Source organism: Salvelinus alpinus, chromosome 4 (assembly GCF_045679555.1).
Source record: "Salvelinus alpinus chromosome 4, SLU_Salpinus.1, whole genome shotgun sequence".
NCBI lineage: Eukaryota > Metazoa > Chordata > Actinopteri > Salmoniformes > Salmonidae > Salvelinus > Salvelinus alpinus.
This window is the reverse complement of record NC_092089.1, coordinates 42067974-42303959: the sequence shown is the minus strand read 5'-3', so window position 1 is coordinate 42303959 and position 235986 is coordinate 42067974. Positions and strand designations below refer to the sequence as shown.

The 235986-nt window shown below is 41.9% G+C and overlaps 7 protein-coding genes and 1 long non-coding RNA gene across 22 annotated transcripts; 4 read left to right on the top strand and 4 right to left on the bottom strand.

Annotated features, from left to right (window-relative positions):
• Positions 1–9529: 9529 nt before the first annotated feature.
• Positions 9530–24975, bottom strand: LOC139573572 (ectonucleoside triphosphate diphosphohydrolase 3-like). 2 transcript variants are annotated; one of them, XM_071397189.1, is made up of 10 exons: positions 24892–24975; positions 22797–22916; positions 20852–20969; positions 19094–19253; positions 18626–18785; positions 16772–17002; positions 15821–16084; positions 15594–15704; positions 14651–14788; positions 9530–10906 (listed from the first exon to the last, which is right to left on the bottom strand). In XM_071397189.1, the coding sequence occupies exons 2-10, from the start codon at positions 22911–22913 to the stop codon at positions 10715–10717; spliced, it is 1491 nt and encodes a 496-aa protein (XP_071253290.1). In that variant the 5' UTR covers positions 22914–22916; positions 24892–24975; the 3' UTR covers positions 9530–10714. The 2 variants fall into 2 exon arrangements, with proteins under 2 accessions (XP_071253290.1, XP_071253291.1); XM_071397190.1 differs by having other exon boundaries at positions 24828–24898.
• Positions 24976–25289: 314 nt separating this feature from the next.
• On the top strand, positions 25290–28144 carry LOC139572480 (uncharacterized). The gene is made up of 3 exons (XR_011674425.1): positions 25290–25399; positions 26621–26682; positions 27979–28144. It is a non-coding gene; the product is annotated as an uncharacterized lncRNA (long non-coding RNA).
• A 6763-nt stretch (positions 28145–34907) lies between these two features.
• LOC139573570 (aromatic-L-amino-acid decarboxylase-like) lies at positions 34908–69542 on the bottom strand. 2 transcript variants are annotated; one of them, XR_011674623.1, is made up of 15 exons: positions 69431–69542; positions 65926–66133; positions 64495–64608; positions 63088–63207; positions 52038–52172; positions 48816–48965; positions 45101–45167; positions 44835–44929; positions 43675–43742; positions 42361–42437; positions 40631–40650; positions 40370–40468; positions 38387–38488; positions 36078–38031; positions 34908–35923 (listed from the first exon to the last, which is right to left on the bottom strand). XR_011674623.1 is itself a non-coding variant. In XM_071397188.1 (14 exons), exons 2-14 carry the CDS (start codon positions 66124–66126, stop codon positions 37831–37833), a joined length of 1449 nt encoding a protein of 482 aa, XP_071253289.1. In that variant the 5' UTR covers positions 66127–66133; positions 69431–69542; the 3' UTR covers positions 34908–37830. The 2 variants fall into 2 exon arrangements, 1 of the variants encoding a protein (XP_071253289.1); XM_071397188.1 differs by having other exon boundaries at positions 34908–38031.
• Positions 69543–71570: 2028 nt separating this feature from the next.
• On the bottom strand, positions 71571–150352 carry LOC139573569 (growth factor receptor-bound protein 10-like). 8 transcript variants are annotated; one of them, XM_071397183.1, is made up of 18 exons: positions 130299–130419; positions 129987–130046; positions 128142–128215; positions 116476–116572; positions 104654–104912; positions 103203–103335; positions 85585–85741; positions 82478–82593; positions 81839–81913; positions 80400–80537; positions 79963–80073; positions 77940–78035; positions 77625–77699; positions 77201–77317; positions 76785–76851; positions 76584–76671; positions 76291–76384; positions 71571–76107 (listed from the first exon to the last, which is right to left on the bottom strand). In XM_071397183.1, exons 3-18 carry the CDS (start codon positions 128142–128144, stop codon positions 75961–75963), a joined length of 1773 nt encoding a protein of 590 aa, XP_071253284.1. In that variant the 5' UTR covers positions 128145–128215; positions 129987–130046; positions 130299–130419; the 3' UTR covers positions 71571–75960. The 8 variants fall into 8 exon arrangements, with proteins under 8 accessions (XP_071253284.1, XP_071253286.1, XP_071253281.1 ...); XM_071397185.1 differs by having other exon boundaries at positions 116476–116569; XM_071397180.1 differs by lacking the exons at positions 128142–128215; positions 129987–130046 and adding an exon at positions 150183–150352.
• A 6205-nt stretch (positions 150353–156557) lies between these two features.
• Positions 156558–213253, bottom strand: LOC139573567 (protein cordon-bleu-like). 6 transcript variants are annotated; one of them, XM_071397172.1, is made up of 17 exons: positions 213063–213253; positions 212502–212669; positions 199404–199610; positions 196212–196422; positions 192434–192662; positions 191421–191465; positions 190774–190862; positions 190279–190356; positions 182853–183032; positions 172490–173096; positions 167538–167693; positions 163008–163308; positions 162091–162212; positions 159980–161907; positions 159713–159832; positions 158811–159094; positions 156558–158297 (listed from the first exon to the last, which is right to left on the bottom strand). In XM_071397172.1, the coding sequence occupies exons 2-17, from the start codon at positions 212552–212554 to the stop codon at positions 158267–158269; spliced, it is 4641 nt and encodes a 1546-aa protein (XP_071253273.1). In that variant the 5' UTR covers positions 212555–212669; positions 213063–213253; the 3' UTR covers positions 156558–158266. The 6 variants fall into 6 exon arrangements, with proteins under 6 accessions (XP_071253273.1, XP_071253278.1, XP_071253276.1 ...); XM_071397177.1 differs by lacking the exon at positions 167538–167693; XM_071397175.1 differs by lacking the exon at positions 190279–190356.
• Positions 213254–215124: 1871 nt separating this feature from the next.
• On the top strand, positions 215125–225028 carry LOC139573568 (C-C chemokine receptor type 5-like). The gene is made up of 2 exons (XM_071397178.1): positions 215125–215205; positions 221901–225028. Exons 1-2 carry the CDS (start codon positions 215196–215198, stop codon positions 222962–222964), a joined length of 1074 nt encoding a protein of 357 aa, XP_071253279.1. The 5' UTR covers positions 215125–215195; the 3' UTR covers positions 222965–225028.
• Positions 225029–230361: 5333 nt separating this feature from the next.
• On the top strand, positions 230362–231629 carry LOC139573566 (C-C chemokine receptor type 4-like). Its single transcript, XM_071397171.1, has one exon. It carries the CDS (start codon positions 230476–230478, stop codon positions 231511–231513), a length of 1038 nt encoding a protein of 345 aa, XP_071253272.1. The 5' UTR covers positions 230362–230475; the 3' UTR covers positions 231514–231629.
• A 1304-nt stretch (positions 231630–232933) lies between these two features.
• On the top strand, positions 232934–235350 carry LOC139573565 (C-C chemokine receptor type 5-like). Its single transcript, XM_071397168.1, has 4 exons — positions 232934–233003; positions 233255–233294; positions 233497–233568; positions 233845–235350. Exons 2-4 carry the CDS (start codon positions 233257–233259, stop codon positions 234887–234889), a joined length of 1155 nt encoding a protein of 384 aa, XP_071253269.1. The 5' UTR covers positions 232934–233003; positions 233255–233256; the 3' UTR covers positions 234890–235350.
• Positions 235351–235986: the final 636 nt, after the last annotated feature.

Below are 235986 nucleotides of genomic sequence, written 5' to 3'. Positions count from 1 at the left end.
AGAATCAGAACACATACATAAAGTCTACAGGGGGACGTAGGCTAGGTAAGGTAAAGAAGAGGGAGGAAACAGATATAACTAGCTGGAGTCTGGAGATGATAACATCATGGGTAATGTTCAGTTTATTGTTAATATGGAACATTCAACCAACAAAAAATGACTGTATGACAAGGATTTGCTGATATAGTACATCAGACGAGAAACATGCAAGATCTCTGAGGTAGATGATCACATAACCGATAATGCCATGCCATCCAGCAAAATATGTAATAAAGAGATTGTAGTCATTTCAGGTGTTTACCATGCGGCCTTCAACCTTCATTCAACCTCCTGATCTACAGTACTGTATAGCTGATGACTTAGTACAAACGGGATCATTTTTGCTCAGTAGTTCATTATGCAATTAATACTTCTCTTTTATTTTACTTTAAAGACCAATTGAGCGTTTGAAGTCACTGAATCTCTTAGAATTGTCTCATTCGTCTGTTTGGGATGAGCCTAAAGCAGCGAACAAGATCTTATAATGCATTACTGACCCTCAAGTGTATCTTCTCACTGAGAACACTTAAACAAACACATGGAATGGAGATCCTTTAAACAGCTTAAGATACATTATTATGTTTTGTATAATTTCAGCCAGTGGTTTTGAAAGTACCCCTGCAATGAATATGATATATTACAAATTTCAATTTGTACAATATGTTATGCATTTGTAAGTGCTTAAAGGGGCAGTGCAGTCAAAACGTGATTTCCCGTTTTTCAGTATGAGGTCACAACAACACTGTTCAGGTGGGAGGGAGTGTTTGGCCCACAGCATGACATCACAATCTGATCTGATTATTTTGATCAATGACCAGTCAACTTTTATTAGCATATGTATCATCCTACTTTGAAGGTGTAAACGGGGTAGGCTCTAGTCTAGAGTCTAGATGATCCTATTTGCCAATCAGGGCTGTGTATGTAAATATATTTACATTTATATCAACACACCCACACGATCAGACTGAGCATTTCAATTGTAAAGGAAGCTCGAAATAAATAATAACAAATATATTTGGAGTTATTTTCATGAAATAAACACACAGTGATTTATTAGACATATAGTGATGATTTAAAAATAAAATTAATAAGACTCCATGTGGGCTTTAAGATCCGTTTAAATCTTTTTAACTGATGATGATAATATCTGGTGATAATACCTTGCACCTGTCAGTGTTCTATTGTTGCCTGCTGTAATTGTGTCTGGGTGCTAGTGTGACAGGTTAAAGGAAATACTAATTACCTGTTATACATTAAAAAGTATTAGTAAGTTCATAGTATGTGAGGATCTTAAAACATCTAAGGTTAAGAAGATTCAGTATTAGTTGATAGATTGATAACATTTATATAATTGTGTTAAAATCCGTCAAGCATACAAAGGGTACGAATTGTGAGAGGAATGTGTAAACGTTATGTTGATTACTTTATGTTGTCGTGGGTAAAAGTGTTAATCTGTGATCTACTAAATGCTCTTAATCTATGAGCCTGAGATCGATTGCTCTGGTCTCCACTCAAGTTCACGGAGAATTCGCGGTCTTTTTCTCATTGCACTAAAAGTTCAATGAGTAAACATTCCCTATCACTATCGTGATTCTTTCTCCCCTTTTTCAGGTACATTATTGATGATTAAAAAGAGTAATTTAAATGTAATAACTCGCTAACATGTCAAGAGTGTTTAAGGTTTGTCTTAGTAACATATTGAGGAAGTTAGTTAAGTTTGCAGAGAGAAACATGAGCCCTGCTCGGTTGCAGCTAGCTTCGTACTGCTAAGTAGCTGCCATTTTATGTCGATTGTGAATGAACATGTGCGTTGTTAATAAGATATTTTGCGGTGTTATTTGTGTAATGGTTTTTCAAACACTTTATTGCCTGTTGATAAATTGAGTTATGGTTTACTGAGTTAAAGCTTATATTATATATTGAAAATAGTATTTGTTTCAGTGATGTACAGTGTATACTGTTGTGACTTGAATAAGCCTTGTACCCTACAAAACTATCTATTTCCTGTAGATCTGTTATTCTGTAAAATGTGTTACTTATGTAAAATGATTGCACTAAAAGTTCTCAATGAGTAAACATTAACCTATCAATCTCGTGATTCTTTCTCCCCTTTTTCAGGGGTGTAACATTTTTGGAGGCTCCGCTGAGATAGCTGCTCAGATGTCCAGTTTCCACATCCTGGTCGCTGAATTCCGAGCCAGCTAAATCCCCACATAATAACTCAGGCAGGCTGCAGTGAGGAAAGTGTTGCTGTTCGAGGGGAGCTGGAAGTTGGTGGTTAAGTACGTGTCACCGGAGGCCATTGATCGACCATCAGAGACAGTAAGGACCATCTAATTCAGAGTCAACTCCTGCACAGTAAAAGTTCCTCCTGTTCTGTCAACATGACAACCGCCTTGGAAGAACTACAGGACGAGGTAGTAGGAGAATTGTACACCCTGACTAAAGACAAGTTACTAGAGATATGTGATTTCCTTGACATATCAGGCGAACAGAGAAGAGATGTTCAAGACAAATCCCGCATATCATTGATGACTCACATTATGATGTTCCTTGAAAGAGAGGAAATTGCAGAGTTAGAAGATGGCGGCATGTCGGAATTGTTGCTACTTAAAGACAAAATGACAGAGATGATCAGTGGCATAGATAACAAAACATGGCAAACTGACCATGATATTGAAACAGCCGGAATACATCACAGAATAGAGGAACTGAGAACTGTAACCCCACAACAAAGGGTGGGAACTGAGCAGATTACTGCAGCCAAAGCCAGTGATTCTCTGCGTCAGCCCCAACCCCATGCCAATCTTCAGGGGAGTGTGCCGCTCTCACCCAATTGCCACGATCGTCGTAGTGAGGAGACCAAGGCGCAGCGTGTGAGAAATACATCTTCCTTTTATTTTGAAGAAGACGTAACACGAAACGAAACACTCTTACAACAAAACTAACAAAACAAACGACCGTGAAGCTATAAACGAAAGTGCACACACACACACACACACACACACACACACACACACACACACACACACACACACACACACACACACACACACACACACACACACACACACACACACACACACACACACACACACACACACACACACACACACACACACACACACACACACACACACACACACACACACACACAAGCTACTAACGTTCAACATAGACAATTACCCACATTAACCTAGTGCCTATGGCTGCCTTAAATATGGCTCCCAATCAGAGACAATTAATGACATCTGTCTCTGATTGAGAACCATTCAGGCAACCATAGACACAGCTAGACACCTATACTAAACACAAACCCATCTACTCTATTTAACCCCCTAAACCATACAACCACCTTAGACACTACAAAAACACATACATTCCCCATGTCACACCCTGACCTAACTAAAATAATAAAGAAAACAAAGAATACTAAGGCCAGGGTGTGACACCAATGCACAGCCCAGCTCATACTGGCGCAAAGAGTTTAAAATTTCTGGTCAGATAGGTGAACCGGGCCAGAAAGATAAACTGATTTTTTCCAGCCTTGCCCACCAGATCGAGAGTGGACTTAACAGAGGCTATCCTGAGGTAGAAATAGTAGACGCAGTAGTCAGGGCTATTTCTCCAGGCTCACAGCTACGCAGTTACTTGGAAGGTAAACCCCAGCTAACTCTTCCCACACTTAGATGTATCCTGCGTTCCCACTTCCAAGAGAAGAGTGCAACAGAGCTTTACAAACAGCTAGCTTCAGAAGCACAGCATAGCAAAGAGACCCCTCAAAGCTTCCTGATGCGCGTCTTAGATTTGAGGCAAAAAGTACTGTTTGCATCCCAGGAGTCAGAATCAGGGCTTAAATATGACCCTGCTCTAGTCCAGCGCATGTGTTTACACACAGTCCTTACAGGTCTCCAGAGTGACAGTATCAGGATAGACATGCAGCCTCTCCTGCTAGATAGCGAAACATCAGATGAGGTTTTGCTAGAGAAGCTTAACATTGCTTGTGCTAATGAGATAGAAAGACGAAACAAAAAGCGGTTTCATGCCCCACAGCCTGCTACAACTGTAAGTGTAGTCCAGTTAGAAGATACGCCATCCACAAAGTGTCCTGTGAAGGAAGCCGAAGTTAAGATACCCGCAGAACTGTTAACAGAGTTAGCTGAACTTAAGACAGGTGTAGCTTCTCTAAAAGGTCTCAGTGCAGAGATTGCTCAGATTAAGGAGACATTACAGCAGCCTATGTTTCGGTCACCGCCTTGTGCCTATGCCCCACCTCCAGTTAGGAGGCCAGATAGGGACCCCCAGCCACCTGTGTCCCAGCAGCAGTATTACAGCAACTACAGTCAGTCCCAAGCACCTGACCCTGTGCAGCATCTATATGCACCTAACCGGTATGCCAACCGCTCTGCTCAAGCTCCAAGGAGGTGTTTTGTCTGCCAGCAGGCCAGAACAGATGCACGCTGCACACACTGCTTCCGATGTGGGAGTGGAGAACATTTTCAAGCTGGATGTAAAATCCGGGGAGTCAGACCTTCAAGGGAGGCCCCTTTAAACGGGCAAGGGTTACCGCTGAGGGACGAGTGTTAACCGTAGCTACCAAAAAGTCCCAGAAACGTGCAAATTGTGCCAAAGAAGATTCATTTGAGAACCTGAAACAATGTTCATCATGTAAAGAGACACTGTACTGTTCCAAAGTATGTCAAAACCAACATTGGATTAAACATAAGGAAAAATGCACTCACCTGAAAATTAACTCTACCAGTGAAAGGTTTTCCTGCACAGAGGAAAATGCCCACTCCTTACCATCCCTAGCTCAAGGTCGCCACCCCCGTAAGGTCACCTCGCTAGTCGGCAGACAGTGCCTTATTGAGTGTCACCTGAATCGCCACCACCTCCAAGCTCTATGGGACACAGGCTCTCAGGTATCGGTCATTGATGAACAATGGAAAGAGGAATCTCTCCCAAACGCAAGGCTGAGAGATGTTTCAGAAATCCTGGACTCACCTGCTGATCTAAGGTTGACTGCAGCAAATGGGACTGAAATGCCGTACCTGGGATGGATTGAAACAACTTTTCGGCTAGCCTCTGAAACTTACGAAACAAAGGAACTGATCATCCCAGTGCTGGTAATGAAAGGCTGTCACCTATCTCATCCCATCATAGGTTTCAATGTTATCGAGCACATCCTGACAATGACCGAAAAGACTAAACGTTACAGTACAGTAAAAACAGCTTTCCCAAGCCTCAAAAGAAACAAGGTGAGAGCTTTTATACAGGCTGTTAGCGCAGAACAGACAGATGAATACGCAGTAAAAACCGAGAAAGAGAAGGTTGCTATCCCAAAACACAGTAGCATTCAGATTGAGTGCCGTGTAGCTTCCCAGCCTTTCAAAGAGGACATGACAATGCTTTTCCAGCCAGACCTGAACCCGCAGTGGCCAGACGACCTTGAGTTCTTTGACACACTAGTCAGAGTCAGGAAAGGTGTTTTTCCAGTTATCAGGCTTGATGTCTCTAACCCTACTGACCACGACATTGCCCTGCTAGGACGCACAATAATCGGTACAGTACAAACCATTATGACTGTGTTACCTGCCCAAGTCTTTGAAAAAACTGTCGCCACAGTGAATCACACCAGCGTTCGAACCCCATGTACTGCTACTGAACAGTGGGATCCACCAGTAGGTTTAACTCACCTAACCGAAGAGCAGAGAGAGGTTGTTAGGCAAATGCTTAGAGAAGAGTGTCACTCCTTCTCCAGATCAGACAATGACATTGGCTGCATTGAACGATTGAAAATGACTATTTCTCTAAAGGACTCTGAACCAGTCAAGCGCACATACATGTCAGTGCCCAGGCCACTGTATCAGGAGATGAAGGGTTACCTTTATGACCTCATAGCACAGGGCTGGGTTAGGAAGTCAAACTCTTCATATTCTTCACCTGTCGTGTGCGTTCGTAAGAAGGATGGGACCCTCCGGTTGTGTATAGATTACAGAGACCTGAACAGAAAGACACATCCCGACTGCCAGCCCATCCCTCGGGTCCAAGACATCATGGACAGTTTAGGTGGTAATTCCTGGTTCTCCCTCTTAGATCAGGGAAAAGCGTATCACCAGGGGTTTATCTCTGAAGAAAGCAGACCACTGACAGCATTTGTGACCCCGTGGGGACTCTATGAGTGGATACGGATGCCATTCGGCCTCATGAACGCTCCTGCAGCTTTTCAGCGGTGTATGGAGGAGTGTTTGGAAGGGCTCCGGGATGACATCTGCATTCCTTATCTGGACGACATGCTTGTTTTCAGTACAACTTTCGACAGCCATGTGAATGATGTGCGAAAAGTTTTGCAGCGTCTCAGAGAGTATGGCATTAAACTCAAACCAAGTAAGTGTGATCTCTTTAAACCCCAGGTCCGTTATTTGGGCAGAGTAGTGTCTGCAGAGGGCAGCCGAGTTGACCCAGCCGATTTTGAAGCAGTAAGAGCATTGAAAGAAATCAGACCAGAGACTGTGGGCCAGCTCAGACAAATGCTTGGTTTACTCACTTACTACAGACAGTACATCAAAGACTTTTCTAGGAGGGCCAGCTGCCTGTATGACCTCCTGAAAGCAGATTCAGAAAAATTACCTGACCACCCACGGAAAACAAAAACAAAGAAACTAAGTCATGTGGTGCCCTCAAACAAGCCAATCCTGTGGACTGACCAGCATCAACATGCACTTGAACAGCTGATTGAGTGTTTGCTTCACCCACCAGTCTTAGGTTTCCCTGATTTCACTCAGCCATTTGTTGTACACACTGATGCGTCACACCAAGGCTTGGGAGCAGTTCTCTATCAAAAGCAAGATGGGAAGCTTAGGGTCATTGCTTATGGCTCTCGAACCTTAACAGCAGCTGAGAAGAACTATCACTACCACTCGGGCAAGCTAGAATTTCTAGCTCTAAAATGGGCAATCACTGATAAGTTCCATGATTATTTGTACTATGCTCCGTCCTTCACTGTATACAGCGATAACAACCCGCTCAGCTACATTCTGTCTACTGCGAAACTGAACGCAACCACTTCCAGGTGGGTTTCAGAATTGGCTGATTTCCACTTTACAATAAAGTACAGGCCAGGCAGAGAGAACGGTGATGCAGATGCGTTGTCAAGGATGCCACTGGATGTAGAGTCACTGATGAGAGAATGTTCTGAGGAGCTTCCACCAGACACCATTGCCGCCACGATACAAGCAGTTGAGGTACAGAAAGAGGCTGTTGTACCTTGGTCACTTTCAGCTGCAGCTATGTCAGTGTCAGCTGAAGGTGAGACAACCACTGCAACAACCAGCTCGATCCCAAAAGATCCCAAAAGATGGGATAAGAGAAGCACAAGAATCTGATCCGGTCATCCGTCCTGTGCTCGATTTCAAACTGTCTGGTTCTAAACCGCCAGTTAATAAAGAGCAAAAGGAATTCAGTCTAAAGACAAAATGCCTATTCAGAGAATGGGACAAATTGACAATAGACAGTGATGGCATTCTGTACAGAATCACTACAGCCCGCAAGCAGTTAGTTCTACCAGAGCAGTACAAAGGTAAAGTGATGGAAGAGTTGCACAATAACATGGGACACCAAGGTACTGACCGCACTGTATCACTGGTACGTGACCGCTTCTTCTGGCCATATATGCAATCTGACATCGAGCACTATGTGACTAAAACTTGTAGCTGTGTCAAGCAGAAAAAGCCAGCCCATGAAACAAGAGCTCCTCTGACAAACATTGTGACAACACAGCCATTTGAACTGGTATGTATAGACTTCCTTCATCTCGACAGATGCAAAGGGGGATATGAGTACATCCTCGTGATTGTTGATCATTATTACACACGTTTCACTCAAGCCTACGCCACCACATCAAAGTCAGGTAAAACTGCTGCAAATCTCATCTTCAATGACTTTGCCCTGAAGTTTGGGTTCCCGTCCCGCATCCACCATGACCAAGGGGGAGAATTTGAAAATCAGTTGTTCCATCAGTTAAAGAAACTCAGTGGCATGGCGGGGTCCAGAACAACACCCTACCACCCGATGGGGAACGGTCAAGTGGAACGCATGAACAGAACATTGTTGCAAATGTTAAAGACACTAACTGAGACACAAAAGTCAAATTGGAAGGAGTCTCTGAACAAACTGGTTTATGCCTATAACTGCACCCGTTGCGAAGTGACTGGCTATTCACCATTTTATCTTCTGTTTGGGAGATCACCCAGGCTTCCAGTTGATATGCTCTTTGGATTGTGCACAGAGGCAGGTTCCAGTAACCATCGAGACTACGTGGAGAACTGGAAACGAGGGATGGAAGAAGCATACGCCATTGCAAATGAAAATGCTCAGAAAGCTGCTGAAAGAAGTAAGAAGTACTATGACACTAAAGTTAGGAGTTCAGTGCTACAGCCTGGCGAGCGAGTTCTGATTAAAAACCTGACACCAAGAGGAGGACCAGGCAAGCTCCGTAACTATTGGGAAGATACAATTCACACAGTAGTGAGACAAATGGGTTCAGACCTGCCGATTTATGAATTGAGACCAGAAAAGGGTAGGGGACGCTCCAGGGTCCTGCACAGAAACCTGCTCATGTCCTGTGACCACTTACCTTTTGAGACACAACCAGAAATGACCAAAGATGACAAAAGTCAGAAAAAAAGGAGACCTCAGCCTGCATCACATCCTCTAGATTCTGATGACAGCGGGGATGAATATGACCTTCATCATGAGCCGCTACAGGTTCCCACATCTCCTACAGTACCTGAGGAGAGGAATGCTGAACCAGCGAGAGAGTGGGAACACAGGCCCCCACCAGTGAAACAGACAGTTGCGGTGCCAGTCCCTGATACGCTACCAGCACAGCCTCTTGTTGAAAAGCGGCTGGAGGAGACAACAACAGTTCAAGACCTGCCTGCTGAGGAGATTAACTTGCCTGCTGAAAGTTTGCCTGATGATCGTCCACCAAGTGCCTTTCCTTCATTAACTGATGCTGCTGAACCTGAGGAACCAGCCTACCAGCTGCCACAAAGAGAGAGACACCCTCCAAGACGTATCACCTATGATCAGCTTGGTATCCCTTCCTGCTACAGTATCCAGCCACAGCCACAGTTGTTCCATGGCTGCCATCACTACAGCAATGTTACTTTCAGCCACCTTACATGTATGGGCTTCAGCAAACATGAGGCTACAGAGTTGACATGTTTGACCATGGACTACTGACTGATTTCACAGACTGTCACAAGAGACAATTTGCAGACTATGCATTTAGATCATTAAAATTGATGGACTGTTGATCAATAGTATGAGAAAGGACTGTTTATGTTATACAGCTGGTCAACAGATATGGACTGTGAATAACTTGTTAGTTATATTTGAACTGTGACCCTTGACCTCTGCTCAAGTACTACCTTACAGAAGAGGATTTTCTAGGTCCAGTGCATACAGACTGTTGAAGAAGACAATGTTGGTAATGTTGGGACAACATTTATTTTGTCGGGGAGAGTGTGACAGGTTAAAGGAAATACTAATTACCTGTTATACATTAAAAAGTATTAGTAAGTTCATAGTATGTGAGGATCTTAAAACATCTAAGGTTAAGAAGATCATGCATTCAGTATTAGTTGATAGATTGATAACATTTATCTAATTGTGTTAAAATCCGTCAAGCATACAAAGGTACGAATTGTGAGAGGAATGTGTAAACGTTATGTTGATTACTTTATGTTGTCGTGGGTAAAAGTGTTAATCTGTGATCTACTAAATGCTCTTAATCTATGAGCCTGAGATCGATTGCTCTGGTCTCCACTCAAGTTCACGGAGAATTCGCGGTCTTTTTCTCATTGCACTAAAAGTTCAATGAGTAAACATTCCCTATCACTATCGTGATTCTTTCTCCCCTTTTTCAGGTACGTTATTGATGATTAAAAAGAGTAATTTAAATATAATAACTCGCTAACATGTCAAGAGGGTTTAAGGTTTGTCTTAGTAACATATTGAGGAAGTTAGTTAAGTTTGCAGAGAGAAACATGAGCCCTGCTCAGTTGCAGCTAGCTTCGTACTGCTAAGTACTGCTACGTAGCTGCCATTTTATGTCGATTGTGAATGAACATGTGCGTTGTTAATAAGATATTTTGCGGTGTTATTTGTGTAATGGTTTTTCAAACACTTTATTGCCTGTTGATAAATTGAGTTATGGTTTACTGAGTTAAAGCTTATATTATTCTATTATATATTGAAAATAGTATTTGTTTCAGTGATGTACAGTGTATACTGTTGTGACTTGAATAAGCCTTGTACCCTACAAAACTATCTATTTCCTGTAGATCTGTTATTCTGTAAAATGTGTTACTAAAAGTTCTCAATGAGTAAACATTAACCTATCAATCTCGTGATTCTTTCTCCCCTTTTTCAGGGGTGTAACACTACCAGAAGCACTTTCCTCCATCGGGTGTAACTAGGGTTGTACATATTCTGTAACTTTCCCAAAATTCCAAGGTTTTCTAGAAGCCTGGTTGGAGGATTCCATTCCCTCCTGATTCCAGGAATCTTCCAACCCGGATTTCTGGAAAAAACACATTTTGGGAAAGTTACTGTAATTTTGCAACTCTAGGTTTAACTGTAATTTGAACACTCTGCCCTCTAGTGGGGGTCAGTAGCAGGCGCGCACAGCCTTGATGATCAGGAACATGACACTGACGATGGTGAGGGCGGTGAAGAGGAAGAGGAGGCCACCGAACACAGAGTTGGCCATGGGCAGACGTACCAGCTTGGCCTCAGCAGGGATCATGTTGGATGTATGTAGCATGTAGCCCAGACTCCAGCCTATATTTGTGTTATGTACCTGGAGGGGACAGAGAGACAGCATGAGGAGAGACAGACAGACACTCACTTAAAACAGACTACTGACCACGAGCCCGTACACCTGTCGACTAGGGGTTCCCAGACTTTTTCACTCAGGTCATTTTACCCTTGTGCCCCCCTGCCGACCCCTAGAGGGCACACCACACAGTAGAGAATTGACAAGACAGTTTGAAGACAGACAGACTCATTTGTAATAAACTGTCATAGCAACAATTTAAAAAGTTAATATTGGCCGTTGATTACATCACTTTTTTAGCATGGTGGAGTGGCAAACAAAAATGGGATCACAGGCCAAAAATGTTTGGGAACCCCTGCTCTACACCATAGCCCCTACACCAGAAGTGATCAAACTTTTGGGCTTGGTGGGCCAAAATATAATCTGAGTGGTGGGCCGCAGGCCGAACAAATAAACATTATCTATTTTGAAAAATAAAAGGTAAACAATAGTTTTTTAGGGTATTTAAACAATAGCTTTTTAGTAAGCGATCATAAAATCACACTTCAAACATTAATCAAATTGTAGCCATATAACTTGACACCTATCAACACATTCTTATTACCAGTATTAAATATGAATGAAAAAATGTAACTGTTGTGGCACAGAAACTGCTGCCAAGTTTACATGAAGCACCATTTTGGGGGCCCTAATCAAGATTTGGATGGGAGGCCCACCCACCTCATGGGCAAAACATTTTAGTGCCCCCCTCTCTTGGTAGTATTTTTGTTTTGTTTCTTGCAGTGTTAAAGTAAATTCTCTGCAATTCTACTCATGTTTCCATAGGACGGTGAGAAAATGTTGCAGTTTCAAAGGTAATATCCTGAAATTCTACACATCTTGCCATGAGTTTTTTTGTTTGTTGTTGTTGCAGTTTTAAAGCGAATTTCCTGCCATTCTACACATTTTGCCATGACTTATGCCATGTTCATATGTTTTCTGAGTGACTAACAAAATCAATGGAGGCCCCCTAGCGGTCAGGGCTTGTGGGCACATGCCCGGACTGTAATTTGGTGATGATTACTAGTAGAGCTGTAGACTGCTAATGCACTACCAAATTTCGAAATTGCACCTTGTTTATTCTACTTTTCTAACTCTGACTAAGCCCCCCCCCCCAAAAAAAATATATATATTCTGGCGGGTCAAACCAAACGTTGGCCCACGGGCCACAGTTTAGTCTTCCCTGCCCTACACCCTAGGTAATCTCGGTTAGCCCAAAACTAAATTCTTTGGTCAGCTTCTCGATTAAGTTCTGGGTCCCATACGAAGAGATGAAAAGATGATAAAACAAGGACGAACGAGGAGTTCCACCCTCTCTTTTTGCAAGTTATGGGCAAGTCTGTTGGCTGAATGTCCCCTCTGAATGTCCCCTCACCTTCTGAAATTCCAAAGATGCTAACACCTGTGAAATCGTGATTTGTCCAAATAACCAGTGACGAAAAACCTAAGCACCGGAACTATTGCTGTTCGTTAGCCATCGGTTTAAAAAAATTTGTCGGGGAGACAAAAATAGCATAGCATTTATGTTTATGTTGTCTGCCTACAAGAGATTACACCATAGGAGATGGACAAGACTGCATGAAGAAAGACAGACTCACTTAAAACAGACAGAATACTGACCCCTAACCCCTACACCAATGGTATTCAAACTTTTTCAGTTGGGACTTTTTTCACCTGATATTTTGGGTGGCCCATTTTTTTCGTTAGAAATTATGGCGATCCCACCCTACCCCAAATCTATCGATACAACCTTAAAATCGGTACGTTTTGATTTTCACATCACCAAATAACCTTCAATTCATAAAATGTTCAGCTCTCTTATAAAATACATTTATTCAATAAAATTATAGGTTTCAAGTGATCTTTCTTAAAAACGTTTGTATATTGTCCCATAAAATAGAATGTACTCTTAATTTTAAATTTGTCAACACCACCTTTGAATACCACTGTCCTCTATAACCTAGGGGACAGACAAAACAGAGTGAAGAGGGGATACCTACCAAGTCCAACTGAATGTATTCAACTGAAATGTGTCTTTCGCATTTAACCCAACCCCTCTGAATCAGAGAGGTGTGGGGTGCTGCCTTAATCAACATCCAGGTCTTTGGCGACGGGGAACAATGGGTTAACTGCTTTGCTCAGGGGTACAACAACATATTTTTACCTTGTCAGCTCAGGGATTCAATCCAGCAACCTTCCGGTTACTGGCCCAACACTCTAACCACTAGGCTACCTGCCGCCCCTAAAAAGACAGAGGTCCTCACAAATGAACCCCAGATGGTTCAGCACAACTGACCTGTTCTCCTTAGTTAAATACCTACAGTAGTCCCAGTAGTCATGGAATGCATTGCCTCTGTTTATTTAGTTGAGGAAGCTTAAACCCATCTTTGCAAAATCTCAAATGCTTCACTGCCACACCTATAAAACGCTATCTCATACACCCCAGCCTATGGGATGAACAAGATGTATGGGACAGACAGACTTAAAACAGATTATTGCTCAATTCCAAATTGTCACCTAGCCTCTACATCCTAGGCACTACATTCAATCTGATAGGATTGGATGGATACAGTATAAAAAATTATGTCAATATCTTCATATTACCTTCTGATTAGCTATGTGGAAATATCTCCTTACTGCTTCCACCTATCCAATCCTCTCTGATCTACATGAGTGGCAGGAGAGTAGGCGCTAGTGGTCGATTTGGAGTTCAGAAATCCTGACCCTTTTCACAATTATGGCATCCTCTATCATATCTTTTTTGCTACAAGCTCTCACAGTCTCACATCAGAATTAGACGTTCCTCCATGTTTCTCAAACGTCAAATTTCGAAGTTATAGATGCTTATGCCCATCCGCCATCCCCGTCCACAACACCCTAGCAAAACCGAAACCTACTTGACGATAACAGCGCTCACTGTTGCCCCTAGTGGCCGGTTTCCACGTCATCTCTCGACGTCCTCAGACATGGATGGAAGTTGAATACTGACTTGTATCACGGGTGACCTGCCTGCTTTTTTAACATCAATAGTCTATTGGAAAAGGCTGAAAGACAACAATGCATAACGAACATTACAAGTTAGAAGAATGTTTGCCGTTTATAAATAATTGAGGCAAACTATGCCCCCCAGGGAGAAAATTACTCTAAAATCTGTCTTCCCTTCCACTGAAGAAGTCATGTCTTTCAACCCCCTCTGATGATGGGACGAAGGGCATCAATTTCTCCTGACACTCAAAACACAAAGGACAGAGAGACAGTAGCTTGCTTGTTTGTAAGAATGAAAAACAGAGAATCATCATCTTGGGATCTTGGGGGACAAATCCCCCATTTTTCATAATGTCAAACAAGCTACTGTAACCAGTCTGTATTGTGCTTTGATTTTGAAAGAAATACTTCATGTTACACTTCATTAAGTCTAACAGACTGAATGACTTCAGCCGAAAGTTCCAGTCTGGACTTCCATCACAAGTTCCATTTCCTGGGGGCATAGGAAACGATTCTAACCGCTTCCTTGTCAAGATCTTGGCCTCTGTTAATTATAGTATACCCAACATTTATATTGGTTTCCAATGGAATGAGTCACTCTCTAGTTGTTTGTTTCTCTTTTTGCAGTACAGTATATGACCATGAAAACATTCGTAACTACAAACTATGACAATATTTGCACTTTCATTTGGAAGCACGTGTTTGGAACCTCCAAGGTACCTGGCTGTATTCTGCCACACTTACCTGTTTTTGGAAGTCAATGTGTTTCCAAGTGTCTTTATTGAACTTGTAGCCATTTACAAGTAATGTCTGGACGTAATGTGCTGAATAGCAATAGGACTTTCTGTATTTTTCAGCTATCCAGGCCTTTTTTAGCTTGAGCTAAAAAAGAAGAAAAACAAACAAACATTCCATTTGTCTATCCATTACATTTCCCATGTGCTGAGGCAATATTCTAATCATTTCTTCTAACGATACATTTCTAATAATACATTGCAATAGCCTAGATAATTGTTGGGCAGCACTCCTGTCTTACAAACAATGTATCTGTTGTCTGTGTGTACAGTAGTTCCATTGCAAACACCACCCAGGAAAGGTCCTCATAAATTAACCTCAGATGGTACAGTACAGTTGACCTGTTGTCCACTTTTTTATATACCAACAGATCCCAATAGTCACGGAATGCTTGGTCACTTTTTCTCAGGTGGAGTAAGCTTACACCACATCATTAAATAGAACATCTATTTACTCATATTTTACTTTTATGCTTACCCCTATTTTAGCTAATGTCATGCTCTTCCCTTTCTCTGTCACAGCTATAAATGTGAAAATTGCTATACAGATGTAGGATCTTCATTTGATCACTCTTTCGTTGCTGAGAAACTTGTAGTGTATTTTAGTTTTTAAAAGGCTTCTAAAGTTTGTCATTTCCACTTAGAAATTTCAGACTTGATTTGCCCTAACGAAAAATGTATAAACCCCTACAAAAAATACCATTAATTATAATCCACATAATAATTCACATTTCCTGATGCTGCAGGATTATTTTCCTGCTGTAGCACACTGGCTCAAATGAAGATTCTACATCAGTAGCTGTCAGTGTAAAAGGGCTCCCAGTCGGCAAGTCCATGGAGCAGAGTGACCACTACCATCACCACCAACAACTACAACAACAACATGGACTCACGGTGGGCCAGTCCCAGGAGCAGAATTCCCAGGTAGAGGAGTTCCACTGGTTCAGTTGTGAAATGCCTTTCAGCTCGACAGCCTGAGCAGTGTAGAAGAACCCAGCATAGGCCTGAGGGAACATGGATTAGGAGCTCAGACAGACACAATATTTATTAGATAACTGCAAAATATGCCCTATATATACAGCATGTCTGTCTGTCCATCTGTGTGTGTGTATGCCTGTACCAGAAAGTCCCCGGGTCCCACGGATGGTTGGTAGACTCCGTCAAAGGAACAGTTCTTCGTGCAGGAGGTCAGGTCAAATATGGATTGCACCACGTCCCTACAGGCTCCGTTGTCTGATGACCCCTTCAGGGTGATCATCTGCTTGGGGTCGTAGTCGGCAGGCGTTTCTATGCACTCAGTCCCAAAGATGGACTCAGCCGACACAGTCATGTTGTAACCAAGATTGAAGCAGGGGTTGGTCACATGTGTAGCGTTCTCAGAGTTCTGATCAGCGAGACAAACAGAGCACAGTAAAAGTATTTACAGTATGTCACTTGAACATTCATGAAGAAGGAATCCAAAGGATCAATAGCTGAGCTTGAACCTCTTTTCTACTGTAGTAATTACAGCGTTACTAGGCTACACAGGTACAAGAACAACTATAAGTAAAGTGGGACCACTATTTACATTGTTGTCTCCTCAAAATGGTTGTCTTCAGTTGTGCATGCATTATCTACCATCCTAGCAAAACAGACACTTTTCGACCAAGCTTGCAAAGCAAACCATATAGAAATGGACAGATCAATACGGTTAATACCATAATGCATTTTGCCTCATCTCCGAGAGACAGTAAAGTATCAAGGTAATCAGGTGTCCTCAGATTTCTTAGGATGTGGTAATTAGATATTAATGGGTTTTATGGACTTAGAAGGATTGCATTAATTACATAAAAAGGCACTTGGCTAAGTATAAAAGCATCATCATCATCATGTTGACAATGCTGCCAGGAACGAATGTGAGGGATGACATCATAACAGATTCTGAGTTCAAATAGGATTTATTTTTCTTTAGTGCTGGAATTGTCCCAAAACTCCAAACCCAGCCCATTTAGCACTCCGGGCATGACCAATCAGGTATTTGGAAGAAAACAAATACTATTTGAAGTAAACCCAGATTTCCTTTACACTGTACCTTCACTAAAGCAGCGAGGACTCTCTTCTCTGCCTCGTTCTTCCCATAACACAGGAAGCTGTGAGTGTAGATGTTGTATTCGTAGCCATAGAGGGAGACCCGTACGATGTCTGTACCCTTGGCGTTGGGATCTGGGAGGGTGAACGCTATCTGGGTGGACGCCCCTCCTAGATCCATGGAGCCCACCATCTTCCCTCCGGCAGGCCGCACCCACATGTTCCATATGTTTCTCTACAAACCAGAGGATAGATTGATGTTTTCAAATCAATTAGGATCTTTATGAAAAACAATGATAAGAACTGTACTGTATTATGATAAATGCTTTCTGATTAAAACCCTACACTGTTAGAATAAATGTTGCTATATTTAAGTGTTCAGTGGCTCGCTTCATACATGGCCCTCAAAAAGGTTCCATATAGAGCCGCAAAACCATCTTATTTTAAGCATTGTAGAAGCTAAGGAACTTGTCTGTCGGCCCTGCATTGAAGACCAAAATTGGTCAAATTATTTTTTATCAATAAAAAAAGTATATACCAGTTCCATTTAAGGACAAAAAAATGACAGCTGCGCCAAACAGGTTGCAAAATAGTTGGGAAGAGATTTTCGATGTGCTGATTCCATAGCACATGGTTTATTAATTGACATAGAAAACAATGCCAGATTCAAAACTGTATTCAAAGAGTTTTTCAATTTAAATTATTATACAAAATTCTTGCAGCCAATAGAATGTATTGGTGATAAATACCATCCCAACTCTGCATATTTTGCTGTGAAGAGACAGAATCATTAGGTCACTTGTTTTGATACTGCACATATGTAGCTTTGTGAAACATCACAGCACAGTTAAAGAATATATGGCAAATAGAAATCAAAACTGGATGATTTTCAGAAATAAATGGGAGTGGTTGAGGGTAGCTGAAAGGTAAAACATTTATAAAATAAAAGATCACTGATGTAAATTGTACCGTGTCTGAAAAATGTATATAATATGTATAATCTGGAAGTATAAGCCTAAGTATTGTCTTCCATTAGTTAACTCCAATTGGGGGAGGGGTGGTAGGGTTATGGTCAAATAAGAAAGAAAGAAAATATATTTAAAAAATAAGAAAAACAATATGTGGGGGATTGGAAATAATTGTCTGCATCATTTCCAATCCCCCATATATTTTTTTAAATATATTTTACTTCAAAACCATCCAGTTTAGATTTTTTACTTGCCATATAATTATTACACTGATATAACCAACAATCTATCTGCAATATTAAAGATGATCTACCTCCTACATTTATATATATAAACATTGATTTTGTGCTAAAATGTCCATTATTTCTTTATGTCTTTATGGTTGATCCCCATTAGCTGATGCTGAAGCAGCAGTTACTCTTCCTGGGATCCACATAAAACATAAACATGACATAATACAGAACATCAATAGACAAGAACAGCTCAAGGATAGAACTACACACAATTAACAGAAGAACAATAGAACTAAAAATTGTTCCTACACACATTTACACACAATACTGACAGTTACCCACACATCAGTACATATACATACAGTATGCCTAAGAGTTATTTAGGTCATTCTAAAGTTATTGTAAACATTTTGAAGTTATTGTAAAGTTGTAATGTACCTCCAGGAAGTTTCCCATCCGGTAGTTAAAGTTATTGTAAAGTTTTTGTAGTTAATGTAAAGTTGTAATGTACCTCCAGGAAGTCTCCCATCCGGTAGTTAAAGTTATTGTAAAGTTTTTGTAGTTAATGTAAAGTTGTAATGTACCTCCAGGAAGTCTCCCATCAGGTAGTTTAAGTTATTGTAAAGGTTTTGAAGTTAATGTAAAGTTGTAATGTACCTCCAGGAAGTTTCCCAACAGGTAGTTGACGGTGATCCATCCGTACAGCCCTTCCTCTTTCCCTGACATGATGGAGGCGTTTTGGAAGTTAAACGGCAGAGATTGGAGGTAGTTCTGCAGGTTCCTTAAGATCTCATTGGATTTAGTTTCATTCTGTGAACTTGTAATCAAGAGAGAGATACATTTTAAGGTTGTATATTAGGTTGTATATATCCAGTCCAGTAGAGAATTTAGAGATCAATAATAGGCCTACAGTAGGTTGATTAAATATGGTGTAAAACCTATTAGTATTCTGTGTGTGGGATCAGTATATGTGTGCATGCACACGTCTACTTCTGTATCTACCATAGATCCATTCCCAAAAGTGCAACAACAGAGATAGGTCAGCTAGATAGACTATAAAGGACTCCATACCTAGAAGATTGGTGAGGTATGCTCACAATGGAGGAAGACAAACCCACAACTCACTGTAGCAGTCTCATCCCAGCAGTTGCCCCAAGGTAGAGGACGGTTGAATTGTGTTGGTCTGCGGGGACGATTTTTGTGATGTTGCTCATACATTCTCTGATCGACGCCCAGGACTGTTGGTCCTGTGCATTGTCAACTAACATATCCGAGATACCAGGGCCTAGGGAATCAAATCAGACTGAGCTCAGAGTCATACAATACGTATTATCTAAGTCACAAGCAAATTGTGCACTAGATAGCTAGCAAGACTGCATCACTAGACAAACCTGGATTACATGTATAGTGCTTTAAACCAGGTGCTTCAAGGGCAACTCCACCACTTTTCAACCTCATTTTCATTATCTCCAGCACAATACCAGTTTCAACATTTGTGAAAACGGTACAAGTTTTGTAGAAAAAAATTTAAAGTTAAAAAGTTCTACCCGATGGCTTCATCAAAAGTGAAAAACTGTGAACTTCAAACACTATGAGATTTACGGTGACAGGGGGAGCAAGAAAATACCCTCCATTGGTCTAGAAACTTAGGTTGCTGCTTCTGAGAATCACAGTTTTTTAACTTTTAATACTACCCTGTGATTTCACAGAGAAGCATTATTTTAGGACCTTTCTTCTTATCTTTTTAACCACATATCATAGAAACACGCTTTTTCACATATGTAGACACTGGTTGGTGCTGGAGATGATGAATATGAGGTTTAAAAGTGGCGGAATTGCCCTTTAACATATTATATAACAAGGAGTATGACACACGGAAACTGAAAGGCTGTATGAGGATAAGCACATTTCACATGCAAGTCCTTTTACAAAAAGTAATGTATTATGGCATCTTCATAAAAAAGATGAGGACAAGGGCATCCCGAGTGGCGCAGCGGTCTAAGGCCTTTGCCTCCCGAGCCCACTGGGGAGTTTCAGCGATGAGACAAGATTGAAATTGGGGAGAAAAAGGGCATAAAACACAATTTAAAAAAGGACAAGATTGTGACCTGTGTGAGAATGTGTCGGGTTCATTACATTACGATGCAGACCCACCAGTGACACTGCATCTCATTATGAACATACAGACTCCGTTTTTAAATGTCGATTATCATACAACATTCTTGTCATCAACAGAATGTTATACAGCATACAGTATATGAGGCATACAACCATCTCAGCTCTGCAGGTTTTAGCTGGGAAGAGACAGAATCATTAGATCATTTATTCTGGTTTTGCCCCCACATAGCTTGTTGTGGTCACAGGTTCAGGAGTGGTTGAAAAATCACAACATTCATCTAAAATGAACCCTACAAAATGCACCATTGGACGATTTGGAAAGCAATAGTCAATATATCAGCAATATAATAATACTCTCAGCAAAAATATTAATCTTTAACTTACAATTTGTGGATACTAGGCGATTGGAAAGGTTCAGAATTGATGTAAGTCATCACAGCGCAGTTGACAAATATATGTCACATGGAAATCAAGAGGGTGGTGTACAGAGATAGGTGGGATGGGCTGAGAGTAGCTGAGGGGTGGGATTAAAAGCTCATGCTCTATAATAGTTAGGACCGAAAACCCTATCATGTACACCGGATATGTCTCAGTACTATGTATCCACATTTAATGTGTTTATCCCAAAAATACATTTATGTTTTTGTAATACTGTGCATGTATGTAAAATGTCTATTTCACAAAATAGCTGTGAATATAAAGTTACTTTAGTCCTCTGAAGAGGGTTGGGCCAATAAAAAAAATAAAAAAAACATGCAGACTCACCAGCGACCATGCATCTGAGTGTCTGGCTCACCACTCCAGTGTTATTTTGCTTCTCGGCTGGCCATTGATACAGATGCACAGTAGAGCGGGAGGAGCCTGAGTCGATTACTATGCCATACTGCACACAGAGGAGAGCAGGGAAATCACACTACATATCCAAGATGCTAGTTCATATACAGATGTTTTGTCTTAATTTGATCACTTTGTTGTCGACAGATAAGCCTTACGATTAATTCACCGAAAACCCGCAGTTTTCTTTCTCTCTCGCTCACTCAAACGCTAAAGCACCAGACAGAATAAATGTCCTACTACTGTAGGTCCTACTGCTGCAACATTCAAATGTACAGCAATGTATCTGAAATGCAGCCATACACAACTTTTGTTTCATATAGCTTAATAACACAAGATAGATATTGATCTCTACTATGATATACAAGTGTATCCGAAATGCAACCATAGGCTACACCTAAATTATAGCCTATCAAAACGAATTTCCCGTTAGAAATGATCCGTTTTTCTTTTTTTGAATGATCAAATCCTCCTGCTGCAGGATGATTTTCCTCCTGCTGCAGGATGATTTCCCTCCTGCAACGAAGCAGGTCAAAGTCAATTGAAACAGCTGTAGTGGCTCTGAACATAAGGAGTGAAAACATAGTCTTTACTGCTGTCCAAGAGTAGGAGGATTCTATTAGATGAAGAAATGATGCAGTGGCACGCACATAATCGTTGTATAATGAAAGGCAATAATGTATGTTATGGTAAACAACCCCTATCCCCTAAAGTACAGTCCATCAAATACCTCACAATTATTGCACTCCGTTCCTGATTGGCTAGAAGCACAATGATTGCACTCCATTATGGTATGATTATTACTTCCATAAAGCTGAGAACAGGGACAGAACGTGAATACATAAAAAATGCAGCTACTCTGTAAACACAGGAAACACTCACTCAGGCATGAAGACAAATCCATAGAAATGTTTTGATCTGCCCTCTGGAACAAGATTCTGGTTCAAGTTTGTCCTCACATCAGTCCGAAAGGACTGATTGTGTATTTTTTGTGTGTATGTACTGACATATACTGATAGATGCAAACACATACGCACACTACATGTTATTGTTTTTAAATGTATGTAAATTGTAAATGTCATGTGTCAGGCCCCAGTAAGACTAGCTGTTGCCATTGGTGTTGGCTAATGGGGATCCTAATCAAATAAAAAAGGCAGCAATAATACATATTCCAGACTCAGACCTGGATTCAAACAGGCCAAGTATTTGTTATCTTTGAGTGTTTGGTTGAAAACAGGCCAAGTATTTGCTATCTTTGAATGTTTGGTTGAAAACAGGCCAAGTATTTGCTATCTTTGAGTGTTTGGTTGAAAACAGGCCAAGTATTTGCTATCTTTGAGTGTTTGGTTGAGCCTGCCCTGGAGTGGTAGATGGGCAAGGTTTGCACTTTTGTGGACTACTTCCATTAGTACCATTCCATTGTGTCAAGCAATGTCAGCACCTGGTGTGCTGACTAAAGGTGATTGGTTTTCATTTCACAGAGTTATTAAACGTTAGTCATCTTTTGATTAATAAGAAATCATGTATTAACCCTGTTACCCAAAGCTGTATCAAGTCAACTATTCAAGTGTCCCTTCGTCCTTCCTTTTGAGTGTGTCCCACTCGCAGCAAATGCTTCCCCAACACGAATACAAACCACCCTGGTCTTTATAATGCCATCTATGCTAACTGCCCCCATTCACTGTAGTTTGGCCTGACTCCTAAACAGGCTGTAGAGACCCAGTCTGATCTGTCACCTTCTGTTTGTGATGATTGTCTTGATGTCTGGGTTAATACGAGGTAATACATTTACATTTGAGTCATTTGGCAGATGCTTCACACTGTCAATACAGCTATTTGAGCAGAGAAGGATCAGGAATGTGCTTGTTGTTTTTACCTTCAGACGTGACTCAAAGACACGCTTATGACCCTGGATCATGGATATTGTAATGATGACAGCCAGACTTGCCAGGAGAAAGAAGAAAGCTAGAGATGTCCCAAACTTGCATGCCATTTCCTGTAGGGCAGAGGACAGCATGTTTTAGCTGTTGACATTTGACATTTATCATGTTGTCTAGGTCTTACACAGACTGAACAAGCCCCAATGCAATAAGCAGGGATGCTGAACCCTGTTCCTGGAGCGCTACCATCCTATAGGTTTCTGCACCAACCCTATAATCTAGCACACCTGATTCTAATAATAAGCTGGTTGATAAGCTGAATACACTGTCTGTTTTTTGTTTTGTTTAGTTTTTTTGAGAACGTGTGGTTATAAACGGTTATGACACAGTAATTACATGCTTGCAACTGCCGATAAATACAGCAATTATATCACCAGTATCTCTTTCTTCTGTGTGTCAGTGTCATCACCTGTTGTGTACGTCCCAAATGGCACCCTATTCCCTACATAGTGCATTACTTTTGACAAGAGCCCTATAGGCCCTGATCAAAATGAGTGCACTATACAGGGAGTAGGATGCCATTTGGGACTTAGGCATTGTGTCATCAGCTACAGGACTGTCAGTGGTCTAGTATAGCCATAAAGTGACTGTTTCTGTTTATCTCTCTGAACAAGCACACTAGTCACAGTTGTCATTTGTGAGATGAAAGACTCTGTGGGAGCTATTTCCAGAGCTGAAGCCTTTCACAAACTCAGAGGTAATCCAATGTGTTTCACACCTTGTCAGGGATGTTTGCTAATGTTAAATTAACAACAAGTCTGTTGTTCTTTCTTAAAAGAATACCGTAGGCCCCTCAAACTCAACTCTGGACCTCAAAACAAGTTCCACTGTAGTTTGTCATTGTTCCCATCTAATCAGGGAGTGATTTAGACCTGGGATACCAGGTGCTTGCAATTCATTATCAGGTAGAACAGAAAACCAGCAGGCTCCGGAACTCGTAGGGTAAGAGTTGAGTACCCCTGCTGTAGACCTTTTCTAATTGCATAGGGATCTGATATGTAATGTAGTGCAGTGGTAATATTGGCCACCCCCCCAAAAAACACTCAACTCTAAGTTTTTGCCTGCTGAAAGACATGAAGTTTCATACAAGGCTACATTCCTAACCTCTGACCTTTTAATTCAGACCATCTTGGTAACCACTGGTGTAACTGCATCCTTATGTCAAGGATGACTACAAAGTAGCCAACAACAAATATATGGAGTATACAAAAAATCGAGGTCACAAAGCATTAGACCTACCTGTTTTGAAAGAGCTTACATAATCACTGATTTGAATGAATTCAGATACAGAACACGTTGTCATCTTCTTACATGGAGATAATACAAACCACAGTGTATTAACTGTCCTGAGAAATGTGTATACTGAAGCAGAATGCATATCGATTCAGTAGGTTAACTAACCAATAATCTTTCATTGGGAACAATGAGAATGTATTATACCGCTGCTTTCTATGTATCATGTTGCCTTCAGTGTCTGAGGGTGAGATGTTGACCTACCCCAACCTGTTGGCACTGTGCCCCAAGCACCTTACTATTCTCCGTCTCTACTGAGCAGTTTCCGCCCCAAGGCAAGGCACAATCCCAGCTATGTTTTTATTCACATGACTTGCTACGGTTAAAGAGTTCCATGAGAACATGCACACCAAGACAGTGTTTCTTGCTGTGGTGCTGGGAATAAGACAAAACCTGTCCTTCTGCACCTCTTTACCTAGTTAAACATGCATGTTCATTTTGTTCATCTCTTAAAGTTCAATATTTGCTTAGCTTAACATAGTATGGTTTGAAGCTGTATTCCTTCAAAGGAAAATAGAAAATTGGAATAAAGCGTATTGTTATTATTAATTGATCTTTATTACATTACCTTCACTGAATTACTCAAATGAATTGCAATACACACAAAAACAGATAGAAAAGTTATAGGCTTAAATATGAAAGGTCAGAATGAGTAATCTCACACAGTATCTTACCCTGCTGATAACAATACATCCCCCCTGGTCTTTTCTGGATGAATGAGTAGATCTGTTAGCTTACCTCAGAGTGAGTGTGGATCTTCCTTCGTCAGTTGGAAGCAGCAGAGCATAAGTAAGTGTTCTGAAGAATACAGCTCCTCATTCCTCATTGATCAGCCTAACAAGAGGGAGGGGCCTCAAGCACAGGCCAGCAACACCCAACAGAGGCCCCTCCCATCTGAGAAGAACAATATCAAGAAAGCGGTGGGATGTTTGTTGAACTTATATTAGGAGAAAATGACAATAGAGATAATCTATCACACAACAGCCTTTATTTAACTAGGTAAGTCACTGAGAACACATTCTCTTTTGCAATAACGACCTGAGTTAAATATTTACAGTTGATCACTCTCATACACAGATTGCAGTTGGGTGGGAGGTTATTGATTGATTGTTTTAACACAAGGCAGAGGACTTAATGCAAAGGTCTACGGAAAGCCCAGTGAAGAAAACAATGCATGGAGCAGAAGTTAGGATTTGACCAAATATCGGGTACACTGTAGAAAGTTTAGTTTTACCGCCCGACACAGGTGAGGTGAATCAACCCAACCTATTTAACATACAGTACAGTACACTCTTAGAATTTGTGGTGACTCGAGGAACCCTGGAGATCCTCAAGGAACCCCTGGAACCATTGCGAGTCACTTGTTCATATTTGCACCTTTGGTTGGTTGATGAGTTCCTGTAGCAAATGGTTCCTGGAGGAACCCTGGACTGGAGGTGTGGCTTAGTAGGGGCGTGGCTTACATATATACCTTTTTTGGCCACCCGTTAGAGTAAATTACATTCCTGTTCATCTGTTCATCTGTTCTGTTGTATTGTCATTGCATGTTCAGGTTGAACACTGACAGTTTTGTAGCTTCATTGAGGCCTACAAAGGTGTATGAATTCCTCAAGAGCTTATGCAAATCCTTAAATTAGAATAATTACTTTTTTATGACAATATGTAATCAGCAACCTTATTAATATTATATTGGAATATGTATTATGCATAAATATTCAAGGAAATAGACATTTGCCGTGTACAAACTTAACATGATGAACAGGAATGACATTTACTCTAACGGGTGGCCAAAAGTAACTACCTGAAAGCCATGCCTCCAATCTTCTGATAGGCTACCGCCTCTACAATATATTATTAAAACGGTTCAAAATTGGACCTCTCCCATCACAAAAAGGTTGCGGTTTGTACTTTTACACAGAGGTTCATTGAAGACCCTTCTCAGAGGGGTTCCTCATGGAACCTTTTTGACCTGGAAAGGTTCCACTGGTGTGGCAATCTTTTAACAACAAAAGTTTCTTCCAGGCACTTTTACTGTTAAGAGTGTAGAGTAGAACCAATGCTGTAATATCCTGATAGAGAAAGTAAAGCAAACAGACAGTGTATGAGCTGCTAGCTAGCTAACTTTACTGTGGAGCTAAGTGAATGAAATATCATCAGCTAGCTAACTTCCTATTAGCTAGCTAACTTGACGTTCTTAGAATTGTAAGGTAAACCACAAGCCACAAATGCATGTAGATGCCATGGAATAGGGTGAAAGGACTGCAGCTCCAGCTGTCAGAAAAGGGAGAGAGTAGGCTATTGGATACGGCAGGTCATTTTCTGGGAGGACACTGTGAAAAGATTCTCCAGTTCCAGTCCTTAGTAAGGGAAACTATTAGGACAGAGAGATAATAGCAATATAATATTCAGTGCCTGTCTAATTTTTGTATAATGAAGCCTGTTTCTTTGTGATGTTTTCTGTCCTCAGAACCGGAGAGCTACAGTATGAAAGCCTGTCTTCAGATGAAGAGGTCCCAATGAATGTCCCAAGTGACTAAGGCTATTTTCTTGTTTACCGGGTTATATGTATACCTACACTCTTAGAAAAAAGGGGTTCCTAAAGGGTTCTTCGGCTGTCCCCGTAGTAGAACCCTTTTGGGTTCCATGTATAACCCTCTGTGGAAATGGTTCTACATTGAACCCAAAAGGGTTCTACCTGGAACCAAAAAGGGTTCTTCAAAGGGTTCTCCTATGGGGACAGAGGAGGAACCCTTTTAGGTTCTAGATAGCAACTTTTATTCTAAGATTGTATGTTACCAAATGCTATATACAGTTAAAAGTGACACAATGTATAACCCTATTACAACTGGAGCAGGCCAAACCTACTCCAGGATGTCTGCTGAGTGTGCAAGCTTCTGTTCCAGCCCAGCACTAACACACCTGATTCAACTTATGGAACCTAATGGGTTGATAATCAAGTGTGCTATTGCTGGGTTGGAATAGAAGTCTGCTCACCCAGTATATCAGGGATCAGTGGAGCAAGGTTGGCCAATGCTGGTATATACTTTGTTTTGTTCACCTGAAATTTTGATACAGCCTCCCGCTAACACACCACATTCAAAAAAAAAGATCTGCTCAAAAGGGCCTTGATTAACAGACTCGGGTGTGTTTCAGGGTTGGATCAAAGCCTGTACACTCAGTAGCTAGGGTTGATCACATGTGTTTTATACAGTAGCCTAACTAACAGTGCAGTTAAATTACTTTGTGGCGGGTTAAGTGCCTTGCTCAAGGGAACAATGGCAGGATATGATGCATGAATTCAGAGAGCAGCCTCGCATTGTTAAAGGGAAACGTAATAATTGTTCAACTTCATATTCACCATATCCACCACCACCAGAACATAAACATATGTCAAAATGGTGCATTTCTATGTTTTGTAGTTAAAATGATAGAGGAAGATGTCTTCCAAAAACATCATCAGTGTGCATTGTGTGATTTTGACCAATTGTGAGTAGGCATTGCCTACTAATTGTCTACTAATTAGTTGAGGATGTTATTGGAAACACTTATCTTTCTCTAGCTTTTTTTGCTACAAAACATTGAAACTCGCCATTTTCACAAATGTTAAGGTTGAGGTGGTGCTGGATAGGATGAATAAGAAGTTGAACACTTTTGAAATGTCCCTTTAATACCACATTTACGCTTACTTTTTCATATATACATAGAGATCCACCAATTATTGGTCATGGAAATGTGGTTAAAAAGTAATGGAGAAGACATGACATTCCATCTGTCAAAATGTGTATGAACCCTGATCTATATACTGTCTTTCCTTATATTTTTCAGAGAAAGTAATGCGTCTGCATCCAGGGGTGGAGGTGAAGACTAAGCCAAATGCAAGAAACAAACTGTCAACTGAAATAAAACTGCTTGGCAGGGAAAAACACATTTGAATATAATAATGTAAAGAGTTAAATCCTTTGTTGTTGCTGTAATGAATACTTTACAGCCATGTTTTTTCCCCATCTGATTTTAATGACATTATGTCAATAGGTTTCATTGGTTTAAACTCATTTTTATTGTTTCAGTTAGCACTGGACAAGTAGTTAGCCAAAATGTACATTAGGACCATATCGTCCTAGTCAAACAATACCAGTGGCATACAGCTACCACACAGTTTACCATTACCACAAACATTACCACAAAATGTGGCACCAACAAATTACCACACAAAAACCACAGGATTTGTAATGAGAGCAGCTGGGCTGCCTCCCAGTCATGCTAATGCTAACATGCCTGTGCAAGGGTTGAGTTTCTTCCTTGGTTGTTTGATGGACAAGGTATTTCAAGTTTCTTAATTTTTTCTACTTTATTCTCAATTGAAAAGAGTTGCAACGGTCTACAGTCCTTTTGTCCAGTATTTTGGCACCTTAACACCACTCCAGCCGGACGGTCTCTTTACAGTAACCATTCTAACCAAGGTGAAAGATAATTTTATGGGCAACATGAACATGCCTCAGCATGGGGCTGTCAGAAGCGACAGTTAACTAATCTGACACTCAAATATCTTTGGCATGCTTCTCTTTCTTTCTCTCTCTCACACACACACACACACACACACACACACACACACACACACACACACACACACACACACACACACACACACACACACACACACACACACACACACACACACACACACACACACACACACACACACACACACACACACACACACACACACACACACACACAGAGAGAGAGAGAGAGAAACAGTTGAACACATGCACACATGCACACATACATGCACACACACACGCACGGAAACAGTTGAACATGCACCTAACAGTGTATTTTTAAGCACTGTGGAAAACCGATTAGTGAGGCTGCATATGCTGCTGTTGTCTGCTGTCCAGATAAATGGACAAATAAACCTCAAACAGCACTCAGAAGGGCAGTCTGGACAGGCTTCCTTTGATAGCCTACAGTAACAGTATGCAGTGTCGAAAGTACCACACAAAGACAGCTAACTAGACTACTGCTGCCTGCATTGAAATCTACTAGACTCGTGTGTGGTCCAAGGCTGAGTACAATACAAAGCAAGGGGCGATGATCAAACTGAATTTGATTTGTGATTCATCATGCAGAGAGACTTACTGGGGTATTTTTAGCTACTGGGAGTGTGATCTGACACCCGTCTGTCTGAGGAAAGTGGAAAGGCAGCTCCTTACGATTAGATTTAGGAGGAAGATGCAGGAAAGCTAGCAAGGCTCCACTATCTCCTATACTGACTGAAGCTTTCTGTCTTCATAGCTCTGCACACAAACAATAGCTCCTGCGAACATCAGTTTTTTAGATTGTGAACTTTAATTCAGTTAGCAACGCAAATTGATGGAGTGTGTGTGTGTGTGTGCTCATCTTTCACTGTGACAGTTAAAGACATTTTTTGCAGTTGTTTTATCATAATTATTCAAAATGTTAACCCAAACTGAAGCGTTGTCTTACCTCAAGAGGAGTTACGCGGTTGTCTTACAATTTTAATATAAGCTCTACCTACAGAAAATGCCTGCAGTAAACAATGCATGCAATGCAAGCGTAAAAACGCTGCGCACTGAAATGCAACGTACATTGCAATAATATCTATTGAGAACATCTGTGATTTACCTTTTGGAACATAACTGTTTTGATGGCATTGCAACTACAAAATGCTCCATGCATTGTTTTCATAACAGGGCTTTCCGTTGACCTTTTTATTCAAATTCTTCTATCTCAGTTCATCAGCATCACCCTCACTACATTAACACTGCATTACAACATCTGAAATCCACAGAGGAATAGACCCCAAAATTAATGACATTGAACCCAATGTTCTCAGAGTGCACTAAACTCCCCATTCGGAGAAGACACTAGTGTGAATAGTATGTGGTCTTGCTTGTGGCCTGATCAATTAGAACAGAAAGCTCTTTGGATCCTCGGTTGGGTGACTGTCAGGAGCCACAAAAGAAAACAGAAGGATAAGCTAATCAAAGAGGATCATTAGAGAAGAGACAGATCATATATGGTCTCTCTGGGGCCAGCAGCGCTAGGAATCAACTATCAATTAATTATGAGACTACTGCCATTAAAATGGCCTCTAACAAGTTAATTCAGTCTAGAACAACATTTAAGGTATCAAATTAGTCTTTCTGAAAATGCTATTTTCTCATAATGACGTTATGAGATATTGAAACAGTGGACCACGATACAATACCAGGCTATGGTACAGAATTCCTGAATTCAAATCTATCTAAGTTAGGTTACCTTACCAACATTATCTTAACATTGTAGCCTACTAACTCCTGAAAAGTATGTAATGATGTAAGGCAAATGCGACTGTTAGATACATCTCTGCTGTGTGTACATTATATGTGTCTCCCAATACAAAGACAGTATTATTAGAGGAGCATTGGATAGCCAGCAGTTCAATGTATCAGAAGAAAAGGGCACTGTATATTCCATGAAGTACCCAACTACTCAGAAATGTGGAATGACTCAGAAAATACAGTTTGTTTCGAGTAGGCCCACATTTCATCCATGATATCCACCAGATATGGGTTCAAATAATATTTGTTATATTTCATATACTTTGATAGTTTGCTTGAGGCTGCCTGGAGTGCCAGATAGGAGATGTTTGCGAATTCAGGACTATTCCATTGATTTTAATGATTCCATTGCGCCAGGCAAGATCAGTCGAACACAGTATAAGTATTTTAAAGATTTCAAATACTATTTGAACCTAGGTCTGATATCAACTAGACATCTACCCCCATTTGAACCGTTTTCTCCTGTTATATACAATCAGTCATCTGAGAGTATGTTGCTAATGTCCCCCATGTGTAGACGATGCATTTAAAAACCTGGGGTAGAAGCCTGTTTGATGCTAACAGGTTTAATATTTTATTACATGTTATTATAATTATTTATACAAGTTCATTATTCTTGTTATAACAGCATCATAATGCATTATATATTTCAGCCTTACTTCTAATATATTACTGAAGCAGCTTCTCCTTAAAGGATGTTACATAGTACAATAGGTAATAGGCTTTGCATGTAAAGTTGTGAAATACTAACCTTCATTAGCATTAAATGACTGGGGCACTTTGTGCTAATCTCATTTCAATGTGGTACTACAGCAATCAAAGCACAGTTCAACACAAGCATTACACGCAAGCTCAAACAGGATACGCTAGTTCTCCGATATAGCTATGACTGTAAATTACATTTGCTTCTTATGACTTGCAATGATTTCCCATTCGGGTCTGTGACAGTGTCGAAACACATTATCTATCTAGTCTACTACCAATTAACAATGTCGAATAGGGAAATGGCCACGCTGGATTACAGGGACATTTGGGATTGGGAACAGTTTTTAATACAACTTTGTGGATGCTGGAAGGCTGTGTGTAACTTACATCTGCATCTATCACTTGCAGTTTAACTTCCTGCGCACAACATGGGCTTTCTGTTTCACTAAGGGCGGAGGTCATAAACCTGGCAGTGTGGTGCCAGGACAGTAAACTCTCTCTCAATGTCATTAAGACCAAGGAGCTGATCATGGCCTACATTAAAGAGCATCCTGATTGGTTGTATCACCGTCTGGTATGGCAACTGCACCGCCCTTGACCGAAAGGCAGAGGAGGGAGCGGACGGCCCAGAGCATCAGTGTGGGCGAGCTCCGAGCCATCCAGGACGTACAGTACATGCCAGGCGGTGTCTGAGAAAGGCCCGAAAAATTGCAAAAGACTCCAGACAACCGAGACATGGACTGTTCTCCATGCTCCCATCTGGCAGACGGTAACGATGCATCAAGGCTCAGACCAACAGGCTCCTAAACAGCTTCTATCCCCAGGCCATAAGACTGTTAAATGGCTAACAATTACTGCTCTCCCTCTCACAAAGACTATCCACACTGACTCTATGCCCATCCACAGGTCTCTACCCACTCAAACACAAACCTTCACTGTCACTCCTATTTACATGCACACACACACACACATATACCCTCACAGATAACTGACACACACTTACACCTCCTTACACCTACGCTGTTTCTGAAATGATTATTGATTTGATTTTTTACCAGCGTTACACTGCCGTTCTTTGATTATTGCTTGCCATTACCATGTATCTATTTATCCTGCTACTAGTCAGCATTACTCCTGTTTACATGTACAGTGCCTTCAGAAAGTATTCAGACCCCTTGACTTTTTCCACATTTTGTTAGGTTACAGCCTTATTCTAAAATCGATTAAATAATTTCCCCCCTCAATCTACACACAATACCCCACAATGACAAAGCAAAAACAGCTTTTGACATTTTTTTCAAATTTATTCAAAAATAAAAAACTGAAATATCACATTTACATGCGTATTCAGACCCTTTACTCAGTACTTTGTTGAAGCACCTTTGGCAGCATTTACAGCATTGAGTCTTCTTGGGTATGATGCTACAAGCTTGGCAAACCTGAATTTGAGGAGTTTATCCCCTTCTTCTCTGCAGATCCTCTCAAGCTCTGTCAGGTTGGATGGGGAGCATTGCTGCACAGCTATTTTCAGGTCTCTCCAGAGATGTTCGATCGGGTTCAAGTCCGGGCTCTGGCTAGGACACTCAAGGACATTCAGAGACTTGTCCCGAAGCCACTCCTGTGTTGTCTTGGCTGTGTCCTTAGGGTCGTTGTCCTGTTGAAGGTGAACCTTTGCCTCAGTCTGAGGTCCTGAGTGCTCTGGAACTGGTTTTCATCAAGGATCTCTCTGTACTTTGCTCCGTTCATCTTTGCCTCGATCCTGACTAGTCTCCCAGTCACTGCCACTGAAAAACACCTCCACAGCATGATGCTGCCACCACCATTCTTCTCCATAGGTATGGTGCCAGGTTTCCTCCAGACGTGATGCTTGGCATTCAAGCCAAAGAGTTCAATCTTGGTTTCGTCAGACCAGAGAATCTTGTTTCTTATGGTCTGAGAGTCTTTAGGTGCCTTTTGGCAAACTCCAAGCACACTGTCATGTGCCTTTTACTGAGGAGTGGCTTCCGTCTGGCCACTCTACCATAAAGGTCTGATTGGTGGAGTGCTGCAGAGATGGTTGTCCTTCTGGAAGGTTCTCCCATCTCCACAGAGGATCTCTAGAGCTCTGTCAGAGCAACCATTGGGTTCATGGTCACCTCCCTGACCAAGGTCCTTCTCCCCTGAATGCTCAGTTTGGCCAGGCAGCCAGCTCTAGGAAGAGCCTTGGTGGTTCCAAACTTCTTCCATTTAATAATGATGGAGGCCACAGTGTTCTTGGGGACATTCAATGCTGCAGAAATGTTTTGGTACCCTTCCCCAGATCTGTGCCTCAACACAATCCTGTCTCGGAGTTATACGGACAATTCCTTTGACCTCATGGCTTGGTATTTGCTCTGACATGCAGTGTCAACTGTGTGACCTTATGTAGAAAGGTGTGTGTCTTTCCAAGTCATGTCCAATCAATTAAATGTATCACAAGTGGACTCCAATCAAGTTGTAGAAACATCTCAAGGATGATCAATGGAAACAGGATGCAACTGAGCTCAAGTTCGAGTCTCATAGCAAAGGGTCTGAATACTTATGTAAATAAGCTATTTCTAAAAACCTGTTTTCGCTTTGTCATTATGGGGTATTGTGTGTCGATTGCTGAGGAAAATTGTTTATTTCATCAATTTTAGAATAAGGCTGTAACTTCAAGGGGTCTGAATACTCTCTGAAGGCACTGTATATATTATCATTAGTATACTACCATAAGTATTTCTATACTCCTACTACCAGTCACTTTTTATGTATAAACCCACCTCAACAACTCCAGTACCCCTGCACATTGAGTAAGGTACTGGCACTTGTTTGTGACAGATCCCAGAGCTGCTTTTCAATACAGACCAGATCTGGTTGTTGGGCTCACCTGGTGGGCCTGTTTGGAACCTGGGTGTACATCCCAAATTACACCCATTCCCTATTTAGTGCAATACTATATAGGGAATATGGTGCCAATATGGATGCAGAATTGGTATGTTAGGCTTTTTAGCTGAAGGTTTTACCAAAGATTTGTTATAACTAAACCAAGATAGACCACCTCCTGTCGTTTTCAATGGGAACAAATTAGTCATAGTGGGCCGAACAAGTAAGGAGGTAGGCAGAGCCGAGCACGAGCTAGTGAGATCCTATTGGCGCGTTCTCGCATGTATCTGCATATTTCCGTTAGGGATCGCCTCCTCTGTGAATTGCGCTTGTGCAATAACTCAATTCAACCTTTGCATTCCTTCTAAACAACTTAGTCCACTCTGTTCATAACATATTCTAGTTTTGGGATCATAAAACTGTATTGAAATCAAATTATTATTAATTGAGAAAATGTGCAGAATGTCGCCCAAAATCCATCTCGTTCCATCTTCTCCCACCGCCGGCCAGTGGGCTTCCTCTCACTATTATATTCCGTAGTGAGTGGAAACGCCAAGCAGATGCTTCACATTTATACATACGGTGAAATACCGGTCTCATTGTTCTATTTATGGTTTTACTGCTCCAACCCTCGTTGGACTAGGACAATGCTGCCATCTAGTGGTTTGCAAGGGCGTCGCACCAAAACTCCTAAATATTGTATTTGAAATAGTGTGATTTTTATAGTGCTGATTTAGTTTTAAATAGGCTAATCATACATAATCAGTTGCGGGTACCAATGGACCTTTCCAATCCAATGTGAAAGTATGACATACTCAAATACACATCGCAAACACATTTATTTTGTTGTGTAAAGAGGACCGTACAATGATGCCACGAGGCAGATAAGTAGCAGGAAGCCACAAAGCCACTCAAAGCATATAAAAGAATACAGCTATGCTAAAGGTTTTCCTCCTTCAAAAAACATAGGATTGCACTACCACCTTATCGCCAGGTAAAAGATGATCAAGTTACCAATACAATTTCCCCCCAGTGTGAGACTGAAGCAGTCAGCCCACTGCTGGTTATATCAAGTAAACACAGACACAAAAGAGACAAATAGAGACCACTACACATATTCTACACACACACACCCCTCCATCCCTCATTCAAAAGGCACACTTGACTTGTGAATCAAACCAGGGACAGGGATATTTTATCTCTTAAGATTACATAGTTAATTCATTTCGAGTGACTCCATGACATGCTGGGATTCACAGCTTAAAGGTCTAATCTAATTCAACTTGTTTGTTTATGCAACAGCCCAACAGAAACATCATATGATGTGCATACAGTAAAGTACACATTCATATTACCTTCTTAAGGAGAGACCCTCTCAAGTCAATTCCTCCTTGGCTCACTGCTACTGCTGAGGGCATTAAGTGAAGCTAGGTATATATTGTTTTTGTGTCTCTTCAAATCAACTGAGACATTAACTGTTGTCTGTATATTTTATTCATGCAGGGCAAAAGCCTACTGTAAGTGTTTTAACTGATGCTCCCATACGAGCTGTTATTTGTCTCATCATGTGTCTCATGGGTTATTATTATGATGTTCAGGACAAAGCTGCTTATGAAAGTTGGGGTGAGTTGGGGTCAATTCCTTTTCAATTCAGTCGATTATGGAATTAAATTTTTTTGCTCAATGCTTCTCTATGAGAACATTTTGGAATTCGAATTTTAGTTTACATTCACAATTGACATGGGAAAGGCCACAACTCTGATATAAGCTACCCGTTTCTCTTGTATAAGATACCTGTGTCTCTGGTATAAGATACCTGTGTCTCTGGTATAAGATACCTGTTTTTCTGGTATAAGATAACCGTTTTTCTGGTATAAGATAACTGTTTTTCTGGTATAAGATAACCGTTTTTCTGGTATAAGATAACTGTTTTTCTGGTATAAGATAACTGTTTTTCTGGTATAAGATACCTGTGTCTCTGGCATAATATACCTGTGTCTCTGGCATAAGATACCTGTGTCTCTGGCATAAGATACCTGTGTCTCTGGCATAAGATAACTGTTTTTCTGGTATAAGATACCTGTGTCTCTGGCATAAGATAACTGTTTTTCTGGTATAAGATACCTGTGTCTCTGGTATAAGATAACTGTTTTTCTGGTATAAGATACCTGTGTCTCTGGCATAAGATAACTGTTTTTCTGGTATAAGATACCTGTGTCTCTGGTATAAGATAACTGTTTTTCTGGTATAAGATACCTGTGTCTCTGGTATAAGATAACTGTTTGTCTGGTATAAGATAACTGTTTTTCTGGTATAAGATACCTGTGTCTCTGGCATAAGATAACTGTTTTTCTGGTATAAGATAACTGTTTTTCTGGTATAAGATACCTGTGTCTCTGGCATAAGATACCTGTTTCTCTCTTTGGCATAATCTCAACAGGCTGTTAATGTTTTTACTTATTTTTTGGGCTTCATGAAAACAGTGAACAGCTCAAACCTTGTGGGATACTAACTGTTTATATCTCTACTTACTGCATAATGGTGCCAAACCATACAATGTTTTCTGACTCTTAAATGTTTTGAATTGTGAACATGTATAATGTGCAATCTTGTTTTAGGGACCTACACTATCCCAATGTTTTAATCAATATGTCCCTAAGGGGATAAATAATGTTGTACTGAATTGAATACCTCTACTAATCACTCCACTAGAGCAGGTAAACACAGCTGAGTGATCAGAGCCTGGATAAACCTCAGGCAGGATAAAGCTCCACATACTAAGTCCTTGCCTGTATTTTTAGCATGCTGGCCTTTCTCTAAAGTGATTTGGATGAACAGTTGGTTGAGAAGGGACAGGGCAGGGTGGGTGAGGGTGGAGAGGGGTTGTAGGAGCAGGTGGGGCATACACAGAGCCCTGAGGGGGGTGGTGCCCGTGTCTAGCCTGGCCTCTCTCATTTAGCACACTGGTGTGGAGTCAGAGCAGAACTCAGTCAGTCTGGTTTTACATAGAACACATGCTTGAGTATTGTCAGTAAACCCTACACTACAGTAACCTATCAGGCAAAACCTTAACATCTGGATATGATTTGCTTCACCCACATACGCACCTTTAATTTATTCACACTCACCCACACAAATTCACTGATTCACATACAACCACACATATAAATACACACATGGGATGAGACAGCAAAGAGAAAGGGCTGCAGTTACAGTATGCTGATGATGTAAACACAGTGAGATCACAGGAGGTTGGTGACACCTCAATTAGGGAGGATGGGCTCGTGGTAATGACTGGAGCAGAATCGGTGGACTGGTATCAAACACATGGTTTAATGGCATTCCAGTCGCTCCGTTTCAGCCATTATTATGAGCCGTCCTCCCCTCAGCAGCCTCCATTGAGTGAGATCCAGGCCTGTATTCATATAGCATCTCAGAGTAGGAGTGCTGAACTAGGATCAGTTTAGCCTTTTACTTCACAAGGAATAAGATAACATGGACACTCCTACTCTGAGACACGTTTTGAATACCGGCCATGGTCAGGTGGGGTTAGGGCCCTTATTCATCAAGCATCTCAGAGTAGGAGTGCTGATCTAAGATCCGTTTCTAGGATCTTTTTTGCCTTTTATATTTTAATGAATGGACAGGGGAGGACCTGATCCTAGACCTGCACTCTTACTCTGAAATACTGCTTGATACATTACAGCCCCTGGTCCAACCCAGCCTGTCTAGTCAATGTGGATGGTCAGTGGGGCAGCTCCTGCATGACCTCTTCGGCCAGCTGTGTGATGAGTCGCCAGGCCTCGCGGATGTGACGTGACTCGGTGGTGCGGGCGCAGACGGCGAAGCGCAGCACAAACTGACCAGACAGCTGGCACGGCACCAGGTGGATCTTCCTACCATTGTTGATCCTCTTCAGCAAGGTCTCGTTCACCTCGTTGGAGCCCTTTTAGGAGGAAAGGTAAGATAGTTTGCGTCCCAAATAGCACCCTATTCCCTATATAGTGCACCCTATTACCTATATATCCCATTGGGCTCTGGTAAAAAGTAGTGCAGTATATAGGGAATAGTGTGCCATTTAGAATGTAACAATAGTCAAATACTTTTTAAAAACTTAAAGAAATGTATGCCGGCAATGTGAACAATGCATAGGTGTAAAAACGTTAACTAAAACTATATACCATAGACCTAATGATAAATAATTTTAGTCTACTCCAGTCCAAAGATAGTTTACGATGGTCTGTTGAACGTTTGATGATCATGTGCTGAACTAACATTCACAGTTGGCTGAATTGTCTTACCTTTAGTCTAAAGCAGACCAGCCCCAAGACCACGTCTGCGCTGATCTCAAAGCGCTGGTCAGCGCGAACCAGGCTCTCAAACTCTTTGGCCAACTCCACATGCTGTGAAGGCAGAGAGACAGTCATTCATTCATACTCAGACAGCCTTCCACTGAAGTCTGAGGTGCTGCTGATGGAAATGCGTTAAGGTAAACTTCTTGATATGAACACTAGGTGGCACCCTAGTAACTTAATTTTAATGAATAATTTTTCCTAGAGGGTGGTGTCCTTACAGCAGCTAGCTAGCTGGCTGTTGTAATATACCTTCAGCAAATGCTGAAACCATACATTGTAGCTACATTGTCTTTAATGTTCATTTACCCTTGAGAAGGGCTCCATTCTCAACCAAAGGGTTAATGTGATGACAACTGTTAGACATGTGAAAATACAAGAAGAACATTAAAGCACATAGCCATACCCATACAACTTCCTGAATTGAACAGAAAATGCATTGTTGTTTAGTATGCCCATGGAACCAGATATATCTCAGTTTTAGTACGCAAATTAAAAGCACAAGCTCTTTGACAATGAATCTAGTCATAAAAAGGTCAGTATTAGCCTAAAGGCTGGCAGATGGCGATATTGAGTAATTTCAGCTTACTATCCAAAGAGGATCTACAGTATGCAGCCGGCTATACATTCATATCCCCCGTGGACCGGTTAGTACATAAAACAATCTCCATTCAGGCTACAAAGGCATCGATTTCCTTTTTAACTTGATTTAGTGGCGACAAAATGGTGGCTAATGCTACTTCCTGACATTGTGTACAGCGTTCAGACCAATGGTAAACAACAGTATGCTGCAACCTGATTGGCTGAATGCGATACACAACATCCGGGAATTGCAATTAGCCACTCTAGCATGGTGGTGGAAAATGGTGTTTCATAAAGTAGGTATGCATATTTCCCCCGTTTTTTATGCCTTCTCACCATTAAATCAAGTTAAGAAGCAAATCGATGCCTTTGCGGCCTGAATGGAGAATGTTTTATGTACGAACCAGTCCACAGGGGATACGAATGTATAGCCGGTTGCATAGATTCCCTTTGGATGATAAAATGAAACAACTCAATATCGCCATCTGCCGGCCTTTGGGCTAGGTCAGTATGTACTTTTATGTTTGTACAAAGATGTCCGGAAATCTGAAGAAAATAACCATGGAATAGTTGTCAAACTGTCCAACCTTCCTTGGAGGGAAACCTCCAAGCTAAAAACCATGTCCTATTCCTGCTCACCCTGGTCAAACTCTTATTCACCACAGGATCAAACATGTCATTCATTCACTAATCTGTGTGTGGCATTGAATGCTTAATGAGAACCGAAACGTGTATCATTGCATGTAATCACAATTACACAGTAGTACATCATGATGTACAGTATTTGTAATCAAAGGCTGAGTGAGAACAGCCAGGACAGGACTATTAGTAATAACTCCACTGCCAACTCAGTCATTAATGAGGCCAAAACTCTGGTCCTAACTGTGATTATTAGCTGACCACTCCACTTCCTCATTCCCAGCCAGTAGGTCACCACCACTGAAGTTTAATGGTCCGTGTGTGTCCACTATAATTAACTTACTGTTTGTATGTCTATTCAGAAACTGCATGCTGCTGTACCAAGATGATAGAAAAAGCCCCATACAGAGACATTTCTATGTAATCTGACCTACAGTAGTCAATGGTCAACTTGTTGAATAACACTGTTTTGTAAAAAGACAACTGTAGCCTACATATGATTGATTACAAACATGCTTTACTGGAGTTGTTCTATCTAATATAGACAGTAGATGAATGCAGTATGCCTCAGTGTTTGTCTGGAGGCCTTATGTGTTGCTGCTGCTGTTGCTTCATTTACTGACAGAACTAGATAGACACAGACCAGGCTGATTTGATTGACAGACAGAGGAAGGGAAGGGAACCGAAGCTGTTTCTGTGCTTTGCTGTTACCTTACGGATGTAGTCCTGAAGGCCTTTGAGCCCATACATCCGGAAGACAAACCACATCTTGAGAGAGCGGAACCTTCGGCCCAGTGGAATCTGCCAGTGCTGTGAGGTAGTGTGAGGTAGAGGGGGAGATAGGGTGAGGCAGAGGGGGATAAGTGGGTTAGGGTTAGTGGAGCAAACAGAATGAACTCATCTGATATGACATCCAGCGTCACTCTTACACATAGACAGAATATAATGATAATAGATAACCATTCAGCTTACCCTGTAATCTGTGACCAGCCCTGTAAATAAACAGATGAGTAATTATACTATTAGCAATTCACAGCCAACATTTTAATTCACTGTAGTCCATCACTTGTAGTATGTGTCTATACAATAATTATTACCATATTATGGAATGTTGTTACCATCGCTGAGCTTTATACCAAATCATTACAGCACCATTACTTCTAAAGCTCTCTCTCTCTCTCTCTCTCAATTTGAGGGGTTTATTGGCATGGGAAACATATGTTAACATTGCAAAAGCAAATGAGGTAGATAATAAACAAAAGTCAAATAAACAATAAAAATGAACAGTAAACATTACACTCACATCAGTTCCAAAAGAATAAAGACATTTCAAATGTCATATTGTAACGATGTGTTAAACGATGTGCAAATAGTACAAAAGGGGAAAAAATGAACATAAATATGAGTTTCTGTCAGTCTCTCTCTCTCTCTCTCTCTCTCTCTCTCTCTCTCTCTCTCTCTCTCTCTCTCTCTCTCTCTCTCTCTCTCTCTCTCTCTCTCTCTCTCTCTCTCTCTCTCTCTCTCTCTCTCTCTCTCTCTCTCTCTCTCTCTCCTCTCTCTCTCTCTCTCTCTCTCTCTCTCTCTCTCTCTCTCTCTCTCTCTCTCTCTCTCTCTCAATTAAATTAAATTCAAGGGCTTTATTGGCATGGAAAACAGATGTTAACATTGCCAGAGCAAGTCTCTCTCTCTCACTCTCTCTCTCTCTCTCTCTCATTGCCTCCACATACAGTAGAAAAGCCCTATTGCAGTGGTAATAACCTGTAATTTCATTGAGCTGGAGCTGGGGGAGCAGTGGCCTTACTGTGAGCAGCCTCCCTCTGTGAGGAGAGGTTGGCCAGTCTTTTGTCTTTCTGTCAGTCCAATTAAGGAGGAGGAGGCTTCAGGCACAGCTGCAGCCTGCCAGAGGCAGACTCTTGTGCTGTGTAACTGCATCCCAAATGCCATCCTATTCCCTAACTAGTGCACTACTTTTGACCCAAGTCCTATGGGCCCTGGTCAAAGTAGTGCACTATCTAAGGAATAGGGTTCTAATTGGGACACAGCCTACATCTGCATCTAAGATGGGTGACACTCTGTCACTGGCTAACACTGGCAGGCAGCGATGCAACAGGACCATTAGTGGACTATTACAGTGCAAATGTTTTGTTGGGAGGACGTGAGGGACATCGGTAATTGAATTGGACTGTTTTAGAGTGACATATTGTGTAAGGCGTGTGATTAGGAGAGCGTTTGGACGCCTTATTGTATTAGCTCTCTAACACAAGTACACACAAACATACGGTGCAACTACAGTACATGAACGCATGCACACCCACACACACTCGAGCATACGCACACACGTTTCCACGCGTACACACACACACACTTCCTAGCCATATAAAACATGGGGCTATGGTGGTGAGTATTAGTTTATCCACCTTGGGTTTATTAGCAAGCCTAAAGCCAGCAGGATTGTGAGGTGAGTAAGCCGACAGACCCTCAGATCCATGATGTGACGTACTAGGCTCTCACACTAACACCATTCACATCCCATTACATTACAGGGACTCCAGACATCATCTGCACTTGATCAAATTAAACCACTATACTGTAAATATGCTGATGAGACTATTGCTAGATTTACCACATTTAAACCCAATAGATTAGGAATAACACAAAAAAGTGATGTCAATACAGACTACTGTCAGTGTAAAAATATCTACCTGACTCTTGATGATCATGTTTCAGGTATAGAGGATCCATCTTGAAGGCCCCAATGAGATCAGATCTTTTCCTCACCCTATGGACAGACACTGAAACACTTAAACACTGTTACCCTCTTAGAGCTCCAACAGAAAACAGAAGGGTAGGCTAAAGGGCAAGGCTTTTTAAAGAAAAGCACAGAAAACAGTTCCCCCACATACAGAAGCTGTTCAGTGGTACATTAAGTCTTACAAAAGACACAGAGTATAAGTAAATTATAATCTCTATTTTATTGACGTATATTCTCTTTTTGTTAACTTATATTGAACATTAAAGTTGTATTGTATTGTAAAGTGACAATGGTCTAAGGGGACACCCTACAGTGGATGACACTGCAGCAGGCAGCAGAAATAATGTTTTTGTAAACAATGACTTGGCACAACTTGTGCTCTAGATTTTGTCTCTGAGAATGAGTTGAAATAATTATGTTTTCACAATCAGTTGAGCATGAAATAAGGAAGTAAGATTATAAGTGAGACCAGGGTCTCTCAGTAACACATTCACCTGACATATTGTTACAAACTGTTATAAACCAATAATACCATACTACTATTCATAAACTGAGATGCTACAAGTAATTTTAACTTTGTTTCAGTTATTAAAACACACTATAAAAAAAGAAGCAGACAGCTATTTCTGAGCAGACTACATAAGTCTCTCCTTACATAAGTCATTTCCTTTGTTAACTGACTTTGTCATGGCAACTCACCGGGGATGGAGGAGGGCATTGAGCGTTCTATCAACAAGAAATGTTGGGGTTGTTTGTGGGGTGATGAGAGAGAGGGCAGATGGGATGCCTATTCCCACCCACTCTGTTTAAAGAATGCTTTAGGTGTCTAGATATTACTTCTGGAGGTGACTTTGTTATGACGGCCCATTGTAGAGTGGTGTAGTCAATAGCGACAATAGCAACAGTGTAACTAAGGATGGGGAGAAGAGTACAGCCTTAGATTTTAGGTTATAGACACGTATATAGTTGCACAGTGTCGTGCTGAGCTCACAAGGCAGTTTAGATTTTAATCAATATTAAAAACCATGTTGAAGCTGCTCCCCTCTCCCCATAGAACAGAAAATATGTTTAAAAAAAAAATATATATATATATATATATATATATATTATACAAATAAAGATTTTACTTAAGGAAGTTGTATGTTTTTATTTAAATGACCAGAACGGAATTTTACAGACTGTCCCCCTGGTCAGATAAAACAACCTGTTCAATAATAAAACAATGTTTCTACAAAGGCTGACTGTCAATCACTTGATAACTTACCACATTGTAGAGCAGTCAAAGTTGACTAACAGCCATTTGTGTGGGTTGAAATTGAATGAGTCTGCAAACTGAAAAAGATAAAAGAGTCGGCCATTCAAATCAGCTGATTTCGACCCAAATGTACAGGTCACCCTCATAATACACAAGACATTTTTTTCCATTTAATTGTAGGAAAACAGTAGTCTTACAATATCTTACAAAAGCCCCTTGATGCCATCACTAGGTTTGCACTGACTGCAGCTGGCCTACCACCCCAACAGATAACAATATTTCACTAGGATGGCTCCAAATATATGGCGTACGCAGCATATCTAACACCTAGGCAACCTTTATTTGAAATGCTAAATAGAGCATCTTGCACAATAACTCCATTGTCACCACCTTGGTTCCTCAAAGAGAGAAATCTCCAGTCTCATCTATTTGCTCTCTATCGCTGCATTTCTAATATCCTTCCCATCTGCCTTCACAGATGCAATAAAAGCAAGCAGCAATAGGAGACAATATCAATCAGAGGGGCTCGTGCCCAGTTGTTACCATGCTGACAGATGCAGGAGCCTGCCTATCACTCATATCCTAGCAACCAGCCTCAGCTGCTGAGGGAGCCGGTGTGCCTGACTGCCTGTCATTCAGGTGTGTGTGTGTGTGTGTGTGTGTGTGTGTGTGTGTGTGTGTGTGTGTGTGTGTGTGTGTGTGTGTGTGTGTGTGTGTGTGTGTGTGTGTGTGTGTGTGTGTGTGTGCACGTGTGTGCCCGCCTCCTCTACTACATCCCTGCCCCCCCACCCCCACTCTCCAACATTGTTTGAACTTGTGTCGCTAATAAACAGTGATATTTCTTGGACGAGGAGAGCAGCGGGGTTTCATCTAAAGGTCTGATGATGCCTGAGGAAATTACTTTAGCCTTATCTGTGCTCTCAGTGTGGCTCTCCACTCGGCTTCGCTCGGCTGGAGAGACGCATGCTGTTCAAAAGGTCAACGGATGCTTTTCTAATTTCCTACCAATTTTTGGGCATATTACTCATTCTAGCACACTTCCCTCTTGACAGTCAAATTAAGTTATTATCAAACACAAATTATAATGGGTGTAAATACAAGTATGTTCACTGACAATTTAACTGGAACTGTGTGTGTGTGTGTGTGTGTATTTGTGGCTGGTTTCTAACCTCAATGCCGTTCAACAGGGGTCTGAATTCAGGACAGATAAAGGAACTCCCAGCATATGCAGCATCAATGTGCATCCAGATTTTCTCTGCATTACCTGAGACAAAAATACAAATGTGTAGAACCAGTAGTACAGAAACATACAGAGCTGGTCCTGAGACATGGCTGTACAGTAGATTCCTATGTCTTTATAAGTCTACAACCATGTGTCGGTGCTAATAGACAGCCATTATGAATGTGTTAATAATGCTTTGAGAATCATACTTACATATGGGCCCAAGTTCAGTAATGTGATCAAATGCACATGAGGGAGTGGTCCCAAGAGTAGCACAGAACTAAATGAAAGAACAAAAATCAACAACTCATAAAGTAACATCTTCATGACAACAATGAGTGAGGTGTACTGTATTATGATGGTCGAACAAAGGGCTCTAGCATAACTGAAAATATAATGCCATAATACTTGAACGATATGATAATCATACCTGTAATTTCCTCCTCTATAGACAGCCATAGAAAGAGATTTGTCCATTCAGATAAACACTGTGATTAGGACATCTTTGTCTGTCGGGAGACAGACTAGGCCAGTATAGTAATCATTTACAGATACTGATCTCCTGGCGTTTATCATGGGTTAACAAGATCCAGTTTAATTTGGTTTGGCAGAGGAGGCGATTACAATTAACAGTTCATGCTATTTAGGCCTCAGGGCATGGTACACACAAACAGCAGTGGACGGGGAGAGGAAGATGGGAGAAAGATGTAATTCACCGTTCAACTGTTGCCACAGTGAGTCTATGTGTGGGTTCTAGGGCTAGACTGTTGTTTCAATACGCATGTTCTTTCTGGAAATATACAGTACATTATATTCATAAGAGTGTGTTTGTGGACTGTATTGGACTATTGGTTATTTGTGATTGACTATTGACTATTGTCTGGACAGTTGATTGTGGCATATTCTTTATAATAAGGGGAAAATGAATGTGTCCATTCTAAGTGACAATCTGCCGCCTCAAAGCTTGTCCATGTAAATGGACGTGTGTTCTGTTCTTACATAGAAGGGGATGAGTGTTTTCTGTTCTTACAATTTGTGATTGTATCGCATACAGTGCCTTGCAAAAGTATTCACCCCCTTGGCGTTTTTCCTATTTTGTTGCATTACAACCTGTAATTAAAATTTATTTTTATTTGGATTTCATGTAATGGACATACACAAAATAGTCCAAATTGGTGAAGTGAAAAGAAAAAATAACTTGTTTCCAAAAATTCAAAAGAATTCAAAACGGAAAAGTGGTGTGTGAATATGTATTCACCCCTTTGCTATGAAGCCCCTAAATAAGATCTGGTGCAACCAACTACCTCCAGAAGTCACATCATTAATTAAATAAAGTCCACCTGTGTGCAATCTAAGTGTCACATGATCTGTCACATGATCTCAGTATATATACATCTGTTCTGAAAGGCACCAGAGTCTAAGCAAGGGGCACCACCAAGCAAGCGGCACCATGAAGACCAAGAAGCTCTCCAAACAGGTCAGGGACAAGGATGCGGAGAAGTACAGATCAGGGTTGAGTTACAAAAAAAATATCAGAAACTTTGAACATCCCACGGAGCGCCATTAAATCCATTATTAAAAAATTGATAGAATATGGTACCACAACAAACCTGCCAAGAGAGGGCCGTCCACCAAAACTCACGGACCAGGCAAGGAGGGCATTAATCAGAGAGGAAACAAAGAGACCAAAGATAACCCTGAAGGATCTGCAAAGCTCCACAGCGGAGATCGGAGTATCTGTCCATAGGACCACTTTAAGCCGTACACTCCACAGAGTTGGGCTTTACGGAAGAGTGGCCAGAAAAAAGCCATTGCTTAAAGAAAAAAATAAGCAAACATGTTTGGTGTTCACCAGAAGGCCTTTGGGAGACTCCCCAAACATATGGAAGAAGGTACTCTGGTCAGATGAGACTAAAATGTAGCTTTTTGGCCATCATGGAAAACGCTATGTCTGGCGCAAACCCAACACCTCTCATCACCCCGAGAACACCATTCCCACAGTGAAGCATGGTGGTGGCAGCATCATGCTGTGGGGATGTTTTTCCATCGGCAGGGACTGGGAAACTGTTCAGAATTGAAGGAATGATGGATGGTGCTAAATACAGGGAAATTCTTGAGGGAAACCGGTTTCAGTCTTCCAGAGATTTGAGACTGGGACGGAGGTTCACCTTCCAGCAGGATAATGACCCTAAGCATACTGCTAAAGCAACACCCAAGTGGTTTAATGGGAAACATTTAAATGTCTTGGAATGGCCCAGACCTCAATCCAATTGAGAATCTGTGGTATGACTTAAAGATTGCTGTACACCAGCGGAACCCATCCAACTTGAAGGATCTGGAGCAGTTTTGCCTTGGCAAAAATCCCAGTGGCTAGATGTGCCAAGCTTATAGAGACATATCCCAAGAGACTTGCAGCTGTAATTGCTGCAAAAGGTGGCTCTACAAAGTATTGACTTTGGGGGGGGTGAATAGTTATGCATGCTCAAGTTCTGTTTTTTTGTCTTATTTCTTGTTTGTTTCACAATAAAAAATATTTTGCATCTTCAAAGTGGTAGGCATGTTGTGTAAATCAAAATGATACAAACCCCCTAAAAATTATTATTATTGGTACCATTTGAAAGGAAACACTTTTAAGTTTGTGGAAATGTGAATTGAATGTAGGAGAATATAACACAATAGATCTGGTAGAAGAAAATACAAAGAAAAAAACAACCTTTCTTTTTCTACCACCATCTTTGAAATGCAAGAGAAAGGTCATAGTTCACTCTGGTTGTAATTCTGATGGTGTCCACAAACAGTGTATGTGCAAAGGTTCAGACGGATAACTTGAAGAATGAGTGAACTACATGACATTTAGTGTGAAGTCCCCAGGTACATTTGGGCAAATCGTGAAGGAGACATTCGCATTCATATTCCATTTTTCAGCAAGAATATCGCCAAATCTGTATATTTGGACTTTGATTTAGCTTTTCAAGTATTAATATCCATATTATAAGTTCAACATTTGCAAAACAACCAGTTTTCATAACTTCATAACTCTGAATATCCTTATAATTTTTGTCCAAAATGATAAGGCATGCTATCATACAAGGTTAGTAGCTACATTTTACAACATATACATGGATACTCCCGTAAAGCCCAGCTCATTGGCTATCTAGCTAGCTTTGTTTGACCCTGATTGGTCCTTATTTGACAAAGATACAGTCGTTCAAGTGATGGCCGCCCGAATCATTGACGTTTCATGAAGGCATCGCTCTCTGACCAAATATGGTGTCCTATAGGATATACTACACCCCTAATGAAATAGTGAAGTCTTGTTACCTTCTAGGATCTCTGAGGAATAGATACGAACGTGATTTGACTCGTTGAAACAACGTTTAGGGTGAGATTTTCACAGATTCCTTTCTCTGCAAATTGAACGAGTGGAAATACAAAATCGATCGTGCATGCTATATGGACCTTTTTAGGATATGAAAAAGGATTTTATCTAACAAAACAACATTTCATGTTATCTCTGGGACCCTTTGGATGATAAATCAGAGCAAGATTTCAGAATGTAAGTGCACATTTCACCTTTCATTTCATTTATCAAACCTATCGTGGTGAAAAATGTGTTTTGTTGTTAGGAGCTCTCCTCAAACAATAGCATGGCATTTTTTCACAGTAATAGCTACTGTAAATTGGACAGTGCAGTTATATTAACAAGAATTTAAGCTTTCAGCCGATATAAGACACTTATATGTACCGACATTTGTTGTTTCTCTACAATCTGCGATCTTGACATAACGCGCTGCATGATTTACAACTGTCCCATTGATGGAACGCTGATCCTTAATTATAAGGCAGCAAAATAGGAAAACTGCCAAGGGGGTGAATACTTTCGCAAGCCACTGTACTGTAGAAGGGGATGAGTGTGTTCTGTTCTTACGTAGAAGGGGATGAGTCCTGCAGCCTTGTCTTCCTGTATCATTCTCCGGAGGGTCTCTCCCTGGACAGCATACTTGTCTGACTGCTCAGTCGGAATCTTCTTCATCCTCACTCCGGCAATCATACCTGCTCGTTCCACCGAGCAATGAGCCTGTTCAAAGAGAGTATAGTAGAGTTAACACAGGTGACTTCAAGATAGCCAACTATGTCACAAACCAAAAAGAGTAGATGATATACATGTAGATCACTTCAAGAAATTGAACAACGTCAGACCAAAGAGAGTAGAGCGCCCAAGATAGCCAACAATATAACAGCCCAAAGAGAGATAATGATTTTGGTGACTTAAAGACAGCCAACATCGTCACGGCAACCAGACTTAAGCAAGATCATGATAATAGGTTATTTTACAGCATTCTAAATTATCAGTCTATCTCGGCATATAGTACTGTACATTTGGCCAAAGATTAAATAATGTTTGTAGTCCGTCCATCAAGTAAGACGTTAAAGTACCAGTTGTACTGTGTAACGTCACGGCTATTTTCCTCTTCCCCATAAAGGCCAGTGTTGTCCTAGGGGCAGAGCAATAATCTAATCCCATCCTGCTCAGGTCAACAGAGCAGACCTAGCATGACTGTGCTGCCTGACAAACAGACCCATATTACAAGAAAGGCTTACCAAGAAAAACATACAAAATGACTAATTCAAGGCAGAGAGGAGTTGGAGAAAGCTACAAAAAAAGCAGAGATGTATTTATTTTAGCTCACTTTAATCCATTGTACAGGATGCAAAAAGGTGATGTCTCCCTCAGAGTGACCAGACCATTGCACTTACCTCCTATCTAGTGGCCCATTGAAACAAAACAATATAGGGGTCTCCCGAGTGGGGCAGCAGTCTAAGGCACTTGGAGGTTTTGGCCGCTGGGGCTTTACTTGGCTCATCGCGCTTTAGTGACTCCTTGTGGCAGGCCAGGTGCCTGCGGGCTGACCCCGGTCACCAGTTGAACGGTGTTTCTTCTGACACATTGGTGTGGCTGGCTTCCAGGTTAAGCTGGCGGGTGTTAAGGAGCGAGGTTAGGCGGGTAATGTTTCGGAGGGTGCATGACTCCACCTTCGCCTCTCGCGAGCCCATTGGGGAGTTGCAGCGATGAGACAAGATTGAAAATGGGGGAGAAAAAGGGGGTAAAAAATATATATACAAAAAATGAATAATAATAATAATAAACACAACAATATAAAACAATTATGATGATAATATATTTCAAGGTAATTGGCAAATTATAGCACCAAATAATACTAATAATAATGTGCATTTGAGCATGTACAGTATATGACATTTGTAGTGCTACAATTAATGAAGCTTTGATTAACAAGACATTATTTATCTTATCATTAGTATTATTTTGTACTAGAATTTGCCATTTACCTTGAATCATATTATCATTATTATTATTTGACATTGTTGAGTCTCAATGGGCCACAAGGCTATACATAAGTGCAATGGTCAGGTCACTGAAGAAGACGTCATCGTCCGGGCTCTGGCTGGGCCACTCAAGGACATTCAGAAACTTGTCACGAAGCCACTCCTCCGTTGTCTTGGCTGTATGCTTAGGGTTGTTGTCCTGCTGGAAGGTGAACCTTCGCCCCAGTCTGAGGTCCTGAGCGCTTTGGAGCAGATTTTCATCAAGGATCTCTCTGTACTTTGCTCTGTTCATCTTTCCCTCAATCCAGACTAGTCTCCCAACCCCTGCCATTGAAAAACATTCCCACAGCATGATGCTGCCACCACCATGCTTCACTGTAGGGATGGTATTGGCCAGGTGATGAGCAGTGCCTGGTTTCCTCCAAACATGACTCTTGGCATTCAGGCCAAAGAGTTCAATCTTGGTTTCATCAGACCAGAGAATCTTGTTTCTCATGGTCTGAGAGTCTTTAGGTGCCTTTTGGCAAACTCCAAGTGGGCTGTCTTGTGCCTTTTCCTGAGGAGTGGCTTCCGTCTGGTAACTCTACCATAAAGGCCTGCTTGGTGGAGTGCTGCAGAGATGGTTGTCCTTCTGGAAGGTTCTCCCATCTCCACAGAGGAACTCTGGAGCTCTGTCAGAGAGACCATTGGGTTCTTGGTCACCTCCCTGACCAAGGTCCTTCTCCCTTGATTGCTCAGTTTGGCCGGGTGGCCAGCTCTAGGAAGAGTCTTGGTGGTTCCAAACTTCTACATTTAAGAATGATCGAGGCCACAGTGTTCTTGGGGATTTTCAATGCTGCAGACATTTTTTGGTACCCTTCCCCAGATCTGTTCCTCGACACAATCCTGTCCCGGAGCTCTACAGACAATTAATTCGACACCATGGCTAAGTTTTTGCTCTGACATGCACTGTCAACTGTTGGACTTTATATAGACAGGTGTGTGCCGTTCCAAATCATGTCCAATCAATTGAATTTACCACAGGTGAATTCCAATCAAGCTGTAGAAACCTCTCAACCTCTCAATTTAAAGTCTCATAGCAAAGGATCTGAATACTTATGTAAATACGTTTTTTTTAATATATATATATATATATATATATATATATATATATAGACATTTGCAAACATTTCTAAAAACCTGTTTTCGCTTTGTCATTATGGGTTATTATGTGTAGATTGATGAGGGAAAATTTTATTTAATCAATTTTAGAACAAGGCTTTACGTAACAAAATGTGGAAAAAGTGAGGGGGTCTGAATACTTTCCTAATGCACTGTATATCATATTTTAAACAATAGATAAAGAGGAACTAATACCCAAACTTATAACGATAAAAAACAAACATTTGTTTATTATTTTGTGAATTATTCCCTCTTTATCTATTGGTTAATAACTAAAACGCACCTGCATTACGGTGGGACTGATTGGGTTAAAGTGCTCTATAGTGCTCATCTAGTTTTGTGGCCTGACCTGTTCAGGGTAGGAGTAGGATTAATAAGAGTAAGAGTAGAAACCTGACCTGTTCAGGGTAGGAGTAGGATTAATAAGAGTAAGAGTAGAAACCTGACCTGTTCAGGGTAGGAGTAGGATTAATAAGAGTAAGAGTAGAAACCTGACCTGTTCAGGGTAGGAGTAGGATTAATAAGAGTAAGAGTAGAAACCTGACCTGTTCAGGGTAGGAGTAGGATTAATAAGAGTAAGAGTAGAAACCTGACCTGTTCAGGGTAGGAGTAAGATTAATAAGAGTAAGAGTAGAAACCTGACCTGGTCGGAGGAGTAGGCCACCAGTTTGGAGGTAATGCCAGTCTCTGGACGCTGTGGGTCACTGGCCAGGATCATTCTGACCGCCCTGGAGCGGGCAGCTAGGAGAGCCACTAGAGTCGCTTCACTGGCCGTACCCTTCAGAAAGACAGAGGAAAGTAAGTGGGGTGACTTTCAATGACTTCAGTCAAACCTGTAGGCCTTGCAACATGTACCTCATCTGGTGTCATAGGGAGGGTCCAGAAAAACTGTCTCGGGAAGTCTGGTTAGATGAGATACCCAGTGCAAAATGTTCTATAAAACACGTACATTACATGTCAAATCTGCTCCATACAAACCTGATGGTTTTCAAAGAACTTTTGTTCTTTGCTGAGGCTATTCATATGCACAGCCATTCTAAGCATCATCAATGTCTATTGAGTCAGCTTGTTGTGCTGTTAGAATATCCTTTGATCCTATCTGCTAGCCTGCCTGTTAACAATAATGTCCACACCTTAATGACTGAAAATAACTGATATGTCTCAGACAGCCACAAGTCATTGTACAACTATTATCTAGGAAATTGTATGCGGCACAACGAATGTTCAGATTGATAATAATGCTCGATATTATCAATCTGAACATTCGTTGTGCCGCATACAATTTCCTAGATAATAGTTGTACAATGACTTGTGGCTGTCTGAGACATATCAGTTATTTTCAGTCATTAAGGTGTGGACATTATTGTTAACAGGCAGGCTAGCAGACTCCTGAACTATTGGAAATATCAAGTTAGATCACGTAAATCAATCCATCCTGATTTTTACAATGGTGTGAAGTGGCGCTCTGGCTGTGGAGGTTTCAGGAAGGAGGCAGCCGACAAGTTGGCATGGTGTAAAACTCAGGATGAGGGTGTTTAGTCTATTAACAGGGAGTAAATAATAAAGCCGTCAAAAATATACACTAACACTGCGCTGTCAAATAACCTAAACAAGACCTCAATCATGCCTGCATGGGGCTCCCGACTGGCGCAGCGGTCTAAGGCACTGCATCTCAGTGCAAGAGGCATCACTACATTCCCTGGTTTGAATCCAGGCTGTATCACATCCGGCTGTGATTGGGAGTCCCATAGGGCGGCGCACAATTAGCCCAGCGTCGTCCAGGTTCGGCCGGGGTAGGTCGTCATTGTAAATAAGAATTTGTTCTTAACTGACTTGCCTAGTTAATTAAATAAAGGATGCATACTGACCTTAACCCTGTCTGCCTGTCTAGTAGATGAATGACAGATATTAAATAGGATACCAATCATTAATCAACATGTTTAATAAAAAGGGCCTACATGAACATAGGCTCCAAATCATCATGACCATCTTCAGGTAATGCATTTGACATTACATACTGTAATTAGGCTATACACTTTTAAATAATATTGTAGAACCATGCCTAAAGCATTAAAAACCCAGGATACATATTTCTCTCCCCGATGGTATTTAGCAACATTGCATTACCCAACACCACAAGATAATTGGCACTCCCGAACACAGCTTGTTTGACAGACCCCCAACCTGAGCATGGTCAAAAGGAAAAAACAATTCACCTCTTCAAATTCAAGGATTAAAGTAATTGTCCAGTGAAAATCTCCCTTTTAAAATTTCAGATTCTGTTAACTTATACCCAAATGTTGTTGACTCATCCTATACTTGTATTTGTGGCCAAGGCAGGAATTGGAGAAAAAACTCCACCTCAAACTTGTGTCACAAAGAGACCGTTTCAAAAATGCTTGCTATTTCCTCATAGAAGATGATATCATCCTCATACCAAATCTTTCCAGTCTCCTGAGGGAGAATATGCATTATCGTTTCCTCTTCACGACTGTCACTGGGTTTTTTGACCAAAGAAACTCATTGGTGTTTTGGACACCAAGGAAGTTGAAGCTCTCAACCTGCTCCACTACGTCCACGTCGATGAGAATGGGGGCGTGCTCGGCCCTCCTTTTCCTGTAGTCCACGATCATCTCCTTTGTCTTGATCACGTTGAGGGAGAGGTTGTTATCACTGCCAGGTCTCTGACCTCCTCCCTATAGGCTGTCTCATCGTTGTCGGTGATCAGGCCTACCAATGTTGTGTCGTCGGCAAACTTAATGATGGCGTGTTGGAGTTGTGCTTCGCCATGCAGTCATGAGTGAACAGGGAGTACAGGAGGGGACTGAGCATGCACACCTTAGGGGCCCCCGTGTTGATGATCAGCGTGGCAGATGTGTTGTTACTTAACCTTACCACCTGGGGGCGGCCCGTCAGGAAGTCCAGGATCCAGTTGCAAAGGGAGGTGTTTAGTCCAATGGTCCTTAGCACAGTGATGAGCTTTGAGGGCACTCTGTGTTGAACGCTGAGCTGTGGTCAATGAATAGCATTCTCATATTGGTATTCCTTTTTTCCATGTGGGAAAGGGCAGTGTTAAGTGCAATATAAATTGTTTCATCTGTGGATCTGTTGGTGCGGTATGCACATTGCAGTGGGTCTAGGGTTTCTGGGATAAGGACCAGCCTTTCAAAGCACTTCATGGCTACAGACATGAGTGGGTCGATAGTCATTTGGGCAGGTTACCTTGGTGTTCTTGGACACAGGGACTATGGTGGTCTGCTTGAAACATGTAGGTATTACAGACTCGGTCAGGAACAGGTTGAAAATGTCAGTGAAGACACTTGCCAGTTGGTCAGCACATGCTCAGAGTGCACGCCCTGGTTATCCATCTGGCCCTGCGGCCTTGTAAATGTTGACCTGTTTAAAGGTCTTACTCACATCTGCTACGCAGAGTGTGATCACATAGTCGTCCGGAACAGTTGGTGCTCTCATGCATGCTTCAGTGTTGCTTTTCCCTCGAAGCGTGCATAGATGTCATTAAGCCCGTCTGGTAGGCTTGTGTCACTGGGCAGCTCGCGGCTGTGCTTCCCTTTGTAATCCGTAATAGTTTGCAAGCCCTGCCATATCCGACGAGCGTCGGAGCCGGTGTAGTAGGATTCAATCTTAGTCCTGTATTGACGCTTTGCCTGTTTGATGGTTTGTCGGAGGGCATAGTGTGATTTCCTATAAGCGTCCGGGTTAGAACCCTCTCCTTGAATGCGCCAGCTGTACCCTTTAGCTCAGTGTGGATGTTGCCTGTAATCCGTGGCTTCTGGTTGGGGTATGTACGTACGGTCACTGTGGGGACAACGTCTTCGCTGCACTTATTGATGAAGCCGGTGACTGATGTGGTGTACTCCTCAATGCCATCGGAAGAATCCTGGAACATATTATAGTCTGTGCTAGCAAAACAGTCCTGTAGCTTAGCATCTGCGTCATCTGACCCTCCATATTGAGCGAGTCACTGGTACTTCCTGCTTTAGTTTTTGCTTGTAAGTAGGAATCAGGAGGATAAAGTTATGGTCAGATTTGCCAAATGGAGGGCGAGGGAGAGCTTTGTACTCGTCTCTGTGTGTGGAGTAAAGGTGGTCTAGAGTTTTTTTCCTGTGGTTGCACATCTAACATGCTGGTAGAAATGAGGTAAAACGGATTTAAGATTCCCCACATTAAAGTCCCCGACTACTAGGAGCGCCGCCTCTGGATGAGCATTTTCTTGTTTGCTTATGGCCTTATACAGCTCGTTGAGTACGGTCTTAGTGCCAGCATCGGTTTGTGGTGGTAAATAGACAGCTACAAAAAATATAGATGAAACCTCTTTTGGTAAATACTGTGGTCTACTGCTTATCATGAGATACTCGACCTCAGGCGAGCAAAACCTTGAGACTTCCTTAATATTATATTTAGTTCACCAGCTGTTATTGACAAATCGACACAGACCGCCAGCCCCTGTCTTACCGGAGGCAGCTGTTCTATCTTGTCGATGCACGGAAAATCCAGCCAGCTGTATGTTATCCATGTCGTCATTCAGCCACGACTCAGTGAAACATAAGATATTACAATTTTTACAGCACTCCACTCGCATTAATATTTTTAATGACCAGCATACACCCACACCCTTCTGTTGTTGGGGTACGCCGCCCATACCCTTCCAACACCTAAAAACAGCTTTCTAACATACTTCATTAAACATTTTTGGAAGGAAAACTATTTCACTCATATTGTAATTAATTATAGGTCATATTACATATACATCTGGAAACACTGCACCATTATGTTGGTCAATTTGCATCAATTCCATAAAGTAGAAATAGCAAACATTAACAAAACATGTGCACTTTGTAATGATAACTTTAATCAACAAATCGCATGATTAGAAATTTAAAGAGCTAATATTAGCGGAGCAAACAAACAAATGGTTTTCTTGCTAAAACCAATGATGACTGTGTCCGAGGCTTTACTGATACCTTTGTAGCCTGAGCCTTGTTAGAGCAAGTCTAGAACACACATGTGCATGCCTTAGCCAGGATAGATTGGGTTTCTTTCCAATTCTTTCCATTTGTCAGTAATGAACAGGTCCGTCAGATAGTTGGGGAGGTTTCACATCATTAACTATACAGGCTATACAGAATAATGGAGCTAGACATACTGCTCACCCTGGACCAGGTCCTAATCCCCGACACTGGGAAGAGAAAAAGACTGCGATATAGAGGCCGAGGTGCAGGTACCCTGACAAAACTATGGCGGAGAGTAAATAAACCGTCTCTACCCTCTCTTCTATTGGCAAATGTACAATCAATGGAGAAGAAACGAGCTCCGTTCGAGACTATGGTGTATGTTTCTTGGTTAACAACAGGTGATGCACGATCTCTAATATTAAGGAAGTGTCGAGGTTCTGCTCGCCTGAGTTAAAATACCTCATGATAAGCTGTAGACCATACTATTTACCAAGAGAGTTTTCATCTATATCTTTCGTAGCAGTGAGGACAGACGCTGGGAGACGAAAAGCAAGTACAGGGAGTGAACATTTAATAAATAACCAACATAAAACAAACAAGGACATCGTCTGGACAGGGGAAACAGAACAACAATAATGCTGACAAGGGGATCAAACTGAGGAGCAGACAGATATTGGAGGGGCAATCAACAAAGTAATGGAGTCCAGGTGAGTCCAAAGAAGCGCTGATGCGCGTAACGATGGTGACAGGTGTGCGTAATGACGGGCAGTCTGGCACCCTCGAGCGCCAGGGAGGGGGAGTGGGAGCAGGCATGACAGGACCCCCCCCCCCCCCAGGGGCACCACCCGACGTCCCACCTGGGGGAGCCTGACGGGCCGGCCGAGACATGGGACCCCGATGAGCCGGCTGAGGCGTGGGAGCCTGACGAGCTGGCTGAGGCGTGGTAGCCCGACGAGCCGACTGAGACATGATGTGGGGTGTGAGAGCCTGCCGAACCAACCGAGGCAAGGAAATCTCTTAAACAGATAAGGTGTGGAAAATTGACCAGCCAGCTGAGGCACCACCGGTTCCTTTGGCAGCAGCACCCGGACCCGATGTCACCAACAAAAACAACAACAAAAAACTCCCTGATGCTTCCAATATTGGTGTCAGCATTCTGTGAGGACAGACGCTGAGAGATGAGAAGCAAGTACAGAGAGTGAACATTTAATAAATAACCGACATAAAACAAACAAGGACAGTGCCTGGACAGGGGAAACATAACGACAATAATGCTGGATCAAGCTGAGGAGCAGACAGATATAGGAGGGGCAATCAACAAAGTAATGGAGTCCAGGTGAGTCCAAAGAAGCGTTGATGCGCGTAATGATGGTGACAAGTGTGCATAATGATGGGCAGCCTGGTGCCCTCGGTTGCCAGGAAGGGGGAGCGGGGGCAGGCGTGACAGTAGCTGTCCATTTACCACCACACACCAATGCTGGCACTACGACCACACTCAACAAGCTGTATAGGGCCATTAGCAAACAAGAAAATGCTCATCCAGAGGCGGCGCTCTTAGTGGCCGGTGATTTTTATGCAGGAAAACTAAAATTCATCTTACCTAATTTTTACCAGCATGTCACCTGTGTAACTAGAGATGAAAAAACTCTAGATCACCTTTGCTCCACACACAGAGACTCATACAAAGCTCTCCCTCACCCTCAATTTGGCAAATCTGACCATCATTTTATTCTCCTGATTCCTGCTTACAAGCAAAAACTCAAACAGGAAATACCAGTGAAGCGTTCAATATGGAAGTGAACCGATGAAGCAGATGCTATGCTACAGGACTGTTGTGCTAGCACAGACTGAAATACAGTGGGGAGAACAAGTATTTGATACACTGCCGATTTTGCAGGTTTTCCTACTTAAAAAGCATGTAGAGGTCTGTAATTTTTATCATAGGTACACTTCAACTGTGAGAGACGGAATCTAAAACAAAAATCCAGAAAATCACATTGTATGATTTTTAAGTAATTAATTTGCATTTTATTGCATGACATAAGTATTTGATACATCAGAAAAGCAGAACTTAATATTTGGTACAGAAACCTTTGTTTGCAATTACAGAGATCATACGTTTCCTGTAGTTCTTGACCAGGTTTGCACACACTGCAGCAGGGATTTTGGCCCACTCCTCCATACAGACCTTCTCCAGATCCTTCAGGTTTCGGGGCTGTCGCTGGGCAATACGGAATTTCAGCTCCCTCCAAAGATTTTCTATTGGATTCAGGTCTGGAGACTGGCTAGACCACTCCAGGACCTTGAGATGCTTCTTACGGAGCCACTCCTTAGTTGCCCTGGCTGTGTGTTTCGGGTCGTTGTCATGCTGGAAGACCCAGCCACGACCCATCTTCAATGCTCTTACTGAGGGAAGGAGGTTGTTGGCCAAGATCTCGCGATACATGGCCCCATCCATCCTCCCCTCAATACGGTGCAGTCGTCCTGTCCCCTTTGCAGAAAAGCAGCCCCAAAGAATGATGTTTCCACCTCCATGCTTCACGTTTGGGATGGGTTCTTGGGGTTGTACTCATCCTTCTTCTTCCTCCAAACACAGCGAGTGGAGTTTAGACCAAAAAGTTATATTTTTGTCTCATCAGACCACATGACCTTCTCCCATTCCTCCTCTGGATCATCCAGATGGTCATTGGCAAACTTCAGACGGGCCTGGACATGCGCTGACTTGAGCAGGGGGACCTTGCGTGCGCTGCAGGATTTTAATCCATGACGGCGTAGTGTGTTACTAATGGTTTTCTTTGAGACTGTGGTCCCAGCTCTCTTCAGGTCATTGACCAGGTCCTGCCGTGTAGTTCTGGGCTGATCCCTCACCTTCCTCATGATCATTGATGCCCCACGAGGTGATATCTTGCATGGAGCCCCAGACCGAGGGTGATTGACCGTCATCTTGAACTTCTTCCATTTTCTAATAATTGCGCCAACAGTTGTTGCCTTCTCACCAAGCTGCTTGCCTATTGTCCCGTAGCCCATCCCAGCCTTGTGCAGGTCTACAATTTTATCCCTGATGTCCTTACACAGCTCTCTGGTCTTGGCCATTGTGGAGAGGTTGGAGTCTGTTTGATTGAGCGTGTGGACAGGTGTCTTTTATACAGGTAACGAGTTCAAACAGGTGCAGTTAATACAGGTAATGAGTGGAGAACAGGAGGGCTTCTTAAAGAAAAACTAACAGGTCTGTGAGAGCCGGAATTCTTACTGGTTGGTAGGTGATCAAATACTTATGTCATGCAATAAAATGCAAATTAATTACTTAAAAATCATACAATGTGATTTTCGGGATTTTTGTTTTAGATTCCGTCTCTCACAGTTGAAGTGTACCTATGATAAAAATTACAGACCTCTACATGCTTTTTAAGTAGGAAAATCTGCAAAATCGGCAGTGTATCAAATACTTGTTCTCCCCACTGTATGTTCCGGGACTCATCCGATGGCATTGAGGAGTTTACCACATCAATCACCGGCATCATTAATAAGTGCATTGACAAAAATGTTTCCACAGTGACCGTACATACATATCCCAATCAGAAGTCATTGATTACAGGCAACATCTGCACTGAGATAGAGGCTAGAGCTGCCGCTTTCAAAGAACGGGACACTAACCCGGACGCTTATAAGAAATGCAGCTACGCCCTCCGAAGAACCATCAACAGGCAAAGTGTTAATACAGGACTAAGATCGAATCTGACGCTCATCAGATCTGTCAGGGCTTGCAAACTATCACAGATTACAAAGGGTAGCCTATCAGACAAGCTAAATGACTTCTATGCTTGCTTCAAGGCAAGCAACACTGAACCATGCATGAGAGCCCCAGCTGTTCCAGACGACTGTGTGATCTGTAGCCAATGTGAGGAAGAGCTTTAAACAGGTTAACATTCACAAGGCCGCAGGGCAAGACGGATTACCAGGACGTAAACTCAGTGCATGCACTGACCAGCTGGCAAGTATCTTCACTGACATGTTAAACCTCTCCCTGACCCAGTCTGTAATACCAACATGTTTCAAGTAGACCACCATAATCCCTGTGCCCAACAACGCCAAGGTAACCTGTCTAAATGACTACCGCCCCATAGCACTCACATCTGTAGCCATGACGTGCTTTGAAAGGTTGGTCATGGCTCACATCAACACCGTCATCCCAGACACCCTGGACTCACTCCAATTCCCCAACAGATCCACAGATGACGCAATCTCTATTGCACTCCACACTGCCCTTTCCCACTTACGTGAGAATGCTGTTCATTGACTACAGCTCAGCATTTAACACCATAGTCTCATCCAAGCTCATCACCCTGGGACTGAACACCTCCCTCTGCAACTGTATCCTGGAATTCCTGACGGGACACTCCCCAAGGTGGGGAGGGTAGGCAACAACACATCTGTCACGCTGACCCTCAACACGGGAGCCCCTCAAAGGTGTGTGCTTAGTCCCCTCCTGTTTTCCCTGTTCACCCACGACTGCGTGGCCGCACACAACTCCAACACCATCATTAAGTTTGCCGACGACACAACGGTGATAGGCTTGATCGCCGACAACGATGAGACAACCTATAGGGAGGAGGTCAGAGACCACACTCAATGTCAGCAAGACAAAGGAACTGATCGTGGACTACAGGAAACGGAGGGCCGAGCACGCCCCCATTCACATCGACAGGGCTGTAGTAGAGTGGGTCGAGAGCTTCAAGTTCCTCGGTGTCCACATCCCTAAGGAACTATCATGGTTCAAACACCAACACAGTCGTGACGAGAAAGCTGAAAAGATGTGTCTTTTTTTTTATATAGCTACACCATTGAGAGCATCTTGACTGGCTGCATCACTGCTTGGTATGGCAACTGCTTGGCATCCGACCACAACACGCTACAGAGGGTAGTGCGTATGGCCCAGTACTTGTGCCGAGCTCCCTGCCATCCAAGACCTCTATACCAGTTGGTGTCAGAGGAAAGCCCTAAAAATGGTTGAAGACTCCAGCCACCCAGGTCATAGACTGTTCTCTCGGCTACCACATGGCAAGCGGTACCGTCGCACCAAGTCTGGAACCAACAGGCCCCTGAACAGATTCTACCCCCAAGCTATAAATAGTTATTTAAATAGTTAACAAAATAGCTACCCGAACTATCTGCATTGACCCTTTTAGCGCTAACGTTTTCTGCTACTGTTTACTATCTGTCACTTTATTCCTAATTACATGTACATATTTAATTTAATTACCTTGCACATCGACTCACTACTGGTACCCATTGTACAGTATATAGCCAACTTGTCGTTTCTCATTGTGTATCTGTTATTACTTTTATTATTATGTCCTTTATTTTTCAATTATTTCTCTATTTTCTTTCTCTCTGCATTGTTGGGAATGACCCGTAAGTAAGCATTCCACTGTTAGTCCACACATGTTGTTTACGAAGCATGTGACGAATACAATTTGATTTGACAGTATTATAATTTCACTCGCAATCATAAATGCAAATCTCACTCATTAGCTTCTGTTTTAATAAAACTGCTCCTAAATGCATCTCATATTCTTTCAAATGCTCCTCGGAACATGGTGCATCATGTGAGATGGCAACTTGTCACAGCTCTCATTCGGCTGGCAACAAGTGAGAGGAGGCCTATTTGTTGCCATAGTGAAGTGCACTTAAAACCCCAGCCATAAACAGAACACCCCTAGGATGAGCCATGCTCCTCGATTGCTTCAATAGAGGGCCAGCCTTTCTCTCTCTCTCTCTCTCTCTCTCTCTCTCTCTCTCTCTCTCTCTCTCTCTCTCTCTCTCTCTCTCTCTCTCTCTCTCTCTCTCTCTCTCTCTCTCTCTCTCTCTCTCTCTCTCTCTCTCTCTCTCTCTCTCTCTCTCTCTCTCTCTCTCTCTCTCTCTCTCTCTCTCTCTCTCTCTCTCTCTCTCTCTCTCTCTCTCTCTCTCTCTCTCTCTCTCTCTCTCTCTCTCTCTCTCTCTCTCTCTCTCTCTCTCTCTCTCTCTCTCTCTCTCATGCCTCAGCCACCTCTCCTATCTTATCACTTGCTGAGACATTCACCTCAGCTGCGCTGCAGTATCCACAACAATAAATGAACGCTGAACGCTTCACCACACGAAATAAGTACCCACACCCCCAACAACCACACACACACACACACACACACACACACACACACACACACACACACACACACACACACACACACACACACACACACACACACACACACACACACACACACACACACACACACACACACACACACACACACACACACACACACACACACACAAGCCCATCTTTGGCTGACATATTAAAAAGGCAATTTCCTGCTGTTTATTTGATGTTGTGAGGTGAAAAATAACAAAAAAATATGACAGACAAATTGCTGGCAGCAACAGAATCGAGAGCAGTCGATTGCTTTCCCTATTTTCCTAACATCCGCATTGTTTTTAAAGGCAAAGTGGCATGGACTGTAAATATGGTATTGACCCTACTGTGAATGCCATATGTTCTGTACTTGGCTGTCCTTACTTTGAATAAGACTGACAAATATCCCATTTAATTTTTCATTTCAATTCATTAATTGAGTAATTCATGTATTTGAAAGTACGCTGTTGAAATGCAGCAATAGAACTGTGTAAATAAAACCAATGCATTGTCTAACCCCAAAGAAATGGTGGGTAGTTTTACCATACCTGGATGACGCCTCCTCCTTGTCCGTGTGTCCCGGCGATGAAGTCCTCTGGCAGCTTGAGCATCTTCCCCAGCCAGTCCATCATGACTGTCTCCAGCTCTGTACACGCCGGGCTGGCAGCCTACAGTAACATGGGGTTAGAGACAGGGTCAACACACAGCTCTGTACACGCCGGGCTGGCAGCCTACAGTAACATGGGGTTAGAGACAGGGTCAACACACAGCTCTGTACACGCCGGGCTGGCAGCCTACAGTAACATGGGGTTAGAGACAGGGTCAACACACAGCTCTGTACACGCCGGGCTGGCAGCCTACAGTAACATGGGGTTAGAGACAGGGTCAACACACAGCTCTGTACACGCCGGGCTGGCAGCCTACAGTAACATGGGGTTAGAGACAGGGTCAACACACAGCTCTGTACACGCCGGGCTGGCAGCCTACAGTAACATGGGGTTAGAGACAGGGTCAACACACAGCTCTGTACACGCCGGGCTGGCAGCCTACAGTGACATGGGGTTAGAGACAGGGTCAACACACAGCTCTGTACACGCCTGGAATGGCAGCCTACAGTACGTGGAGTGACCACACCATTTGGACATGATGAGCGAAAAATGCTAATATCGGTCCATTGAATTGAATGGGATTTGTACCACAAATGCTAAAACATTAATATTTGGAAACAGTGCCATGGAATCTAAACCAAAGCATGGATTGCTGTCATACCTTGTCCATAAACTGCTTACAATGTAAGGAAGTGTTAAAATAATTTAATTCCTATATGTTTATCAACCAATTCAATTAAAACACTCTGCCCATACATAAGAATTTGTAAGATACTTATCAGCATTAAATGGACAGAAACCAGTCTCAAAATCAATCAATCAATAGCGTTTATTCTCGAGAGTACTGACCCTAGTACAATTTACATCAGGTTATATAATAATAATGATGTCATAGGTTTTAAAATGTCCTTCCTCCTCTCGGATACAATGGCAGTACAGTTAGCGTTCTTATTTTGTCTGCCACCTGTTAGACAATCTGCAACTAACCCAAGGTCTCTCCCCTCCCTCGGTAGAGACAGAATTTCCTGTAAGGAACACATCATTCCAGCCTGTCTGAAGATAACTCCATTCTTTCTAACAAGGAACACATTATATTCAGCATTATGATTATAATAAGATTCATTCATCCATACAGTGACATAGTAGTATTCTGTTTAGTTATAATTCTAAGTCAAATGTATACATATTTTAGTCATTAAACACAAAAATCCCGTAACAGGAAGCCAATGTGTAATTTTGTAATTTGGGTGAACTATCCCTTTAATGTCTTAAAATGGTGATACTGTTCAAATCATATTCAAAAGAAAGAGAGAGGATGACAGAAACAGATGACAAGGTCATACATACCCAGGAGAATCCGATGCAACCAATAGCTCCAGACAGCATGTCTGCCAGCATGGCCGGGAAGGAGTTAGCCGTGGGGAAGTAGGCATAGAAGTACGGGCTGTGCCAGTGTGTCACCTTAACACAGAGAAAGAGTCGTATCAGGTAGCCTAGAGGTTAGGGGCCGGTTCAAATCCCAGGTGTAACCTGACGGAGAAAATCTGACAGGATGTGTGCTGGCAATCAGAGGTTTTCTGGTATCAAAGTCCTGCTAAATACCATGCCTTGCCATGGTGCCACTGAGCCCTTGAGCAAGGCACTTAACCCCTAAACTGCTCTAGCCCTTGAGCAAGGCAGTTAACCCGATAAACTGTTCCAGGCTGAATTCCCGTCTTGTGCCTGTGTGGGGCACCAAGCAAAAGGCTGCCAGTGTCCCTGTCTCCCTTACATGCTTTTCCCATGGTGAGTCATTCATTAGACTAACTGGGCTTATTCCACACTGTTAAAAGCAGAGGTGGTAGAGGAAAGAAAGATAATAATGATTGATAATGGAATAACGGCTTTCATGCTACAGCTAAGGAAAGAGTTTGGGTTGGGAGTCGGGGGTAGATAGATTGAAACTGATTGGTTTCTCTGGTGGTGAGATTATTGATGTGAGGTTAGTCATTCATTTAAAGTCTTTGAACGTTGCCATGTGAAAGGCCACAGAATGCGGGGCATTTTACAACCACTTGTAAAAACAACTATATGATTGATACGTGTCATATACAGTTCATGTGAGCTTTCATTAACTGATTGCTCAGTACAAACAACAAAGGACAATGGACTACCTTGTCTCGTTAGCAAAACGTTCAACACCGAAGCTCCTTACTGTACATCTTCTAAATGATTCCTAAACAACTGTCAACAGACCAGAACAAAATATTTAATTCCATATGCACCACCTATTCATAAGGAAGTATGCATAAGAGATTCACAACACCTTTATGAAACCTGTCATAATGAGCATTGCAGTATGATTAATAACAACAATTATAACACATTTATTCAATATAATTAATAATCTCTTGAAATAGATCTTTATTTATCCATTGTACAGTGGAAATGTGTATTCTTACTGCCATGGAAGAGGTTGGGAGCAACACAGGGTTAGCGGGTAGTGACTGTGTGCATTGAGTGTTGTGTATGTTCTCGTGATCGTTCAATGCAGCCGGATGCCACTGGGTAAACAGCTCATTGGTATCATCAATATTATCATATTTAATTATGAACTTTTCACTGACGAAATCTGGGAGAAAGCGGATCTCCAATAACGGAGTACCTGACCCAGAGCAAGTTATGAAGGCCTTATGTATGCCACCTTCAAGCAAAGTGTTACTGTCATTTTATAGCTGTAATCACCCTTCAATCAATAGTCACCTCATCTATAACAATATAATAATCTTGGCCGCCTACCCCAGGCATGATGACCCTCTCAATGTCTTTGACCACGTCCTCGTAGGTTTCGGGCTCCTCAGGGGCCTCCTCAGGGATGAGGGACCGCAGGTACCCAGGCTCCACGTCGGGGTACACCGGCCTCTGCTCTATGTTCTCCAGGTAATCTGCTATCAGGTCTACCATCTCCTTCCCTCTCCTCCGGAACTCTGTAGCGTCCATTGTACAACTGGAACAGACAAATGTCCCACTTTATTGTCCCAACCTTTAGTAACAGTCCCATACACTTAATCCCTGAGTACATGCACGTACGTGCGTGCACACACACACATACACACACACAATTTAGCATAATGTATTATTAAGGGAAAGCCAGCCACGTTGTGGTCATCGACGCCTCGCTTTCTGGACAAACTAAACTTCTTTGCCCTGCTGCGAGGAAAACAACACTGAGCTGCAGACGTGGGCCCCTGCCACTCACGAGGACTGTGTGCTCCCAATCTACATGGCTAAAGCGAGTAAGACATTTAAGACTTTTAACCCTCGCAAGGCTGCCGGCCCAGACGGCACCCCAAGCCATGTCCTCAAACCATGCGCAGACCAGCTGGTTGAAGTGTTTACAGACATATTCAATCTCTTACTATCCCAGTCTGTTGTCCCCACTTGCTTTGAGATAGAAATGTCCCCACTTGCTTCCCTGTAGAAATTGGGACCTGGACTTCCTGATGGGCCAACCCTAGGTAGTGAAGGTAGGCTACAACACCTCCGCCACGCTGATCCTCAACACGTGGGCCCCTACAGGAGTGTGCGCCCAGCCCCCTCATGTCCTCCCTGTTCACCCACGCACGTCTCCAACTCAGTTTGCTGACTACATAACAGTGGCCAGCACTGTTATGTGCTTCTACACCTGCATTACTAGCTGTTTGGGGTTTTAGGCTGGGTGTCTGTACAGCACTTCGAGATATTAGCTGATGTACGAAGGGCTATATAAAATAAAAATTGAATTGAATTGAATTGGTAGACCTGACTAGCAACAACGGCAAGACAGTCAACAGGGAGGAGGTGAGTGCCTTGGCAGACTGGTGCTAGGAAATAACCTCTCCCTTAACGTCAAAAAAACAAAGGATCTGATCGTGGACTACAGGAGACAGTAAAGATAGCAAGCCCCCATCCACATCTAGAGAGAGGGTCAAAAGCTTAAAGTTTCTCTGTGTGCACATTGCTGAGGACCTGAAATGGTCCCTTCACAAGACCCTCACGAACTTCTACAGATGGACCATTGAGAACATCTTGTCAGGCTGTATCACCGCCTGGTACGGCATTTGCACCGTCCGCAATCTCAGGGCTCTCCAGAGGGTGGTGCGGTCAGCCCAACACACCATCGGGAGCACACTGCCTGCCCTACAGGACATCTACAGCACCCGGTGTCACAGAAAACACAGAATGGGCATCAACACTGTCACGTGACCCGAGTGGCTGGATGAGTGAGGTCAAATGACCTGACCTTGATCTCATTGCAGGAAGTCTTCCTCCAATTTCCCATCCACCCAGTCAGAGGCAGCGCCAAGTATCCCCTTCAAATGAGAACCACAGCCTCAAACCTAAATACTTATTTCGGAAATAATCTTTACCGGATACAAGTAAACCTAAGCAATGTTGTTTTAGTGCAGCACACATGGCCACACATTGCCAAGAAGATCATCAAGGACCTCGGCCACCCGAGCCACGGCTTGTTGACCCCACTACCATTTTTTTTATATACATTGTTTACATTTGAGTCATTTAGCAGATGCTCTTATCCAAAGGCGACTTATTGCAGTAACTACATCTATTTTTATACTTTTCGTACTGGTCCTTCATATACAAGGCAGACACAATACAGGTGAATCAAAGCTGGGACCAAGAGACTGCCCAGTACCCTACTTTACCCCTTGTCACTGTCACTAGCCGGCTACCACCGGGTACTCTACCCTGCACCTTAGGAAATGCTGCCCTATGTACATAGTAATTGAACGCTGGTCACTTTAATAAAGTTTACATAGTATTTATATATAAACTGCATTAAATGTTTTATATATTTTATTATTGTGTGCTTGTTTGACATTTACTGTATTGATTGATAGGAACATAAGCATTTCGCTGCACCCGCCATAACACCTGGTAAACTGTGCACGCGACCAATACAATTTGAACACGAGCAGCATGACAAATACTACAGACTTATATTGTGAGTTGATGTATTGATCAGATAGATAACATAGTGAGGCTAATACAGTACAGAGAGGTGTTCTGCCCCTGACTGACCACAGTAAACACTGCTACTGATAGTCCCCTGTAATCCGCTCTAATGCAGGTGTGTGTGTGTGGTGTGCATGTGCGTGTGTGTGTGTGTGTGTGTGACCCACTAAGTCTACTGCTCTATTTGATTGCTTGACAGAAAATTCCATTAGTGGTGATAAACCTAATCACCGTGCTGGTACACTTCTGGCTCTTTATGCCCTATCCAGACTCCAAAATGTACATCTCTAAACTAACATTCAGCAAGTGGTTTAGTGCAGGATTTCCCATGCAGCACCACGGAAACAAAGTGTCTAAAAGAGGTTTCTAATCTGTTTCCGTGGTGGCCTAATCTGAAATGTATGATGAATAACCCATGCAGGCTAAAAATGTAAGGTATGTCAGCAAGTTTCTTGCAGTGTTTACATATTGAAGATTTATCAAAATGGGGAACGACAGCCTACAAAATTCAATACATAAAGCTAACTGTAATAGAACAAATGCTCTGATTCAAATGACACAGATCAGAGGGAACTTCAAGAGCAAGAGAGAAGCAAGAGAGAAAAAAACTCAAAAGCAATTGCACGATAGTCTATCAAGATGTTACGAAACACCACAGTACATCTACAGAAGCGTATCATTCTGAATGTCACCCATGCATGCAACACTCAACAGAGACATATGAACATTGCCCTCTTAGAACAAAAAGTGCTATCTATATCCTAAAAGGGTTCTTCAGCTGTCCCCATAGGAGAACATTTTGAATAACTATTTTTGGTTCCAGGTAGAACCCTTTACTGAGAGGGTTCTACATGGAACACAAAATAGTTTTACCTGGAACCAGAAATGTTTCTCCTATGGGGACAGCCGAAGAACCCTTTTGGATTTTTTTTTTGTAAGAGTGTACAACCCAACATAGTCATTCAGGTGTTGTTGTTTCTATCAATCCTCTCTGCCAGAGCTGTACGTATCAAGTTAAGGAGTGCTGATATAGGAACAGTTTTGACCTTTGGACCATAATGACAAAGATTATATATACACCGGAGGGACCTGATCCTAGATCAGCACTCTTACTATGATACTGTACATACCGCCCCTGGTGTGCATGTATTCTGCAGCCCAGTAGAGACCTGCAGTCCTGAAAAACCATAAGAGTATTAGAGAGGTGGGTGGGTAGATGGTGGGTGGGTAGATGGTGGGTGGGTAGTAGGTGGGTGGGTAGTAGGTGGTTGGCGGTGGGTGTACTCACGTTGTCGGGCAGTCGTGGTCGGGTCCTCCTCTCCTTCAGTCTTCACACACAGCAGCAGTGAGCAGTGGAGTGGTGTACAGCAGGAGCGACGAGCACAGCTCTTTTATCTGCCCAGTGGCCCCCCTCAGCCAGCCAATGGGAGTGTGGCTCCTGGCCAAGGCAGTGTGCACATGCAGGAAGGGCTGATTCACAAGGAGTTAATGAGATCCTACTAATTTTCCACACAGCCTGATCGACACAAAGGCTTAGCACACAGCTAGCTACCTGTTGCACGGCACTGTTATAACTACTATTGTTAATTGATATTACTGTTAGTATTACCACTTACCAATAAAGCCTCATAATCTTGGGTTTTGGAAAGCAGTTAACTGACAAACATAATTTCAACCAATGTGGTATAACTGTTTATTACATACTTATAAACTATCAATAAACTACTAATTTAACGTTTACAAACTACTTATAAACCCTGTTATAACTCATTTTAAGTATACCGTTTTGGTTGATATTTGATATAGTTAAATCAATAAACCAAACTCCTTTGTTGATTTGTGGTGGAAATCTGGGTAAAATGGATTACATTGATAAAGTAAATTGAAATAATGTGAACTATGTTGACTTTATACATTTTTGCCTTCAGGGTTAATATTTTAGACTTAACCCACTGTCAACAAGCTAAAACTAGTTCCAAAATCCATATGGTTATGCATCCTCTAGGGTCTGTGGATATCGTAATGCTTATATACACATTTTAGTTTATACAGACTGGCCAGATGTCAATCTGATGAAAGACCTCAAGCAAGATAACCTGATACCTCTTGTCATCTGAAAATCAGAGTACATCTCAATTCTCATCTGCATAACCAGGATGTTGGTTTATCTACATTCTCTTATGGGGCCTGGATGATTGCTCCATTCTTATGCTGCATTCATAACCAAGTGGCAAAATGGTAATTACCAATTGTGAAGTTGTGAATACGAGTTAGATGCATTCACGTCCCTTGAACTTGAGAAACGTTGATTGACTAATGGCAAAAAAGCCGCATCAACCATAAACTAAAAGTACAGCTAGTGCTCGCAAACAAATTAAAGTGTTCACAAACCAAATTAATAAATAATGTTTTGTTGTTTCATTTAACTGCCGAAAATACTGTTATAGAGGTCATATCCTCAGTGGATTACGTCAGAGTTCAGCATGGGAGAAGTCGGAGCTCAGGGATAATAGAACAGTTTCCTAGTAATTACCATTTGGAGGGGCGGTCAAGTGGATTTTTCTTTACAGTTGTATGCTTGTATTTACAAATTTACAAGATGTTATTAACACAGCATTAGGTCTGTATAGAGTACATTTTCCAAGTCAAATTCTGTACCTCTCAGCTCTTAACCGTTTTGTGCCAACATCTGTAATGCTTTTGAATGAATATTGATTGTTGGGACGTGAACAATCCTGAACATTTGAAATATGTTAGTTCCTGACATTTGTCCCTTTAAGGGGCAATCTGCAGTTGCTACATCATTTTTGGGATTTATAAATGAATGATAAGTAGCTTCCAAATGATTCTTGAAGAATATAACTTATAAATGCCTCATGAGCTTAGTCCAACTGTCGTACCCCCCACCAGAACCCAAAATATAAGCTTGTTTTACTTCAATGTTTGTAAACAAAGAAAATGTAAACAAACTACATGGCCTCAATACAAGATTAAAACTTTAATTTCTATATCATGGATGGTCAGTCTTTGCATCCATAGCTCTGTCTATGAATTTGAGAGTGGTTACTCCAGCCCCATCCCTCAGCTTTTTACTGAAACATAGTGTGGGGAATATGCTTTGTTATTGTTTCAATGGATGATTGCCCATTTAAGTAGAGTATTTGATTCGCTATTCGTAGTGGTTGTCTGCCATCTAGTGGGCAAACAGGGTGAAGTACAGTTGACATTTCAAGCAGACATGTCAAGCTAGATGAAAATATATAACTAAACTCATGGTAAATTGCAGTAGAATTGTAATCTAGAAGAAGTAGCATTTGCAATAGTATTCAAAAGAAACAGAATGATTTGCAAATAGAGTAGTGATTTAAATGCATTTGTAATTACCTTGATGAGGACTTCCCTACCAAGACAAAACAGCACAGCTTAAATTAATAGCAATGTATTAATGTTTTATTCTAATTACAATAAACAGAACATATCAGTCCCTTATTTGTACAAAAATACCTGAAAAGGTTACAATTAAGATATATAAGCCATTCAGCAAATTTACAGATCGAAGCAAAGCACAGTATGAATACAGGATCTTTCTCTTAAAAAGAGATACAGGTTCTTTTTTTTTTGCATTCCCTGAAATACATAATCGTTTATATTTATATAGATCTATATATATTTGCTTTACTCCTTTGTACAGTCACTGTATCTTGCATTGTGACAATATATGCAAAGCACAAGTCATTATCGATCACTGGAAAAGGTTCCCGTGAACGGTCCAAAGTCAGCTCTAGTTTAGTGCAGAGAAAAAGGTCATCAGAGACACCTGCTGCGTTTTAGGCTTCTTGAGACAAACAGACGTACACAAGAGAAAAGAGGACACCTTACATCAACTGTGCTGTACTACTGTTTTGGAGAAACTACTGGTATGCTGAAAGAATATCATAAAGGCCAAACTACTTACTAAAGAAAATATTGTTTGGTGAAATACTATTAACCCCAAGTTGATCAAAAGAACTACACAATGTATTCGTTGCACATACAAAATCTCACTGGTCTGACGATATGACCAGTTTTCAACAGGCTCCATGTCAACCCTGAGCAACCCAGTTACATTCATTTCTCTGACATAAAAAAAGTACATTTACTTAATTCACTTTCATTAGTTCACTACTTTGCAGGTGATTCAATGTCACTAGTAACATTCTACAAGTTCATAGCAAGACACTATGTGAGAGAAGTCGCCTCTGATATGAATGTTTCTGAATAGGAAAAACACCTATGTATCTGTATCTAACAGGCCTAAACAGTTAGTGTTGAGAAGTCAGTGATGTCTGAGTAGCTTAAGATGACTTGCAGGAACTATGAAAAGATGCATGCCCAAGCCAACTCCAGTTCCATACCAGCAACATTTCAATATTACAGACATTTGTGAAGAGCTTTTTACATGACAAACACATAAGAAACAAACTCGATATGCACATTAAACCAAATGATAAAAACCACTAAAATAAATCAAGTTTCTTCATTTCATAAGTAGTTAAGAGTAAGCCAATGCGGTAATAATAGTGATCTGTAACCTAAATACAGTGTTGTATCTACATGGTTTCATATGCTAATATGGTACATTGATTCAGTACACAACTTTTACATGAGTTGCAGATAACATTGTACAGCTAAGATTACCATCGGAGGAGGCAATCCTAACTGATTTCTACTGAAATCATTATGACCAATGGGAAGATATATTGTCTGACTTTTTGACCTAATTTAGCATAGGAGTAGGAAACAGCTTTGGCACCTAACCTGCTCATTGTATAGTCATAATGATGCCATACCCAGAGCCCCACATTAACATATATTATATATTCATGGCTCTGGTCACACCCAATAAACAGTGATGTGTAGCTCTCAAAATTCCATGGAAAAGGTACTGCAGTGGGCATCTAGTGGTGCCATCACATCCAAGCCTTTCTAATTGGATAATACGCATAACACACTATGTTGTGGAAAAGACTTGGCTATTTAATGTACTGTACACCAATTTGTTTTTTGCAATTGTGGCTCAAGTACCGTAAAGGTATAGCTTCACTTCTGACACAAGAAACAAAGTTCTAATTAACGCAAAGTTTAACGAGTGAAAGTTCTGTAAAATGGAAGACAACTAACTGTAATGAAAGGGACAGAGCAACTGAACTGACAGCTCAAATAACAGTGTGAATTTGAAAATCAACTCACGAATTAAATATCCAGATATGAAATTAATTCGATTGACAGTATCAGTGAAAGTCACACTTAAGAGGTCAAATGTTTAAATATGTAAAAAAAAATGTTTTATATGTAATCTAATTCAACCTGTGTGTTTGAAATATTATTGAGGAGTTAATGTGAAAAGATTTCCTAAATGTAGAAGAATGTGTGAGAGAAAGGCATTAAACTGAATATCGATGTGAAACGCACTGTGACTGAAATATTAGTGACTTTTATTCCCCACACTTTTTCTACTGACACCAATTTGGAATAAAAACCATGACATTAGGGAACACCACTTGAACGTTACTTCATAGTAAGTGTTGGTGATAAAATAGTTTGAGTGTTCAAACATAAAAAGCAAGAAATTAAATATAAGCTATGTAATAGATGCTATGTAATAATTACGCGGTTCAATCATTCCATGGTAATGATAAAACAGTACCGAACAGCGCTGAGAAAAGAGCTACATTTCAAGTAATCACTCACATCTAGATAAATAAATACATTTGCGAAACAATACTTGAAATGATTGAGTCATTGCATCTTATTTTAAAAAAGGTCATTGTGCAGAACTTGTAGATAGTGTGGCTAATATTCTGTATCTGAATCTATCTAGCTTAAGACACCATAAATAAAATAAAAAGATGGCTCTTTCTTAATGTTGCATTACAGGTAAAAGCATCTTTACAAATCTGTGTGTTCACTGCAACCTTGGACAAGGCTGGACAGTAAAAACCCTTCCACTTCAGGGCATCATCCATTACTAGGGCTTCACAGTGTCTGTTCGAAAAACAATCATATCATGGAAAAGAAAAGCAACAAGTCCAAAATTAATGGACTTGGTGTGCGTCCCAAATGGCACCCTATTCCTGATATAGTGCACTACTTTTGACCAAAGCCTTATGGGCCCTAGTCAAAAGTAAGGTAATGCACTATGTAGGGAATACGGTGCCATTTGGGACGCACCCTTGGATTAAGAAGATGGGTCCTCACAGCAGACGAGTCGATTGATTCCAGTTCAATTCTACAGACAGCACAACAGACAGACCGACCTTGGACTGTACACATCAACTCTGAGCTAGTCAGATCCCTCTAGTGGATCACAAGAGGTTGGTGTAGTGGTTATATTTCCCTGTGTTCTGACGGAGGGAATGCAAACAGGTGGGTTTAAAAGAAAACTGTGGCACCCTCCCCAGTGGCCTAAGTTAGGTTTTAGTCATATAATCATAACCATATCTTCAGAAAGCTTACAATATGGAATTACAGTCCACAAGATGGCCATATGCTTTCCAATGTTTTACATATAGATTATTATTGCGTTGACACCAAGAGAGACCCAAGAGCAGAGCCTTCCTTGGCTGTTATGTTGCTTGTTATCACCTGAAGAGCAGCTTGGTAGCCTAGTGCCATTCTGAATACGTACTGTAGGCAACAATAGAAGGGTTGGTTATAGCACACGGTATAGGACTAGGCTAGCAGCGTGGACCTTAACAGCTATCTACTACATGGACTTAAATGAGTAGATGAGATAGGGAGTGAATGAATACCTGTAGTTGTTTATATTTTGGGGGGGAAGTTCATGTGGTTGTATGTGGAACACCGGATGGTGGAGCTCATGATGGATTGATTTAACACTGAACTGGATGTAGTGATTTAGTTGTTGTTGTGTGACTGTTAGAAATCTATACGCTCCAGACTACTGATAAGAAACTAAAACGGACTAAGAACACATTTGATGATGCAGTACTAAAATGTTATGAATACAAAAGCCTGTGAGGTCACCAAAGAAAGAAAGAAAGAAATGAAGAAAAGTCCTATGAGAGTGGAATGAATGTATCCTGTGTAGTCCTTGAGTATCCTTCAGCTCCATCCTAAGTTACCAGCTCCCGCCTCTCCTTTCCCACAGCTTGACAGAGACAGCTGGCCTCGTGATCTGTCTCGTGATGTTCTTTTTACGAATATCAGTCCATCCATCCCTCCAACACAGGAGGGATTTGCCATTGTTGGTAACGAGAAGAATGAGACAGTAGAGGAATTCTTCTTCAGTCAGTGTGGAAAGGCCTGTTCCCAGTTTCACAAGCGCCAAACTAGAAAACAATCAGCTTTTCAAAAAAAGGTTGTAGTATAGATGATTTGTAACACACAAAAAAAACTTTCATTATGTAAAAAAGTGGCCCAGACTAAACAAAGTCCTGATGATTGGACAAGGAAAATAAAAACTACTTTGATCTCATAAACTGTCACTAAACCGTGTCAGTGGATCAGAGCTTATTGGTGACTATGAATACAAACTTGAAAATGTTTTTGTTTTTTTATATGAGTTAATAACAACGTGGTGCATCTTTTTGCTTTATTTTTTGCTTCTTTATCTCCTTCTTCCTTCCGGAACACAGAGGTCACTGAAGTCCACTAGCGTCCGTCCTAACCCACCAACCACTCCGTCCCGTTCCATCCGCAGTCTCTGGCAGCTCATAACACATCAACAACAACATGAGTTCATCACATCAGCTTCTCCTAAAGAAAAAGTATTGAGTTTGTTTTTAGGCAGAGTCCGGTCAAGTCATAGGTCAGGGGTCATAAGGCTACGAGGGTGCAGGGGTGCTTGAGTTTACAAGGTAGGACTCCTCTGTTGAGCTGGTAGAACTCCACCAGCTGGATCAGGTCGGTGAATTTGGTGGACCCGTCGTCAAGGCTGAAGAAGATCTGGCCGTCCTCTTCACACTGCAGGACGGACCATAGAGACAACAGTCAGGTGAGAACAAGAGGAAGTAATGAACAACAAAAGTTACTTTACTCCATAAAATTGTTGTCTGTTTTACTTGGTTTTCTAGTGTGCCTGTAGACATAAGAGAGGGGGGAGGTCAAAGAGAGAAGAAGCCCAGAGTCAAGGTAAAGCTCACTTACCGGTAAGATCTGGAAATGCTTAATTTTCTGATGATGGCACAGTGTGAGGACAAAGGCCTTTGGGTTGCTTTGACTGTCCCTCAAGAGAAACAACCTGAGCAGAAAATGGGGAAAATCAGTCTTTGGTGAAAACTTCAACGTCTGTCAAATTTACAAATTTAAATCCAACATATATTGGCATGTGGGCTGGGCATTCTGAAGATGCAAGACACTTTAATAATGAAATAAATCCTAATCAAATATTAGGTTGGCTGTGTGGTTGCAGAGACTGAGGAGCGACTGAGGAGTCTTACCCGTCCACCTGGCCTTGTTGGTGGATCATCCGATGGGACTCTTCTCGCGTTATCCGCCCATGGAACCACAGCTGTGTTCTGTGAATAACTGGACGTGGAAGTGGAAAGGAGAGCTTTAGGACAGGGTCAAGGCTTTATCTACACAGAATGTAGCCAACTCAAATAACACAGGGATTGTGAGAACTTATGTTGTTGAATTACCTGAGTTTAATAAACAGGGATGTAGTGGACTGGGACTACCTAGAATGTTCATCCGTTGACTTCTCTTCTGAGATACAGAACAAACAAACATGGATTAGTTGGTTAATAAAAGGTTCTTACTTCATTGGCACAGCTGCATGACGGATAGCATGATAGCTTTGTGACAAGCATGACCCAAAGAAAAGTTGTTGCACTCTTGCTCAGATTATTTAGAAATCACCAACGTTTCAGCAGTAAGTCTTCTTTCAGACCATAAGGTCATATAAGCATTGTAATATCTTAATAACGTCGTAGTCGCATTGTGGTCACGTTGTAGTAACATTGCTGTAACGTAGTTACGTTGTAGTAATGTTGTATTGTTGTTGTAGAACCATTGTAATAGTAATATTGTAGTAATGTTGTAGAAAGAGACTCACTCTCCATGCATTGCCCTCCTCCATGGCAGCGCTCTGGGCCTCCAAGGGATTGTCGATCACCCTGCCTATCCTTCCTGAGAAATCCATGGCAACCAGAGAATTCTCGGACACACTCCGCTAGAGGGAGACAAAGCAGTGTCAATGCCAATACAATTCCAATGTAGAAAATGCCCTGTTACAGTACTAGGGCTATTTCTCAATTGTCTGTCATTGAAGTCCCCCTCTCTCCTCACTTCCTTCTCAAAACGCACTGGACAGGGAACCTAGAGGTTAAGAGTGTTGGGCCAGTAACCGAAAGGTCGCTGGTTCGAATCACCGAAATAGAGGACACAAAGAGTCAAGAAAGACAACCGAGAAAGAGTCTGGATGTAAACAACAGTTTGGCTGGCATGGTGGCAGTAAGGAGCTAAAAGGAGAGGCTTACCACTGGTGTTGAAAAGTGTGACAGAGTTTTTCTCTGCTGAGGAATCTTGTAGTTCTGATAGAGGACTATTCCATACTGTGAAGAATAAGGAGAATATCCACAAATGAAAAGGTTTGCTTTTGTTTGGGTTAAGTCAACCAATAGCAAACCTTCCAAAATATTCATCAAATTCATAAAGATTGACAGTATTCAAATTAGCATGGTATAACTGACTCTCACAACAACCCAAGTGAACTGGCATCTGATACAACCCTCTGGTATAACTGAGGCAGTACTTTGCAGTGTATTGAGGGCTTGTTGCCATGGCGTTGGTACCTTGAAGAGTCTGAAGGCTGTCATCCAGGAAGTTCTGCTCTGTTCGTCTTCAGTACACAACATCCTCAACTCTTTCAGCTCAGTCCTCTTGTTGGGCTGTCAATTAACACACAACAACCAATTAGAGAGACCAAACAAACACCTCATCATTAGAAACAACCATTCAGACAGTATGGTTGTACTAAAACCCTCCTCCCTCGTACACTGACATATCCCATGAGATGATAGTTGATCTTGTTCAGGGTTGGCGGGGGGGGGACTGTAATCCATTATGTTACCAGCAAAATATTGTAATCAGATTACAGATACTTTTGAAAAACTGGATGATTACTTCTAGGATTACATTGAAAATCAGAGATTCTTTGACACCTTTCGGTTGTCTCAATGACATTCAAATCAGCATTGAAAAGGTGTAAGTTTAGGTTTTCCACCTGAGCGAGTGAGAGACCTCTATGATGACACACCAAATGCGTTACATGGATTGCGGGAAAAGAGCAGGAATGGGCTTTTGTAGGCTACATTCCAAAGATTATCCAACTTGAATAAATGCGTAGAGGTAAGGACGACAGCAGTGGTGTAGCCTACGGGCGATACGGATATCACGTATTATTGATATCGACATAGCACAATGATGTGAATCACACCGCTGCTCTCTCTATTAGTTATTTGCTCATTACGGATTGTGATTGTTGTAGATGTTTCTGTGTATTTTAACCAAATAGTGGTTGAATTGAAGTTTAAGCTGCCTATCAATCATTGTTTTTGCAACCAGTGGACAGCGAGTGAAAAAATGCACTCCCTCAACAGCTGCATAGTGCGGATCCCAGCCTATGGAATAAAAGTTTGAGTTGCTCCCTTCTAAACTCCTCTGTGGTATTGTGCTCCATACTGTCAAAAACAAGTTTCATTTAAGAAGTCCATGAGTGGGGCTTTTATTGCTCAATCTAATTTGTGCTGATTCAAAATGCCCATGGGCCTAATGGATACATGATCAAACTCACACACTTAGACTTAAACAGCTGAAAATTATCCAGATACCAAAGTGTCACCAACAAAAACGTATACAATAGGCCTATAGCAAATGCAGCATATGGCATACATTTTTTCCATGCAAATAGCTCTTTTCGGGAAGTGCTCAAAGCATGCCATTCCATGAGAGCAGCATTTATTTTTCTTACTCGAAGCAATGAGCCCAATCAGTCCTCCATGACAACAAAAACAACAGAGTAGGCTAATAAGTCCTTTGTTTTTGGGTTGTGCTCAGGTAAAACAATTTGCCTAATCTATACTTCCATATTTCTAGGTCTTATTCTTAAAGATAAAGGGGTATTAAATTAATTGGAATGACTGTAAATACTGTATGCTAATTGTATTATTATCTGTATAAAACTAGAAAGAATGGATTAGAAGAAGCCAACATAACAAACCCATAAAGTAAAATGCAACATCCATTTATGGCCAGCAATGTAACCTCTAACATTGATTTATCCTGCAATATATGTTGTTCAATTGGTAATATAATGTTTTTCTTCTAATGTCTCTTAAGGGGAAAGTAATCTGCAAGTAATCAGATTACATTACTGAGTTGAGGTAATCCAAAAGTGTCCAAAAGTTATGTTACTGATTACAATTTGGGACAGGTAACTAGTAACTGTAACGGATTACATTTAGAAAGGAACCTACCCAACCCTGATCTTGTTGCAGAATAAAATAGGATTTTGTTAGATTTTGGTTTCACTCTCTATCCATTTATTATATAGCCAGAAAGTGGGTCAACACAGAGCACACAATGGCAGCCTGCCTCTCGTCAGGCAAGATACAGGATGCGTACCAAATGGCAACCTATTCCCTATATAGTGCACCATTTGGGAAGCAGACACAGTCTAGACACGACACTGTTCAATAACTGTAATAGGAGACGACTTGTCCTCCATAGAAGACAGCGGAATAATAGACAACATATGAGCATCTGAATGACTTGCAATGCCTCGAGTGCAGAGGCCTTTCTTTCTCTTGAACGTACCTTTATACAGAACTCGTAGTCTGTCGGCGCACTGTGTAGCTTCTTGCCTGTTGTTACTGTGAAGACATTGCTGTCCTCCAGGTCTGCTAGTAACTGTAAATGCCTGGGCTCCTGTGGAGGATAAATCAATATCCGATGTCATTTCATCACAAAGAAACTTAAGCCTGGAGGTAACAGAGAGCAGAGCTCCACTCAAATCAATAGCAGCATGTGTGGTTGTATGGGACATAGAGAAGGCAGGCATCTCTGAGCAGCAAGTATGTACACAGATGATTGAGGCAAGCAGCCTCTTAACTAGCAACTAAAGTATTAGACTTTGTAGGCTATTACTAGTGCAGTTTAAATGTGGGATATTGGCTCAAGGATTCAGCAATACAAGCCTAATACTAACAGAGTTAGTGTACTAAGCATACAGTAGAAAAGAGTTGGCCAAATACCTTCGACGTTCCTTTCGTAGAAAAGTAAAGTCCTGAGCGTCTAAGGAACACATACAGCTTCTTCCAGGATTTCCTGCCCATCTCTTTCACGTATAAAAAGCCCTGGATCTCAGGACAACTGCTGGAGTTCAAGAAATTCTGAGAAAGGAGAGAGAGAGAGAAGAAGGCTTTAGCACAAATCAAATATCATCATTTCCATGGGTCTCAGAGAAATAACCCTCCACCGCCTTCCTTCCTAGCCAGAAAACAAACATTTATATAACGAACAATCTTGGCATTCTTGTGAGACCAATTTTTATGAGCCACTTTAAGCATGGGAGAGAAATGTTCAGACAGATGTTCTGTCTTATGTAACAGTATCAACCAAGACACATACACACTATAGAGACAGACAATTCAACAAGGAGTTCTGATTCTGACAGCAAGTTGTTGCAAGAACTGACTGGAGCGATAAGATAAGCACCTACTGGTTTTAACATGCCCTGCAGAATACAGAACTGTCTCCTGACCTGACAAGACACTAATTAAAGGTGCAATATGTCACTTTTTGACGACCCGTCCAAACCGACATAGAAATTGAAGTTAAGGATCTGACATTCTCATTGAAAGCAAGTCTAAGACACGGTAGATGTGTTCTATGTGTGCCATTTCATTTGCTTCCCGTTCTTAAGTTCCGCTTTTGCGTCTTTCACTCCCGGCTCTGTACACCAGCTTCAAACAGCTGAAAATACATTATTTTTGGTCATGGAAAAGTTATTTTACAGTGGTTTAGACTGCACACTGATTCTCTACATAATGACTGAAAGTAGGCTAACTATTACAATTTTTGCAACCAGGAAATAGCATAGCGATTTTTGCGTAGTGCACCTTTAAGTGATCCACTGTTTATGATCTGCCTTCACTGGATTCCTGGAACCGCCACCAGCCTGCTCCTTCAATCTGACCATGTCAGGAATGGTATCATTTTAAAAGCTTTCTGCCATAGTGGATGGATTCCAGTTATGGGCCTTTTAATAACGCTTTGTCACACTACTACATTTGCAGGCTGAACATGTAAACTTCATTCCATTAGAGCCTCAGGTCTTTCAAGGCACCATGCAGCTACGCTGTGCTGCCTGGCGCAGGATGGGAGGATGATGGCCTGAAGCGCTGTGCTATAACATTCAGTATGTTCCTTTACTCTCCTCTCACAGTTGCTTCCCTTCAGAAGCTGTAATGTCTGTCTGTCTGTCTGTCTGTCTGTCTGTCTGTCTGTTAGGCACGTCTGGCCTGCATGTGCAGAGACACTCGTATGTCAACAGATCATCAAGTGTTACAGCGTGTTCTCTGACAAGACATGCACAAGGAGGTCAAAGGTGAGATCAGACACAGTACACAACACAGACTGAAGTATGCAGTATGCTGAGGTAGTGGAGTCTTTACGGTTCTACGGTACATACCTGTAAAAGTTGAGATGGTGGGATTGCACCATTTGTTTCCTGGCACCATGCAACCATATGCTCGGGAAAGAAATTCTGTTGGTAAGTGAGAGAGGAAAGCAGTCGTTTAGCGAGGAGGTTGTGGGTAAAAGGAAACTCAGAAGGATGGAGGTGGAACGCCAAGAGACATTAAATGAATCCCCTTTCCCAAATTAAAATGAAGAAAAACATTAAACAATAGCATTTGTCTCATAGCTTTTCAAACTGTTTCTTAAATAAGTATGTTTAGGGACAGTTTCCCGGACCCTGGTTTAGTCTTTCTGAGTCCTGGACAGTTATATCCACCAGTCTAACAGTATTATCACAATCTGATCATTTTTCTGAGTGTGAGTGGGTACATTCCTATAAAGTTAGTGAAAGATGAGGCCCACTTGATTGTGAGAGTGTAGTAGGATTTTTCTGGGTAATATGCAAAATTTAACAAGCCCAATCAAACATTCTCCACTCATTTATGAAATGCATTGCTTGTAAACAAAAAATAAAATCCAGGCTGTTTAGCTTGTTATAACGGTTTACACATGTAGAGAATATAAATAGGACAAGCAAAAACTCTGCAGGCGAGCTCTGGGATTCTTTGGAAACAAACAAAAAACAACCTACCAAGGGATTTCTGAAGAATTCATATTTGGCATAGTTCTTCCTGAACAGAAATCTGCCCTCGCTGGTCATGGATGCCTGCACTTGTACCACTAGCTCATGGTCCTCCAAGCACCTCTCTGTAGAGAGAGAGAGAAGGAGCTAGTTACCAAATGGAAGCCTACAATAAGGACACAATATCACGTCTCTAACAAGAAAAAGAACAACATTTGTAGTCATTTTCATGTCAGACATTTTCATGTCTGAACATTGGGTGAAAAGCAAACAATGAAAGAACAAGCAGTTCAGCCTATGACCCCCCCCCCCATCCCCCACTCCCTGCGTACTCTGCCCACCCCCTCACCCTAACACTCCACCCCACACACACCCTTATCTTATCCAAAACTTGCAGACAAATCAGCATGTTCTCACTATGTTCCAGGGTTAGGATCAATTCCATTTAAATTCCAGTCAATTCAGGAAGTACACTGAAATTCCAATTCCAATTCTCTTCAATGCTTTTCAACGAGGAACATTTGGAATTGGAATTTGGTTTACTTTCTGAATTGACTGGAATTGACCCCAACCCCGCTATATTCCTCCCCCCCCCCATCCTGTCGATGTCTTGAGCATACATTCACTCCCCCCTCTCTCAAACAATTAGTGGGGCTATGCTGCTATGCTATACAGGCCCTGCTGTCTGCCTGGACCACTGACCCTGCCTGGCCCCTGCTCTCTCTGCAGGAACACATGTTTCACATCCAACTGTGGAAGCAGGATTCCTAAATAGATTTTGGCAGCAGGAAAGGAGACACTGGGGACTGGGGAGGAAGGGCCCAGGCTTTCTTGGACAAGCAGTAAGATACTCTCACTCATTAAGAGGGAGAGAAAGAGGAAATAGACAATGTGGACGTTTTCAGAAACTATGTGGGTAGTATCATACTGATGTTGCAACCTGGTTGGATTCCAGTCCACTTATATCCCAAAAAATGGAGAGCCAATCCAGTACCACCTCTACCTTGCCTTTACTGAGGCTCTTTGGTGAGTCACTTCCTCTCTGACCATGAGTCAGTCAAGCCCCTGACTCACTAGCTTAAAGCCTGTAGAGGTTATAACCCTTTGTGGGGGAAGCTGAGGGAGGGTCATTGGCCATTATTCTTATCAGCTATTCTATTCACCCGATGACTGACAGTGGCCTTCTCTCGCTCTCTCCTTCTCTCTCTCGCTCTCTCTCTCTTTCTTTCTCTAAGGAAACACCCCCACTGATTGTGGGGTTGTCTTTCAACTATCTCCTCTGGACTCCGCCATTCTGAAGAGAAGATACGACTCAATAATGACAGAAGCGTTAGCCTTCTTTATACCAGGGAGTCAGGGACTCCGTCTCCATTTTGGATCTGTGTGTCTCCCTGTCTTTTCCAGTTTCCTCCTTAGCGAGGGGATTGGGAGCAAGGTTGGGAAAGCAACATATCTAATTGGCTGGATGTCATTCTTATACAACAAAGCCCATCTGGACAGGCCTGGTCAGATTAAGGAGCAATTAGGAAGAGTGACCTTGCCTTGCCTCTAGTGGACGACTCACCATAGAGCGCCTGCCCTAGCTCCATTCAGGTGGCTTCTAAAGGTCAGATCAGCCCTGGTTCCTTTTACAACGAATGGAGGTTGCGTCCAAATGGCACCTTATAGTGCAACATAGTGCCCTGTAGTTCACTATAAGAAAATATTGCCATTTGAGATGCATCCATAGTCTGTAGAATTTTGCCATTGTAGAGGGATGAAGTTATACTGGTTATCCCTACTGCACTTAGCACGGTTTTGGCAGCGCCGACACCAAACCAATCAGAACAGACCATGTGACGGTATTTTAAGAGCTTTAGAGGCCTGTGCTTCAGATATGTAATATTGTTGTGTTCTAATCGCCATATAGTGTTATTAGTTTGAAGATTTTGAAATAAATATGCCATTTCCTTTGGACTATAATGCGCTCAGGATATCGAAAGGAAATTTATGTTTTTTTAGCAAATTCCTTAAAAAAACATACAAAACCTGGATAATTCAGACACACATATCAATATGAACTACACCCTCTTCACATATGCAACATAAAACCTAAATAATTACTGCATATAATTGTTACCCTTCATGTTGTGCGTACATATTGTGTAGCCTATATTTCAGTGTTTAGGCCTAAACATTCCCAGAAATACAGTACTCTCATTTTACCCATCTGCTATAATGAAGATATAAGCCCAGACACAACATGTGTTTTATAATTGCTCGTTCCTTAGGGGGTTGAAGTTTGGAGCATTCTGCTTCTCAGAACTCTTAACGTCTTCACTTACACAACCTCATTTCAATGAATCAAACATTCAGTGAGACTAGCGTTATCCTGTTCAGCTATGGTATAAGCCCAAAGTAAAGTCCCTGTACAAATGTTGACTAGCATGGGGGGGGGAGGGACTAGTTATAAAGTAACTAGACACAGCAAAGTACCTGTATGAGCCAGTGATCGCAATTCCTGGTCCAGAATTAGATAATAAAGAACATCTCTAATCATATTATTACAATATTATTACCATATTATTACACGTGACCATGTTCTGGTACATTCTTATCTCTAACTGTAAGTGACCGTATATCCGTTCTCAGGTACGGTAACAAACTAAGGTTTGGGAGAGTGATGTCAGGAGGGTTCCATGGTCCTGAACTAAGAGCCCGTTGTCTCAGACTGCATCTCAAATGGCACTCTATTCCCTACATAGTGAACTTCCTCTAACAGGGCCCATAGTGCTCTGGTCAAAAGTAGTGTACTATATAAGGTGCCCCATACACCAGACTCTGAAACCGTCTAAAAGACTAAGAGCAGGCACAGACAGGCAGCTAACGACTGTTAACCAAAATAATGATATACAAGAGAAAATATAGGCTACAGATGTAGGCTATCTATTATTTATGATGACTCTTGGTTTCCATAGCGAGACCTCTGTTGACTTTAACATGAGCAGGAGAACATGTTCATTATCCAGTTGGCTTCTCACAGAGCGAGGGCCGAGGGGGGAGGGAGCGCTAGGCTATGTCCTGCCAGCCAGCCTGCCCACCAGCCCACGCATCCAGCGCACCAGGTTGCCACTTACCTAGTCCGAGAAGAGGGTGATGCTCAACAAGTGCCCAACTGTTGTCGTCCACACAATGGCTTTTGTACACGAGGAGCTGACAAAGATCTCTTGCAGTCATGTCGGCTGGTATTTCCACTACTTTCCCCATGCCGTCCTCGCTGAAAATGTTTATAATCTAGAAGAGGAATGAAAAGGCCCTTTCATGTTAGAACTATTCCCAGACACAAGCTCGTAGGCAGACAGACATAATTCAGATAGATGAGACGCATAGTTCAGGCGTAGGCAGGCATAGTTTTACATAGAAAGCATAACTAGATAGCACAACATTTGCAATATAATACCAAGAGCTAATTCACTTCCATTCATAACCATGCGCGTTTGATGAGCATACCAGACATATACAATCCTTTCTCAATGGCAGCGGTTTGTGGGAAAATATAGGTTCTAAAAACATAAATGTGACACTCATCAGAATCATACTTCAAGCTTAAATACTAAGGGGACTGTTTTAGTCCTTCAATCCACACCACCTGTTTCCATAGAGATTACCCACTGACTGAAAGATACTGCATAGAAAAATAGTGTATAGAACGATACAGTATAGAACAAGATACTGTATAGAAAGATACTGAAATGAGCTGTATAGAAAGATACTGTAAAGAGGAATATAGCACATTAATAGAAACAACGGATAAAGCCTTGATAAATCCCCCTCTGAGCACAGATCCTATTTCCTCTGGTTCCCGCAAAGAGATTTTAGTAGGAATTTAGCTTCCTTAGCCTTCCCACTTAGGCTACAGTACGCACACTTTGAACATGATGCCTTGTAAAAATACATTCTCATTCCCTTCTCCAGCTATAGCTTCAACAAATTCAAAGCCTTACAACAGAACATCATATCTTCTTTCGACAGGAAAGAAAAAAACGATTCCTCCTTTCAAGCGGGCTTCGATCCATTCTGAGCCTCTCACATATTCCCTCCTCGCTCGTCATATCTTACATTTTTATTTTATTTTTATCTTCGACCTTTAAAGCATATACTTTGACCCTTGTCTCAGCTAACCTTTGTCAGACTTCAGAGAAAAAGGTAAAAGCGGTTAAATATGTCTCTAAGAGCTTACCTCTACGGCCTGTAATAGGCAGCAGTCCGGAGAGCACGATGGCATTTTTGGAGTGAGCCTGCCTCCGCACAGAACACACACAGACGAACAACCCTCTCCTCAACTTGGTTGAAAAAAAGACTAGTACAGCACAGTTCCTTCCTCTCTGTCAGCGGCTGCCTGTTATGGTACCTGTCACATAATCTCCTCTCCTCTGCCTAGTGCAGGACAGAGCAAGCAGATGGCACTATTTCCAGTCCGGCTAGCTGACAACTTCCCTCTGCTTCTCTCACAAAGGGTTACAGCCATGGGCTTTTAGGTAGTGAATCAAACCACACTTCCTTAACCAATCATAGGGCTCGCTCAGGCTGATGTAATCATTCCCACACAGACACACACTCACAGACAAACACACCCTCTCTCTCTCTCTCTCTCACGCACACACAGACGCACAGTCATGCACAGACACAGTCAACTTTATCAGGCTGCAGCTCTGAATAGCTTTCGGATTCTTTTTGAGTAAAAGTGAAAATGATCATTTAAGAGGGTGTGGGGCAGAGTGAAAGAAGCCGTCGTTTTAACCTCCCAACATGTTCTGAAGTTTCAAGTGAGGGCTTGTTTCTTTTCTTTTTTCTCTCCGTGGCTCAGCTTTGAACTTTGCAGTCAGAAATCTCTCTCACGACAGCGCAAGGCTCATTACGGGCTAAATGAAACAAACCTGAGTACTTGAACTTCTCGTTGGCCTCCCCTCGAGTCTAGCTTCATGCCAACATTCTTTCTCTCAAAAGAACAAAACACGGAAACTTAGTGTGTTCACTATTCGGCTCGCCCCCCACCCCTCTTTTTTTTGTTTTACTTCAGATACTTAATACCCCACTGACTGGACTGACAAAGGCTCTGCCCCACCCCGCCTGGAGTAGACATTTAGCCGATGTCCTTTCAACATCCTCTCATCTCAATGGGTCAATATCTATATACAAAACACTATGCTGAAGGGAGAAGGAGGATAATGGTTCCCTTCCTTCCAGTGTAGGAAGCAGGAAGCAGGAAGCAGCCATAGTGGTCAGAGAGGATGATTTAGGGTTTCACTACTATTGCCACGTTCAAAACAACTGGGAACTTGAAACTGGGAAATCTGACTTCCGACTTCAGTGCGTTCAAGACAACTGGGAACTCCAAGTCAGCAAGTCAGGCCTCTTTCTAGAGCTCCGACATTCCGACCTGAAGATCACTGACGTTACAATTCTACCGCAATTTTTTATCAGTTTCCAGTTGTCTTGAAAGCACCATAAAGCCTTAAAGAGAGCGGGGCTATGGCAGGGGAGGGGAGTATGACCAGACAGAGGAGGGGGTGGGAGGAAGGGAGATAGAGACAGAGAGCAAGAGAAAGAGTCCCATGCCAATAAAGCCCCTTAAATTGAAATTTAATTGAGAGAGAGAGAGAGAGAGAGAGAGAGAGAGAGAGAGAGAGAGAGAGAGAGAGAAAGAGATAGTGAAAGATACAGATAAGTAGAGAGGGGAAGAGATAGTGAAAGATGAGAGATAAGTAGAGGAAGAGATAGTGAAAGATGAGAGATAAGTAGAGGAAGAGAGTGAAAGAGAGAGGGAGAGCAGAGGGAGGGAGGGAGAGAAAAAGTGAAAGAGAGCAGATACACAGAGACAGACAAAAGTGAGAGAGGTGAGAGACTGAGGTGAGAGAGAGTGAGGTGAGAGAGAGACAGAACAAGAAATAGAGAGAAAGAGAGAGAAAAGAAGAGACAAACGAATGTTCTGTGATAGTAGTAAGTAGGGCTATGTGTAGTGTACATGCCACTATACTAGACTTCCAGTTGTCACTGCAGCCACACCCCTCTCCTCATTGACTTATCACTACCTCACTACTGGCCTGCCTGGTGAGTCAGTGGGGAAAACCCCATGTCACATACCTACCATGCTGTACTACAACAGGACACACTACTACTGCCAGCAGCTAACACTCCTTATGTGGAATGAGATAGCACAACCAGTACTACACCACTATGCCTATTACATCACTTTTACATCGTATTATTATCCTAGAATACATACTGTACTGGATATTATGAGGAGAGGAGTCACGTGCTTTGCCATGTGTGTAGAGAAGTTAACAAGTACACACTTCAGGGGGTAGAGAATTGGAGCACATGGTCCTAACTTCACCGAACAAGAGCAGGAACATAACCTCTCAACCTCTAAGTGGAAAATGTTTCAATCCAACATTGCATCCCAATGTGATGAAAGGAACAGAAAGACATTCAAGTGAGTGATGAGGACTGAGGAGACACGGCACGCTTCCTTGACCTACTCCACTTCTTTTTTCTAAAGAGAAAAGATGTCCTTGTGATAAAGAGAGGGAAAGAAAGAGCGAGAGGGGTGGAGGGAGGGGAGAAAGAGAGAGGGAAAATGAAAGGAAGGAAGGGGAAGACAGGGGAGGGAGAGAAGGAAAGAGAAAGACAGAGAGAGAGAGAGCGAGAGAGGGGGGGTGTGCTGGGTTGTCTTCCGGTTCTTTCTGAACACTATTCTCATTCAGTGGTGGGCCTCCAGGATGACTCAGGACTTGTGATGTAATTACCCAGGGACAAGCTGCTGAGAGCCCCAAGCTACACACACACAGGCAATGTCCCTCTTCAGCCACTCTCATTCTCTCGCAAACACACACACACACACACACACGCGCGCGCGCAATGTCACTCTTCAGCCACTCTCACTCATACACATTACAAGTGCATTAAAAGCACAACATTTACATCAGGGATGTGTTAAAAACTCTAGATTACTGGTTATTACTGGTTACTAGCCTCTTATGGATGATTAACCTCAGTCTAATATGGAGAAATCTATAAGGTTGTGGTGACACATCAGGTCCTCTCTGCTTGTATCCCACACAGGAAAGGAATGGTGAAGTAATATAGAGGGTCACCAGTGAATAGGTTTTACCATGCGAAGTACTGTAAATGGTGCCATTTGGGATGCAGCCAATGAAGATGGCACTGATATCTCATTTGGGTCTTCAGTAAGCAGGCTACAGTGGGGTAGTAGTGGTAATGCCATAGAATTAGAATGCGTAGAACATAGTGCACCCATGAGTTTACCAGTGAAATTGCCAAAGTCAGAGGTTCCAAGTCTATTCTGTTCATTCTATTTCTATGGGTAATTCCTCTGATGGAAACATCTGACCTGATCTCTTTGAGAGGCATTTTATATTTATTATAGCCTATTGTACCAGGCTATATAACAACATTTTATTGGCTATGACATAAGAAGCAAAGAGTAAGTGGTGGAACCATTTAAATAGGGCTGTGACGATACCAGTATCTCAATATTTCCATGTCAAAAATGAAAACACGAAGCAGACCAAACTCTTTGGTTCTTTAAAATCCTGCTGTATGTAATAAATACACGTGACTCTGGATGACAACATAAGGATGTTTGTTTTCAACATTAGGGCTGTTTTCCTAAACATTTGTTTCCTTGCCACGATACTGACGAGTATCGTGATACTGGTATCTTCCCGGACCTACAATTGAATACCTTTAGGCTTAAATCTTCTTCATAAGAAAAACCTGAGTTCAATTAAATCTGTAAGGAGGCAATTCTAAATCTAGTGCTTCTCTGTAGGCTAACTCCATTATCTCCCTAAGTTATTAAAAACCAAAACCAAAGAAGTGGCTCTACTCTCTAATCCCCCAAAAGAACAGCCATTGATTAAACAGTGTTGGCTAGCGGTCGACTGAGCGGTGGTCTCGCCCCCTCTCTGCAACCCACCAACAAACCAGTCCCGTTTACAAGTACCTCTTTAATGAAGCCAAATGTACTGTGTGCTCTGTGTGGTCTCTGAACTGCAGTGGCCATTGACATCCACTAATGAGAATGTGAGACAAAACCTGGAATAAAGACAATAAAGACAAAGCTTGTCATGTCCTGAGCTTCACTCGCTGCCTGCAGCCTGCTGGCCCGGGGAGAAGTGCTGGGCTGAGTCGACCTCTAAAGGGAACGCTACGTAAATACTGCTGACTCATGAGGTGGACATGAACCGCTTCTTGTTGTCAAATTTTTGTGTCAAATTAAGCACCCCCAAAGAGGGGATTTATCCAGGCTCACTATTGCAGAAAAATGACCAGAACATTGGCCAAGGACTAAAATGGGGGCTTTCAGAAGCACAATACCAAGTCATGTACAATGCACTCTCCCTCCAACGCAGTTAGTTAGTGAGCTAGGTACAGAACAAGAAAACAACAGAATATATAATAATATGGATGATTTGGAAAGTTTTGAAGTACTATCGTGCACGTTTAGCAGTGTATTTAGCAGATGCTGGGGCCAGTTAAAACAGTAATTTGATGCTTTCAGGAGTGGAGAGAGGTGGATGAACTAACGCCACACTGTGGTTAACATCTAGGCCACAGTGACTACTCATCCCCATCGAACTCCCACATGCAAACCACCCAGCTCGTGGCTGAAACTCAACCATATCCCATTGATATAACGAATGTTAGCCATGGGAGTACAGTACAGGGCAGCCCAGTCAAAAACAGTCAGTCTATTGGCTCAAAGGGCATGATGAAAAAACGACTCTCTTTGGAAAACATTGATTAGGTTATAATATATGACTAACTCTGTATATATTTGTAAAAAAGTCTGGTGGTTCCAGATATCAGCATATGTTCCCAAAAATTCAGAATAGCTTGACTCATTAACTTCTTATGGCTGGGGGCAGTATTGAGTAGCTTGGATGAATAAGGTGCCCAGAGTAAACTGCCTGCTACTCATGCCCAGTTGCTAATATATGCATATTATTAGTAGATTTGGATAGAAAACACTCTGAAGTTTCTAAAACTGTTTGAATGAAGTCTGTGAGTATCTGAGGTTTGTAGGTTTTCAACTCTTTGCCTATCGAAGATACAGTGGGATATTGATCATATTGCACTTCCTAAGGCTTCCACTAGATGTCAACAGTCGTTAGAACCTTGTTTGATGCTTCTACTGTGAAGGAGGGGGGAATGAGGGCTCTTTGAGTAAGGGCTCTGGCAGAGTGCCATTAGCTGACCAGGCGCGTTCACGTGAGAGAGTTAGCTTGCGTTCCATTGCATTTCTGAAGACAAAGGAATTCTCCGGTTGGAACATTATTGAAGATTTATGTTAAAAACATCCTAAAGATTGATTCTATACTTCGTTTGACATGTTTCTACGAACTGTAATATGAATTTTCGTCTGAACTTTTGCATGGACCTGCCCGCGCGTCGTGAGTTTGGATTGTGTACTGAACACGCGAACAAAAACGAGGTATTTGGACATAAACGATGGACTTTATGGAACAAATCAAACATTTATTGTGGAACTGGGATTCCTGGGAGTGCATTCTGATGAAGATCATCAAAGGTAAGTGAATATTTATAATGCTATTCTGACATCTGTTGACTCCACAACATGGCGGATATCTTTATGGTTGTTTTGGGCTCTGAGCGCTGTACTCAGATTATAGCATGGTGTGCTTTTTCCGTAAAGTTTTTTTGAAATCTGACACAGCGGTTGCATTAAGGAGAGGTTTATCTAAAGTTCCATGTATAATACTTGTATCTTTTATCAATGTTTATTATGAGTATTTCTGTAAATTGATGTGGCTCTCTGCAAAATCACCGGATGTTTTGGAGGCAAAACATTACTGAACATAACGCGCCAATGTAAACTGAGATTTTTGGATATAAATATGAACTTTATCGAACAAAACATACATGTATTGTGTAACATGAAGTCCTATGAGTGTCATCTGATGAAGATCATCAAAGGTTAGTGATTCATTTTATCTCTATTTATGATTTTTGTGACTCCTCTCTTTGGTTGGAAAAATGGCTGTGTTTTTCTGTGAATAGGTGCTGACCTAACATAATGATATGTTGTGCTTTCGTCGTAAAGCCTTTTTGAAATCAGACACTGTGGTGGGATTAACAACAAGTTTATCTTTAAAATTGTGTAAAATACTTGTATGTCTGAGGAATTTTAATTATGAGATTTCTGTTGTTTTGAATTTGGCGCCCTGCACTTTCACTGGCTGTTGACATATCGATCCCGTTAACGGGATCCCAGCCATTAGAAGTTAACTAAAACTCAACAAGATACCATTATGGAACGCACCCCCAAAACCAAACAATCCCTCAGTTCCTTAGTCCCTTCAAACCAGAACAAACCACAAGCAAAAAGACCCACGGACGGTGTCTATATATAGATCAAATAGAGGCTGATCCATCGGCTCTGTGCATTCCTCTGGGAAGAATCCTCCCTGAGCGGAGCCTGAAGCTCCCATACCTCCTCCCTGCCACACACATCATATCGGCCCCAGCCTCCAACCCCAACAATCCCCTTTGAATGGCCGAGATCTTTCCCTGCAGCTCCCTACTGAGATCAATCCAGAGAGGAGACAAACATTTCTCCAATAGGAGCAGACTGGTTAATTGCGCAGCAGGGACCCGGGTAGCACCCTTTCAGGCCACCGCACCGCAGAACATTGTCCCCTTACGGGACTCAGGGACTGCCATTGGGCACTCACAAAAGGATGACATCATTCAAATTTGACTACACAATAAAACCAGCCGCCCGCAAGCTGCACTCACTGTACTTCTACTTGCACTGGTCACCCAAGCTGTAAGGCCAGGCCAAGGCCAGCTAGCTGCTGGTGGCGCACCCACACCCACACATACCCACACACTGGGAACCTGCTCACTCAAACTATATAATGCTCTACTCTGGTATAGGCCTACCTACTACAATACAAGAAGTCAGCAGCAGAATCAGTTTATTAAAAGTGAGTGCTGAGAAACGGTGAGAAAGATTTGATTTCAGAGATTTCACATAGCTGTACATTGTGTTCCAGTATAATTAGGTGTTTCTGGAGAGAAGCCAAGATCAGGCCTCATTCCAATGGCGCTGCTCTGCTCTCTACTCTGGACTTAGTCATTACTGCTATTTGAATTAAGCCAGTTGTCTGTCTGCATTTCCTCCAATGGTTGCCTTTTCAAAATGTAACAAGTTAGAGATGAATTGAATGTATATGCTGAGAGTGTGGGAGTACAGTTGCATCTCTTTTTTCCTGTTGACAGAAAGCACTTTCCTTGTGTCTCCATCTCTCCCCCTTTCTTTTCCCCTCTCTTTTCCCTCCTCTCTCTGTGAACACTAGTTCCACTTGAGAGAAATCTGAGCTGTCCTACTTTCCTGTACGAGAGAGAGAGTTGAGAGAGAGAGAGGGAGAGGCAGAGAGATAGAGTTGAGAGAGAGGGAGGGAGGAAGAGAGACACAGGGCAGAGAGAAAAGCAGAAAGTTGAGAGTGAGAGAAGCTGCCCTCTTCTCAGTTTAGAGCGCAAGAGAGTTGTGCGGGAGAGAGGCCTGCTCTGCCCTGCAGTGGAGGATTCCATGCAGTCTCCATGACCTACATGAGTCCAGCTGAAGCTTGGCGGGCCCGCTGAGACACTCTACTCAGGCCAGATGAACTAACAGCTTGCAGCAACACATTCCACCCTGTCAAGACTCCATCCTGGACACAGAGCAGGGCAGTTCACATTCCCTCCAGTAAAGTCATACAATGATGAATCAACTGGTCTTTTCTCACACGTTCAATATGGGCTACACACACACTTCTATATATAGACGGCTATTGTATAATGTTCTCAGACTAAAACTGTGGCCCATGCAGGAACTTTGGGAACATATCCATGCTTGACACTGGTGAAAAACTATCCATGTGTGTTTATTACAGAGGATCACATTAAAATACTGAAAATCATGGAATAATTTCCCCAAAGACAGAGTGAAAATCATCAGTCTACATAATAAGTATAATGAACAGAAATAGGTCATACTAACCATAACAAAACAGCAAATCTCTAAAACAGGGACACGATCAGGGACTCACATATGATAGAGCAGGGTTCCCAAATGGCGGCCCGGCCTGCCGGCCCAATTCAAATCAAATGTTATTTGTCACATGCTTCCTAAACAACAGGTGTGGACTACTGGACTGCTTACTTACGGACCCTTCCCAACAAAGCAGAGAGAAAGAAAATAGTTAAACATGTAATAATAAAAGTAATAATAGATACATAATGAGTAATAATAACTTGGCTGTACAAGGACTACCATTCCCTAGTTGATGTGCAGGGGTACGAGGTAAGAGGTAGATATGTACATATAATTAAGAATAAAGTGACAGATAGTAAACAGTAGCAGCAGCGTATGTGAATCAAAACATTTAGTGCAAAAAGGGTCAATGCCAGATAGTTAAATAGTTAATCAACTAGCTACCCGGACTAACTATTTAGCAGTCTAATGGCTTGGGGGTAGAAGCTGTTCCGGGTTCTTTTGGTTCCAGACTTGGTGCAGAAGGTACCGCTTGCTGTACGGTAGCAGAGAGAACAGACTCCAACCTGGGTGGCTGGAGTCTGACAATTTTTAGGGCCTTCCTCTGACACCAACTGGTATAGAGGTTCTGGATGGCAGGGAGCTCGGCACCAGTGATGTACTGGGCAGTATGCACTACCCTCTGTAGCGCCTTGCGGTCGGATGCCAAGCAGTTGTCAAACCAAGCGGTGATGCAGCCAGTCAAGATGCTCTCAATGGTGCAGTTGCAGAACTTTTTGAAGATCTGAGAGCCCGTGCCAAATCTTTTCAGCCTCCTGAGGGGGAAGAGGCGTTGTCGTGCCCTCTTCACAACTGTGTTGGTGTGTTTCGATCATGATAGATCCTTAGTGATGTGGACACTGAGGAACTTGAAGCTCTCGACCCGCTCCACTACAGCCAAGTCGATGTGAATGGGGGCGTGCTCGGCTCTCCATGGTCAGCTCCTTTGTCTTGCTGACGTTGAGGGAGAGGTTGTTGCATTCCTATAGGCTGTCTCATCGTTGTCGGTGATCAGGCCTACCACCATCGTGTCTGCAAACTTAATGATAATGTTGCGAGTCGTGCGCGGACACACAATCGTGGGTGAACAGGGAGTACAGGAGGGGACAAAGCACACACCCCTGAAGGGCCACGTGTTCAGTGTCAGTGTTGCGGATGTGTTGCCTACCCTCACCACCTGCAGGCGACCCGTCAAGAAGTCCAGGATCCAGTTGCAGAGGGAGGTGTTCGGTCCCAGGGTCCTTAGCTTAGTGATTAGAAAGAAATCGACCCACAGCTGAATCTAGTTGATGATCCCTGTGCTATAGTAATGAACAGGCCTGTACTAAGTGGGGGAATTGTTCTGGCTTGTAACTTTACCTGCTAAGAGAACTCACCGTGTCTATCTCAGTTAAGCTAACATGACACAGCTAACCAGGGTATCATCTAGCAGTCTGTAAATAAGAGACATAAAACACAGAGGGACAGGTGTGTTACTTAGTTTGACCTGTGACCTGGCAGGCTCAGTGTACAGAGTGAGGTACCTTAACGTCCTTCTCCCAATGGGGAACCACAGCCAGCCAGTTTGTCCAGCTAAGCCTACATCATAGCAGTTAGTGTTTAGCATAGCCTATACTAGCATGGTCTAGCATAGCCTAACCCCCTCCAATTCATATCTGGACCTCAAAGCATATCATTGTTCCCCTCTAATCAGGGACAGATTTAAACCTGGGACACCATGTTGGTGCAATTAATTATCAGGTAAGTAGAACAGAAAACCAGCAGTAGTCTAGCCTGACGACTCACACTAAATTCTTCCGCTGCTCTGTCGTTCACTACCTACTTTAGTAGTAATTTCATTGTAATTGTTTGTGGTGACAAGGGGCGTTGCAAAAAGAGTAAGTCATCATCGATTGGATCATCTTTAACCAATCAGAGTATCAAAGCCAATTACGAATTTTCCAACCGTGTTCTGGCTCAGGCCCAACCGATAGGTTTCTGGACCAATCAGAGAAGGCCGAGGAGGTACTCAGGGACGCATTGCGGAGAAGAAAATAACATCCGTAGGCGTGGCATAGCGTTTGGCTAAAGCAGTAGTCCGGACCTCGGGTAAGATTTAAATACCCTTTGCCTAGCCTAATATAGCGTAGCATAGCATCTCTCAGTTCCCCAGAACTTAACACACAAAGCAGAGCAAGGCAGGGCTGTCGATAAAACAGTCACAGATTTTTGTCACTGAGTGACTGGTGCACTGGCCAAGTAATCCAAGCAGCAGGTCGAGGCTTGTCTTGCTGGGTAAGTGGAGGGTTAAATATGGCCTGACACATGAGATGTTCCAGAATAAACCACAAGCTCCCTGGCACGCCTCCAACAAGCATTTGTTAACAACACAGTTGCAATTTGTATCTCAAGAGTGCTGCCAGTCAGCGTGCAACACATAGATATACACAGACACGCACGTACACACACGTACGCAGGCACCAATTTAAGACCTGCAAGTGAACAGCATGCTTACTTCACCCACGTATGAGATTAGATACTGAGCTACAGTACAGCAGCCTCTCCTCTCCAGTACCTCTGCCTGCAACGTGCCTCAATTAATTAAATTGAACCCAAACAATTCTCTTTGGGGGGGTTGAGAAAGATCTAGTCAGAGCCGAGCCAGCTGAAAGTCCTACAAGCAGTTGCAGGAGGAATGTTCTCTCCCAGCAGCAGCACAGAATGCCTAGTGCTGACTGGTCCCATGTAATCCTTCCATGTTCCGTTTGGGAACATTCTTTGGGAAAGAGAAACAATAAGCATGCATTGCTTCCATACACGGGGCTCTGAACAATTATGGGCCGTGTTTACATGATACTTTGCCTAAGTTCAAAATGGGACTCTATTGCCTACACAGTGCACAACTTTTTTTCTTCCTATGGGCCGTGATCAATAGTAGTGCACTATAAAGGAAATAGGGTGCCATTTGGCCTGTACACTAAGTCAGCCCGCTGTAGGATCTGGGATGTGCTGCTTCACTGTTGGTGTGGTTTAAGAGCCTGTTAAAACAGACTCCCTCTAGTCTAAGCGAGGCAGCACATTTCTGGCACTGGTCACTTTGATCTCCAACTCAGCGTTGCAGAACACATTAACCTGAAATTCTGTTCCAACGCAATTAACCTAAACACTCAGACGAGCCAACATCAGCAATATACCAACATTTTATTTACAGTGGAAAAGGGTGAACTCTGACCCAAACTCAGGCATTCCTGAATCACCAGCAGCCAAGTATGATGCTCAGCTGTGGAGGTGATAGAATGCTGCACATCCCTACTAACATGTAGTGACTTTACTGTGACATTGATGAGTGGCCTCATATGCTCTGCCATGGAATTTACAACATTTACAATTATGCACATTATATTCATTCTATGTTCTAAATAGCCAATTTTTACATTCCATACACAGCCATCACTGTTCATGTGAATCCAAACAATGTGGGTGACATCAAGTGGAGACTCCTTTCGCAATGTTAAGTTCTTCCACTATGCCACCGATGTCAAGTTCTCCCTCTATGCCACCAATGTTAAGTTCTTCCACTATGCCACCAATGTCAAGTTCTCCCTCTATGCCACCAATGTTAAGTTTGCCCTTTATGCCAACAGTGTCAAGTTCTCCCACTATGGCACCAATGCCAAGTTCTCCCACTATGCCACCAATGTCAAGTTTTCCCTCTATGCCACCAATGTTAAGTTCTTCCACTATGCCACCAATGTCAAGTTTTCCCTCTATGCCACCAATGTTAAGTTCTTCCACTATGCCACCAATGTCAAGTTCTCCCTCTATGCCACCAATGTTAAGTTTGCCCTTTATGCCAACAGTGTCAAGTTCTCCCACTATGGCACCAATGCCAAGTTCTCCCACTATGCCACCAATGTTAAGTTCACCCTCTATGCCACCAATGTCACTCACTAACTGACTGAGTGGCTGGCTACTATTCCAAGCCTCTTACCTCACCATGCGTAAATATGCATCGCCACAGTAATGAGCTCAGAGGCTATTAACCATATTGCTCATCTCTCTCTCCACACACTCCTTCTCCTTTCAGTGTGCGTGCCAGCTGCTGAGTTCACAGAACGATTTAAAAGGATAACGCGTTGCACACAAGGGAAGAGGCGGAGGGAGGGGATGGGATCGGGAGGTGAACCTGTGTCACCGGTGTGTCAACTTAACAACAGTCTAATTGAAACAGAAAGGAGGCTAAGCTACGGAGGACTAGGCACCAGGCATGACAGTGCAGTTTACTAACCCAGTAATAGGGCTGCAGCACAGTTGTGTCACATGCGGTGTCGCTGGCGTGCTTAGACTTGTCCCTGCTGGTGTGTGGTATGGGCTGGAACCCAGAGTCTGACTGCATGGTGATGGAGGCCCTTAGACTCTGTGCTGTGAGAGTTAGGTGGGTCGCATCCAACTTGCCTCTTAGGACTGATGACTTACTACAGAGCAGACATGACAGACAGAGACGGACAGACAGACAGGACTGGGACGGAGGGCGCTCAAGGTACAGACAGTACATTCAGATCTGCAGCTCCTGTCCAACCAGTGCCAACCCATGGACAACTCACATCAGATCAGCATACATCCACTAATTACAGAGAACATTGTGTCCAGATCAGCTGAAGACACAACCCTAGGGACAGGGTGTCCAGGTCAGTCAGGCTGGCAGCATCAGGACCAGTTAGTATAGTGACTACTGGTTGGTCAAAACCCTCCATCTCCGGGCCTCCCGGGTGGCGCAGTGGTCTAAGGCAGTGCTAGCTGTGACACCAGAGATTCTGGGTTCGAGCCCAGGCTCTGTCACAGCCGGCCGCGACCGGGAGGCCCATGGGGCAGCGCACAATTGGCCCAGCGTCGTCCGGGTTAGGGAGGGTTTGGCCAGCAGGGATATCCTTGTCTCATTGCGCACTAGCGACTCCTGTGGCGGGCCGGGCGCAGTGCACGCTGACCAGGTCGCTAGGTGTACGATGTTTCCTCCGACACATTGGTGCGGCTGGCTTCCGGGTTGGATGTGCATTGTGTCAAGAAGCAGTGTGGCTTGGTTGGGTTGTGTTTCGGAGGACGCATGGCTCTCGACCTTCGTCTCTCCCGAGTCCGTACGGGAGTTGCAGCGAAGAGACAAGACAGTAACTACTACCAATTGGATACCACGAAAAAGGGGGTAAAATAAGAATATTTCAATTTAAAAAACTCTATCTTCAGCCCAGTTAACAGATCATGAAAAACCCTACGCCACCAGGGTTGTCAAAACCAGCCAGTGAACATCCGTCCGTCCATAACGAAACAAGTCTGTTATTTGTTAACACTACCATTTTAAGAGCACGGCTGGGGTGAGACACAGAGAGAGAGAGCTAGGTCATTGACTGAGACTTTGGGGGGGAGGCAAATGAAAATCATATGGGCATCGTGTAACAGACTGCGCAGTGATCCCTGACAGGCCAGCCGGCAGCGCAGCGTTCGCGTGCCTCCAATGCGCGGGGGCTGGGGAAGAGGAATGGGAGCCTGTCAGAAAGCGCCCAGAGGTCGGAAAATTCTGTAAACAGCTAACTTCTCACCAGCCCTACTCCGCCAGCCAGCCAGGCCTCCAGGGTCGGCATGCAGGCAGGCAGAAAGACGGACAAACAGACAGAGACGATTCTAGAGGACAGGCACTGCATGCTGGGAGAGCAAAGCAGAGCCAGCTGTGGAGCAGGGCCCATCTCTATGACCCCCAACCTCATATGTGCACACACACACACACACACACACACACACACACACACACACACACACACACACACACACACACACACACACACACACACACACACACACACACACACACACACACACACACACACACACACACACACACACACTCAGACAAACTCACACACAGGTTTTTAGGCAACATATGTCTTTATCTCAGTATCGTGGGCCAATCACAAACCGGAAAAACATGCTTTAGAACTGCTTTACAAAAGCTGCATGTTCTAGCCAAAGGTACATAGTACCAAATAAATATATGGTTATTTTCCATCTCCAGCTCCCTGCATCTACAGACTACAGCTCATGCTGCCAGTTCTTACAGACCAGACCTGGATTCAAATAGTATTTGTCTAATGTCAAATACTTTCATTGAGCCTGCCTGAAGTGCCAGATTGGCGGTCTTGCACTTTCCACGGGTTCCATTGAGCCAAGCAAGCTCTATCAAGCAGCTAAAAGTATTTGAAAGAAATACAATAATACAATTTGAACCCAGGGTCTGCTAATACAGGCTCTGAACCCCAGAGCCATAAAAGTTGAGTCAGGATTAGCCAGGGACATATTTATTCGAAATATACATCCCTTTTACAGTAATCTCGGCTCTGCTATAGTAATGATTAAGAGTGACTCTCTTCCAAGAAAGAGTTCACTGCAGCCTTCCCATTTCTTTCAACTAAGGTGGGGTAGTGGGCGTGGCCAATGGCATGGGCTCCAACCAAACATTTTTAAAGGCCGTCCTCTTGGCCGCAGAGGCGAAATGTTGCAGTTCTAAAGCTAGTTTCCTTCAATTCTACAAAATGTGCCATGGCTTATGCCATGCTCTTATGTTATCGGAGTGACTCAAACATTATAACAAAATCAATGGGGGCCATGCCATGATATTTTTTGAATTTTAGATTCTCCCTGTCTAGTTTTTATTTTGGTGATTTTAGTTCTCAAAGATGTTCTTATTTAAAAACATATAGGTCCATTATCTTTTCTACATACTTTAAATCTGGTTTTAGTTGTTTAAGTTTACACTAAAAACGTTTTACCATCCGAAAATGTATTTTTAATAAAACCAAAAAACATACAGTACCAGTCAAAAGTTTGGACACACCTACTCATTCAAGGGTTTTTCTTTATTTTTACCATTTTCTACATTGTAGAATAATAGTGAAGACATCAAAACTATGAAATAACACATATGGAATCATGTAGTAAATGATTTTAAATCAAAATATCTTTTATATTCTATATTCTTCAAAGTAGTCACCTTTCGCTTTGATGACAGCTTTGCACACTCTTGGCATTCTCTCAACCAGCTTCATGAGGAATGCTTTTCCAATAGTCTTAAAGGAGTACCCACATATGCTGAGCACTTGTTGGCTGCATTTCTTTCACTCTGTGGTCAATCTCATCCTAAACCATCTCAATTGGGTTGAGGTCGGGTGATTGTGGAGACCAGCTCAACTAATGCAGCACTCCATCCCTCTCCTTCTTGGTCAAACAACCCTTACACACCCTGGGGGTGTGTTTTGGGTCATTGTCCAGTTGAAAACCAAATGATAGTCCCACTAAGCGCAAACCAGATGGGATGGCGTATCGCTGCAGAATGCTGTGGCAGCTAAGTTGATTGATTGATTTCTAAATAAACCACAGACAGTGTCACCAGCAAAGCATCCCCACACCATCACACCTCCTCCCCCATGCTTCACGGTGGGAACCACACATGCAGAGATCATCCGTTCACCTACTCTGCGTCTCACAAAGACACAGCGGTTGGAACCAAAAATAAAAAATTTGTAATAATCAGACCAAAGGATATATTTACACCGGTCTAATGTCCATTGCTGGTGTTTCTTGGCCCAAGCAATTATCTTCTTCTTATTGGTGCCCTTTAGTAGTGGTTTCTTTTCAGCAATTCGACTATGAAGGCCTGATTCACGCAGTCTCCGCTGAACAGTTGATGTTGAGATGTGTCTGTGACTTGAACTCTGTGAAGCATTTATTTGGGCTGCAATCTAAGGTGCAGTTAACTCTAGTGAACTTATCCTCTGCAGCAGAGGTAACTCTGGGTCTTCCTTTCCTGTGGCGGTCCTCATGAGAGCCAGTTTCAATACAGCGCTTGATGGTTTTTACGACTGCACTTGAAGAAACTTTCAAAGTTATTGACATTTTCCAGATTGATTGACCTTCATGTCTTAAAGTAATGATGACTGTTGTTTCTCTTTACTTATTTGAGCTGTTCTTGCCATAATATGGACTTGGTGTTTCACCAAATAGGGCTCTCTTCTGTATACCCTACCTTGTCACAACACAACTGATTGGCTCAAACGCATTAAGAAGGAAAGAAATCCCACAAATGAACTTATAACAAGGCACACCTGTTAATTTAAACACATTCCAGGTGACTACTTCATGAAGCTGGTTGAGAGAATGCCAAGAGTGTGCAAAGGTGTCATCAAGGCAAAGGGTGGCTACTTTGAAGAATCTAAAATATATTTAGATTGATTTAACCAACCAAATGGTTACTACATGATTCCATATGTGTTATTTCATAGTTTTGATGTCTTCACTATTATTCTACAATGTAGTAAAAATAGTAGAAATAAAGGAAAACCCTTGAATGAGTAGGTGTGTCCAAACTTTTGACTGGTACTGTATTTTGGAGTGGCGGCAACGATTCAGCAGAGGCAACCCGTCACTGCTAAATGAATATAGGGGAAACACTGATTCTGATTAGAGATAACGACCGTGGGAGAAATAAACCAAACTGCTGTGGTACTGTAAGATGTACGACACCATACTTTAGTGGCCCTTTTCAAGAACAATCTTCATGGTTAGCTAAGCTACCATAGTAAGGAGTGAAGAGAAGGGTCTCTGACTTACGTATGTGCCTGAGGGCTGACACGGAGGTAAGGACCCAGGGCTGAGGACAGGAGAGCCGGAGAGCTCGGGAAAGGGGTTGGGGATGGCTGGCAGAGAGGACGTCCGGAGCTGCTGCTCCTCTTCTTGCAGTCTCCTGAGAATCACAACATTCAGGGAGGACATTAACAAAGTGGGGGACAAACACACACAGACAGACTGAAAAAGCTGTTGTGAAGCAGATGAATGCAGATCATGAGAACATGAGGACAGTCTCCCCTGATATAAACCCAATGCTTTGTGGCTGAGTATGAATAATGAATAATCCATGGTTTCACAGTGAGAGAGACTGCTGCCGAGCCGGGGCCTCATGCCCATTTCTCTCTGATCACTGCACTGTGAGCTGATTCTTTCTGCCACACCACAGGACGACTGCCAGCGTTTGAGGAGCTACTAATTACATGCAATATTCATCAAACCATTATTTCATGCAGTTTCAAGAGCAAAGTGCCCATTTCATGACCTGCTGCAAGAGCAACAGCCTGTTCATTCACTGTCTGCCTGTCAATAAGAAACCGACTAGGTCTGCATCCCCAATGGCACCCTATTATTCCATTTATAGTGCCTTACTTTTGAACAGGGTTTATAGGGCTCTGGTCAAAAGTAGTACACTATGTAGGGAATAGGATGCCATTTGGGATGGAGCCCCTGACTGTCAATCAGAAACAGACTGGAGGTTGGCTTGGCTTTATCAGACGACTAGCATCTGAAGTGAACTGCAGCAGCCAGGCAGATAGCCATCATTAGCATCTCTCTACATTTTCTCCAAACCCAGGCGGGTAGGGGAGTTCAAAAGGAGAAGTGTTTGATGCAGTTCCATGTGAGGCAGGAGCAGGGTGCTATTCGGAGGTCAGGACTGAATAATAAACTGAACCGTATCATTTCAATCTGACAGAATACACCAACGATACAGCTCATTACCAGCCAGTGCCAAACTTTCTCTAGGGATCCAAAATAATGGATGCTACAACTCTGACAGACTGGTTTAGATTGCATTAAGACCGGAGGTGAATAAAAGTTCCTCTCAGCTTATGGGAGTAGTTGACACTCTGTTTCTAGAATTAAAGAGAATTATAACTTGGTCTCCCCCTCTGCTAAGCTATGTTAGGACAGGGGAAAGTGACAGGGGTGAATGGGTCACGCAGAGATTGCTGATAGGCAAAACGATGAACTATAATAAACACATACCTGTCCTCACAGAGCATGCTGAGAACATGGTCCCTTGTTTAGATGTAGAAGACTTGTATCTATCAGGTGTGTGTGTGCTCACTAACAGCATGCCAGACAAACAACTGTGTCCAGTAAGTGCTGTGTGTGTGTGTGTGTGTGTGTGTGTGTGTGTGTGTGTGTGTGTGTGTGTGTGTGTGTGTGTGTGTGTGTGTGTGAATGTGCGCGTGCCAACACAGTAGACATACCTGACGGCGAGGATGTGCATGGGCTGGGAGCGTCGGAGTCTCTGTTTGGGGGAGGTGGTGCTGTGCTGCAGCTCGCTGTTGGAGGTGTGGGTGTGGGGAGGCATGGGGGCGCTGCGGTGGTGGTCGCGGTGCACATGCACCTGGCCGTTGTGCTGCAGGAGGGGAACCGATTCAGACTGCACGCTGCTGCATGTGGAGTACAGGCTCTCGAACGAGGAGTTCATGTCATTCACCAGTGCCTCCAGGTCCACATCATCTTCTGTAGGGGGAGGAGGGAGAGACAGGGAGAGAGAGAGTCTGTGTGAGTGATTGTGTATGTGTGTTATATCATACGCACATCCCAAAAATCTCTAGGGCACCAGGTTGACCTCTACTGTTCACGTGCTTTATTCCTGCATGTAGGTTACATGTGTAAGAATCTAATTCTCTCAATACTCCATGCACACCCGTCATCACCAACCAGTCAGGCAGTGTAGCTGCACACACACAAAAACCCTAACATGACGTAGCTTAATCATCATCACCAACCAGTTAGGCAGTGAAGCTAATTCACCTGTTGAAACACTCCCTAAGTTAACTACATGTTAATGTTATCAAGGCTCTCTGTATCTCTGGGGAAGACTAGAGTACAAGCCGAGACCTGTAGTCTCAATACTCCCATCCTTCAGCATAATCACTACTGGCCTCAGGGTAAGAGATCAAACCAGGCCATTGGTTAAGAGGCACAGAGGTCACTCCCAGTGAGCCAATGGTGGATGGAAGTTTTGACAGTTCAGAGTTATGTCCCAAATGGCACCCTATTCCCTATATAGTTCACAAGGTAAGGAATAGTGTGCCATTTGGGACGTATTGTTAGTTTCATTACTGTGGGGGAGTGTCTGCAGGGCATGTCATCTCCTAATAATCATAATCTCTGAGACAATGGACAGCCAGTAATAGAAAACTACTGATATTTTCTCAAGTTTCCCGTTTAATTACCCATTGCTATACTGCAGTTACCTATTTCACCACTAGATGCTGCTCAAACTCTACCATGCAATTCAGGGCTTTGGATGTCCACTTTGGCAATTAGAATGTTCTGCACTGTATGCTATTGTTACCTGGCTGGGCCGAGGTAAGTAGAAAGACCAAAGCAATTCTTCATTCATTTATTCTACGTTGTGGTTTTAATCAATCACTTTGAATGGTGAAATCTATAGCAAGTGCAACAGGGCACACCACATTTTCTAAATGTTGCACCATGGTATCGATTGATTTGAAAGCCTAAATAGTATGAATTTGATCCAAATCTTATAATTCCTTCATAATGAACCATCGTACGCATTTTCAAATGTAAAGCATGTAACTATAGCCTAATATTCAAACAAATAATGTGCCATTGAGAACAGTCCCCAGTATCTCCCAACAACCTATGCTGACCCAGTGATGCAGTTCATCCCCCCCGCCCCGCCTGCCTCATACAGATGCAGCTGACAGACAGGCAGACTAACCTATGCCCTTTGAGGACCCTTTCCTGAAAAGGTGTCGCCTAACCAGCTGTATCACAGGTGCCTAATCTGTCAGTATAAATAGTCAGTGAGGTAAGCCCCTTCTCTACAAGATCCTGGAGAGTTAAAGACACATGTAGGCTACAGAAGTGTACTGTACAGTCTAAAATAGCTTTGTGTTAGGTGAATAGTATCCATGTGTTTTCTAACAAGATAACATAAAGTTACTTATGTGAAACTCTAGACAGGAAGATCCAATCCGATCAAGATATTTGGGGGCGTGGTTGGATAATAGCCATACTAGGTTGTCAACAATAGGTTTATGGCCCAATTTATTAGCTAGAACCGTGACAGGCAAACACTCACTCACGCACACACACACACACCCCAACACGGCAACAGGGCCAGGGTTTTGTCTGACACTGTGTTTAGAAAATTGAAAAATTGCACTAGTGGGGCTTGGCAGAAGTTTTAGGGACATAAACATCTTTATTTATGCCCGTCAAACAAGCAACCGACAGCAGGCCTGGCCCTACAATATTACTGCCATAAATTAGACACTCTTAAAATGCCATGAGAGCAGACAGCAGCGTTCAGCAATTACCTTTGGCTCTGGAGCACGAGGACAACAAGGCAAGCCCAGACAGAGACAGGATGGGACAACAGGCAAAGCCAAGAATGGAATGGGGATGAAGCACATGGAGAACAAGGCTAGCAGAGCCAGGGATTGAAGGATAGGATGGGATGGAATGGGAAGCGACGGGATGAGGGTGAAGCATATGGACAACAAAGCGACCTTTAAGAGACTTTGGGTCGTTGAAAAGTGCTGTATAAGTCCCATGTAATATTATTATTAACAAGACAAGCACAGCCAGTGACAGGATGGTTATGAAGCACGAAGACAACAAGCATAGACGGGGATGGGAAGGAATGGAACGGGATGCTCGGGTTCAGGAACAGCAGAGGCTAGTGGGGCACAAGGCTAATAGAAGTCTGTCTGGAATAGAGCCAAGGTCAGGAGTAGAAAGTCTGGTCCATCAGAAGGTAGATGCAGGGTCAGGGGAGCACTTGAAGGTTTAGACACTTAGGCAATAAAGGCACGAGGGGGTGTGGTATATGGCCAATATACCATGCCTAAGGGATGTTCTTAGCACGACGAGTGCCTGGATACAGCCCTTAGCCGTGGTATATGGGCCATATACCACAAACCTCCGAGGTGCCTTATTGCTATTATAAACTGGTTACCTACGTAATTAGAGTAGTACAAATAAATGTTTTGTCATTCCCGTGGTATGCGGTCTGATATACCACGGCTGTCAGCCAATCAGCATTCAGGGCTCGAACCACCCAGTTTATAATATCTAATAATAACGTCCAGTACTGTCTGTTATAAGGCACCGGCTCATGTTGTCTCAAATGATGCATCTTTTTTACATTTCCAGTAGTCCCTGAATTAGGCTAGAGAGACTGGACTGTCTAAATTATGTTGTGACCACAACTACATCTTGTCTTGCATGCGAGATCTACCAGGAAAAGGAATTCTAGTAGTAGTTATACAACTCCCTCCAGTGCCTAACACTAACCTGACATCCCCATGCAACATTGTCTCGCTGGTCTAGAGATCCGTCTCATGCAGAGGCAAGGAGAAAGAGAGAGAGAGAGGGCGCTGTTCAATTTCCTTAAATGGCTGTCACGCAATCTGAACGCTGAATACCTTATTAAGAGCAGTCGTCTCACTCTCTGATTAAATCAATTGGCAGAATTTACATCAGGTTGCAGGCTTATTTTGATATGGCTGAATAATACATTAGAATATAATAGCCTCTTAGGGAAAAAATATGAACTATTAAAACCAAGACTTAAAAATAACAGATATTGGCATAAGATGGAGGGAATGTTGGAACGTAACTAACAAAATTACAGTTAACAAATATGTATGCTTAATCCAGTATAAACTAAAGTATAGAATGTATTATACAAGAGACAAAATTCCTAAATTCTACAGCACAATGGCAGAGTCATGTCTTAAGTGTAAAACTAATAATGACTCAGTAATCCATGCCTTCTGGGAATGCTATAAATTCATAAAGTTATGGGTGGAGTTAGAAAGTTGTCTGTCAGAAGTATTAGAATGTAAATGTACTTTAATCCGTCTGTCTGTATATTTCAAGACATGGCATATGAGGGTGCAGGGAGATACAAGACGGGTTGGAGAATACTTTTCTCGTCAATCGTCTTGAAAAAACATATACTTAAAAACTGGAAATCAACCAATCGTCAATCGTTAACACAATGGAAAGGTGCAGTCTGAGGCCATGTGGCGGAGAGTTATGTGGGCTCTGGAGATGGGGTGTGCTGTCGTTTGTATGAGTATGTTTTGTATTGTCAAAAGAAATAATCTAAACTTACAAAAAATAGATATATTTTTGCTGCGCTTGACTGATGTTGCCTAGCACAATGGAACCAAGACAATAGTCCCAAAAGTACAAACCCTGCCCATCCAGACAGGCTTAATCAAACGCTCAAAGTATATGAAAGAAAACAAATACTAATTGAACCCACATCATACTCCTACTACTACACATATGCTCAGTCAGTCTAGAAGAGCGTCCATCCAACTGTAAGTCCGACAGCCTCTCACTGTCTCTCAGTATGACAACAACAGTCACAGACAGACCCCTATTCAGGTTATTGTCTGTCTTATTCAGGGCCTGTTCTGTTTGTCTGTCCTGTTTGTATTCCCTATATAGAACACTACTATTGACCAGGGGCCATAGGGCTCTGGTCAAAAGCAGAGCACTACATAGGCAATAGGGTGCATTACCTAGGCAATAGGGTGCATTACCTAGGCAATAGGGTGCATTACCTAGGCAATAGGGTGCATTACCTAGGCAATAGGGTGCATTACCTAGGCAATAGGGTGCATTACCTAGGCAATAGGGTGCATTACCTAGGCAATAGGGTGCATTACCTAGGCAATAGGGTGCATTACCTAGGCAATAGGGTGCATTACCTAGGCAATAGGGTGCCAGTTGGGACACACACTTTGTCAGTACTGTAGGGGCCAAGCCAGGGCTGGCTGGTGGCGGGGCGTAGCGGTTAGCATAAAGCCCTCCACCGCGACAGAATGGTTCCCCCGCTCTCTCTCAGCATTCCAGCCCGTCTGCTTCAACAGCCAAAGCTTCCCTTTTCACTGTCTATTATTAACTTGCAAAAGGGAAAAGGATGGCAAGCCCTGGTGATAACTCCATAAAAGCTGTTTGGGATGTTTCCGATGCTTAGCAGACCATTATATGGACCAAATTCCATATGGCTTTTCTTTACAACCACTCAGTAATGTATGTATTCATTATAATCTTCCTTTCTGAATTAATTATGAGTGGCGTCGTCTCAACCAAACTTCCCCCCGCCCTTTCCCAATGTACTGGTGCTACACACACACCTATTAAACTAAAGGGAAATAATATGTGTGATAGTTTTTGCCTTGCTCTTATCAGGAGTTCGGATAACAAATCAAAAAGTACTTTAGTAAAAGTGACGTGTTGACAACGTAGCTCAGTCCCTCTAACCAGCCACTGTTAATTAGCATTCAAATGTGTAGAAAACAAAGGGGAGCTGGCATGGCTGGGGAGGGAAATGGCACAGCGTCCTTGGGAGGTGACGAAGAGACCGGACGATAGGAAGACAACACAGGAAAAAATGGCCCCTGTGAAAGGAATTAGTGGACCCATTCTTTTAACGGTTCACACAGATACCGTCTTAACTGTACAGCGTGGTTCTACAGTGGCTAGGACAATACTGGGACAATACGGAGTGCCAGTACACACCCACTGAGGACAGGAGGGGTGGAGAAAAAGCAAAGCAAAAATCAAAGCCCAATCAGAATGAGTAGAAGTCTGTTCTTGGGAAACACTCAGTTTAATCAGCATATTTAATTTACATCAGCTACCATAATCTCAAAAGAACCACCCTCCTCACCACTAAAACCATGTCTTTCATCTGAGGAATGCGTGATTGGATATTGCCTGTTCCAAAACCTGAGCACCAGCCGGGGCAAAGAATACATTTCTTTTTTTTAACCTTTATTTAACTAGGCAAGTCAGTTAGGAACAAATTCTTATTTACAATAACAGCCTCCCGGGGAACAGTGGGTTGCCTTGTTCAGGGGTAGAATGACCGATTTTTACCTTGTCAGCTCAGGGATTCGATCCGGCAACCTTTCAGTTACTGTCCCAACGCTCTAACCACTAGGCTACCCCAAAGGAATAACTTTGGGAACAGGACTTACATTTTGATACTTGAAATACAAGTTAACTTCTCATCTAGAAAGTGTATTATTGGAGTGCATTGGGACCATTGATAGGATTTATTACCTAGCAACTGTGTCCGTCTGGGTTTAGAGCTGGGGCAGGCACCCCCACACTGCTATCAGTCTTGTTTGTCCCAAATGTCACTATATAGGGAAGAGGGTGCCATTTTGAGTACAGCCATATGCTTCAGCCTAGGGTTGCAAAGGGAGGGTATATTACTGAAAACTTTCTAAGTGTGCCAGTAAACTACCAGAATGTTGGTATCTTTCAAGGATTTTATGTAATCTATCACAAGACATCTAGTGGCTGTTTTGGGTACTTCAGATTATCACAGGTGTCTAATTATCTCTCGCCCTTTTAACATTATTCACTAAGTTGATGTTGTTAATGCCTCATAGAAGTGAGAGAAAGAAATCCAAATGAAGTGTTATGGTGGTGGGGGGTGGGACCTGGAGAAGAATGCTCTGCCAGGCCTAGCCCAACCCCTCCCTGGGCCTGCCGTGTCTGGATCCCAACAACCCTGCTGAGGAAGGGCCCCTGAGATTCAGTCTCAGCCTATAGCTATGTATGTCCTCCAGATTCAGTCCCAAATGGCTCCCTATTCCCTTAATAGTGCACTACTTTTAAACCAGAGCCCTATGAGACCTATAGTGCATTACATAGGGATTGGGGTGCCATTTGGGACGTAACCACAGCCTCCTCCACTCCACCATGACTTATAATTGAAGGCTGCATTATAACTCTCCACACTTCTCCCAAAGTGTGAACTTCCCCGTCATGGATTTAAAAGCATTGCATTGGTGTAAAGATTGGCTGGAGAGGGAGTGCCCACCATTGTTCAATCCGTGACGGGGAGTGGGGAGTGAGCAAGTGGGTGGAGAATGAGGATGAGATCCTGCTGCTCACAAACAACCTAGCCAGGGGAGCAGCAGCAGTGTCTGCATCCCAAATGGCACCCTATCCTTATAGTGCACTACTTTAGACCAACGGCCACAGGTCCCCTTATCCCCTATATGGTGCACTACTTTTGACCAGAGCAATGCCCATAAGGCTCCGGTCAAAAGTAGTGCACTAAATAGGAAATAGGGTTCCATTTGGGATGCACACAGCAGTGTTTATCTGATCTCTCCTGCTAATCTCTCTCCCACCTGCCCAGCCCCTCTCATGGGAATGTACGGGAGAGAGAGTAGGAACCAATCTTTTTGAAGAAAGGGGAGCGTCCCATGGGGTTTCTTTATTCACTGCATACCACAGTCCTGTATGATAAAGATCTCATATTAACCCTTCAGCGACCAGACCGCACCTGGCCTTCAGTGTAGCCTAGGTTTGAACATATTAAATAGTAAGTCAATAGTTAAAGCAACAACACTGAACTAAAGGCAGACTGCAAAGGCTGTGAAAGGCTGCAAAGGCGATGAATACTAGACTACTACTGGACTGGTAAATAGGACTTTATGGAAATTATGGCAAAACTATCACACAAGAGACTTAAAACCTTTAGTCCCATTAACAGCCCAACACAACACCATGATACCCACACACAGTGCCAGTGCAAAATCCAAATAATCTTTCACCTCCTTTCGGACTAGTACTAATTCTCACTACTGACGTACTTAATTATCTGAAAAATGATAATCTGCAACAGGATTTCGCCATGTCAACAAAACTGCACCTTGACATCAAGACATTTCTTAACACAACAATGTTATAACATCTTATAAGAACATGTAATAACATACCCGGGTCAGTTTGTACAGTACATTTGTGTGTGTTGACCATTTAAAAGCAAACCTATAATAAACTGCTTTAATCCGTCTCATTCCTAAAATATCAAATTATTCAGGGTGCCGTTCCAACAAAAGCCTGTTGTTCTTCCTGCCTAAGCACCAATGAGGTTTATGACAAACACACAAAGTAGGTCTTAGCCCTCAGCTCTATTAAAATCCTATAAGCACAAGTGTGGGTTTTGGGGAAAAGGAGGTCAGAATTTCACACAGGATTATAGCACTACAACAATGTCATAATACCAGAAATATGTATGAGCTTCTGTGATAAACATTGTGCTATGGGTTTAGGGATGAGCACGAGTAATTGAGTACTCAAATACTTGAACGGATGTCAAAACTTGGTCTTTAAGCAGAGGCAAAAAAAAATAGAATACGGTGTGGCGACAAAGCGTTAGGCATATCGCTCTCCAAGCACGCTCTTCCGCCAATTTGTGCTATTTCATTGTCAATGTTTATGAATTCCCTGCTATATATCAAAAGTATAACCAGTAGTAAATGTAGGCTAACGTTAATCATTGCAGATTTCATTTTTTGGGGACCGCGCTACATCAGTCTGCTCATACAGGACTAATAAAAGGCCCAGCATTACTTTTGTGAAGAAAACAAAACGTATATAGTTTTTTAAAATTCAGATCTTTCAGTGGGTGCTGCAGCCCTACTTTCCACAGCCAGGCATGTCTTTCTGGTTTCTCCATCTTGTCACTATTGTGTGAACGCGCACGCTTGAGTGTTGGCTATACCTGGCCTGAGCGCCCGGATAGGCATCGGCGTTAGAGTTCATAAATCTGCATTTTCAAAATGCAGACCATCAAAAAAGCTGTGTTTTATGTTGAAAGTCCGTGTTTTTTTTTTATTCAAAAGTGATCAGGGGTGTGCAACTATATTTTTACTTCACAGAAATACCATTAGTACAACACATTATTCGGAAAATAGCTTACTTTTCATCAGAGTGCAAAGTTATTTGGTTAGCAGCTACACAAGTAAATGAGCTTACATTATATCTATTTTTTTAACAAAAACTATGCATGGCCGTCATACTGTATTTCTAATGTCTTAGCCAGACAGTTCCTAATCTAATGTTTTGCTTGAAGTTAATCTTGCATTTTACCAGATGAAAGGAGGCTACACCAAGAAAAGTACAGGAGAAAAAGTAACTACACATCTGTCAGAGCGCTGTCGGCTGATAGAATCCAAGTTAGTGAATTGTCATCCGAGTGGAGAAGCACAACTGAAGCACAACATTTGTCTGATGCTGAGCAGAAATTACTGAGCAGAAATCTTAAATCTGCGTTTAGAAAATGCAGCAAGATATTTCTTATGTGTTTCATCCTTTTTTTTGCATGAAAAACAGGGGGACAAGCAGCAGCAGCAATCTCGCATCAAATATTTTGCCCTGCAAAGCGCAGCTTGGACACACCTACTCATTCAAGGGTTTTCTTTATTTTTACAATTTTTTACATTGTAGAATAATAGTGAAGACATCAAAACTTTGAAATAACACAAATGGAATCATGTAGTAACCTAAAAAGTGTTTTTTATATTTTATATTTGAGATTCGTCAAAGTAGCCACCCTTTGCTTTGATGACAGCTTTCCACACTCTTGGCATTCTCTCAACCAGCTTCATGAGGTAGTCACCTGGAATTCATTTAAATTAACAGGTGTGCCTTGTTAAACATTTATTTGTGGAATTTCTTTCCATCTTAATGCGTTTGAGCCAATCAGTTGTGTTGTGACATGGTAGGGTTGGTATACAGAAGATAGCCCTATTTGGTAAAGGACCAAGTACATATTATGGCAAGAACAGCTCAAATAAGCAAAGTGAAACAACTGTCCATCATTACTTTAAGACATGAAGGTCAGTCAATAAGAAAAACTTCAAGAACTTTGAAAGTTTCTTCAAGTGCAGTCGTAAAAACCATCAAGCGCTATGATGAAACTGGCTCTAATGAGGACCATCACAGGAAAGGAAGACCAAGAGTTACCTCTGCTGCAGAGGATAAGTTCATTAGAGTTACCATCCTCAGAAATTGCAGCCCAAATAAATACTTCACAGAATTCAAGTAACAGACACATCCCAACATCAACTGTTCAGAGGAGACTACGTGAATCAGGCCTTCATAGTCAAATTGCTGCAAAGAAACGACTACTAAAGGACACCAATAACAAGAAGAGACTTGCTTGGACCAAGAAACACAAGCAATGGACATTAGACCAGTGGAAATCTGTCCTTTGGTCTGATGAGTACAAATTTGAGATTTTTGGTTCCAACCGCTGTGTCTTTGTGAGACGCAGAGTAGGTGAACAGATGATCTCTGCATGTGTGGTTCCCACCGTGAAGCATGGAGGAGGAGGGGTGATGGTGTGGGGATGCTTTGCTGGTGACACTGTCTGTGATTTATTTAGAATTCAAGGCACACTTAACCAACATGGCTACCACAGCATTCTGCAGCGATATGCCATCCCATCTGGTTTGCGCTTAGTGGGACTATCATTTGTTTTTCAACTGGACAATGACCCAACACACCTCCAGGCTGTGTAAGGGCTATTTGACCAAGAAGGAGAGTGATGGAGTGCTGCATCAGATGACCTGGCCTCCACAAATCACCCGACCTCAACCCAATTGAGATGGTTTGGGATGAGTTGGACCGCAGAGTGAAGGAAAAGCAGACAACAAGTGCTCAGCATATGTGGGAACTCCTTCAAGACTATTGGAAAAGCATTCCAGGTGAAGCTGGTTGAGTGTGCAAAACTGTCATCAAGGCAAAAGGTGGCTACTTTGAAGAATCTAAAATCTGGTTACTACATTATTCCATATGTGTTATTTTATAGTTTTGATGTTTTCACTATTATTCTACAATGTAGAAAATAGTAAAAATAACAAAAAACCTTTGAATGAGTAGGTGTGTCCAAACTTTTGACTTGTACTATATAAGAGGCAATTTAGCAATTACAACTTGTTATCTGTAATGGTTATGATGAATTCGGAACTGTTGCACGCTGTTGGCATATAGATAAATGCACACAATTTTTTTCCAGTGTGAGCCTTGTGTACTAAAAGTATTGTTTGTTTTTTATTTGAGTACTCGAACAGTAAAAAAAAAAAAAAATCTAATGCCCATCCCTATATGGATATCAGACAATGTGTTATCAAAGGGTCTATATTAATAATATTGACCAATGTTGAAATGTATAGTTTCAACAGTCTAAACAATGAACAGTTGTCTTTCAAGTATACAATGGTTATCAATGCATTCCTTGATTGATTCATTAATTCTCTCAATCTGATCTTGATATTATGGAGGGAGGGAGGTCTTTGCACATGTTAAACATTTTGGGGCAAATATTTTTTGCAAAGTGTTTCTTTTCTTTTTTACCCTAACTCTCATATTATTATAGATCATTTGTAATGGAATCGCTGTGAAAATTATTTGATCTGTCTCCCCATTCATAAATTCCAGTGCAGTGCTCTCCCTTGACAGTGAAAAAAATGACAATGTAATTTCTGCTCCATTTATTTCCATGACAGCACCAAGCTTTCTCATACACTACCAGACAGTTCAAAAACCTTCAAGCTTTACCTCCCATGCTGGGGCAATATTGTGCGTAAATCTCATGCTCCGGTTATCACAGATGAAATTTGTATAGCACAATTAGATTGAAAGCTTAATTATAATGGCACCCCATGTCTTTACAAATCACCCTTTGAACTGCTGAAATGTTTACAGCGGAAGAGCCCCCGAATATACATCCTAATCTGAACTTAATGAGCGACAGAGCCCTCTGCCGTAAAATGCGTCAACAGTAACCCCCCACCCATATCAAAGTGCGCATGCATGCACACACAAACACTGAAAAGACACACACACACACACACACAACTGTAGATTAAAGCGGAATACAGAAAATGAGATTGCAAATCTCGGATCTGGGAATTAACAATGTGATAAGGATCGTTTGAAGCTGCAATTCCAATACAAATAGGCCACATTTCAGAACATAATCTTGTTAGTGACGTTAGTATTCTCAGAGCAAAAAATTGTGATTATACATTTTTTTTGAACAGTTGTCTTTGTTTTCAATTATGCAGCCTCAAATATGTTGCATCCTAGTTCTGGACCATCAACACTTACACCATATAACTAGTCTACACCTGTCAAATAATTTGAGGAGAGACACAATAATCGAATGAATATTTGCATGCCGATTTCTAAGTACTGACATTCTTAGAACACCAACCTTGATGGTTAGGAGAGTTCCGATTGGTTGACTTCTGGAAACTCGGCCCAATTAGATCTGCTGGTCTGTGATTGGAGGCTCGGTCTACATTGTCCTGCTGAGAAAGAAGCCAACAGAGCAGTCATGCCAAAAGCATTTATTCACAACTTCAGCATCACATCAGAACACTGGGTTTGTCTTTGTCTATCTAGTCTAACATGCAGAGGAAAATTCATTTGGTTATGACTGTATTCCATGCAGTATCAATCTGGTCAATCATGAGGTTAAAAAACAACACAATCTCATTGCAGTGCGTGTACGCCCAAGCGCGCGCGTGTGTGTGTGTGTGTGTGTGTGTGTGTGTGTGTGTGTGTGTGTGTGTGTGTGTGTGTGTGTGTGTGTGTGTGTGTGTGTGTGTGTGTGTGTGTGTGTGTGTGTGTGTGTGTGTGTGTGTGTGTACAGGCCTATACTTGGCTCTCCCCCTGCTGGTCTAAACCAGAGCATCCCCTCAGAGCAGCGCGGGGCACTACCATGAAGAGGCAACATACCAAGTTGCCTCTTCTTCCACCCAACCACCCCACATTTTAGGCTGGATATGAGATCATGGCAAAGAGACTAGTGAACTAGAACCAGTAAGGAAGACTCCATACTAAGCTGTTGTCTTCAGTCAAGGCCCAGGTAGTTAGTTAAGCCAGTTAAGAACAAATAATTATTTGCAATGACGGCCTACCCCGGCCAAACCCAGAGGACGCTGGGCCAATTGGGCACCGCCCTGGAAGGACTCCCAATCACAGCCGGTTGTGATACAGCCTGAAATCAAACCAGGGTCTGTAGTGATGCCTCTAGCACTGAGATGCAGTGCCTTAGACCCCGGCGCCACTCGGGAGCATCCCAGTTACTGTGGCAGTAAGCTGTTGTCTTCAGTCGAGGCCTAGGAAGCAGTTACTGTGGCAGTATGCTGTTGTCTTCAGTCAAGTCCTAGGAAGCAGTTACTGTGGCAGTAAGCTGTTGTCTTCAGTCGAGGCCTAGGAAAGAGCTTACTGTGGCAGTAAGTTGTTGTCTTCAGTCGAGGCCTAGGAAGGAGCTTACTGTGGCAGTAAGCTGTTGTCTTCAGTCGAGGCCTAGGAAGCAGTTACTGTGGCAGTAAGCTGTTGTCTTCAGTCGAGTCCTAGGAAGGAGCTTACTGTGGCAGTAAGCTGTTGTCTTCAGTCGAGTCCTAGGAAGCAGTTACTGTGGCAGTAAGCTGTTGTCTTCAGTCGAGGCCTAGGAAGGAGCTTACTGTGGCAGTAAGCTGTTGTCTTCAGTCGAGGCCTAGGAAGGAGCTTACTGTGGCAGTAAGCTGTTGTCTTCAGTCGAGGCCTAGGAAGGAGCTTACTGTGGCAGTAAGCTGTTGTCTTCAGTCGAGTCCTAGGAAGGAGCTTACTGTGGCAGTAAGCTGTTGTCTTCAGTCGAGTCCTAGGAAGGAGCTTACTGTGGCAGTAAGCTGTTGTCTTCAGTCGAGGCCTAGGAAGGAGCTTACTGTGGCAGTAAGCTGTTGTCTTCAGTCGAGGCCTAGGAAGGAGCTTACTGTGGCAGTAAGCTGTTGTCTTCAGTCGAGGCCTAGGAAGGAGCTTACTGTGGCAGTAAGCTGTTGTCTTCAGTCGAGTCCTAGGAAGGAGCTTACTGTGGCAGTAAGCTGTTGTCTTCAGTCGAGGCCTAGGAAGGAGCTTACTGTGGCAGTAAGCTGTTGTCTTCAGTCGAGGCCTAGGAAGGAGCTTACTGTGGCAGTAAGCTGTTGTCTTCAGTCGAGGCCTAGGAAGGAGCTTACTGTGGCAGTAAGCTATTGCTACCTAGTTTGTCCGAGGAGATGAACATTGGGGTTGTTATTTTACCTGAAATGCATATGGTCCTTTTTTTTGCTGGATCTTTGTAAAGTTTTGACCAGGAGTCATACAAAATTGTGTGTTCATATACTCCGATGATTAATCCACAGATAAAAAGGGGAAGCCTAGTTAGTTTTTAGTTAGTTATCGTTGATCAATCTCTCCTCTTTCATCTTTCAAGCATGTATGCTTTGTATGCTTGTGAAAACCAATGAGAAGATTGCTACGTGTCAAGCGTCTCAAATAGAATCAAGTTCTATTTCAGCGTCGGCAACGCAGACACTCGATGTGCATGGATAAAATGAGTGAATAACATGTACACGTTCATTTATATTGCAACGCTTGCACATGAAGCACGGACGGTCTGGTTTCCCTGTTAGTCCACAGCAGAAGTTTTTCAGTCTTTAGGACCATAGAATGTGTTCAGTAGAATGGTGTCCAAAGAAGATAGTACAGGTGTGAAAAGCGAAAAGTCAATGTTCAGAGTTCTCCCCAGTGTTTATGCTAGTTGTTCGGTAGATAGGCTAGATGTTTTCTTTAAAGCAACTTTGCTTTGTTCTGCCTCAGATGTAGGCCTAGACAGCAAGTAGCAGAGAACTTGATACGATTACATGGCTTCCCACAGAAACACATACTTCCAGAGAACACAGTGTCTTCTTGGACAAAAACATAAAATAAATAAATCACTACTTAACAAGTGTGGGAGATCCATAATGTCATCACTGATTGGAGCACTCACAGAATGCCGCGGGAACAGAATGTACTGTGGTGGACTTCTGTGTTTGGCTTGCTAGGGTGCTCACACACACTCAAACACATGTCAAGACTAAGACCTCTTTTGATACGGCAGAAAAAGCTGTAGCTGTTATAATGCCTCAGTGAGAGAGGTAATGTGATTTATGAAATGGTTTTGTTGTGAAATTGAAGAGACTCGAACATTCTTTCGTAATTTTGAACACTGGTTTTCATGGTCGACCCTCGGTAAGTATGATTCACAACTTGAAGGAGCCCACTTCAATAAATAAACTCTACACAATCTTAGTTAGGCCTCTGGCCTATAATAACAAAACGTGTAATAATAACCCTTCGAACCCAAACCATTTATTAATACGATCTAAATCAACTCACTGAGGAAAAAGCAGCAGCAGTACAGTGGTGGCCCTCTCCAGTCTCGTCCTCCTGACTCCAAGCTAATCCCAGTGCAAAGTGTCTGGACATGGCCGACACCACCAGACTAGACAGGGCTGAAGGTCCAGCTACCAGAGTGTGACTGATCCCACCCACCCAGCCCCAACCGACTCCCACCCCCCAAATGGCTGCAGCCAGCCAGTGACATGCTTGCTGGGAAGGGGCCAACCATGTATGCCAGTCCTAGCGAGCCCAGGGTTCAGCTCCAGTGAGCCCCCCACCCCGGCACCAGACGCACCACAGCCTAAGCCTCCAAGGAAATGAGCAGACCTTAAAAACATGGGTTGGTCTGGACTGTCAACAAAAAACCCAACGATCACACATTCTTTGACACCCCCTTGACAATTGACTGAATGTTAACCTTTTAATATTTGGGAGCCCAAAAAATAGGACTCTGTTTATGCATAATTCTCAGCCATGTTTAGAGGGGTGGTATGCGCATATCCATGAAAAAACGCGACCTAGGTGCTGGATCCGAGAGGACAACGTAGAACAAAAAAGTAAATCTGCTTGCTGGTATAACGCTCCCAAAGTTTTAAATAGGACTAGGACAACGTTTTGTTGGCTTCCACAGGATAATTCTTCTCAGCCATGCCAAGTCTTCCAACGGTATTACTACTCTATATTAACATGGGGTTGGAAACGAACACCTGCTCAATTCAGACACTCTGAGAAGAAGCTATTGACCTAACCACTATATGTTGGGTTTAGATCAGTAAATAAAGTACAACTACAACACTGTGATTTAGTGATGCTATCTCAAAACATGGCCACCTACATTCTACACCATAGAAATAGAATTAATAGAAGAATTCAAATTTTTCTATGATCTACTCTGCCACAAACTCAATCGTAGAGAGGGGTCATAGTAAAGTTGGGGTCAGGTTTATAAAAAGGGACAAATATAAGGCAGACCAGGACTAAGGTAGGGGCCAAGACAAGGTCAGGGTTAAGGGTTTAGAACAGGGACAGTGGTAAGGTTGGGGGTTTGAACAAGGTCAAGCCAAGGCCAATAGTAGGTTTGTGGTGTTGAAAGGGGAGTGTCTGACAGAATAATCACACATGGGTCCTTCATGGGGCTTTGCTAAGAAGAAGCACTATGCTTTGGGATTAAAAAAGGTGTTGTTGTGTGTTGATAAGCACAGGGGTCAGAAGTTTACATACACTCAATTAGTATTTGGTAGCATTGCCTTTAAATTGTTTAACTTGGGTCAAACGTTTTGGGTAGCCTTCCACAAGTTTCCCACAATAAGTTGGGTGAATTTTGGCCCATTCCTCCTGACAGAGCTGGTGTAACTGAGTCAGGTTTGTAGGCCTCCTTGCTCGCACGTACTCTTTCAGTTCTACCCACACATTTTCTATGGGATTGAGGTCAGGGCTTTGTGATGGCCACTCCAATACCTTGACTTTGCTGTCCTTATGCCATTTTGCCACAACTTTGGAAGTATGCTTGGGGTCATTGTCCATTTGGAAGACCCATTTGCAACCAAGCTTAAACTTCCTGACTGATGTCTTGAGATGTTGCTTCAATATATCCACATAATTTTCCTGCCTCATGATGCCATCTATTTTGTGAAGTGCACCAGTCCCTCCTGCAGAAAAGCACCCCCACAACATGATGCTGCCACCCCCGTGCTTCACGGTTGGGATGGTGTTCTTTGGCTTGCAAGCCTCACCCTTTTTCCTCCAAACATAACGACGGTCATTATGGCCAAACAGTTAAATTTTTGTTTCATCAGACCAGAGGACAAAGTACGATCTTTGTCCCCATGTGCTGTTGCAAACCGTAGTCCGGCTTTTTTATGGCGTTTTTGGAGCAGTGGCTTCTTCCTTGCTGAGCGGCCTTTCAGGTTATGTGGATATAGGACTCGTTTTTACTGTGGATAAAGATACTTTTGTACCTGTTTCCTCCAGCATCTCCACAAGGTCCTTTGCTGTTGTCCTGGGATTGATTTGCACTTTTCGCACCAAAGTACGTTCATCTCTAGGAGTCAGAACGCGTCTCCTTCCTGAGCGGTATGACGGCTGCGTGGTCCCATGGTGTTTATACTTGAGTACTATTGTTTGTACAGATGAACATGGTACCTTCAGGCGTTTTGAAATTGCTCTCTCGGGTGAACCAGACTTGTGGAGCTCTACAATATTTTTTCTGAGGTCTTGGCTGATTTCAATTGATTTTCCCATGATGTCAAGCAAAGAGGCACTGAGTTTGAAGGTAGGCCTTGAAATACATCCACAGGTACACCTCCAATTGACTCAAATTATGTCAATTAGCCTATCAGAAGCTTCTAAAGCCATGACATCAATTTTGGGAATTTTCCAAGATGTTTAAAGACACAGTCAACTTAGTGTATGTAAACTTCTGACCCACTGGAATTGTGATACAGTCATTTATAAGTGAAATAATATGTCTGGAAACAATTGTTGGAAAAATTACATGTGTCATGCACAAAGTAGATGTCCTAACCGGCTTGCCAAAACTATAGTTTGTTAACAATACATTTGTGGAGTGGTTGATAAATTACTTTTAATGACTCCAACCTAAGATCAAGAGTTCAATTTGGACTTTCCTCACTATGCTGTCTCTTTGGAGGAACACAGAGTGAGAAGATGAGAATGAGAGTAGGTGTGACCTATTATTTGTTTCCACAGTAATGGGTGGATATAGAAAAGCCTAACAGCTGTTAAGTACAATAGGCTACTGTACGTCATTCCTGTATTGCTATCGTCCGGCACTTACACACCCAGTACATCCACTACAATATAAAATAAACACAGCCCCTTTCCATATGCAGGGCTACCTCACTGAACAAGTAGGGGCCTATTCATGTTTAGGCCTAGGTTCTACTCTGGTAGGCATATTCATAATACTCAACACTGGTTCACTTTCCTCAATAACTGATGTTGTTGTTTTGCATGGTGCATTAATAACTTTCATGAGGCATTTCCTAAATGTTAGCTCTCTATAAAGCCAGCATAATCCTCAAACTAAGGATAATTTAAATGCTACCTCACATTTCAGAAAAGGTCACAATTTCTCCCATCTTGAACTTCCATTGGTCATGCTATTACGTTCAAAAGTCACATAGTTTAACTCTCCTGAATAAAAACTATAACAATATGTGGTCCAATTGTCATAGAGTTACATTTCATTGCATGCTAACCTAAATACAAGTGCATGGCTGTATTGTGGACTAGAGGCTAGGGTGAAATGGTCTACTCTACTGCTAGATGACGTCAAACTCCAAGTCTAGTAGCCTAATTCAGTAGGATAGTTAGGCCTGCAACATCATGGTAAAGTCAAATATCAATTTAAATAGCAGATTTTATTGCTGTATGTTTATGTAGATAAGCCTACGGTTTCCTCTGGGGATTCTCTGGTAGAGAGAGAGAGGCTTTGAAACACTGAACTTCTTTTACAAGTCAGGGCACATTTGTCATGTAACCCACTAGATGCCTAAAATGCATCCGGATTCAACAAACACAGCTCAACCCAAACCTTTCCTGTCGGTCTGTGTCTCAAAAATAAAGAAAAAGATCCTGATTTTTGAATCTCCCTATTTACTTCCAAGAAAAACCAGAACAAGAAAGCTTGACTTCCAGGAACAGGAAACCATATGCTTCTGCCAGAAAAATCCACACTTCATTCACTCTAAAAACACCTATAAAACTCAAGGCGAAAAATGTACTGCTCTGCAAAGACTGATGTGTTTCAAGGAATAAGATCAGCTTTAATGGCTACAGCAGCGTGAAGCTAGAGGCTGTGTCCCAAATGGCACGATATTCACTACATGGTGCACTTAATTTGACCAAGGCCCCAAAAGTAGTGCACTACATGGGGGATAGTATGCCATTCGGGACACAAACAACATGTCAACATGGCCCCCGATGGGATGATAAACCTATAGCTAACCTATGTATGTATGTATGTATGTATGTATGTATGTATGTATGTATGTATGTATGTATGTATGTATGTATTTCTCTCTGCAGAACTTTGACTCATGTTAAAATGTGCTGCTTCACATTGCCAAATTTGCATTTCACCTCTGTCACTTCCATAGAGATTTTCCTTGTAATCGTATTCTAGTGAGTTCAATTCTTTGAATCGTTTACAAAGCTGCAATATGTCACTTTTTGGGCGACCCGACCGAATTCACATAAAAAAGTTATAGATCTATCATTCTCATTGAAAGCAAATCTAAGAAACGGCAGATCTGTTCTATGTGCACTATTTCTATGCATCACTTGCTTAAGATTAGTTTTTGTGTCTTCCTTTAGTTTTGTACACCAGCTTCAAACAGCTAAAAATATAATATTGTTGGTTATGGAAAATATATTTCACAGCAGTTTAGATGGTACAATGATTCTCTACACTATACTTGCTTGTTTTGCCACAAACTGAAATTAGGTGATCTATTACCATTTTGGTAACACTTTACTTGACACCCAGCATCATAACACGTTATGACAGCTGTCATAATATGGTCATAACACTGTCATGACCCATATATTTACACCTGTTGTGACATATATAGCATTATGTTATGGCTGTTTATGACACCTACATAAGAGTGTCAAAACCCACATTTATTCAAATTAGTGTTTTCCATTTCAAGAAGTTTCCTTTCGTTTGAAAGTTTGTTTCTTAAATCCTTTGTTGTTGTAATGAATTCTTTACAGTCATGCTTTTTTCAACATATTTTAAATAACACTGTCATGAAGCATTATGGCCATCCTGGGTCACTTTACTTGGACTAAGAAAATACACTTTATGACACCGTCAAGAAGCATTATGAGCATCATAATGTCGTACGTGCCCTTATATCAGTCTGCTCCTGCATCCCAGTCATCAGCAACAGAGCATTGGGTTAGGTGCATGTGTGCACAATTACAAAAAAAAAAATATATATATATATAACATAAACATATTGTTGACATGTAGGTTATGATGTAATGGAATGTTTTGCCTTGTGTGGTAGGTTTTTACACACTTATGTAGGCGTCATAATCAGCCATAAAATAACACAATATATGTCACAACAGGTCTGAATATATGTGTCATGACAGTGTTATGACCATATTATAAAAGCTATGACAAGTTATGTCAGCTGTTATGACATGGTTATGACCGTGTCATAACGTGTTATGATGCTGGGTGTCAAGTAAAGTGTTACCCTTTGTAGCAACCAGGAAATGGCGGCGCAATTTCTGCATAGTGCATCTTTAAATGTCACTTATTTTCTTCAGAGTTAAGGCCTTGACGGAATCCTATTTACATTTTACAGTCAGTATAAACTGAAACAGTAAACCATCTTGACAAATGGAAACTACTTTAGCAAGTAGGCCAACCTCTGTTTCCAAGGAATACGCCTAGTCTATTCAGTACACTAAAACATTAAACTAACCACAATACTATTTAACACAGACTCTTGAGCTCAATACTAAGTCCACAGCTGTGTAGCAGCCATAGTCCAATGGTTCATTATTACATATTCACGAACCTCATTGCATTGGCTGTTTTCGAGTTGCGGACATACAGTTGAAGTCGGAAGTTTACATACACTTAGGTCATTAAAACTTAGGTCATTAAAACTCGTTTTTCAACAACTCCACAAATTTCTTGTAAACAAACTATAGTTTTGGCAAGTCGGTTAGGACATCTACTTTGTGCATGACACAAATAATTTTTCCAACAATTGTTTACAGACATATTATTTCACTTATAATTCACTGTATCACAATTCCAGTGGGTCAGAAGTTTACATACACTAAGTTGACTGTGCCTTTAAACAGCTTGGAAAATTCCAGAAAATGATGTCATGGCTTTAGAAGCTTCTGATATACTAATTGACATCATTTATGCCAATTCGAGGTGTACATGTGGATGTATTTCAAGGCCTACCTTCAAACTCAGTGCCTCTGCTTGACATCATGGGAAAATCAAAAGAAATCAGCCAAGACATCAGAAAAAAATATTGTAGACCTGCACAAGTCTGGTTCATTCTTGGGAGCAATTTCAAAACGCCTGAAGGTACCACGTTCATCTGTACAAACAATAGTACGCAAGTATAAACACCATGAGACCACGCTGCCGTCATACCGCTCAGGAAGGAGACACGTACTGTCTCCTAGAGATGAACGTACTTTGGTGTGAAAAGTGCAAATCAATCCCAGAACAACAGCAAAGGACCTTGTGAAGATGCTGGAGGAAACAGGTACAAAAGTATCTATATCCACAGTAAAACGAGTCCTATATCCACATAACCTGAAAGGCCGCTCAGCAAGGAAGAAGCCACTGCTCCAAAACCTCCATAAAAAAAGCCAAACTACGGTTTGCAACAGCACATGGGGACAAAGATCGTACTTTTTGGAGAAATGTCCTCTTGTCTGATGAAACAAAAATAGAACCGTTTGGCCATAATGACCATTGTTATGTTTGGAGGAAAAAGGGGAGGCTTGCATGCCAAAGAACACCATCCCAACTGTGAAGCACGGGGGTGGCAGCATCATGCTGTGGGGGTGCTTTGCTGCAGGAGGAACTGGTGCACTTCACAAAATAGATGGCATCATGAGGCAGGACAATTACATGGATATATTGAAGCAACATCTCAAGACATCAGTCAGGAAGTTAGTTAAAGCTTGGTCGCAAATGGGTCTTCCAAATGGATAATGACCCCAAGCATACTTCCAAAGTTGTGGCAAAATGGCTTAAGGACAACAAAGTCAAGTTATTGGAGTGGCCATCACAAAGCCCTGACCTCAATCCTATGTAAATATTTGTGTGCAGACCTGAAAAAGCGTGTGCGAGCAAGAAGGCCTACAAACCTGACTCAGTTACACCAGCTCTGTCAGGTGGAATGGGCCAAAATTCACCCAACTCATTGTGGGAAGCTTGTGGAAGGCTACCCAAAACATTTGACCCAAGTTAAACAATTTAAAGGCAATGCTACCAAATACTAATTGAGTGTATGTAAACTTCTGACCCACTGGGAATGTGATGAAAGAAATAAAAGCTGAAATAAATCATTCTCTCTACTATTATACTGACATTTCACATTCTTAAAATAAAGTTGTGATCCTAACTGACCTAAGACAGGGAATTTTTACTCGGATTAAATGTCAGGAATTGTGAAAAACTGAGTTTAAATGTATTTTACTGAGGTGTATGTAAACTTCCGACTTCAACTGTATTGATTCAATGTTTATGTATTCCTATTGGTTGGTTGAATTTACATATTGATAGGTGCTATACCATTGGTTATGCTTTCAGATAGGGGGAGATCACGAACGTAAATTCTTCCCAGTCTGATATTGACATGCAATTGGTAGGTCACATTCTGAAATACTGTATTCTATTTTCATATTTATAATGTGTACAAGTTCACTAAGTACATGTCTTGACGTATAAATGTGTACGGTGCCTGTTAGATATTGGGGGCATCCTGGGATGTGCTTTTGTATGTATTTGCTGTAAGAGCAAGTTAGCTAGCTTGCTCAAATTGTAATGTTCGCATTGGTTATTTCCATGCTAACAGACGAATCACGAATCTACAGCCATCTAATGTGGTTCCTTGTGTCTATCGTCAGAATAACCACCAATCAACTGGCATCGCTGGCTGGAAAGTCCTTTCTTTAAAAAGCTTCCCCAGTGGATAATGTCTGGCACCGCCAGTGAACTTTCACGTAACAGTCTCACTGGCTTTGTATGTCTGCCGCTGGTGGCAAAACCCATTTACCCCTCTGGGGATCAATAAAGTTAACTCGACAGACACTGTGATCCAAAGACCTATTAGAAGCAAACCAAGAGCAAGAACACAATCCATGTGTCCATTAACTATTAAAGATCAAAACACTACATGTAGGCCTACATCAATTACAATGGGGTTTGAAATTATTGACACCCTTGATTAAGATGAGCAAAAATCATTGTAGAAAATAAATAATTACAATTCTGAGCTACATTGTATGTTCCAAAAAATGGGGACATTTTATTATTATATACTAATTCAATTTCTCAGAGAAAGAGATTTTGTTTAACAAGTTATCTATTTTTTTAAAGGTAATGGGCAAAATTATTGACACCCCTAAATATTCTTATAAATAAAGTAGTCAAAAGTTTAGTATTTGGTCCCATATTCCTAGCACATCATGATTACATCAAGCTTGTGATCTTTGACCCTCTGTAAATTTCTCACTCATCATTATTACGATTCATTCAAGATTATCCGTAATCATGGTAGCATCCACATTAATGTAGAAGTGTTTAGAAACATATTCTATTCTTATTTACAATAAAAGTGACTCTAAAATGAAACAATACATTACTTACCATTCATTTCTATTGGGCACAAAATGATCTGAAACACAACCAAAACAAACTGCAAATGCAACCAACAAGTTTAGTAGTCACTGCTACTTTACTTCTAAAAATCTTTAGGGGTGTCAATAATATTATTTGTTAAACAAAATCTAGTTATTTGAGCAATCGTATTGGTATAAAATAATATAATTTCCCCATACAATATAGTTCAGTATTTTAATTATGTATTTTATACAGTCATTTTTGCTCATCTTTGTCAAGGGTGTCAATCATTTCAGACCACACTGTATGTACTGCACTATTATATACTGTACCATCTTTGATGACAGAAGTCTATCGATCCATCACTGACTGACCCAACATGGAAACATGATGCGACCCTCCAGATCTACCAAACAAAGAAAAACCAGACTTCTGTTCATTAGGGCACGCAACGTAAAACGCTTGAAAACTTTTAGCAACCGAAAATGAAACGTTTGTGTCCAGACCCTCCCTGTTTCAGACCGTTTTCTTCCGTTTGGAGACTAATGAACACGACTCAGAAGATACAGTTCTCCTTCATTGGCATCCCACTGGCATCCCAGACCATAAGCAGAAACTCATAACAGGACTATACACCTGACCTTTCAGACACAGTGTTTAATTGAAAGTAGAGCTGGGACGATAAACTGGAAAATATCGATCACATTGCTGATATCGTTCATTACTATAAGTAGCCTATACTAGAGAAATGTGAAGTTTGAAATTAAATACGTTTCCTAATATGGGTGATTTTTAAATGGGACAATTTCCATCAAACTAGTAGTAGTAGTTTAAAGAATCATAATTGTTATTTTTTTATAAACGTATAGTTCTATTTATCGTTATTGCATCAATTCAGGCAATTTATTGCGATATGGATTTTGGTCGATATTCCCCAGCTCTAATTGAAAGTACAAAAAAACTGAGACATTTCCATCCATAAAAATCCAGTTCAATAGTCCTACTCAATACAGTAATTAAGTTGGTAAGCTTTCCTTGGAGTGCTGTGGCAAACCTCCAGTCAGTTCACCCAGCTCTCTTTCGCTCCCTCTCCAACACCGCCTTGGAGCTGAGCCCAGAATCCCATAACATTTACTAGTTATATAACCCCAGGATAAAGAAGCTGTTTCTGCCCATTATTTACCAATTAAAAAATGGACAGTGTGAATGAGCCCGTCGAGGAAGAGATCAGATGCATATAGGCTCGCTACTTCTAGGAACTGTTAAGCTAGTTGAGATACTTTGTGTTTAGCTGCATGACTAAACGAGTGTGTCTGATACTAGAAAAGTGGACATAGCCTATTCATATTCTATTCTTTAGCCTGAACCACAATGAAAGCCCAAGGGAGAGGGTGGGTGGTGGATGACAAGCTAAAATCCCCACAGCACAGGCTTCCTAAATAGCCCTTTAGGGCTAGATGGGTTGAACTCTCCTCTACAGGGCGGGTGACCAGGCTGATTGATAGTCTATTTCCCACTGGACTGGGGTTGAACTGCTGCACGTGGAAACAAACAATGTAAGAAACAATCCGGTTAATCCATTGATTGAGACCACTGCTGACGGTCTTACGTCGGGTCCAGATTCCCCATGCTGGGCCATGCACCATGTGAATCACCATCAATGTATTCAGCCCAAAGGAATGTGCGTCCATGCCACTGCCATTCATTGGCTCTTCTGTTTTCATTCATGCTCTGCCACTAAATCTATTGGCCATGACAGGTACATTCACAGCAAGGTTTTTTTGTTATGGCCCAGCTGAGAGAGTGGGGCTCTGGGTTTAACCTCTCGCTCCCGTCTTCCCTCAGCTCTGGCTCTGGGGTGAGGGAGGGCTTATAGCAGGAGAACTGGGAGTGTTTAAACAGTATTTTCCTAACCACTCCATGTATAGTTTTATATACAGTTCCATATGTTAGATGCATATAGAGCGTTTTGTTATTTTTACGTTTATGACTTGTGTAAATAAGAGTTCCAAATCCCAAATGGTACTGCTTCAGCAAACACTAGAATATTACCACAGCTAATAAAGAGCTTATAAAACATGGCAGACCTGGGTTCAAATAGTATTTGAAATCCTTTTAACACTTTAGCTGTGCTTGCTTGAACTTGCCTTGTGAAAAAGTACCAATGGAATACTCACAAAAGTGAAAACCCCGCCCAACTGGCACTGCAGCCAGGCTCAAGTAAACGCTCAAAGTTACTGAAAGAAAACAAATCATATTTGAAGCTAGGTCTGATAGATGGTGTGGTTAAACTATGGTCTAAGCCAATAGTTTTAACAGAAAACATCACAGTATTAAATTTGAGCAATTGTAACATTCATAATTGCTATTCCAGAATAATTGATATCTCTGACATATTAAAAGCTTACACATGAACACTCAAGACCCAAGGTCAATGTACTGAAATATAGATGGTACAAAACATCTAGTAAAAGACATGTATTATTTACCTGATAATTTGGATGGTGTAGAAAATAATCTGGACATCCGGCTACAGCCATGTTATGGAGCTATTTCTCAATCTCTGTTCTTTGGGTTTTCCCATTCACTTTTGATATATGATGCAAGAACCTGTAAAAGAAAACAGGAGAGATGAATGAAACTAGATACGCAAAAATGTAGCTAATGGGTTCACAATAAAACAGTTTCCGATGATCTTTTACAATTATTTTTTACTGCATCAAGGATAGCATACACAGACGTTTTGGGTTAACATCTTTCTTCAGTGTGTAGCTTCATGACGGACGTGAATTCAACTAAAATGCTTCAGAAGGATAAGGAAGTCTCACAAACAGTGGAGACTAATATAGCACAGAGCACATCTTAACCCACATAGTTCTCTCTACGGGTCAGTAAACACTAGCGTAAACACTAAACAGCTTCTAGCAGCAAACAACTCTCAGGTCTTAGTTAAAGGCTATGTTATGATTGTTCAAAAGTTCTAAGTTGAAACTACTGTGTGTGGATAGAAATGAAACCTACAGTGAACTTCCTCACTCAAAAAAGCTTTTATGTTGCTTTTTTAATCATTCTCAAGAGGTTTATAGACTACAATTGACCACCTTTATCACCCGGCCTGGTTGGTGGTGTTGATCATTAGAACCCAGATGAAAACAGATACAAAAGGAAAAAGTTGGTGCAGATCAAATCATGTAGTATTTTGTTGCAACCACTGTCTGAGAATCCTGGTCAGTCAGACAAGATCACATTTAAAACTTATGAGAAACAGAAACAGCACAATGATGCTGTTATTCCAAGTCCTTCAGCCAATACTTTGCTGGTGCTTCCTGTGAGTGTTGACATGTAGCTAAAGCCTCGTCCAATCCCTGGGTCAAGACAGGAGAAAGTTCAACAACAAGTTGGACTTTTGGTCTATTTGAACATCTTAAAGTCAGTATCCTATTAATTAACCTCTTGATAGCCTACATCTACAAATACAAACACTTGTAAACATTTCCTCTGAAATACAGGCCCTATACATGACACAGTCATCTGCAGACTTAGGCCTAGCACAGTCTCTCACTGAATGAAGCTGAATGGCTTTTTGGAGTTCTCCCCCCCCCCCAACTCAAACCACAATTACCTAAGAATACTTTTCATACATGTACAGTTAGACCAGAACCATAGATTTTGCAAGTTTGGACGTATACACTGGGTGGACAATACATTAGGAACACCTTCCTAATATTGAGTTGCACCACCTTTTGCCCTAAGAACAGCTTCAATTCGTTGGGGGTATGGACTACAACGTGATGAAAGCATTCCACAGTGATACTGGCCCATGTTGACTCCATTGCTTCCCACAGTTGTGTCAAGTTGGCTGGATGACCTTTAGGTGGTGAGCCATTTTTGAAAACACAGTAAACTGTTGAGCGTGAAAAACCCAGCAGAATTGCAGTTCTTGACACATAAAAATGTAATTGGGAAAAACAGTAAATTTATATTTTCCAACGGGGCTATACACTTGCGTGAGGTTTTTTTCTCGCCTGAGTAGCCTCATTTCACTGCCAAAAATAAAATTAAAACATCTAGTGTTCAGCGAAATAACAACACAACGTCAAATACAGGTAGTCTAATCAAATAATTAACATCCAATCACATTAACCGTTACTCTCTTGCAGGAAACCTTCACTCTTGCGCAGTCATTTAGAAACGAAACATGACCATTTGAAAAATAAGCCACGGGAGTTTTTTGAGCGAGAATAAAGACGACTTTCGAATAGTAAGACATGTATAAAAGCAACATATACCATTAATAAGAAGGGGCTAGAAGCGTCTTATATGGTGAGTTACCGAGTGGCTAGGACAGACAAGCCCCATACTATTGTGGAGGACTTAATTCTTCCTACTGTCGCGGATATGAAGGTGACAATGCTGGGGGATAAGGCCCAAAAAAATGATACAGACAATTCCTTCATCAAACAACACTGTTTCACGACGCATCAGTGACATGGCAGGACATGTTTTGAAACAATTACTGCTTTGCATACAAACCAGTGAATTATATGCGTTACAGCTGGATGAGTCAACAGACGCGGCGGGCCTGGCACAGCTCCTGGTATAGGACAGTTACGTTTATGGGGGGTCAATTAAGGAAGACATCCTCTACTGCAAACCACTGGAAACCAGGACATGAGGATATGTTAAAAGTACTGGACAGCTTTGTGATATCAAATGGACTTTGGTGGTCAAGATGCGTTGATATCTGTACTGAGGGCGCAAAAGTCATGACAGGGAGACATAGTGGAGTGGTAACGCACATGCAAGCAGTTGCTCCCGACACCACTTGGGTACACTGCAGCATCCACCGAGAGGCTATTGCTGCCAAGGGAATGCCTGACAGCTTGAAAGACGTTTTGGACACCACAGTGAAAATGGTTAACTTTGTTAAAGCAAGGCACCTGAACTCTCGTTTATTTTCTGCACTATGCAATCATATGTGCAGCGACCATGTAACGCTTTTACAACATACAGAAATAAGTGCGCTGGTTATCAAGGGGACAAGTATTGACATGTTTTTTGGAATTGAGAGACGAGCTTAAAGTTTTCTTTACAGACCATCATTTTCCCTTGTCTGACCACTTGCATGATGATGAGTTTCTCACATGACTGGCCTATCTGGGTAATGTTTTTTATTGCCTGAATGATCTGAATCTAGGATTACAGGGACTCTCCGCAACTATATTCAATGTGCGGGACAAAATTGGGGCTATGATTAAAAAGTTATTTCTGTCTGCATTAACAAGGACAACACACAGGTCTTTCCATCATTGTATGATTTTTTGTGTGCTAATGAACTCAAGCTTACGGACAATGTCAAATGTGATATAGTGAAGCACCTGAGTGAGCTGGGTGCGCAATTACGCAGGTACTTTCCCGAAACGGAAGACACAAACAACTGGATTCGTTATCCATTTCATGCGCTGCCTCCAGTCCCCTTACCATCATCTGAACAAGAGAGCCTCGTAAAAATTGCTACAAGCTGTTCTTATGTTTAATAAATGTATAGTGTGTGTGTGTGTGGCAGGCTTACAATGATGGCTAAAAAACAACATTTGAGAATGCGCTGACCGGTACGGGACTATAAAAAGTTTGGGAATCACTGATCTACACTGATTGAAGTGGAATTAATAAGTGACATCAATAAGGGAACATAGCTTTCACCTGGATTCACCTGGCCAGTCTGTCGTGGAAAGAGCAGGTGTTCCTAATGTTTTGTACACTCAATGTAGATGGCTCTGAGTGAGACTCTTTTGATGCTATTCCAGAAATACTTCTATCAGGCTATTAATTGGTGTTTGGAGTTGCAGTAAGCCTAGACTGTCCCATGCCATGTAGTCATGGACTATTTTCAGGAATGATCAGGATTTTCAGGTTGCCTGGTACTGTTACAGTGCTATTTCCCGTCCCACGGCCCTGCCTGATTACATAAGGAAGTAAATGCTGGCCGCAAGTTTCACAGCCAGCAGGAGCACCACTCCTACTCTTCCCTGCTCCAAAACAAAATTAGAAGAAGCCCCCTGAAGGATGTCATGGTAGCCATAGATCATGTGGACCACTGTCAGTGCCGAGAGAGAGAGAGAGAGACCTCCTTTTGTTAGTAGGTATCTGCTGTTAATTTATCAGCAGGGGAAATACAGTAGCACAGCATTTTCATTCAGTACCAGTTCTGCCTTCCACTCTCATCGGATAGAGAACTAGAGCCAGGCAGGCCCAGGCCTTGATGCTGAGTGGAACTGACTGAACAGTTTGAGTTCCTTGAAAAAGATGTCTGTTCCACTGGGTAGCGGAGGCCCTTGCCAATAGCTTCAACAGAAAAGTAGTGGGCAGATTCCATGAGCTTTTTTCCTCATGCTGCCTCTCCCTGAGATTGACAAAAGAATGCAGCAAAATCTTCTCCTGGGGTTCTTAAATACTGACTTAAATAGAAAAACCTAGAGAAACAGGCTTGGTAGGGTGAGGTAGCAGAGATAAGGTCTGATGTGAGAAAGTACAGAGCGATTTCTCGGACCCTCATCATCGCCATCTTGAGTAGTCAAGCAAACTTCAGCTAGGCAAACAATGAATTTATAGCTTACAACAGTACCTCCAAGTTCCTCAGAATTAAATAACTGTGTAATTTCAGAATTACAGTCCGCCAAACCTGATAATAAAATATGAATTATCCCCAAAATAAAAAAAAGCTAACTGGACATAAATTACATTAAAAGTCCTGAGTAACTGTCATCGTTTCCAATTTGTTGAGAAAGCACAGCATGAACAAAGTTTTGATCCAAATAATGATCCACTCATGAGTTTATCTGCAATAAAGAGCTTGGCACTTGGATCAATAGAACCACTGAATGGGCTCACTTGTAATTAGTGTGTGTGTGTGTGCGGTGTGTGTGCGGTGTGTGTGCGCTCTGTGTGTATGCACCGCGCTTTGAACTGCTATGTGTGTCTCAGTCCCGGTCTGTGTCTGTTGCCCCACCGATGTAAGAGCCAAGGTTAATGTACTGTCACAATTCATACTGTACTGTACCGGGTGATCTTGAGAACACATTGATCTCTTGCCCCTCGCCTATGACACTTAACAGTAAAGCCCTCATCATAAAGCTGGTCTGAGAGGAGAGGCACAAAAGGTATGTGTGATAAACACTCTTTACTGTGAGATATGGCTGAAAGGGCTTTCCTCCATGAATAAAATCAGAACATTCTAGTGTGTTCTTATGACACATGCCTTGGGGCTTACTTGGCATAATTGGACAAATTGACAAAAAACATGTACCTATGTTTAATCATTCCTTTTCAGAATCAGTCATTCTGTGTGTGGGGGGGGGGGGGGTAAAAGGGCCTTTGATTTGACTCATTCCACTTGAACAGAATAGTGAAATATGATTAACTGTGATCTTAACGGAGCAATTAGCCCCAAAGCATAGATCAACTAGAAAGGCTGGGGACTTTAGAGCACCGTGTGCCACTGGTACTGTACGCATCTGTACTAATTAGAGAGATTGTTGCTCAAGCTTGCATGAACGAAGAATGTAACTTCAAACAGAGCCTTAACAATGGACATCCTCATCACAGCTAGGCTTAATTATTACAGCCGTGTGAGAGTGGAGAGAGAGAGAGCATGCTAACTTTTAGCCATAACTATTAAAGTAAGGGGTTCTCCTTCTCCACTGGGCTCTTATTCAACAAGACAAATTTCCTCTGTCTGCTTGTGGGATTTCAAGTCAACATTTCTCCATGCCAGGGAGGGAGGGAGGGGTGCAGTCAGAGGTTTGAGGTCTATTCCTCGGGCTATGCTCATGTTTCTCTTGCAGTTAACTCGTTCTGTTGTCTTTGCCGGTCTAGTCACACAGAGCTAGAGAACAACGGTAGGTCTATACTGTACGTGACGGTACAACTATGTTGTGACAATCAATGTCATCTTAACATACGGTGGAAAAGGGGCACCTAACAACAACTAGACTGTACTTGGTCCTTGACGTTATGATGAGGGCTGACTGCCTGCATTTCATTGGGATTCATTCTTCATGTGCAATATAGGAACTATGCAGTAGCCCTACTGTGGCAGGCTCCGGGATGGCTTGTTTGCTTTGCTTGGTCATTATGGTACAGTAACAAGTTCATATGTGCTTATTCTTTACGTTCTAGATTTCAACCACACATTGACAGTCATACGGTGGTGAGATGGCTTGGTTTGCTTGGTACAATACAGTAAGAACTTCATGTGTGCTTACACTGTGAGGGGAAAGCTTTAATATCCTGCAGTGATTAGCACCAGAACAGAGGCAAAGCCCAGGCTTGGGATCATCAAGAGCACTGGCTATTTAAAGTAAAGCCTAATTGAAACTGAACCAACATTTCCCTAAAGAGAAGAGATCTCCTCTTTTGCATGTCGCTGCTGGTTTTAAGGTCCAGGCTGGGACCAGAGATGGGTGTTAAGGAGACTTTAGCTACCACACTAACTGCTTGGTCAGTCAGTGGCTGTGATTCCATGCAAGGTGGAATCTCTCTTGGTTAACAAGCTTCTTAAACGAGCACAGATTTACAAACGGTGTCGTCAACATCATTGCTTCCATTAACACAGACTGAATGGTGGAATGGAACACCAAATAATTTAATTAAGACCTACACTGGTATCAAATAGCCTATAGGCCTCAAACGAGAGAACGACCGATTATGATTTTTCAACGCCGATACTGATTCTTGGAGGACCAAAAAAAGCCGATACCGATTAATCGGACGATATGTATATATATATATATATATATATATATATATATATTTGTAATAATGACAATTACAATAATACTGAATGAACAATGAACACTTGTATTTTAACTTCATATAATACATAAATAAATTCGATTTAGTCTCAAATAAATAATGAAACATGCTGAATTTGGTTTAAATAATGCAAAAACAGTGTTGGAGAAGAAAGTAAAAGTGCAACATGTGCCATGTAACGTTTAAGTTCCTTGCTCAGAACATGTGAACATATGAAAGCTGGTGCTTCAATATTCCAAGTTCTTCAATATTCCCTGTTAAGAAGTTTTAGGTTGTAGTTATTATAGGAATTATGATGTGTCAACTATTTCTCTCTATACCATTTGTATGTCATATACTTTTGACTATTGGATGTTCTAGTAGGCACTTACGTTTTGCCAGCCTAATCTCAGGAGTTGTTAGGCTTGAAGTCATAAACAGCGCTGTGTTTTAAGCATTGCTAAGAGCTGCTGGCAAACGCAGTAAAGTTTGAATGAATGCTTACGAGCCTGCTGCTGCCTACCACCGCTCAGTCAGACTGCTCTATCAAATCATAGACTATAATATAATAAACACAGAAATACGAGCCTTTGGTCATTAATATGGTTATATCCGGAACCTATAATTTCAAAAACAAAACGTTTATTCTTTCAGTGAAATACGGAGCCGTTCCGTATTTTAACGAACGGGCGGCAACCCTAGGTCTAAATATTGCTGTTACATTGCACAACCTTCAATGTTATGTCATTATTATGTAAAATTCTGTCAAATTAGTTCGCAACAAGCCAGGCGGCCCAAACTGTTGCATATACCCTGACTCTGCGAGCAATGAACGCAAGAAGTGACACAATTTCCCTAGTTAATATTGCCTGCTAACATGAATTTCTTTTAACTAGATATGCAGGTTTAAAAATATATACTTCTGTGTATTGATTTTAAGAAAGGCATTGATGTTCATGGTTAGGTACATTCGTGCAACGATTGTGCTTTTGTTAAATCATCCCCCGTTTGGCAAAGTAGGCTGTGATTCGATGATAAATTAACAGGCACCACATTGATTATATGCAACGCAGGACAAGTTAACCTAGTAATATCATCAACCATGTGTAGTTAACTAGTGATTATGTGAAGATTGATTGTTTTTTATAAGATAAGTTTAATGCTAGCTAGCAACTTACCTTGGCTCCTTGCTGCACTCGCGTAACAGGTGGTCAGCCTGCCACGTAGTTTCCTTGTGGAATGCAATGTAATCGGCCATAATCGGCATCCAAAAATGCAGATTAACGATTGTTTTGAAAACTTGAAAATCGGCCCTAATTAATTGGCCATGCCAATTAATCGGTCGACCTCTACCTCAAACCTCTAGGTAAAAAATATGTACAAATGCCTCCATCAACTACAAACACCCCAATGATATGCATAACATAATGCTAAACTTAACATAGGGTAAACAGAACATCTTAAAATAGATACTTGAGAAAATTTAACGTAAAAAAAATATATATATGGTCCTTAACAAGTGCCTAAACTTCAGGAAAGTAAAAAACTGCTAACACATTCTCTTGAATAGACATACATTCCATTAAATAGAGTGTGAGTGGGAAATATTACACTTTTAACCTCATATTTCTGGGCCACGTAATTGAAGTAAAGCAGAAATCTATAAACTTCTTATGGCCCAGGCTGCCAAATATTTCCTTGTAAACGGAGTTGGTGGGTTGGGTTCTCTGGGACCTGTCTGTGTTCCCTCCTCACCTCACACTGCCCAAATGCATAGCATTCACAGGGCTATACTTTCCCCTCCTTTCCAAATTGGGGCACACTTCAAAATAGTAGGGCTATTTATAGTTCTGGCCGTCCAGAATCATAACAGCAACCTTTGCAACAGACCTGTACACAAGTCAGTCTAGTCATTACTACCCAGTACGTTTACAGCACTATGCTTACAAGCCTGAGATCTGTGAGGTAGGCCTGTGGACGTTGGGCAAAACTTTGAAATGGGCATATAGGCCTAGATGTGTAAACTTGAAATACAAACAACTGGTGTTTCTTACAGTCTGAGCCTTCGGACAAAAATAGTATGACTAAGATCAAACTGAAGGTCAATTGCAGTTGAATTGCTTTCATGTCTTCTTTTTTTAAAGAAACATTTATATGAAACAGCCTAACTCTGTCCTTCCGTCTTGAAAAACAGCTCAAGCACAACCACTGATAGGGCTTGATTCTCAAATGCAAAGAATAATGGTGACATCAAGGTCCATCAAAGATAAAGGATAAGTACTAATATGCATTGAAAGCCATTTGCTGGGTGGTAACCCTCAAGAGTGTGACAATCTTCTAGTGGCATTGTTTCTCCAAACAAAACAAAAAGCTTCACTGTATGTTGAACAAACAATAAACTACGCGACCCTGCATTCTGGCCCACCTTAAAGCCACAATCTGTGTTTCAGCCCATTGATTGAACAGCAGGAAATATCCCAGAATGTGCCTGAGAATACATAGGCCAGCTTCCACCTGAGCAGGTGAGGCTCGGTCTTGCAGACTGTTACGTTGTCTGCCTGCTTTACTGTCTGCCTACTAACCTACTACACTGCCTGCCTGCTACACTGCCTGCCTGCTACACTGCCTGCCTGCCACACTGTCTGCCTGCCACACTGCCTGCCTGCCACACTGCCTGCCTGCCACACTGCCTGCCTGCTACACTGCCTGCCTGCCACACTGCCTGCCTGCCACACTGCCTGCCTGCTACACTGCCTGCCTGCTTGCAGATCATCCCCTCCATACCACACCACATGATCGCTGGATGATCTCACTGCAGTCCTCTTTGGAATGCTGGGAGCAAATTCTTTCCACATAGGCTATTGGATAAAAAAAATAGCAATGGCCTGAATGGTATGCACTGATTTGTAGGCCAAAGAGTAGTGATGAGAGAAGGCCCTCTGGCAGTGTGCGAGCCGGGGCACTGGCCTGTTCAGCTGTGGAGCTGAGCTGCTTGGACTATGAGGGGAAACCGGAGCTGAGCTGCCTGGGAGGGGAGCTGGGCTGAAGCTGCAGGGAAGCTGGGGCTTGAGGGGTTGGGACGGGGCTGGGACTCGGCTGGAGACGCTGGGGTTGGGGAGCTGGGACTGCGGCCGGAGCCCCTCAGGGGTGTGTACTTAGTCCCCTCCTGTACTCCCTGTTCACCCAAGACTGCGTGGCCAAACACGACTCCAACACCATCATAAAGTTTGCTGACGACACAACAGGCCTGATCACCAACAGATACGAAACAGCCTATAGAGAGGAGGTCAGAGACCTGGCAGTGTGGTTCAGGACAACAACCTCTCCCTCAATGTGAGCAAGACAAAGGAGCTGATCGTGGACTACAGGAAAAGGCGGGCCGAACAGGAAACCATCAACAACGACGGGGCTGTAGTGGAGCGGGTCGAGAGTTTCAAGTTCTTTGGTGTTCACATCACCAACACACTATCATGGTCCAATACATCACTGGGGCCAAGCTTCCTGCCATCCAGGACTTATATACCAGGCAGTGTCAGAGGAAAGCCCAAAAAATTGTCAGCGATTCCAGTCACCCAAGTCATAGACTGTTTTCTCTGCTACATCAGGGCAAGAGGTACCGGAGCGCCAAGTCTATGACCAAAAGGTTCCTTAACAGCTTCTTCCCCCAAGCCATTAGACTGACGAAAAATTTATCAAATGGCCACCGGACTATTTACATTGACATGCCCCCCCCCCCCCCCATTAGTTTTGTACACTGCTACTACTTGCTGTTTATTATCTATGCATAGTCACTCCACCCCTACCTACATGTACAAATTACCTCAACTAACCTGTACCCCCGCAGTACCGGTACCCCCTGTATATAGCCTTGTTGTTATTTTATTGTGTTACTTTTTATTATTTTTTACTTTAGTCTTTTTGGTAAATATTTTCTTAACTCCTTCTTGAACTGCACTGTTGGTTAAGAGCTTGTAAGTAAGCATTTCACAGTAAGGTCAACACATGTTGTATTCGACACGTGACAAATAACATTTGATTTGAAGTACAAAGCGAAAACAGGTTTTTAGAAATGTTTGCAAATGCATTACAAATAAATAACAGAAACACCTTATTTACATAAGTATTCAGATACTTTGCTATGAGACTCGAAATAGAGCTCAGGTGCATCCTGTTTCCATTGATCATCCTTGAGATGTTTCTACCACATGATTGGAGTCCACCTGTGGTAGATTCAATTGATTGGACATGGAAAGGCACACACCTGTCTATATTAAGTCCCACAGTTGACAGTGCATCAGAGCAAAATCCAAGCCATGAGTTCAAAGGAACTGTCTGTAGTAGAGGTCGTCCGGCATGGCCGGCATGGCCGATTAATTAGGGCCGATTTCAAGTTTTCATAACAATCGGCATTTTTGGACGCCGATTATGGCCGATTACATTGCACTCCACGACGAGACTGCATGGCAGTCTGACCACCTGTTACGCGAGTGCAGCAAGGAGCCAAGGTAAGTTGCTAGCTAGCATTAAACTTATAAAAAACAACCAATCTTAACATAATCACTAGTTAACTCCACATGGTTGATGACATTACTAGTTTATCTAGCTTGTCCTGCATTGCATATAATCAATGCGGTGCCTGATAATTTATCATCGAAACACAGCCTACTTCGCCAGACGGGTGATGATTTAACAAGCGCATTTGCGAAAAAAGCGCTGTCGTTGTACCAATGTGTACCTAACCATAAACATCAATGCCTTTTTTTAACCTGCATATTTAGTTAATATTTCCTGCAAACATGAATTTATTTTAACTAGGGAAATTGTGTCACTACTCTTGCATTCTGTGCAAGCAGAGTCAGGGTATATGCAACAGTTTGGGCCGCCGGGCTCGTTGCGAACTGTGTGAAGACCATTTCTTCCAAACAAAGACCGTAATTCATTTGCCAGAATTGTACATAATTATGACATAACATTGAAGGTTGTGCAATGTAACAGCAATATTTAGACTTATGGATGCGTAATGGTTCCGTATTTCACTGAAAGAATAAAGGTTTTGTTTTCGAAATGATAGTTTCCGGATTTGACGATATTAAAGACCTGGGCTCATATTTCTGTGTGTTTATTATATTATAATTAAGTCTATGATTTGATATATCAGTCTGACTGAGCGGTGGTAGGCAGCAGCAGGCTCGTAAGCATTCATTCAAACAGCACTTTCCTGCGTTTGCCAGCAGCTCTTCGCTGTGCTTCAAGCATTGGGCTGTTTATGACTTCAAGCCCATCAACTCCCGAGATTAGGCTGGCAATACTGTAGTGCCTATAAGAACATCCAATAGTCAAAGGTATATGAAATACAAATGGTATAGAGAGAAATAGTTCTATAATAACTACAACCTAAAACTTCTTAACTGGGAATATTGAAGACTCATGTTAAAAGGAACCACCAGCTTTCATATGTTCTCATGTTCTGAGCAAGGAACTTAAACGTTAGCTTTTTTCCATGGCACATGTTGCATGTTTACTTCTTCTCCAACACTGTGTTTTTGCATTATTTTAACCAAATTGAACATGTTTCATTATTTATTTGAGACTAAATTGAATTGATTTATGTATTATATTAAGTTAAAATAAAAGTGTTCATTCAGTATTGTTGTAATTGTCATTATTACAAATATATACATAAAAATCGTCCGATTAATCGGCATCGGCTTTTTTTGGTCCTCCAATAATCGGTATCGGCGTTGAAAAACCATAATCGGTCGACCTCTAGTCCGTATTGCTCCGAGACAGGATTGTGTTGAGGCACAGATCTGGGGAAGGACACCAAAAAATGTTGGCAGCATTGAAGGTCCCAAAGAACACAGTGGCCTCCATCATTTTGGAACCACCAAGACTCTTCCTAGAGCTGGCCGCCCAGCCAAACTAAGCAATTCGGGGAGATGGGCCTTGGTCAGGGAGGTGACCAAGAACCTGATGGTCACTCTGAAAGAGCTCCAGAGTTCCTCTGTGGAGAAGGGAGTAGCTTCCAGAAAGACAACCATCTCTGCAGCACTAAACCAATCAGGCCTTTATGGTAGTGGCCAGATGGAAGCCACTCCTCAGTAAAAGGCACATGACAGCCCGCTTGGAGTTTGCCAAAAGGCACCTAAATGACTCAGACCATGAGAAACAAGATTCTCTGGTCTGACGAAACCAAGATTGAACTCTTTGGCCTGAATGCCAAGCGTCACGTCGGAAGGAAACCTGGCACCCTCCCTACGGTGAAGCACGGTGGTGGCAGCGTCATGCTTGGGGGATGTTTTTCAGCGGCAGGGACTGGGAAACCAGTCAGGATTGAAGGAAAGATGAAAGGAACAAAGTACAGAGGGATCCTTCATGAAAACCTGCTGCAGAGCACTCAGGACCTCAGACTGGGGCAAAGGTCCACCTTCCAACAGGACAACAACCCTAAGGACACACCCAAGACAATGCAGGAGTGGCTTCGGGACAAGTCTCTGAATGTCCTTGAGTGACCCAGCCCGAGCCCGGACTTGAACCCGATCAGACATCTCTGGAGAGACCTTTAAATAGCTGTGGAGCGACACTTCCCATCCAACCTGACAGAGCTTGAGAGGATCTGCAGAGAAGAATGGGAGAAACTCCCTACATTTAGGTGTGCCAAGCTTGTAGAGGCATACCCTAGAAGACTCAAGGCTGTAATCACTGCCAAAGGTGCAACAAAGGGCTTGAATACTTTTATAAAATGTGATATTTCCGTTTTTTATTAAAAGTCAAGGGATCTGAATACTGAATACTTTCCGAATGCACTGTAATAATAATAATAATTAAACGGTTATGATGGTTATTTTATTTTTGTGAAGGTCTTCATCCATAATCGTCAGTTACACTATTATATGGTAATTGTGCCCGCCCTATTAAGAGCCACATTATGAACCATCCAAATGCCAACAAGAGCTCACACAGCTAAAAAAATAAATCCTGCCTCCAAGCAGTGACGGTTGCAAGAGCAGCGTGTGAAATTCAACTGAACATACCTCCTCCCTCCCCAAGACCCCATTGTTTCATTCTCACACCTAAATGACATATGTAACATCCAACTGAAACTGACATGCACAGACTCAAGGTTGAGGAGACTGCTGCAATGGTAGGAAGCGCCAAACAGTACAAGATGCTGTTCTTTAGGGTTCCTGGGCATCTGTCTTATCACTAACCTACATCATCATGTCCACATTGATCAGGGCAAATGACAAGAGGTTTAGGCTCAAACAACTGAAGACGAGATGTAGCCTTGTATTTTCCAGCACTATTTCAAGCTGTACATGGAACACCATAAAAAAATCTGAAGTCAAGCAAGAACAGAGCAGTCCAATGTTGCTGGAAGACGCACCGTCATGCAAAATTCATCATTTAAGGAAGAATTTGGTTTGGGACTGCCTGCCTCTCTACAGTAAGGTGACGTGTAACCTATTTTTAAGGTAGAAGCACTCAAAGGATATGTCAAATGAATTAAGAAAACAGTTTGCTGAGAGACGTGTCTTGAAGGGATGACAACTACTGGAATGCCAGCATTTTTGCAACGTTTCATTTGTTGTGCATGGTAGGCTAGATAGGAAAATCCAGCCAGATTCCACAACTTGCTAAAATAAGGGCCATGGGAGGAGTAAATCATCACTTTAAATCTGTAAAATTGCACAATGCACAGTAATCCAGTAGCAATTACACAGTAATCCATAGACAATACAAGCATTTAAGCATAGTTGAAGAATGTAGTAGTTTGCAGTAATTAGACATTCAATAAGCAAATGAATGCATATGAAGACCATAAATAAGTACCTACTTCTCCAATAAGGTTCTTCTGACCGTCTGTAGTACAGTACAGGCTTTAATTTACTGGACTGAGTTCCAAATGAACACTGCCATCTCTGTCATGGCTGACTATTTTATCAGTGGATGGTTCAGATTGTTGTCACACCTCAGTAGATGTGCTTGTTTCACATGTTGATTCTTCATTAAATGGCAGCTTCATTATTTCGGGGCAGCAGCGTAAAGAAGGTTATAAGAGAGAACCTGATGTCATCGTGGAGGGCTGAATAGCAGAAGTCTCTGAGAAAGGCTTTGAGAGACATGGACAATCGCTAATTGGATGAGGATTTCATTGGGCCGGCTGGGAGAAATGACCTTATGCAATGTGCATAATGAATGGCTTGGACGGGAGGGAGATGTTATGTTTGTGCACAAGCCTGCTGCCAGGGTGGGCTATGGCTAGGCTATTTCAGTTTTTATTCAACTAAGAACTCGAGCTTTCATCTATGGGACGTGTTATTCAAAAAGTTTAAATAAGATCAAGAAGTGTAACTAGAATAAATGATTATTTAGGCTACTGTACAATGGATCAGACTGATCATCTGGACATATGTAACTAACATTGAATAGCCTACATTGAGTTATGTAATAAAGATGGTATAAACAATAGGGAATTTAGGCTTCCTGAGGCTAGAAGAGAAAAGGAAGAACAGGCTTGCTGTATCTATGGTCTTTGTCATTTTCAACACAAACCCCCCCCCCTAGACAAACTTCATTTTACCAGAAACCCCCTATCCCTATGATAGTAGGGCCTTATAAAATCTGGTGTATTTTGTACCCGATCCCATTTAGTTGTACCCCCAAATTCAATTAGCTCAGTTTTGTTTTCCCAGGTTTTGTTTTTTCCAACAACAAAAAAAAAAACGCTAAACCCTTTAACATTGAAATGTTTGTTCCAGAAGAAATATGAAAAGCATATGCATAACCATGGTAGCAATTGAAAGTGAACAGTTTGCAGATTATGTGTAGAACTGCAGCAAACCATTGACATCATGTGTAGTTTGTTACTGTACAGCCACTGCGTTCCAAGTTAGGCGTTTATCAGTGCCCAAATCTGCCATTTTCAACCTGTACACGGGTATGAGCGTAAAGGGCTACACCACATCAGGAAACCACTTTTGAGGTCTGGGAAAAGTCTAAGAAATGTTGAACTTTGGGTGTAGTTACCCTTTAATTAAAGTGCGCACCAGCCAGAGACCATTGTTTGGTTAGCGGTGTTTCTGTAGCGCTCATGTGATTTTACTAAACAAATCAGTTTACAAAACAAATGGAAGCTGGATTGATGCAAATAATCATATCATTCTGCCAGGTAGGCATAGGCTACTGTGTAGTTAACAATTCATTTATACGGTTTTTGGGAAAGCCTTTCCATCAACCAGCAGACTATCATTAGCATTATTGCTAACGGCTACACAAAGTGTAGACTAGACAAACGGACGATCCACACACAGACAGGGGCATTCCTGTGCCATTTCAGAAAGTTGCAGGAAAGTACGAATCACTAATCAGGTTTCCATCCAACCTTTTCATGCGAGTAAAGTACATGTCAGATAAACAGACCTGATGGAAAAAGCAAATTTGTTGACAAAATTTACAAATGTCAACAAAACAAAATACACTAGACACTGTGGGATCTTTTTGTGTCTGTAAAATGTATTATGCGAGAAATGGTGGTGGAAACATCTTTATGCGCAAATATTGATATAATAAGCATCCAATCGAAGAAAACTTGGGAGTCACGTGATGATATGTTGTGTGGTCCTCCCACTATGACTGGGAAAGCATGCAGTTTATTAGGCTGATGAGCTTGGTTGCCGTTTGACAAATATTTTTTTTTATATTGCCCTAAATGTCATTCTATAGGTAACCTACCTACCCACACTGTATCTGCCAGCTATTAGCTAGAGAGCACATGCCAAGGCCAGACTGGGCACATTCGCTACATAACGCAATTTCTTTGTGACAAAACCATCAGTAGAGTTGAAAATGCAATGGAAACCCATTTAACTTGTATTTTTTATTTGGTACATGGGAATTTAACTGCAAAATAAATGTTTATGTGCACTACGTCATCAGGCACAACCTTTTATCCACAACAAGTCAATTTGATGGAAACACATCTGTTGGGAAAATGCGCATATTGTTTATATTTTAGAATATTTGCATGAAAATCTGTCCCAATTGGATGAAAACCTTGCTACGTATGCATTTTGTTCATGTCTTATGATTATTTGAGCAAATGAAAGCATTTTCCAATAAGTTCAATACATTTAGTTGATTTCCTACGAAATTCAATTAAAAAAAATATATTGTTGAATTCCGTTTTAATGTCTAGCTTCCGTGATTCCATTCGCATTGTCCGCAACACATATTTTATAGGGCCCTACATATTGTATCTTATAAATAATTTAAATACCTTTCTCCAAGTTCTCATCACTTATAGGTTTGGTGAAATATGTACTGATAATATGAGAAACGACGTACAGATAAAGCCAAATGTCCCATTAAACTATGAGAAGAGAATACTAATGATGTCCAGGCACAGTGATAAAATTCAAGAGCACAAAATGCCTCTATTGTTCTGAAGTTGCACTGGGGAAGAATGTCACTCAAAACCCTTTTGTTTTCATGAATACATCTCGCCAAGCCCACTAACCCTGGTTTGTTTTAGATTTTACAGCACAGATTCCAGCTCGTAGAGGCTGAGTGACATTTTCTGGAACATCGCCATCGTTCTGCACCGCTCTCCCTGTTCTTCCTGCACACAAACATACTAGCAGGAGTGTTCAGTTACCTGCTTTAGAAAATACAGCATTCCTGCTTCTCAGGTTTCAGACAGATTTGGACCGCCTCCAGACATTGAGAAATTGAATCCACCGTGCTGTGGTTGGTTGGTTAGACAATCATTGCATCATTCTGCCTTCTGGGTAATCATGGGTGGATGATGGCGGGCGAGAGTCAAGTATTTATAGGACAAGTAAGCAAAATATATTAAGTTGCCCTTCTGTAAATCAATTACAGACTACTTTAGTAAGCAGAATGTAATTACTTAGCTATAACTGAGGTAGCTAGACAAAATAATGATTACATTTAAATGAAAGGTAAGTGACACAGACAAACTAAGGCTTCTCTAACTGCCTGCAAAGCTTTTTCATCTTGTCCTGCTGCCAAGTAATCTAATAAAGGCATTACAACTTTTTTCATCCACAAGCCTTGGGGTTCTTCTGAAGTATTTTTATGCTTTGTACAACCATTGACGCCTACCTACACAAGAAAAGAAAACCTAGCCTATAACATCAATTTTTTTTCATGATTCAGCTACCTGTTTCCAAACAGCACCTACCGCCACACCCACAGACCAAAATTTTGTTTCAAATCAGTTACTAGAATATATTAGACAGAATACAGGAGGTGTGTCAACATCAGCTGTGCTCATAACTGATGGGAGAAATAATTTGGGCAATAATAGGACATAACCTAGTAATTGGTGTCATTGATTTAGGCCAAAACTCTGACTCTGCATCCCAGACTTGGGAAAAAGCGCCATGACCAGCCATCAATAAGGGGGTATTGGCACTGAATAGCGAGTGTTATATGACTGCAAACTGGCGCAAGGCCGAATGGAATGCTAGGGCCTGGGTGAGAGAGATCACCACTATGACAGACAACATAATCATATAAAGTGTATGTGGAAGTACAATTTATATGTCTGCAAGACCTCTTCAGATTGAAAGTTTGGACAGCTCTCAAGGGAATTTGTAATTTGAGTGAACAAGGCCTATCCCTTTCACTTTCCATCCACGATAATAAATGAAACCAACACGCTAATAGGCCTACCAACACGCTAATAGGCCTGCCTACATTCACTGAATGAACGGCTTGTATGATGAATGGAATAGATTGGTAGAACAAATTAAATGCCAATAGGATATGATCCAACAAAGCCATTTGTTGGTCAGACTCTTCCAGAGAAGAGACTTGAACCGCCATGGCCAGACAGGTTGCATATGTAAAATATGTGCGCTCAGCAGCTCTGAGCTAGCTGTCTGTCTTCGGCCTCCTAAACTCATGCCCCATCATGTCAGTCGCTTACAGAGCATGGACTTGAAATAGCTAGATTGTAGCAGAGGGTGTGAATTTAAAACTAGTTGGTGACACCTTATACTGGTAACAATTTCTATTAAGTTGCTGTTAACCCAGTGTAGTGACGCTGTAATTACACAAGTAGTAACAATTTTGTATTAACATGTTACATAGTAGGCCTACATTAGTAATGACATTTTAAGTGTATAGTAAAAATGTAGTTTAGTGGAAGGGGATAGGGACTGTTCCCAAAACGTACTATGCCATTATGATAAGGTGAATGCACCAATTTGTAAGTCGCTCTGGATAAGAGCGTCTGCTAAATGACTTAAATGTAAATGTAAATGTAATGATCAATCTATATATTATTATGGTTCTAACCAACTACATTTCTTAGATGAGCTGTACAGTACACTGCTGGGTAATTCTGATGAATCAGCATTAAGTCAAACAAATCTGTTTTTGGATTACTAATACGATCACATATCACATCTACAGCATAACATTCGTTTTTTTATAAAATCCTTGCCAAAATCCATCCCTGATGTCCCACCCAGTTAGATTTGAAATACTTAGCTTCTGAATAAGCCTACTATAAGTATACTGTATATATTCGCTGCTCGTTTTGAAAGGGGTGGTAGAAGCCAACCACCATCCAAGGTTCAGTACACGAGTAGCTAGCTGCCTGGAAAATCGCCTTTCACCCCACCCCCAAAGAAAAATGAAGCCATGGGATAAGACTGACCGTACCGGTGAAAAGGGTAGGACGGATAGGCTACTGAGGGTAGGACAGGCAGGGACTTCACCAGGGGCTGCGTCTGGCTGGTAGTTGGATAGTAAGCAGTTATGCAATATCAGTAAACAGTTTACGATACGCTTGAAACGGGCATGGTCTAATTGACTCAGCAACCAAAAACACATTTCTTATTAATGAACCAGAAAATCTAGTTAAAAAAACAATATGTAATCAAAGTTATCTGGCTAACTCATTGATACCCCTCTGGATTGGTACTTTTAACTACCTAACTATATCAATCAATCAATCAATTTTATTTTATATAGCCCTTCGTACATCAGCTAATATCTCGAAGTGCTGTACAGACACCCAGCCTAAAACCCCAAACAGCTAGTAATGCAGGTGTAGAAGCACTATAGTAGTTTAGTAAGCTTTAGTTGCCCCAATACAGGAGATCATGCTTCTCCCAACCTCATCCCTACACGAACGCAGTTTATCTGCCTGCATGCTATCTGCCTGCATGCAGTCCCGACAGCGCTGGGTAGACATGTGGCTATATTCGGCTCTGGCTATTTAGTAACTGTCACATTTGTGATTAACAATGTTAACCTACAACGGTAACCTGTTTTAGACAACAAATTACACTGATTTGCAAAACAAGTTCTAACAGCTATCCACATCCAAACCCTCCTCACGCTTTCGTGAAAGACAGAGCCTCACGCTACAAGCCACGCTGCGCTGTGTTCCAGTCTCACCCGACAGCAGTTTACATCCAGAGGCGCTAGCAAGCTACACTAAACTTTGCTTGCTGTGGTCTAGAAAGTCAAGAAAGATGCATACAATTACACCATTTTTCAAATAACACAAGACTCCCTTGATCTTGGAATAATACACTCACCTTATTGACAGGCCTCTGTAGAATGTCAAACAAGAGCAATCAGACAGCCTTGCACTTGGGATGGGAAGACACTTAACTTGAAAATAGTAGCTCGCGCAACAGCTTTGCTTTTCTTGCTCAAGACGCTCCAGTGGTCAACATTCCCGATGAGGACAAGCAGCTAGCAGTTTATTTCTCAGCTGACTCAACACACACGATACAACTCCTCCCTCCCCTCTCGGCTGACTCCGCCCACATCGCCTCATGTCTCTGGGTTCTAGAGGAATATTCAGTAGACTCATCAACTGAACAAAGAGAGAGAAGTGAAGAACAAACACCATTGTAAATGCGACCTAACTTGCATATCGTCACAACACTGTATATAGACATAATATGGCATTTGAAATGTCTTTATTCTTTTGGAACTTTTGTGTGTAATGTTTACTGTTCATTTGTTATTTATTTCACTTTTATCTATTTCACTTGCTTTGGCAATGTATACATATGTTTCCCATGCCAATAAAGCCACTTGAGAGCATTTTATTTTATTTATTAAGATCCCCATTAGCCGACGTCAATGGTGACAGCTAGTCTTACTGGTGAACGACACAACGAAAAAGACATTATAGATAAAATACTTTACAATTTACATACATTAACATGTAGTGTGTGTGCAGGGGGGGGGGGGGGGGGAGAGACATGCCGAGAAGTCCTGTCTGCAGACATAGCACACTGCTGCAAAAATAGACACTACACACAGCAAACTTTTCCCAAATCAGTAGATACAGCCCCCATGCTCGTTCCCATGTAAATCAGGCACTGGGGTCTCAGCCTGAAGTAAGCATGTGGGTGCTAAGAAGTGGAGCGGGGACTCTGGAAAGTTCTCAGTATTGCTCAGGTTTTATTTCAGTTCCAGCCCTTTGGCCTAACCCTATTTCGGTCCATTGTGTCACTATTTTATAGCTTTTCAAACTGTAAATCTATATGATACTTACATAGTGGTCCTGTATGGCTCAGTTGGTAGAGTGTGGCGCTTGCACCACTAGGGTTTTGGGTTTGGTTCCCTGGACCACACATATGTAAAAATGTATGCACGCATAACTGTAGCCTCTTTGGATAAAAGCACCTGCTAAATAGCATATTATTACATCAAGCTACTATAAATCAATGAGTCGGAAGTAAGCATACACCATAGAATTACATAACATTTTGGGGTACACTACAAAATGTACAGTTGTTTTTCAATTTCATAATCTCCTATTGGCCCTGTTGCGTAGAAGTTTAATCAAGAGTTCAATGCTCTGGAGTTACCTTTCCCTACTCCTATGCAGTGTTTTGGTATTTTCCCCCTCCAAGCACTGTGTTGCAATAGGCTTACGGGAGCTATATGCCCTGCACTAACCTTGGTGGCGAGTATATTTTCCTTCATATAATTGTGCAAATGTAGCCATTGTGCTATTAATATGCCACAGTATGTGATATATCAATCTGATTATTCTAGTAAAACACCTAAAATATGATTTACTCCATGAACTCAACCATGGAAAATAATTCAAAGAGTCTGTAATGCAAAAGGTTGTAAGTCAGGCTCAGCTGAGGAAAGTTCCGGCCTAATGACAGGGTAGGGAAGACAGAGGACCCGTCCTGGACTTGCAGTATCTGGGTGAAGAGAACAACGGTGGTTCCATACTGTGTGACCCTGCCAACCATGCCACAATATAAAAGGGCATTGTACACAGACACAACATCACACCTTGGATAAGATCTCCTCCCTGTAACATTTTTCATGCATTAGGCCCATGTGACCATAGCCTCTGTCACAGGCTTTCACGTCGGCCAATCTTGGGAGCCGAGGCTAACGTGAACATGGTTGCATTGAAAAGCTGCATTTGCTCTTCCCACGTTTTTCATTACAAGGATGTTCGGGCATTTCGCTGCAACTTGTATACCTGATGAAACGGTGTATGTGACAAATCAAATGTGATATTGCAGGAATCTTACTTACAAAAGTAACACATGGAAATGGTGTTAAGACAAAGTATTGATAGCTATCATCCTTCTCAACCATGAATGCTGTGAGTTAACCACTACCTTCTTCTATGCTGTGTCATGAGCTGCCAGTAAGTCTTGATTTAGAAAGAGATTTGTCTTTCCTGCATTAACGGTTGTGGCGGCAGTTGGCTTGGAACCAACCAAACACTCTGTCTTGCTGCAGTTAGTTTCATAAGACAGAATGGCCACAAATGAGCAGGAATTCTGACCGACAGAGGGCCTGTGGGCCAGCAAGTATTTACAGACCTACAGTGTGGAGAGGATTACCCTCTGGCAGCATCCCAAATGACACCCTATTCCCTTTATAGAGCACTACTTTTAACCAGGGCCCATAGGGTAGTAGTTCACTATACAGGGAATAGGGAGCCATTTGGGAGACATCCTTTCTCTGTATATGGTGAAATCTGGATCGCATGGCAGACAGACACATACCCAGAAACCCAATCCCCAGATCACATACTTTTTGTGGGCCTGCCTGGCCTTTGAGAGAGGCAGATCAGGCAAATCAGAGCAGGGAGCCTGTGAAGGGACATTGTGAACCCACTGCTGGTCTCAGTTATCTCACTAACCCCTTCCCCTTGGCCCTAACTGGGTAGATCTGTAAGATGGAATCAATCTAGTGTAATAAACCACCACTACCCTGATTATACCGATCCAGATCTGCAAACGCTGAAATGTTAGGGCCCAGGAGGCCATCTATAGGATTTTTGGGGAAACCTAAACCAGTATGGTCAGGGAATACAGTTTAAGTAAAGTTATATGTCAGTTATGACCACATGATGAGTCATGGTTCAGAGTAGCTTGGAATAGTTGGGAGAGCTCTGATGTGGCAATCCTCTCAAAACAACATGTAAGCCTGGTGGCATCATAAGAAAGAGGTCTGTTTGGCTTCCAGATTTCATAAGGACAACAATAACCACAGCCAACAACCAAATGAGAAACACATCTACTGCATGTTACATTACCTGCTCCATGACTCAAGAGCTTGCTACACTACCAAACGATCAATACATAAATATACATAAGATTTTACCCTGCAGTTATAAGCTCATTGTTACATTGCACTTACACTGTATTTAGGATTAGGGTGAGGGATATGGTTAGGATTAGGGTGAGGGATATGGTTAGGATTAGGGTGAGGGATATGGTTAGGATTAGGGTGAGGGATATGGTTAGGATTAGGGTGAGGGATATGGTTAGGATTAGGGTGAGGGATATGGTTAGGATTAGGGTGAGGGAAATGGTTAGGATTAGGGTGAGGGATATGGTTAGGATTAGGGTGAGGGATATGGTTAGGATTAGGGTGAGGGATATGGTTAGGATTAGGGTGAGGGATATGGTTATGATTAGGGTGAGTGATATGGTTAGGATTAGGGTGAGGGATATGGTTAGGATTAGGGTTGCAAAGGGTCGGAAACTTTCCGGTAGATTTCCAGACATTTTCCCAGAAATTTTTCATGGGAAGTTGAGCCCTGGAATTTGTGGAATTTTACTTAAATTCATAAAAAATATAGCTTATAACAGTAAACCTTTTTTTGTGGGATACACAAGGCAATTCTAGGACTTGTGGCATATTTTGGTTAAACTATCCCCAATTCGATGGAATTGCAAACCCCTTCTTCCATCACATGTACAGCTGATTCTCAAGCTCTTGCACCCTAATGAGATGCCATTGAGCCCACACTACTACACTGTCTGAGCCAAGGACTACATGCTTTCCGGTAAGTTTTGATTACAATACTGGGTGGGGTGAATATATTTTAGATGACATACATACTTTTTTGTTAACTAGTAAATAGTAACCTACAGCAAAGTGTGTTTAAATCATTTCTAACTTGTTAACAATTTCTGCTAGTTAGTTTTTGCTACCATGTGGGTTTTAGCTTGCCTGCTAACTGAAGTGTTAATTTACCTCTTTCCAAACATGTTTCATTTTAAAACATTTATCTGACAAAGGAGTTGTTTAATCTAACTGCTTAACTATTTATCTGTACATGGAAATGTATTTGGTTTTTTTACTCATTTTTTTCTAATCTTTACAGGAAAATGATGTGTGGAGACATTTCACTGCAGCTAACGTAAAAGGAAAATCTGTGTACATTTGCAAATACTGTGCCAAATCATATGAATAATGCAGCAAAGATGCAGAATCATCTGGCCAAGTGCATACATTTCCCTCAGCGCTCACAACAAGCAACTGACAAAAGTCCCTCTACTTCTATTCGAGGTGAAAATGAAGAATCAGACACCTTATCGATAACAACAGCTCATGGTCCTCCTGGAACGAGAAGGTTTTTTGACTCAATGGAGGAATGTAGTCAGAGAAATGCTGATGAATGTCTTGTTCAAGCTGTGTATGCAACTGGTTCACCTCTGATACTCACAGGCAATGTGTATTGGAAGAGATTTCTGAATGTTCTTCGCCCAGCATACACCCATCCAACCAGACATGCTTTATCTACTCATTTGCTGGATGCAGAGTTCAAGTGAATGTCAGGCAAATCAGAGAAAGCAGACTGTATTGCAATAATCTCTGATGGGTGGTCGAATGTTCGTGGGCAAGGAATAATTAACTACATCATCTCCACCCCTCAACCAGTACTCTACAAGAGCACAGACACAAGGGACAACAGACACCAGTCTTTACATTGCAGATGAGCTGAAGGCAGTCATCAATGACCTTGGACCACAGAAAGTACTTGCACTGGTGACAGACAATGCTGCTTGGTCTAAAGTGGAGGAGTCCTACCCTCACATCACACCCATTGGCTGTGCTGCTCATGCATTGAATCTGCTCCTCAAGGACACCATGGCACTGAAAACAATGGATACACTCTACAAGAGAGCCAAGGAAATGGTTAGGTATGTGAAGGGTCATCAAGTTATAGCAGCAATCTACCTCACCAAGCAAAAGTGAGAAGAATAAGAGCACCACATTGAAGCTGCCCAGCAACACCCATTGGGGTGGTGTTGTCATCACGTTTGAGTCTCCTGGAGGGGAAGGAGTCTCTCCAATGGCCATATCACAGTCTGCCGATATGGACAGCCCCATCAAGAGGAACCTCCTGGATGATGTATTTTGGGAGAGAGTGGTAAGCAGCCTGAAACTTCTGAAACCTATAGCAGTAGCCATTGCACAGATTGAGGGAGACAATCCCATCCTGTCTGATGTTCAAACTCTGCTTGCAGATGTAAGAGAAGAAATCCGTACCGCCCTGCCCACTTCACTGTTGCTCCAAGCAGAGGAAACTGCAGTTCTGAAATACATCAAAAAGCGTGAAGACTTCTGCCTGAAGCCCATACACACTGCAGCATACATGTTGGACCCCAAGTAGGCAAGAGCATCCTGTCTGGTGCAGAGATCAACAAGGCCTATGGTGTCATCTCGCCACCTTGGCCTGGATGAGGGCAAGGTTCTTGGCAGTCTGGCAAAGTACACTTCCAAGCAAGGGCTTTGGGATGGAGATGCAATATGGCAGTCGTGCCAACATATCTCATCAGTCACTTGGTGGAAGGGACTTTGTGGATCTGAGCCTCTTTCCCCTGTTGCCTCCATCATCCTCCAAATCCCACCAACATCAGCCGCCTCAGAGCGCAACTGGTTCTTGTTCGGGAACACACACACACCAAAGCACGTAACAGGCTGACCAATACAAAGGTTGAAAAATTGGTGGCCATCCTGGCAAATTTGAGGCTTTTTGAGCCTGACAACGAGCCATCCTCAACAAGGTTGGAAAATGACAGTGAAGATGAGGCCTCAGTCTGATGTTCAAGAGGTGGACATTGAGGAGGTCCCGGGAGAAGACATGGAAGCCTGAGAGGAAGACAACCAAAGCTTTAGTTTCTAGACTAACATTTTACAGATGTATGTTGAAAACTTTTATGGAAGATGCGATGGCTCATTGGGGATCATTCAATATTCCCTTTTGTTGTTCAGTGAAATCATCCCATGTGAAGAGTCAACTCACTTAAAGTTAAATTCATAACAAAATAGTTTTTTTTATTTCTATTGGAAGGATTTAATCATTTGCAATTATGTCTAGTTATGAAAAGGTAAAAGATTTATGTTCCTGTCTCCATATGATATGGTAAATATATCCAATGGAAAAAGCATCTACATTTAAATGGTATAAATATTAATTTGCATATATTTCCGTTAATTCCTATATATTCCCGCTAATTCCCACGGAAAGTTTCCACCTCTGAATATTCTCCAAAATGTGCAACCCTAGTTAGGATTAAAGTTATTGCAAGTAGTTACACTGTACTTACATTATAGCTACAATGTAATTTAAAGTGCACATCCAGACAGTATTTAAGAACAATGTACAGAAGAAGAAACTGTTACATGGTTACAAAAATCATTTATTGAAAAAAGTATAATTTGTGGATGAAATAAAATGTGAAATTCTTCCAAAAACAACATGCACTTAACATAAAAAAGCAATAGTTTATAAAACTAAATTTGATTGAATTTCTATTCTATTTATTTCCAATTTTAACAACAGTTTATTACTGTAATCATTTATCTGTAGTTAACAAAATATACAACTTTCTAGCCTCAAACTCAACTCTGGAACTCGAAGCCAGTTCCTTTGCTTTTTTTCATTGTTCCTCTCTAATCAGGGACTGATTTAGACCTGGGACACCAGGCGGGGGAAATTCATTATCAGGTAACACAGAAAACCAGCAGGCTCCAGACCTCGTAGGGTAAGAGTTGAATACCCCTGATCTAGAACATAAGAAAACATCTAAACTGAATTTTAAGGAACTGGACAACCTATGAATCCATCTTTTGACAGACCAGTCTAGAATCTTGTAGTCCCTATTTTCATGCTTTACACTGGGTGGCCCTTTAAGTCTATCATTCAGTCATTCTGATCAATATCGATAGTACTTCATTTGTAAAATATATTATAATATTAACTTTTGCTTTCTTTCAACTACTATAGTAATGCCATAAAACGTCTAGAGAGACAAGCTCATGTACAGTACTGCACATCAGATCTAGTTGAATACAATAACAAAAAGCTGTGCACTGGAGCCCCATGCAAACAACATAGAACACTTTGTGATTAAATACACAATAAAATCAAAGCAAATATTAACCAGACTTTTTTCTGAAAATGGAGTAACAGCCCATACCTCTTGTTCATTACTCATATCTATTGATTAGTAAACTATTTTACTAAGTCATGGTGATATTATTCACCAATAGTTACACATAAACAGAAATGTTTCAAAAATGCTTTTGTAATGTCAAGAAAGGATATGTTAGTCATCTTTTCTATGAAGATTAAAATAAATATATTAAGAGGCATTATAAATCAAAGAATAAAAACATGTAAAGGTTGAATAGCAGCATAGATGAGATCTAAAAACCCAGAGCTTTGCAAAATAAACTAGTGCAGGTTCCAAATGGTACCCTATTCCCTATTTAGTGCACTAGTTTTGCCAAGGGCCAATAAGGTTTTGGTCAAAAGTAGTGTACTATATAGGGACAAGCCTGTCATTTGGGATACATGCCTAATCACCACCTGGAGAGGAGAGTCCCTTGGAGCCAAATTTTGTCATGCTTGACCGGTGTTACTCATTGCACTATGTCAAGGAGTCTGATCCATTGCATCTTATTACATGGAATATATACAGCAAATATGTAATAATCAAAAATAACACCGACAGTAAGACAGCATGAGGCATCAATTCCATGTGGACTAGTATTAAAAAGTAAAAGACAAATAATAAAAGAGCAAAAATGATTTCTTAAGATTATTATTATCAGCAAGAGCAGCTAATAAATAGCAACAAAAATTATTGGCACATGCTTTTGTACAGCAATTCATCTTTCCAGTTATTGCAACTATTCAAGTACACATAACTGGATACATATACATAAGGACAGTGATAAATTAAGGTGAAAGACAACATATTATTTGGCTGCCTACGACGATTCTAATCAGATGGTTTGCAAGATGTTCTGGAATCATTCTGGAAGATTCTTTATTGTCCTTGTGAGAGGGATGATGCTGCTTGTATAGTACCAAGTCTACCGTTCACTTGAACTGTTTTTGTGGGGGCATTGACCTGAATAAAATAGATGAAACATGAAAACCTGTGTTATTCTTTGCTCTGTACCAATTCAAAATTGCCTGACATTGAGTTAAAGTTAACAGAGTTCAGATCATGCAAGAAGTAAAATATTTTGTAAAGAATGGAAGTGTTTTTATTGTATTTGTCTCATTGATTAATCTAATGGAATAATACATTGCTCAAGCTGCACAGCCCCACAGACTGTGGAAGTAGGTGATGGAATCTTGGTCACCAGCTAGCACAGAATGTTTCCCAGGAGTTCTTTGTTCCGTCACAGACATGTTGCAACCAAAGACAAGGTAATACTAGGTAAGAAATGGTGGGTAGTCACCTGGCTGGTGAGTGCATGCACAAAAGGTCATTTATGATCACCTCCATTTGCTCTATCTGAAAACATTGAATTGACAACCTGTAACTTCATGACTAAACTCGCTCCCAATAACTGTCTCCCTCTTTTGTGTGTTGCTAATGTATTGGTATTGTGGCTGCCTGCAGTACTGAACATACTGTATCTTCTTCAGGCGATCAGCTGCAGAGCCAGAGCGGATGGCCTCCAGCATTGCGTCCCGAGCCAGAGCGGGATTCCCCCCAGCCTCCAGGGGCTCCCCCACCATAGTGGGCCTGGGCTGACAGGAGGGAGGGGCAGGAGGAGGTGGAGGGAGCATAGAGGGGGGTGGAGGAGGCACAAATGGAGGAGGGGGAGGAATGGCAGGGAAGGCATCACACAGAGTTCTGTTCTCCTCCTCAGTCTTCCTGAATTTGTCAAGCTCCTCTGCAGCCTGGGATATGGTCTGTGGAGCATAGAGAGGGGAACAATGGCAGTCCAGATACATAGACCCATTTGACGGCTGCTTTCACATGCACGCACACACAATTTCCCTCTTATACCTTGTTAACCGCAGTGGTTTACTAGGCAGCAAAACAAAGGTTTAAAGGCATTTCAAACAGCTTTGCAACTCTAAGTTAAGCTGTCACTAGCCTGGATCTACTTTAGCTCCACCAACTAAATTTAACAGGTAGCTAAGGAATAGAATCAAGAACTCCCATCAAACATTCCATTCTTTTTTTTATCAAACCTAAATTCCACGTTATTGCCCTGACAACCTGATTTAGTAATGCACATTTCTGAGATTCCTGCTGGTGAGCTGGGCAGGAACATTCTAGAGCTCACCACATCGGTCCTCCCTCACAACTACACATTTCCTCCTCTCATTTCACCATGGTCCTTACATGAAAACAAACCACATCACATTCAAGGGGAACGCAAATAGACTCATATATATAATAAACATAGTGCTGCTTGTTCTCCTGAAATGAGCTATTTAGTGACATGCAACAGATCCTCTGTGCTACATCAAGACATTGCAAAACCAACGCAAAACCCCATCTGACTCTTGGCTATAGCTTACCTTCCTTAGCCCTGCAGAGTTACTTTGGCCTCTAATGGCTGCCAGTAGCACACATCGCTCATTCTCTTCCTCAACAAAGGACGATTTCTTCAAAGTGCTGCTTGCACTTGAGTCCGATACCTAGTCCGACAGGGAAATTCAGGGAAATTAGAAACCAAACCTCTACATTACACTCATTATAAGTAGCTGTAGACTTCCACTTAAAAAGAAAAAAGAAAAACAGTGATCTTTGTGAAGTTAGCATGACGGTCTCTCTATCTCGCTCACCTTTCTGAGCATCTCCTTCCCATCCCCACACTGGATGGCTGACATCAGAGTGGTGTGTAGCGACGTGTCCATCTGGACCGACTTCATGATCACAGGTTTGAACTTCTTCACCGGCCCAAACAGACTGACCTGCTGGGGCTCTGGGAGGTCGTTGCTGGCAGCAGCTGCAGCTGCTCGTGGTGGTTCAGGCTTCATTGCCAGGGCTGGATGACCTTTGGGACCTACTGTCTCTGATCTGCTCTGTGCAGGTGGTGGACCCTGCGAGGGCTTGGAGACGGCAGGTACCTGTTTAGTGGGGGATTGTGGTGCTGGTGGTGGGGGTGTCATCTGTGCCTGGTGTCTGGGACTGGGGGGCCCATGCTGCTTAGTGTTATTGGCCACTGTATCAGAGTCCAGTGACTTGGAGCTCCATCCAGCAACTCGCAGGGTAGAACTGCTCCCATAACCACTCCTGTCCACTCCTTGCGTCGACTCACCAGAGACTACCCGTTTCTCTGCTGAGAGGTAGTCAGGGTAACATTTAGCACCGGCGTGATAGGATCCAGACGCAGAGCTGCTCTCCTTCTTCACTGGTACATTCATAGATGTACCAGAGGAACGCTGTGGATTTACATGAAAGGATCGACCCTCTTTCTGATAGCCGTAACTACCAGGTGGCTTTCTCACGGGGCCAGACAACTCCGCTGGTACTTCTTGGATGTTGTCAGCTTTGGCCATGGTGGGCTTCACAGCGTATTTAGCAATGGCAGAAGCTACGTACTGACTGGACGTTCTCCTGGATGGCTTGAGGAAGGAAAGGTTTCTCTTCTGATCTTGGAGAATACCAGGGTTCAGTTTCATAGTCTTCTGCTGCACAGGTGTCTCTGAAACTGGAACCTTGCCCTCTGCTTCCTGTGAGATGTCCTTTGTTACCTCAACAACATCTTTGCATGTTTCCTTAGGTGTCATCTTGGCTACAGGTTCACAGGCCTTAGGTGTTGCCTTGGCTGCAGGTGGCTCAGAGGCTACGACCCGATGTGTGGGTTTGTGGACCTCAGACTCTGGGCTCTGGGTCTTTGTGAAAGGGACAGGCCCTCTACTAGTGGGGAGTGAAGGTGCAGAAGTGTCCTGCTTCTCCGAGGAGCTCCAGAATGCTTTGGCTTTCCCCAGGAGTGGTGAGACGGAGTCATCTTTGTTGATCCCAGACTCAGAGGAACCGCCAAACTTGTTTCGGGCAATGGCTACTTTGACCATGTTACCCTGATCGTCAATTCTAATGGCACCTGTTGTCAGAGTGGCCGGGGCCTCTGCTGGCTTCTGAGGCTGGGTTGCAACTGCGGGCTTGGGAGGGACGATAGTGAATGTCTTCATACCAAATCGGGAGACTGGGCTACATGTGATTTTCGTTTGTGCCTGGGAGGCAGCGTGGCCTCTATAGGTGGGAACCTCTTCCTCAGGGGACTTGGAATGGCTCTCTGGGACAGCGAGAGAGCTGTTGACAGGTGAGGCTTTCCTCTCAGCTCCATCAGCGGACTCCCGTCTTTGAACTTCAACTTTAGTCTTAGAGATCGCTGCTGTATGGTCTTTCCGCAAGGTGCCATTGGCAAGCTTCTTCCCTGGTGATTTGAGGCGCTGCGCAGGCTGTGGTTGAGCAGAGCTGACTTTGCTGGAGCCGTCAGACATACAGGCGTTGTTGTTTTTGTTCTGTATGCCACCAACACTTGAATGATGATGACTGTGGTTCAGGTCTTTATTGTCCGTTCTTTGAGAGCTACTCATTAGTGTGGCTTGGTGATCCGTCATGCTCGGTGTCTCGTAGTCCTCCAGGACTTCATCTATGGCTGTGACCGGGACTTCCATATCCACCACAGACACGGGGATGTCATTGCTCTCAGTGGACATCACGTAGGGGTGCTGTTGCACTGAAATAGCATCTATGTGACTTATATCTAGTGGACATGGACAAATGAAAATACATGTGTTAGCCGGTCTGCTTATTGACTATACAACAAGTCTATTTTGGTCCTGTGCATCCATTGTGGTTTCCAGGATGTCTCCAGTATGTAATTCATGTGCATTTGATGGACAATAAAATATTTTTTATTTTAATTTGTGTTCTACTAAAAGCTCACCTGCTAGATCAGCATCCAGATCAGCCAGAGTCTGGTGGAGCTGAGTGGTGAGCTCTGGGTCCTCTTCATAGATGTCCTTTGTTTTGCCTGCTTTGTCATTGTGGCTGATATCACTGCTGTGTCTAAGGGAGGAGGGGGTAATACAAGTTAAGTTTTGAACTGTTGGGCAGGTCGCATATAAGGAGAACTCAAGTTAACTCAAAAGTTTGAAAGTTACATTTAGGTGATGGAGTCTACTGCCCTTGAAATATTTATTCATAGTACTTGTGTTTGAGTTTATATTTATTTTACACTTAATTCAAGGTGTCCACTGAGCATGCCTGTTTTATTCATGTGTGTCTTTTCTAAACTAACCTAAAATGGCATGGGGTTATATTTCTTCTCTTCTTGGCCAAGCCAAAGAGAACTTTCCTCCTGCAGACTAGGTAGAGCCTATTTTCTTGAGAAAAACCCCAGAGCTTTCACTTTAGAGCCCAGCAGATTTAAGTGACGCTGCAGGCTTTGGAAGGTAGCCCCTTAGCTTCAACACATGTGGACTGCAGTGACTCAGTCAGGAAGCACTGTTGGCGTAGTAAAACAGGCCTTTAAAAACAAGCCGGTGCAGAGACGTGCGAGACGTGAGATAGCTGACTAAATAGTGAGAGACGCAGAACTGAGAACTGGGAGCGAGAAGGGAGTTGGTAAATCACAGGGAGGATCTGACTCGTTGGTTGACTGGGCCATCCAAGGCTAGGTACCATTCTAATGACAACAACAGCTTTAGCTAGGGTCTGCGACAAGGCTAGTAGTAGTAAGTGCATAAGGGTAGGATAACAATTGAAAAGCAGTGTGAGTTTGACTTTACTAAGTGTCCACCCTGAACATTGCTATGATAATGCAGTGAGCAGAGCAGATCAGTGGTAGCACAGCTACAGTACCTGTGTCTGGAGCCCCACGTGGCACAGCCCTCGTCACTATCACTAGAACAGTCCTTGGTGAGGGGATGGATCACGGGGTGAGATGAGCCAGAAGAGCCCAGGGAGAGGCTCCCGTCAGGGGAGGTAGGGTGGGTGGTGTCGGAGGCCGAGGGGGAGCTGACCAGGCCAGAGTCCTCCGCCATGCCCTCGGAGGCTGCATAGCCCTGGTCCTGGTAACTGCCACTGCTGCCCATGGATAAAGTCTCCTCTGTGTCTGGGGTCTGGGGTCCTGCCACGGAGAGCCGCCGAGAGTGCAGCCAAGCTGGGGTCCGGGCAGAGGGGTGGTAGACATGATCATCATCCTCATCATCAACAGCATAATCATCAGTATTATTATCAGTATTATCAACTGACAGAAGAAAGCTGTATAATGAAGCAAAATAAGCTGATCTAGTTACAATGTTATCTGTGGTCTATTGAGGAACAGTTCACAGCAACAAAAAAAAGAGAGGTTGTACAAGCATGTGCATGACAGAGAAAGGAGGGAAGCAGAGAGGGTAAGAGTGAGAAAAATGTTATTATACAATGTTATCTAGACATAAATTCTGAGATACACACTTGTGGCTCAATGAAACCCCTACGTTGATGTGGGCAGTCTTAAACATACCTTATGATCCTGTACTCAATATTTCCCATGAACAACATTGACATGTTGCATCATATACCGTAGTCCTATGGTCTCCCACTTGGCTTTGGAGCTAAACATTTAGATTGTATAACGTCTCACTTATCTCACTGGCCATCAAGCCAAAAGCAGGAGCATTAATATACAGTTGAAGTCGGAAGTTTACATACACCTTAGCCAAATACATTTAAACTCAGTTTTTCACAATTCCTGACATTTAATCCTAGTAAAAATTCCCTATCTTAGGTCAGTTAGGATAACCACTTTATTTTAAGAATGTGAAATGTCAGCATAATAGTATAGAATTATTTATTTCAGCTTTTATTTCTTTCATCACATCCCAGTGGATCAGAAGTTTACATACACTCAATTAGTATTTGGTAGCATTCCCCTTAAATTGTATAACTTGGGTCAAACGTTTCGGGTAAGTTGGGTCAATTTTGGCCCATTCCTCCTGACAGAGCTGGTGTAACTGAGTCAGGTTTGTATGCCTCCTTGCCCGCACATGCTTTTTCAGTTCTGCCCATAAATTGTCTATAGGGTTGAGGTCATGGCTTTGTGATGGCCACTCCAATACCTTGACTTTGCTGTCCTTAAGCCATTTTGCCACAACTTTGTAAGTATGCTTGGGGTCATTGTCCATTTGGAAGACCCATTTGCGACCCAGCTTTAACTTCCTGACTGATGTCTTGAGATGTTGCTTCAATATATCCACATAATTTTCCTGCCTCATGATGCCATCTATTTTGTGAAGTGCACCAGTCCCTCCTGCAGCAAAGTACCCCCACAACATGATGCTGCCACCCCCGTGCTTCATGGTTGGGATGGTGTTCTTCGGCTTGCAAGCATCCCCCTTTTTCCTCCAAACATAACGATGGTCATTATGGCCAAACAGTTCTATTTTTTTATTGATCAGACCAGAGGACATTTCTCCAAAAAGTACGATTTTTGTACCCATGTGCGTTGCAAACCGTAGTCTGGCTTTTTTATGGCGGTTTTGGAGCAGTGGCTTCTTCCTTGCTGAGCGGCCTTTCAAGTTTTGTCGATAAAGGACTCGTTTTACTGTGGATATAGATACTTTTGTACCCGTTTCCTTCAGCATCTTCATAAGGTCCTTTGCTGTTGTTCTGGGATTGATTTGCACTTTTCGCAACAAAGTATGTTCATCTTTAGGAGACAGAACGCGTCTCCTTCCTGAGCGGTATGATGGCTGCGTGGTCCCATGGTGTTAATACTTGCGTACTATTGTTTGTACAGATGAACGTGGTACATTCAGGCGTTTGGAAATTGCTCCCAAGGATGAACCAGACTTGTGGAGGTCTTCAATTGTTGGGAAAAGTACTTGTGTCTTGCACAAAGTAGATGTCCTAACCGACTTGCCAAAACTACAGTTTGTTAACAAGAAATTTGTGGTGGTTGAAAAATAAGTTTTAATGACTCCAACCTAAGTGTGTATGTAAACTTCCGACTTTAACTGTATGTTCCATTTATTAGGTTTACAGTATTCTCCAGCCAGCATGCAGAGCACATCACTGAGAAGTCGTTAGAGAGATGTTTTAAAGCCACCTAACCCATGAGTGTGTGAGAGCTGGGCCTGTCAACTTCAGGCAGAGCTGTAATGGTGAAGAGAGCCTGTTCCTGGAGATCCAGTGAATCACACAGAGTGGCCCTCCCAACCCTTTCCCAGCACTGGCTTAGCCATCCAAAACAAAATCTTACACAAACATGAACTCATCCTTGCTCCCATCACATAAACCCAAACCATGCACAAACCAAGTCAAGACTCTCTGGCTGTAACTCTCTCTCTATGCCAGTAACACTCTCTCACACACATCCAGTCATAGACATCTATCATCTCTCTATCTACAACATACTGAAACACACTAAGCCACATTACCAGCACACACAGACCAAAATCCCAATCACAAATAATTTCCTCATGGCCTCAATACACAAATGGTGTTAAGTCTTTAATGTCAAATGAAATGATAAAATATTAATGTTTTCATGCTTGTCCATTTCAAGGAAATCCTTGATCTCAATGATCTGTCTTGGACGCCATGCTAATTTTGCACTTGTAATTATAAACATGTTTTTAAATGCTTTTTTTGTACAATATAACACAATTAAAACCCACATGAATGCTGCTATTGACAAAGGCACTTAGAGGGCTGAATATCTGGATAAGCCAATACAGAAGAGTTATTTATTTCACTCACTCACACATCCAACGTAAAAGCTAAAGACATGTGAACAAGAGTGACTTCTATTTAGCGCTCCACTGATATGTTGTCACAGTGAAGCTGCTTCTCACAAACCCACTAATACTAACCAATGTCCCAGGAGTTAATCTCATAAAAAGGATGAACCCTCCACATAAAAAGTGTCATTGATTTATTGGTCACTCCTTAATGGAGTCAACCAATCAGCATGCAGAGAAACAACAGCCTGGTTTCTAGTTACTAACCATTACAAACACTAAGCAATAACAAAGAGAACCTTTACCACCACCATCAAATCATTGATTTGGAGATATCGTTTGACTTTCCTTACACCCTCAATTCAAAATGTCTCCATCAATCACTCCACACTCAATACATGTATGGCTATTTCATCTGCACTTAAACAGCCTACTGATCACACACATCCCTGTCCCCATCAGCCCTCACACATCACGTTCCTCTTAGTTCTCTACCGTACCAACCACTGTATAACTACCTGAAATACAAAATGGCTTATAGTTTATACTGTATATACAGACATTTATAAAAACAAGCCACAAAAACAAGGAAAAGAAAAGACATCAACAAGAGAGGGATTTGAAAGTGTAGAGATGGGAAAGAAAGGAAGTTCAAGGGGCAGTTCTAAGAACAGAAAAGGAGGATGGAAGGAGCAGAGGTCCAGCAGGAAGAGATGAAGGTGCAGAAGAGGCGAGGGAGGAGAGGAAGACAGTGAGAGGACGGCAGGCCAGAGAAGTCTGTCTGTCTGTTCACCGAGGCTTGGAGAACGGGAAACGGACAGGGGCACAGCAGTAGACTGTGGAGGGGAGAGGCAAAGAGAGAGAAAAGAAGACATGAGATAGAACTAGGACAGGGTAGATAAAGGTGTTCTGGAGCCCTGGAGAAAGAAGTTGCCGCTATCGCAGCCTGACAACAGAAACAGAAAATCACAGCCTTTTACAGACAGCAGGAGATAAAAAACATACGATAAAAGCCTCACAGGTTGATTAACGTTGCGTCTTAAATGGCACACTATTCCCTATATAGCGCATTACTTTTGAACAGAGCCCTATAGGCCCTGGTCAAAAGAAGAGCATTATATAGAGAATAGGGTACCATTTGGGATACAAGGAACTTCACTGTCACAGCTGACCTTCAGCATTGGGCTCAGGTGGCCTATCAGCCTGTCTGTTATAAAGGAGGCCTCGTAACTGTTTAACTGGCTGCAAAGGAGATGAACGACGTGGCAAGCCTGGATAGAATGTCCACATGAGCCGGACTACACATTAAGAGTGAAAACTGTGATACACACAGAGATTGATTTTAACATTTTCGTCATTTAGCAGAAGCTCTGATCCAGAGCAACTTACAATAGTTAGTGCATACATTTTCATACTTTTTTTTCTCTTTGTACTGGTCCCCTCTGGGACTCAAACCCACAACCATGGCATTGCAAGCACCATGGTCTACCAACTGAGCCACCCGGGACATTCAACATTCAACAACAACTATGAAGTTCAGGGAGGGAAGCAGCACTGAAAAAGGAGAGGAGTTAGAGGAAGACATGAAGGTTGGAAGGAGAGTAGCTGGCTACCAGAGGGAAAGGTAGCCCAATAGTAGAGGTGTCAGCTGGGATGAGAGACCTACACTGAGGGGCCTCCTCCCTGTGGCTCTCTGGTGAGGCATCGGGGGAGTCTGGGTCTGAGGGAGGGGGAGGGTACTGCGGGGGTGGGGGGATGACTAACTGGGGGGGCTCCCGTTCTAGGGTTCGCAGAGGTTTGAGTGGCACTGGACGCTCAGCACCTAAAGAAAAGGAGGGATGCAGTAAGCACTGGGTGTTAGAATGGGGGAAATCAATAAGCTTAAATTATATTGCCTTTGTTCATCATACTGTGCAGAAAGAAATTATTTTAATTTTTTTACATTAAACAATAAGCAAAATACACAAGACAATCAATGAATGGGTACATTAACAAATAACTGAAAGCTGCTTATAACTGCTTAATGTATGTGGAGAAAGTACAGTAAAGCTACTCGTTTGAATGGAAGCTTCTCAGTGGCAATTGTGTTGCTTGCTGATCAGTCTCTAATCAGAGCCCCTTAAACAGAGCAGAGCAGAGATAACATCAGACTCTACGCCCCAGACTCCAGCTATGGGAGATAGAAATGGAGCTTCACAAAACACTCCAGGCCAGGGCTGGACCCCCTCATTTGGGGGCCCCTGTTTTAGAAAAACAGATAAATTTTTTAGGAAAACAGCTAACTTCCTGCATTTCAACACATTTTGTGTCCAAAGAATTTGAAGTTTTGTAAAGCTAGTCTACACATTTTGTCATGAGGCTCTGAAAATATGCTTTTAAATTTTAAAGCTAATTTCCTGCAATTCTACACTTTTTGTCATGGGTCAGATAAAAAAAATAAATGCTGTTTGATAGCTAATCTCATGTTATTGTTCTCATTTTGCCAAGAGGCTGAGAGAAAATGTTGCAGTTTTAACCTTTTCACCTGTGAGTTCCAAATATCTTTAACGGTCGCTAAGCGTGAGTTGTTTTATGCACCTGATGTCAGAATGCACTGTTCCAAAATGTGATTGATGCGCAACAGGACAGTTAACCCACGCTGTCTGCTAATTATCTAAAGGCTGTTTCAACTTGTCAATTTCTAATTATTTTCTAACAAGTTTTATTTTCTAACAACGGTATGAATTGAGGTGGTGGTTGAAGCGGAAAAATAAACAGGGAGGCGTGCACACACTACCCATCGCCGGATTACATTAGATTTTTAGAAAGTGTTTTACTCAATTATTTTGATCAATTGTGAGCTCACCCTTGACGTGATGAATTGTAAAAAGTTATTTCTATTAGTTAGTTCACATTGTTGTTTCTGTTAGCTAACTATGACTGCTTGTGTTACGTCAATCTTTCATCAGTTAGCGCTAGAATTAATGTCGTCTACATTTTCCGGTTTGGATGATTGTGTTATGCTGCCGCTACTTCTGTGAATGTCTGAACATTGCATCCCAAAATAAACTGGTCACATTCAGGACATAACTTTGTAAGGACTGTGTTTGTGCAAAACATTTCTGTGAAGAAACAGTGTGGCCAGCTCAAACGCTGACATCCAGGGGGCTTCAGAACAGTAGGCCACTTGACAAAACAAGAAACTTCATATGTGGTGTTTTATGTAACAGTGTTTAATCAAAATTAGTCAACAGTTGACTATAGATTTTCAGAATATTGTCATCTTGGATTTCCATTTAAAAAGGGGGTCTGCTTTGACTCATATCAGTGATCACATACATAGTATGGGCACACAGCAGCAGTAAACTCAGAGAAATCTTTTTGATCATGATCTCACAGAAAGACTGATGGGACTGTGTGGACTGGAGCTGAACGGCCTGCCACGGGGGTGTAACTGTTTATTGGTCCTAAATAGGACCCTATTACCTGTATAGTGCACTACTTTTGACCTGGGCCCATAGGGCTCTTGTCATAAATAGTGCCCTATAAGGGAACAGGGTGCCAATTGGGATAAAACCAGTAAAAGGCTGATGTAATTGCAGCCAGTGCTGAGCGATGTGAGCAATATGTCAACGTATGCCTCACATCCCTTACTCAGCAGCTGATGGACCACATGGAGTAGAGCTGGCCGTGGGAGTGACTGACTAACTCTGCGCCTCAGGCCCTTTAGATTACTGACTGCGTTCCAAGTGTGACAGCTAGCGCCACAAAAATATGTACCTAGCTACGGTACTTAACCGCACACAGCAGATTAAAATGAGAGATTCCCTATTGTCAGCACAATGAAGATAATGTAAGACGTAGGTTAAGAAACACCCTGCAGAGGCTAACAGATGACCTACAGGCCCTTTAAAAACACTGAGGGGACATGCGCACGCGCACCCACACACACACACACACACGTGGGTGCGTGGATTGATTGAAACAGCCCCAATTGAGTGTGTTGAAATCTCCAGTTTATTTTCGGACAGAAAATGTATCTTAAGATGAGAATCAACGATCCAAAAACCACCTATTAGAGAGACCGCCTCTGTGCCTGAGCCAAACATTTACTATTGGGTTGAGGGACTGTTTTTTCCACTATGATGGTGTGAGAGAGAAGAGGCAGTGCTGGGAGAGAGAGAAAGAGAACAGACGAGAAGAGGAAAAGAGCACAGAGTAGCAGTGTGCCATGTGAGAGAGGAGAGAGATATCTGGGTTGCACTACTCCTGCTAACAGAGCCAATAGAGGTTCTCTCTCTTCACACAGCTGGAGGCAGGAAACAACTGCGCTCACATACATTATAGAACATAACCATCGATTATCTTTAGATTATCACAGTGGTTAAATAAGGGGAAAGTCTAGTTGTTTTGGGGAAGTCTAGTTGTTCTGCCTTGTGAGCAACAGATAGGTCTGTGGTTCTGACAGGGTCTTCCCAGCAGAAGTCTATTAGATACAGTGCCTTGCAAAATAATTCATCCCCCTTAGCGTTTTCCCTACTTTGTTGCATTACAATCTGTAATTTAAATTAATTTTTATTTGGATTTCATGTAATGGACATACACAAAATAGTCCAAATTGGTGAAGTGAAATGGAAAAAAATGACTTGTTTCAAAATATTATTTCAAAAGAAATGTAAAAGAAAAAGTGGTGCGTGCATATGTATTCACCCGCTTTGCTATGAAGCCTCTAAATAAGATCTGGTGCAACCAATTACCTTCAGAAGTCACATGACTAGTTAAATAAAGTCCACCTGTGTGCAATCTAAGTGTCACATGATCTGTCACAGGATCTCAGTACACCTGTTCTGAAAGGCCCCAGAGTCTGCAACACCACTAAGCAAGGGGCACCACCAAGCAAGCGGCACCATGAAGACCAAGGAGCTCTCCAAACAGGTCAGGGACAAAGTTGTGGAGAAGTACAGATCAGGGTTGGGTTATAAAAAAATATCAGAACGTTTGAACATCCCACGGAGCACCATTAAATCCATTAATTAAAAAATGGAAAGAATATGGCACCACAACAGACCTGCCAAGAGAGGGCCACCCACCAAAACTCACAGACCAGGCAAGGACGGCATTAATCAGAGAGGCAACAAAGAGACCAAAGATAACCCTGAAGGATCTGCAAAGCTCCACAGCGGAGATTGGAGTATCTGTCCATAGGACCAGTTTAAGCCGTACACTCCACATAGCTGGGCTTTACGGAAGAGTGGCCAGAAAAAAACCATTGCTTAAAGAAAAAAATAAGCAAACACATTTGGTGTTCACCTTCCAGCAGGACAATGACCCTAAGTATTCTGTTATAGCAGCACTCAAGTGGTTTAAGGGGAAACATTTAAATGTCTTGGAATGGCCTAGTCAAAGCCCAGACCTCAATCCAATTGAGAATATGTGGTATGACTTAAAGATTGCTGTACATCAGTGGAACCCATCCACCTTGAAGGAGCTGGAGCAGTTTTGCCTTGAATAATGGACAAAAATCCCAGTGGCTAGATGTGCCAAGCTTATGGAGACACACCCCAAGAGACTTGCAGCTGTAATTGCTGCAAAAGGTGGCTCTATAAAGTGGGGGGGAATAGTTATGCATGCTCAAGTTCAGTTTCTTATTTCTTGTTTGTTTCACAATAGAACATATTTTGCATCCTCAAAGTGGTAGGCATGTTGTGTAAATCAAATGATACAACCCCCCCCCCCCCCCCCCCCCAAAAAAAAATCAATTTGAATTCCAGGATGTAAGGCAACAAAATAGGAAAAATGCCAAGGGGGTGAATACTTTCACAAGCCACTGTAGGTCTGTGGGTCTGACAGGGTCTTCCTAGCAGAAGTCTATTTGTTCTGCACAGTGTCTTGGGAATAGCAGAGGGGAGGGAGGCACACCCAGGTCTATAAATCAACTCCTCAGAGCAGTCTGCTTTAAGTGCGTCCACTGCACTAAACACTTCCTCCCTCAACCTCTCTCATCCTCACCAAGCTAAATAAATATTGTCCGCTTCAACCCGTTTCAAGAAAAGACACAATCGATATAACTCTAGTCTTGTGCATTTTGTTCCCTTGTTAGATTAGGTAGTACAGGGATTCTTTTAGGATGGAGAAATGTCAAATTCTACACTACAGTGCATCAATAGGAATAGTGAGGCTAATAGCAATGCTATTTCACCTGGTTTACCGAGGACAGATTGTACAAAACGTAAGGCAATCAAATCTGCAGTGCTGCAATCCCGGCCAACTCCTGTCCTATGACGTGGGGGTTATTTAGTTTATGCTGCCTTGGGTCTCTACTGGCTAAATGTCTGTACAGGTATCATGTCTACCACCAGCAACTCAGTTCAGGTTGAGGGGAACCTGTTATAGTGAAAAGCGGTAGTAGTGCAACAATTCTTGCGGGTGTTCTCCAATTGGGTTAAACCATTTGGAGGAGATCATTAAGGAGCCTACCTAGGCAAGGGTTGCTACACCGTTATATGACTGCTATGACTAAGCACGTTCTGTCCCTTCATCTACCGCTGAACACTGTGACTGGAACAGCCTGCGGGTTGACGGGGAAGAGAACTCAATCGGCCTCTTTACATTGACTATATGTGTACTGATGATACTGACCCATGGCGCTGTGTCTGTTGTTCTCCGTCTCGTCTAGTTTCAGGCCAAGAGCAGACTCTCCTCTGGTCTCCTCCGGTGTGGTGCTGCGGGACAAATAGGGGGTGGGCTTGGCCTTGTCAGCGTTGCTGCTGGGGGCGGAGTCAACCTTTTCAACCTTGCTGGTAGGGGCGGAGTAAGAGGCGACATTGACCATAGTCTTGCTCCTGGGGCCGGTGTCAACCTTACTGGGGGCGGAGTCTCGGGAGGAGTCAGCCATGGCAGCCCTGCTGCTGGGGGTGGAATCAGGGCCGGGCTTGGACACATCAGCCCTGCTGGAGGCGGAGTCAGAGTCGGCCATTGAGGTGTCAGCGACAGAGGTGCCGGCGGCAACCCCACTACTGCTACTGCTGCTGCTGTAGACAGACCCATTGCTCAGCTCAGAGCCAGAGTCCTCCTCTGCAGGCAGGCTGGGGGTAGGAGAGCTGGGGGCTGGGGAGGGAGAGGGGGCCATCTGGACAGAGGTGCGAGGTGCTGGGGTGCTAGGAGCTGGGGTGACAGAGGTAGCAGGGGTAGCAGGGGGTGCCGGGGCCTTCCTCTTCCTCAGTGTACTCTCTGAGTCAGGAGCCACCTGAGAGAGAGGGAGAGAGAGGGAGTAATGAGTCTCGGGCTTAACAACTCCCCCTAGCCGTGACAATATACCCTATAAACCATTTATTCTTGGACATCATCACTGCTCATTATCATTATTAAAAAAAGGTGCACTACGCAGAAATCCCATCTCCATTTCCTGGTTGCTAAAATTTCAAATCTGTTACAAAACAAGCAATCATTGTGTAGAAAATCATTGTACCATCTAAGCCGTTGTGAAATATATTTTCCATGACCAAAAATACTGTATTTACAGCAGTTGAAGCAGGTGTACAAAACCAAAAGTAAAAGATGCAAAAAATAACTTAAGAATGGGAATCATAGAAATAGAGCACATAGAACAGATCAACTGCTTGTTAGACTTGCTTTCATTGAGAATGACATAACTAACATTTCTATGTGAATTTGGTCGGATCGACAAAAAGTTACATATTGCAGCTTTAAGTTATTAATACCTTTTTAAGATGAAATGTATTGTATGGATTATGGAACTTTGCCTGTCAGTCAGACTATCAGTCAAAATACCTAAGTGTTCCATGTTTATTTGTTTGCTGTTACTGAAAGGGGTATTATTGCTTCCTTATACAACAAAACAATGTGTGACCCATTTAATCTCAACATGTCCTCTGATCCTGGAGGCGTGGAGATAAAAACACTTTAAATGTGTTTGGTGGCCACTTCAAATCTTTTCATGGGAATCAAATCAAGCTTTATTTATATAGCACATTTCAGACATTAATGCAACGCAGGGCGCTTCACAGGAAAAAGCACAAATAAAACAAAACATAACAATAAAAACTGAAACACTAAAAAAGCAGCCTAAGGAAAACGTGTGTTTCAAGGTGTGTTTTAAGATCTCTTAAATATGTCCCCAGTTTCAGCCCATCTCATGTTCTCTATCAGGCTATTTCAAAGGCTGGGGGCATAGTAACTAAAGGCTGCCTCTCCATGCCTCTTGGTCCTAGGGTTTGGGATAGTTAAAAGGCCAGTGCCAGAGGACCTGAGGGACCTACTGGGTACATTACTTAAAAGCATGTCTGACATGTATTGGGGTGCACGATCGTGGATTGATGTAAAAACCAATAGAAGTGCACTGGCAGCCAGTGCATTGACTTTAAAACCGGTGTAATGTGGGCTCTCCGTCTGGTCTTGGGCAGTACACATGTTGCAGGATTCTGTTTGTTTTGCAGTTGACCAGTGACCTTCTTGGGTAGACCAGACAGGAGACCATTACAGTAGTCAAGCCTGCTTGTAATAAAAGCATGGATGAGTCTCTCTGTATCATCCTGAGATAGAAACGGACGCACCATGGCAATGTTCCTCAGGTGGTAAAAAGCTATTTTGGTCACATTCTTAATGTGTAAATCGAAATTTAGATCAGAATCGAACATGACCCATAGGTTTTTTACCTGGTGTTTTCTTCGATGCCCGTGAATCCCATTTGACCGTAATGTTGTATGTGACCTAAAGCTTTACATTGATCAAAAAAAGTGTAACCCGGAAGCCAGCCGCACCAATGTGTTGGAGGAAACACTGTACACCTGGCGACCGTGTCAGCGTGCACCCCGTCCAGCCCGCCACAGGAGTCGCTAGTGCGCGATGGGACAAGGACATCCCTGTCGACCAAACCCTCCCCTAACCCGGACGATGCTGGACCAATTGTGAGTCGCCCCATGGGTCTCCTGGTCGCAGCCGGCTGCGACAGAGCCTGGACTCGAAACCAGAATCTCCAGTGACAAAGCTAGCACTGCCTTAGACCACTGCGCCACTCGGGAGACCCACTGAGTACCAATCTACATATTTTCAAGCATAGTGGTGACTGTTGCTGATAATGGGCCTCTGTACGCCTACGTAGATATTCCATGATTAAATTTTTTTTTTTTTTTAAAGCCATCGCCAGCTACAATATTAATTTACAGCATTAACAATGTTTTCACTGTATTTCTGATCAATTTGATATTTTAAATGGACAGAAAATTTGATTTTCTTTCCAAAACAAGAAATGGTATAAGTGACCCCAAACTTTTGAATGGCAGTGTATATATATTATTATAATTTTTTTTGCTAGGTAGCGTTAGCTTGCGCTAGTCGGCTGTACCTGTGCCAAAACTCCGGTATTTTTCATCCTATAGCTTATTCTCCATCTTCTTTTTAAATAGTGAAACATGTTTTCAGCTATTTTATTTCCATGACTGATCAAAACTTGTTCTCATGCTCTCTCGTCTCTCTGCAGCAGACATATAGTGAGCAATATGTTTGGAACATCAAATTGCAATACTATAGAATGGTGATGTTGTGGAAAGTTCTGCCACCACAGTGAGAATTGCAATACATATTGTATCGGCACCTACGTATCATGAGGTCCCTGGCAATTCCCAGCCCTAATTAAAATGGGTCAACGCTTCCTTCTATCTTCAACAAATTTTCCCCCTGCTACAAACTGTCTGTACTACTACTGTCGTCTCTCCGCATGTCAACTGGTGAGCTGTCTATGAACTCAAATGACCCAGGCCTCCACTACAGAGACCATAGATATGGAAAGACAGCACACGTTCTATCCTTGCAAATGGCATCCTGTGTGACAGCATGGGCAGCCCCATTGAGGGCTATCTCCATTTTAAAGTAGTCATCCAGAGCCCTCTATCTTCATGGCAGAGACAGACAGCCATTACTCTGGTGTTACTATTCACTCTACCACTGACAGACTAGCTCCCCATGCTCCCTCATCTTACATGCTCCATTAGATCCACAAAGTTGACCTGACACAACTCACTGTCTCAAAACTATGCAGTAAATGTATGGTCCAATGAGAAATATTCATCACTCTCTAAAGTGGGCGTGCAAACGGTTTATATTGCTGTCGTTATGCTTCCAACATATATATCAGATTTAGACGGGAGCTAAACCATTGCCATGCAGGGTTATTAAATATACTAAGCAAGGGAAGCTTTGGTCTCCGTTTGCCCAATCTTATGTACATGTTCCCCAGACTTAAGTTGGCTCCTCTAAATCCCAAAGTGCACCACTGTCACTTTAAACCGTAATCCATAGCTGAGCAACACAATCAATTCCCCTGGTATGTTTACACTCCAATACAACAGTAGTATGGAGCATTCATAGAGAATGGTTAGTCAGAGGACGCTGTCGCTTCGTTCTGCGGCACTGGGCTGCACAGTATTGTCTTTCACTCTGAAAAGCAGCCAATCAGTCACACACGTGCACCTACACATGGTCATGCACACACACACACACACACATCTTCATATCCCAGTCAGTCCTCCATTACAGCTTCAACTTTGCCCCACATGCTATGGTATGCCAGAGACCGACAAGTATGAACGGTGGTTTGATGGTGGAGGTGCATACACAGTTCAGGGAGTTTACACAACTCTACCTCTAAAGAAGTGCAAGGTAGCGGGCAGTAAGTAACACAGCGTTATAACCACAATGACTCAATCCCAGAGAAACACCACAAGTATTTTCTTAGAATATAGAAATAAAACAAGAACATTCTGACTTACACCACATTCAAGGAATAAAAAATAAAAAGTTTGACAAATCATTTGTTATGGCTTGTTGCTACTTTCATCGCAATTTCAAGGTGGAGGTGATTTTTCAAGGAGGTGATTTTCCATGAGCCATGCCAAAACTGCTGTGCACTCTCTCACCCAGTCAGACTCGCCTACCTACCACTTGCACAACCCTGCAGCGCTCTACTAACTCTATATCACAGACTGCATCAAATCACATTTACTATATACTGATGTGCTGCCACTCAATGCGATCATTCAGTCAAATATTTCTATAGCTTTTCTACCCCCTAATCCTGCAGGAATGCTAGCTCACTCCTTAATGGTTGACTTGGTCTATGTCCCAAATGGGACCCATAGTGCACTACGTTAGACTAGAGCTCTATGGCGCTGGTCAAAAGTAGTGCACTGTTAAGTGAATAGGGTGCGTATTGGGGATGCAGGCTCAGTCCCCTGGCTGCCAAAGCTCCAGCTTTTTAATTACTCAACACAGCACACCGCTCCAGAGCTGGCACAGTGAATTTACAGGCTCTTTATGGTCAGACCACACACACACACACACACACACACACACACACACACACACACACAGACAGATTTCAAAGTAAAAGTATATCAGTGCTCAAGGCATAAGTCCACTTCAAATAGAGAACCAATGTACCACTGTAGATGAAGTGTGGACTACTCTTGTGCCAACTGTAGTGAAAATAGGTCCATTATATAATCTTTATCAGTGCAGGATATTACTTTGTCTGCTAAGGTTAAGATTACATTCCAACATAAAACCACAACAAGGCCTAGGTTTTTTGTCATTCTTTGAGGTACAAAACAATTCTTTCAAAAACTTAACTGTGAGACTGTGATTTGGAAATAATAATGATTTAAAATGTGAACATAAACACAAAACACAGCTCCAAACAAGCCCCATTATCTCCAACAGGAGGAGAGAAGCCCATTAGAGCCAACATAACATGGTGAAAAAACAACATTCCCCACAACATTTCTGTGAGAAGACGCCACCACTACTTCATTAGATTTACACACACACACACACACACACACACAGAGAGAGATGGTAGACTACACAGTTCCAGTGGGCTGCTTGTTTTGGCATTAGGGGCCTCTTCCTTTGTTCCTGAGAACACAACATTTTCTTCCTTAGGAAAGAGGAAAGGAGCATAATAGAGAGACTCCCAAATGGTACCCTATATCAGTGTTTCCCAACCCTGGTCCTTGAGTATCCCCAACAGTACACCTTTTCATTGTAACCCTGGACAAACACAACTCATTGAGGTCTTGATGATTATTTGACAAGTTGAATCCGGTGTGCTTGTCCAGGGATACAATAAAAAGGTGTACTGTTGGAGGTACTCGAGGACCAGGGTTGGGAAACACTACCCTATATAGTGCCCTACTTTTGACTAGGGCTCTTGTCAAAAGTAGTGTACTATATAGGGAATGGGGTGCTATTTGGGATACACACTAAATCTGCACTCAAAACTATTAGAGCCGCCCATGCTTCCGTTTCCCACTTATTTTAATCACACTGTTCCACAGCCTGTCACACTGAAAAATCCACAGTGTTGCCTAATCACTCATACATAAACTAGCAAGTTTGCATGAAGTGAAACAAGACAACCTAAAATAACCTGCATGGCCTTAAGTGATAGAATTTCATTTACAGAGGGTGTTGATGAAAGGAAATGGAGGTCTTGTCAGCAGATGGACTGAAAAACCAAGGCAGGCCACTTGAATAGTCAAATTCAGAGAGGCGTTGAGTAAGTTAAGGCTTCCACACCAACCATTCTCACTCTAACTCAGTGTTCTGCAGCCACATGGTTTACTTGCGTAGCAATCATGTAGGCCTAACTGAGGGATTGCAAACATATGACTCAGATCACAAGCTTCCTCTTAAAAAGACATCATGTGTGACCTTACAGAATGTGGAACATTTAAAAAAAACACTACTGATCTAAACTGAGGTTTCCCACGAATTCAAGTTTTTTTTAATAGAAAGGGTCCACGACTATTATTGAGAATGGTATCATCAGCCCAATGTAGAAATATCCAAACCACGCAAGATTGTAAACAGATTGTAAACAGACAACTTGTATCTTGCTGAAACAGATTAAAACAATAGGCTACATTAAAGTGGATTAATAGCGCTGCAGTACAAAAAGCCAATGACGGATTGTTATGAAAGACTAAACCCCTCTTGGTTCAGATTATGACATCTCCCTAAGGAATGGTTTACGCAGGTAATGCTAGCCATCTCAATCAATCACACTTAGCCTGTGCTGCCAGCTATCCCCCTGATGGGGTGGAGTCTGAGGCTACGTCCCAAATGGTACCCTATTCCTTACATAGTGCACTACTTTTGACCAGGACCAATAGGGATGCTGCCTCAGACTGTACTGCTTGGCAGGTCCACCCTGAAACCAGAGCCAGGAGTCGTTACATCAACATCACTAGGAGCCATGCTGCAGAGAAAAACAGAGGATATTCAGTAGGCTCCATGACTTGTGTCCCGTTGATTTAAATACTTGAGAATAGATCAGGTCAACTACTGAGATTCAGAGAAGAATAACACTCCTTAGAGTAGGATTGGAAAATTCTGGTAACTTTCCCAAGATTCCCAGGTTTTCCAGAAATCCTGGTTGAAAAAAGGGTCAAGGAATCTAGAATTCTCCAACTAGGATTTCTGGAAAACCTGGCAATTTTGGGAAAGTTACTGGAATTGTGCAACCCTACCCTGGAGTGAGCAGATTGAACCCCCCAAAAATGGAACCATAGAAGACATATTACTCAATGTCTATTACAAAATGTATTGAACGTGTACCGACTATAATGATCATGTACAACACTGTGTTCCTACAGTAGGCTCCAAGTCTCTTAGACCAATCACTATTCTAACCTAACTAACCCCCTTCCCTTCAGTGGTCTTCTGAGTTAATGCTATTTCATCCAAGAGATATTTGTAAAAAAAATGTACAGCAAACTTTTGTTTGTTGAACCCTCAACCTCACCTGTCCTCTGACTATGTACAGTAACATTGGCATAAAGAGCCTGTCAAGCTGATTTCATGCCCATCTGCCTCTGGAAACACGACACCCCACTTATACATATTTGATGTTGTGCCACCAAAATACACCTCATTCACTGCTGCAATCTCAGAACCAAATCTGGTGTTTATGTTAACAGTGTGTCTGTCACTAGAGACTCCTGTTGCATAAGTCTGATGTTACCTTTCCAGCATGCCAAACAGGCTTACACAAGTGTGCTTGCCTGTGTCAAACCTATTACCGAACACTGAAGTGGAAAACACACCGCTCGCGTTGCGTGCGTGAGCACTGCAATCATTGCAGCCACACTGTTCGCGAGCGTCTGTGTAGCCAGGCGCTAAAATAAAACTTGGTTCTATTTGTGACGCGTGACATGCTGCAAGTCCCACCTCTCCCATCTCCTCATTGGTTTTTAGGAGCATATACCCACGTGTCATCTCCTCATTGATTTATAGGAGCATATACCCACGTGGGTGATTGAAAGATGAACTGAGGTCCACACTCCAGTCCAGTCGGTAGTGGTAATGCAACTTAAAGTTGGTTACCAACCGCCATATAAAGTCCAAAGAAGAAGAAGCCTGAAGGAGGAGAGATACCTAGAAACTAACACTGTTTACCCTTTTATCTGTGGATTAATAAAGGAGTAAAGGACCTTGTGCATTTCAGGTAAAATAAAACAATGTTTATATTCCAGGACAAATTAGCTAGCAACAGCAAGCTAGCTAGCTAAATTGGTATCAATGTTTAATGCTTTTCGACCTGTCCCCAAATTAATATAGTTGGTTCAGAGTTCGTTTGATATTTCAACCTGCGTGTCCTGATCACGTCTAGTGTGGGTGGACAAAATCAACATGAGTGCAATGTCACACGCGTGCGTGCCGTCTCGTCAGCATGTTAGCCTACTCCTGTCCAAATCATAATGTCAGCTATTTGCCTAATAAAAGCTTAAAACAGTCCTTCAGCACAAGATGTTGGATGCATACCAAATGGCACCACATTCCCTTTGAAGTGCACTATAAAAGGGAATAGGGTGCAATTTGGGATGCACCCATTTTTTTGTCTTGACCCCAGATAAACCCAGTTGGCTATTTGATTGAGTAAGGTCTTGGGCTTGACTATTGATTGTAAATTGATACTGTACTGAGATCAATAGAGGGTCATAACTAGTGATGGGGAAAATAAATCGATACAGTTATCTATCAGGATGTTATTTTTGACGATATATAGTTTTGACAATATCGCAATATTATTTTTGTGCTAGTTGTCTGTACCTGCACCAAATCTCCAGTATTTTTCCTCCATAGCTTGTTCTCCATCTTCTTTTTAAATTGGAAGCCAATTTGTTTTCAGCACCTTTATTTCCATGACTGATCAAAACTTGTTTTCTCATGGCTCTCTCTTGTCCCTCTGCAGCAGACATATGGTGAGCAATATATTTGGAACATCGAATCGCAATAAAATCACAGTATTGAATTGCAATACATATAAAATTGTTAGAATCGCAATACATATCGTATCGGCACTTAAGCATCGTGATAATATCGTATCGTGAGGCCCCTGGTAATTCCCAGCTTAACATTCTTAGAAAAAAGGGTTCCAAAAGGATTATTTTTGGTTTCTGGGAGAACCCTTTTGGTTCCATAAGAATTTGACCTGAGAGAACCCTTTTTGGAACAAAAAGGATGTAGAATCCTTTTTGTTCCAAAAAGGGTTCTTCGAAAGGGTCTCCTATGGGTATAGCCAAAGAACCCTTTTAGGTTCTATATAGTACATTTTGCTATACAGAGTGTAGTCATACCCCAGGGGAACAGATTGTCATCACTACAACAATAGCCATCCTACCAGTAGCTCAGGCTCATGGAAAGGAGACCTAAGAGCAGCCATCCCATCCCTCAGGCACTCCGTCCTCATCTGATCTCTCTGTCCTTGTCTAACCCTCACAAAAGGTTACATCAGGCCCATGCGCCATGTGTCTCAACATGCAGCCAGCCATCTTCCAAACACAATACTTTGTCTCATCCGTGCTAGCGAGTCACAGGACAGCAAGTGTTGCTTATCTCTGGGTGAACGGACTGATAAAGACGTCATCAGTGTGGTGTTTCTGAACAGTGTCTAATACCCTTTCAGACATATGGAATGTGGCGCCTTAAAAGCGACTAGGCTACAGCATGTTTGTTTGTCTGTAAGGGTACACCACGGCTTTTTAAATGCCGACACGAAACCCTCTCTTGAGATAGCTTCGATGCACCACTGAACAGGCATTTTACTTGTCAATCAAATAATCTCGAGCTGCCTGTGTGCAACCTGGCTGCCTGCTGCCTGCACGCAGACCCCTCTACCCTAAAAAAGTATGTTAAAGTTCATTAAATACCATGATTTACCAAGACGTTTAGTAAAAAGAAAACACATCTAGCACCCTACCATAAAAAAACTGCATAAAAACAACACAACAGCACATCAATCAGCTACTTTTATTGAAAACTTCTGATCCGGCACTTTATTTAATTGTCTGAAAGGCTATCACATTTTTGCTATAAAGGGTATAACAAGACAGGCGAGAAAAAAACTGGGAGCCACGACAACATAAATCCAAATTAAATCCTGATTGGAAGAACAGCGTGAGTAGTACACGGAATACTGTGTGGACACCTTGTGCTTCTCTACCGGAGTATCTGTCCAAATGGCACCCTATTCCCTACATAGTGCACTAGTTTTAACCAGAGCACTATAGACCCTGGTCAAAAGTAGTACACTATATAGGGAATAGGGTGGCATTTAGGATGTAATCCATTTCACAGCTTAACCAGTGTGTTCCTGTTAGTAACGGTCACTATGACCACAACACACAGTTCCAGACAAACCCCATTCTCTCCAACAGGAGGAGAGAAAACCTTTAGAGCCAACATAACATGGTGAAAAAAAAAACATTTCCCACAACAACACCACGAGAAGAGAAAGAACACTACTACTATTGATATTATATCCACAAACAACACAAGGAGATTAGAGGAAATGTTTATCCAATGTTGCAATAGTAGATCTAAACACAGGTCACCATGACCTGAAGTGTGTGTGTGTGTGTGTGTGTGTGTGTGTGTGTGTGTGTGTGTGTGTGTGTGTGTGTGTGTGTGTGTGTCCCCTCACCTGGTAGGCCTCCAGTGTGTAGCAGCCCTGGCAGGGTGTGGGGGCCGGGGTCGGAGGGGCCCGCCTCTTCTTAATCTCTATCCTGGGGGACATCCTGGAGATGTTCATGGCGGACTGGGACTGGCCCAGGGTGCTGGGCCGCGCGTCCACACACGGCACGATGGACACTGTTGACAGGCCCTGGATGAGGAGGGAGAGAGAAAGGTTAATGCAAAACATAAAAATAATGACACACAGACAGATAATGTGACACATTCACACAAACAGATGTGTGAGTACACACACACACACACACACACACACAATTATAAACACACAGAACAGAACTACATATGAACTGAGTGGCATTTAAAGGTCAGGTAATTCTAAATGGTCTCAGAAACCCAAAATCACAGGTTGATATGGTGGACACTGGAAATGTCAAGGGCCAGTCCTGAAGGGTGAGCATGGGTCATGCCCTTTATTCACTAACGCTGTCCCAAGTGGCACCCTATTCCCTATGTTGTGCACTACTTTTGACAAGGACACATAACACTATATAGAGAATAGGGTGCCATTTGAGACTCCGACTAACAAGGGCTCACGACTGAATCTACAATATCAGCATATCTTCATCATAGTCTGTTATTGCAGTCGTAAATTAAGCCAATGCAAAGCTCAGTGTTGGGTCTGTCTCCTCTAGTCTGCAAGAGGAGGCACTCAGATCCCTGTTGAATCAGGATGCTTTGTGACAGTTGTGATAGCTGCAGTCAGCTTTATTACCATTCTGTAGCTACGCCGCCTCGCTAATACACCGTCTGTCTGTCTGGGAGGGATGCTGCTGAGCAATGGGGGACGATCAAAGAATGATCAAAGGCTTTACTAAGCATCTGAAGCTTAGCCTGGTCCCAGATCTGTTTGCACTGCCTTTCCAACTCCTATGGTCAATGTCGTGCCAAGTAATCATAAAAAGGAGTTGGCAAGACAGCACAAACAGATCTGGGTCCAGGCTGTCTGAAACGTCCTAAGCTTCTGTCTCTGTACTGTAGCACAACTAGGAACAAAGATATGCATCTTTAAACGATGGTGGGGGGGTTTAAAGAAAAGAAAGAAAAACATATTAAGTCAAAATGACACAGCATTTCAGACAACTCCTGGGCAGAGGATCAAAGTAGTCATGGAAAAAAAGTTAAAATGACTAAAACATTAAATTCTAGTCATTAGAGGTAATCAGTGAACCAAGCACTTCTCACAGTGGGGAGAATTAATGGAAAATGTGCAGGAGGGAGAGAAAAGCACTCAAAGGTATTCAGACCTGGGCATAAATAGTATTTGTTTTCCTTCAAAAATATTTGTATCATTTGATTGAGCCTGCCTGGTGTGCCAGGTGGGCATGGTCTGAACTTTTGGGACTATTTCATTGGTTCCATTACACCAGGCAGGCACAATCAAACTAGTCTAGTCTACTAAGGACAGTCAGTGTGGCTTTGAGGGAGCTGTGAGTTGCCAATTGCTTGCATATTGTATAAGCTTGGAAAAGCAGACCGAGCTACTATACAGTAATGTAGAGCTAAGAGATAAAGACGTATGTAACAAAAACATAGCTGGAGTCTTGGAATCCTGCAGTAGATTTACTGCTGCCCCGCTCTAAGAACAGAGCCTGGATCAACTAAGTCGACACCATTCATCTTTATGACCTTCACATCCTGTTTAACTTTGATCTTCTCTTATCTTACTCAAGAACACGTGCCTCTCCCACCTACTAGATCTTCCTGACTCAAATAACATAACATCCAAAAGAGACTTACAGTCATGCTTGCATACATTTTACATATGGCTGGTCCCAGGAATCAAACCCACTCTCCTGGCATAGCAAGCGCAATGCTCTACCAACTGAGCTACAGAGAACCACATATTTATACATGGGCATAATTGCATCCCAAGGGTAGATGACATGGAATACTTTACACAGTGCACAGTCGGCTTTACTCTATTCCCTTCTATTGGCTGCTGCTTATATATAAGCTACTGTACATATAAACTCAGCAAAAAAAGAAACGTCCCTTTTTCACCGTCGCTGGACCAGACAGGACTGACAAAAAGTGCTCTTCACTGACGAGTCGCGGTTTTGTCTCACCAGGTGTGATGGTCAGATTTGCATTTATCGTTGAAGGAATGAGCGTTACACCGAGGCCTGTACTCTGGAGCGGGATCGATTTAGAGCTGGAGGGTCCGTCATGGTCTGGGGCGGTGTGTCACAGCATCATCGGACTGAGCTTGTTGTCATTGCAGGCCTCAACGCTGTGCGTTACAGGGAGACATCCTCCTCCCTCATGTGGTACCCTTCCTGCAGGCTCAGCCTGACATGACCCTCCAGCATGACAATGCCACCAGCCATACTGCTCGTTCTGTGCGTGATTTCCTGCAAGACAGGAATGTCAGTGTTCTACTATGGCCAGCGAAGAGCCCGGATCTCAATCCCATTGAGCACGTCTGGGACCCGTTGGATCGGAGGGTGAGGGCTAGGGCCATTCACCCCAGAAATGTCCTGGAACTTGCAGGTGCCTTGGTGGAAGAGTGGGGTAACATCTCACAGCAAGAACTGGCAAATCTGGTGCAGTCCATGAGGAGGAGATGCACTGCAGTACTTAATGCAGCTGGTGGCCACACCAGATACTGACTGTTACTTTTGATTTTGACCCCCCCCTTTTGTTCAGGGACACATTATTCAATTTCTGTTAGTCACATGTCTGTGGAACTTGTTCAGTTTATGTCTCAGTTGTTGAATCTTATGTTCATATAAATATTTACACATGTTAATTAAGTTTACTGAAAATAAACGCAGTTGACAGTGAGAGGACGTTTCTTTTTTACATGTACAGTACAGAATATATATGCAAATATTCCAGTAAATCCAAAGCCTCAATCTTCTGCTGGTTGATCCCATGCCACAAGAGAGAAAGGGCAGAGATGAAACCTGAAATGCATTTTTAGAAATCTGACAGCCTTCAGCAGGGACTGGGGAGTGATTCTTGGCCAGCGGCCAACCCTCTCCTCCCCTGATGAACTTTTCACACTGCGCTAATGTGTTCATGGCGACCTTCTCAAATGAAAGTGAGTGTGGCTAAATTGTTAATATTCCAGCTCACTGAGAGTCCCTCAGTACATCCACGGTATGTTCAATTATGAAAGACCAATAAAGAATATGAGCTGGCGCACACCCAGAAAAAATATTTTGTGTGGAGGTGCTGACTAACGGCGAATAAACTATAAAAATAAAGAGAGTCGCACACTCCATATATAAACTCCCAGTAATTTATTGGGTAAATCACCAATGTTTCAGGGTAAATACTTGAACCAGGTTATGTTGACAAACAGTGCAAGTAGTGCAACCAATGACAATAGTGAGAGGTGTGTCATAATGAATAAGTTAATTAGAATGAATTGAATGAAACTGTTAAAAAAAACAATTGTTTATGGCATATTAAATATATTAGGCTATTGTTATCATATGCCAACATAATTGAATATTGCACATAATGTTAGCATCAACATACATTATTGTTTAATTCAATTTCACATATTTAATTGTTTCCTATTTCATTTGTATTTGTTACATGTCATTTTTTGGTTCAACCTTAATGCATAATATGCATCGTCAACAGGGGGAACATATTAGGTGTACGCTGATAAGCTGTAGGAAGAATATATCCATTTATAAGAATTGTTCATAAGAAAGGTCTGAGATCAAAGTCAATTTTCAGACCACTAGGGATCAATGTTTTTAGATAGGATATCCAGTAAGCCTCCCTTTGTAGTAGTAGGATCTCGATGTTACCTCCTCTCCTTGGTAGAGCAACATGCTCAATGCCTGTGTATTTGAGGGAGGAGTGTGGCTAAACTGTTAATATCCCGGCTCTCTGAGAGTCCCTCAGTACATCCACTGCATGTTCAATTATGAAAGACCAACACAAATACACATTCCAAATTTAGGGAGAGACTATGGTAACTTTCAATTGGGATCCGTGCTGTTGTTGTACTGGAACGGAATGTTCCATGCAGGGAATTGCCATGAATTCGTAGCATACGTTATGTAATCTTAAATCAGTTACAGACCAGAGCCAAAAAACCTATTGAGTCTTTCTTTGTTATTAAAGTTTAGGAAAAGTTCACCTGAACATCTGTAATTCCATGCTGGAGGAAATCTGAGAGCTAACCACAATGCCTATCACTCATGCATATTCAAGGTGGAAATGCATTTTAAGCGGAGTGCTCACTGCCAAGACTAGAGACAGATAGAACCGAACATGGCCATCTATGATGATTTAGAGGCAGCAATACACCCTTATTGTCCTCTCCAAGGACAAAATGTGATCTGAAATAGTTTCATTCTGTACAATAAAAATAAAAAAAACTCTGGGAAAACAGACAGGATCATTTCTGGCGTGCCTTAGCATCTCTAGAACGGTGTCTCATAAGCAAAGCAATATCGTTTTCATTCCTTTAGATCATACACTATGTACACAGTCGTCCTCAACATTACGGTCCATCAGTTTGTCCAATGTACTGTTCTACTCCAGTCTGTGTTATGAACAGTCCTCAACATATCTTCCCATTAGTTTGGCCATTAATGGTATCCAGATATCAGAGTAAATGTAGCCAGGTATAGTATGATGATGTAACATAATCGCTGAGATTACAGGGTGTGTGTGCGTGTGTGTGTGCGCGCACCCCCTGGGGCTTGACTCAAATGAGCAAGAGAGATCCACCAAGTTCTTATGGGAAATCCAATAAAACACCCATATTGATTTGAGGTGTATCCCAGATGGATGCCGGTAATAGATTCCTCTGTAATTGTGTAAAACTGATTAAATTACCTTCCAAACAGGTAGCCTGTTCAATATTTGCTCAAATATAATAATGTTTTAGCACATATGCACACCACATTCAAAGAACTCCACGATGGAGTAGAAAATATTTCCAGGAAACCGGCCCTACTGCTATAACTACTATTGTTTTACAAACTTACTATTAAATACATTATACATGTCACTGAGTAAAGCTGATCAAATAATAAGAAATAATTCAAGGCTTTAATTTACTTCAGGTTGACTTGCTACAGAAACTTTAAATCCGTCAACGTACTGTAATTGACTGAGGGGAATCAGAAGACGTGGGATCAGCTTGTCAAGTCTGCCCTCTAGTGGTACATGAGCAGAACAACAGACAATCAGCTATATCGAGAGGAGGCACACAGGCAGAAAAGTAGGGTTGCAAAATAATGGTACAGTGGGGCAAAAAAGTATTTAGTCAGCCACCAATTGTGCAAGTTCTCCCACTTAAAAAGATGAGAGAGGCCTGTAATTTTCATCATAGGTACACTTCAACTATGACAGACAAAATGAGAAAAAATAATCCAGAAAATCACATTGTAGGATTTTTAATGAATTTATTTGCAAAGTATGGTGGAAAATAAGTATTTGGTCAATAACAAAAGTTTCTCAATACTTTGTTATATACCCTTTGTTGGCAATGACAGAGGTCAAACGTTTTCTGTAAGTCTTCACAAGGTTTTCACACACTGTTGCTGGTATTTTGGCCCATTCCTCCATGCAGATCTCCTCTAGAGCAGTGATGTTTTGGGGCTGTTGCTGGGCAACACGGACTTTCAACTCCCTCCAAAGATTTTCTATGGGGTTGAGATCTGGAGACTGGCTAGGTCACTCCAGGACCTTGAAATGCTTCTTAAGAAGCCACTCCTTCGTTGCCCGGGCGGTGTGTTTGGGATCATTGTCATGCTGAAAGACCCGGCCACGTTTCATCTTCAATGCCCTTGCTGATGGAAGGAGGTTTTCACTCAAAATCTCACGATACATGGCCCCATTCATTCTTTCCTTTACACGGATCAGTCGTCCTGGTCCCTATGCAGAAAAACAGCCCCAAAGCATGATGTTTCCACCCCCATGCTTCACAGTAGGTATGGTGTTCTTTGGATGCAACTCAGCATTCTTTGTCCTCCAAACACAACGAGTTGAGTTTTTACCAAAAAGTTATATTTTGGTTTCATCTGACCATATGACATTCTCCCAATCTTCTTCTGGATCATCCAAATGCTCTCTAGCAAACTTCAGATGGGCCTGGACATGTACTGGCTTAAGCAGGGGGACACGTCTGGCACTGCAGGATTTGAGTCCCTGGCGGCGTGGTGTGTTACTGATGGTAGGCTTTGTTACTTTGGTCCCAGCTCTCTGCAGGTCATTCACTAGGTCCCCCCGTGTGGTTCTGGGATTTTCGCTCACCGTTCTTGTGATCATTTTGACCCCACGGGGTGAGATCTTGCGTGGAGCCCCAGATCGAGGGAGATTATCAGTGGTCTTTTATACATTTACATTACATTTTACATTTAAGTCATTTAGCTGACGCTCTTATCCAGAGCGACTTACAAATTGGAAAGTTCATACATATTCATCCTGGTCCCCCCGTGGGGAATGAACCCACAACCCTGGCGTTGCAAGCGCCATGCTCTACCAACTGAGCCACACGGGACCATTTATGTCTTCCATTTCCTAATAATTGCTCCCACAGTTGATTTCTTCAAACCAAGCTGCTTACCTATTGCAGATTCAGTCTTCCCAGCCTGGTGCAGGTCTACAATTTTGTTTCTGGTGTCCTTTGACAGCTCTTTGGTCTTGGCCATAGTGGAGTTTGGAGTGTGACTGTTTGAGGTTGTGGACAGGTGTCTTTTATACTGATAACAAGTTCAAACAGGTGCCGTTAATACAGGTAACGAGTGGAGGACAGAGGAGCCTCTTAAAGAAGAAGTTACAGGTCTGTGAGAGCCAGAAATCTTGCTTGTTTGTAGGTGACCAAATACTTATTTTCCACCATAATTTGAAAATAAATTCATTAAAAATCCTACAATGTGATTTTCTGGATTATTTTTTCTCATTTTGTCTGTCATAGTTGAAGTGTACCTATGATGAAAATTACAGGCCTCTCTCATCTTTTTAAGTGGGAGAACTTGCACAATTGGTGGCTGACTAAATACTTTTTTGCCCTACTGTAGCTTTCCCAAAATTCCTAGGTTTTTCATAAATCCTTGTTGGAGAGTTCTGGATTTCCTGCTTATTCCCTCCTGATTCTTTGAATTGTACAACCAAGATTTCTGGAAAAACAGGGAATGTTATGGGAATTTTGCAACGCTACTGAAAAGAAAACCAAAGTTGAGCTCATGTGCTCTAATTGTTGGGGGGCATAAAACGCTATCTGTTACAAGGTGGTGGGTTTTGGAAAATCTACAATAGAATAGTACTCAAGAGCATAATTGATCTTTCTGCAAAATTAATGAGATTGCACTTATTGAATGAGATTTGAGTATTGAAAGAAAATATAATGCAAGATGTCAAGTACCACACCCAGACATTTCAGGAGGGTTAGTAGTACTTACATTGTAGTTTTTTTCAGTATTTTGAGTAATATTATTATCAACACCATCCATGTCCATAGTAGGCGACTGTTCTTCAGTCTGAAATGGAATGTACATCTAACATGCAATACATCAGAATGCAACTACAATACAAGCATGACATGCAGTTATTGCAGTTATTTGAAAGATGATAGCAGTACTCGTACAGCGCTAGGGTTAAAAAGCCCTTTCCACGGGGCCAGTCAAATCTATAAGACTAATTATTTTTATGGAAAGCCATCATATGTTGAGCTCAAGAATAACAGTAGCTATTTAAGTAGAAGATTTAAGACACAGAAAAAAATATGCTTCTTTTTCCTGCATTTCAACATACATTAATAGTAAGTCAACAGTTTAAAGTCAGCTTGATCTGCAGACACACACTCTATGTTCTAGATGGTATTATGGTGTTAAGTTAGCCAAGCCAATGGGATAAATGTCACTCTGTTGGAACACAAGTGAACTGTGCCGTCTTACCTTTGATTTCCTTCTGTTGAACTTAAAGAATCCGAGCAGACCTTTGTTCTCGGCCCCACCGACACTTGAGGTGTTGGAACGGAAGTATTCTAACAATGAATGGACAGACAATAGGTTTCAGTTCACTCCGAAATTAAAGGTTTGGCTCACTGAGCTAAAAATAAAGATTTTCATTCATGCAGTTCATTCATTAACCCATGGGATGAAATAAACCACAGCTAGAACTATACTACATTATGCAAGTCATGTCAGTTATTAAAAGTTTAACCCATGCATACAACAAAAAGTATTCTCCATAAACACACTCTCAAGCCTCTATCTACAATCAGGCAGTTTCAACAGTAGATGGCACTACAACTAAACTTTTCCAATATGACAGTGCATCTATTCTTCAACCTCTGAAAATAAATCTAGCAAACAGTCATAACACACTGTAAGCCAGAAGGAAAGGGAAATAATATTGACTGTATCTTATATTTGATCTAAGATATGTAAAACAAGCAAACGAAACAAGCGAGATTGTCCCACGAGGAGAAAAGGAACGGCAAAGTGGGGTTAATGTGACTGTACAAGTGACTGTTAAGCTACAGGTAATGTCACTACAGCATTGTGGATGGGAACAATAAGCAGCATTCAGACAGTAATACCTGAGTAAATTAGAGCAGGTGCAGAAGACATTTTAGGTTGACGAACTGGAAACAATCACAGGATTTCAACAACATTAAGGGCCCTTGTTGCAATGCAGACTATCCTTAACTACACAAGATTCTCTCTTTATCAAAACTATACATCATTTCCCATGTCATTGGCTATGCAATCCCCCACCCCTCCCACCCCTGCCTACAGAAAAGGGGGATTACAGTGAAACTACCAACAACACTGACTATGGTATTTGACAACTGCCTCTAGTTTAACTCAAGCATCAGTACATCTCACTACGCTTTGTAAGTAGTGTTCTAATGACTAACCGTCTATATTTCCTCTCTAAGGGCAGAGTCATAGGGGGCAGAGTACACACACTGGAAGGCATGTGCTTATCGAAGCTCATTTAACCAAATATGTAAACACAAGCTCACTTATATATATTCTGCAGCGCCACCCTGATAAGATGAACTAGCCCAGACTGAATTACACCCCATGTAAACATTACAGGCACAGATGTAGCTAGCTGCAGTAAGAAAGTAATGCATGTTACTTTGATTCAAAACAATCTCACGTGTGAGTGCTGATTACGGATATAGTATTATAGATATATTATAGATATTATAGATATAGTATTATAGATATAGTAAAAGCGTGACAGAAAACAACGAAGAGAGCTCAAATTAAATATACGATTAAAACAGGTTGAGAAGAATAAGAGGAACAGTAATAGTTTGTTAACAGAGATAGGTTGGTACAGTTAGCCTGATCTCAGATCTGTTTCTGCTACAATGTCAACTCCTTAACATTTCAAACTTGATTTGATCTGGGACCAGGTTAACACTGTAGATATCATGTGAGGACATGGAATAGCCTGGTCCCAGATCTGTTTGTGCCGTCTTGTCAACTCTTTTAATCATTGTCGTACCGTAGGATGACCATAGGAATTGGCAAGAAATGTGTCACCATTCTATAGGAAGAAGTGGGGGGAGATGGGGGTATAAGGTGGTTTATTTACCAAGAGTCTGGTCCAGTACGTAGAGCTCTCTGATGCCTAGCTCGCTCAGACACTTGTCCAGCTCCAGCTCGTGGTTGCTGACATTGTCCTTCAGCAGCAGAACATGGGACGGGTCAAAGTCACACTTCTCACAGATGGCTGGGACCAGGCTCTCCAGGGGCACCAGGGGACTCACCCTCAACACCGCCTTCTGGCTCCTGTGGTAGTTCACCACCAGACGCACCGTTTTCTTTACAGGGAAGACAGAGTGACTTTAGTGCCAATGGATGGACACAGTATTAAAGAGTATTAGAGAACCTCCTAGGTTCAAACAGTATTTGTTTGACCTTGAGCTTGTCTGCAATCATGCCGATCTGGCACTTCAGGCGGGCTCAATCAAACGCTCAAAGTATTTGAAATAAAACGTTCAATTTGAACCCATGTCTAAGTTCAGTAATTAAATGGAACTTGAAAGTAAAGATCTCAGCAGTACACATCCAATGGGAAAAACTAGAGTGGAAAATATTGAGAGAGAGACAAAGTGTCAGAATCGTAGGATAAACCATGATTAAAACCTGTTAGTGTGTAGCGGGCGCTATTTTCACTTTGGGAAAAAATTGTGCCCAATTTAAACGGCCTCGTACTCTATTCTAGATCGTACAATATGCATATTATTATTACTATTGGATAGAAAACACTCAAGTTTCTAAAACCGTTTGAATTATATCTGTGAGTAAAACAGAACTCATTTTGCAGCAAACTTCCTGACAGGAAGTGGAAAATCTGCCCTGTTCCAGGGCCTTCCTATTAATTTGCCTGAAATCTATGGATATACATGCACTTCATACGCCTTCCACTAGATGTCAACAGGCAGTGGGAGGTGGAATGGGGTGTCTAGCTTGATCTGAGGTCGAACAAGAGCTTTTGGAATGACGTGTTTGGAAATTACATTGTCTTCGAAGGCGCGAGAAGGAACCCCAGATTGCCTTCTGAAAAGCTTTCGGTATACCTGGTAGATATCTCCGGCTCTGATTTTATTTGATAGATGTGATAAAAACATCATAAAGTAGTTTTTTTCAACCGAGTTGTATCAGTTTATTGAACGTTTATTGCGAGTTTTGGAATTTTCTTTTCTTTGCGTCAGGTGAAGTTGGGCACGTTTGCGCCACATGGCTAGCTATGGTTGCTAATTCGACAGGAGAAGAGGACATTCTAAAACCAAACAACGATTATTCTGGACCAAGGACTCCTTGTACAAGATTCTGATGGAAGCTCAGCAAAAGTAGGAACCATTTATGATGTTATTTCGTATTTCTGTGGAAAAAATGTTTAGTCCTATTTTCCACCCTTATTGCGGGCGCTGTCTCGCTATAACGTAAGCTGTTTGTTATGGTAAAGTTATTTTTAAAAATCTAACACGGCGATTGCATTAAGAACTAGTGTATCTTTCATTTGCTGTCCAACATGTATTTTTTAGTAAAGTTTATGATGAGTTATTTGGTCAGATTAGGTGAGTGTCAGAAATATATCCGGAGATTCTGGGAAAAAGTTGCTACATTTTCACAATGTATAACCACGGTTTTCAGCTCAAAATATGCACATTTTCGAACAAAACATAAGTGAATTGTATAACCTGATGTTATAGGACTGTCATCTGATGAAGTTGGTCAAGGTTAGTGATTAATTTTATATCTTTTGCTGTTTTTTTGCGATCGCTACCTTTTGCTGCTGATAAATGCGGTTGCGTGTTTGGCTATTGTGGTAAGCTAATATAATGCTATATTGTGTTTTCGCTGTAAAACACTTACAAAATCTGAAATATTGGCTGGATTCACAAGATGTTTATGTTTCATTTGCTGTACACCATGTATTTTTCATAAATGTTTTATGATGAGTATTTAGGTATTTCACGTTGCTCTCTGTAATTAGTCTGGCTGCTTCGGTGCTATTTGTGATTGTAGCTGCAATGTAAAACTATGATTTATACCTCAAATATGCACATTTTTCGAACAAAACATAAATGTATTGTGTAACATGTTATAAGACTGTCATCTGATGAAGTTGTTTCTTGGTTAGTGACTAATTATTTCTATATTTTGTCGGTTTTTTGAAAGCTACCTATGCGGTGGATAAATAGCGTTGTGTGTTTGGCTATTGTGGTGAGCTAACATAAATATATATTGTGTTTTCGCTGTAAAACATTTTAAAAATCGGACATGTTGGCTGGATTCACAAGATGTTTATCTTTAATTTGCTGTATTGGACTTGTTAATGTGTGGAAGTTAAATATTTCAAAAAAATATTTTTTGAATTTTGCGCTCTGCGAAGGCAGCAGAATGTTGTGGGTGTTCCGCTAGCGGAACCCCGGGGCGAGAAAGGTTAACTAAAAACTTCACTCCACCTCACTTAAAAAGAGGTTATGCTTTACTTTCAGCTTTTCCCTTAGAACGTAGACATTTGTTGACAGGCCTAGGGGAAGAGGGGGTGAGACTATCACTCTAAGGTAACTGAGGCTCGGAGCCAAGTCGAGGCCTGACAGAGAGGGCCTGTGTGTGGGCAGCCACTGCCTGGTCAGTCCCAGGGTGTTTGGTGTACCTATAGAGAGGGATCACAACAACAGTGCCAGCAGCACTAAGAGGGTTGAGGTGGTTGTTATGAAGAACACAGGTTGAATTCCAAATGGCACACTATTCCCTATATAGTGCATTACTTTTAACAAGGTCCCATAGGGATCTGGTCAAAAGTAGTGCACTATATAGAAAGTAGGGTGCCATTTGGGACAAACACCAAAAGATACTGTTATCATGGAGGCCATGACGGTCACACACCAGTACACAATGTACAGACTTTCCTTCTGAAAACATCATGTCAACCACTTACCAGTCAAGGGTGTGTAACAATCACAACTGTTTTTGTGTGTGGCTATTTGCTAATATTTACTGATGCAACTTATAAAAAAAAAAGGGTTTATACTGTGCATGCTTATTACAAGTCATAAAATGCATTACAACCACATCATAATGCATTATACCGGTTGGCTTTAAATAAAATATTACCCACAATGTCGATGACTCAGAGTGAAATAGTGTCAGACTTTGGCCATCAGCCAAAGGGAGGTCAAAGGGAGATAGGGGGAACAGGGCCCCCAGGGCCAGGGAGGCCTGAGAGTAGAGTAGAAATAATGCATGGTAACTAAAGGTAAGGCACTCATGAAAAATTCACATGCTAGGTAAGTAGGAGGAGACTAGGAGACACTGGAGACAGAGAGAGAAGACACTCAATCAGCCACGAGAGCCGGCAATAATCCCACTGGTTTAGAGACTGGCTCTACAACACCTGCTGCCTACCTTAGCATGAGTCCTTTTTGGTTTTTGTGGCCTTTCCTGCTGCAACGATTTAGTGTCAAAAGGTAAAGGGCGATCGCACGGTTACATAGAGAATCATACATCACATTTCTTAGGTGTCAACGGTTAGGTTCAATGAATGCTGAAAACATCTTATTCATTGTATCCCAAAAACAGTCAACGATACCCACCCGTGCACTACAACAACAGCAAAAGGCCCAGACCAGAACAAACTCATTTCCAATAACTTCATGAAGTGCAACATACATGTGCATTCATGGAAGGCTAAACAGAGGATAACTATGAATCCTCAAGTTACAATAAAATCAGCTAATTGCTTATTAACAGTCACATTGCAGCTACATATCCTCAATCAGTAGAACAGTATCAAACAAACACACACACACACACACACAGAGATCTCTATAACAGGGTCAGTATCAGCAGGTACTCACCTCTGGCACTTTAGGCGGAGGTTTCCGCACCACTTTGTTCTGCAACACTTTCTCCCTGATGCTTATGGCAACAACATCCAGGGACCCCAGCAGGCTGTTGGGCTTGAAGGCTAGGGACAGGCCCTCACTGGACAGCAGCTCCAGGGTGTGATAGGCTGGGTTCAGGTGGTACCGGCTGCACAGATCCACCAACAGGTCCATGAGCGCCTTGCTGCACAGAGAGGCGAAAGCAGCACAGGAAGCCAGGCTGAGTCACAGACAGGAAGCCAGGTAGAAGTAGAGTCACAGGCTCGTCAGAGTAGAGCGGGACAGAATAGTCCAAGGTAAGTCCCTATTCTCTAGTTACCGCACTTCTTTGACCAAGAACCACTACTTTTGACAAGACCGCTATGGGCTCTGGTCAAACGTAGTGCACTATATAGGGAATAGGGTGTCGTTTGGGATGTGACCTGACTGACAGATAGGGTTACCTCCTTTAGCTCCAATAGGAATACCTGTAATTACACTCATGCCGCTCGGCTTACAGCATTAGATAAGCCTGCAAATTGGTACATAAAAGGCTGATTTAATGATCTGAACTCAGTGACGTGTTAAATGAAGTAGAAAGTTAAATGAATTACAGATAGGAAATCTAGCCTTAGTCAATTGACAATAAATTACCCATCTGGTCTACTTATAATATATGTATGCAGGGATGGAAATTACGCTAGCCTGAGGCTAGTACTTTGCAAATAGGGCTGGTAGAAAATGTGCCAAACTAGCCCGTCAGGTGACTGGCATTTTGTATTTCAAATGGCACAGATTTGGCTAGAATAATGTAACCTGGGCTAGTAAAAATTGTAGTCTACTAGCCCGACTGGCCAGTGTCCTAAATCCTTCACTTAAGAATGTAGAATGTCTTAATAAATCCTGATACATTGTTCTGTTTTTGAGCGTCATATGAAGTCCCATGTCATGGAATACAGAACGTCAACTGACGAGGTGTCAAAGGGTAACTGTCAACCCAGGACAGAGAGAAACTCAAGGATGCTTTCTACTGCCTGCTGGGAGAAGACAGCTCATATGACAAAACTGCTTAAGGGCTGCTCTGAACAACCAACTCGTAATGACCAGAGCAAAGTTCGCTCATCACAAGTCTTACAACTGCATCATAATGCATTACACATTAGCTATAGGATGGAGAGTTATGGTTCATTCGAAAATAACAATGTATTCATTTTTACTACAACTTTCTTCTTAGAATACCATATCTAGCTAGCAAATGAGGCTTTGACAAGACACTGGAAACACAACACATTGATCTGTATTCCCTATCATAATGAAAACAGTGTGACTAGTGTGACAAAACCCTTACACACCATAATGGAGAGGGTGTTGTCTGACTGCTTCCTGCACACATGAACCAGGTGATTACAAGACATTTATGACACCTGGATGAAACTCCCTTGGGCTTTATCATGCACTGAGACAGCAAAACAGATTTCCCATAAATCAAATGACAGTCAGACACACAAAATTTGGATTGTCCAGATTTTTCATCTGTAAATGCTCTACAGATGGTCGTACTATCAACAAACTTATCTGTTGATAAGCAACTGTATGCTAAGGTTACGGTTAGGTTTAGAATACGGGTAAAGTTTAAGGTTAAGATAAGGTTTAAGGTTAGGGCTAGAGATGTGAGATGTGATTTGTGCTCAGTAATGTGTGAATCTATATTGAACAAAAATATAAATGCAACAATTTAAAAGATTTTACTGAGTTACAGTTCATATAAGGAAATGGATGTGGATCAGAAAACCAGTCAGGATTTGGTATGACCACCATTTGCCTCACGCAACGCGACACATTTCATTCGCATAGAGTTGATCAGGCTGTTGATTGTGACCTGTGGAATGTTGTCCCACTCCTCTTCAACGGCTGTGCGAAGTTGCTGGATATTGGCGGGAACGCTGTCATTCAAGTCGATCCAGAGCATCCCAAACAATGGGTGACATGTCTGTCTGGTGAGTATGCAGGCCATGGAAGAACTGGGACATTTTCAGCTTCCAGGAATTGTGTACAGATCCTTGCGATATGGGGCCGTGCATTATCATGCTGAAACATGTGGTGATGGCGACGGATGAATGGCATGACAATAGGCCTCAAGATCATCCCGCAGGTGATCTCAAGACCATCCCGAAGAAGCCGGATGTGGAGGTCCTGGACTGGCGTGGTTACATGTGGTCTGCGGTTTTGAGGCCAGTAAGTTGAACTGTCAAATTCTTTAACGCGACATTGGAGGTGCCTTATGGTCAAGAAATTAACATTAAATTCTCTGGCAACAGCTCTAGTGGACATTCCTGCAGTCACTATGCCAATTACACGCTCCCTCAAAACTTGGAGACATCTATGGCATTGTGTTGTGTGATAAACCTGCACATTTTAGAGTGGACTTTTATTGTCCCCAGCATCAGCTACTTCATATGCCACACCTGTCATGTGGATGGATTATCTTTGCAAAGGAGAAATGTTCACTAAGTGACGTAAACAAATTTGTACACCAAATTTGAAATTAATAAGCTTTCTGTTCGAACTAGAATTTTGTTTTGTATTAGATAGCTAGTTGAAATGTTACTGATAGTCTAAAGATGGACGATCCAAATGAAGTGTTAGCCAAATGACTTGGCAAAGAGCATCACTTAGAGTAAAAGGCAATGGAAAAGACGGCCCCAAGTGAGAGAGATGACGACCACTGTACGAGCCTGATCCCAGATCAGTTTTCTGTCCAGAGCAGTTGGCAAGACTTCACAGACAGACCTGGGATCACAGTCCTATATTGGTTCACAAAAAATACTGTTTAGAAACTCTCACATGCCACTCATTAACAGCATTAACAGAGGCCCTCGTCTTGTTTTCTGCATGAGGGCTGGAGTCCTGGATGGCCTAGTCTGATTCACTCACTGCTCCAGCAGAAAGAGAGAGAGACCCTCATTAAGTCCAGAGAGGCTCTGGCAGGTCAGCTTCTCACAATGTGCACACACACACACACACACACACACTGATTCTGGGCCACTGAGGGAACCTTGAAAAGGCCTCTCCGATCAGATACCAAACAAGGCCACATCCACATACATAACAGAGTCTGTGAATTGAGGGTCGAAGGGGTAATGTGTACGTGTGCATATGTGACGAGTGTGTGGTGTTGCCTCTCACCTGCCGTCCACTGTGCTGTTGGTCTGGTAGCCTTGAGGCAGAGTGATGTGGAGGTCTACGCTGGTCCTCATCATGTTCTCCATCACCATGCTTCCCATACTGCCCTGCGCTGAGCCTCCCCCGTCAGGCACTGCGTTACGGAAGATTCTCCTGGGGGCGGGCTCGGGGGCCAGGGGCGGAGGGGGTGCTCGGGACTTCATCCTCTTCCTGAGGGATGGACAGAGGTTAGGCATAAGGTTAGGGATAGGCATATGGCTAAGTTTTGGGTTAAGTTAAGTTTTATAATCAGATATTTTAGAGCGAAATTGTCATTTGCAGATTGGCCTGAATGTGGCAACCTAGAGAAATGAATTATGTTGTTTTGGCTCGGGGGCCAGGGGCGGAGGGGGTGCTCGGGACTTCATCCTCTTCCTGAGGGATGGACAGAGGTTAGGCATAAGGTTAGGGATAGGCATATGGCTAAGTTTTGGGTTAAGTTAAGTTTTATAATCAGATATTTTAGAGCGAAATTGTCATTTGCAGATTGGCCTGAATGTGGCAACCTAGAGAAATGAATTATGTTGTTTTCTGCCAGAAAAGGCAGTCTGGTCGTCATGGTGATTCAAAGGGAAATAGAATAGACAAGACTTTGCACAACTTTGCTGTTTTGCACTGGGATAGGTGACAACAAACATAACAGAGGCAACTTGAATGGCAATGACTTTCTGTCTTTCAGCGAGATTACATAAGCAAGTCTGTCTCCAGATATGCAAAGGTTGTTTATTGGTTGTCAGGGTCACAATGGTCTGTGTTGATGTGATGTTCCATTCAAATCTGACACCAAGGACTTTCCTTATCATGATTTGTTCATTATTATAAAAACTTAATGCAGTTATCTTGTTTTATAAATAAGAAAAGGGGAGGTGCTCTACAAGTCTCTCTGGGTTTTTAACCCCTCCTGCACATGCTCTTTTCGTTTGCCTTTTAAACCTTTATCACATTCTTTTGTAGTTTCTTGTGTGCAAATAAATAAATAAAACAATTATTTTATACAGTATAGAGATGATGTAACCATCTAAACACACAAGGATAAAGATAACCAGCATGCATTGCAATTCATCCAAACTCATGTCTGTCATTATACTGTATAATGCTTCAATATATAAATGAATAAATAGGCATAAAATAAATGTTCAACTCTTTTTTTGAGCCCAGGCGGCAGCTCTACACTGCACCAAAATACATGGCGCTAACTGCACTGATGGCAGGACTTTGAAAGAAGATTATCTAAATCATTAGTGGTCTTAACTTTCACTACACCTGACTCTGTACGTATTTGACACGTGTCAGGAACAAATTGTAGCTTTGTCTCAGCACACACCATTATCTCGACTATAATATACAGTTTACAATGATTAATGCTTTTTCGCTTCTAGGTATGTTCAAAAGCTACACACTTTCTCCCTACTGAGCAAACAACAGTATGAGAAATCTGCACCACTCACGTCAAGTCAGTCCTTGGGCTTTTGATTAAGCGTTCTATATATCAGTCCATGTTTATAAATCCTTCCCAAGGACTGGGGCTACAGGGAAAAGGTCTCTTCTAGGAGCCTTGAAGACAACTTGTTCTGTGAAGGTGGAGAGTAGGCATGCATGTGAACATTCAACAAACTACCGTGCTTAGACTCTAACCTCACCTAAGTTAATTATTAATAACTAAGTCCGGCATCCATCCACAGAGTAATTGAACCATTGAACCACAATTGTTCAAAACACTACAGAGAGGGCGATTAAATGAAAGGAACTTCATGATCAAAACCAGTGTACTGCAGTATACCACTATGAATGGGTCAGGGAGACTGCACCTGTGTAACTGTGTGTTTGATATTGGGATAACAATATCAAACGAGACTGAGATCTTAGCATTCCCTTGTCTCCAGAGTCAGCCAACGCACACACACACACGCGCACACACACACGCGCTTTTGGGCGATTAGAGAATCTCCTAAAGAGAGAAGAAAACTCAGTTACTGAGCTGGGCAGTAAGTGCAGTTTCCTCAGTGACTGGGTTACAAATGGACCTTTCACAGAACCACTCAGTCCGCTCTCTCCACTTCATTGGCCAGTTGTGAAAGGAATCAACCCGAGATATTTTTTAATTGAACACACAATCCAATGGAAACACATACAAGATTTTGTTGAATGACTGAGAAGGTCACTTCTGGTGACTTTTTTAAAGGACATTGTACTCCAAAATACATGAAAATTCAATGATATTCTCTTCCTTTGAAACTCATCTGTAAATCAAGGACAGTTTCATTTTCTCTCTTGAGCTCAGTGACATCACCAGACAATTCTATATTAACCCTAACTGGGTACAGATGTCAATTCAGTGTCTATTCCACGTTGGTTCAACGTCATTTCATTTAAATTATGTGGAAACAACGTTGATTCAACCAGTGTGCCCAAAGTGCCTCGGCAAAATAAAACAAATACTAATAATAAAATAAAGGTTAAAACATTTTTTTGAAGTAGTGGCAATGACTTAGTAAATACAGTGCCTTCAGAAAGTATTCACACCCCTTTACTTTTTCCACAATGTTTGGTGTCATAGCCCGAATTTAAAATGGATTAAATTGAGATCTTGTGTCTACACACACAATACCCCATAATGTCAAAGTGCAATTTTGATTGTAGAACAATTCATTTAAAAAAAATGTAAAGCTGAAATGTCTTAAGTCATTAAGTATTCAACCCCTTTGTTATGGCAAGCCTAAATAAGTTCAGGAGTAAAAATGTGCTTAACAAATCACATAATAAATGTTGCATGAATCCATATTCAATAATGATTTTTTAATGACTACCCAATCTCTGTACCCCACACATACAATGTGGGGTCCCTCAATCGAGTAGTGAATTTCAAGCACAGACTCAACCACAAAGAACACACAAAGTGTGGCAAAGAAATGAACATTTTGTCCTGAATACAAAGCGTAATGTTTGGAGCAAATACAATACATCACTGAGTATCACTCTTCATATTTTCAAGCATGGTGATGGCTGCATCATATTATGGGTATGCTCGTCATCGGCAAGGGTTAGCCTAAATCTACACCGGAGTTGCATACCCCGACGACATTATATGTTCCTGAGTGACCCCGGTTACAGTGTTGGCTTAAATCAGCTTGGAAATCTATAGCAAGAATTGAAAATGGCTATCTAGCAATCATCAACAAACCATTTGAATAATGTTTTAAAGAATAACAGGCAAATATTGTCCAGTCCAGGTGTGCAAAGCTCTTAGAGACTTACCCCCAAAGACTCACAGCTGTAATCATTGCAGGATTACATTGCAGTAGGGATTGTCATAGATAGCTACAGTATGGTTACACTATGATATGTTCAACAACATCACCCCACAGTACAGCACAGGGGACTACAGTAGGGAGTATCCAGTGACTAACCAACCAGCTAGGTGTTGAGAGGAGTGGCTTACTACTGCTAGAAACCTAACCTAGCTGTTTAGACCCAGTGGGAGTGTGTAAGCATCACAACAAGCCCCACAGCACAGGAACCGCAGTAGCTGTAGGGTATCTAGCTAACCAGTGAATAGGTGCTACTTCTATAATCTGACCTGGCAGTTTGTTACCCTGGTGTTGTGTTAGACTGATTACGAGATTAGTCTGTGTGCATGGGACTGTTCACATTCCAAGGCCCAAATAAGACTCTGCTCCACTCTAGGCAACTATCCAGTTGGAATAAGTCAACCCCTCTGTGCTCTTTCTGCCACAGGGCTCAAGTTCATATCAATAATGCTCTCTGTTGTATTGGACAACAATAAAGGAAGCAGTGAGTCAGTGGGAGATACAACTCACTGACTAACTCTGCAAGGAAAGACTGATAAGAGCTTGTACTGTATGAGGTTCAGAAGTTATCCTGACAAAATAATGATGGAAATAAATATTCCTTCCTTCCCTGGGTCTTATTAAAAAAGTGGAATATGTTAGTCGAGTTTGGGACTGTAGTGTATTAGAAGCAGGAGCCAGTTTAGACCTGATGAAGAGAGACGTACACAATGACAACCTGTCATTTTAGAAGTTGAAGGTAGGGGAAACACTAGCTGCATCTCAAATGGCACCCTAATCTGTATATGGTGCATCACTTTTGAGTAGAGCCCTATAGGCCCTGGTCAATCTAAAGTAGTGCACTATAAAGTGAATAGTGCGCCATTTGGGACACAGAGACTGTGGTGAGAGACACCTGTCATGGCCAGTTCTATGCAGCACAATGGGATTAGACCCAAACAATGGGAGCACTATCCTCTAAAAAGTAGACACTGCATTTAGGCATACTATGGAGTAATAAAACAAGTGACCCATTTCACTCCAACAGACATTTATTTTACTGACCATAATTAGCACATGAAATAGCTGCATATTATTAGTAACAACATAATATACTACATATGAACTAGGATCCTATTGGAACATACTGCTATTTGTGTACTGTGTGTAAGGTAAAGGAAAATCTTAATATTCTATTTCCTGATCTTATAGTGCATTTCTTAGCATACAATAACATGAAGGAACTGCTCAAAATATAAACATTGAAGATTTGATTTAAATGTTTCTATTAATAATATTAATAATAATATGAAAGGACAAACAAGTAAATATAATACTTATTTGGATAATTATATAGTTCACCCATTGTTCTCATTGTCTGCTAAAGCAGCTTGATCTGGTTTTAGAAATCTTTGGCCATCTCATTTGGGATCTTTCAATACCACAACAGACTAGCTATTGATTAAGGACTGAGGAAGAAAAAAAAATCTGCCTTCATTTGGAGGGTGTCCAAGTGCTGAGAGAGAGAGAAAGAGAGACTGTCAGCACACATCAATGAGAGACTGTGGATTGCTGCTAGTGTTCCCATAGAATTCCAGTAATTGAGCCAACGACTATCTACATGTATTTAAAAGCACATCTCGGCAGAAATATATATATAAAGCCTCCTGAGTGGCGCAGCGGTCTAAGGCACTGCTTCGTGGTGCTTGAGGAGTCACTACAGATCCGAGACCGATGAGGCGGCACATAATTGTCCCAGCGTCGTCCGGGATAGGGAAGGGTTTGGCCTGCCGGGATGTCCTTGTCCCATTGTGCTCTAGCGACTCCGGTGGCGGGCCAGGCGCATGCACGCTGACATCGGTCGCCAGTTGTACTGTGTTTCCTCCGACACAGTGGTGCGGCTGGCTTCTGGGTTAAGAGAGCAGTGTGTCAAGAAGCAGTGCGGCTTGGCAGGGTCGCGTTTCGGAGGACGCATGGCTCTCGACCTTCGCCTCTCCCGAGTCCATATGGGAGTTGCAGCAATGGGACAATTGGATATCACGAAAAAGGGGTAAAAAGTAAAAAAATAAACAACACACACACACACACACACACACACACACACACACACACACACACACACACACACACACACACACACACACACACACACACACACACACACACACACACACACACACACACACACACACACACACACACACACACACACACACACACACACACACACACACACACACACACACACACACACACACACACACACACACACACACACACGTTTGGGGTCACTTAGAAATATCCTTGTTTTTGAAATAAAAGCACATTTTTTTTGTCCATTAAGGAACAGACGCCTCACAAGTCCTCAACTGGCAGCTTCATTAAAATAGTACTCGTAAAACACCAGTCTCAACGTCAACAGTGAAGAGGCGACTCTAGGATGCTGGCCTTCTAGGCAGAGTTGCAAAGAAAAAGCCATATCTCAGACTGGCCAATTAAAAGAAAAGATTAAGATGTGCAAAAGAACAGACACTGGACAGAGGAACTCTGCCTAGAAGGCCAGCATCCTGGAGTCGCCTCTTCACTGTTGACGTTGAGACTGGTGTTTTGTGGGTACTATTTAATGAAGCTGCCAGTTGCGGACTTGTCACTCTAATGACACTCTAATGTACTTGTCCTCTTGCTCAGTTGTGCACCGGGGCCCCCACTCCTCTTTCTATTTTGGTTAGAGCCAGTTTGCGCTGATCTGTGAAAGGAATAGTACATAGCGTTGTATGAGATCTTCAGTTTCTTGGCAATTTCTCGCATGGAATAGCCTTCATTTCTCAGAATCCAGAATAGACTGACAAGTTTCAGAAGAAAGTTATTTGTTTCTGGCCATTTTGAGCCTGTAATCGAACCCACAAATGCTGATGCTCCAGATACTAAACTAAACTAAAGAAGGCCAGTTTTATTGCTTCTTTAATCAGAACAACAGTTTTCAGCTGTACTAACATAATTGCAAAAGGGTTTTCTAATGATCAATTAGCCTTTTAAAATGATAAACTTGGATTAGCTAACACAAAGTCTCTTTGGAACACAGGAGTGATGGTTGCTGATAATGGGCCTCTGTACGACTATGTAGATATTCCATTAAAAATCAGCCGTTTCCAGCTACAATAGTCATTTTCAACATTAACAATGTCTACACTGTATTTCTGATCAATTCGATGTTGTTTTAAAATGGACAAAAAAAATGCTTTTCTTTCATAAACAAGGAAATTTCTAAGTGACCCCACACTTTTGAACGGTAGTATGTATGCATGTATATACACACACACACAATACCAGTCAAAAGTTTGGACACACCTACTCATTCAAGGGTTTTTGTTTATTTTTACTATTTTCTACATTGTGTGTGTATATATATATATATATATAAAAATCATATTTTTTGCAGCGGTTGCAACAATTAAGAGCCACCTCTGCTAAAATAATATAGGGGAAACACTACCTTGAGAAGCTCTTTAACCCTTCCACACGTTAGAACTAATGCTATTCTTGTCGGTTGTCACTTGAGTTTCCCCCCTATTGAGCAGAGGACAGACAGTGAATACCCTCACCCTCAGCCACTCCACAGAGCAACAATGGCAGCATGCTCTCTGGGAGCCATGTGTTCTCATAGCAACCTATATTTACACCACTAGGAGAGAGAGACTTGCTCTCTATTTGGTAGCAGCTGGGAATTTATGACTGATAGATGTATCCTGCAAAAAGTGAATGACCCACATGCATCTAGGGGACATTTGAGCTCCACAGAGGCATTTGTTTGCAGTTGCTAAGAGCATGCAGCTTCCTAATTCAGCATATGCCCCGACTCTCAAATGACAAACCACTCGACGGGTAGACTAAAGCCCACCCTGTTTTATTGCTGAGATGGCAAGGTCTTCATTGGCTTTCTGATGATAACAACCTGGCCTGTGCTCTCTGAAGTGTCCATTTAAAACTGTATTTGGCTCTACTACAATACCCAGTTCTCTGAGCACAGTAACACGGAAAACACCAACAGGTAGCCTAAAGTCAAATCAGTATAATAAAATAATGTACCAAGAACTAGATCATGAAGGTTGTATTGGTTTTTAAATGCAAACATAAGCCCATGAATATTTTCATATATGCCGTTTTCATTATGTTTAGGTTATGGTTCGCGGTGTCTCCAAAGTTTTTTGGGGTGTATCATTTTTGTTGCGTATAGATTTAAAAATGTTCTCCTTTTAGATAATGATAGCGGGTGAGTCACTATGGAGGTCTATGTGGATGTTTCGGTTGTAGACTATGTAGAGGGTGTATTCCGTTCCAGTCCAGAGCACTCCAACATCAGACACTCCCCCCCCCCCCCACCATGGCCTCTTCCCAAATGCCATGCTCTATCATTACCCACCCACACACGCTACACCATGCTCAGAATACTCCAGCTCTGCTAGCCTCGGACCGTTCCAAAGCTGCTGGTTCTGGGAGGGACTGTACTGACTATAACCACATCTCTCGGGGAACAAGTGAACACAGTTCCTTTGGCTCTAACAAAGGTGCCTTCTGGAATAAATTACTCATTAGCAGCAAGAGAGAGAGATACATGAATAAGAGAAGAGCATCTCTGGGCTGCCGTTCTCGCTGACATCCACCTAAGGGAGAGGCAGAGGCACCACTTGTCGTACTGTAACAAACCAGACACCACCTCTCTTCCCTTCACAGTAGTCAGAGACATGTAAGCTAGGTGCCTAGGTCTGGTCATCTGCTCCTGGTTGGTTGGTGACTCAGGGCTGCCTGGTCTATGTATGACTGAAGGTGAGACACCGCATAAGTAATTACAGCCACAGGAAAAAACAGTCAACATATTCACTTCAACTACACACTCTTAGAAAACAGGGCTCTTTGGCTGTCCCCATAGGTAGGATCCTTTGGGTTCCATGTAGAACCCTCTGTGGGCAGGGTTTTACATGGAACCCAAAAGGGTTCTAACCTGGAACCAAAAGGGTTCTTCAAAGGGTTCTCCTACGGGTACAGCCCCCAAAAACTTTTGGGTACTAGATAGCACTGTAATTTTAAGAGTGTATGCATGCCGCCTACCTAGTGAACAAATAATGACAAAGCATCCTCACTTCAAAGTACCTCAGGAATGTCTTAATGCAACTATTAAATATAGCAAACACCATAGAGCAGTGTTCTGAAGTCCTTTCAGAAGTAGGCCATTGACACAACAAATACATACAACTATAGTTTACTTATAAGACACATGGCTGAGTGGACCAAACAAAGCCTCTGAAGCCACATGGTGCAGTACTGAGTTAATAGGGTAATTATTTTAGCATGCCATATTACTGCAGATATGTCAGTGTCCCAAAGGGCACCCTATTTCTATATAGTGCACTACTTTTGACCAGGGCCCATAGGGCTTTGATCAAAAGTAGGGAACTATGTAGAGAATAGGTTGCCATTTGGGAAGCAGTCTAAGTCTCTGCTCTGATCCACTGACCGCTTCAGACCACGGTCTCAGACCAACTCTCACTTAACCATGACCCATGTCATGAGAAGACCTGTCCCCTTTAATAGAGACAGTGTTCCACATGTGACTGGACAGGATTCAGTCTCTCTCAATCCCAGACAGAACCTAATCTTCGAGGATTGCACATGCCAGTGCAAACAAGAGACCCCTATACTGTACAGCCAACACTTTACACCAGGTCTGCATCCCTACAGTATATAGTGCAGTACTTTTTTACCAGAGCCCTATGGGCCAAAGTCAAAAGTAGTGCACTATATAGGGAGTAGTGTGCCATTTGAGATGCAGACCAGGATTATACTGTATAACCTGGCCCTCTAGACCAGCTGCTGTGTGTGAAACCATCCCTGGTGGAGGGTAATATCCCACAGGACAGGGAGTAGAGCACTGAGCAGTGGGGACTGGGGAGGGAGGGCACAGAACAGCAGGAAATAACAATTAGCATGTTCCATATTCCCTAAGCAACTCCCTCAATTAACAAAGCTCTGCTGCAGGGAAGGACTCAGAGAAACACATATTATACCACTCCTCTTTTAGCCATAGACACTTCCAGTCACAGAATGAGACTAACATATGATTATGGTATTTGTTAAATAAGGGGAGGCTACTGCAGTAAAGGTGTGAAAAGGAAATAGATGTAAACTAGTGTCAGTACTAGTATCACCGTATGATAACCTAAAGCATCATTATAATCAACAACTGCTCTTCCTCTTACTCAGTCTGCCATCCACAGTGTGATGGTGCAGGTGAAATAACAATCACAAACATCCAAACCAACCAATGTAAGAACAATACCATTAATGGATTATTACCACACCTAACACACAGGATTATTACCACACCTAACCTAATATTTGGGGCTAGTCTCAACTGTACACTGTCTTCACCACAAACCCACCTACCACACACCCCTCAGACTACACAGTCTGACAGTGGCCCAAAATAGGTCCTGTAGCTTAGTGCTCAACTTGTGTTCAAACAGCCCCTCATATCCACCATGCAGGAGAGGACAGTGCAACTAGTCAACAGACTGCTGTAGAGTAATGACACACTTAAAACGTGTTCATGTTGCCCTCTTGACTACAATAATTACATTTAAAAGCAATCAATTTCCTAAAATGGTATGCATGTGTCTACATAATTATGATGTAACCTACCAATAAGTTGAAAAATATTCTCTTCAAAACTATTCTTACTTGAGTTGTAACTGTGTAAACAATAGTAAAACTAGATAGGGCAGGTCCCAATACAAGTAGAGCATATGCACTGCAAAATCCATGGATGTAATTCATCTGCTGCGTGTGGTAGCAGTCAGAGAACTATTTATAAAGACTAGTGACAGGCAGTCAGAGAACTATTTATAAAGACTAGTGCCAGGCAGTCAGGTCATTTTAAACCCGATGGCCAGTAAAACAGGAATAGTTATTTCCAGCCATATACCACCGCCAACAATACATCACTCCTCTCTCATCTTGCAAAAAGCTTAAAATGATCTTCTCTTGAAAAACAAATAGAAATGCCTGCTCTGGAGACAACTTGGGCTGAGACCCATTAATACACCCTTATAGATGGTCCCTTAGCTCAGACACAACAACACCAGGCCCAGGCATTTACAGTAGTAAACACACACACACTGCTAATTAAAACTCTTGGCCTAGGTCTGTACACTTTAGCCTTTTAGACCTGGGACTGGAACTGCTCATAGTCCCTAAAACACACACAATGCTCCAATTCACACAAAAGAGAAACAACAAATAGACTCAAGCTAACTCCAGAGCAGTTATACTGTAACTATGTCACAATATACAGTGAGTATCCACATGGTTGAAACACACCAAAACAGTAAGCGGGAATATTTTGCAATTGTGTCATCTTCTGTATGACAATGTGCAAAATAAATATATACATAAAATTAAACACATACTGTTGTAATCAGGATTGGACTCCCTATAACGTCCTATAGCACAGTAAGGCAGAGCAGGGCTAGGAAGAGCAAGGATCTCTGGGCTACCTAACCAAAAAATGCTGGCTGGTGTCTCAGGATGTCTGAAAGTTGTATCTCAAATGGCACCCTAATCCCTATGTAGTGTACTACTTTTGACCAGGGTCCATACACAGCCTCAGACATTAATTACAGACTGCCAGTTATCTGCCTACCTGGCCTTTACAGGTCTTCATTTGGTAAAGTCCTTCATCCCTTTGAAACCACATACTGCTTTAGTAGTTTCCACTGAAATTGCCTGCTCAGATTTCCAAATCTAGTCATCCATGTACCAAAAATAAGCATTTAATCTCCTCAGAAATGGACTGAGTCCCAAATGGCACACTAGTCTGTTGACAGGGACCATAGGACACTGGTCAAAAGTAGTGCACTATACTATATAGGGAATAGGGTGCCATTTGGGACATAACTCATCTCCTCAGAAGTGGACATTCTTACCTCCCTGTGAGTGTTTTATGGGCTCCGTTTCGCTTTAAACATCCCTTCTTGTTCTTGCCATGTAAAATAAAGCTGCTAACGCCACTGTGATGACGTTAGCTGACTTACTGACAAAAGGAGAACATCCTAACAGATGGCAGATGTCATAGTAATCTAAAGACAACCTTTTTAACCAACTGGTAAAGGTACTACTTTCGACATGTTACGTCAGGATAAAAAAATTATAATAATCTAATAACTGAGTCGTTCCCCGAAATGAGTGCCTTTTGCATCCTTTCATATTTTAAGGAGAAATTGTGGACAAATATTGAATTTGAAAAACCTGTTATATTAAATGAAGTACCCTTTAATATAGACCACATATAAAAAATCAGATTTATTGAATTTCTATGACTAAACTTTTAGCATTTTGACATGTCCCTCTGTGACTTCCAGGAAGATTTTAACTCACTTAACCCCAAGTTTTCACCATCATTGTAAAGCCATAATTTTGTTGCTTTGATAGTCATTTCTGAAAACTATTATTTATCTCATGTGATTAGTGAGTCCTCAACCCTGTAAATAGGCACTTACTATAGTAATTTCTTTATTTAATCTCTTGAGAAGGGAAAACATGTTTTTTAATAAGTTGAACGTGCTCTTTATGACATAAAATAAATGTGAATTTAATTATTCTTTTTTTTGCCAAGTTACACTACTCAAAAGGCACCTAATCAATGGAATGACCCAACTACTACTTTTCTTGACCAGGGATCACTTGAAAAAGAGATTTGAAAAATGTTCAGTCAATGGGAACAACCAAGGAACTGGCACCACTGGTCTCCAGAGGGACAGGCAGAGCAGAGAGGAATGTTCAGCAACTGCTGTCTTTAAATAACCACTATTCATCATGTGCTTTCTGCAACATGTCATAGGAGGTGATTATATAAAAGCCTTCAGCAGGGTGGAGGAGATGCAAGACCATGGGTGCAAAATACAAAGGATTTTGTTTACTTGCAGGTAATAAGGGTTGTGGACTTCAGCCTACCACAACACCAGTAAATAGATTCTACCACATTATGACACCTGAAGGATAGAACGTGTTGCGGCACAAAAAGATACAGAATAATTACTATACAACAATCCCAGTACAGAAGTGTCCGATTTACATCTGTAAGAAGATTTGAATTACACTGTATGATGTAATTGTGTAGATTAGGATATATTTAAAGTGCCTAAACAGCGTAACCCAGCAGTTTTAGAGATTGTTTTGTGTTGCCGTCGCCAATGGGAAGAAGATGCAGCATATTGAGTCAACAACAGAGGTGACAAAAGAACTACAGAGACAGTAACAATTCAGTATGCCACTGCACAAAAGCTTCTGTTGTGGACTGGTCCACAGTTGTTTTCCAATCAGGGGTCATGCAAGTTTTTTCCCCATAGAATTCAACTACAATGGAATTCTCTGCCTGTCAATACATACAATACTGTATGCTATGACTTTTGATGTGTCTACTGACAACTACAGAGAGAGAGAAAGACTTTTTTAGGCTTACAATTCATGAAGTGTATATTGTTTTTAAAGAATATAGCCTCATATATACATATGATATATGCAAAGGCCTGCTAGGTGGCAAATTGGCATTCTCCATGTTTCTCTTGTATCAAGTCACCTTATGACCAAGTCTGTCTCCATCCCTCAATATTATGATAATTGGATTGTTTGAACAGTTATTCAAACACAATACTTATTAATATACACATTTGGAGTGGGAAAGACAAACAGTTATTAGAGACCTCAAATTACTCACACTTACCCTATTGGAGGTTTTGTGGCTGTGTTGACTTCTCCAAAGTCCATCTTCTGCATGTGGCACTGACTGTTTTTGCTAATATCCAACTTCAATGGTAAACGTTTGGCTATCCTCAATATTTTCCTTTTGTCCTGTCATCTGTCATCAAGGACACCAAAGCTCTACTGATATCTAAGCCCGTTGATATCCAAATAACCAAAAGAAGGACAAAAACACAAAAAAAAAGTGTTATTTTATCATTTATAATTCTTAAACAAAATGTAGGTGCTATTTTTCTAATGAAACAATAGTTGAGAATTTTGTTTGGTTACTTCTAGGCGAAAATGCAGTCAACACAATGTCAGTAGGCTAGGCTATTTAAAAAAAATACACATTAGTTTCACATTAATTACAAAATAGGATTTATTGGTCCATTCAAAAGTGACTGCTCAAATTTGACAGTCATTTGCAGACTGAAGTCCTGCAACATAGTAACAGTTGTCTTCACAACAAAAAGTCGCAGCGCAGAGATACAAAGTAACCGCATAAACATTCAGGGTGTGATAGGTAGAATAGTTTACTTACGTCGACTCAAACATTGTTTTAATTCATATTCTCATAACAGGCAATTGCAAAGCGATTTCGGAATAATCCGTGTAAATGCCGGTTGTCCCTGTTCTAGTCCGAGCCCGCCTTCGTCAGCACTCAAATGTCAATCATGCTCATTGGGAATTCACTGCCACTTCTTGCCAGCTCCAGAAGGCGAGCAAGCAGTAGGATTGGGACGCACGCAAGGCAAAGCATCCCTTGCAATATTTAATTCATTTAAACCCCGCCCATTTCTTTGCACACAACAACAGCCTACATTACACACATCGCTGATCATCCAAGAATATCTAGAGAACATTGATATTTCACTGTTCAAATAAACTGAAATGAACAGAAACTAAAAATATATTTCTAACTACAATAATGTAATTATATTGTGAGATACTTATTGCACAAAGATGGAATGATTTTAGTCTTCAGATCAGATATGGATCGATCTGTTTGAGGATTGCAGGAAATCATGTTCACTTTTAACATGTATAGTGTAATTATCATACTTTTATTAATGAATAGTGACGGAGTTACATCTTTGTCACACACTCTGCCCACAGGAGGTCACTGTGTGACTTCAAATCACACAATATGCTGTAGCCTAACCCATTTCCACTGTGATAATACTGTAGTAAAGAGGAGAGAAACATTATGTGTGTGTGTGTAAAAGACTTGATTTACATGAATTACTGCAGTGGGCAAATCGGAGTCACAAAGGGTTTCTTGGTCTTAAACAAATCTACTTTGAAAGGAAAGTATACACCTTACACAAATGTCTATCATTTTGAGTTTGCATCGCAATATTACACTTTATATGCATTACAGAAGACTGAAATATAACAACATCGTTTGACATAGAAACACCAGATTTTTTGTGTGTTTAAAAAAAAAAAAGTATGTAATTTGGTAAATTGACTGCAGGAAAGGTCTACGTACAGTCCACATAGGATAACGTTTTTGGGTTCCATGTACAGTGCCTTGCAAAAGCATTCACCCCCCTTGGCGTTTTCCCTATTTTGTTGCATTACAACCTGTAATTGAAATTTATTTTTATTTGGATGTAATGGGCATACACAAAATAGTCCAAATTGGTGAAGTGAAATGAAGAAAATTACTTGTTTCAAAAAATTCTGAAAAATTAAAAACTGAAAAGTGGTGCGTACATATGTATTCACTCCCTTTGCTATGAAGCCTCTAAATAAGATCTGGTGCAACCAATTACCTTCAAAAGTCACATAATTAGTTAAATAAAGTCCACCTGTGTGCAATCTAAGTGTCACATGATCTGTCACATGATCTCAGTATATATACACACACCTGTTCTGAAAGGCCCCAGAGTCTGCAACACCAAGGGGCACCATGAAGGCCAAGGAGCTTTCCAAACAGGTCTGGGACAAAGTTGTGGAGAAGTACAGATCAGGGTTGGGTTATAAAAAAATATCAGAAACTTTGAACATCCCATGGAGCACCATTAAATGCATTATTAAAAAATTGAAGGAATATGGCACCACAACAAACCTGCCAAGAGAGGGCCACCCATCAAAACTCACAGACCAGGCAAGGAGGGCATTAATCAGAGAGGCAAAGATAACCCTGAAAGAGCTGCAAAGCGCCACAGTGGAGATTGGAGTATCTGTCCATAGGACCACTTTAAGCCGTACACTCCACAGAGCTGGGCTTTACGGAAGAGTGGCCAGAAAAAAAGCCATTGTTTAAAGAAATAAGCAAACGTGTTTGGTGTTTGCCAAAAGGCATGTGGGAGACTCAAACATATTGAAGGTACTCTGGTCAGATGAGACAAATTGAGCTTTGGCCATCAAGGAAAATGCTATGTCTGGCGCAAACCCAACAAGGGTTTTTCAAAGGGTTCTCCTTTGGGGACAGCCGAAGAACCCTTTAGGTTCTAGATAGCACATTTTTCTTCTGAGAGTGTACACCCAAACCTCAGTCTAAAAATAGTGTGAAACAAACCAAACGTCATTATAATAAGTTCACAGTACCTCCTTCTAAGGGAGGTGGAGGAAACTGCAGCAGCAGTACTATAGGCTGTACAACAGGATAATACACACACCTTCAAGAGACTCAGAGAAGAAACACCAAAGAGCTAATTGATCATTAATGATGCCTGGTGAGTACTTTGTCAACATCTAGAAACCTATTGAAAATATAAAATCTATACCTATTTAAGGGGTAACACAACAATGATTTATGCTTGTGACATTTTAAGCATAAAAAATGAACAAAAATTACTTGAAGTGCTGAATGGAGTTAAAGACAGCCGTTGGATTACCGTACTCATTGTGCTCTAAATTAAATACACTTTTGTTAATATACAATATAGTATGAATTATAGACTACTTACAAGGCACTCCAACCCTGTTCCTGGAGAGCTACCCTCCTTTAGGTTTTCAATCCAACCCCAGTTGTAACTAACCTGATTCAGTTTATCCACCAGCTAATTATTAGAATCAGGTGTGCTAGATTAGGATTGGAGTGAAAACCTACAGGACAGTAGCTCTCCAGGAACAGGGTTGGAGAGCCCTGGCTATGACTTTTCTATATTTCTTTGACTGTGCAGTGAACACCTATAAGCACCTGAAGGTGTCAGTGCAGCCCCATAATCTGTATAATCAGCCTGTATAATAAACTAAATATGCTTCTCTGCTAAAATCTGGGTAAAAGATTTATATTAATGTGAGTCTTATTCAGTACATTTAGTAGTCTACCAACCTGGCCAGCAGCCATGCCAGCTAAAATAGTTAGACAAACTAGCTACTCTAACCTGATTGAAAGCCTGAAATGGCTTCTTGGTAGCTAGTTACGAGGTTGGGAACCTATCTGGACTAGCTAAAGCCAACTTCATTAAATTGCTAGGTGCTAGTAGTATTACAGAGAAACAAACAAACAAAATTAACAAAAGAATTGCTTACATTTTTTATAAAACAGAACAAATCTGAGGGAAAGGGAAAGAGGGCACGTGCCCCTGTGCTGTCTATGGGCAAGACGCTTGTGTTTGTGTGTTTACTTGTTTGTTTGGTTGTTTGTTTGTTTTGATGAATATTCAGTACAATGATAATATTTCAAAGGAACAACTTAAAGGGGAAATGTGTGATTGTTTTTACATTTAAATTAATGATATATATATAACCATTGACTTGTAGAGAGTATATCATCGCTGACTTTTTTTTGGATCAGCGGTTGAACTATTTGATTAGTGACTTTTAGGGCATTTAACAAACATGATGCTGTTGTTCATTTTGCTGGTGTCTACCCTTGGCTTTTACAATGTTGGCGATACATTTAGAGCCCATTGCATTGTGAATGAGGAAATATACGATCGTTTCTCCCTCGAGTATTGTGAGAAACCCCACGCTTGCTCCGGAAATGCACATGAGAACTATGCACATTTCTCCCGAACAATATGGGAGAAATCGGACTCTTGCGTTTACATGTCAGGACTGTTCTCTTGATACTTAACCATGTCTCTGGACTTCACACATCTCCTAAAATATGTGGCATTAAAGACTCTGGTGACTATGGATTCTCGTTCAAGTGCTGTCTGTAACTCCAAATGTTGTAACCCTCGATCTAGACTTGCCATTATCTTGCTGCTGCTTTTGTCTGGAAATGTCCAGTCTAATCCAGGTCCTGACATTCTTACCCCCTATTAAGTAGTCAGAGTGGCCTGAAGTTTTTGCATATGAACGTAAGAAGTCTTCTGCCGAAGCTTGATTTTGTGAACATATGAATAAAAACTGCCGACCCGGATGTATTTATGCTTTCTGAAACCTGGTTTAAAAAATCTATTACAGACAAAAATATTGGCATAAATGGTTACAATGTTTTTCGTTCAGATCGTAAATCTAAGGGTGGTGGTGTTGCTGTATATGTATAAGACAAGTTCTCGGTGGTCGTTCTGACTTCTGTTACTAAACATAAGCAATTTGAATATCTGTCTTTGAACCTAAACCTTGGCTCATCTTTAAATATTGTTGTATCTTGCTGTTATAGACCTCCATCTGCTACTGTTGGCTCTCTGCATTGTATTTTCAAATTGTTATCACAGAATGTAAATTCTGAGTTTGTCCTGATGGGTGATCTGAATCAGGACTGGCTAACATCTAGCTCTGGTCAACTTAAAATTCTGTGCAATACCTACAATCTCACTCAGATTGTCAACAGTGTAACTAGGCTGAATAAAAAATATCCTCTGAAGTCGTCTTTGATTGATTTGATCTTAACCAATACTCCTCATCGTTTTAATGCTTCTGGTATTTTTGCAAAATGACATAAGTGATCACTGCTATTGCCTGTGTAAGAGATGGTAAAATTCCTAAGAAATCTCCACGTGTTATTACGAAAAGAAACTGGAAGCGGTTTGATATTCAAGGTTTTTTACATGATGTATCTAGCATTGAATGGAATAGAATGGAATTAATCACTGATGTTGAACTAGCCTTTTCTTACTTCCACAACACATTCCAGGATGTATGCAATAGGCATGCTCCTTTAAAAAAATTCAGGATTAAGGGCAGAGAGAACCCTTGGTTTACTAAGGAACTTACAAAAATCATAAGGGAACGAAATGCTATGTGGGCTAAAGCAAGAGGGACTGGTTTGGCAGATGATTGGATGGCTTTTAAACGTCTTCGAAATATGGGTGTGGCTATGATCCGTAAATTGAAAGCAGACCACTACCTGAAATCTACTTCACAAAATTTAAATAATCCATCCAAATTTTGGCAAGTAGTGAAAGGTTTGGAGTAGAAGTCGACCGATTAATCGGAATGGCCGATTAATTAGGGCCGATTTCAAGTTTTCATAACAATCGGAAATCGGTATTTTTGGATGCCGATTTTGCCGATTTGATTATTTATTTATTTTACATTTTTTACACCTTTATTTAACTAGGCAAGTCAGTTAAGAAACATTCTTATTTTCAATGACGGCCTAGGAACGGTGGGTTAACTGCCTTGTTCAGGGGAAGAACAACAGATTTTTACCTTGTCAGCTCAGGGATTCAATCTTGCAACCTTACGGTTAACTAGTCCAACGCTCTAACCACCTGCCTCACGAGGAGCCTGCCTGTTACGCGAATGCAGTAAGAAGCCACGGTAAGTTGCTAGCTAGCATTAAACCTATCTTATAAAAATCAATCAATCATAATCACTAGTTATAACTACACATGGTTGATGATATTACTAGTTTATCTAGCGTGTCCTGTGTTGCATATAATCGATGCAGTGCGCATTCGCGAAAAAGGACTGTCGTTGCTCCAACGTGTACCTAACCATAAACATCAATGCCTTTCTTAAAATCAATACACAGAAGTATATATTTTTAAACCTGCATATTTAGCTAAAAGAAATCCATGTTAGCAGGCAATATTAACCAGGTGAAATTGTGTCACTTCTCTTGCGTTCATTGCACGCAGAGTCAGGGTATATGCAACAGTTTGGGCCGCCTGGCTCATTGCGAACTAATTTGCCAGAATTTGATGTAACTATGACATAACATTGAAGGTTGTGCAATGTAACAGCAATATTTAGACTTAGAGATGCCATCCGTTAGATAAAATACGGAACGGTTCCGTATTTCACTGAAAGAATAAATGTTTTGTTTTCGAAATGATAGTTTCCGGATTCGACCATATTAATGACCTAAGGCTTGTATTTCTGTGTGTTTTTATGTTATAATTAAGTCTATGATTTGATAGAGCAGTCTGACTGAGCGATGGTTGCACCAGCAGGCTCGTAAGCATTCATTCAAACAGTACTTTTGTGCGTTTTGCCAGCAGCTCTTCGCAATGCTTCAAGCATTGCGCTGTTAATGACTTCAAGCCTATCAACTCCCGAGATTAGGCTGATGTAACCGATGTGAAATGGCTAGCTAGTTAGCGGGGTGAGCGCTAATAGCGTTTCAAACGTCACTCGCTCTGAGACTTGGGGTAGTTGTTCCCCTTGCTCTGCATGGGTAACACTGCTTCGAGGGTGGCTGTTGTCGATGTGTTCCTGGTTCGAGCCCAGGTAGCGGCGAGGAGAGGGATGGAAGCTATACTGTTACACTGGCAATACTAAAGTGCCTATAAGAACATCCAATAGTCAAAGGTATATGAAATACAAATCGTATAGAGAGAAATAGTCCTATAATTCCTATAATAACTACAACCTAACACTTCTTACCTGGGAATATTGAAGACTCATGTTAAAAGGAACCACCAGCGTTCTCATGTTCTGAGCAAGGAACTTAAACGTTAGCTTTCTTACATGGCACATATTGCACTTTTACTTTCTTCTCCAACACATTGTTTTTGCATTATTTAAACCAAATTGAACATGTTTCATTATTTATTTGAGGCTAAATTGATTTTATTAATGTATTATATTAAGTTAAAATAAGTGTTCATTCAGTATTGTTGTAATTGTCATTATTACAAATACATTTAAAAAAATCGGCCGATTAATCGTTTTTTTGGTCCTCCAATAATCGGTATCGGTATCGGCGTTGAAAAATCATAATCGGTCGACCTCTAGTTTGGAGTGCAGAAAAGATACACAGCTTCCTTAACAATTGTTGGTCGACACACAGATTGTAACTGAGAGAACCTCCATTCTGAAAGCCTTGAACCAGCATTTTTTAGATGCAGGCAGTTTATTTGAAAAGGTCAAAGGTATAATTGAGCCCCTTATAAATGTACCTGACACCCCTGTGCACTCCCTCACCGGCCTCTCCTGAAAGGTGGAGATCCCTCGCTACTTGACAACTATCAACCCATATCAAAATTGTCTGTACTGTCAAAGGTACTGGAGTCCTTAGTTAGTAGGCAGCTAAAGACCTACTTCCAAGAAAACCACATCTTAAATGGAATGCAATCAGGTTTTAGGTCTGGCCACAGCACTGTTTCAGCAACATTGAAGGTTTTAAATGACATCCACTGTGCTCTTGATAAGAAGTTACATTGTGTGTCTGTTTTTATTGATTTGTCGAAGGCTTTTGACACCGTGGACAATGCTGTGTTAGTACAAAGGTTAAAATGTTATGAAATTACTGGTCATGCTCTAGATAGGTAATTTATAAACCAATCAAATTGTACACAATGTGTAATGGTGGATGGTTGTAAATCTGAGTCCATAGAGGTGTGCTCAGGTGTTCCACAAGGTTCTATTTTGGGCCCACTGTTGTCCATTTTGTATATCAACAACATTGGGGATCTTATTGAAACAGTGGATGTTCATTTTTATGCAGATGATACTGTTCTTTATTCAAGTGGTAGTAGTTTATCTTAACTTTTGAAAATGCCCAACGAGCATTTAACATCATACAACAGAATCTGTATGATTTAAAGCTGATTCTAAATTCGGGTAAAACAAAATGCATGGTATTTTCAAATGCCAGGCATGTTACAAATCATGTCATTGCTACATTGGCTGTAGAGCAAGTTAAAGTGTACAAATATTTGGGTGTGTGGGTTGATGATAAGCTGAGCTTCACTGTGCATGTAGAGAACTTGATAAGGAAGCTCAAGCTGAAAATAAGATTTTATTACCGGCATAAGGCTTGTTTTTCTTTTGAGGCCAGGAAGGAGCTCGTACGATGTTCATTACTGTCGGTTTTAGATTTTAGTGATGTTATATATATGCAGGCCTCAGCCACTACCCTGAGAGCACTTGATTCAGCGTATCATGCAGTCCTCGGGTTCATTACAAATCAGAAATGTCTAGCACATCATTGTGATCTCTACAGCGCTGTTGGCTGGTCGTCATTGACCTTGCGTAGGCTTGAACACTGGTATACACTGATTTATAAGGCCATATTGGGTAAAATGCCATTTTATCTCTGTTCTTTTTTAGTCAGGTCAGTAAATAAATATCAATTACGGTCCCATTCTGATTTGCTTCTAACAGTACCAAAACTTTGAACAGGTCATGGTAGAAATAGTTTTAGTTACTTAGCACCGTGGTCCTGGAATTGTCTCCTGAACATTTTAAAATGTGATGATCTAGTTTCGTTGGTGGAGTTTAAACACTTGATCGATGTATATATCATAGACGAGTGTAATTGTTTTTAGGCCAGCTGTTTTTAGTCAAGATGTTTGTGTTTTTAATGTAATGTGTAATTGTTGTACCGTATGTGTATCTAAGTTTTGTTTAATGTTGTGTTAGTGTATGTACGTTTTGTTTAATGTTGTGATAGTGTATCTAAGTTTTGTCTGAAACTTTGTTCCCCTTGCTGCTATTGGACCAGGTCTCTCTTGGAAAAGAGATATTATCTCAATGAGAAAAAAACCCTGTATAAATAAAGATAAAATAAATGTAAAACATATCTTATCATTCATATAAACTGTTGTACACCAACAGAAATGTAAAATATAAGATTGTTTCACTCCATTGTTTGTAAACAAACACTGTATAGCTTAAAAACTATCGTGTTGATCTCATGGATGGTCAGTCTTTGCATCCATAGCTACAGTATGTATATGAATATGGAGCCAACAAGGTTATACATCTGTCGCAGTGCCCTTGAGCAAGACACTTAACCCCAATGTTGACCCTGGCCGTGACCCCACTCCTGCATGTGTCTCAGGGGGAGTTAGGATATGCAAGAAACACATTTCCATTACAAACTTGAACAAGTAAAAAATTATTATTAGAATTAGTGGTTCCATTTCTCCAGCCCCATCCCTTAGCTGTTTAACCAAACAGTGGCGGGGTGGCTCCTTTTTAATTGTTTGAACTGCAGATTGCCACGTTGACTATTCAGGTTGATTTTGAATGAAAGCACACCACCTTGACTAATAACAATACTATTTCTGTCTTTCTACAGACAAGGAAATGGAGCCAACAACAGACTATAACTATTCCTCCTACTACGATGATACAGAAGGGTTATATAGATCAGAGCCATGCAACAATGCCAATGTAAAGGAGTTTGGACGGGTGTTTCTGCCTACACTCTACAGCCTGGTCTTCATCGTGGGCTTCATCGGTAACGGCCTGGTTGTCTGTGTCCTGGTGAAGTTTAGGAGTATCAGAAGCATGACAGACCTCTGTCTCTTCAACCTGGCTCTGTCTGACCTTTTCTTCGTCATCTCCCTGCCTTTCTGGTCCCACTACGCCACTGCAGCCGAGTGGCTCCTGGGGGACTTTATGTGCCGACTGGTAACCGGACTGTACATGCTTGGGTTTTATGGCAGCATCTTCTTCATGGTGATCTTGACAGTGGATCGCTATGTGGTCATAGTCCACGCTCACAAAATGGCCAGGCTCAGATCAGTCAGAGTAGGGGTCACTCTGTCTCTGTTCATGTGGGCTCTCAGTCTCTGTGCCTCTCTGCCTACAATCATCTTCACAAAAGTAAATAATGAGTCCGGGCTTACAACATGTAAACCAGAGTATCCAGAGGGTAGCATGTGGCGCCAGTTTTCTTATTTAGAGATGAATGTCTTGGGTCTACTTCTCCCTCTCTCCGTCATGGTGATCTGCTATTCCAGAATCGTTCCGATGTTAGTCAATATCAAAACCACCAAAAAGCACAAAGCCATCAAACTGATAATCATCATACTAGTGGTCTTTTTCTGCTTTTGGACCCCATACAATGTGGTCATTCTCCTGCGTTATCTGGAGACCCAGAGCTATTTTGGGGACTGTACAACTCACACGAACATAGATCTGGCAATGCAGTGGACAGAGGTGCTAGCGTTCACACACTGTTGTTTGAATCCGATCATCTACGCCTTTGCAGGGCAGAAATTCATGAGTCTTGTCCTGAAGTTACTAAGAAAATGGATGCCAATGTGCTTTGCCAGGCCTCATGTTAGTGGGTTGTCTGAACGAAATATCTCAGTCTATTCCAGGACTTCTGAAATATCATCTACAAAACTGCTGTAGTTTGACTTGTATGCAGACACAATTCGAATATAAAAACTCTGAGAAGGGAAAAGACAGTAAAAGATGTAAGGAAAAGGGGGATTTCTTTGAAAGTGTGGCACTCAGCAACCCTAGCTGTGAATCTATGCTTACAGTAGATACTGTATATATCAGTTGCTCTTTTGTATCTTAACATGCTCCAATTCCTTTGTTGATAGATCCCTTTAAAGAGTGTTAGTTGTGTCCTCATGTGGTATTGTGTGAAGTGCGAAAAAAGTAAAGAAATTGACATTATGTACAGTGCATTCGAAAAGTATTCAGACCCCTTCCCTTTTTCCAAATGTTGTTACGTCACAGCCTTATTCTAAAATTGATTAAATTAAATGTTTTTAACATCAACACCTCATCAATCTACACACAAAACCCAATAACGACGAAGTGAAAATAGGTATTTCGACATTTTTGCTAATTTATTAAAAATAAAAACAGAAATACCTTATTTACACAAGTATTCAGACCCTTTGCTATGAAACTTGAAATTGAGCTCAGGTGCATCCTGTTTCCATTGATCATCCTTGAGATGTTTCTACAACTTGATTGGAGTCCACCTGTGGTAAATTACATTGATACGACATGATTTGGAAAGGCACAAACCTGTCTCTGTAAGATCCCACAGTTGACAGTGCATGTCAGAGCAAAAACCAAGCCATGAGGTTGGACAGGATTGTGTCGAGGCAGAGATCTGGAACATTTCTGCAGCATTGAAGAACTTTGGAAACACCAAGACTCTTCCTAGAGATGGCCGCCTGGCCAAACTGAGCAATCGAGGGAGAAGGGCCTTGGTCAGAGAGGTGACCAAGAACCTGATGGTCACTCTGACAGAGCTCCAGAGTTCCTCTGTGGAGATGGAGGAACCTTCCAGAAGGACAACCATCTCTGCAGCACTAAACCAATCAGGCCTTTATAGTAGAGTGGCCAAATGGAAGCCACTCCTCAGTAAAATGCACATGACAGTTTTCCACTTGGAGTTTTCCAAAAGGCACCTAAAGGACTCTCAGTCCATGGGAAACAAGATTCTCTGGTCTGATGAAACCAAGATTGAGCTCTTTGGCCTGAATGCCAAGCGTCACGTCTGGAGGAAACCTGGCACCATCCCTACGGTGAAGCATGGTGGTGGCGGTATCATGCTGTGGGGATGTTTTTCAGCGGCAGGGACTGGGAGACTAGTCAGGATCGAGGGAAAGATCAACGGAGTACAGAGAGATCCTTAATGAAAACCGTCTCCAGAGTGCTCAGGACCTCATACTGAGGTGAAGGTTCACCTTCCAACAGGACAACAACCCTAAGCACACAGCCAAGAAAATGCTGGAGTGGCTTCAGGACAAGTTTCTGAATGTCCCTGAGTGACCCAGCCAGCGCCCGGACTTGAACCCGATCTAACATCTCTGGAGAGACCTGAAAATAGCTGTGCAGCAACGCTCCCTATCCAACCTGACAGAGTTTGAGAGGATCTGCAGAGAAGAATGGGAGAAACTCCCCAAATACAGGTGTGCCAAGCATCATACCCAAGAAGACTCAAGGCTGTAATCGCTGCCAAAGGTGCTTCAACAAAGTACTGAGTAAAGGGTCTGAATACTTATGTAAATGTGATATTTCCGTTTTTGTTTTTTTCAATTTGCAATAAAAAACAGTTTTTACTTTTTCATTATGCGGTATTGTGTGTAGATTGATGAGGGGAAAACTATTGAATCAATTTTAGAAGAAGGCTGTAATGTAACAAAACGTGGAAAAAGTCAAGGTGTCTGAATACTTTCCGAATGCGCTGTACATATAGTTATATTTGTTAAAAAATGTAAAGATTGATTCACCTTTTTTCTTCAATTTTTTTGTATGTTTGTATGTTATAGCTTTTTTCTTCTAAGAATGTGACAGAAACCTGACTGGGGCGTTTGCTTTTTAACAAGCTAACCACAAAGCTATGCTGTGTTTTTTTGAGGGGGACTAATAAATGTCACAACACTGCTGTCTGTTTAAAAAAAAACACAAATAAAAAAGCTGAGACTGCTGTTTTGTAAATAGACAACACACTAGGATGTGGCATGAAACTTATATACATGACTGGCTAGGATTTGTGATTACCTTGTCTTAATTTTTACCTTGTCTTCAATAACATGTTTTCTTTTTTATTTCAAACCACACTTTTGATAGTTTGTTCATGGTATAAGATATTCTGTATGTAATGGGCATTTAGAAAATCTTGTTCAGTGACATTTCCCACCTGCACCTTTTCTTGATGTTAACTTATTCAGCATGGTCTACATGCACAGAGAAACATCACTTCACACCAAAACAACTAAAACAACACAGGGACATAGCCTTGACATAGATTACATGAAATAAGGAAGTGAGACTCAGAAAACAGAAGTGTCAAGGAAAGTAAATGGCCAGCCAATCTCGTTAAACCACAGAAAATGCATTGTTGAACGAATCTTTCTAGGAAACGCGTATTGTCAAACCTCATCTAATATGGAAGCAAACTATTGTAAGATAAGCACAAGAGGCTGGAAAAAGCCCAGAGCAGTGCCCCTAAATCATGTAAAAGATGAAGTGCCTTGCTCAAGGGCACAACGGCAGCAGGCGGCACATGAGGTTCTGATGCCAGCAACTCTGTGGTTGCCGGCACACTCGCACCAGATTTCCCCGTCAGCCCTGAGATTCAAACCGGCAACCCTTCGGTTACCAACCTAACTCTCTAACCTCAACCTCCTTCTACTACTACAGACATAACCCACACAGGACTACTTCCAGGTATGAAAGTTACGGAATTTACTTTCTAAGATGTTTAAGATGTACTCTATTCATGTGTATCTTTCCATCTGAAGAGCAGTTCAAAGCAGCATCTACATGCGTGACAGATATCTGTATGTTTGGTGATGTTTCCCTCACCCACACTCATTCCCAGACATTTAGTTAGAGGGCCATTACAGGAAACCCACACTCACACCTCAGCCTGCTCAATGCAGCAATGCAAAGAAAATAGTTATCTAGAGCACACCTTACTAGAAAAAAGTTGCAGTCATTGGTACAAAAGAATAGAGTAGAGAAAAAGAGTTGTTTCCCGGCCAGACTGTTTCAACCAGCACACACGTTGTCACCAGAGGGAAGGTTACAGCATTCAACCTGTACATCAGAAAAGAAGAGATTGGGGTAAATAACATATATTTTAACTTCATGATAGCGTGCATATAGACATACAGCCTACAAATATATACGCAGGCATAGACAGTCTGTGAAGGGGTGTTAGCCTCACAGGAACTACGAAATGGGGTCGGTAAACAGGGGGTGTCAGTATTTAACAGGTGATTGTGGTTTGGGTTGTGGTTTGATTCTGGTTAGGATTAAAGAGGATGTAGAAATAGTCTTCAGATCCAATACTTGTTTTTGTATCTGTCAATACATACATTGTGAGGGGAAAAGTATAGTTTTGAAAATGTTATTTTTTAATTTTGAAACATTTTGTTTTAAACAAGACATTGTATTAGTACATTAATATGGCCCTACGGGGTAACAGCTTTTAAAATAAATAATGAGCGTGTCAAGGCTTTTTAGCTGTTCTTAGAACAAACAAAAAAAGTCAGTATTCAGCTTACATAACCTTGACAACGACAGTAATAAATGCCTTGTTAGACATAAGATTTCTGAAGATGTATTACAAGGGGCTGTTTCTTTGTCATCTCCAAGTATGTAAATTAGGTTAATTCCCACCGGTTGTTTCGAAATACCCATTTCTCTTCACATCAGTCATCATGGTGTTTTAAAATGTATCATTACACTCTGTGATTCATTTGAAAGCATTGTAATTAATATGAAAGAATCATTACCCAAGTTAAAACACAGTTACCATGTAAACTTATAGTTTACATGTTGCTAAAGTATTACGTAATACAAGTATGATGCCATAATGGAGTACATTGGAGGATGAGTGACAAATAATAGCATTAACATTTGAAGTAACATACGATTTTATAATCTCTGGCTGTGTGCAGGTAACCATTCAGAACAAAAGGCATAGAATTAGGAACTAGAATACTAGAATGGACATTAACCTTCTAATGATGGGATAAAAGCCAGCCATTTTGGTCAGGGGGGATAAGATATGTGTAAAATAATGAATTTAAAGAATGTTTCTGCACTGTATGTTTGTTAGCTAGCTAGCCAGACAGTTCGAGAGGAATGATTCCATACATTTTTCAAATTCTATTCAAACAATGCAGTCAATCCACATCCATACACTGGCTGATATCAGTTGATGATAGGACTTAGACACGTTGTAAATGCAACAAGTGCGTATATTGTATCACATAATGGCACTCCTAGCTTTCCAAGAAAACAAAAACCTTTTCAAGTTTTATTGTGCACAAGTACAGTGCACAAGTACAGTGAAATGCCTTTCTTGCAAGCTCTTTCCCAACAATGCAGTAATCGATACCAGTAGTACCATAAAATAAAGTAAAGTAGAACAAAAACACACGAGAAATAGAAATAAGAAGAACACGAGAAAGTAAGTAAGCTATATACAGGGTCAGAGCCAATACCATATACAGTATACAATGTGCAGGGATACTGGAGTGGTAGGGGTAGATATGTATACAGTGCCTAGCAAAAGTATTCATCTCCCTTGGCATTTTTCCTGTTTTGTTGCATTACAACCTGTAATTTAAATGTGTTTTTATTTGGATTTCATGTAATGGACATTCACAAAATAGTCAAAATTGGTGAAATGAAATGAAATGAAGAAGAAAACTTGTTATAAAAAAATTATAACAAAAAAAAAACTGAAAGTGCTGCGTGCATATGTATTCACCCCCTTTGCTATGAAGACCCTAAATAAGATCTGGTGCAACCAATTACCTTCAGAGGTCACATAATTAGTTAAATAAAGTCTACCTGTGTGCAATCTAAGTGTCACATGATCTGTCACACAATCTCAGTATATATACACCTGTTCTGAAAGGCCCTAGAATCTGCAACACCACTAAGCAAGGGGCACCACCAAGCAAGTGGCACCACGAAGACCAAGGAGCTCTCCAAACAGGTCAGGGACAAAGTTGTGGAGAAGTACAAATAAGGGTTGGATTATAAAAAGATATCCGAAACTTTGAACATCCCATGGAGCACCATTAAATGCATTATTTTTATTTTTTTAAGAATATGGCACCACAACAAACCTCCCAAGAGAGGGCCGCCCACCAAAACTCACAGACCAGGCAAGGAGGGTATTAATCAGAGAGGCAACAAAGAGACCAAAGATAACCCTGAAGGAGCTGCAAAGCTCCACAGCGGAGATTGGAGTATCTGTCCATAGGACCAGTTTAAGCCGTACACTCCACAGAGCTGGGCTTTACGGAAGAGTGGCCAGAAAAAAGCCATTGCTTAAAGAAAGAAATAAGCAAACATTTGGTGTTCGCCAAAAGGCATGTGGGAGACCAAACATATGGAGAAGGTACTCTGGTCAGATGAGACTAAAATTGAACTCTTTGGCCATCAAGGAAAACGTTATGTCTGGCGCAAACCCAACACCTCTCATCACCCAGAGAACCCAATCCAAACAGTGAAGCATGGTGGTGGCAGCATCATGCTGTGGTGATGTTTTTCATCAGCAGGGACTGGAAAACTGGTCAGAATTGAAGGAATGATGGATGGCGCTAAATACAGGGAAATTCTTGAGGGAAACCTGTTTCAGTCTTCCAGAGATTTGAGACTGGGACGGAGGTTCACCTTCCAGCAGGACAATGACCCTAAGTATACTGCTAAAGCAACACTCGATTGGTTTAAGAGGAAACATTTAAATGTCTTGGAATGGCCTAGTCTAAGCCCAGACCTCAATCCAATTGAGAATCTGTGGTATGACTTAAAGATTGCTGTACACCAGCGGAACCCATCCAACTTGAAGGAGCTGGAGCAGTTTTGCCTTGAAGAATGGGCAAAAATCCCAGTGGATAGATGTGCCAAGCTTATAGAGATATACCCCAAGAGACTTGCAGCTGTGATTGCTGCAAAAGGTGGCTCTACAAAGTATTGACTTTGGGGGGGTTAATAGTTATGCATGCTCAAGTTTTCTGTTTTTTTGTCTTATTTCTTGTCTGTTTCACAATAAAAAATATTTTGCAACTTCAAAGTGGTAGGCATGTTGTGTAAATCAAATGATACAAACCCCCCAAAAATCTATTTTACTTCCAGGTCGTAAGACAACAAACTGGAAAAATGCGAAGGGGGGTGAATACTTTCACAAGCCACTGTAGGGGTAAGGTGACTAGGCGTCAGGATATATGATAAACAGAGTAGCAGCAGTGTATATGATGATTTTATGTGAGTGTGTATGCGTGTGTGTAGTCAGTATGAATGTGTGTGTGTGTTATGTGTGTGTGAGCAAATGTGTGTGTGTGTGTGTGTGTGTGTGTGTGTGTGTGTGTGTGTGTGTGTGTGTGTGTGTGTGTGTGTGTGTGTGTGTGTGTGTGTGTGTGTGTGTGTGTGTGTGTGTGTGTGTGTGTGTGTGTGTTGGAGGGTCAGTGTGAGTGAGTGTGTAGAGTCAGTGTAAAAATGTAAATACAATAAAAGGCTCATTGCAAATAGTCTGTGTAGCCATTTTGTTAGCTATTTAGCAGTCTTATGGCTTGGGGGATAGAAGCTGTTCCGGAGCCTGTTGGTGTCAGACTTGTTGCTCCGGTACCACTTGGTGTGCCGAAAGGAGAGAGAAGAGTCTATGGCTTGGGTGGCTGCCTCATATTGAGATCCTGAATGGCAGGGAGCTCGGCCCCAGTGATGTACTGGGCTGTCCGCACCAACTTCTATAGTGACATTTATAGACTGTTGACATACTTACTGAACAAAAATATAAACGCAACATGCAACAACGATTTTACTGAGTTACTGTTCATATAAGGAAATCAGTCAATTTAAATACATTTGTTAGACCCTAATCTATGGATTTCACATGACTGGGCAGGGGCGGAGCCATGGGTGGGCCTTGGAGGGCATAGACCCACCCACTGGGGAGCCAGGCCCAGCCAATCAGAATGAGTTTTTCCCCACAAAAGGGCTTTATTACAGACAGAAATACTCCTCAGTTTCATCAGCTGTCTGGGTGGCTGGTCTGGTTTTAGAGGCTATTTATACAGAAACTTGACATAAAACCCTTATAAACTGTATTTATAATTATATGTTCATATTTTAGATTGACAATAATTATATTGCACAATTTCTAATATCATATGCCTTTAACATGTGTTTCTGATATCACATTTCCACATATGTAAAATCAGGATTATGCCTCTACTGCCATTCATTCCAATAAGACTGGTTTGGATTTCTCCTTGACCAATATGGCTTCCATTTAAACCCATTCTGGAAATGTGAGGGTTTATGACATAGCCCTAGTAGTAATTTAATAGGATCTCTATGACAATAGGATGCACACAATACAGCATTGATTGTTAACTAACAATTCACACCATCCTTTTTTCCTCAGTAAGATGAACACAACTGAGGCCACCAGCACAGACGATTACTGTGGCCATGACAACTATGGCAGCCCCTGTAGCACTGGCACCAGTCTAACCCAAGGGTCCATCTACCAGCCCATTCTCTTCTACCTGGTGTTCACCCTGGGTCTGACAGGCAACAGTCTGGTGCTCTGGGTCCTCCTCAAGTACATGAAACTGAAGACCATGACAGACATCTGTCTGCTGAACCTAGCACTATCTGATCTGCTCCTCGCCCTCTCTCTGCCTCTCTGGGCCTACCAAGCCCAGGGCCATGAGTTTGAAGGGCACAGTCCATGTAAGATCATGGCTGGTGTCTACCAGGTGGGCTTCTACAGCAGCATCCTGTTTGTGACCCTGATGAGTGTGGATCGCTACCTGGCGATCGTTCACGCCGTGGCCGCCATGAGGGCCAGGACGCTGCGCTACGGAGCGCTGGCGAGCATCATCGTCTGGGTAGCGTCCATCAGTGCTGCTCTCCCTGAGGCCATCTTCGTAGCGGTGGTGAGGGAGAATGACGAGAACAGTGGTACAAGTTGCCAGCGGATTTACCCAGAGGACACAGAGAAGACATGGAAGTTGTTCAGGAATTTTGGTGAAAACGGAGTGGGGCTCGTCCTATGTCTGCCCATAGTGGTCTTTTGTTACATCAGTATTCTCACTGTACTACAGAGGTTAAGGAACTCCAAAAAAGACAGGGCCATGAAACTGATATTCGCCATCGTGGGTGTGTTTGTAGTCTCCTGGGTCCCTTACAACGTTGTGGTTTTCCTCCAGACCCTTCAGATGTTTGACATTGGGAATAGCTGTGAGACTTCAACGCAGCTTGATACAGCTATGGAGGTGACAGAAACCATAGCGCTGGCTCACTGCTGTGTCAACCCAGTCATTTATGCTTTTGTAGGAGAGAAATTCAGAAAGTGTTTGGGCACTGTGCTCTCTAGATATCCGCTGTGTAAAAAGCTCAGCAAACATGCAATGATGAGCAGCAGAGGATCAGAAAACGAGACTTCTAACACACCTGTGTGATTGGAAGTATCGTCTTTCAGCAGTACATTGCTGAAAACCTATTTGATGCATTTTCATTGACAAAAAACACTTCAGTTGGAAAGCAGCAAGTAGAGCAGAAGACCAATTTCTGTGTCGTATGGAATAATGAAGTATTCTTCTGAACACAGACTTGCATATAAATTAAGTGTAACTGTATAATATTTAACTTTAAATGTATTTTGATGACTATTTGCTAAAGGGTGATGGGCTGTTGGGATGGGATGTTTTGATTACCCATGTACTTATTTCATGTACAGTACAGGCCTGCACAAATTTTTGCTATAGCATAATATCAATATGTTTTGCATAGAGATTATCAAAATTGTATTCTTATTGTATATACACATTTTTGTTATAACATTGAAACACAACCAGGGGCAGGGTTGTGGCCAGAGGACTGCTGCTGGATGGCCGGTGGCTATCTGGCTACTCATTGGCTACATTTGCTGGCCAAATATTATTTTGGTAGAATTTTGACCCTCCTTTGATTGAGGACTTGTTTTGGTATTAACTTGAACTTGGACATCAAATCAGGAATTTGACCTTTTGAATTATTTTGAACTTTGTTGGCTGAGTAGGTATTTGTGTTCCTTTCTGGGGGGGTTTCTCAATAAATAAGCCTGTGAATTTTGTTGTGCTGAAACATATTTATTCTGCATTGTGTTGTCATTTTATGCTGCTGCTGTACCCCCCTATAATCCAATCTGCACCACAATATATTTTATTCAGTTGAAGATGCTAAATTCAAAGATGAGACAGACAACAATCCTGCTATATCTGTCAATAGGCTCAAATCGTCTTTACAGTAGGTTTACTTAGAATTGTTTGGATCCAGAAAACACACATATCAATCTAGTCATCATAAAATCGATTTTAATTGTTCAAAGACAGGAAGTATATCAGCAGTCACCATATTTTGACAATTGAATGCTAGCAATGATGCTAGAACTAATGCATCTCTCAGTCATGACTCAAAATTATTTCAGTCTTCAGCTAACCACTTCTCAGTAAAGTTAGTTGCCTGAGCAACACTATGAGTATGCGTCTTCTACAGGATATCCTGCTTGGTCTGCATGTCTGCTGCACAGATCAAGCTTTTGGGAGTAGTGGCACTCCTCTGTTCAAAAAATATAATACATTAATGATCTTGAAAAAGGGTCCTCAGTGTTCAATAAACTAAACATGCAGCATGGATTCCTCCAGCTTCCTGTAGTGGTCCAAGCATTCATGATGCACAGGGAATGTGCAGGTACAAATGCATGCCTTTTGGACTTAAATCTGCACTCAGCTATGCAGTATAGTTTGGCCACATCTACCCGCCCACACCACCCCCCACCCCTGCCAAACACATCTGTTGAAGAAAAAAACCCTGCAGATATAGGTTCCCTTGATCACCCACCTTGTTAAGAGTCACTCCGGCCCCCAGAACTAGTGTCACACTCAGAGAGACAACTCAACCCAGTTTGACAGTGAGTATATTATGCTTACTGAATGTGAGGGTTGGCTTTAGGATGCTTTGCAAAAGTTACTCTTCTGTGCATAGTGTTGTACAGTATCTTGAATCTTCAACACTTCAACACTTGCCATTCAAGTTATTTTCATTTATTTATTTTTTTAATGTAATTTTATTAGCAAATTTCATAAAATGAATTGCAGTCCTGTAATTAGCAATGAATAAATCAAAACAATTTCAGTGGTCATTTTTTACATTTTATTTCAGGGATGAATATCACTGGATATCCTGTTCACACCACGGCAAGGTGGGACTTTATATGTTTTATTTGACAAATAGCTCTATTTGAATATTAATAGTGTCATCAATTAATACATTTATCATAATAACTTATAATAATTACATCATTGCTGTAAATAATGTAATGTCATATTTTATGCTGTACAAAATGGGCCATTGATACATGCGCCTGTAATTGAGAAGCTCAAATCATTGGTAATGAATTTCAGGGGGAACACCACGACCGTTCCCTTCAGCTCTGTGAGTGTTGAGAATGGGAATTCATCCAGTTATGCATATGGGTAAGTTAAGGTCTAAAATGTCTTGACTTTTAGAAACACACATTTTGAGGAAAGAGTACAATTGGTGATACAAGATTTCTGCCCCAATCTTCCAAGTCAAAAATGAAATGTTGCTCATAGAAATAAAGTACTATTTGCATTTACTCCATTGTACTGTAAATATTGTTGTTGGTGGACCACATTTTGATAATAAGCACAACTTTCAGATTGTGGCTTTAAGAATGCTCATTCTTATCATTGCTGCTTGGTTCATTCTCCTCGTCTGATCTTTTACAGCACACATTTTGCAGACGCATTTGAAGTAACCACATACGACTATAGTGACTATGACGATGGTGTTTGCAAGTACAAGCCACACGGAGCCAGCTTCCTGCCAGTGCTGTACTCCCTTTTCTTCATCCTGGGGTTTCTGGGGAACGTTCTGGTCTTGTGGGTCATCTTGATGGGGGTGAAACTATGCAGCATGACCGATGTGTGTCTCCTGAACCTGGCCTTGGCTGACCTGCTCCTGGTCTGCACCTTGCCTTTCCTGGCCCACCACGCTACAGATCAGTGGGTGTTTGGTGACGTCATGTGCAAAGTGGTACTCGGCGCCTACCACATTAGCTTCTACAGTGGCATCTTCTTCGTCACCCTGATGAGTGTGGACAGGTACCTGGCCATAGTCCATGCTGTGTACGCCATGAGAGCCAGAACACGGAAGTACGGGGCCATCGCTGCTGTCGTGACCTGGCTGGCTGGATTCCTGGCCTCGTTTCCTGAGGCACTGTTTCTTAAAGTGGAGAAACACAACGAGAAAGAAAATTGTCGCCCTGTCTATGATGGACACACTTGGGGAATTTTTGGCCTTTTCAAAATGAACACACTTGGCCTGCTAATCCCCCTCGTCATCATGGGGTTTTGCTACACACAGATAGTGAGAAGGCTGCTCAGTTGTCCATCCTCCAAAAAGCAGGCCATCAGACTCATTCTCATTGTGGTTGTGGTGTTTTTCTGCTGCTGGACTCCGTACAACATGACGTCATTTTTCAAGGCCTTGGAGTTAAGTGAGGTCTACTCAAGCTGTGAGAGTAGCAAAGCCATCAGACTCACTCTACAGATCACAGAGGCCATGGCCTACTCCCATAGCTGCCTGAATCCCATCCTCTATGTGTTTGTGGGGCAGAAGTTTAGAAGGCCTCTCATAAGACTGATTAACAAGGCTCCCTGCAGGATGTGTCAGTTCATGAAGAACTACCTGCCCTGGGACTTCAGAGCCTCGAGGACAGGATCTGTCTACTCACAGACCACTAGCGTGGATGAGAGGTCTATTGACGTGTGAACAGAAACTTAACTGCAAAGACAAATACATCTAACATCACATGTACTGTTCATTCCAATACATATGTAAATACCAAATCCAGTTTCAAATGCAATCATCCGAAAATAATAGGCTCTGATTCAGGTGCATGGAGAAGTCAGGATATTGTCACTCATCTCAGAGTTTCACACCAGGGGGTTGATTTTTACAGAAATCAACCCAATCAATATAAATTCCACAAACCATTTAATTTCCCTTTGTACAGTATTTTCTCTAGTACAGTATATCTATTTGAATATCTTTGGCACATTTTGCAAAGTCATCATTTTCTTTTAAAATGTATTGTAAATCTGCTAGCACACGTTTCCTATGTAAATACAGTGATACTTTTTGATTCTATGTAAATAAATGTATTACAGTAACTTCATCCCCTGTTGCATGTAGCAAATTATTCAAATTAAAGTACTGTCAAGATAATGTAATCAAGATATACTCAATGACCTAGATGTTCCCATGTGTCAGTGCTAGAGAATGTGTGAATGATGGTGCCGCCACAGACCGATATCTCTTACACCTGTTAGCAATCTCACCACAAAGAGTGAGACACCGCTTGTGCCTTACAATGTGTACACAAAATCTAATCCTAATGTGATTCACTGCAGTATTGTAACATGTCTTATATAACATGTTTATATATCATTATAATGGGGATGCAGATGACATTTAGACTTTAACACATTCGTCTGATTTACCTGCTATGATATTTAATACTTAAAACTGCGCTCTGCCCAGAAGCACACACCAACCTTAAACCAACCATTTTTTTCTTGAAATGAGTAAATACCTACAGTAAAACAATACAGGGCTGGCTCTAGCATTTTGGGGGACCTAAGCGAGATTTAGTTGGAGGGCCCCAAACCTCGCAAGAAAATATTTTAGTGGCCCCCAAAATGTGGAGACAATTGTTTTTGTTTTAAAGTTAATTTCATGCAATTCTACACATTCTGCCATGTGTGTGAAAAAAATGTTGTACGTTTTCTGCTATTTTGCTATTGGGCGGAGAGAAAACGTTGCAATTTTATAACACATTTCTTGAAATTCTACTCACTTTGCCATGG

What these genes read in the sequence shown, in the direction of transcription:
- LOC139573572 (XM_071397189.1), bottom strand. Translation starts at nt 22,913, where the DNA reads ATGGCATGCAAGTTTGGGACATCTCTAGCTTTCTTCTTTCTCCTGGCA. An exon ending in ACTCAGATGCATGGTCGCTG is followed by an intron (nt 19,254 to 20,851) that starts GTGAGTCTGCAT and finishes TTGATTCCCTAG; the next exon opens with GCCCTGGTATCTCGGATATG. An exon ending in TGTTGGGAAACTTCCTGGAG is followed by an intron (nt 17,003 to 18,625) that starts GTACATTACAAC and finishes TCTGGTTTGTAG; the next exon opens with AGAAACATATGGAACATGTG.
- LOC139573569 (XM_071397180.1), bottom strand. Translation starts at nt 130,349, where the DNA reads ATGGCTGTAGCCGGATGTCCAGATTATTTTCTACACCATCCAAATTAT. An exon ending in AATTCTTCAGAAATCCCTTG is followed by an intron (nt 81,914 to 82,477) that starts GTAGGTTGTTTT and finishes ACTTACCAACAG; the next exon opens with AATTTCTTTCCCGAGCATAT. An exon ending in CAGCCTTCAGACTCTTCAAG is followed by an intron (nt 77,700 to 77,939) that starts GTACCAACGCCA and finishes TATTCTTCACAG; the next exon opens with TATGGAATAGTCCTCTATCA.
- LOC139573566 (XM_071397171.1), top strand. Translation starts at nt 230,476, where the DNA reads ATGAACACAACTGAGGCCACCAGCACAGACGATTACTGTGGCCATGAC.
- LOC139573570 (XM_071397188.1), bottom strand. Translation starts at nt 66,126, where the DNA reads ATGGACGCTACAGAGTTCCGGAGGAGAGGGAAGGAGATGGTAGACCTG. An exon ending in AGAGGGTCATCATGCCTGGG is followed by an intron (nt 64,609 to 65,925) that starts GTAGGCGGCCAA and finishes CTCTGTGTTAAG; the next exon opens with GTGACACACTGGCACAGCCC. An exon ending in TACTGAACTTGGGCCCATAT is followed by an intron (nt 44,930 to 45,100) that starts GTAAGTATGATT and finishes TTTTTGTCTCAG; the next exon opens with GTAATGCAGAGAAAATCTGG.
- LOC139573567 (XM_071397172.1), bottom strand. Translation starts at nt 212,554, where the DNA reads ATGCAGAAGATGGACTTTGGAGAAGTCAACACAGCCACAAAACCTCCA. An exon ending in CTCCGCCTAAAGTGCCAGAG is followed by an intron (nt 192,663 to 196,211) that starts GTGAGTACCTGC and finishes TTCCCTGTAAAG; the next exon opens with AAAACGGTGCGTCTGGTGGT. An exon ending in TCAACAGAAGGAAATCAAAG is followed by an intron (nt 190,357 to 190,773) that starts GTAAGACGGCAC and finishes ATTCCATTTCAG; the next exon opens with ACTGAAGAACAGTCGCCTAC.
- LOC139573565 (XM_071397168.1), top strand. Translation starts at nt 233,257, where the DNA reads ATGAATATCACTGGATATCCTGTTCACACCACGGCAAG. An exon ending in CCTGTTCACACCACGGCAAG is followed by an intron (nt 233,295 to 233,496) that starts GTGGGACTTTAT and finishes AATGAATTTCAG; the next exon opens with GGGGAACACCACGACCGTTC. An exon ending in TCATCCAGTTATGCATATGG is followed by an intron (nt 233,569 to 233,844) that starts GTAAGTTAAGGT and finishes GATCTTTTACAG; the next exon opens with CACACATTTTGCAGACGCAT.